At 40.5% G+C, this 286,557-nt stretch overlaps 3 protein-coding genes and 2 long non-coding RNA genes across 9 annotated transcripts; 3 read left to right on the forward strand and 2 right to left on the reverse strand.

The window, feature by feature from the left end:
* The first annotated feature begins 1,012 nt into the window (after nucleotides 1-1,012).
* hhatlb (hedgehog acyltransferase like, b) lies at nucleotides 1,013-148,211 on the forward strand. Of its 4 annotated transcripts, none has more exons than XM_062480289.1 (12): nucleotides 1,013-1,203; nucleotides 1,838-1,960; nucleotides 3,434-3,501; nucleotides 3,640-3,753; nucleotides 30,216-30,410; nucleotides 30,595-30,804; nucleotides 51,967-52,138; nucleotides 61,123-61,267; nucleotides 61,363-61,398; nucleotides 118,413-118,614; nucleotides 147,187-147,328; nucleotides 147,489-148,211. In XM_062480289.1, the coding sequence occupies exons 2-12, from the start codon at nucleotides 1,855-1,857 to the stop codon at nucleotides 147,707-147,709; spliced, it is 1,611 nt and encodes a 536-aa protein (XP_062336273.1). In that variant the 5' UTR covers nucleotides 1,013-1,203; nucleotides 1,838-1,854; the 3' UTR covers nucleotides 147,710-148,211. The 4 variants fall into 4 exon arrangements, with proteins under 4 accessions (XP_062336273.1, XP_062336272.1, XP_062336275.1 ...); XM_062480288.1 differs by having other exon boundaries at nucleotides 1,844-1,960; XM_062480291.1 differs by lacking the exon at nucleotides 1,838-1,960 and having other exon boundaries at nucleotides 3,434-3,509; nucleotides 3,647-3,753.
* On the reverse strand, nucleotides 92,881-137,226 carry LOC134035300 (uncharacterized). The gene is made up of 5 exons (XR_009932338.1): nucleotides 136,889-137,226; nucleotides 94,074-94,118; nucleotides 93,705-93,962; nucleotides 93,408-93,598; nucleotides 92,881-93,314 (listed from the first exon to the last, which is right to left on the reverse strand). It is a non-coding gene; the product is annotated as an uncharacterized LOC134035300 (long non-coding RNA).
* Nucleotides 148,212-164,832: 16,621 nt separating the features above from the next.
* Nucleotides 164,833-166,584, forward strand: LOC134034913 (uncharacterized). Its single transcript, XM_062479615.1, has 5 exons — nucleotides 164,833-165,225; nucleotides 165,354-165,448; nucleotides 165,552-165,749; nucleotides 165,831-165,917; nucleotides 166,175-166,584. The coding sequence occupies exons 1-5, from the start codon at nucleotides 165,164-165,166 to the stop codon at nucleotides 166,582-166,584; spliced, it is 852 nt and encodes a 283-aa protein (XP_062335599.1). The 5' UTR covers nucleotides 164,833-165,163.
* Nucleotides 166,585-168,509: 1,925 nt separating this feature from the next.
* LOC134035323 (uncharacterized) lies at nucleotides 168,510-170,546 on the reverse strand. Its single transcript, XM_062480324.1, has 4 exons — nucleotides 169,978-170,546; nucleotides 168,838-169,511; nucleotides 168,696-168,741; nucleotides 168,510-168,605 (listed from the first exon to the last, which is right to left on the reverse strand). The coding sequence occupies exons 1-4, from the start codon at nucleotides 170,113-170,115 to the stop codon at nucleotides 168,510-168,512; spliced, it is 954 nt and encodes a 317-aa protein (XP_062336308.1). The 5' UTR covers nucleotides 170,116-170,546.
* A 42,961-nt stretch (nucleotides 170,547-213,507) lies between these two features.
* LOC134035316 (uncharacterized) lies at nucleotides 213,508-215,292 on the forward strand. Of its 2 annotated transcripts, XR_009932348.1 has the most exons (4): nucleotides 213,508-214,014; nucleotides 214,167-214,429; nucleotides 214,700-214,894; nucleotides 215,197-215,292. It is a non-coding gene; the product is annotated as an uncharacterized LOC134035316 (long non-coding RNA). The 2 variants fall into 2 exon arrangements; XR_009932347.1 differs by lacking the exon at nucleotides 213,508-214,014 and having other exon boundaries at nucleotides 214,101-214,429.
* Nucleotides 215,293-286,557: the final 71,265 nt, after the last annotated feature.

Below are 286,557 nucleotides of genomic sequence, written 5' to 3' on the forward strand. Positions count from 1 at the left end.
AGAGATTAGGTAAATTTTTTACACCGGTCTACCAAATGTATTCGTTTTGATTCAGCTATGAGGCTGCCTCTTGCAGGGGAAATGAGAAGACATCTATTTCATTCTACACTTCACTCGCAAAAAAAAAATGCTTTTAAATCTATGTAATCTTTATAAATAATAAGTATGTATTTTTATATAAAATATACAGAAATATCAGTTGTAAAAATGTCTTTAAAAAACGGACCCCTGTGCAACCGACGCAAGCAAGCACACCCTACAATTTCCCCAGAAATTGTACCCTCTCTAGTTCACTTTTGGGGTGCGAGGAGGAGTGATGGGTAATTTCAAATTAGAAATGAGTCAAGTTATTGGTTGCATTTGAAGCGTGACGTTTTACATCCAATAACAGTAATGATATTAACAAATAAATTAAACAATGTACAGGCAATTTAGTGATATTCCTGCAGTTGTGGTCTTGACCAGTATTGAAATAAAATCCAGAGTCCTCTTTGTCCGAGACAAGGTTGAGTAAAAATGCGGTCGATTCCAAGACAAGACAGAGACCTTCAAAATGTGGTCTTGAGAGACCAAGACTGGTCTCGAGTACTACAACACTGCTTCCAGTTCAGAGCAGTGTTATTGTTTGCCGTGATAATGAAACAGTCCCGATGCATTGCCACGAGAAAATGAACGAATCACTCTGAGACTACTCGTTACTCCCGAATCATACTAAAGATTTGTTCAAAACGAACGACACATCACTAGTGTGAATCATTTGTTTGAACATCTTAAGACAACGAGAGGTGGTAGGACATGGGGCTGCACTCAACTCATACTACTGTAACTGTTGTCCTAAATAACTGTAGGCTCAGGCCTATACAGTAGTTACAGGCTATACAGGCTTATGGGTAACAAACATGTAGCCTGTCTTGTCTCTATCTAGTTGTTTGATTGACACGCTCTTGTTATATAACTCCGCCCCTCTCTGACAACTTCAAAATATAAATACTTCCCATGATCACCTCTAACAACTCCCACTACAGGAGTAGGGTCCCGCTGTACCTCCCACACGATCAACTTTGTAGATATAGAGCAAGCGCTTCAGCCTAGTTACTTGGCAATGTTTATTTTCTAATACAAAAAGAGGAACAGTTTTGGCTGTGTTTTTAATTTAACTTTTAAACTTGTTTTCCCGTTTACCACTGCATTGCTGCACTCAAGGTCAGTACCATAACAGGTGTGCCAAACTATTTGAAGTGTAGACAACATGACATTTAGACAGCTCATAGCTTGCAAAATTATTTTGAGAATATATTGTCTTTATTACAAAGCAGTACATTGTTGATTTAAATTCACATAAAGCAGAGGTGTACATAAAAGTTCACTGTAGATATGAAATGCAATAAAAGAAAGTTTAAAAAAATCACCATCTCTTATTCAACTTAAACAATTATAGAGAGGAACCGATTATCTGAATGTGTGTTTTACAATTCAAATTATATGTGAGCTGACAATTGAGGCACAAACCTAAATCCTAGCTGCATGTAGTACTAGTCTATTTTTAGCCACTGCTTAAATTGTATTGCATTTGACATTGAAACAGTAACATTAGACCCCTTACACTGTGAGTGGTTGCAAATAAACTGATGTCTTTACAGATAGTCAGAGAAAGTGTTCCGTTTCACTTAGAACAAATTATTAGATTTTAAACATTTTAGTGGTGTGCTGCAGTCTGAGCAAATGTGAAGTCGAAGTATTTCAACACAATCAGAAAAGAAAACTATTGATTATTTCAATAATCCATCAAAATGTATTTGAAAGTTCACAATTAAACCTTTCTGTTGTCCCTCCTGAGCTGTAGGTGTGTACATCATGGGAATCAAGGCAGCCCTCCCTAAGTATGAACTCTACTTCTACAACACGGTGCTGTATCTTGCCATGTTCTGGGCTGCCAGCTGGATCTTTGAGGTGTCCAACTGTGAGTCTACCTCCACCCCCACTCCCACCTACCCCAAGACACACACACACAGTGGTAGTTTTAATTTAGTGTCACATAGACCGTCTATAAATCCTGAAATGGATTTCTTTCTTTCTTTGTTTCTGAACATGAACACATTTACAATATGTGACTTTCTTACCTTACCACGGTCACACGTAGTAAATGTACCAATCGCATTCATATCTGTCTAAAATGCTCTGGCCTTGACACTAATCTGTAATTTTTCTAATTCCTGTCTTTGTTACCCTAAGGTGTGCGAGTAGCTAGTCACAGTGTGTTATGCACGTGTTTGCCCCCTGCCCTCATAATCGTACAGGAAGCATAAATCAGATGCAAAATATGCGCTTGGAGATGGAAAGAAGCATGGACAAGCCTTCCATCTCCCATAGATCTGTCCAGCCAATGGCTGTCCATCCAATGCACCCGAGGAACAATCATGAGATGTATTTTATAATTATAAATAATGAATCGTTGTACTTTGAATTGTCAACATGAAGAGAATTCTAGCAGCAGTCATTGTTGAAGATTTGATGCATAATTCCCAAGTGGAGTGGTAAAACCTTCTTTCCGAAATAGGTTATACTTAATATGGCCTTCAAATTGTAATTATACATCATAGTTTGTTATGATGTTAGCTTCTTCACTTTGTAGAGATATTTGTTATATTATTAGTGTTTACCAAAAAGGCTGTGATTAATCTTCATGGTAATTCACATCAAGTCAATGGCATTAAACCAAAGATATTTACATCTGACAATTCATCTTGTCAAATTCATGTTTAGTTTATTCCCCAATGCAAGTATTAGAACATTGATCAGACTGCTTCTCTCAATAGTTTCTTATCTGCCTACCCTAAATACCTAGGACCAGTAAGAAAGTAATGAGAGCTGAGCACTATGTCCGCATCTTCAATGGCGACTTTGTTACTCTTTCCTGCTCTGTTACTTGCTCTCTCTTGTACCCTGTTGCATCTGCGGTACTAAGATAGGGCCAATTACATTTTGTGCTGGTACGGTAGTTACATGTGCACAGCATACATCATAATCTTTGATACATTTACACATGTCCAGTAAAGGAGGCTCACTGGAGAGAGGAATACAGTATTGTCTCTGGGTAAGGGTGGAGTGCAAGGCATTCCACTGGGCACAGACCCAGAATGTGAACTTCCCAGACCATGCGTGGCAGAACAGGTGTCTGTATTTATACCACAGAAAGAGAGGAAGAAAATAGGTGTGAGACCTTATTTATCACCTTGGGTTCTGTCACCGGTAACAAAAGGCCAGCTAAGCTTGCGCTCAAGGACAACAGGAAGAAAAAAGGGGTTTGGTTGGAAATAATGGGAAATCTTGCAGTATATGTCTGTAGTTTAATTGTCTTAACTGTTTAATTGTAACATATTGTACAATTGTTGAACTTGTAACTGATTTAGCTGATTCTTCACTCTTAATTCAGCAAATGCAAATAGAAAGACCTTCAAAACCAGTGTGAAGCCAGGATGGTACTACTTTGGGAAAAAAATGGTGAGAATGTTGACCGTGTCCGTTGTTGATTAAAATTGGTTTGTCACTCCCACTGAATTTGAACCATTGCATACTATACTACCTCAGACTGATGATGTCTTCTGCAAATACATTTATTTTATTATGTTTGCTCTGCAGGAAACAGCTGATTTTGAGTGGGTCATGTGGTTTTCTACATTTCGAGAGCACATCCTCTTTGCCCTGTCTGGTCATGTGATCTTTGCCAAGATCTGCTCCATGCTGGCTCCACAGGTAAGTCTACTGTGGGATCAGGCCTCTTTCAAAGAGGTTTGTACATTACGTTAAGAATAACTGTGAAAATGTTTAAAAGTTGGTAAAATCATCTTTAAAAATCTTTACATTTAAGTTAGTGTATGTCTTGTGATTGGCTTTACTGGTCATAGTTTCTACAATAACAGCATGTTTCAAGTCAAATTCAGTCAAAAGGCTATTTAAAGAACTTGGCAGAAAGTATTTCCAAAACACATACAGTACATGAGGTACTGTACCAAATCTGAAATAGATTATTTATATTTAGATTATTACATACCTCTTAGCTGTCTTTACATGAGCAAATCAATGTTACGTCAAAGGCAAAAGATGCCATAATTATTTAAACTAGAGAGGGTACAATTTCTGGGGAAATTGTAGGGTGTGCTTGCTTGCGTCGGTTGCAGGTGAGTTTTTCCCTTGTAGTGATATTTTCAAGCATTTAGCCTACTCATATTGCATATTTCATTAAGAACACCCTTTGAAACAGCTGCGAACCCCCTTTGAATCAAGCTACTGTAACAACGTTGTCACTGGCAGTATGGAATCGCGATTCAAACAGTACCGTCTGCTAACTGAAAATATGCCCCCCAAAACGTAAATAAGTTTGACATTAATGTAGGGGGAAATCGCTAATTCAAAATAAGTTTGCTAGAGGCAAGCTAGCTGCTGTTGCTCCACATTTCACTGATTGTTTGAAAGCGCCGGAAATGAGAACGTATCTTTTGACGTAAAGTTTAGCTGTGGCATTGAAGACAGTACTACACACTGCCAGTGGGCGAGCCGAGTCTGACTGAGGCTAACGTCAAAACCAGCCGCGGTGTCACTCAAATTCCAAGTTTTACACAAATCACAAAAATATGCTGACCCGCTGGCTATCTTCACAATCGCCATATCTTTAAAACACTGCCCTCCTTCTGTTTTTTGATGTAGAATTGACCCTGGTACGAAATTAAGAAAATACTCATCAGAGATCGACAACAGCTGACGCAATCGTCAACGGAGGCTGACGGGGCTCTCACGTAGCAAACCAATCAGTTTTTACAGCAAACTACATTAAAATCTCACCATCTGGCTGTCTTCACAATAGTCATATCGTCATAACATTGCCCTCCTTCTGTTTTTTGGTGTAGAATTGACCGAACTATAAATCAGGGCTCTCAAGTTTTGAAGACAGGCAATAGTGACATTCTCCCCCCCCCCCCCCCCCCCCCCATCAGGGGTTCAAAATTAATTAATTAATTGCTTTTTACCTGACATATTTGAAAGGCAGCAATGATTAATGCATCCATGGCCAGGATATAATTATAAAATCTGACATTATTTTAAAAGTGACCTATAACATCGACTATGCAAAACACTTAAATGTATTTAGTGCTAATAAAATTATTACGCCTATTTGGAAAGAGATGTTTATAATGTGACAATATGTCAGTCATTGTGTGATGACGAAAATAATACTAGGCCAATTATATATAACAGACGAAGTATTGCAAGCTCCGTCAGAGGTATCGGGCCTATGTTCGTCCCGCACTGGGTTCGAATTTGCCACCTCTGACATCCCAAGCGCCACCACTACCAACTACGCCAACGAAAAGCTAGCAATCCGTTGATGCGGGTGGCCTGTTACATACCTGAGGAGTGAGTTTCACCGATACACACTGGCTACATCTATGAACGACTTGTTCTGAGCAGTTGTTGTCAGTGAACAGGCTGTAAAACTGTTGGTTAAGACACTCATGAAAAACTGATGCTAATTATCTGGTAAACATTTTCTAACAGCAGTCAAGTTGTCATTGTTTGTGTCAAACAACTTGTGAATATGTTGTAACAGTAAAACAGGAGATCATGACTGTGCTCAAAGTGATGCTCGAGCTCCAGTGGTTTGCTTTGTAGGTGAACAAAACTTTCAGAAGACGTTGTAGCAGAATCACAAACAATTACAGGATATGCTTTTTTCCATTGGTTGTGGCATTAAATCTTACCCAGATGCAATGGTGCTATTTTACGATTGGCTATTGTATAGACCCTTTCTTTTTTTTGATTAAATATATTATAAATATTTTTTCTGCGTGAGAAATACAATGTGTGGCGGGAGGGCGTGACAAAATACCGAAATGAGTGACTGTCACGCTCAATGCGTGACACTTGAGAGCCCTGTATAAAATTACGAAAATACTAAACTACTATGACGCTTGCATGGCTGCCGCCTAGGCAGTCTCACGGGCGACCCGCACTCGCTCAAATTCCAAAGACTTTCACAACCTAAATAAAAAATCTGAGATGGCAGTTCCACTCGAAGTTGCTTTCTCAACAAAACCCAATGGTTGGTCATTTTGGGGGTTGGTATTTTTCACTCATAATCCAAGCTCCAATTTGCGTGCTAGAACGTCTCTATCACGTTGTATCCATGTGTCGTTGTTAACGTGTGCTGACGTAGTGACGTAGGATAGCACTGGTACCCTTCGTTGACAGAAGACACTTTTTGCCACAAAAACGTTGTAACCTCCTAAACTGTGCAACGGAGTGTAAATAAAAATACAAGCAACTCAATCACTACCAAGACGAAACTTTTGACATCTAGGTTGTCTATGTAGTCCAAATATTGACTGAGGCTTAGGGGGGCAAAAATAAATAATAACTAGAAAAGGCTGTTCCTGCGAAACAGCAGTGAGAATGCTGAAAACCTGAATGGGGATAGCTGACCATGCTAAAAAAGCTGAAAATAGTGAAAATTTAGTAGAAAGTTATAAGCTGAAGCTTCAAAGCAACCGAAAGGTATTTTTGAAAGGGGCTGGAGCAGCATTCCAACAATGATTTGAAAGGATTTACCATTACTTTTAAAAGGAGAATAATTTGCACAAAAACCTTAATATTTTAAAAAGTATAAAAGTGAGAAATGAGAAAATACCCGCAAGCTGAAAGCTGAAATAAATTTCAAAAATGTGTGAGTCACACAAAAGAGGCAGTGTGGAAGCTGAACTGCATCATCTAACAAAGCTAAGTGCTTAAATACAATGCGGGAGAATAAGTTTGAACGTTGTGAAGCAATCGAAGAAATAGTAGAATTTCAAGAGGCAGTGTGAAAGCTGAACTGCATCATCTAACAAAGCTAAGAGCTTAAATAGCCTACAATGCGGGAGAAGCTGAAAGCTGAACTGTTAAACTGTAGAAGTAGTAGAAGTAGTATATTCGTTTTAGTAGCTGAAATTATAGTGCTCTTAGTCTTTTAATGAGACGAGTTGACTGAATAGCTCTGTCTTGTGACTCCACTAATCAGCTAATACAAATCACCTGCGTGAGAGACTGAGTGGTGCGTGTCTGTCGTTGCCACGGTGATGGTGCAGCTATGATTGCTAACGCGCTGAGGGCAGAGAATAACAGAAATGTAGCTAGAATCCACACCTCAAACAAGTTAACCTAGACGCAAAACTATACGTCCAATCCAAAAAATACGGATATTTTCCGAGACCCAAGACTCTGCCGAAACCAGAGATGTCCTTTATATTTCTGTGCGGTCAGAAATACGACTCTACCAGCAGTTTCAAAATCGTGTTCTTTTTGCTTTCTCTGACGATTTTGTCACCAGATTTGCATTGGTCTCTATGGGGCGAGAGTTGGACTTTGTCTCGCTTTCGTGGGGCTCTGAACAAATGTGTACGTCTGTTGGATTCAAAAGACAACTGTCTACGACCATCACAAAATTAGCTATCTATTGATCCAAAAATGAAGCATGAAGAGCGAAAATTGTGGCAATGCTGGCAAACTAGAAATATTTTTTCAACAACATCCGATGCTCAGGCCTCCACTCTAAGCGTTTCAGTCTGCACTCTAGGGTTTCACGTACACACCCATGTAAATCTCAGAAACGGCTTGAAAAAGTCATGAAACATAATCAGTGATATTGAAAAAAGTTGAATAGATATCAAAAAGCTGAATTATTTGAAAATAGTTTAGGGTTTTGTCAACATTTTAAAGTTTAAATGGTGGCTCTAGCTGAAAGATTGAGGAAGAAGAAGGATTTGGAAGTTGAAGAAGTTTAAAGAAGTTTGAGAGGATTTGAAAGAAAACTCCATTGGAAACCCATGTTACAAATATTATGAATATTGATTTATATTAATTCAAGCATAAGAGGTACAAAGCTGAAAAGTCACAGCACCCATGGCCTGAAACTGCTGAATTTTTTTGATAGCTGAACGGTTTTAATAGCTGAAGATTTGAAGGCGCTGAAAGGTGCCACGGAAGAAATAGAAGAAAAATAACTAGAAAGGTATTTCCTGCTGAAAATGGGTTGGAATGCTGAAAGATGAAATTATTTTTCTTAAATTGCAGAAAATACAGAAATGAGAAAATACCCGCAAGCTGAAATGAATGTCAAAAATGTGTGAGTCACACAAAAGAGGCAGTGTGGAAACTGAACTGCATCATCTAACAACGCTAAGAGCTGAAATACAATGCGGGAGAAGCTGAAAGCTGAACTGTTAAACAGAAGAAGACGTAGGCCTAGGCTAGCTAGTCATAAAAAGAATATTATAGTCTTAACAGCTGAAATTATAGTTGGGATAGTAATAGCTGTGACTCCCTCCCAAGCACAGTCAGACAGCAAATGGTTTCCTTTACGGGTTTTTAATGAAGTCTTCTTCTCCACATCAAACCGTGAAAACTATGTAATACACGGTGTCAAAACACATAAGACATAACGTTAGCTGGTTAGCAAACACAGCATCAAAAGTAACACAAAGTTAAAGTACATAACAAACAGACAAAATACCTTACAGGAAATCTTATCTTCTTTTACAGTCCCTTTCAGCTTTTAAAGGCATTAATATCTTAATGTAATTCTCTTGACTAATGTACTAACGTCACTGTGTCCAATCCCGAACCGCTGTAAACTACTATTGTCCAAACCCGAACAGGGTTTGGACACTCAGTTTCCGGTCTTTTGCCAGCATTTTCTTTTGCTATCGCCAGCAAAGTGTAAGTAGTATTATTTTAGGCATACCAAACAATCTACGTGTAAAATTTCATGAACATATATGGACGTTTACATGTCTAAATAATATAGGAAAGTTACTTTGGCCGAAAGACCACTTGGCGACACTCGGGCGACGCTTGGGCGACGATCTTTACTCTGACAAGTGTGTCTGTGTTGTCATCGTACTGCTACTATGGGTTAGCATATGAGTGTATTTAAAAGCTAGCTTAACCCTCGTGCTGCCTTCGGGTCACATGACCCAAAGGTTCATAACGAACCATCGTTGTGTTTACCCAATTTTACCCAATACAAAAACAAATTAAAATAATTTTCTTTTAACCTTTGCAATGTGGGGGGTCTGAGACAGCCTAGCTGTTAAAAGAAAATGCTTCACTTTGTCTTTGTATGCGGTAAATCTGTCGCAATACGACGGTGGGTCACAATGACTGATGGGTCAGAATGACCCGAAGATAACACAAGGGTTAACACTACTTTGTCAAAATATTAAAGTAATATGGTGGCAACAGTTACAATAGCAGTAGCAGATGTGTGCATTGAGTGCGTTTACTCGGCTTTCTTAGTAGGATTCAATGTGTTGATTGAATGAAACATACAGCAGTAGGGCCGATACAGGAAGACACGGCGACACTTTGTTGCTGAAGGATGATGGTGCAAGTTTTGTCCGTGGAGCATACAACGACTAATAAAAAGAATCATGTAGACGCGCTTATTGAGTAATCGCATAACTAACTAGAAAAGGCTGTTCCTGCAAAACAGCAGTGAGAATGCCGAAAACCTGAATGGGGATAGCTGACCATGCTAAAAAAGCTGAAAATAGTGAAAATTTGGAGAAAGTTATAAGCTGAAGCTTCAAAGTGCCCGAAAGGTATTTTTGAAAGGGGCAGGAGCTGGACGAAGGCATAAAACTACAGAAAAGAGAAGAACAATGCAAAAAGAGAAATAATTCAGAAGAATTTGAAAATTTAGTAGAAAGTCATTTGCTCAGGTTTCAAATTGCCTCTCTCTAGCTAAGCTAGAGAGAGGATGCAATGGGAGACTTTCTACAGTAAGCCATATCTACTGCTTCAAATTGAAAACGGAGACCATCTTTTGATTAAAGACAAGTTCCTTAACCTCTGTTGTCAATATCGCCAATAAAAAGTAAATACTCTTCAGTTACGAAGCATTTGTTTGTAGCTAGGTAACGAATATTATGTCTGGAAAAACGTAGCTAGCTATGTGACCTGGTTTCGCCGTATGATGACAGTCGTAGTGTCACTAGAATAGCCATAACAAAAGATCATATTTCAAATCTGTCTGCTGTTCTACATTGCCCACACAATTCAACTCTAACATGGCCTGTATCTTGTATCGAAAGTGCTCGAAAATTAGCTTGTCTAATGTATGGTGGACTGAGAACATATTTGTTAGTCAAAGCAGAGCGAGCGGATGTCGTGGGAGAATTCCTACTGTGTTAGATTTACTGCTTCAAATTGAAAACGGAGAAGATATTTAGAGTAAAGACAATTTACTTAACATCTGTGTTCAATATCGTCAATTAAAAGTAAAAACTTTCCAGTACGAAGCGTTTGTTTGTAGGATTAACGCAAACACATGCCCCAGCCCCGGTTTTTGGCTGTTCGTGACGGTCAGCTATGACAGTCTTGAGCCTCGATTTTTGCAGATTTCTGTTAAACTCGCTAAAATAAAAACGATCTAGCTAGATTATGTACACTTTAAGCTCAATGTACATACCTCGTTTGGCCAATTTGGTCGATTGTGGAAAAAAAGTCGAACAGTTTTTAGTTATGGAGAGCCATCGCGCTAGCTCGATTATACGAGAGAATAACAGAAATGTAGCTAGAATCCACACCTCACACAAGTTAACCGAGACGCAAAACTGTACGTCCAATCCAAAAAAATAAGGATATTTTCCGAGACCCAAGACTCTGCCTAAACCAGAGATATTCTTTATATGTCTGTGCAGTCAGAAATACGACTCTACCTGCAGTTTCGAAAACGTGTTCTTTTTGCTTTCCTGGTGCGTGTTTGTTTGGTTGCCACGGTGATGGCGCAGCTGTGACGGCTAACGAGCTAGGCAGAGAGAAAAACGAACATTTACCTCGCATCCACACCTCAAACAAGTTGACCTAGACGCAAAACTATACGTCCAATCCAAAAAATAAGGATATTTTCCGAGACCCAGGACTCTGCCGAAACCAGAGATGTCCTTTATATTTCTGTGCGGTCAGAAATACGACTCTACCGGCAGTTTCAAAATCTTGTTCTTTTTGCTTTCTCTGACGATTTTGTCACCAGATTTGCATTGGTCTCTATGGGGCGAGAGTTGGACTTTGTCTCGCTTTCGTGGGGCTCTGAACAAATGTGTACGTCTGTTGGATTCAACAGACAACTGTCTACGACCAGCACAAAATTAGCTATCTATTGATCCAAAAATGAAGCACGAAGAGCGAAAATTGTGGCAATGCTGGCAAACTAGAAATATTTTTTCAACGACATCCGAAGCTGCCCTCCACTCTAAGCGTTTCAGTCTGCACTCTAGGGTCTGCACTCTATTATTATTGTGAGAATGCTGTAATAATATATATGTGAGAGAACAATGGTTGTGCTCGCCGAAGGCGTGACACACCCAATTAACTAAAACAGTCAGAAATGCGTTAAAAAGGTATATATTATTTCAGTTCACAATCATCAATAATCACATTGAACCTTATGTATACCTAGCACACAGACAGACTGCTTGTCCTAGGCTAAAGAGTCTCTGATTTTTTTAAACCCTTGTGCTGCCTTCGGGTCACATGACCCAAAGGTTCATAACGAACCATCATTGTGTTTACCCAATTTTACCCAATACAAAAACTAATAAAAATAATTTTCTTTTAACCTTTGCAATGTGGGGGGTCTGAGACAGACCAACGGTTAAAAGAAAATGCTTCACTTTGTTTTTGTATGAGGTCAATTTGTCGCAATACGACGGTGGGTCACACGGCTGATGGGTCAGAATGACCCGAAGATAACACAAGGGTTAAAAGATAAGGCTTCACTTTGTTTTTGTATGCGGTAAAGTTGTCGCAATACGACGGTGGGTCACAATGACTGATGGGTCAGAATGACCCGAAGATAACACAAGGGTTAAGGCGGCTCAAAAAAATAAAAAGGCAAAAAGTTAAAATCTTCTGCAAAAAAGGGCCTCTTCGTTGCTAATCAACCAAAACTAGTCTTCAGCGACACTGCAATCAATGCACGCAACAAATCAGACAGCATTCATTAATGTTACACAGCTAACTGTTACCATGCAAACTGTTCCAACTAGCTTTTACAAAAACTCCTTTGTTGGACTCCAAACATGCAAGGTGGATATTTCTGGAGTTTTGGTCTTCTCGGACCATCCTGAGCGTCCATGCTAATGTCACTGATGCTGCTATAGCACCATGCACCCTCAGTCATGGTGGAGGGTTGACCTCCTTGACCACAACGTTCCTCTCCTTAAAAATCCACACCAGATACCCCTGCCATTTCTTCTTCTTCTACGTCACTCTCGTTTCTTAATCGTTCTTCCAAACGTTGACATTTAGGTAGCAAAAACCGATGCATTGTTGATGTTAACTTGAAACTATCATGCACTAGCTCGCTTTCTCCTTCAACCGTCCGGTAACGTCAACGTTTACGCGTGCAATGTGAAAATCGGGTCATAGGGTATGACAGAAATATTCCTCTGTGTCTAAAACAATCTGTTAATTTCAATAATTACAATTTCAATAGTTATAATTTTATTTTGTGAGTTAAATATTATTATCACACAATAAATAACGCAGAATGACGTTGATCTTAAAATGATACTACAACACACAGAAAAAGTAATTAGCGTGCTGAAAAAGGTCTGTTACTGTCTGAGCAGTATGGAGCTGGCATTGGTTTTCTGGACATTCTAAAGACAATCACCAACAACTGCCAACTTTAGAATGTTGGGATTTGTTGGAGTTTGAACAAAGAAGACAATCACTGCCACCGCTACATTGCTCTGCTATTATGTGGATAGCTAGCTCGATAAGGCACCTAGCTATAACTATCTAGCCTCACCATTATGCCATGCCGGTATTACCATTTACTGAGACGAGACCTGAAGTGAAGCCAGACCATTCAAGACATTACCCATACCTTTGGATTTACAGTACTGCTTCAAATTGAAGTCAAGTTTCTTAACGATTTGTTATTATTGGCAATTTGAAGTTGCAACTAACCAAGATGTGTCCAGACCAAGACCCATTCAACACGGTACACAATACCCAAACCCAGATATTATAATTTATGTAATTATTCAATATTAAATCAAACCACTACCACTAGACTCGTTTTGATGACCAGTCAGTGACAAAACGGGTTTGGCTGTTCAGGTCTGTGCCAATACAGCACAACACTAGCTCTACAGTAGCTAGCTCTAGCTGAAATGGCCACACTGACGTCGTCCTTTTATTATTTCGCCGGCTAGACAGCCACTTGGCCTACAGTTGCCGACTTCGAGACCGGTGATAGCCAACATACTAGTGATGTGCCGTTCATGAACGATTCGTTCATTTTGAACGAATCCTTACAAGGACTCGGGAGTAACGAGTCCTCTCAAAGAGTGATTTGTTAATTTTCTCTTGGCCGCGCATCGGGACTGTTGCATAGGCTCGTCCAAGTAAACATAAATGATTCGTTCATTTCCCGACTCGGTCTTCGGGTACGAGTATTTGGATCATTTTTCACGTGACCTGCATAGGCTCTGTAGTGGTAGCTAGAGGAAACGCTAGAGGGAACGATTCGTTCATTTCCTGACTCGGTCTTTCTACGAATCTTTGGATCATTTTTCACGTGACCTGCATAGGCTCTGTAGTGGTAGCTAGAGGAAACTAACGATTCATTCATTTCCCGACTCGGTCTTTCTACGAGTCTTTGGATCCTTTTTTCACGTGACCTGCATAGGCTTTGTAGTGGTAGCTAGAGGAAACGAACGATTCGTTCATTTTCTGACTTGGTCTTTCTACGAGTCTTTGGATCCTTTTTTCACGTGACCCGCATTGTATTTTTTAGTAGAGGAAACAGTTTCCTCATTCCCTTTCGCGTGGCCGCTGTTTTAATAAGACGTGAATGATATTCGCTCCAGTCATCATACTGACTGGTTTTGTTATTTTCACTTTACATTTACACTTACAGTTTAGTGCAGTGTAATTGTTTGCCGTGATAATTAAATGCTAGTGTGATAATAAATGACCAAATCATACAAACTGTCATGATACATTATTTTAATGCAGGAATTTCTTTTAAAATAGTATCTGCTGGTGCACATGTCATGCACTAACCTACATGAGAATATGATACGTGTTTGCAGTGGACGGATAGCCCCCCCCCCCCTTGAAATGAACGAATGACTCGAAAAAAGATTCGTTCATTTTACTGAACGAGATTCAAAGAACCGAATCAGTAAAATGATCCGAACTTCCCATCACTACAACATACCACCTAGGAAAACGTAGTGGTGGCAGTGATTGTTAGCTTTGCAGACGAGTTACACGTCACACAAGCTAAAGCAATGTTTACACAGGTAACTTCAGCGCTACGTCGCAGCTATCAAAGACCAAGTCGGCTACTAAGTCACCGCCATCACTCCCATTGGGAACCAATGATAAAAAGACAGAGACGACACAGACATTGTGGGCAAAGCTTGTCTACATTGTATGCTTTTCGGCAGTGCGATGCCACTGTCACCCCCCATACAGGTAGCTCTACAGCTATCCCCTTAGCACAGGTGCTGGACACCCGCGGTGTTCTCGCCCTGGTTTCCAGACTACCTGGTTTCCGTAAGCATGCGAGCTGTGCGTTCACCTAACAGCAGCAGCTGCCGTTGGCCTGTATCACCAGATTCGTCACAAATTCACACAACATTCAACATTATTGGTGAATTTCAAGTCACATCTCATATTTGCTGCTGTAGGCTAAGAAAATAAAACAGTTGCAAGCTGGCATGAAGTGGGATTCGATCGCACTAGAGCAAAAACACATGATTGTTGGTCCGTTAAAGATATTCAGGCTCATGGATGAAAGGAGCTTGTAGTCACAAATTTATTGGCAATTAAGCAACATTTTGTATGGGTTGGGTTAATCGAAAACAGCTGGTTATCGTGGCCACACCAGAAAATACCCGAATGTGTAGTCTAATCGCGTAGGCCTATTTGGGGTTGTCTTGAGGCAATAGCCAAATTTCCCAAGATACCACAGCCCCTTATGAAACTACATCTTACAAATTAGCTTACTTAAATCGTCACTGTGAACCCAGACAATAGGTTACGATCAAAATACTCTAAACCCTAAAGGAAGATTCTTGTTGTGGCTTTCTACACTTGCCGTCTTGCACACAAACACGGTGCTTGATAAGTCTGAAACACTTCAAGACTTAGCACTTATCCGCCCAAGTACCTCTACAAAATCTACAATGTGTGCCAAAATAATACATCCTGACTAGCCATGCTGATCAATTTGATCTATAAGGCCAGCATGCGATCTCTGACAAGACTAATGTCTTCCATCATCTACCGAATCTAGGTGTCCCTATCTGCCTTCTATCTTATGTGCAGCTGGGTTGGTCTGAAGATAACCACGCCCCTCTCGTTTGCATGTGAGATCTGAAATGAATACAGCACAGAAATAAATGTGGTGTGGAAATATGTGGAAATAAATGTGGTGTGTAAAAGTCTCAAAAAATATATAAATGTGGCATTAGGAAATAAAAGTTCCATGAAATAAATAAATGTTGTCTTTACAAAAACATCATTTTGAAATAAATAAATGTATTTATTTATTGATGTCGGTAAATGGATTCAGCTATATAATTATATAATGCTATATTTATATATTTATTGCCATCTTTTTTTAATTTCAGAATTTATTTCATAGCCATATTTATTTATGTATGTATTTATCTATTTATTTACCTATTTATTTATTTAATTTTGACTAACTCGGCGTTCCATTAGTTAACACCACAATGATGGCATTAACAAGAGCAGTAAGCTAGTAATAGTAAAGCAACAAGCATCATCATCATAGTAGTAACATATATATATATATATATATATATATAGTCCTATTTAACTTAGCTTTCTTTGCCAAGACTTAATGTACAATAGTCCTCACAGATAAGAAGTGAGAGGATAACATATCAAACAGCCAAATGGTGAGGATACACATTACAGCCCCCCACCCCCCTCCCCTCGCCCCCCCTTTCCAAAACAAATATACAACTAAAGCAATTTGATACACAAACAGAAAAGAAAATTATAAAAGCAAACAAAACACAACAACAACTGGCTGTTAAATGCTTGCAGTGGAAGATAATATCAACTTCAACTCTCTCACTCACATCCACTCACACACATCCACTCACACACACACAAGCACATCCCCCTTTCTCTGCTTTGCCCGCACAGAGAATTTGGCCCACCAATGAGAAAATGAGCTACGACGGTGCAAGCACGATATAGGTTTTTCCTCGAGAGACATCATGGCTTGCAAATGACCGAAGCATGGCAGTTAGCCCCGCCTCTCTCCTCCTCTAGCATTTAAAGCTACAGACACAGAAATGTGGTGAGTCTGAGTCCTATGTGGAACATATGTTCCATCTAGAATAGGCGTATATTACTAAAAACCAAGTGAACGGAATACTATATAGCATTGATTTTGATTGAGTTCGCATCATACTGATTCTTAATTAGACTTTTACCCCATTCCCAATGGGTTACCCCATTACCCCAAGTTTTCTGACTACTGCAATGCCTTAGCTGACACGCTCCTGGCCAGATGTCACAAAGTATTCTAGTACAGCTAGTTGCAAGCGTGCACGAGCTAGGAACAAGGCTAGCCACTGTTCTGTGCAAGACCGGACGAGCCAGAACTGGAAAGATGGTGCGGTCCGTTTTGCGCTCTTGCTTGCCTCACTGTGTCACTGAGCACTTCTCATAGAAATGAATGGGGACGCCATCTTTAAAGAAAGAGCAGGCTCCCTCTGTCTACTGTATATAAGTCTATGGAGGAAACAGATACCTCATTCCCTTTCGCGTGACTGCTATGTTTAGTATAGAAAGACTTGAATGATATTCGTTTACATTTACACTTACAGTTAAGTGCAGTGTAATTGTTTGCCATGATAATTAATTGCCAGTGTTATAATAAATGACAATTTAAAACCATACAAACTGTCATGTTGTACTTTATTTAATAGAGGAGGATACGTCTTTGGATCATTTTTCACGTGATCTGAATACATACGCTCCGAAAAGAAAACAGAAAGGATTTGTTTTCGTCATTCACTTTCGCGTGACTGCTAGGTTTAGCATTAAGACGTGAATGTTATTTGTTTTTTTGATTACAGGTTACATCAATCTTTGATTTCATTGATTACAGGTTTTGTTATTTTGATAATTTTTGCAACTTTTGTTTAAAGGTGACATGACATGAAAACTTCACTTTAGGAGGTTATTTAACATTAATATGAGTTCCCCTAGCCTGCCTTTGGTCCCCCAGTGGCTAGAATTTTCGATCGGTGTAAACCAAGCCCTGGGTGTTCTTCTCCGCCTTTCAGAAAATGAAAGCTCAATAGGGGTTATGTGGAGCGCCCAGCGTTCGAACCGGAAAACAGATGTAATCGTTTCCGCTTCTCACTTCCGTACACATCTGCAGCGCTAGGTGATGCAAAGAACTTATATTGACAGAGAAGTTCAAGCATTTTATAAATTATATTACTCTCTACATTAGGCTAAGTGTGACAGGTAAGAATAAAGTGATGAGTTTATATAACGTTATAATAGCCTAACGTTAGACCATTTCCCAGGAGGTAACCTAACGCTAGTTCTACACATTACAACGTTAGCCTACAGTACATACACAAATAAGTTATCAATGAAATATATGAATTCAGCAAATTAATTTAAGAAGCTCATTTTAATTTACTGTCATATCCATATAAATCATTATTCTGGTTTCTATGGCTAGGACCTGCAGTTCCTAGAAGGAATTAAGTTTACTAGCCTCTAGTAGACAAAAAAACGTTAAAGTTAGCAGGTGCATAAGATTACGCTACCGACAAAATTTACCTGTCAGGGTCTTTGGGAAAGCGATGAAAGGCATAAATACTGTCACATTGGTAGTTGTTGCAGTTGATTGCCGAACACTGCGTTCTTTGAGTCCACTTGGACTTTGTTGTCATATTGTGTCTCTTTCTGTGTAACTGTTATAACTAGCTAGTATGTAACTTTGTTACTATTAGTCCAGGCAAAGTAACATTTTACGACAGACTAAATGTAATTTTTTTTTTTGCAGCTTAGATCATTTCTATGAGGTGTCCAGAACAACATACTAAAAGTCCTAAGAAATCCTAGTTGAGGAAATATGTTAAATTCTCATCAATCCGAGATGTGTGCCAATAAGGCCAGGCAACATTACACCCCAATGGGGCTATTTTATCCTTTACTCCTATCAAAATGAAACTTTACACACTGAAACTACCCATGACAAGTAACATTTTTTGTATTACAAGTTCTTTAAAATGAATGTTAATATGCAAATGAGCTATACACTAATCGAATATGCCCAAAATACACCCAAATAGGCTTAATTTTTTCCTTTACTCCTACCACAATAAAACTTAACATACAGTTAGGTCCATAAATATTTGGACATTGACACAATTTTCATCATTTTGGCTCTGTATACCACCACAATGGATTTGAAATGAAACAATCAAGGTGTGCTTTAAGTGCAGACTTTCAGCTTTAATTTCAGGGTATTTACATCCAAATCAGGTGAACGGTGTAGGAATTACAACGCATTTTATATGTGGCCCCCCCCTTTTTAAGGGACCAAAAATAATTGGACAAACTAACATAATCATAAATCTAATTGTCACTTTTAATACTTGGTTGCAAATCCTTTGCAGTCAATGACAGCCTGAAGTCTGGAATCCATAGACATCACCAGACGCTGGGTTTCGTCCCTGGTGATGCTCTGCCAGGCCTCTACTGCAACTGTCTTCAGTTTCTGCTTGTTCTTGGGGCATTTTCCCTTCAGTTTTGTCTTTAGCAAGTGAAATGCATGCTCAATTGGATTTAGGTCAGGTGATTGACTTGGCCATTGCAGAACATTCCACTTCTTTGCCTTAAAAAACTCTTTGGTTGCTTTCGCAGTATGCTTCGGGTCATTGTCCATCTGCACTGTGAAGCGCCGTCCTATGAGTTCTGAAGCATTTGGCTGAATCTGAGCAGATAATATTGCCAGAAACACTTCAGAATTCATCCTACTGCTTTTGTCAGCAGTCACATCATCGATAAATACAAGGGAACCAGTTCCATTGGCAGCCATACATGCCCACGCCATAACACTACCTCCACCATGCTTCACTGATGAGGTGGTATGCTTTGGATCATGAGCAGTTCCTTCCCTTCTCCATACTCTTCTCTTCCCATCATTCTGGTACAAGTTGATCTTAGTCTCATCTGTCCATAGGATGTTGTTCCAGAACTGTACAGGGTCTTTTAGATGTTTTTTGGCAAACTCTAATCTGGTCTTCCTGTTTTTGAGACTCACCAATGGTTCACATCTTGTGGTGAACCCTCTGTATTTACTCTGGTGAAGTCTTCTCTTAATTTTTGACTTTGACACAGATAGGCCTACCTCCTGGAGAGTGTTCTTGATCTGGCCAACTGTTGTGAAGGGGTTTTTCTTCACCAGGGAAAGAATTCTTCTGTCATCCACCACAGTTGTTTTCCGTGGTCTTCCAGGTCTTCTGGTGTTGCTGAGCTCACCAGTGCGTTCTTTCTTTTTAAGAATGTACCAAACAGTTGATTTGGCCACACCTAATGTTTTTGCTATCTCTCTGATAGGTTTGTTTTGATTTTTCAGCCTAACGATGGCTTGCTTCACTGATGGTGACAGCTCTTTGGACTTCATATTGAGAGTTGACAGCAACAGATTCCAAACACAAATACCATACTTGAAATGAACTCTAGACCTTTTATCTGCTCCTTGTCAATGAAATAACGAACTCCCATGAGGGAATAACATACACCTGGCCATGGAACAGCTGAGCAGCCAATTGTCCAATTACTTTTGGTCCCTTAAAAAGGGGGGGGGGGGGCACATATAAAATGTATTGTAATTCCTACACCGTTCACCTGATTTGGATGTAAATACCCTGAAATTAAAGCTGAAAGTCTGCACTTAAAGCACATCTTGATTGTTTAATTTCAAATCCATTGTGGTGGTATACAGAGCCAAAATGATGAAAATTGTGTCAATGTCCAAATATTTATGGACCTAACTGTAGTAAAAGTATACATGAAAAGAAACTTTTTTTGTATTACAAGTTTCTTTTGAAATTAATTTGAATATGCACATGAGCTCCACACTTATTGAATATGCTCTAATTTGAATAGGCAGAAACACCATTTATATGATAAATACATCAGCCCAATCTTCATCCAATCATCCTTCTGCCAATGACCCGATGGTCATTATTGGCATAAATCTCCCATCCAAAACATGCCACCCCCAGTCTTTTGGTCCATATGTTCACTTCCCCCTTTCCGCTCCATCATTTGGTAAAAGACCCGAAGACTATGGAACTTTGCAGCTGTTGACGTTGGAGGGATAGTTACATTTATGCATTTAGCAGACGCTTTTATCCAAAGCGACTTCCAAGAGAGAGCTTTACAAAAGTGCATAGGTCACTGATCATAACAACGAGATAGCCACAAACATTGCGGATAGCCAAAACATGAAGCATACATTGTGAAAAACCAAATAAGTCCCAAAGGGAAGAACCATAAGAGCATGTTTAGACAAGTTACAATTAAACAACATGAACTTCAGAAGTGCAAGAGTGTACCCGTATAAAAAGCAAGCAACAATAATATAATTCACAGCGAGTACAATAACTTTAAGTCAGTTACAACTAACCAACAAGAGCAACAAGTCTCTCAATAAGAGTCATTGTGATCCTGGAGGAAACTAACATCAGGTCCAGCCAATCATTCCTAAGTACCGGAACAAGTGCGTCTTGAGCCTTTTCTTGAATGTGGGGAGACAGTCAGTGTCTCTGATGGAGGTGGGGAATTGATTCCACCATTGGGGGGCCAGACAGGAGAAGAGCTTGTGTTGGGACCGGGCACTCTTGAGCGGTGGGACCACCAGACGGTTGTCAGAAGAAGACCATAGTTGGCGGGTGGGGGTGTAAGGCTGGAGGAGAGACTTGATGTAGTCGGGTGCAGTCCCATTTACCGCTCGGAAAATAAACTGAGTCTCCACTATATTACGCTGCACCTCAAAATGCTTCTGACCTTAGATCACAATACTTTCTTTTAGCAATTTACAATTGTTATTGCTGCATACATAGCCTAACTCTTACATACATATACAGTACATTTGCCTCAACCCTTACTGTAGTTCTGGGCTTGTGCTATTGTTGTTCAGTTTCTGTGCAGGCATGAACAGGGGGGACAACCTGGATATTGAGCTCTGAGTAATGAGCTGTCTGAAAGAGCAGTGCAGCAGTGTCATTACACACTGCTGTGCCAGCTTTGCACGAACACTGACTGGAGGTCATGACGACAGGTTCTGAATCACGTAGCACTATCTGTGTAAAATACACAAAGAGACAATTAGACAAACATTGATACTGATGTATCCTTTGAAGTGTTTTTGAAGTGAATTTTGCTACTATTCAGATACCGCTGAATTAAGAATTGGCCTAGTAAAGTTGCTGGGGTAAGTTTGTTGACAAGGGGTTTCCTACAAGTCTATTACAATACGAGGTGAGGTATACCATACCAAATATGTTGCAATAGAAAGATTTACTGTCAATCAACTTTGCCCCAATTACCTTACTTCTCCACTAACAGGTAGACTATAGCCATTTATCAAGTGTCTCAGAAGAATGTTTACATAGTCGAGAACATGCTCATGGTCAAATGAAAGCAGTTGTAATGTACGCATGATGAACGCATGCTATGCTGCAGTCATTGAACTGGAACAGACTGCAAAATTGAACAGAATACCCAAACCCATCCCTAAACATTAGCCTACTCTCAAGCTGTGTGGTTTTTTATTCTTCTGCATGGACCTGTGACAAGCTGCTCTGACACTGATAGTACCGGTCAACCTGTCTTTGTTTGAAACTGGTGGTCAAGAAGATACAGCATTCATCCATTCAGTACTTTTATCATTATTCTAACAATATTTTAGAAATCTGAAACACCTGCCAGAACAGCAGTCTACATTAGACCTACAGTCGACACATTAGACCTACAGTCAGATGGATTACATAACGGTTGACCAGCATAAACACACAGGACATCGTAGTAATTATACTGTTGGTACTATAACCCCATCGCTAAAATGCAGTCTTCGTTTGACTGTTTTAATCGTCTGTGAGCAAAAATAAAAGACTTAACTACTGATAGCATACAAGTCTAAACTAACTACTGATAGTTAGCTAGGCTAACACTATCGCTATATCTGATGCCATTAGCAAAAGCTACATATATTACATACCTTTATAATTATGAATAAATGAGGAGGCGTAAAACTTAAATACCTTGTCTAACAGAGTACTCGGAGCTCTGGACGTCCGTTTGGCAATACGGTGTACATCGGAAATTGTAATTAAGGGTAGCTCCTGTAAACACCAAAGGTGGCCATTACTACGCTGTGTTTACCTCAGTAGCGGACGGCCGGAAGTAGTTACATCTGTTTTGTAGAACCCGGAAGAATGTTGCGCATAACCCATAGAGTTAATCAAATCAAAATCAAATCAAATTTATTTATATAGCCCTTTTTACACGCAAGCATGTCACAGAGGGCTTCACATATGCCCATAGAACTGCCCCTCAACCAACCTAAACCCTCAAGGAAGACAAGGAAAAACTCCCAAAAAACTCTCAACAGGAGAAAAAAAATTCCTCTAGTTAATATAACTAGAGGAAGCAACTTTTGTCTTCCAAGATGGCGTCCCCATTCATTTCTATGAAAAGTGCTCAGTGGCGCAGTGAGGCAAGCGAGAGTACGAAACTGGACCGCGCCATCTTTCCACTTCCTACTTTTCCGGTCTAGCTTTAAACAGTGGCTCTTTTTTTCCCAAGCTCCGAGACCTCGTGCACGCTTGCAACTAGCTGTACACGTCATACTTTGCGACAACCAGTCGCGAGCATAGATTTATATGGTTGCGAGCGTGTGAGCTAAGGCATTGCAGTGGCAGAATGTGGTACAAGTCCGATAAGAATCAGAGACATGATGCAAACTTTAAGGAAATGTATGCTGTCACTGTATAGTATTCCTTTCACTTGTTTTTTAGAAATAGGCTATAGGGCTAAATATAGGGCTATTCTAGATGGAACTCATCACATATGTCGTTTTTTTTCTTCGTGATTTGAGTATGATTTCCAACGCATTGTATAGGATTAAATAAACTGTTAACATGAACACTTAGCTCCGTTGTTGTTCTCGCCAGGCAAAGAAAGCTTAATAGTTGGGTGTGCTTTGCCTTCGGCAAGGGCACAACCTTTGTTCTCTCACATATATATTATTGGGTGTGCTCAAGCCTTCGGCGAGAGCACAACCTTTGTTCTCTCACATATATATTTATTATTATTATTAATTTTTTCCCCCCTAAATCTTTGTCAATATTTGGCCTACATAGACAACCTAGGTGTCAAAAGTTTCGTCTTGGTAGCAATTGAGTTGCTTGTATTTTTATTTACGTTCCGTTGCATGGTTTAGGCTGAAGTTAAGTTTTTGTGGCGAAAAGTGAAGCTAACGGTGGCTAATTTGCTAGCCACAGTCACTGACGTTACTAACGTCACTACGTCACGAAAACACGCGTGACTACCTGTAGCAGAACATTCGTTTTGCATCTGTTAACTTGGGGGATAGCTAGGCTAACTATAGCTTTACTGCAAGGCAGCTGCAGAAACGCCACAAGCAAAGAGGCCAGGGTGAACTATTTACTCATTTTACTTTGTGATGTGAAACACAATTGTGAAATGTAATGTACAATATTAGCTGATATTATTAAGGAAGTAGGCCCAAATCTACTTTCGGAAACGGTAGTCTACTATTTCACTGAAGCATTAGCATGACATTAGCCTCTGTTGCCCGGGCAACACATAGCTACTACAGTGGTCTATGCATCTGTTTTCAATCGTTAAAATAAACATTCCTCACAAATAAATTTTCGTTGTAGGATTTATTATGACATTACATTACAAGTAAACGATTTGTTGGTGAAATTATCATTACCTGTGGTTTCAAACCAGTGTTGCTCACTGCAACGCTGTAGCTTACGCGAGACACACTACAAAAACATCTACACAGCTGTTTAGGAAGTCAAACGGCGACAGAACATGTTCGGCACTCCCCTTACTTAAATCAAAAGTCTTTCAATAGGTGAAACTATCTGACTACTAACCTGAACTTCATTGCCACAGCCTTAACTTTGTCAATCTGTTCATGAAAATAATTAATTTCAGCCTAAACCGTACAACGGAACGTTCAATCGAATTCAACCAACGCAATCGCTACCAAGACGAACACAGCAGTAGTCTAGTGTACTGTAGTAGAATTTACCGGGGCAGCTTCTCCACACAGGGCTATATCGCATTTTGCGTTGTTACTGACAATGATCGCTACCAGTGAGCTTTTTATGAATGAGCGATTTTCCACTAAATAAATGTCAAGCTTATTTACGTTTTTGGGGGCATTTTTTCCAGTTAGCAGATGGTAATGTTTGAATCGCGATTCCATCTTCTACTGCCGGTAACGTCATAGAATAATCTTCAAAGGGGGTTCTTTATTAATGAATGAATGCAATGAGTAGGCTAAATGCCTGAAAATATCACGAGAAGGGAAAACTTAAAAGGACGTTTAAGTCATAGAGATTAGGTCAATTTTTACACCGGTCTGCCAAATTTATTAGTTTTGATTCAGCTATGAGGCTGCCTCTTGCAGGGGAAATGAGAAGACATCCTATTTCATTCTACACTTAACTCGTATTTTGAGTTGTAAATGAGCAGCAAAAAAAAGATGCTTTTAAATCTATGTAATCTTTATAAATAATAAGTATGCATTTTTATATAAAATACAGAAATATCAGTTGTAAAAATGTCATTCAAAAACGGACCCCTGTGCAACCGACGCAAGCAAGCACACCCTACAATTTCCCCAGAAATTGTACCTTCTCTAGTTTACCTATTATAAGTCCATCGGACACCTATTGCACTACACACAAGCTACCTTTATCTCAGTATCTCATTTGCACTATGTTGCCCACTCATGCTGCTCACTCTTTTATTCTATTCTTATTTTTATATATATTTTAAATTGTTTTATTTTTAGACTGTTTAGTTCTTAGAATTAGTTAAATTATTGTACTTTTACTTAATTTAAGATCTGAATATGTTTATTGTTTGCCTTCCTGCTACAGTACATTATGTGTTTGTGTAACATACATGGCAAATAAACCGAATTCTGATTCTGATTCTACTTCGGTGGCAAGAGGCCAGAAATCTAAGGATTTTATATAATGGACGACGAGTGATTCATCCTAGAAGTTGAGCAACACTGGGGAGTCAGATGGCTGAGCGGTTAGGGAATCGGGCTAGTAATCTGAAGGTTGCCAGTTCAATTCCCGGCTGTGCCAAATGACGTTGTGTCCTTGGGCAAGGCACTTCACCCTACTTGCCTCAGGGGGAATGTCCCTGTACTTACTGTAAGTCTAGTAAAAATGTAATTAAAAAACGGACCCCTGTGCAACCGACGCAAGCAAGCACACCCTACAATTTCCCCAGAAATTGTACCCTCTCTACTTGGGTGTGCTTTGCCTTCGGCAAGGGCACAACCTTTGTTCTCTCACATATATATTATTATTATTATTCTTTTTGCCCCCCTAAAACTCAGTCAATATTTGGCCTACATAGACAACCTAGGTGTCAAAAGTTTCGTCTTGGTAGCGATTGAGTTGCTTCTATTGGGATTTACGTTCCGTTGCATGGTTTAGGCTCAAGTTATGTTTTTGTGGCGAAAAGTGAAGCTAACGGTGGCTAATTTGCTAGCCACAGTCACTGACATTACTAACGCCACTACGTCACTAACGTCACGAAAACATGCGTGACTACCTTTGGCAGAACATTCGTTTCGCATCTGTTAACTTGGGGGATAGCTAGGCTAACTATAGCTTTACTGCAAGGCAGCTGCAGAAACGCCACAAGCAAAGAGGCCAGGGTGATAACTATTTACTCATTTTACTTTGTGATATGACACACAATTGTGATGTGTAATGTACAATATAAGCTGATATTATTAAGGAAGTACATCTACTTTCGGAAACAGTAGTCTACTATTTCACTGAAGTATTAGCATCATGACATTAGCCTGTGTTGCCCGGGCAACACATACTACAGTGGTCTATGATGTATCTGTTTTCAATCGTTAAAATAAACATTCCTCACATATACATTTTCGTTGTAGGATTTATTCTGACATTAGTAAACGATTTGTTGGTGAAATTACCATTACCTGTGGTTTCAAACCAGTGTAGCTCACTGCAACGCTGTAGCTTACGCGAGACACACTACAAAAACATCTACAGTACACAGCTGTTTAGGAAGTCAAACGGCGACAGAACATGTTCGGCACTCCCCTTACTTAAATCAAAAGTCTATCTAACTACTAACCTGAACTTCATTGCCACAGCCTAAACGTTGTCAATCTGTTCATGAAAATAATTAATTTCAGCCTAAACCGTACAACGGAACGTTAAATCCAATTCAACCAACGCAATCACTACCAAGACGAACACAGCAGTAGTCTACTGTACTGTACTGTAGCAGTACAATTTACCGGTGCAGCTTCTCCACACAGGGCTATATCGCATTTTGCGTTGTTACTGACAATGATCGCTACCAGTGAGCTTTTTATGAATGAGCGATTTTCCACTGAATAAATGTCAAGCTTATTTACGTTTTGGGGGGCATATTTTCAGTTAGCAGATGGTACTGTTTGAATCGCGATTCCATCTTCTACTGCCGGGTAACGTTGTAGAATAATCTTCAAAGGGGGTTCTTTATTAATGAATGAATGCAATGAGTAGGCTAAATGCCTGAAAATATCATGAGAAGGGAAAAACTTAAAATGACGTTTAAGTCATAGAGATTAGGTCAATTTTTACACCGGTCTACCAAATGTATTCGTTTTGATTCAACGATGAGGCCTCTTGCAGGGGAAATGAGAAGACATCTATTTCATTCTACACTTCACTCGTATTTTCAGTTGTAAATGAGCAGCAAAAAAAAAAAGCTTTTAGATCTATGTAATCTTTATAAATAATAAGTATGCATTTTTATATAAAATATACAGAAATATCAGTTGTAAAAATGTCAAAAACGGACCCCTGTGCAACCGACGCAAGCACACCCTACAATTTCCCCAGAAATGGTACCCTCTCTAGTTATTTTTGTAACAGAAATCTTTCATAATGCAGACTTACCATAGATTACAGTCAACTTTATATTCAAACGAAATGCCACAAAAATCACACTGCCTTCAATTTAACATCAGTGTAGAAATGTGGCGTGTGTCTTATATGTTCAACCTACAAAACCAATTGGTTTTGTAGGTTGAACCCTAACCCAAAACCAATTGGTTTTGTAGGGTTAACCCTAACCCAAACGCCTATTAATGGATATAACGTGATCTAACAAGACTTGGTAATAATGTAATAAATTGAGAAGTGTGTCTAAAATATAATCTATTTTATTGAACGTGCCTTAAGGGGCATATTAACAGAACTATATACAAGACGTTTCCATCAGATATAAGTGGGGGTGAAACATAGTCACTGAGGACCTTCATTTTCCCACAAAAGCAGTCTGGCTTTGACACGATCAAAAAAAGAATAATGAGTGTGTTTAACAAAAGCTTCTGAAGGCAAGACTAATATTATTTAAATATATATATCATTGCCTATTGTGGTTATCAGTTAAAGTACTATTAATCTTCGTCTTTGCTCCAGATAGACATGTCAACAATATGCTCACGCTTAACATAATATAATATTTACCATCATGTCATGAACGTTTTTATGAAAAATCAAATCTATTTTAAAATAACGGTAATAAACTATATTAACAACATTTCATGTATGTGTGACAACCATTTGCTAAACTTGCTACAACAAGGCAGGCAACTCAAGCCATTTCTTTCAGCTCCAGGTAAATCGTCTATCGGCCAATGTGAACTTTTGTGCTTGTGCCCTGTTAGTATCCGCGAGCACATTTGCAGGCAACTTTTATTGACGTAATCAAATAAATGGGGTGCTAGTTTACCCATTTCGGATTGGTTTCAAACTTAGCAAAAATCAGGAAAAATTCTTCTATGAAAAAGCTAGTAGTATGAGCCAGGTTCGAGAATCGAACAAAAGTTATTGGGGGAGATAGTTTTGTAAATGTTGACTGGAGTTAATAGAATAAAAACGACCGGAAGAGTCGGAAGTCAAACACGAAATGCAATACCACCTACATCCACCGGGGCCGTTGCTTCAAGCCGAGGGGCGAGGGGTGGGGGCTTGGCATAACCCCTATTGCTCTGCTCTTTTCTGTTTGAAAATCTCCTCTTTGTGACGTAACAAAGAGGAAGGTTACCTCCCCTCTCTCTGCTTTGCCCGCCCAGAGAATCTGGCCCGCCCAGAGAATCTGGCCCGCCCATAAGAAATTGAGCTACGACCGTGCAAGTGTTTTTATCCTCGAGAGACATGGCTTGCAAACGAACGAAGCATTACATTTGCTCAGTTTGGATGTACAAAGGAAAACAAAAATCTTTTTAATCTTATCTTAATTTTATTTTCTCTGGAAATGCAAACATACAAAACAAATGCGCCTACAACAGAAGTTGTGTAGGCGCATTTGTTTTGTATGTCTGCGCCAAACACTTCAGCCACGACTGTTTCCTCAACTTGAGCTGATACAAAACTGGCCTTACTGAAATTAAATTCTGGATCAGTACTAACTCTCCTTCGTCCAGCTACTAACCTCGGACAAGTAAGTTAACTAACGCTATATCATTTTGTAGCTTTACTGTATATGGTTACCTAGCTTGCTACCCTTAGAATGTGGCTGTAACATTAGCTCTGCAGCTAACAACTGAGTTACTGTCGCTAATGGAAAGGTAGATAGCATCAAGTATGTGTGTGAATACACATGCTGTAACGTGAGTGTTGTACACTTCTTTGTTATTTGGATAACCGTTCTACTGTAGGTGTTATGGCGCGCGCGATATCCGCCTTTACCCTCACTGAAATGACTGCGTGTGTACCTCTGCAAACCAGGGTTATCAGATGAGAATGGGAAAATTCGAGGCATCTTACAGCAACAGGGCTACAGCCATTGCGATACATCCATTGTAAACATTAGCGCATGGTGCCGCCCCTCCGTTCCTCATTAGCATTTAAAGCTACAGACACCAAAACAGCGCGTTCTGAGGAAAGCTCCTTGTGTGACTGCTAGTAGTGGCTGAAATTCAGCACCAAGGCTGAATTTCGGGGAAAAAGACTTCTGATACAGTACTAGGGGACCACTAAGGCCTATATAAAAGCATCCAAAAACAGCATGTCATGTCTCCTTTAACTTTACTTACAGTTCAGTGTGGTGTATTTGTGTGGCGTGATAATGAAATGCTAGTGTGATAACGAATGATTTCAAATCATACAAAGTGTCATGATGCTTAGTTTTAATGCGGTAATTTGTATTCATTTTATTTGTATCCCCCCCCATTTTTATAAATGTTTTGGTGACATATATTTAGTATAGTTTTATCTAAAATGTGTAACTTTTTAAAAGTAAAAAAATAAAATCATTGCAGAGGATGATCCTCCACTACATTAACATTTAGTCATTTAGCAGACGCTCTTAAACAGAGCGACTTACAGTAAGTACAGGTACATCCCCCGAGGGTGGGGTAGGGTGAAGTGCCTTACCCAAGGACACAATGTCATTTCGCATGACTGGGAATCGAACCCAGCCATGCAACCTTCTGATTGGTAGCCCGATTCCCTAATCACTCAGCCATCCGACCCCCCATCTGACCTCCGTCCACTGTTAATAAGATATACTTGCGGGTGACAAATTGAATAAAAAAACATAAATGAGTGGACAAACTCATCAAATCTAGATGCTACCATACAGATTTACTGCATAATACAGTTAAGCAATTGATATATCATACTCTATGGAAAAAGAAATTAAGCAGGCGTTGTTAACAAGTTTTGTGTCAAGATAAAGGAATATATACATATAGCTTTGAGGGGTTCGTTGGGGGTTTACAGGGTTTTTCCTGGCCCAAGCAATACCAACACTGCTTGTCTCTCCCACAGCACAGGTCCTTGGTTTACATGGTATATGGCGTGTTGGCTGTGTGGACCACTATGGGCTGGACCTATGTCACTCTCATCCTGTCCCACTGCATCCTGCTCTACAGCATTTCCTTAGTGAAAATCAGGTGGCTCTGCTTTGTGATGGGCCTCACCACCCTGGCAACTTTCAAGTGTGAGCCCTTTGTGTCGTGGCAGGTGTGTTATGCTTGGGAGAACATCTCAGAGAAGTTCTGCACAGCACAGCAAGCACATACAAAATATGACCTTACATATTTGCATGAATGTATACATGTATGTTGATCATTTCAAATGTTAACCTTTGTGTAATGTAATTTACTCATATTGACTATTAATAAGTCCCCTTTTCTTTCTTCTGCAGGCTGGCTTTGTGACTGGCTCGTTTGAGCTGAGGCCTGTATTGTTCTATGGTGGCTGTGGATTTACTATACTGCGCTGTATGAGCTTTGCCCTGGAGAACTGTGAGCGGAGAGAAGGGAACTATAGCATCTTGGAGTTGCTCAAGTTTAACTTCTATCTGCCGTTCTTCTACTTTGGACCCATCATAACCTTTGACAAGTATTACATTCAGGTAAATAGGATTTACAGTACCTTTCTGTGATATACAGAGTGTTCCTAAACAAAATTCACTCAGTTATAATACAGACATGCATAGTTGACTAGCTTATGGGAACCCATTATCAACTGGCTAGCTCTCAACACTCGTCAATATATTTTTTTAAATGTTTTATATAATACAAATAGAAAATGTTACGTCACAGCATTGTACTTTAATATGTAGATACACACCTAGGTCAAAACATTGCGTTTTGCTTCAGTCAATATTTAACAAGTACAGTTTGTTCTTGATCTCTATCCAGGTTGACATGGGTGTTGTGAATGATAGTCAGATTGGGCCAGGCTAAGCAGAGGGCGCAGTCTGGAACCTGACTCCCACACCTAATAGGTGTGTTCATCTTCATGCGGCTCTGGCGCCAATAGGCGGCTGATTTGAACCAGTGCATGCCGGTTCTAATTTTTGTCCGACTTGAGACGGCGCCAACGCCATGTCACTGTGACATATGTCATCAACATACCGCAGAGCGATTCGAGAGCAGCTGGCTGGGTCAGCCAGCGCATTTTCTCCAGAGCAACTGCAGGAGCTCTTATGACGACACAGCTATTTCATGATTGGCCAGACTCATACACGACAACGTTGACGTGTGTTTTGTGTTTATTCTGACACCTTCAGTTTCGCTAATGCTCAAATCTGGCCCAAACAGTACAATTGAATTAAAAACAACTTTATTGACAGACTGAAATACTATTGTTGAAGAAAATGTTGCAGTCCGCCTCTTCACTAACGGAAAGACTAAGTTTAGTTGAGTTCTGGTTGTATTATCAATCTGCAGATTGGAGAGAGAGTTATAGCCCAATACATAAAATGACCAATTTCAGTGCACTGGTCGTGCAAGTTCTAATGCGAAAACAATTACATTTGCGACCATGCAGTTCGTCAGCGAAACAGAAAGCAAACAGCGCTTGATCAGCCATGATGAATTCAACTGTAACCCTTGATAGAATGTTAAAAAGTCACCCTAAAAATCACTACATCTTATACAATACATAAAAACATTAAGTAGACTAATTAAAAAAGGTACAACGTGATTGATTGATATCAAGCACACTACATCATTTAAATACATTATATAAGTAGGACATTTTATCTAAACTCACATGACTGACGTAAACGCAGCAAACCACGGGAAGCAGAAAACGTCCGACTTGACGGTTCCTTTTTCAACTCCCCCTTGACTGCAAGCAGCAACTCTCACAGATTGGTGCAGCCAGCCGCAGCCGATGTCGAACACAGCTAATGACTCCTTCCGAGAAATCTACATCTGGGAATAGAAACTCATATTACACAGGATCTCCTGAAAAACACTCCTTGGCACTATATTAGAGACTTACACCACTTATCCTAATGAGTCTGGCAGGAAGGAGGTCGAGAAGGCAGCTTACCCCATATTCACACAGGACGTGTCTGCGGCGCGTAATGGCTGCAACACGAGTTTGACGCAACCTCAAATCACACCGGATGTGTTACGGCTGCAACGCGACCAGGCTAGTTGTCCTCACAACATTTCAGAATAGAACCTGCGAAGCAGCTGTATTGGCGAGTTCGTGAAATACAAATATGTGCAGGCTATTTATGGATTTGTGGTGTCATACAACTAGTGTGACATTTACATTAACATTAAGTCATTTAGCAGACGCTCTTATCCAGAGCGACTTACAGTAAGTACATTTAGCAGACGCTCTTATCCAGAGCGACTTACAGTAAGTACAGGGACATTCCCCCTGAGGCAAGTAGGGTGAAGTGCCTTGCCCAAGGACACAACGTCATTTGGCACAGCCGGGAATTGAACTGGCAACCTTCAGATTACTAGCCCGATTCCCTAACCGCTCAGCCATCTGACTCCCCAGTGTTGCTCAACTTCTAGGATGAATCACTCGTCGTCCATTATATAAAATCCTTAGATTTCTGGCCTCTTGCCACCGAAGTAGAATCAGAATCAGAATTCAGTTTATTTGCCATGTATGTTACACAAACACATAATGTACTGTAGCAGGAAGGCAAACAATAAACATATTCAGATCTTAAATTAAGTAAAAGTACAATAATTTAACTAATTCTAAGAACTAAACAGTCTAAAAATATAACAATTTAAAATATATATAAAAATAAGAATAGAATAAAAGAGTGAGCAGCATGAGTGGGCAACATAGTGCAAATGAGATACTGAGATAAAGGTAGCTTGTGTGTAGTGCAATAGGTGTCCGATGGACTTATAATAGGTAAACTAGAGAGGGTACAATTTCTGGAGAAATTGTAGGGTGTGCTTGCTTGCGTCGGTTGCACAGGGGTCCGTTTTTGAATGACATTTTTACAACTGATATTTCTGTATATTTTATATAAAAATGCATACTTATTATTTATAAAGATGACATAGATTTAAAAGCATTTTTTTTTTGCTGCTCATTTACAACTGAAAATACGAGTGAAGTGTAGAATGAAATAGATGTCTTCTCATTTCCCCTGCAAGAGGCAGCCTCATCGTTGAAACAAAACGAATAAATTGGGCAGACCGGTGTAAAAATTGACCTAATCTCTATGACTTAAACGTCATTTTAAGTTTTTCCCTTCTCATGATATTTTCAGGCATTTAGCCTACTCATTGCATTCATTCATTAATAAAGAACCCCCTTTGAAGATTATTCTACGACGTTGCCCGGCAGTAGAAGATGGAATCGCGATTCAAACAGTACCATCTGCTAACGGAAAATATGCCCCCCAAAACGTAAATAAGCTTGACATTTATTCAGTGGAAAATCGCTCATTCATAAAAAGCTCACTGGTAGCGATATAGCCCTGTGTGGAGAAGCTGCCCCGGTAAATTGTACTACTACGGCACAGTACTAGACTACTGCTGTGTTCGTCTTGGTAGCGATTGCGTTGGTTGAATTGGATTTAACGTTCCGTTGTACGGTTTAAACTGAAATTAATTATTTTCATGAACAGATTGACAACGTTTAGGCTGTGGCAATGAAGTTCAGGTTAGTAGTTAGATAGACTTTTGATTTAAGTAAGGGGAGTGCCGAACATGTTCTGTCGCCGTTTGACTTCCTACAGCTGTGTAGATGTTTTTGTAGCGTCTCGCGTAGGCTACAGCGTTGCAGTGAGCAACACTGGTTTGAAACCACAGGTAATGGTAATTTCACCAACAAATCGTTTACTAATGTCAGAATAAATCCTACAACGAAAATGTATATGTGAGGAATGTTTATTTTAACGATTGAAAACAGATAACGCTACATCATAGACCACTGTAGTATGTGTTGCCCGGGCAACACAGGCTAATGTCATGATGCTAATACTTCAGTGAAATAGTAGACTACTGTTTCCGAAAGTAGATGTACTTCCTTAATAATATCAGCTTATATTGTACATTACACATCACAATTGTGTGTCATATCACAAAGTAAAATTAGTAAATAGTTATCACCTGGCCTCTTTGCTTGTGGCGTTTCTGCAGCTGCCTTGCAGTAAAGCTATAGTTAGCCTAGCTATCTCCCAGAAGTTAACGAGCTGCTAAACTAATATTCTGCTAGAGGTAGTCACGCGAGTTTTCGTGACGTTAGTGACGTAAGTAGCGTCATTGACTGTGGTTAGCAAGTTAGCCACCGTTAGCTTCACTTTTCGACACAAAAACGTAATTTCTACTTAAACCGTGCAACGGAACGTAAATCCCAATACAAGCAACTCAATCGGTACCAGGACGAAACGTTTGACACCTAGGTTGTCTATGTAGGCCAAATATTGACTGAGTTTTAGGGGGGCAAAAAGAATAATAATAATATATATGTGAGAGAACAAAGGTTGTGCCCTTGCCGAAGGCAAAGCACACCCAATAAATGTCAGTGGGTGTCCTTGGCCTTGTTGAAGAGGCCAGTAGCAGATGGAAAGAAAGGTTTCCATGAGGTTGAGGTTTTGGTCCTGATGGACCGCAGCCTTCTGCTGGAGTGGAGTAGCTGGAACAGGGAGTGTCCAGGGTGGGAGGGGTCGGCCACAATCTTCCTCGCTCGCCTCAGGGTCCTCAAGGTGTGCAGGTCCTCGAGGGTAGGCAGATTGCAGCCGATCACCTTCTCAGCAGTGCGGATGATACGCTGCAGCCTGCTCTTGTCCTTGGCAGCGGCAGCAGCGTACCAGATGGTGATGGAAGAGGTGAGGATGGACTCAATGATGGCTGTGTAGAAGTGCACCATCATTGTCTTTGGCAGGTTGAATTTCTTCAGCTGCCGTAGGAAGTACATCCTCTGTTGTGCTTTTTTGGTGAGGGAGCTGATGTTCAGTTCCCACTTGAGGTCCTGGGAGAAGTCCTTCCTGGGAGGTGCCCAGGAAGGACTCAACAGTGTTGACTGGGGTGTCGCACAGGGTGATGGGGGTGAGTGGGGCTGTATTCTTCTTCAAGTCCACAACCATCTCCACTGTCTTAAGAGCATTGAGCTTTAAGTTGTTCTGGCTGCACCAGTTCACCAGGTTGTCAGCTTCCCACCTATAGTCAGACTCGTCCCCGTCAGAGATGAGCCCAATGAGGGTGGTGTTGTCCGCAAACGTAAGTTTGACAGACGGATGACTGGAGGTGCAGCTGTTGGTGTACAGGGAGAAGAGCAGAGGGGAAAGGACGCAGCCCTGAGGAGATCCGGTGCTGATGGACCGGGTCTCAGAGACGTGTGTTCCCAGCTTAACACACTGCTTCCTGTCAGACAGGAAGTCTGTAATCCACCTGCAGATGGAGTCGGGCACGTTCACCTGGGAGAGCTTGTCTGGAGCAGGGTGGAGATGATGGTATTGAAGGCAGAGTTAAAGTCCACAAACAGGATCCTGGCATAGGATGCTGGGGAGTCCAAGTGATGTACGGTGAAGTGGAGGGCCATGTTAACTGTGTCGTCCACAGACCTGTTGGCTCTGTATGCAAACTGCAGGGGGTCCAGGAGAGGGTCCGTGATGGCTTTGAGGAGTCTTTGAAGACTTCATTACCACAGAGGTCAGTGCGACGGGTCTATAGTCATTATGTCCTGTTGGCCTTGGCTTTTTGGGCACAGGGATGATGGTGGAGGACTTGAGATGGGCTGGCACATGGCATGTCTCCAGGGAGGTGGTGAAGATGGTGGTGAACACCGGAGACAACTGGTCAGCGCAGTGCTTGAGGGGGTGGCTGGAGACACAGAGTCCGGCCCAGCTGCTTTGCGAGGGATGTGTCTCTTTAAAAGTCTGTTAACTTCTCTCTCCTGAATGGAGAGAGTCGTCACTGTGGTGGCGGGGAGGCCTCTTAGGTGGGGAGGTGCAGTTCAGGACAGTCCAATTGTCTTTCAAATCTGCAGTGGAACTCTTTCAGGTCATTTCAGGTCGACCAAAAAGTTATTGAAGTTTCAAACTTTCAGAAATTCACTGACAATTCACTGACAATAGTTTGAGGTGAAAATGAAAAAACCAAAGGCTGTGCAACATGTATGCATAGTCAATAACATTTACATTTAGTCATTTAGCAGACGCTCTTATCCAGAGCGACTTACAGTAAGTACAGGGACATTCCCCCGAGGCAAGTAGGGTGAAGTGCCTTGCCCAAGGACACAACATCATTTGGCACGGCCGGGAATCGAACTGGAAACCTTCAGATTACTAGCCCGATTCCCTAACCACTCAGCCATCTGACTCCCGTCGCCAATAAACACTCTGAAACTAATTTGATGATGATAGCTCACATGACCAAAAAGCTATTGAAGTTTCGAACTTTCAGAAATTCACTGAAAATAGTTTGGGGGTAAAAATGAAAAAAGAAAAGGCGGTGCAACATGTATGCATAGTCAATGAACACTCTGAAATAGATTTGAGGGTGATAGGTCACATGACCAAAAAGCTATTGAAGTTTGAAGATTTATTTTGAATTAAAAAACATTTTGTTAAAACCTGATATGAAAATAAACAAAATAAAGGCTGTGCAATGTGTATGCATACATTTTGAACAGTTAAACATAATTTTTATGTTCCTAGTTCATGTTGTTGAAAAGCTATTGCTATCCCGGCAGTGCAAAAATTACGTTGTGTCCTTGGGCAAGGCACTTCACCCTACTTGCCTCGGGGGAATGTCCCTGTACTTACTGTAAGTCGCTCTGGATAAGAGCGTCTGCTAAATGACAAAATGTAAATGTAAAATGTAAATGTATTGACTTTTGAAATTTTAAATGTGTAATTTGTTGATGGTCCCTAAACATACGCGTTGTTTCGGCAGCCAAACACATACCCCCCTATTTTGACGATCTGAAACGCAAGTACCAAACCGCAAAGCGCAAGTAACTTTGTGGGCGGGACTCCGGCTCGGTTGCTATTTTTCCGGCGGGACAAATGACTTTGCGCCTGGCGCAAATCTAAAATGGGTAGGTCCGAAGTAGCTACATTACTAATGGGTGTGGTTTGGGCGTAACGTGCAATAAACCAATCAGAGCGTCATCTCACATTCCCTTTAAGAGCAGCGCTTGTTCCATGGCGGATTGCTATTAAAACGGCGGATTTGCCAGGCGCACGCCAGGAGCGGTTCACAGCCAAGGAGACCGACGTTCTAGTCAGGGCCGTAACAGATAGACAAGTGACATTGTATGGGAAAGGCAGAGCAGTTTTCTCATTGCACTAAATTGCCCGCTCATGCTGCTCATTTAAATTCTTATTCTTATTTTGATATAGCCTACCCTATATTTTATTTTATAAATTGTTTGGTTCTAGGAATTAGTTTAACTATTGTACTTTTTTACTTAATTTAAGACCCGTATATGTTTATTGTTTGCACCTTCCTGCCACAGTAAATTCCGTGTTTGTGTAACATAGGCAACATGGCGAATAAACCGAATTCTGATTCTGATAGAGATGGGAGAAGAAACCCACCCAAATTAGCTTCGGTTAAACAGGCATGGGAGGAAATTGGCACAATTGTTACAAATCATGTTCACATACATAGAGATTTCTCATGAAAATCTTTTTATAATCATTGAAGAAATGTAACACGCCATAAATCAAAACAATGTAATGTAGCTTCGCAGAAAGAAGACCCTGGCCTCGCCAGCAGTGTGCACGGACCAAGCTTGCGCCCTTAAAATAGCATCTGAATAATGCGCCATTGACTTTAGACCACGTTTTTACTGGTCAGTGGCGGAATTGTTTTTCGGAAACTGCAAAATAGCACCAGGGAACGTTTGCGCCGGAACACGCCTCCTTTTTCGCTGAACCGCCCACGGGAGAGCAAGGTCATTTCGACGTGCGTCTGTGGAGGGAAAAGTCAGTTTTGCGTCGAGTGCAAACTAGGAATGATACTTGCGTTGCTGACAAAGTCAATTGCGCTGGGTGCAAGATCGGGCCCATAGGCTTAGCGGCCGGTCTTAGCGGCGCTAAACCCCGGCTAAATTAGCACAATACTGGGCGTCCGAATATCTGTTGAATATCGAACTTCCAACCAACTTCACAACGGTTTTAATGCTCCGATAAAAGTTTAAGGTTGTTATAGCGGATGTTAGCGATCCTCTATTCCCTTGTGTACAGCATGCAGCCAACGAGGTATGTTGTGTTGTGTCTGTATTTTACTTAGGTGAACGTTGTTTACATGCTGCGCATGTCATTGTATGTTCATATTAAGCTAATGTGGTCTTTATTTTCTCGTTATACAGTGGTTTTAGTTTTCACGGTGGATTTGGAGAAGAAGCTTCAAATAAACCTGTAGCAAGAAAGCCACTGTCTGCCAGTGCTTCGAGGGAATTATAGTACACTTGTGATTTACTTGTGTAATAAATACTGTGTTTTAGTTTAACCAATTAAACAACCCGTTTCACTCCAGCCTGCTGCTAACTCTTTACAACCTCATTTAAGACTCATCACTTTGGCACACATCCTGAAATCTCATTACATGTTCTCAATTTCTGTTTCCTTTCAAATTAACATAAACTTTCTGTAGTACAAACAGGTTTCTCAAAAACAAAACATTAAGCTTTAATGCAACTCCCAAATAATACTTCACATGAATGAAACAGTATTGTTATCTCCTCTTCCGATAGTCTATAACTGTTCTCAAAACATTCAAACTTCTGCCCTGGAACATAAGAAATCAACACATCTTTACGTAACTGGTAGAACATGATAGGAGTGTTTGTACCTACATTTTATTCCACAGAAAACGTTGTCAATTTATACCAAGATTAAAACTTCACTTCTTAATCTGTTCAACATTTGCATTGTTACCAATGAAACAGTTAAATCATTACATTCAGAGTCATAGCACCATTTAGAATTGTAGGGCTGTCCCCGACTAAGATTTTCTTTGGTCGACCAAGACTCGACTAAACACTTCTGAAAATCGACTAATCGAAATTTGAAACGTTTTATTTTCTATAAATGTCACAATGTTTTTCATCAAACCCTTTTGTGTGATGTTTTCCCTCACTGTTTTAAGAGATAATATGAAAGAAATACATACGTAAGAAAGGAGATTGATAACTAGACAAACATAAATGTACAAACATTTTCCCAATCTGACTCAATGTAGCTGCTGGACATTCCAGATTCAGCCACTATAAAATAAGCTAATTACTAATAATAAGTCTCGTGTCACCAGTCCTGTTGTTACCGAATGCCGATATAATACAAAATGCCTGATTGGTTATTATGTAATATCTCTTACAATGTACTACAAATTACAAATATTGTTTGTTTAACATGCAAATCGTCATAGCGCGCTTATCACTGCCTGAAAACTTGCAGCATGCGAACTTACGTAGAAGCTGAGTGGGGAACGGTGCAACAGAAAAATATTTTGTTGTCTTGGTCGGAGAAGATAATGTAATTCGATTTGGATGTGATTCTTATAATAGGCATATTCATTTTTCAACCCAGCGCGTTAGCATGAGCGAAGTAGGGCTAGGCCAACTTGCGTTTTTCAGGTGGTAGGCTACATCATATTCGACGTCAAACTATGAAAAATAAACCGTTGTTGGCAGAGTTTGCATTCAACGTTTTTCGAGTCACCCGGTACTTTGTAAATGTAAATATTATATTAAGGAAATGCTGCTATACCACAGATATCTTTGCCATTTTGACTAATAACACAAACAAAGTAGGCTATGGCAGAGTTTGTAGTTCTGCAGCCAATTGTGCTTGTGCCGTGTGCAAAATACCAAACCAAAACAAAGCGCAGATTAACGAAAGGGAAAACAGTAAAGGCGGCAATATGCTTCTCCGACTCCGTTTACGGATGGGCGGGCTTACGGATACGAACGGATACGGACGGATAGACTGCGTTTATGGTTCTCCGTAGGCTGTGGTTGCTGAAAACAATACACCGCCATAAGAGTAGGTGGCGCAACGGTTTTCTGTAAGTCGTCGTCGAGTGTTTATTTACCTAGGTTATCGAGAAGTCGGAGCAAATTTACAAATTAGCCGTTTCATCAATAAAATACACACATTTTCAGCAACTACACTGCCCATTTCTCGTCACATTTTAATTCAGATGCTGATTTACAAGTACTGTTTAGCTGGAATATGAATTGTAAAAACTTACAGCAATGGCGGTCAAAGGATTCTGTTCTTCCTGTTTATCACGGCAACCCCGCCCCTGACCCAAGCGGTTCTTTATACTGACCAATCACAGCCAAGGGGGTATCCTTAACTATCCGAAATTACGACGGATAGTTAGAAAATTCAGGAGGTGCACGTCGAGCTCTCCGGGGCTCTCCGAGAGCCCTCGGAGAGCCCTCGGAGAGAGCTCGGAGAGGGCGTTCCCCGTAGAGGAGGGCGTTCCCATGTGTCCGTTCTTTGGAAAACGGAGAGGCATATAATCGGCCTTAACACCTTTTCTTTTAAATTATATATTTTTAGAGTTGCTTTATTTGTCTTAAATAGTATAATCTACAATTTCTGTAGAACATTTCGTTAATTCAGCAATGATGACACAAGCGGGAATCAGATCTCACACTGCCATACAGCAGCTCGACTAAAAAAATCTTAGTCGACCAAGAGCATATCGACCAGAAAATCGACTAGTCGACTGAGTGGGGACAGCCCTATAGAATTGTTCATGTTTTTCAACAAACAAAACGGAACCTCATTCCCAAGACAATTCTCAGTGGGCCTCATTCACCAATATCTTCCTAAGTTATTTCTTACATTTGTTCTTAAGAAAGTTCCTAAGAAAAGTCTATGTGTGATTCATGGCGTGTTCCTAAACGGCAGAATTGTTCTCAGCTGTGGTCTTAGAATGATGAATCAGAAAATGTCGTAAGTTGAAAGCTCGTGCCCCGTTGCTCCTATTTGGCATAGGTAAACGCCCTGTTAATTCCCATAAAAGGGCATGAGATGGCAGGGCCGTGTAGCCTGGCTTTGCCCTCCTACGTACTTCCGCTCAATTAAGATTTTGCTTCTGTTCTAGGTCTGGCCATGAGGTAAGTAGGTCAGATGTCTCCAGTTAATTTTCTACCGGCCAATCAGTGAACAGAGGGAGTGGCTGAGAACAATGACGTTGATGTCGTGTGCTAGTTTGTGTTGAAGTTCAGTAATGGCGGCGGAGAAAGATGCGAGCGAAGCCATTCGTTCCGTTGTGGCAACGCTGCCGAATATCCATAAGCTAAAGCCAGAGCAAGAACAAGTTTTGCTGAGTTTTATTGGTGGCCAATATGTTGGGGCCCTCCTCCCCACGGGGTTCGGGAACAGTTTGATTTTCCAGCTACGGCAGCTAGCTCTGTTACAGTAGTGGTGAAGGAATTGGCGAACGCTAGCGATTGGTTATGGCAGATCAGAGTGGCTCTGGGCAGATCCAATAGTTTTAAACTTCAACAGAGTACCCGCCTACAAGGAAGTCAACGCTTGTCAATGGAGCGAGGCCAGACTCTGTACAAATGAAATGTACGAGAGTCTGGTTAGGACCAGGCTAAGGGCCGTGTGCACACAGAGAAATGTAAAAAAGACGTGGTAAAGACGGTGGAGGCCTCGACAAAAGACAGAAAAACTTTAGTAATTCTGAAGTCGAGGAAGTTAGCGACAAACGACGCATCATATTTAATAGCGTCAGCGGTGGATACAAAGCAGTAAATAAAACCGATGCATGGAATGCAATTACTCATGCAGTGAAGGCTGTATCTGGAGAAGTGCGCAGAACTGATGAAGTGAAAAAGAAATGGTTTAACTTTGAATTCTGAAGCAAAATAATTCTAAACATAGCCTTGAAGACAGTTGACTGTTACAAATATCCATGAGGACTGCTCTTGTGTCCCAACAGGTACTCGTCACTCTCTGCAAATAAATCGGTATGGTCACGGAAGATGTGTTCCCTCCTCAGGGCACGATCTGCAAAATTTTGCAGCAGCAATAAATACGCCATTGTGTGGTGTTGTCCTAGTGTGCAGAATAAGCCTACATTGGGCCTATAAATACCATGACAAGTCACTTATGATTGGATGGCAAGGTTCCCCGTTAACATAATTTATGTGAATTGAAGGCAAGACAAGGCTAGTTTATTGATATAGGCCTAGCAGCGTAAATTGATTTTTTGAGTTTTTTTGGAGTTGTCCCCAAAAAGGACAATGTTGCCGCAATTCACACGGCAAGGGATACAACTTGTCAAACCATTACGACCATTAAAATGCTTAAATTGTAAGCCTACCAAATCTACTTAACATAACTATATGCAGTTAGGCCTACTGATAATTTGCGTAATTTGATGAGCTGTCTGAAACCGTTCTGACAGTAGCCTATGGCCAATATTCTCAACAGGAGATTGAGAGTAATAGCCCAAAAAAGAACGTGGCAGCAATTGAAAATTGTAGGATAGAATTCAAAACACTGAAGAAGGCCATGGTTAATTGCACTTGATGTGGGCTAATAATGTTTTTGTCTTCACATCATTAACAAAATTAATAAATTACTTCAAAATAACTTTGCCACACACATTTATTAATTGATAGGCTAAATGCTGAGCTTTAAGATAAAAGGCAAAGATAACCATGACTAAAATGGGGATTCACTGAAATAAGTATTATTGCACAGATCCAGCACAAACTTTCAGATCAGAAGGTGACCCAAACTGTAGCACACTTTGCTTGGCAGAACAGTCATTTAAAATTGCTCAGCATGCCTAAAAATATATAATTATTATATTACGCGTGCATATTTAATCCAAATCCAATTATTACTATTCTGGCTGACAGTATATGGACAGTTGCCCCATATTTCCAGATTTCCAATTAACATAGTCTGCCTCCACAGATCCAGAGGGGGCTTGGACAGTGGCAGACTGTGGCTGTTTGTAGGGCAGGGGTGGAAAGATTTAAAGGTCTGCTACTGCACGACATGGGCTCTCACCAGTGTAACAATGGGAAGTGCTCGTCACAGCCTCACTTTGGGAAACCATGCCCTAGTGGGCACATTCTAGGGGAGACTGTTGGACACAGCATCTAATCGTCTTCTTTGGAAAGGGCACCATTTGGGACACTGTCATGTAGGGGCAGCATAAAGGGCACTTCATAACAGCACCCTTTTCCACTGGAAGTAAGGGCAGGGAACGGGAACAGTCTAATTTAGACCATTGTAAGGGCACCTTATAGGGTACTGCATTACATTTTCTCTACTATAAAGGAACTCATGAAGACATGTTTTGAAATGTATAGAGGGCACACTATCATTTATTGCGTTAAGGGGCACTCAAGCAGATTTCACAATGAGAATGGCAGACAGTAGGGCACTTGGTCTCATTTTTGCCACTCTAAAGAGCATTTTAGAAACACTTTTTCAACCCTGGGGGCACCAGGCAGTCACCCCCTGAGTCTTCCAGTGGGCCTGTATCCAGGCCCACTGGAAGGGGCTTGGGGACAGTGTATTGCACCTATAATATTGGGGAAGCCAGAAGGAGAGGATGAAGTAATATAGAGGCTTGTCAACATATAGGGACATATAGGGAGTCAGGTGGCTGAGCGGTTAGAGAATCGGGCTAGTAATCAGAAGGTCGCTGGTTCGATTCCTGGCCGTGTCAAATTACGTTGTGTCCTTGGGCAAGGCACTTCACCCTACTTGCCTCGGGGGAATGTCCCTGTACTTACTGTAAGTCGCTCTGGATAAGAGCGTCTGCTAAATGACTAAATGTAAATATAGGCTACTTTTAACAATGAACATGCTTTATACAATTGAATAAAAAGTCTCCTTGATTCTTTGTGTTTCAAGATGACCTGGAAAACTGATGATAATATTCAGGTACTGCTTTGGAGCAAGGTATAACCTTCATATTTCCTGGCATAGTTGCCTTTGTTAAACCTTTTTAAGTCACCAATCATTTTCAAGAATGTCCCACATGTAAATACACACAGAGATGCAGACAGACTGAACAGTGGTCAAGGCTTGGCTACAGTGAGTTTGCTTCCTTGTCAGTGATTCCAGCAGACTACATATTCTAGGCCTACCTACTTACATACACTGCAGTCTACTAGGCTACCCTCATTTCTATTATAGTCTACTACTCTCCTTTCTACTACTTTCTACGAAGGATGGTAGGCTGCTCTTATGTGTTCACTGCCATCCTCAAGAGTTGCTTAAGTGTTTTTCTATGTATATATTTTTAAAGAATGATAATAACATTTATCTAGATAAACTATGCTGGGCCTGCTGAACTCTTCCACAGATACTGGTTAGGGAAGCATTACTTTTGTCTCTGAAGACCCTTGGGGCTGGTGGGATAAACACTCTTTGTATAATCTGAGCACCTTCATCCACCACAGGGTTGTCAAAGAACGGATACGCCATAATTGATTGTAACTTGTCTAGACGCTCTGCTTAGTTTCTAAGGCCTTATTTTATGTCAATTAACCAATGGCTTTTGAAAACAGCTAAAGTGACATTATTTCTTAACTTGTTTATTTAAATTAATATATGTTTGGGGATGAAGTAAACACGTAAATCATTCATGTTTGCACTTCAAAAAGTCTGAATTTAAGTTTCCGAACACGGACTAAAGTGCTTTGTGCGCAGGAATTTACTCGACGGAACTGTATTTTGAGATTCTGTTTCCGCCTGTTTGAAATTGTTTGAAATTTTAGTTTAGCTTGACTTTTAGCCTGACACGGATCAGGCTAGTTCCGAAGTATAAGTTACATTGGTTACGTAGCTAGAACTAAAATAAGCCACCTTAATGGAACAGAACTCTCGTTAAAGTAAGTGAGACTTGGCGAAATAAGTCTCGCTTTTCCTTAATCAACGTTGATGGAACACCCCCCAGAAGTGTAAGTGTAGTGTGTATTTATTAAAACAAACAAACATATAATTATGTGTAAAATAATGAAAATTATTAGTTGCAAAATTATAAAGGAGAGAAATATTCAATTTTTAATTAGAACGGACGAAAACGGTATAATTACTTATTTTGCCCAAACATGTCAGCTCTCAATTGTATGTAAGAATGCTCTTGGGTGTGCGTAAATTCTGTTCTTACCTAAGAACAAATCCCAAATAAGAAAACATTGGTGAATGCCAGAATCTTCGTGAAAACTGCGTAAGTCCAATTTTCTGAAACGGATGCCATGATTGTGTGTGCATGGTGATTGTGTAATCTTCTCGTGAATTTACATAATTGCATATGACACTTCCTGCATATCTCTCAAGACAGTCTCATCCACATAATACCTTTCCTTATGTTAAGACATCTAGCATGGCTGCCTCTTTTGCTGCCACATCTGCTTTAAATCAATGTTATCAGTATGAACTTCTAGTAGAGCAAACAAATTCTTTATAATTGATATCTTCCCTTGTAGAGGTGATCATCCCCTTATTTATTAATTGTTGAGCAAACGCATGTATAACAAGACAATACATCATCATTTGATATTCAACTCCTATTAGACATGCTTAGAAATCAGTTTCTTTGTTCCCTTATTTAAACAAAATCAACTGTTAGTCTAATTTCTTTCACTCCAAAAAAACAATTTTCTGTCTTTTAAAACTGTTAAGATTAAGACCTATATTGTTTCAGATTCCTCTATTTTACCAAGTCATACCTCTTTTTGTCAAAGATATGATAAAAACCATTGTCATTATCCCAAACCAGAATAGAATCGGTATGCTTCTTAAATGAAATATAGACCAAATAATTTTCTTAATGTAGCTATTAACCAAACATTTTTCCAACTATATTTTCTATATAGGTGAGATAGGTAGAACTTCATGAGTGTTTTGCTGCACTTCAAAACAGTCAGTTAGCTCCAACTTTATCATAACCACAATTTATCAGACTTGATGAGTCTTCCCAAATTATTTCAGAACAAATGTTATAATAACCCTCTTTATGCACTAATACCATCTATTAATACAACCGTATCACAGCCTAACTATTTATCCCAAACATTGTGCCAGGCTTTGATAAAACTCTCAAACAAAACCTAAAATCAAATTACCATCAAAATCCAAATTAAAGTACATTTTAGTTATTTTCTCTTTCTCATTCTTAACCAAATTGCATCTAATACCTTTATCAAAGTTCTTAACCCTTGTGTTATCTTCGGGTCATTCTGACCCATCAGTCATTGTGACCCACCGTCGTATTGCGACAACTTTACCGCATACAAAAACAAAGTGAAGCATTTTCTTTTAACCGTTGGGCTGTCTCAGACCCCCCACATTGCGAAGGTTAAAATAAAATTATTTTTATTTGTTTTTGTATTGGGTAAAATTGGGTAAACACAACGATGGTTCGTTATGAACCTTTGGGTCATGTGACCCAAAGGCAGCACGAGGGTTAAAAACCTTATATTTGACTATTTTAACTTCAAATGTTAGCCCATATACCTTCAAAGTAGCCTATATGCATAGTTCCCTTTTCAGAACATCAGTGTCAATCATCTCTGTTCTCTTGCATTATTTCATAAACGTTCATGATCCACTCTAAACCAATCTTTCATGTAACTTTCTAATCACTTCCTCATAACTTTTCACGTACATTTCCTCAAACCAAAATAAAACATTTGTGAAAAACACAGCGCTTTAAAATAACCCAAACTGGAAAAATTATTCCATGTCAATGGATATTTGATGTGCACGTGGTTATTAAAATCAGATGTAGATGGTTATAAAGTTACATTTTCAAATGAAATCAAACCCGTAAACAAAACACATTCCTTCGCCAAATTAAAAAAAAAACACCTTTCTGTCTGAACACAAAACTTCCCATAAGTTCCCATAACACACAAGGTTGCAATTATCGAATGAATCTCGCCGTTTGATTTCAAAATGAGCAGTCCAGCAGCCATTGAGTCTGATTGGGAAAATGTTTGTACATTTTTTTTGTGTGAAAAAAAAGTGTTTCAAATTTAGATTAGTCGATTTTCAGACGTTTTAGTCGAGTCTTGGTCGATCAAACAAAATCTTAGTCGGGGACAGCCCTACCAAACAGTACATGTAAATCAGCATCTGAATTAAAATGTGACAAGAAATGGGCAGTTTAGTTGCTGAAAATTGGCTTATTTTATTGATGAAACGGCTAATTTGTAAATTTGCTCAGACTTTTTGATAACCTAGCTAGCATCGCAGTGCGCCTACTCTTCTGACGGTGAATTGTTTTCAGCACCCACAGCCTTCGGAGTACTATAAATTCAAGAAATCCGTCCAATTCCGTCCGTCTGTCTGTCCGTAACGGAGTCGGAGTAGTATAATTCAGCCTTAAGTGGGGGCTTGTGCGGAGGCCTGTCTAGTTCTGCTCCAAAATTCCTATCTTGTCTAGATGTTACTGCATTTATATCCTCGGAATCATCTTCAGTGATTTCCACATACTCTCCTTTACAACATGGAAAACAATTACCCATGGTTAAATTCACAATAGGACCGCGGTTTATATATTTCAACGCTAGCTTAACACTACTTTGTCTAGCCAATGAAAATACACGATCATGTGTGACGTGATCTGTAGTCGAGGGGAGGAAGGGATGGGGGCTAGCAACAAAACATCCAGCAGGTGGTGGTATACAGTCAAATTGAGATTTTATCGCATAGTTTGGAGATGTTGAAGCGTGATATCTTATTGTGGAGGACATAACTACGTCCCCGGATATGTTGACAGCATTGATGGTCAGTTTGGTGACCCTGGATCAAGTTAATATTCCCGTAAAAACAGCAGCGGCGAGTGTTTACTACGAGGATAGAAGTGCGGTCGGGTTTGGACAAGGGTAGCGCACGGCTAATTTACCGGCGCCAGCGTCTTTTTACCGGCTCGAGTAAAAGATAAGCTAACTCTAAATTTTTCAACAATATTTAGCTCGAAAGGTAAGAAGTTAAAGCTTAACGTGAAATCAGTAAATCAGATGAAAACGTGATACGATCATTTTTAGCAATATTTGAAGTGCCATTTTATCAGAATGTTAGCTAAAAAACGGTCGGGATTGGACACAGTGACGTTAGGTCCGTAAAAACGTTTCTTATATACTAGTGTAATAATTGGACCAATACGCTGTTCCTATTGGTCCAGTAGACGTTCTCAAAAGTTAATAAATCAGTTTATATACCTCCTGAAAGTTCGCAGAGGTAAATTAACGTTTTTACGGACCTAGCAACAAGCGGTTGCCTTGGAGATGTAGCTATTGACCTTAACAACGTGGCATCTGCTCGGCAACAAAGTAGCCTAAATTGCTTAAAAAAAAACTAAAACAACCAAATATGGTTTTTGCACAGGTCCGCAAACGCCCCGCAATCGCTTCCCTTTTTAAAGAAGTATCTGAAGCAGACAGAAGACGAATTGATGTTGTTGATATGTTGCCTTGGAGATGTAGTGACGTCACCAGTGCAAGTGCAGCTGATTGCTCTGACAACATGGCGTCTGCTCCAGATTCGACCTGTTTGATTTGTGATCTTCCCACGTATTGTTGTAGTATATAAGAAACCAAATGTTTACTCCTCGACAGGTCAGCAAACGCTTTGTCGCCACGATTTTTTAAACCGATTTGTTTGTAAACCTCGACCCTACGGTCTCGGTTAACAAACGTTTTAACAAATCTCGGTTTACAAAGGCGTTTGCAGACCTGTCGAGGAGTAAATATTTGCTGTTTATTTACCTCTGCGAACTTTCAGGAGGTATATAAACGGATTTATTAACTTTTGAGAACATCTTCTGGACCAATAGGAACATTGTATTGGTCCAATTATTACATTAGTATATAAGAAACGCGCTTATGTAGAACTCCACTCTCTAATGGCATTCAACATGGCATTCAGCATTCGCTAGCATGTTGTGCTAGCTACCTATTTAAACAGACACACTCTTGACAGTCATTGGTTAAAACAATGCATGCAAGTGTTCCATGGCTCTTCTTTCATTGGCTCCCTTGCATAGACCTGGCGCGCGTGTGTATGCGTGTTTACGTGTGTGCGTCCCTTGCAATGGACATTTACAACATCAACCCTACCCCCACTAGGTGACAAGCAAATGGTCACCAGACCTCAGTCCTCCTTCTAGCTCTGTCAAAAAGTATCTCCTTTAAACAAACAATCCCCCCTCTTCTTAGTCCTTAGCCCCAAGATAATGGTCTTGTATGTTTACCCAGAGTTCAGATTTGGGGGTAGGCCTCCTCGCTCACAAGCTAAACACAGTATCATTTAATACAGAATAAAAGTGTTACACCTTCAATTTTTCCAACAGTTTACGTCAGTCATATGAGTTTAGATAAAATGTCCAATTTATATAATCTAATGATTTAGTGTGCTTGGAATAAATCAATGACGTAAATTTTTTTTTTTTACTAATGTGTTTTTGTATTAATATAAGATGTATTGTTTTTTATGGTGACTTTTTAACATTCTGTCAAGGGTCTACACATTAAGTATAGCCATATTGGATAATTCTGGCACAATTACATTTATGATATTCAATAATGTGCACTGCCCCTGTAAATAAATAAAATTATAATTCATCATGGCCGATCAAGCGCTGTTTGCTCACTTTATTGCTGACAAACTGGTCTTGAATTGTTTTTGCATTAGAACTGAAATTTGTCATATTATGTAGTCTGTCAATAAAGGCGAATAATAAATTGGTAATTTTATGTCTTGGGCTGTAACTCTCTCTCCAAAGTGCAGATTGATTGAAGAGGCGGACAAAAACACTTTCTTCAACAATAGTATTGCAGTCTGTCAATGAAGGCAATTATTTAATTAATTGGTACTGTTTGGTCCGATATTGAGTATTAGCGAAACTGAAGGTGTCAGAATAAACACAAAACATACGTCAAGGTTGTCGTGTGTGAGTCTGGCCAATCATGAAATAGCTGTGTTGTCCTCAGAGCTTGTGCATTTGCTTTGGAGAAGATTGGCTGGCTGATCCAGCCGGCTAATCTCAAATCTCTCTTGCGGTACTTTGATGACATACATCACAGTGACGTGACGTTGGCACCATCTCAAGTCGAACAACATTTCTAACTGGCATGCACTGCTTCAAGTCAGCCACCTATCTGTGCCGCCGGCACTGCATGAAGTCGAACACACCTATTGATGCATTCATGGTTTAAAAACCTCTAGCTCAAAAGATTAAGAAATCCTGTGCACAATGCAATACCCTAGATTACCCTTAGGCTACTCTATTTAGTTCCTACATACACAACAAAAAGGAGGCTATTCTAAATCATCTTTCAGGCTAGATATGCCGCCTACTTGATTTATCATGCGCTACTGCCCTTGCGTAACACGCCATCCACACTGGAAACTAGAGTCCCAATGTTACAATAATAGCCTACATAAAACCAAAATACACATTTAGTTTGATGTAAGCATCAACATGTAAGCTAACATCAAGTAAGCCTATAGCCTAGAATTTCCAAACAAATTACACATGGCTTTCATTTTTGCAATACTTTGAGCTTGTCCTGACAAAAAATGAAGAACATTACATGTTTTGCCAGTATAACTGGATCTAATTATATCATTGAATGTTTATGATGTCCCTGTTTCTTTATACTTTTGACTGGGGACAACAACGCAATCTTTTCATCCGACTATCAACCAACTGCAGTCTAACGCTGCGTGTCCACTACAGCGACGCAAATCGCCTGCCATCGCTTGCCTTCCCACAGTCTGACCCACTCGGGGGCGTGTCAGACAGATGAATGCAGAGTTGTAGTTCCCTAAGGTCACTCAGTTTGTATAACGTCATGGCCAAGTGTGCAGACTTGGGTGTACGTACTCACAATGTCAATCAAAATACACCTTTTACATACATGTAAAAGGTGTATTGCATCTAGCCAGCAAAAAATGTTTTTGCTGGCTAGATGTAGCATGATGTCACTCCTCATTTACATAAAGTTGAGAATATCTCAGATTGAATCACGTCACTACCCACAATGCACCACGCAAGCCATTCACCTGGCTCCACTAAAAATAAATGGAAAGCATTGCGTCGCTCGCATCGCGTTGCTGTAGTGGACACGCACTGTAACACGCAATGTGTTTGACATTCTTTAGCCAATAAATTACATTTTGCTGAATGATTGAAGGGCTAGACAACAAACACTCTAATTAAATAATCACAATCACATAAATACAACACAGAAATAAATGACAGATTGACGAAGGCATGTTTATTTTCCAACCGTGCCTTTGCTCCGTGCAAGAAGCGGCATCTAGTGACCATTACGTGTCAGTAACAACATCCCTGTCTGAAGACTCAGCCTAACCACGCTTCTAGTAGGTAAAACCGTCTCGGCGCTTCTAGTGTTAATGCAATGTCTCCATTATATAGTACATTTGACCCTGGAAATGTCAAAGTAACCTCAAAAGTGTTTACGTTTTTGCTATTATTAATATTAAAAACAAACATGACATTTGGGGGGTATTAAACTGTCTCAAATGCAGAAACGTACAGAGGAATGGATCAAATCCTGTGCAAACAGCCTTGTCGTAAAGTGGGTATTTTAGGTATTTTGGCTCAATATTTCTGCTTGGACACCTAATGATCCAATTAAAAACAAAGCTGCTTAGATCCCTAATCATTAATAAGACTGACAAATACGATAGGGATCCACTGCAAAGCTGCTTGAACCCTTAAACACACACACACCTGCAAACACACACCCGCACACACACAAAAAGAGAAGACTGCTGCTGCAACACTGGTCTATAGTTTTTGTATCCTGCCCTCTACAGGCCAACAGGTCTGACCTGACCAGGAAGGAGAGAGAGATGTGGAACATCAGTCTGCAGGGCCTGATTCACTTGGGTGCAATAATCCTGGTGGATGTCCTTTTCCACTTCATGTACATCTTGACCATACCCACTGACATGAAGCTGCTCAAGCACCTCTCAGACTGGGCATTAGGTGTGTGGAAGATTCTGCTCCCATGGGACAGATTCATTTGACTGTTTTGATAAATGTGTGTATGCACAGATCTTTCTAATTTAATCTGCAGACCATATGACATCACACAATGTAACATAAAGTAATGTATGTTTGTTAACGGGGGCATGTTTCTTTTTCTCATTTCACTGGAACATAGAAGGCACCAGGGCTGGAGTGGGTAATCGGGAGAATTCCCGGTGGGCCACTTCACTTTTGGGCCGGTCAAGGATTTTTTTTCTTCTATTTGTCACGTTAGTCTATCTTCTCCTAAAGTATGCTACACACGTTTCGCATTCTGACGCCACAGAATGGGTTGAACCATGTGAGGGAGTTCTCAACTCCCAAATAGAGTTGGTTGGGTCCATAGCCCGTCTTTTCCTAAAAGTTTTCTTAGGCTACCGATAGCTGGGCCGGGCGGCCCTACCGTAATGATATGCGTCAGGGAGGATGGATGGGAGGAAGAGGCCAAGAGGGGCTGAAAAAGCCATGTTGAAAAAAACTAAAACATTGGAGGAGGATTCTGCCAAATGTGCCAAGCTTACTGATTCATTTTCAAGAGGACAAACACAAGTGGCAAGTGGTATTGAGACATAGACCTAATGATTAGCATTAGCAACGTAATTGTGTGGCGACCTGGGGAAACCCTTCACATGGTGAAAATTGGACTCTCTGGGTGGTAAACATCTTTGGAATCCACAAACTTTCCTGAATACAAATCTGTTTAGATCAATCAGATATCTTTATCACAACTGAAGTTACATCATTTTAATGTTGACCTGTGTCAAAAAGTGATAAGGGAGAAAACTGCATTCAAAGATTCCACTCCATTTCATTCTAATTCTATTGTGATGCATGAGGGAAACACCAACACTCAACTCGACTGTTTCAAACAGATTGTCAATCTGTTTACATTAATAACTTCTCAGCAAGTTATTTTTAAGTTTAACCCTTGTGTTATCTTCGGGTCGTTCTGACCCATCAGTCATTGTGACCCACCGTCGTATTGCGACAACTTTACCGCATACAAAAACAAAGTGAAGCATTTTCTTTTAACCGTTGGGCTGTCTCAGACCCCCCACATTGCGAAGGTTAAAAGAAAATTATTTTTATTTGGTTTTGAATTAGGTAAAATTGGGTAAACACAACGATGGTTCGTTATGAACCTTTGGGTCATGTGACCCGAAGGCAGCACGAGGGTTAACAGCCTGACTTCATTGATTGTTGTTTGGGGCTGCTGCAGCACTCAAAAGAGCAGACAAACTGAGCATTTGATTTGACATGGCTTGAAACTCTTGCTAGCTAACATGTCCAAAAAACGTTGAAATTAACTTTAAGTAGTCATATACTTTTTGTACATTACAATTAAGTTTAGGGTGTTAACTATACAAAACATAAATCTCAATTTTGACAGAAAACAGATTTTTGATATTTTTTGGCTTATAGCCAACAATGAGCGGCCGCAACGTCCAATGGGTTCTTGCATACCGCCACACAATTATTCGGCTAATATCGTTGTAGCGTTGTCAACCTATTCGCCAGCAAAATATTACATTTGATTAAAATATTAGCCTTTTGGTATACAAAAAAAAGTGGGCCGGTCTTGGGCCTGAAAGATCAATATTAAATGTAATTAAAATATTAGCCTTTTTGCATCATCCAATATATGATAAAAAAAGTGGCCTGAAAAGTGGCCCCACTCCGGGCCTGGAAGGCACTATGCACTATACACTTGGTGCAGGTGTAAAACTTGATTCAATTCATGTGCTTTTTTTATCAGCTCCAAACGTTTAAATTCCAAAATAATGATAAGCCTTGAATGGTCCGCCAAGTATGAGGTTTTATTGTGCATTCGATTATCTTGATCAAGCAGGGCAAACATTTTATTCAAAGCCTTATATTACATACACGGACGCAGTATGTTCGAAGAGAGCATTAACAGAATTGGTAATAATAAAAACATTTTGTACTGCTGGTGTGTTGAATCTTGTATGTTGAAGTTAGTAGTAAGTAACAAAAGTAGGTATCAATATAACATTTACAAAAGCACATTCATCAATAATCAGTGTTGCCACAGTTACTTTGAAAAAGTAACTTAGTTACGTTACAGTTACTTGATTTTAAAAGTAACTTAGTTACTTGATTTTAAAAGTAACTAAGTTAGATTACAAGTTACTTTATTAGTTACATTCAGCAGCTGCCGACAACACCCCAGCCACCTCAACATAAAAATAGGTGCGTTATGAACTCGAACACACCTATTGACAACCGTCTCTATAAGTTTGACTGTGCAGTGCTGCGACTCCAAATGTTTCTTCAAATTTGACGTTGTGTTTTTGTAGCTTGATAGCACTTTGTCGCCACCAGCACAGAGTGTACAACGAACCTTGATATTTCCATCTTTAGCTGACAAATACTCAAAATAGTGATTGTATTTCCAACTCGAAAATGCGCATCTCTCTCTCTCCTGCTACATTGTTGTTTGTGTCGCTGAGTGGTAGGTCTATGTATATACACGTGACTTGACCCTCGTGCTGAAAACGTGACTTAATCGCGTTACTAAGTAACACGTTACTTAGTAACGCGTTACCGGCATCACTGTCAATAATGATGAACAGCATTCATATTAATTGTAATCAAAATATATGGTCACACGTTATACCAATAGTTGAATCTATTCTTAGTTATTTCTTTACTTAAGTATAGGTTTCTAGACTAAGAGAAGACAGAAAATTCAACAAAGATCTCCATTTAAATTTGGGGTGGGGTCTAGGACTTTGCTTAATTAATGTCTGGGAAACTGAGCTTTAAAGCAAAACTGAACAACTAAGCCTCATGAGGCGACATTTTATGTGGTAAATTAAGGTTTGCGAAGCCTTGAAAGAAAGGAAATTGAAATGACCACCATAATCCTAACTCAACCGATGCACGAACCAGGTATTTTGTGATGTATGCTGTTTGAAGTACAAACCAACCACAGCGATTGTGCTATAAGGAGTCCAAAAGCTGTGTACTGGAATAAACCTTGTTCTTGCATCCGTTGAGAACAGAGACTCGGAGGTGACATGTACAAAAAATAATAATTGTGCACGTTTTAGTAATTGTTCCCTTGTTTTAGTTAAATCTTGCCCATGTTTAAGTAATTCATTCCCTCATTTTAGTTCAATCGTGCGCACGTTTTACTAATTCTTTTCCCTTGTTTTATGTCTATGTTACTACGAACAGTAGTTCATAGCAGTTCAAGTCGGCTTGAGCAAATTACCGGAAATTATTGGAAAATCACCTTTCATGCACTTGTCTGTGAATTACAGTCCCTGTAAAGTGACAATAAAATAGAGTTTGTCACACCACAGAAAAATGTCTTCCTAACCACACAGCCAAATTTGAATGATAACAAAAATCACCAAGTAACAAAACTGTATTGAAAATCAAAGTCAAAATATTGAAAATAATTTGCAGTTTTCTTGGATCGCAAACCCTGAGGTCTCTGAAACCACACCCACTCGCGGGAAATGATGTGTGCCTGAACTGCTTGTAGATGGTTGCTCGTCATTTGTATCTTCCTCTTGGCCACGTGCTCCTCCTTGTACGTAGTTCTTAGAAATACAAAGAAAAGCTTGAATCTAAGTTATGACACATTTGAGTTTGCTAACATTAGCAATAATGTCAGCTAGTTCGAGGTGTATGCGTTGGCTAACTATTACATTAGCGCACATTTCCCGTATTTAAGAATGATTAAACATGGACTTTCCTGCAAGTGATGGACATCTCGCAGTTTCTTCTTCTTTCTTTTCTCTGCTCTTGACTCCTGCTGTCTTTTCGAGGCTATTTCTAAAAAAGTTGACTTAGCCTGAGCATCTGAGCATTCCACCCAGCTGCTAGTCCAAGCACTTGTCCTCTCAAAGTTACTGCAACTCGCTGCTCGCCGGTCTCCCAGCATGCGCAACCCGCCCTCTCCAGAGGATTCAGAACGCGGGGGCCCGTCTGGTCTACAATCTACCCAGACGCTCCCATGTTACCCCGCTCCTCATCTCCCTCCACTGTTTTCCCATCACGGCCCGTATCAGATTCAAGACTCTGGTACTGACCTTCCGAGCGGTGAACGGGACTGCACCCGACTACATCAAGTCTCTCCTCCAGCCTTGCACCCCCCCCTCCCCCCCACCCCCCCACCCCCCCGCCACCTACGGTCTTCTTCTGACAACCGTCTGGTGGTCCCACCGCTCAAGAGCGCCCGGTCCCAACACAAGCTCTTCTCCTGTCTGGCCCCCCAATGGTGGAATCAACTCCCCACCTCCGTCAGGGACACTGACTGTCTCCCCACCTTCAAGAAAAGGCTCAAGACGCACTTGTTCCGGGAGTACAACGGCACTTAGGAATGCTTGGCTGGACCTGATGTTAGTTTCCTCCAGGTTCACAATGACTCGTATTGAGAGACTTGTTGCTCTTGTTGGTTAGTTGTAATGGTTACAAATTCTTGTACTCGCTGTGAAATATTTTTACTGTTGATTGTTTTTTCTACAGGTACACTCTTGTGGGGAGTTTCATGTTGTTCAATTGTAACTTGTTTAACTGCATGCTCTTATGGTTCTTCCCTTTGGCACTTATTTGGTTTTCCACAATGTATGCTTCATGTTTTGGCTGCTCACAATGTTTGGGGCTATCTCGTTGTTATGATCAGTGACCTATGCTCTTTTGTAAAGCTCTCTCTTGGAAGTCACTTTGGATAAAAGTGTCTAAAAATACTAAAATAAATACTAAATGCATAAATGTAAATGTAAGCCTATTGTCAAACTTCGTCAGGCACAATCCAACAGACCATACGGAAGGGCACCCATGGGGAGCTTGGGAAGTTAAGTGTGTGTGTGTGGGGGGGGGGGGGGGGGGGGCGGTCTCCATCGTTACTTTCTTGAGCAATTAAATATCTTGTGTTCTGCCTGTATTGTGATATACATGCCTAAAAAGTTCCTAATATTTATATACAGAAATAATATCTGCATTATAATTATTAAGACTATGATGATTTTTCATTAGGCTATTTTTGGTGCCCCCTCAGCACTTGGTGCCCTATGCACAGCACGTAATGCGCGTTGTGGGAGCGGCGGCACTGGTCAAATACCGCTATAACAAAAAGGTTAGCCTACAACCAGAGCCCGTCTACGGAGAGCCTGTCCACTCACTATTAAACCCCATTGTACCGAATTTGGTTGCAGTTCCACCAGAGTTCCACTGGGGGTAATCGCCGGCATGGGGCAATGAGTGCAAAATGATTGGGAGTCTATGGAGCAAGACGGCTAAATTTGTCTCTTTCTCCTGATTGTCGTTGAGAAATCTCAGATTTGATTGTAGTTTTTGCAAGTTCAACATGGATTATAGGTCGAAAGTTGAATGAACGAGTACTTATGTCCAGTGGTGTAGGCTAGTGGTAAAATTAGAGGTGGGTAAACTCTGAATTTTATTATTTATTTATTATTACGTTTCATTAGGCCTATTTAGATGGAACCGGGAAGGTTGGCTTGTACCTGCATCATCGTATTTGAAAGCACGTTATTAATAGTAGGCTAGCGTTTGTCCGTCTTAATGCGATGTTGTGCGAACCAAAACAACGTTTAAAAACGTAAATTGATCGTACTCTGTACTTGAGGCCTTTTGCGGGAATCTGTGGGAGTGAGAGCACTCGATGGCACTCGCCTGATATCCATGGCTAATAAATCCATTCCGAACAGGTAGGCAGGCAGGCTAATCCACAACGCAAGGCTGTAGCCATGGAGTCAATATTTGGGGGGACGAATTACATTTTTAATGCTAATTTCGGACAGCGTGCGTGGTTGCCTGTCGTAGCGTAGCACATTTACATTTTTATATAAATATATTGGGGGTGACATTTTGACCAGATTTGAATATTAGAATTTGAATATTATGATTACGGCCTTGCCACAACGTGTATGTGTTTACATACTTTGTGGATCCTGAGGCCTGTTCCATAAAGGCCGCTCAAAAAAGTTAGACTTAAAGTCCCAAACCTGACTTGCATTAGACTAATTAGTTAAGCGGGGCTAAAGCGGTTCCATAAAGGCCAATTTCAGCTCACGCACTCTTACTAATTCAAGTCAGATTTAAGTAGTCAAGATAATTGCACGTGCACCCTATTCTTAAGCAACCCGAGAGGTAAAACATGGACCATACATCCACCACGGCAAAAGCAATGCACAAGGCCACGTGACTTCTTCCAGAAACAACGTTCCCTTTAAATCGTGTACAATAGAAGCTCCCTCATCCACCGCTTCATAAAAATAAAATGACACGCTATGATTGTGATTGAGTTATTATTCGGTAAACTCGCTTTATGGAACAGAACTCTGATTGGTGTCGCCGCCGCAGCCGCCACGCATTGATTGGAGGGTCACAGACCATATACAGCGCAGATGAAATGATTCAGACTACAGCGTTTATATGTTCATCAATATGAAAATTAGGCTTTGGTGTTTTAAAATGACACCAAATTTATTTAGGATTCTTCTAACGGCAGAATACAAGGCGCAGGGAACTTAGAGGTGCGTAAACGCGCATAAACGCTATATAGAGTTGGATAAACGCACTTTGGAGGTGGGTAAACGCCATTTCCGAATTTCGGGAGGTGCGTAAATGGCGTTTACGTGCGTTTAGCCTCCACTACATCCCTGCTTGTGTCCTTTCGATTTCTTACAGGGTGAGTCTTTGTTGCCCCTAACATGCTAGAATTCTGATAATGAATGCTGATTGTATGACGTCATTGACATTTTAAAAGGCTTTTTAGAACAAAAAAGCAACTTTTAACAAATCTAACACCCAGCAGTGTGTGTTTTCTTTGCATCCTCTTTCGAATGCAACATTAAAATTACTAGACAAAAAATTATATTCTGAGAAAAGTGGATTTTGAGGGTATAGCTCCATAGACCTCCATTCATTCTGCACTCACTGGTGAGCGCCCTCATATGGAACCAGAGTGGAACTGCAACCAGTTCAGAAGCCGGAAGTTTCCTGAGAGTGGCAGTTCTCCCCATATTAGACATTCTCTGACTACAACAAAAACTTCAACCAAAATGGATGCTCCTAGCAGGATTGGCTTTACACAGACATATAAATGTGAGCTTACAGAGCCAGAATCAAATTCAGAGGACATTGACCGGCTACCCGGGAATCAATCTCGTCCTCGGTCTGCAACCAAATGATATTTTCTTATCTCTGTTTTAGGCAAATTAGCAAGCTAGAGTAGCATGTTATCGATATGTAACTTGCCAAATAACGTTAGGCTATCAATAAATAAAAGTTCATTAGTTTTAATAAAAGCTTATGCGCAGTGCCTCCATTGCGTCATGGTTTCAGCCCCGCCCCAAAAATCCTGAACACAAAAATATTGAAAAACTGTTGAACACTCTAATTACACAATTCAGTACTACATAGTTCAGTCTTTGTAATGTGTTTAATCAATACTTTTATTTTATTATGTGTTTAGACAAAACTCAAAATTCACTAATTCATTTTTTTAAGAGTTTACTAGTAAACTATGGATTGAACATATGTTTGATAACACATTGAAACATGCTAGATTGTAAGAATAAAGTTTGTGTTCTTACATTTAGTCATTTAGCAGACGGTCTTATCCAGAGAGACTTAGTACAGGGACATTCCCCCCGAGGCAAGTAGGGTGAAGTGCCTTGCCCAAGGACACAATTGATATTTGTATTACAACTCCTTTACAATGGTTAGCCTCGGTCGGCCCATGGACCCTAAATTTAGCATTAGCCTAATAAAGACACATAGCCTAATATCGATCCCTTTCTAGTTTAACACACTCCAACTTCTGTTGTGAACACACATCAACATGTCCACTTTATAGTCATGCCACCAAGAGCTAATAATGACAGAGGAATTACAGTGAATAACTTCAAGTTTCAAGCTGTACCGAGTTAACAATACAAAGTTTGTATTTGTTGGCCTCTGTGTTGTCATCTATAGTCTCGCCATAGTGCAATTGAAGATGGTAAGATGCACACAACACGGGGAGGTATTGAAGAGGGATTCATCAAATGTATAGACATAAAACAAGGGTATTTAACTAAAACGAGGGAACAAATACCAAAACTATTACTAAAACGAATACTATTTTTTAATTCCATGTCACCTCTGGGACTCCATCGTTGAGTTCGGGTTTCGGTGATGTGGTGATCATTTGAATCTCCTTTCTTTACTGGCTGTTCACAAATTTAATGCGTAAAACTTGGTTTCAATATATTTATTTTGATATTTTCTTAGGCTTTTTTATATAATATTTTATTAAAGAATGAGTACCAGAAACAACAGGCATGTATTGACTCAAATAAGAATGCTCCCTCCAGGTGAAGAAATCATGTTTCACCTGGGATTAATGGGGTTGTACAAAATCTGGTATTTTATGCAGCTGGCACTCTTGTGAAAGTGGGAGGCAAGGTGCATCAAATCTACGGATGTCGCATGGTTATTTATCATTGCTTTAAAGAACATAAACAACATATCTAAATAACTAGTTAATCTAGCTAATTTAACTAGCTCTAAAAGTTGTAAATGCTAGCTGTCTGGATATGCCTCCGCCTACCCTTTAATTCAACAAAGGCCTAACAATGGAAGGAAGTATCTCTGGAAAAATTGGCAAAAAAGCATTCCTCAAATCACTTTTAGCATTTGAGGAAGCCCCAAAATGTATATTAATGAAAAGTCTCCCCCATCCACAACTTTTCACCATTTTGTTTAGAAAATAGGGGCAAGTTAAAGCTAAAATTGGGGTGTTTAGGTACTATAAATTGCTACCACAGACTGACTCAAATGATCTGCAGATTGACTGAGAAACACTTGTATCTAAGTATATATTTTTTAAGGTGGTAATATTTGGTGTAATTCATCCCTGTTTTATTGTTTCTCTTTTTGTTTGATTGGCTGTGTCCCATTAGTTGGCTTGGCGTATTATAACCTGGTGTACGATTGGGTCAAAGCTGCTGTCATGTTTGGGGTCATCAACACAGTGTCCAGACTGGACCACCTTGACCCACCTCAACCCCCAAAATGCATCACCATGCTATATGTGTTTGCTGAAACGTGTGTACACAGTAATACATCTCCTAACATTAATAAATAATCTTAATGTTCATTTATGTGATATTAAGTTCTCCCATATTTTGTCTCCCTTGTAGTCACTTTGACAGAGGAATCAATGACTGGCTCTGCAAGTAAGTGTCTTAATCAGAAAAACTAATGTTTCAGATGCTAAATACTACACTGTTCCTCTACTAAAGGTGTGCAGATATTTAAAATTAACTGTACACAAAAGTATTCAGATAAAAACTTGGGGCCTCATGTATAAAAGATTGCACAGCTTACATACCAGAAGATGGCGTATGGCCAAAACTTGAAAAGTACCTACACACAGAAATATTCACACGTATAAAACCGGTCATACGCCAGGTCCTGCACACGTTTCCTTTATAAATCACAATCAATGTGAGATTGATTGCATGTGAACAAGCCACTGACCCCGCCTTGCCTCCTCCCATAAATGAATATGCAGGTGGCCTATAAATGCACCCCTGAGGTAATTTCTTTGTCTGAATTAAAATGGCTCCGTCTCCGTAAAAACGCAGAAGTATAAATCGGCCTTACGGCATTGCAGAAAACTGTCAGAATGTGGTACGAGTCCGAAGAAGCAGATACATGTGAACTTTACAAAAATCAATACTATTAGTACTGTAGTATTATACGTGCAGGGCCTATACGTTGTTCTTTTTGCTTCATGTTTTTTGTTTGACTGCTTAAGTATTGTGTCGGATTAAAGAAACTGTAAACTTGAATATCTGTCTCCGTCGTTGTTCTAGCTCAGCAAAGCAAGCTAAACTAGAGAGGGTACAATTTCTGGGGAAATTGTAGGGTGTGCTTGCTTGCGTCGGTTGCGGGTGGGTCCGTCCCCTTAAGTTTTTCCTTCTAGTGATATTTTCAAGCATTTAGCCTAACGTTACTCATATCTTTAGCTAAAGGATTTGAGTGAGACCGCGTCTTGTTTTGACGTTAGCCTCCGAGTCAGACTCGGTCACCCACTGGCAGTGTGTACTGTCTTCAAAGGGGTCATTGATTGCAGAACCGAATTTACCTTGTCACAGTTGAATAACGACAGTTCAGTGGGTAAAATGGACATACAAGTGAACCTCAAAGTAGCAAATCCTGCTTTACATTGTCCCAGGTTTTCTAAACGTCCTTGGTATGGTGTTCATTTTAGGACATCCTCAGATCTCAGACTCAAGTGTCAGACTCAAACGAAAAGGCGTCAAGTCTCAGACCAAAAGTCTTCAGACTTTGGCGAAATGGCTTCAGTCTCAGAAAAATCTCTGTCATTCTCAGACAAAACGCTCTCAAACTAAACGGCGTCATTCTCAGACAAAACGCTCTCAAACTAAACTGCGTCATTCTCAGACAAAACGCTCTCAAACCAAACAACATCATTCTCAGACAAAACGCTCTCAAACTAAACTTTGTCAGAATTTTTTTTTGTCAAAGCTAGCTAGATGAGGGAGCTGTTGACTAGCTTTCTGAATTAGCTAAAGTAACAGCTTTTAAAGTGAATACCATGGTGTTGTTTCTGTTAACTGGTACAGCAAGAAAACTTACTTTTGATATAATACGAAATAGTTGTTTTCTGCAAGCTAGTTCACTCGTGTACACCCATGTGTAGTCCTCTGGTTGCCATGGATACTACAAACAAACTTTGCTAAAGAATCATAAACGTCATCAACACGCGACAAACAATTCTGACAAAGTTTAGTTTGAGGGCGTTTTGTCTGAGAATGATGTCGTTTGGTTTGAGAGTGTTTTGTCTGAGAATGACGCCGATTAGTTTGAGAGCATTTTGTTTGAGAATGACGCCATTTAGTTTGAGAGCGTTTTGTCTGAGAATGTCGTTTGGTTTGAGAGCGTTTTGTCTGAGAATGACGCCGTTTAGTTTGAGAGCGTTTTGTCTGGGAATTACGCTGTTTAGTTTAAGAGCGTTTTGTCTGAGAATGATGTTGTTTGGTTAGAGAGCGTTTTGTCTGAGAATGACGCCGTTTAGTTTGAGAGCGTTTTGTCCGAGAATGACGCCGTTTAGTTTGAGAGCGTTTTGTCCGAGAATGATGGCGTTTGGTTTGAGAGCGTTTTGTCTGAGAATGACTGATATGGAAAAATTCTAGCGGCACTGTGTAGATTTGAATAGTCAAGAGATGGCGGTTACAATAAATTTATTTTGCTTATACAGATCATGATTTAACAAAGTACTTTGTGATCAGTCATAACGAAGGAGGTGCTAGCCACAGGTCGTTCGCCAGAGTGATCCAGAACAACCCCAAAACCCTGCCTTATATAAACTTTAGATCAAATGGTTATTCTGAACTCTGTGATTGGTCAGCACTGCTCAGTGACAGTGACTTCATATCAAGTTCCCACGGTTCTTTATTGTGGCCTCTCTCCCCAAACCAGTAGATAGTAAAACCACAGGGGTTCACCAGTCAAATGGTCAACTGTCCTTTGTGTGGGCCACTTCAAACAAGTCTACAGGAAGGGTCAGAGCAGCAGATCACAATAACAATACAGTTGAATCCACATTTGTCTCCAGACCAACTGTCTCTTCCTCCCCAGGTGACAAGAACTCTCTCAGGTCACCCAGACTTCCCGTCTCCTAGTTATAAAACTGCAAATGGCATCTCTACCAAATGTAGTTGACTCTTAATCAACTTTAGACTTCCGTTAAAACACATTCCTCATATATGAAACACACACATTATAACTGTATTCCAAAATTTCCATGACAATTCCAAAATATTTTATTTATTTTTTACAATTCCATAAACCCAAACAGTTAATTAAGAAAAATAATTCAAACATTAACATAAGAAATGCTAGTCTCAAGACAAAACCCATTGTACCCCGTACACCACAAAGTCCAGGTTGTCGGAACTGATGCCATCTTTAGTTGGATGTAGGCAAACTTCTGTCAGGCGGTGTAGTCTAGTCGAATCGATTGCAAACGACGATCAAATTGCTCAGGGCAACTTTCAACAACACTGCACTTTGCGCACAGCTCGGAAATTCCTTGGTACTACGCAGAACGCGTATCCTCTGCTTCCGTCTCCAGACAAGGTGCACGCAATGGTTAGCGTCTATCCACGTTGCTCTCCCCTCGATCTTAACCGCCGAATTGGTCGTCAGGAGAATCTGGTATGGCCCCGTCCACCTTGGATTCCTCCAGGCGTTTCAGGTCCTTCACCACGATCCAGTCATCTGGTATCAAATCATGCAGCAGTCCAGTCATAGGAATAGTCTCCTTCACCTGCCTGTGAATCTCACACAAAATAGACTCCAAAAAGGTTGCACAGTGATAAACAAGCACATTCTCACAGAGTTAAAGGTAACTGACTTCTTGTCGTCTGACTTCGTCTTCAAAGTTCTGTTCTCTCATTCAACTGAAGTGATTAACACAATTTTGAATCCTATCAACACCAAAATAACTTCCTTAAACAAGTGTGACCCATTATCATTACATATCCTCAAAGAAAAATCCCATCGAAAATAATCTAAATTAACAAAAGCTTGATCACTGAGCCCCTGAGAAGTCTAAAACTTCTTCCCATCAACAATCATTAAACAGTATCACTTCTCCAAAAATTGAACTCTACAAAATCCATCTATCAATACCCAAATGGTTTCTCTAACCTTAACTGTGAAGCTTATCGTGTTTAAATTCCTTTTCTCATAATACTTGTCCCACATATGAAATATTAACAAAAAAATGACTATGCATCCATTACAAATCCTCTTGTATGCTAAAATGATGCATTCTTGATATCACACAAACTGTAGAGGCATGATCTTTCCATGTGTTAACTTAGCAAAATCTCAAGATAAATGTTTTATGCAGACCATACAACCTCCATTTTTTATTCTCATATCCTTCCTTTTTCCAAAACGCATTTTCTTGTGGATTAGTCCAAGTTCGAATCTCCATTCCTTTCTCCATCTGTCCGCTGTATTCTGTAATTCTTATCAAATATACTCAAACAAAACAAAATTCTCACTCTGGGTTAAATACAGTCCAATATTTTCAACTCAGCAATATCATATCAAACCCTCACAATCCTATCACAAATCCAAACTACTGAAGCTAAATTCATAAAACCATAAAACCCCCATAGTCACTCTCTGTTTAGATCAGTCAGTCATCAGTCAGTCATAAATTCCTAAACGTCATCTCTTCCTCTCTAAGAAGCCTGCGCTTCCCTTAAAGAATCCATAACAAATGTTGTATCAAGGTCACACAACAATTTTCCTCAAAAGAGTCCTGTAAGCCCAAATTTGTCAAGTTAGGCTCATCCGGACATAGCAACATCATCTCATCACTTCCTGTAAACATATCAACATCAAAAACATATTCTAGTTAGTTCATCAATGCATTCAGGCAATCTAGAAACTGCTTCAGCTAGTATCAGCACTAGCATTTTCCCTGTGGAATAATCATAATTGTTAGAGTGAATTCCACATTTGCATACAGCAAGTTGTTCTATAAGTGAAAATAAGAAACTTCCTGTTTCCATACCTTTCCCAAAATCATATGTAACACCAATGATGTATTTAACTATCAGTAAATATTTTAACTCTTTTCCCTTTTATGAATTAACAAGCTTACACTGAAGCAACCAACCTTTGAACCAATTTGTATAAAATAAAACTATTTTTAGAAAACAGCCAAATTACGAATAACCTCAACTTTTAGTCTCTTATTATCTTTTCTTCAAAAACCTTTAGGAACAGTTCAAATGAATACCTTCAAATTTCAGATTCCCTTTTAATTTTTCCCTGTATTTAAATTCACCAAATCAACTCTCTCTTTTTCCAAGACATGTAGAAAACTAGCATCACTACCCTAAACCAGAATTTAAAACAAAATAAAACATAGACCATAAAATGTTCTTAATGTAACCATTAACCAAACTTATACCCCATCTATATTTCTATATAGGTTAGATAGGTAGAACTTCATAACTTGCTTTGGCTGCAGTCCAGAACAAGCTACTTCGTTCCAACCATCACACCACAATTTATCAGACTTAATGAGTCTTCCCAAATTATTTCAAAACCAAATTATCATAACCCTCTTCATGAACCAATACCATAATAAAACAACCTCATCACAGCCTAACTGTTTATCCCAAAACATTGTACCATGCCCTTAAGACAAAAGAAAATATAAACTCCTTTTTTCTTTTAAACCTTTAAATTCACAATTTAACATAAACCCGTAAAACAAAACCTTATTCTTTAACTCCTCAAAAGTTTTATCAAAGCATGTAATGTATACACCTTTGAATATTCCTATATTTACCAGCTATCTCAATTACTCTTTGTTAGTGAATCAACTCAAATAAACAATCGCGCATTTCAAACTCGCATCAAACAGCGCGCTCTGGAACAAAGCAAAAACTCTCAACCTTTTTTCATTTCTTTTAAACAACACAGATGGTTGGCGTTTACCAGCTATTCACTTAATTTTGCTAAAGTATAACTTTTCCAATCCAATTAGAACTAATTTATGAACCAGGGTCTAATTTCTGCATTTTTATGGAGACCATCACACACCACAGATTTTCCGCTCGTAAATACAAGTTCTGGTCTGAAAGGCTCCTACCTCCCTGTTTGGCTAGGATTTAGAACAAATGTTAAATCATACATTCGTAAACCACCAAACTTCGAATTCATCTAAACGGACACATCTTTCACCATTAATACTCACATAATTATGCAGAATTACACCCTCTGGGATCACCTTTGTAAAACTCATCGTAACGGGACTTTTTTTTTGTAGCCCCCACCTTTCCTCGGAATTTCTGAAACTCATTTAAAATGTCCTCAAACAAACAAAAACCTTGTTAGCAAATGTCTCAAAATACTCATCACGTAACATATTTCAAAAGTAACCAAATTAATATGTAAAATTCGCTCCAAATGTATCTATTTCTCTAAATTTGCGTCTTTGTAAATTTCTCAACTTCCATCTGCGCATGCGTCATGCGGTTACTCATCCTGGATCTCAAATATCAAGCTGCAATTCCTTTACTAGCCTGTACCCGCCTGTCGGTGTGCTAGTTTGTTAGCCAATGTCGTTGCCATAGTTGCAAATTCAACTTCCTGGACTCTCCTTTGTCTCAGGACAGAGCAAAATGCACTTCCTCCACGTTTTCACCATTAGCCATTAACCAACAGTCACAGACTAGATTTTCTTTACAATTACAACCTTTACAATTCTATCAACCATTAGTACTATTTTATTTTCAACATAAAAATTTGGCTCCGAAATCTACAAATGCACCTAATATCACTCGCCAGAGAATGACAGTTTACCCATGTATTAGCATTCTGGTTGGACAAAGCTTCAACTTCAAGTCCATTTAAATAGGTAAATATGAATACCACCAAACCCAACACATTTCAACAAATCATCTCAGCAGCAATAAACACACATATGTAGTACCTTTGCCCTTGACAACAATCGCAATTCAGTCTCTCTAACTAGTTCCCCTTGTATACACTTAAGTCCCTCGGACTGGCTCAATCTTTCTAATCACTTCTTCATAACCCTTTACATATTTCTTTAAACAACAGTAACATCTGTGAACTCCCACAAAATTAAAAATAAAACCATCGAACATTTCCAGACATAAACAAAAATATTCCTTAAACAACATAACATTTCCGTTTGAACACATAACTTTCTATAAAAGTTTCAATAACCCCGGGATTGTAATTCTTAAAATGAATACCGCTTTTATTGCCAAAACTGGCCTTTTACCAATTATCCTACCCAAACACTAAATTTCCAGCGCATTATTCAACAACGAATCAAGCTCATAATATAGAAAATCGGTCTGTACATAATTTCCAAATCAAGAGTATGGCAACTCACAATATTTTCTTAAGTTCGACAAAGAAACAGAAACACACATCTGTTTTCCCAACCAATATACTTCACAATTCAACGTCAAATTCTCAATAAAATGAGTGATATTTTTTTTGTATTTTTTTTTGCACTCACGTGTGGGCACTGCACGCAGAATGAGCTTCACTGAAAGAATCAACTTCCGCTAGGCTCAAGCGCATGCGCCTCTTTTCAAGTGGAGAATTCAGTCAAAGAATTAACATTAGCATTTTCAAAACAGAATGTCTCCGTCTTCAAAAACAAATGCCTTCTGGCGGTAATCAGACCGATGTAAAGTCTAACATCAAACATATAACGGTTAACACAGAGTTGTAAAACAATCGTCTCTCCTCTACCAACAGTGTCATAACCGATAAACATTGTACGTCACCAGTTCGGAACTCAACTTCCTCACGAACCCCTCTGATTTGAGAGTTCGCTCACAATTTCCAAAAAAAAACTTTCAACAGTGATGACACATCTCCGGACATTCACGTACATTTTGCTCAAATTCCCACAATTAAAGCACGCATTTTGGATTGACCTTACCTAGCAATTCGTGTTGGCCTACATGTTTTTTCAACAGCATGTCAACACGCTCTGCATCAGCTTTGACCATAGCCCACAACACGCTTATTCCAAACACAACAGGGACTCAAACCCTTTGTTCCGGAGAGGACTTTAACCTTTCCTTCTTGGAAACACAATGGCAATTGCAAGTCAAGGCACAAGCTTCAATCCTTGCGGGAATCCAAAGCAAATCTATAAAAAACATTCCAGGATCCTACTTTCTTGACTTTTCCTAGATATAACCGGCTGTCAGAAGAAATGGCAAATGTCTGACCTCTTCGTATTCTGTTCTCGCATTCCCGCAAACCCTCATGCGCCCGCGCATCCTGCCGCAACACCCCTGGCTGCGGATGAGGCGAAATTTGTTTGCGGAACAGAATCTGTGGGGAAATAGATGAAAAATTCCCCACACTATTCTGTCCTAATATTTCTTTATCCCTCTACCTATCTCCATCCAATCAGAAAAAAAGCTCTCCAATCAGGCTAAAATCTATTCTTTTCTCCACTTCAAAAAAAATTGTGTATCTATTTCTCTCCACGAACCCATTTCGCAATACAATAAGGTCCTTAAAACAAAACGACTCCACACTCGAAAATCCACATTTATCAATCCATATTTGCATTTGCAATAAACTATCGTTACCATACTTTTGCTTCATGTAATCGATGTTTGGACAGGTCAATTCTGTCTCCAGACCATTCATTTTCAGAATTACAATCCATAAACGATAACCAACGACGGAAAATAAAGACACAATTACCCCTTTTCTTTTCTAAAAACAATTAAATTCCGACTTCACAACTTTCAATGAAAATAACTGCACAATCATAAATTACAAATATTCAAACCGAAAAATAATTAAAGTTATGAAAAATAATTAACATTTTGATTTTTGTAATTTGTATATAGGTTGAATAATAGACACCATTAGTTACTCATACTTCTTTTAACCTCAAAAAACATAACTTGCAATTAAAACAAAAATGAACACGCGCGCGTTACTAACTTTGAAATTTCATAATTCAGGCCTTTCTTCACTTTTTCCCTTTTCTTTACTTTTTTTTTTTTTTTAAACACTCAGCTGATTACCAATTTAATCTTTACCAATCCTCTAAAGTATACTTTTTACTCTTGGGACTCAGAAATCAATACATTTCCTGACCCAATTTCCCAGGGCCTTAAAGACACACAGCACGATATCACGTGTGAATTATTACCCTTTATGCGCTCGTCAGCACATTTCCTGCATGCGTTTTTTGTACGACTCTAACGTAACGGGACCAACGTTCCAACGTTCCCCCAATTTGTACGACTCTAACGTAACGGGACCAACGTTCCAACGTTCTCCCAATTTGTACGACTTGCACGCACAGGACAAAGCTCTTCTCCAGTCTCCGCCCTATTACTAACTAAACCGAATTATTGACCATAGTCTAAACAACACACATTTAGACAACTCAAATTACACAGTAACCAAAAGAATATCTCACCGGTTCTTTTTAAGACCCCGCGTCAGCCACAAAACGTCCAACGGGCGCCCCCCCTGGCCCTGCTGTCTCACGCATGGCGGAAGGAAAGGCGGCTTTTTGCCGGAAGATCAATTCGCCGAGGGGAGCCGCCTGCTGAACGCCGTAGACCAACGAGGATCCCCCTACTGGCCACCAAGTGATATGGAAAAATTCTAGCGGCACTGTGTAGATTTGAATAGTCAAGCGATGGCGGTTACAATAAATTTATTTTGCTTATACAGATCATGATTTAACAAAGTACTTTGTGATCAGTCATAACGAAGGAGGTGCTAGCCACAGGTCGTTCGCCAGAGTGATCCAGAACAACCCCAAAACCCTGCCTTATATAAACTTTAGATCAAATGGTTATTCTGAACTCTGTGATTGGTCAGCACTGCTCAGTGACAGTGACTTCATATCAAGTTCCCACGGTTCTTTATTGTGGCCTCTCTCCCCAAACCAGTAGATAGTAAAACCACAGGGGTTCACCAGTCAAATGGTCAACTGTCCTTTGTGTGGGCCACTTCAAACAAGTCTACAGGAAGGGTCAGAGCAGCAGATCACAATAACAATACAGTTGAATCCACATTTGTCTCCAGACCAACTGTCTCTTCCTCCCCAGGTGACAAGAACTCTCTCAGGTCACCCAGACTTCCCGTCTCCTAGTTATAAAACTGCAAATGGCATCTCTACCAAATGTAGTTGACTCTTAATCAACTTTAGACTTCCGTTAAAACACATTCCTCATATATGAAACACACACATTATAACTGTATTCCAAAATTTCCATGACAATGACGCCGTTTAGTTTGAGAGAGTTTTGTCTGGGAATGACGCAGTTTAGTTTGAGAGAGTTTTGTCTGAGAATGATGGCGTTTGGTTTGAGAGCGTTTTGTCTGAGAATGACGCCGTTTAGTTTGAGAGAGTTTTGTCTGAGAATGATGGCGTTTGGTTTGAGAGCGTTTTGTCTGAGAATGACGCCGTTTAGTTTGAGAGAGTTTTGTCTGAGAATGATGGCGTTTAGTTTGAGAGAGTTTTGTCTGAGAATGATGGCGTTTGGTTTGAGAGCGTTTTGTCTGAGAATGACGCCGTTTAGTTTGAGAGAGTTTTGTCTGAGAATGACGCCGTTTAGTTTGAGAGAGTTTTGTCTGAGAATGACAGGTTTTTCTGACACTGAAGCCGTTTCGCCTGAGTCTGACGACTTTTGGTATGAGACTTGACGCCTTTTCGTTTGAGTCTGAGATCTGAGGATGTCCTAAAATGAACACCTTGGTAAAATGGTTTGCGCAAATGTGTCGAGGGTTGAACTGCACATGGATCTTCTACGCTACGGTATAGACCAGTGGTTCTTGAAGGATTCAAAGTCTTTGTGTCTATTCCAATATGTAATGATGGTATCCAATGACACAAATCTGTGTTCTAGAAAGAGTGGTCTGGAGTCGCAGAGGTCCGATAATATCAGCTTTAATGCAGCAGTTGGAAATCAACAAGTACAGAGCTCTGGGGTTGTCTAAGTTTCCCTACCCGCAACTGAGTTTGGGCTGGTTCACGAAGTCCAACTGGCTATCTGTCCCTCCCCAGCATATATTTATACAGTGCAATTGAAACACACAAGTATTAAAAAAGGGTTGAGCTTGTTCTCTCGTGCATCAGGGAGTTGTTCTTGCCTACGCGTCCCACCTGCTCGGGTGCCGTCTCCACCCGGTTTCAAGGTTGTTTCTGAAAATGAAGAGATAGAGACACAAAGAACAGCCTGCTTCCCACACCCAGTGTGAGACCCAATGTTTAAGCCTGAGCACACTTTTAAGTTCATAACTTTAATAAGCACAATGCATAACTTTAATAAGCACAACATATTCTTTAATCCCTCTTTTGATCTCTGAAAACACCAGAGATCAATCAACATAGCCCGGACCAACCACCACCTCCTCATCCTGGTCAGCCAGCCCCAGAAACGGCATTTGGAACCCCTTTGTTGGGTTCTCCTCAGCCGAGACAATGATCCTGTTACACAGGGACCTGATACATGGGATACAGCAACAATCATGTTGATATAGCACACTCTTAAGTAAAATAGCGGAAACCTTCTTAGTCCAGTACAATTCTAGTGTGGTCAAGCAGTATCACTCTTGGCCTAGTCGTAACCCTCTTTTCTGGACTCTCACATTCGTAGCAATAGCAAAAGATTCACTGGCCCTTCTCCACCAACTCCTGCAACGTACGACTGGATTCTGGAGCAGCACAACACATGCTCCAGTGGTACCACGTACTTCCTTTCCCCAGCACCCTTAGGGCGTGCGAGGTTCTCTCGATGACCTTGAATGGTCCTGTCCATAAATGTACAACAGGCTTCCCAGAACATCTGATGATGTATTGGGGCAGGTGGGACAGGGTCTTCAAGGGGAAGGGGGGGGGCCAGACCACTCCTAGGTCTGATGGGGCATAGGGGCAGATGGGGCAGGGTCTCCAGGGGAATGGGGCCTTAGAACAGGGGTTAGGTAGTCAGACCCGCCGGTCTGACTCGTCCTGAAGCAGAAAAGAGTTACAGTCCCAGCATCACCTTATCTCCCATGATCAAGCAGTAACTGAGTCAAATGAGATGCGAACAGTCGAACACCAATGATTAAACACAGATATTGAAATCAAGAACCCATTTCAGGATTTAAAGTGGATATTTTTAAAGTTCAAATAAATCCCTCCTTTCACACCCTTATAGGGTGTGACAACAAACCCAAATTCAAAAAATATCCCATTACCGATTACACAATGTTGACATACAATAATGATGAGACTATGCAGCGTTATAGCCAAGTGGTGTGGACACACTGGACACAGTGGGAAAACCCTAATGATGTTATAGGGGAAAACCCACCGTCACTCCAGAGTGGACATTCGACATCCATGTATCCACGGCAGACCTGGACATGCTCACAGGCCCCCTTCACCACATACATACAACTTTAGCCAAGCTTTTAGAATTGTAATAAAATAAACTAAATTCGAAACAAATAGAAAAACCAGAAATTAGACAGGATATTTTAAGTTCTCATAAGATCCCTCCTTTCATTGATAACTTTAATCAATACCCAATCTCCTCGTTTGACTCCTCCACTCTTTGGTTTACTGCTTCACCTGGAACAGAATTTAGCAGAAGACATCTCTTTTCTAGTTAGCATTTTTTTATAAAATTGGTTAACCATTTGATTCGCCTCTTCATCATGCTATGTGAAAGGTTTAAGTTGTGGTATTACATATGATCTCCAATAAATCAATTCAAATGGTGTTATGCACCTGGTATAGGACTGGGAAAGACTTCAATTCACATAGTAAACATACTGTATCTATAATTACCAGGCAGTATTTTCCCTTCAGTTTTCTTATTGTTGAGCAAACACATGTAACAGCATCTAATAACGAGCCCCCATATTCAACTCCTATTAGTCATGCCTAGAAATGACAATCTGTTTCTTTGTTCCCTTCTTTAGAAAATCAACTGTTAGTCTAATTTCTTTCACTCCAAAAAACCTTTTCTGTCTTTTAAAACAGTTAAGTTTAAGACCAATATTGTTTTAGATTCTCTATTTTACCAAATCACACCTCTTTTTATCAAAGATATGATAAAAGCAATTTTCATTATGCCAAACCAGAATCTGTATGCTTCTTAAATGAAATATAGACCAAATAATGTTCTTAATGCAGCTATTAACCAAACATTTTTCCCAAATATATTTTCTATAAAGGTCAGATAGGTAGAACTTCATAACTCGTTTTGCTGCAGTTCAAAACGAGCCAATTAGCTCAAACCATCATAACCACAATTTATCAGACTTGATGAGTGTTCCCAAATTATTTCAGAACTGAATGTTATAATAATCCTCTTCATACACTAATACCATTTATTAATACAACATTATCACAGCCTAACTGTTTATCCCAAACAGTATGCCAGGCTCTGATAAAACTCAAATAAAACTTAAAACCAAATTACAATTAAACTCCAAATAAAAGTACATTTAGTTATGTTCTCTTTCTCATTTTTAACCAAATTATATCTAATACCTTTATCAAAACTCTTAAAAACCCTAGATTTTACTATTTTGACTTAAAATGTTATCCCATATACCATCAAAGTATATTCATAGTTTCCTCTTCAAAACATCAGTGTTTAAACCAATCATCTCTTCACATCCACAAAACGTTCTTGTTTTATTTCATAACCTTCCATGATCCTCTCTAAACCAATCCTTTATGTAACTTTCCAATTGCTTCCTCATAATTTTTCACATACATTTCCTCAAACCATTCTTTGACCAACACAGCTGGTTTGCTCTAGTATAACTCTTCCAATTGTATTAGAACCAATTTATAAACCAGGGGTTCAATTTCTGCATTTTTACTGAATACCATCACACATTCCAGATTTTCCGCCTATAAATCCAAGTTCTGGTCGGAAAGGCTTCAAAAAACCTCCCTGTTTGGCTAGGAATTATAACAAATGTTGATCACGCATTTGTTAACCACCAAACTTGGGATTCATCTAAACGAACACATCTATCAGCATTAATACTCACATAATTATGCAGAACTATACCCTCTGGGATCACCTTTGTAAGATCTCAAGTAACAGGACTCTTTTAGCCCCCACCTTTCTCCAACTCTCCTCGGGATTTCTGTAACTTCTTGGTCAAAGAAAAAAAAGCACGAGATTGATAAAAGTGAGTGATCTCACAATTTGACAACTTGTTAGATTTTGCACTGAAGGCAATTATGGTCCTTGGAGGACACCTAGTGGATATTTTTATTTTTTATTTTATTTTTTAAAGAACGACAGATCTGTTTAAAATACCGTTCAACTCAACCCGACTCCACACAAATATTACTTTTTCACATCAATTCAATTCTGTAACCCTCTTGTACCGGAGAGGACAAATAAAAGACACACCACACTCCTCTCTATTTTTATTAAACTCAATCTGACTCCACACAAATAGACAATGTTCAGGGATTCTAACCCTTGGAGAGGACTCTAACCTCCCCTTGGACAAAGACAACGAGTTTAGGGACTCTAACCCCTGGAGAGGACTCTAACCTCCCCTTGGACAAAGACAACGAGTTTAGGGACTCTAACTCCTGGAGAGGACTCTAACCTCCCCTTGGACAAGGACAACGAGTTTAGGGACTCTAACCCCTGGAGAGGACTCTAACCTCCTGGTTCTCAGTTCCGAATAGCAGTACTTTGAATTAACAGGTGTCTGCTTACCTTTTTTTTATGTTGAGGCGCCTCTGACGATTACGTCTGCCTCCTCGTACCGGTGTATGGGTCTCTCTCCCGATCTGTCGGTCGGCCTCTGGACTCCCTCTTTTCAGCGTCGGGGTCACCATTTGAAGGATTCAAAGTCTTTGTGTCTATTCCAATATGTAATGATGGTATCCAATGACACAAATCTGTGTTCTAGAAAGAGTGGTCTGGAGTCGCAGAGGTCCGATAATATCAGCTTTAATGCAGCAGTTGGAAATCAACAAGTACAGAGCTCTGGGGTTGTCTAAGTTTCCCTACCCGCAACAGAGTTTGGGCTGGTTCACGAAGTCCAACTGGCTATCTGTCCCTCCCCAGCATATATTTATACAGTGCAATTGAAACACACAAGTATTAAAAAAGGGTTGAGCTTGTTCTCTCGTGCATCAGGGAGTTGTTCTTGCCTACGCGTCCCACCTGCTCGGGTGCCGTCTCCACCCGGTTTCAAGGTTGTTTCTGAAAATGAAGAGATAGAGACACAAAGAACAGCCTGCTTCCCACACCCAGTGTGAGACCCAATGTTTAAGCCTGAGCACACTTTTAAGTTCATAACTTTAATAAGCACAATGCATAACTTTAATAAGCACAACATATTCTTTAATCCCTCTTTTGATCTCTGAAAACACCAGAGATCAATCAACATAGCCCGGACCAACCACCACCTCCTCATCCTGGTCAGCCAGCCCCAGAAACGGCATTTGGAACCCCTTTGTTGGGTTCTCCTCAGCCGAGACAATGATCCTGTTACACAGGGACCTGATACATGGGATACAGCAACAATCATGTTGATATAGCACACTCTTAAGTAAAATAGCGGAAACCTTCTTAGTCCAGTACAATTCTAGTGTGGTCAAGCAGTATCACTCTTGGCCTAGTCGTAACCCTCTTTTCTGGACTCTCACATTCGTAGCAATAGCAAAAGGTTCACTGGCCCTTCTCCACCAACTCCTGCAACGTACGACTGGATTCTGGAGCAGCACAACACATGCTCCAGTGGTACCACGTACTTCCTTTCCCCAGCACCCTTAGGGCGTGCGAGGTTCTCTCGATGACCTTGAATGGTCCTGTCCATAAATGTACAACAGGCTTCCCAGAACATCTGATGATGTATTGGGGCAGGTGGGACAGGGTCTTCAAGGGGAAGGGGGGGGGCCAGACCACTCCTAGGTCTGATGGGGCATAGGGGCAGATGGGGCAGGGTCTCCAGGGGAATGGGGCCTTAGAACAGGGGTTAGGTAGTCAGACCCGCCGGTCTGACTCGTCCTGAAGCAGAAAAGAGTTACAGTCCCAGCATCACCTTATCTCCCATGATCAAGCAGTAACTGAGTCAAATGAGATGCGAACAGTCGAACACCAATGATTAAACACAGATATTGAAATCAAGAACCCATTTCAGGATTTAAAGTGGATATTTTTAAAGTTCAAATAAATCCCTCCTTTCACACCCTTATAGGGTGTGACAACAAACCCAAATTCAAAAAATATCCCATTACCGATTACACAATGTTGACATACAATAATGATGAGACTATGCAGCGTTATAGCCAAGTGGTGTGGACACACTGGACACAGTGGGAAAACCCTAATGATGTTATAGGGGAAAACCCACCGTCACTCCAGAGTGGACATTCGACATCCATGTATCCACGGCAGACCTGGACATGCTCACAGGCCCCCTTCACCACATACATACAACTTTAGCCAAGCTTTTAGAATTGTAATAAAATAAACTAAATTCGAAACAAATAGAAAAACCAGAAATTAGACAGGATATTTTAAGTTCTCATAAGATCCCTCCTTTCATTGATAACTTTAATCAATACCCAATCTCCTCGTTTGACTCCTCCACTCTTTGGTTTACTGCTTCACCTGGAACAGAATTTAGCAGAAGACATCTCTTTTCTAGTTAGCATTTTTTTATAAAATTGGTTAACCATTTGATTCGCCTCTTCATCATGCTATGTGAAAGGTTTAAGTTGTGGTATTACATATGATCTCCAATAAATCAATTCAAATGGTGTTATGCACCTGGTATAGGACTGGGAAAGACTTCAATTCACATAGTAAACATACTGTATCTATAATTACCAGGCAGTATTTTCCCTTCAGTTTTCTTATTGTTGAGCAAACACATGTAACAGCATCTAATAACGAGCCCCCATATTCAACTCCTATTAGTCATGCCTAGAAATGACAATCTGTTTCTTTGTTCCCTTCTTTAGAAAATCAACTGTTAGTCTAATTTCTTTCACTCCAAAAAACCTTTTCTGTCTTTTAAAACAGTTAAGTTTAAGACCAATATTGTTTTAGATTCTCTATTTTACCAAATCACACCTCTTTTTATCAAAGATATGATAAAAGCAATTTTCATTATGCCAAACCAGAATCTGTATGCTTCTTAAATGAAATATAGACCAAATAATGTTCTTAATGCAGCTATTAACCAAACATTTTTCCCAAATATATTTTCTATAAAGGTCAGATAGGTAGAACTTCATAACTCGTTTTGCTGCAGTTCAAAACGAGCCAATTAGCTCAAACCATCATAACCACAATTTATCAGACTTGATGAGTGTTCCCAAATTATTTCAGAACTGAATGTTATAATAATCCTCTTCATACACTAATACCATTTATTAATACAACATTATCACAGCCTAACTGTTTATCCCAAACAGTATGCCAGGCTCTGATAAAACTCAAATAAAACTTAAAACCAAATTACAATTAAACTCCAAATAAAAGTACATTTAGTTATGTTCTCTTTCTCATTTTTAACCAAATTATATCTAATACCTTTATCAAAACTCTTAAAAACCCTAGATTTTACTATTTTGACTTAAAATGTTATCCCATATACCATCAAAGTATATTCATAGTTTCCTCTTCAAAACATCAGTGTTTAAACCAATCATCTCTTCACATCCACAAAACGTTCTTGTTTTATTTCATAACCTTCCATGATCCTCTCTAAACCAATCCTTTATGTAACTTTCCAATTGCTTCCTCATAATTTTTCACATACATTTCCTCAAACCATTCTTTGACCAACACAGCTGGTTTGCTCTAGTATAACTCTTCCAATTGTATTAGAACCAATTTATAAACCAGGGGTTCAATTTCTGCATTTTTACTGAATACCATCACACATTCCAGATTTTCCGCCTATAAATCCAAGTTCTGGTCGGAAAGGCTTCAAAAAACCTCCCTGTTTGGCTAGGAATTATAACAAATGTTGATCACGCATTTGTTAACCACCAAACTTGGGATTCATCTAAACGAACACATCTATCAGCATTAATACTCACATAATTATGCAGAACTATACCCTCTGGGATCACCTTTGTAAGATCTCAAGTAACAGGACTCTTTTAGCCCCCACCTTTCTCCAACTCTCCTCGGGATTTCTGTAACTTCTTGGTCAAAGAAAAAAAAGCACGAGATTGATAAAAGTGAGTGATCTCACAATTTGACAACTTGTTAGATTTTGCACTGAAGGCAATTATGGTCCTTGGAGGACACCTAGTGGATATTTTTATTTTTTATTTTATTTTTTAAAGAACGACAGATCTGTTTAAAATACCGTTCAACTCAACCCGACTCCACACAAATATTACTTTTTCACATCAATTCAATTCTGTAACCCTCTTGTACCGGAGAGGACAAATAAAAGACACACCACACTCCTCTCTATTTTTATTAAACTCAATCTGACTCCACACAAATAGACAATGTTCAGGGATTCTAACCCTTGGAGAGGACTCTAACCTCCCCTTGGACAAAGACAACGAGTTTAGGGACTCTAACCCCTGGAGAGGACTCTAACCTCCCCTTGGACAAAGACAACGAGTTTAGGGACTCTAACTCCTGGAGAGGACTCTAACCTCCCCTTGGACAAGGACAACGAGTTTAGGGACTCTAACCCCTGGAGAGGACTCTAACCTCCTGGTTCTCAGTTCCGAATAGCAGTACTTTGAATTAACAGGTGTCTGCTTACCTTTTTTTTATGTTGAGGCGCCTCTGACGATTACGTCTGCCTCCTCGTACCGGTGTATGGGTCTCTCTCCCGATCTGTCGGTCGGCCTCTGGACTCCCTCTTTTCAGCGTCGGGGTCACCATTTGAAGGATTCAAAGTCTTTGTGTCTATTCCAATATGTAATGATGGTATCCAATGACACAAATCTGTGTTCTAGAAAGAGTGGTCTGGAGTCGCAGAGGTCCGATAATATCAGCTTTAATGCAGCAGTTGGAAATCAACAAGTACAGAGCTCTGGGGTTGTCTAAGTTTCCCTACCCGCAACAGAGTTTGGGCTGGTTCACGAAGTCCAACTGGCTATCTGTCCCTCCCCAGCATATATTTATACAGTGCAATTGAAACACACAAGTATTAAAAAAGGGTTGAGCTTGTTCTCTCGTGCATCAGGGAGTTGTTCTTGCCTACGCGTCCCACCTGCTCGGGTGCCGTCTCCACCCGGTTTCAAGGTTGTTTCTGAAAATGAAGAGATAGAGACACAAAGAACAGCCTGCTTCCCACACCCAGTGTGAGACCCAATGTTTAAGCCTGAGCACACTTTTAAGTTCATAACTTTAATAAGCACAATGCATAACTTTAATAAGCACAACATATTCTTTAATCCCTCTTTTGATCTCTGAAAACACCAGAGATCAATCAACATAGCCCGGACCAACCACCACCTCCTCATCCTGGTCAGCCAGCCCCAGAAACGGCATTTGGAACCCCTTTGTTGGGTTCTCCTCAGCCGAGACAATGATCCTGTTACACAGGGACCTGATACATGGGATACAGCAACAATCATGTTGATATAGCACACTCTTAAGTAAAATAGCGGAAACCTTCTTAGTCCAGTACAATTCTAGTGTGGTCAAGCAGTATCACTCTTGGCCTAGTCGTAACCCTCTTTTCTGGACTCTCACATTCGTAGCAATAGCAAAAGGTTCACTGGCCCTTCTCCACCAACTCCTGCAACGTACGACTGGATTCTGGAGCAGCACAACACATGCTCCAGTGGTACCACGTACTTCCTTTCCCCAGCACCCTTAGGGCGTGCGAGGTTCTCTCGATGACCTTGAATGGTCCTGTCCATAAATGTACAACAGGCTTCCCAGAACATCTGATGATGTATTGGGGCAGGTGGGACAGGGTCTTCAAGGGGAAGGGGGGGGGCCAGACCACTCCTAGGTCTGATGGGGCATAGGGGCAGATGGGGCAGGGTCTCCAGGGGAATGGGGCCTTAGAACAGGGGTTAGGTAGTCAGACCCGCCGGTCTGACTCGTCCTGAAGCAGAAAAGAGTTACAGTCCCAGCATCACCTTATCTCCCATGATCAAGCAGTAACTGAGTCAAATGAGATGCGAACAGTCGAACACCAATGATTAAACACAGATATTGAAATCAAGAACCCATTTCAGGATTTAAAGTGGATATTTTTAAAGTTCAAATAAATCCCTCCTTTCACACCCTTATAGGGTGTGACAACAAACCCAAATTCAAAAAATATCCCATTACCGATTACACAATGTTGACATACAATAATGATGAGACTATGCAGCGTTATAGCCAAGTGGTGTGGACACACTGGACACAGTGGGAAAACCCTAATGATGTTATAGGGGAAAACCCACCGTCACTCCAGAGTGGACATTCGACATCCATGTATCCACGGCAGACCTGGACATGCTCACAGGCCCCCTTCACCACATACATACAACTTTAGCCAAGCTTTTAGAATTGTAATAAAATAAACTAAATTCGAAACAAATAGAAAAACCAGAAATTAGACAGGATATTTTAAGTTCTCATAAGATCCCTCCTTTCATTGATAACTTTAATCAATACCCAATCTCCTCGTTTGACTCCTCCACTCTTTGGTTTACTGCTTCACCTGGAACAGAATTTAGCAGAAGACATCTCTTTTCTAGTTAGCATTTTTTTATAAAATTGGTTAACCATTTGATTCGCCTCTTCATCATGCTATGTGAAAGGTTTAAGTTGTGGTATTACATATGATCTCCAATAAATCAATTCAAATGGTGTTATGCACCTGGTATAGGACTGGGAAAGACTTCAATTCACATAGTAAACATACTGTATCTATAATTACCAGGCAGTATTTTCCCTTCAGTTTTCTTATTGTTGAGCAAACACATGTAACAGCATCTAATAACGAGCCCCCATATTCAACTCCTATTAGTCATGCCTAGAAATGACAATCTGTTTCTTTGTTCCCTTCTTTAGAAAATCAACTGTTAGTCTAATTTCTTTCACTCCAAAAAACCTTTTCTGTCTTTTAAAACAGTTAAGTTTAAGACCAATATTGTTTTAGATTCTCTATTTTACCAAATCACACCTCTTTTTATCAAAGATATGATAAAAGCAATTTTCATTATGCCAAACCAGAATCTGTATGCTTCTTAAATGAAATATAGACCAAATAATGTTCTTAATGCAGCTATTAACCAAACATTTTTCCCAAATATATTTTCTATAAAGGTCAGATAGGTAGAACTTCATAACTCGTTTTGCTGCAGTTCAAAACGAGCCAATTAGCTCAAACCATCATAACCACAATTTATCAGACTTGATGAGTGTTCCCAAATTATTTCAGAACTGAATGTTATAATAATCCTCTTCATACACTAATACCATTTATTAATACAACATTATCACAGCCTAACTGTTTATCCCAAACAGTATGCCAGGCTCTGATAAAACTCAAATAAAACTTAAAACCAAATTACAATTAAACTCCAAATAAAAGTACATTTAGTTATGTTCTCTTTCTCATTTTTAACCAAATTATATCTAATACCTTTATCAAAACTCTTAAAAACCCTAGATTTTACTATTTTGACTTAAAATGTTATCCCATATACCATCAAAGTATATTCATAGTTTCCTCTTCAAAACATCAGTGTTTAAACCAATCATCTCTTCACATCCACAAAACGTTCTTGTTTTATTTCATAACCTTCCATGATCCTCTCTAAACCAATCCTTTATGTAACTTTCCAATTGCTTCCTCATAATTTTTCACATACATTTCCTCAAACCATTCTTTGACCAACACAGCTGGTTTGCTCTAGTATAACTCTTCCAATTGTATTAGAACCAATTTATAAACCAGGGGTTCAATTTCTGCATTTTTACTGAATACCATCACACATTCCAGATTTTCCGCCTATAAATCCAAGTTCTGGTCGGAAAGGCTTCAAAAAACCTCCCTGTTTGGCTAGGAATTATAACAAATGTTGATCACGCATTTGTTAACCACCAAACTTGGGATTCATCTAAACGAACACATCTATCAGCATTAATACTCACATAATTATGCAGAACTATACCCTCTGGGATCACCTTTGTAAGATCTCAAGTAACAGGACTCTTTTAGCCCCCACCTTTCTCCAACTCTCCTCGGGATTTCTGTAACTTCTTGGTCAAAGAAAAAAAAGCACGAGATTGATAAAAGTGAGTGATCTCACAATTTGACAACTTGTTAGATTTTGCACTGAAGGCAATTATGGTCCTTGGAGGACACCTAGTGGATATTTTTATTTTTTATTTTATTTTTTAAAGAACGACAGATCTGTTTAAAATACCGTTCAACTCAACCCGACTCCACACAAATATTACTTTTTCACATCAATTCAATTCTGTAACCCTCTTGTACCGGAGAGGACAAATAAAAGACACACCACACTCCTCTCTATTTTTATTAAACTCAATCTGACTCCACACAAATAGACAATGTTCAGGGATTCTAACCCTTGGAGAGGACTCTAACCTCCCTCTGGACAAAGACAAAGAGTTCAGGGACTCTAACCCTTGGAGAGGACTCTAACCTCCCCTTGGACAAAGACAACGAGTTTAGGGACTCTAACTCCTGGAGAGGACTCTAACCTCCCCTTGGACAAAGACAACGAGTTTAGGGACTCTAACCCCTGGAGAGGACTCTAACCTCCCCTTGGACAAAGACAACGAGTTTAGGGACTCTAACTCCTGGAGAGGACTCTAACCTCCCCTTGGACAAGGACAACGAGTTTAGGGACTCTAACCCCTGGAGAGGACTCTAACCTCCTGGTTCTCAGTTCCGAATAGCAGTACTTTGAATTAACAGGTGTCTGCTTACCTTTTTTTTATGTTGAGGCGCCTCTGACGATTACGTCTGCCTCCTCGTACCGGTGTATGGGTCTCTCTCCCGATCTGTCGGTCGGCCTCTGGACTCCCTCTTTTCAGCGTCGGGGTCACCATTTGAAGGATTCAAAGTCTTTGTGTCTATTCCAATATGTAATGATGGTATCCAATGACACAAATCTGTGTTCTAGAAAGAGTGGTCTGGAGTCGCAGAGGTCCGATAATATCAGCTTTAATGCAGCAGTTGGAAATCAACAAGTACAGAGCTCTGGGGTTGTCTAAGTTTCCCTACCCGCAACAGAGTTTGGGCTGGTTCACGAAGTCCAACTGGCTATCTGTCCCTCCCCAGCATATATTTATACAGTGCAATTGAAACACACAAGTATTAAAAAAGGGTTGAGCTTGTTCTCTCGTGCATCAGGGAGTTGTTCTTGCCTACGCGTCCCACCTGCTCGGGTGCCGTCTCCACCCGGTTTCAAGGTTGTTTCTGAAAATGAAGAGATAGAGACACAAAGAACAGCCTGCTTCCCACACCCAGTGTGAGACCCAATGTTTAAGCCTGAGCACACTTTTAAGTTCATAACTTTAATAAGCACAATGCATAACTTTAATAAGCACAACATATTCTTTAATCCCTCTTTTGATCTCTGAAAACACCAGAGATCAATCAACATAGCCCGGACCAACCACCACCTCCTCATCCTGGTCAGCCAGCCCCAGAAACGGCATTTGGAACCCCTTTGTTGGGTTCTCCTCAGCCGAGACAATGATCCTGTTACACAGGGACCTGATACATGGGATACAGCAACAATCATGTTGATATAGCACACTCTTAAGTAAAATAGCGGAAACCTTCTTAGTCCAGTACAATTCTAGTGTGGTCAAGCAGTATCACTCTTGGCCTAGTCGTAACCCTCTTTTCTGGACTCTCACATTCGTAGCAATAGCAAAAGGTTCACTGGCCCTTCTCCACCAACTCCTGCAACGTACGACTGGATTCTGGAGCAGCACAACACATGCTCCAGTGGTACCACGTACTTCCTTTCCCCAGCACCCTTAGGGCGTGCGAGGTTCTCTCGATGACCTTGAATGGTCCTGTCCATAAATGTACAACAGGCTTCCCAGAACATCTGATGATGTATTGGGGCAGGTGGGACAGGGTCTTCAAGGGGAAGGGGGGGGGCCAGACCACTCCTAGGTCTGATGGGGCATAGGGGCAGATGGGGCAGGGTCTCCAGGGGAATGGGGCCTTAGAACAGGGGTTAGGTAGTCAGACCCGCCGGTCTGACTCGTCCTGAAGCAGAAAAGAGTTACAGTCCCAGCATCACCTTATCTCCCATGATCAAGCAGTAACTGAGTCAAATGAGATGCGAACAGTCGAACACCAATGATTAAACACAGATATTGAAATCAAGAACCCATTTCAGGATTTAAAGTGGATATTTTTAAAGTTCAAATAAATCCCTCCTTTCACACCCTTATAGGGTGTGACAACAAACCCAAATTCAAAAAATATCCCATTACCGATTACACAATGTTGACATACAATAATGATGAGACTATGCAGCGTTATAGCCAAGTGGTGTGGACACACTGGACACAGTGGGAAAACCCTAATGATGTTATAGGGGAAAACCCACCGTCACTCCAGAGTGGACATTCGACATCCATGTATCCACGGCAGACCTGGACATGCTCACAGGCCCCCTTCACCACATACATACAACTTTAGCCAAGCTTTTAGAATTGTAATAAAATAAACTAAATTCGAAACAAATAGAAAAACCAGAAATTAGACAGGATATTTTAAGTTCTCATAAGATCCCTCCTTTCATTGATAACTTTAATCAATACCCAATCTCCTCGTTTGACTCCTCCACTCTTTGGTTTACTGCTTCACCTGGAACAGAATTTAGCAGAAGACATCTCTTTTCTAGTTAGCATTTTTTTATAAAATTGGTTAACCATTTGATTCGCCTCTTCATCATGCTATGTGAAAGGTTTAAGTTGTGGTATTACATATGATCTCCAATAAATCAATTCAAATGGTGTTATGCACCTGGTATAGGACTGGGAAAGACTTCAATTCACATAGTAAACATACTGTATCTATAATTACCAGGCAGTATTTTCCCTTCAGTTTTCTTATTGTTGAGCAAACACATGTAACAGCATCTAATAACGAGCCCCCATATTCAACTCCTATTAGTCATGCCTAGAAATGACAATCTGTTTCTTTGTTCCCTTCTTTAGAAAATCAACTGTTAGTCTAATTTCTTTCACTCCAAAAAACCTTTTCTGTCTTTTAAAACAGTTAAGTTTAAGACCAATATTGTTTTAGATTCTCTATTTTACCAAATCACACCTCTTTTTATCAAAGATATGATAAAAGCAATTTTCATTATGCCAAACCAGAATCTGTATGCTTCTTAAATGAAATATAGACCAAATAATGTTCTTAATGCAGCTATTAACCAAACATTTTTCCCAAATATATTTTCTATAAAGGTCAGATAGGTAGAACTTCATAACTCGTTTTGCTGCAGTTCAAAACGAGCCAATTAGCTCAAACCATCATAACCACAATTTATCAGACTTGATGAGTGTTCCCAAATTATTTCAGAACTGAATGTTATAATAATCCTCTTCATACACTAATACCATTTATTAATACAACATTATCACAGCCTAACTGTTTATCCCAAACAGTATGCCAGGCTCTGATAAAACTCAAATAAAACTTAAAACCAAATTACAATTAAACTCCAAATAAAAGTACATTTAGTTATGTTCTCTTTCTCATTTTTAACCAAATTATATCTAATACCTTTATCAAAACTCTTAAAAACCCTAGATTTTACTATTTTGACTTAAAATGTTATCCCATATACCATCAAAGTATATTCATAGTTTCCTCTTCAAAACATCAGTGTTTAAACCAATCATCTCTTCACATCCACAAAACGTTCTTGTTTTATTTCATAACCTTCCATGATCCTCTCTAAACCAATCCTTTATGTAACTTTCCAATTGCTTCCTCATAATTTTTCACATACATTTCCTCAAACCATTCTTTGACCAACACAGCTGGTTTGCTCTAGTATAACTCTTCCAATTGTATTAGAACCAATTTATAAACCAGGGGTTCAATTTCTGCATTTTTACTGAATACCATCACACATTCCAGATTTTCCGCCTATAAATCCAAGTTCTGGTCGGAAAGGCTTCAAAAAACCTCCCTGTTTGGCTAGGAATTATAACAAATGTTGATCACGCATTTGTTAACCACCAAACTTGGGATTCATCTAAACGAACACATCTATCAGCATTAATACTCACATAATTATGCAGAACTATACCCTCTGGGATCACCTTTGTAAGATCTCAAGTAACAGGACTCTTTTAGCCCCCACCTTTCTCCAACTCTCCTCGGGATTTCTGTAACTTCTTGGTCAAAGAAAAAAAAGCACGAGATTGATAAAAGTGAGTGATCTCACAATTTGACAACTTGTTAGATTTTGCACTGAAGGCAATTATGGTCCTTGGAGGACACCTAGTGGATATTTTTATTTTTTATTTTATTTTTTAAAGAACGACAGATCTGTTTAAAATACCGTTCAACTCAACCCGACTCCACACAAATATTACTTTTTCACATCAATTCAATTCTGTAACCCTCTTGTACCGGAGAGGACAAATAAAAGACACACCACACTCCTCTCTATTTTTATTAAACTCAATCTGACTCCACACAAATAGACAATGTTCAGGGATTCTAACCCTTGGAGAGGACTCTAACCTCCCTCTGGACAAAGACAAAGAGTTCAGGGACTCTAACCCTTGGAGAGGACTCTAACCTCCCCTTGGACAAAGACAACGAGTTTAGGGACTCTAACTCCTGGAGAGGACTCTAACCTCCCCTTGGACAAAGACAACGAGTTTAGGGACTCTAACCCCTGGAGAGGACTCTAACCTCCCCTTGGACAAAGACAACGAGTTTAGGGACTCTAACTCCTGGAGAGGACTCTAACCTCCCCTTGGACAAGGACAACGAGTTTAGGGACTCTAACCCCTGGAGAGGACTCTAACCTCCTGGTTCTCAGTTCCGAATAGCAGTACTTTGAATTAACAGGTGTCTGCTTACCTTTTTTTTATGTTGAGGCGCCTCTGACGATTACGTCTGCCTCCTCGTACCGGTGTATGGGTCTCTCTCCCGATCTGTCGGTCGGCCTCTGGACTCCCTCTTTTCAGCGTCGGGGTCACCATTTGAAGGATTCAAAGTCTTTGTGTCTATTCCAATATGTAATGATGGTATCCAATGACACAAATCTGTGTTCTAGAAAGAGTGGTCTGGAGTCGCAGAGGTCCGATAATATCAGCTTTAATGCAGCAGTTGGAAATCAACAAGTACAGAGCTCTTGGGTTGTCTAAGTTTCCCTACCCGCAACAGAGTTTGGGCTGGTTCACGAAGTCCAACTGGCTATCTGTCCCTCCCCAGCATATATTTATACAGTGCAATTGAAACACACAAGTATTAAAAAAGGGTTGAGCTTGTTCTCTCGTGCATCAGGGAGTTGTTCTTGCCTACGCGTCCCACCTGCTCGGGTGCCGTCTCCACCCGGTTTCAAGGTTGTTTCTGAAAATGAAGAGATAGAGACACAAAGAACAGCCTGCTTCCCACACCCAGTGTGAGACCCAATGTTTAAGCCTGAGCACACTTTTAAGTTCATAACTTTAATAAGCACAATGCATAACTTTAATAAGCACAACATATTCTTTATTCTCAACCTTTTTTGCTCCATGACCCACATTTTAAGATACCAGCGCAGTCGCGACCCAACAACAAATAATAATCAACATGAATCATCAGGCCAATAATTTAACAATTGTATTATTATAATTACTACCACTACTACTAGGCTTAATACTATACCACTGTTTTACTGTGAAACCACATGCAACTGTTTAACAGTCAGGATCAGTAATGCAATCATGGACTTAGGCCTATATGCTCAACTTCTTTGAGAAATCATGGACTTAAGCCATACATTTTCAACTTTCTTAATAGGAAATTATGAATTTACATGTTCAACTTCTTAAGGAGAATCCATGGACTTACACATTCACCTTTTTAGTCAGAGATGGACTTACATGTTCCACTTATCACAGGACTTATGTTAATTTTCTAAATGAGAAATCCTTACTTACATGCTCAACTTCTTAATGAGAAATGGACTTACATGTTCAACTTGTAAATGAGAAATCATAGACTTATATGTACAACTTTTTATTGAGAAAGCATTAACAACATGTTGGCTTGACTTTTTAAAATCTGTTTATTAGGTTTTACAGGTTTCTTCTCTTCTTCTTCATAAAGTTCATAACATTCATAGATAAATATAAATATTAGGCTTGACTTTTTAATGAGAAATCTGGGGCTGTTTCTTTTTTACAAGTCTGTCAACATTTGGGGTGATTGAAGACAGTGCAATCCGAAGATCATGTTCAACGTTCAGTTTGTTTCTGCTTTTGTCCTTAAGCAGTGTGAGAGCAGAAAATCCAACTTCGCATAAAAAAGTGGTGCTGAAAGGCAAAAGAACTCTGATTGCATGGTGAGCAAGGGTAGGATACTCGTGCGCAACACTGCACCAAAACTGAGGGAGAGTCAACTCTAAGAACTTATTTTGCAGGCCACAATCACACGATAGGTCCACCAGTTGAGATTCCTCTTCTGATGATAAAGTCACCGTCTCCACGTCAATTCCAAAAGGTTCCCTTATCCAATATTTGTCCGGCACCTTCTGCTCTGGAAAATAATCACAAAAGCGCACATGCAGCTTTTCCAAATGCGCTTGCATGACCCTTTTCAGCTCCGATCTGTCAGTAGGCCTATCCGTCAGGTTTTCTACCTCTTGACTCACGTTTGTGAACATGTCCAATCTGTCGCTGGAAACATGCTTGGTCCACAGACTCAACTTTTTCTTGAAGGAGTCGATTTTGTCCATCTGTTCAAATCTGTTATGCCCCCTGCCTTGTAATGACACATTCAAAGTGTTCAAATGATCAAAAATGTCAGCAAGATATGAGAGACGTGCAATCCACTGGTCATCGTTAAAAAAGTCCGCCAGTTGTGCGTTTTTCTCAGCTAGAAATGCTGCCAGTTCGTTTCTGAGTTCGTAAACTCTGGATAACACTTTGCCCCTGGATAACCAGCGGACCTCGGCATGATACAGCAATTGTTCGTGATCGCTCCCCATCTCTTTGCAGAAGGCTTGAAAACACCTTGCATTCTTTGCGCTATGCTTGATGTAATTCACAACTCTCACAACCTCTTTCAATGTTCCGTGAAGCTCCGGTACCATGTCTTTAGCAGCTAATGCTTCCCTATGTAAAAAGCAGTGATTCCACATAGTGTTTGGTGCAGCTACATCCAAAATTCTTTTGACAACCCCTGAATGTTTTCCTGTCATCGAGGCTGCCACATCCGTTGTCACACCAGCACACTTTGACCAGGAGAGCCCCACTGAGTTTAGGTATGTGTCCATTGCAGAAAAAATCTCTGCTGCAGTTGTTGGCAAATCTGCATTAAATAAGAACTGCTCTTCAAAGTCACCATTCTGCACATACCGCACATAAACACGTCTGTGGATTCATCCAGTTGTAAGGCGAAATAGTCACAAGCGCAGAGACGTTCAGTGAGCTGCTGCTCAACATCATTGGACATGTCACATATCCTCCTATGAACAGTGTCATTTGACAGGGGAATTGTCTTCAATTTTGCTGCTTCTTTTTCACCTATGAGTGCAGTGCACATAGGCACAGGGGAGGATAAGCTCTTCTGCAACCATATGGGCCTTTTTGCATTTAGCTAGCCGGTAGGAGACCAGATAGGATGCACGTAGTGCCTGCTCCTGAACAGTGATGGCACGTTCAAATGTTTTTTGGGATGCCTCAAGGTTTTGGCTCATACGATTGAAAAAATCCAAATCTTTGTCTTTATAACTGGCGTGCTTTGTTATCAAATGTCTCTGTAATTTAGAAGGCTTCAGGCTTTCGTTAGCTAGCAGCTCGTTGCATAGCACACACAACGGTTTTTGCTCACCATTCTTCAAGCAATAGGTGAAACCATATTTAACCCTCGTGCTGCCTTCGGGTCACATGACCCAAAGGTTCACAACGAACCATCGTTGTGTTTACCCAATTTCACCCAATACAAAAACAAATAAAAATAATTTTCTTTTAACCATTGCAATGTGAGGGGTCTGAGACAGCCCGACAGTTAAAAGAAAATGCTTCACTTTGTTTTTGTATGAGGTAAATTTGTCGCAATACGACAGTGGGTCACAATGACTGATGGGTCAGAATGACCCGAAGATAACACAAGGGTTAAGAAATGCCGGGTCGTACACCCGTATATATTTCTTCTTCGGTTCTCCAGAAGAAGACGTATCTGAGCTGGTACTCGGTTTACACTCTGATTTTGTTTTGCCTGTTAGAAATTTCTCCATTTTATTTTGTCTATTCTACTTCTACTTTTCTCCGGTCATGTCAGTGTCATCTGCAAAATCATCGCGCAGTCCAGTGACGTTTTGCATGTTGCTACATTTGAAATATCTGCATTCAAATTTGATTGGCTGAATGTTCGAACATGTTATTGTTAGATAGGCCTACATACAGAACCAGTGCCGGCTTATGTAATTTAATGTCAGAACTGGGAGCAGGGATTCCCTAATGGACAGAGGGAGCATGGCTAGTGGAAAAAAGGTTAACATTTACAATTTGTCTCGCGACCCTTTCAGAAACTCCCGCGACCCAAATTTGGGTCGCGACCCAAGGGTTGAGAGACGCTGGTATAGACAAACATCATGCCCGTCTAGTCAATGTTAGCTAGACTGTAGCTCATCTGCTTTTTATTAACGCTGATTTACAAGGACTGCAAGAACAGCTAGATAGCGAAAACACTGTAAACTAGTTTAGCTTGCTAACGCAAGAGCATAGGTAGAATGTGTGATGATTTAGCCTAGTTTATTGGCAATGGGGCTAACGTTATTTCATGTTCCTGACTGTTTCATTCAAATAAATACAACGTGTTGTCATATAATACTACAATTCTGCATGTTTGTCCAGATGTATTTTTCAGTAAGAGTTGAATCATACAGTAGTTTGTTTGCTAAGCTGTAGTACTAACGTTACCCACCTGGCGATCCTGTTGGCTTCGACAACAGAGGTGGAAACAAGTAACGTAATAATTTCAAATGATATCTAGTCAATCTGTTGAAAACAGTGTTGTGTAGACACAATAGATTTATTTGTACGTTTATATTTCAAGTTTCCACCTTGTTTCAGTGAGTGTTGGTAGTGTTGCGTCTTTGCTCCGCAGCTTCATTCGTTGTAAACCAACCAATCAGCGCGCAGCTCATGTATAGACCTTTTTTGGAACGTAAACAATAACAGATCAGTTTAGAACGTAACGGTGCGTTTACACTGCAGCGACGCGATGCGAGTGACGACATGTTTTCCATCCATTTTCAATGGAGCCAGGCGAATCGCTTGTGTGGTGCATTGTGGGTAGCGACACAACGCGATCGAGTTGAGATTTTCTCAACTTTATGCAAATGAGGAGCGATTTTCGCTAGCGATGGCCAATTGCAGTGTTTTCTTGTTTCTCGTAACGTAGCAATCATGGTAAACATTTCTAGCTTTCAGTTTTTAAGATGGAGGAGAAACTAATCGCCTGTGTGGCTGCATGTCCAGTCCTTTACGATACGTCTCTGTATTTGTACAAAGACATTAATAAAAAGAACGAGGCCAGGCGCAGGTTTGCCGACGTTGTCGGTGCTCCTGGTGGGATTTTTGTACTTTCAAATTCAGTCTCTCGTCACATTAGTTACGTAACTTTGCTCTGGTAACTAGCTAGTTACAGTAGTGGAAGTGAAAGACGCCATGAAGTAACGGCAACGTCACAAAATCACGTTGCCAGTCCGTAACCGCGACGTTGTGGCAACGTTATTTTCCAACGTTGCCAGTCTGTAACCGCGACCTCCTAGCAACGTTGTTTTGTGACGTTGCCAGTCCTTAACTGCAATGTTAATTAAGTAACCTATATTTCTCAATTCTACTGCTTATATTGGGGCGGTTCATATGCAGACCTCATTTGCCCAAAATGCTACTTGTTCTTGTATAATAGGCTACATGGTAGCCAACTTTAGGAGGACTATGTTTGTGTGATGTGTAGCCTAACTCAAGCTAATCATAAACAAGGCAGCATTTCCATGTAACATTGTCATTTTATTTCAAACAAAGTACCAAACAGTGAATTAAAATCTTCTGCCAGTCCCCGCTACAGGTCCTGTCTGTTGGCCCTGACAATGAAGCACAAAATAAGTTAGTGTTCTATCAACATAATTGCACGTGTGAAAGGGGCTATACAAGTCATAAAAAATCACATCTAAAATAATATACATCATCAAAAAAATATTATGGGATTCTATTTTTTTGTCACATAGCCATGTGAAAGGTTGGATATGGAAGCTGCAATCATGATTCATTCACCTGGCTTGTTTTGAATGGGCTGCCGGGGCGTGTTTGAGCCTTCTCTCCCAGTCCCGTCTTCCACTTCATCACAGCGTCTGCAATTAGAAGTCATGAACTTATTGTCAGCACCAATTTGAACGTTGAACTTTGCGTATAAGCCATAGTTCATGACATCTCCAACCACCTACCACTCTCTTTCGGAACTCCAGCACCTTAAGGCGCTCCTCAAGGTCTTGGAGTTCAGCCTGTGTTTGGACCACCTGTAGGTCCATCACTGGCACCTCTTCAGTGTGTCTGCCCTGTAGTCGCCTGAATAGGAGAGCCTCTCGCTGGTTCTCCTACAATGTCTCCATCTTCCGGAGCATAGCCTGTAATGTGTCTGTAATTAAGGACAAGTAAAACAAGTTTACAAGAGTTTGCATGATTGGCATACACTGTGGTTCTTCTAGATTAGCTGTAACATTGATGTACATGACAAATGTTACCTTGAATGGTCTTTGCCCAAGATGGTACAGCTGAATGGGGTATACAAAGCATTAGTATGACAACATTTGTTGTTTTGACAAATATGTTTCCCCCCACGATCAGAACAACTTAGGTATGCCTTACAATGAGTTGGCAATGGTTTGAGTATTTTTTTTTGAGTGTCTTATATTTGCACTTGCCTGGCTGCCAGCTGTTTTCCTGGGCCCCTTATGGGTTCTCCTCCACCAGACCACAGTTGACACCTAGGGGTATGGCATCTGGTGATGCAAAAGTTTTAAGTCATGCTTTTGCTTCATAACATAGCCTTTAGGGTTGCCATGGCTCATACAATTATTGTCACTGTTATAAACGGTCATTCATTACTTTACCATCATTTCCAAGGGACACAGTGCTAGTGATGGTGGTAGGATCATCTGTACAGAAATGAAAGTGTAATGTAGTTTATGTACATAGTATTAGCATATTGATATTAAAGGAGTTGCACCGCACATATGTGATCGTTCGAAAGCACGGCCCCACAGCGTAGCGTCGCACATGTGTGATTCTGAACATTCCAACCGACTATTTTCCAATAGACAAAAACTATATGACAAACGCTGTAGTATGGCTTCAAAATGTACAATTAGTAGGCTAACAAGTAACACTAGCAAGTAGTAGCATTGGTTCGAGTATTATGCTAGGTTGCTAGGTAACAGAAGCTAATTAAAGCTACCTAGCTTCCGTTTTGGAAAAATAACTTGTGGAAGCGTCGGAAATATTTAGAACTCATGCATCTAAAGGTTGAAACGAATAAACTTACCCAAAAACAGATCTCATGTACAAATTGGAAGAATTAGTGACATGATACTTTTATAGACGCCATTGCTGTGCATGCCATGACCGACTGCCACGCGCTAGCTCCACAGTCTTGGAAAATTCTGGGCTAAATAAACTATTTTGGGACAAGGTTTTCTAACAGTTTCTAACAGTTTAACCCTCGACCATACACTGGGTTCGTGTATGGTCGAGGGTTAAAAAAACAGGTGGATATGAGAGTTAGCCATAGCCTAGGACTACGCATGCAGTGTCAGATCCACAACCGAGTTATCTCTACTGAAGTATATGTATTGTTCAGGTGATTCCCAATTGCCTGTTGCGCAAATTCATTTCAGTAACGTAGGCCTGAGCCAGGACACATCGCCACTGATGCTAGGCATGATTGGAAATTCCCTTCCATGATAAGTTATGGCACCCCAAACCACATTTTTAAGGCACTGACCCAGATAGCAAACTTCATTGAAACTACGCTTTATCAACATTCCGCTTTCAACGCTAATTTCATTGAACCAACGTCAGACTCTGATGTTGACCCATCATCATTTTGCACCCTTATTTAATATTGAAACAACGTTGAAAAACCAACGCGACTCTAACGGTATTTCCACCAATATTACTATTGAAACAACGTTGAAAAACCAACCAAAATCAACGCTATTCTAACGGTATTTCCACCAATATTACTATTGAAACAACGTCGAAAGATCAACAAGCTATTCTTTACAGCAGCAACCCAGTCATCTCGTCAGTAGCGGTTAGAACCAAAACTGTACTGTACTGTAGCGAGTGGTACGTGACAGTGGAGCGAGTGGTACGTGACAGTAGCTAGTGGTACATGCCAGTGCCTCCACTGGCACGTGACAGTGGCTAGTGGTACGTGCCAGTACCACCACATTTGCATTTCGATACTCTGAGTAAATATAATTGTTAATAATAGTTCATTATTTTCATATGAAGCACCTTGTCAATAAATGACACCTTATGATTGCAAATGTACTTTCTAGGTATTATACATATTGGAAACTACAAACACTTTATCACATCTGAAGTTACATCATTTTAAAGTCGACCTGTGTCAAAAAGTGATATGGGAGAAAATCCTTTTGTTCGTCGACGTTGTAAATGTCAGTTTAAGTATAGGCTACATTAATAACTTCTCAGGAAGTTATTTCATTGATCAGTTGTTATGGGCTGCTGCAGCACTCAAAAGAGCAGGCAAACTAAGCATTTGATTTGACATGGCCTTGAAAATCTTGCTAGCTGACATGTCCAAAAACCGTTGAAATTAATAGTTTTTCATAAGTAATTATATACTTTTTGTACATTACAATGAAGTTTAGGGTGTTAACTATACAAAACATAAAAAATCTCAATTTTGACAGAAAACGATTTTCGATATTTTATGGCTTATAGCCAACAATGAGCGGCCGCGACATCCACGGGTTTCCGCAGGCCGCCACACATACTTAAACAATTCTATTCTAAAATGGCCGCGGGGCAGTTACACGCAGTTACCCAATGCAACTGCAACGACACACTTGCATACCACTATCAACAGAACAGTAACTGTCATGTACCAGTGGAGGCGCTGTCACGTACCACTAGCTACTGTCATGTACCAGCGGAGGCACTGGCATGTACCACTAGCTACTGTCACGTACCAGTGGAGGCACTGGCATGTACCACTAGCCACTGTCACGTGCCAGTGGAGGCACTGGCACGTACCACTAGCTACTGTCACGTACCACTCGCTCCACTGGCACGTACCACTAGCCACTGTCACGTACCACTAGCTACAGTACAGTACAGTTTCGGTTCTAACTGCCTCTCCATCTCGTTGTCCCGTTTTTATAGGAAATGTAAACTTGTTGACAACTTGTTCTTCCCCAATCTCGACGAACAGCCAAACACAGCAACAATTGACATTGTTTAAAAAAAACGTTTTTTGCCACAGTAACTTGCTCACTTATGCTTCTAAACTAGCTGACTTCCATCAAAACAATCATTCGCGCGTCTGAAACCGGAAGCTTTCAAGGGCCAAACTTGACCAATGAAAATTCTAGAATGTTAATCAAAAAAGGTCTATATATTCATGAGCATACCATAAAAGGAGAAAACCTAGCGTTTTTTCCTGGGAAAATTTCACTGGATGTATAAGGGGGCATAGAACAGCACCCGGGCCATTTTCAGCCCAACCAATGTTACATACCCTATTCGGAGACCTTAAGGAACAGTGTGAAATACCCCAAAAACCCAGTCAATCACCCCTTTCAATGCCACAGCTAAACTATGTCAAAAGAAACGTTCTCATTTCCGGCGCTAATGTCAAACTTATTTATCCACCACCTGGCTGTCTTCACAATAGTCATATCGTCATAACATTGCCCTCCTTCTGTTTTTTGGTTTAGAATTGACCGAACTATAAAATTACGAAAATACTACTATGACGCTTTCTAGCATGGCTGCCGCCTAAGACTAGGCGGTCTCACGGGCGACCCGCAATGCTCAAATTACAAAGACTTTCACGACCTAAATCAAAAATCCGAGATGGCAGTTCTACTCGAAATCGCTTTCTCAACAAAGTCAAATGGTTGGAATTTTTGGGGGTGGTACTTTTCACTCATAATCTAAGCTCCAACTTGCGTGCTAGAACGTCTATCACGTTGTATCCATGCGTCATTGCTAACGTGTTCTGACGTTGTGACGTAGGCTAGCACTGAGTACCCTTTGTTGACAGAAGGCATTTTTTGCTAGCCTGGCTCTGCCCTCCTTTGACTTCCGCTCAATTTGGATTTTGCTTCTGTACTAGGTCTGGGATTTCAGTGCATCAGAAACATTTTTTTTGTAGGTCCAATCAGCGAACAGAGGGAGTGGCTGAGAACGATGACGTTGATGTCGTACACTAGTTTGAGTTGTAGTTCAGTAATGGCGGCGGAGAAAGATACGAGCGAAGCTATTCTGCGGTTGTGGCAACGCTGCCGAATATCCATAAGTTAAAGCCGGACCAAGAACAATCCTTGCTGAGTTTTGTTGGTGGTCATGATGTTGTGGCCCTCCTCCCCACGGGGTTCGGGTAAAGTTTGATTTTCCAGCTACGGCAGCTAACTCCGTGGCTAAGGCGAACGCTAGAGATTGGTTATGGCAGATCAGAGTGGCTCTGGGCAGATCCAATAGTTTTAAACTACCCGTTTTAAAGTACCCGCCTTCAAGGAAGTTAACGCTTGTCAATGGAGCGATCCCAGACCCTCAGTAGTACTTTAGGAAGTATACTTCATAAACTAAAAGTGCACTACACAGGCTACTTTACAGTATTCAAAAGTAAACTTCAAATACACTATAAGTGTACTTTAAAGTGTACTAAATGACCTAAAAAGTGGGCCAATTCAGTTTACTTAGTACAAAAATAGTATATAAATAAGTACACTGCTAGTATAGTTTAGGTACCATGACAATAGTATACTTATTATACTTACAAATTAAACTTGAAGTATACTTATTTTTTGTAAGGGACATCTAGCCAGCGGATCATGTATGTCAAAGTGGTATTTGTACAGAACACCGTACTGTAGGCGTGAATAATGCATGCATGGTCATCATCGTCGTCCATCTTTAGCTGAAGCGAAGCTAGAGAGAGGACTGTGAAAGAACTTTTGGGCCTATGTACAATGAATGTGTTTTAGGATAAGTTTACAGTTGGTTAAGAAGCTTGATACAATGTATGTTGATTAAACTCCATTTGGTAGAGATGCCACCTGTAGTTGTATGACACCTAGCTAGGAGACGTGAAGTCTAAGAGACGGGAAGTCTGGGTGACCTGAGAGAGTTCTTGTCACCTGGGGGGAAGAGACAGTTGGTCTGAAGACAATGTGGATTCAACTGTATTGTTCTAAGGATTTAACCAATGACAGAAGAGATTTGGTATAGCTGCATGTCTGTAGGATGGACCAATGACTTTTGAGAACTGTCGTATCTATAAAATGGTCTGTTGAAGAATGTTCTGGGGGGTTCAGGGCCATCAGCTGGGTAGTGCTGGTGGGCTGTATTCTCCCGGTTCCATTTTAGAATGCTGGATGGAGCTGTATAGAATTGTCTTTGTGTTATTGTCTTATGTTTGTGTGTCGATGATATGTTGATAACGTTATTATGTTCAAATCTACGTCAAATAAACATTAACTCCGTACTTCACCCGACTTCAGCTTAACCCTTGTGTTCTCTTCGGGTCATTCTGACCCATCAGTCATTGTTACCCACCGTCGTATTGTGACAACTTTACCGCATACAAAAACAAAGTGAAGCATTTTCTTTTAACCGTCGGGCTGTCTCAGACCCTCCACATTGCGAAGGTTAAAAGAAAATGATTTTTATTTGTTTTTGTATTGGGTAAAATTGGGTAAACACAACGATGGTTCGTTATGAACCTTTGGGTCATGTGACCCGAAGGCAGCACAAGGGTTAAACAATTGATTCTCTCAAAAACTTCCACGACAGGACCCGTTGGGAAAACGATGATGATCCCGTCCTCCACGGATAGTCTCATTTTCTTATTCTCATCAGTTCAATATGTTCAACATTGATAGAAATTCAACTTAAAAGCCTACATAGGCTACAACATTTAGCCTAATGTATTAACCCTCGTGCTGCCTTCGGGTCACATGACCCAAAGGTTCATAACGAACCATCGTTGTGTTTACCCAATTTTACCCAATACAAAAACAAATTAAAATAATTTTCTTTTAACCTTTGCAATGTGGGGGGTCTGAGACAGCCTAGCTGTTAAAAGAAAATGCTTCACTTTGTCTTTGTATGCGGTAAATTTGTCGCAATACGACGGTGGGTCACAATGACTGATGGGTCAGAATGACCCGAAGATAACACAAGGGTTAAACGATGATGAACAATGATTTGATACACGCCACGTTAAACGTAGCCTATGGCTAGCCTAGTTTGTGATTTCAAATGTTTAGGCATCAGGGATAGGCCTATCTTAATCTAAACTAGAGAGGGTACAATTTCTGGGGAAATTGTAGGGTGTGCTTGCTTGCGTCGGTTGCACAGGGGTCCGTTTTTGAATGACATTTTTACAACTGATATATCTGTATATTTTATATTAAAATGCATACTTATTATTTATAAACATTACATAGATTTAAAAGCATTTTTTTGTGCTGCTCATTTACAACTGAAAATACGAGAATAGAATAGAATTAAATATGATGTCTTCTCATTTCCCCTGCAAGAGGTAGCCTCATAGCTGAATCAAAACGAATAAATTTGGCAGACCGGTGTAAAAATGGACCTAATCTCTATGACTTAAATGTCCTTTTAAGTTTTCCCTTCTCGTGATATTTTCAGGCATTTAGCCTACTCATATTGCATTCATTCATTAATAAAGAACCCCCTTTGAAGATTATTCTACGACGTTACCGGCAGTAGAAGATGGAATCGCGATTCAAACAGTACCATCTGCTAACTGAAAATATGCCCCCAAAAACGTAAATAAGCTTGACATTTATTTAGTGGAAAATCGCTCATTCATAAAAAGCTCACTGGTAGCGATCATTGTCAGTAACAACGCAAAATGCGATATAGCCCTGTGTGGAGAAGCTGCCCCGGTAAATTCTACTACTACAGTACAGTACTAGACTACTGCTGTGTTTGTCTTGGTAGCGATTGTGTTGGTTGAATTGGATTTAACGTTCCGTTGTACGGTTTAGGCTGAAATTAATTATTTTCATGAACAGATTGACAAAGTTTAGGCTGTGGCAATGAAGTTCAGGTTAGTAGTTAGACTTTTGATTTAAGTAAGGGGAGTGCCGAACATGTTGTGTAGATGTTTTTGTAGTGTCTCGCGTAGGCTACAGCGTTGCAGTGAGCTACACTGGTTTGAAACCACAGGTAATGATAATTTCACCCACAAATCGTTTACTTGTAATGTAATGTCATAATAAATCCTACAACGAAAATGTATTTGTGAGGAATGTTTATTTTAAAGATTGAAAACAGATGCATCATAGACCACTGTAGTATGTGTTGCCCGGGCAACAGAGGCTAATGTCATGATGCTAATGCTTCAGTGAAATAGACTACCGTTTCCAAAAGTAGATGTGGGCCCCTTCCTTAATAATATCAGCTAATATTGTACATTACATTTCATAATTGTGTTTCACATCACAAAGTAAAATGAGTAAATAGTTATCACCCTGGCCTCTTTGCTTGTGGCGTTCCTGCAGCTGCCTTGAAGTAAAGCTATAGTTAGCCTAGCTATCCCCCAAGTTAACAGATGTGAAACGAATGTTCTGCTACAGGTAGTCACGTGTGTTTTCGTGACGTTAGTGACGTAGTGACGTTAGTAACGTCAGTGACTGTGGCTAGCAAATTAGCCACCGTTAGCTTCACTTTTCACCACAAAAACGCAATTTCTACTTAAACCATGCAACGGAACGTAAATAAAAATACAACCAACGCAATCGCTACCAAGACGAACCTTTTGACACCGCCGTTGTGTATGTAGTCCAAATATTGACTGATCCTTAGGGGGGCGAAAATAAACAATAATAAATAAATAAATAAATATATATGTGAGAGAACAAAGGTTGTGCTCTCGCCGAAGGCTTGAGCACACCCAATTATCCGAGTATAATAAGTCACGTGGCCGTGTGCATTGCTTTTGCCGTGGTGGATTGTATGATCCATGTTTTACCTCTCGGGCTGCTTAAGAATAGGGTGCACATGCGCAATTAGCTTGACTACTTAAATCTGACTTGAATTAGTAGGACTGCGTTAGCTGAAATCGGCCTTTATGGAACCGCTTTAGCCCCGCTTGACTTGTTAAGCTAATTTAAGTCTGGTTTGGGACTTTAAGTCCAACTTAATTGAGCGGCCTTTATGGAACAGGCCCCTGGTTTCGCCGTTCTATGGCAGCTATGATGACAGTCGTAGCTAGCGTTGGAAGCACTCGTCACTAGAATGGCCATAACTTTAAAACAAAAGATCATATTTCAAATCTGTCTGCTGTTCTACATAGCCCACACAATTATGTGTATATATCAACTCTAACATGACTTGTATCTTGTATTGAAAGTGCTCGAAAATGAGCTTGTCTAATGTATGGTGGACTGAGAAAACATATTTGTCAAAGCGGAGCGAGCGGATGTCGTGGGAGAATTCCTACTGTTAGATTTACTGCTTCAAATTGAAAACGGAGAAGATATTTAGAGTAAAGACAAGTTTCTTAACATCTGTGTTCAATATCGTCAACTAAAAGTAAAAACGTTTCAGTTACGAAGCCTTTCTTCGTAGTAACGCCAGCTGCAGTAAACCTTTCGTTACCCCGGTTTGGCTGTTCGTGACGGTCGGCTATGACAGTGTTGAGCCTCGATTTTTGCAGATTTCTGTGAAACTTGCTTAAAGAAAAATGATCTAGCTAGATTATGTACGCTTTAAGCTCAATGAACATACCTTGTTTGGCCAATTTGGTCGATTGTGGAAAAAAGTAGAACCGTTTTTAGTTATGGAGAGCCATCGCGCTAGCTTGGAATTGCGTTATCCCACTCATTACTTCAGTGGTCATAACTTTTAAACAAAATAGTTTAAATCAAATATCATATATATATAACATATATAATCATATAAATATTTACATCATTAGAAAGCCCTACATCTTGTCTTCAAAATGGTATAAACAGTTCAGGTCTGTTATTTGAAAAAGTCTGCATATTCAGGCAGGAAAGTGTTAAACAGTGTAAAAATTGACGCGGTGAGGAACAGTTCTGTCAGTGCATGACGTCACAATGGAATTTGACTTGAATATTCTGAACCATTGAAACTCATTAATTTTTTTAAACACTTTAAACTTTAATATCTTAAAAACATTAAAAGCTATCTGTGAGAAAAGTAATAGCACACTAGAGCAGTTCAGACTTTATCAAATGACGTTTGAACGGTGTTTCTATCTTAAACGGTGTGAAAGGAGTAGGCGAGCAAAAAAACGTGTCCGGAAAATTAAAAAAACTCACTGCTGTTTCGCAGGAAGAGCAGTGAGAATGCTGAAAACCTGAATGGGGATAGCTGACCATGCTAAAAAAGCGGAAAATTTAGTAGAAAGTTATAAGCTGAAGCGCCTGAAAGGTATTTTTAAAAGGGGCTGGAGCTGGACGAAGGTATAAAACTACAGAAAAGAGAAGAAAAATGCAAAAAGAGAAATAATTCAGAAAAATTAAAAGATTTAGCAGAAAATTATTTGTTGGAGTTTCAAAAGGCCTGAAATTTATGTTAGAAAGGACCTGCAGCAAGATGAAGGCAGAAAAGTACAGAAAATAGAAGAAAAATGCAAAAGTACTGGCAGTTGGAAGGTACTGCTGTGAAAGGTCTTTTTGAAAGAAGAGAAGAAGAAAAATGCAAAACAATAAGGGCAAAAATTCAGAAAGATGAGCTGCAGGAAAATGTGAAAATTTAGCAGAAAACCAGTTGCTGAAGTCTGGGTTGAACGAATTTGAAGGTAAAAGGACAACACTGGAATTACTTGAACTTGCTGGAAAAACGTAGCAACCGTTGGTCATTGGCAACAGACTGGCAACATTTCTAACCTAGAATCTAGGTTTCAGGTTCAAGACGGAGGAGAAACTAATCATGTGTGCCTGCACACCCAGTCCTGTTCAGACACTTAATTTAATATGACATCAAAATAATAATTCATAGTGCAGGGTTGCCAATGTTGTCGTTGTCCCTGGTGAGTTTTTTATACTTAAATAATAAGATCATGCTACATCTAACCAGCGGATCATTTCTTGCAAGTGTGTCAAAGTGGTATTTTTACAGACTGTATTAACACCGTAGGCTTGAATAATAACCGAAGGCGTGAAGCTAGAGAGAGGATGCAATAGGAAATTTCCTACATAAGCTAGATCTACTGCTTCAAATTGAAAACGGAGACCATCTTTTGATTAAAGACAAGTTCCTTAACCTCTGTTGTCAATATCGCCAATAAAAAGTAAATATTCTTCAGTTACGAAGCATTTGTTTGTAGCTAGGTACTGATAGTTATTAGACCATATGTGACCTGGTTTCGCCGTTCTATTAGCAGCCATGACAGTAGTCACTAGAATGGCCATAACTAACAAAAGATCAAATATCGAATCTGTCCGCTGTTCTACATTGCCCACATAATTACGTATATTTCATTCCAAGACTTCCGAAACCATAGATATCCTTTATGTTATGGAGGACTAAAAGTGCCACAATGAATTAAATAAATACACCATTAAATAAATAAATACACCATTAAATAATTACTTACATGTGTCATGAATTAATTAAAATAGACATTAAATACATAAATGTGTTCTTAAATGTGTCATGAATTAATTCAAATACCAATTCATTTAATGTAAAATACATATATAATTATTTCACTATTTAAGTATTTCATGCTACATTTCATGCTACATTTCATGCTACATTTCACAACGAGTCGTGTTGCAGTGCTTCATTAATTGTGTTATCTGTCAAACTCGCCCATCAAAGTCAGTGGGTGGGGCTAGCGCGAATCTAGTCTGATCCATTGCGTTGGTCTGAAGTATAGTGCCTGGATAGAGACGATGGAGGATCTTCATGAACTTTCTAGTAGTGATGGGTCGTTCGCGAACGATCCGTCTCTAAGAGGTGAACGTCGGGAGCTAGCTCGCATATCTGAAGAGCCGACTCTATTTTTAATAGATTAATACAGCCTATAAAAACTAAATGATTATGAAATAATGAATTTTAATTGTATTTAAAATAATTGACTAATTCAAAGAACAACAAAAAAATACTTGTAGGCTTAAAGGCGCACACGATCATCCTCACATTCTGTTCCTGTCAATCCTGCATGAGGGAGGGCCAGTCAAAACTCGGAGGAGAGCCATGACAAATCAATGCATTTTTAAAGATATGTGGTTACGGTCGAGTATGATTTCATTTAATAATTTAATTCAAATTGTTTTCACACCCATCATAGTCAAATTCATAGTTAAAACATGTATTTTTTAAAGAGCCGTTCGGGAGCCAAAAGAGCCGGCTCTTTTTGGTGAGCTGAGCCATACGAGCCGGCTCACGAAAAAGAGCCGGAATGCCCATCACTACTTTCTAGGGAGTTGGTGAGAGACATTTTAGACTTAGCTGACAATGTGGTGGACCCAGAGCATGTAGCAAGTAAAGCAGAGGAACTTCTTGAAGTTATTGTGTGTGCTCACGCCTTCGGCGAGCACAACCATTGTTCTCTCACATATATATTATTGTTTATTTTCGCCCCCCTAAGGATCAGTCAATATTTGGACTACATAGACAACGCCTGTGTCAAAATGATGTCTTGGTCTCCATTGCGTTGCTTGTATTTTTATTTACGTTCCGTTGCACGGTTTAGGAGGTTACAACGTTTTTGTGGCAAAAAGTGCCTTTAGTCAACGAAGGGTAATCAGTGCTAGCTACGTCACCACGTCAGCACACGTTAGCAACGACACATGGATTGATGTGCTGTTGCACAGCGAGTATCGTATCGTGCCGTGGTGTACTACTACTAGCAGCATACATGTACATTTAAGCAAATCAAGACTTGCATGTACAGTAAGTAATGTCACATTAAAGAATGTATTTAAACTCAAGCTTGTGTGGTGCGTCGTTGGCTTCAGTGCCACAGGCTAAACTTTATGTCAAAAGAAACATTCTCATTTCCGGCGCTTAAAAACAATCCCCTCACTCAGTCAAGTTTGGCTAGCCTTCTTTTGAATTAGCCATTTCCACCTAAATAGACGTAAAGCTTATTTACGTTTTTGGGGGCATATTTTCAGTTAGCAGATGGTACTGTTTGAATCGCGATTCCATCGGAAATACTGCCGGTGACAACGTTGTTACAGTAGCTTGTTTCAAAGGGGGTTCTTGAGTAGCCTAAATGCTTGAAAATATCACTAGATGGGAAAAACTTAAGGGGACGGACCCACCTGCAACAGACGCAAGCGAGCACACCCTACAATTTACCCAGAAATTGTACCCCCTCTAGTTGGAGTTATTTCCGCACTCTGCAATGCTACGGCTAATATTAATCGAGGGGAAGACTCGGTCCTGCTAGCCCCCATGTTGAGACAGCGTGCGAGGTGCAGGACCAAATGTCTAAAACTTGCCCGGAGCTGCTGAGAGAAGCAGCGAATTTGATGGAGGAAGATGCTGATGCACCCTGGTACCAGAGTCTAAATTTGCAGTCACTGTGGTCACTATCTTGGTCGGAAAGTGCGGAAATAACTCCAAACTTCAAGAAGTTCCTCTGATTTACTCGCTACATGCTCTGGGTCAGCAGGTCCTGCTTCCACATCGTCAGCTAAGTCTAAAATGTCTCTCACCAACTCCCTAGAAAGTTCATGAAGATCCTCCATCGTCTCTATCCAGGCACTCTACTTCAGACCAACGCAATGGATCAGACTAGATTCGCGCTAGCCCCACCCACTGACTTTGATGGGCGAGTTTGACAGATAACACAATTAATGAAGCACTGCAACACAACTCGTTGTGAAATGTAGCATGAAATGTAGCATGAAATTTATTTTACATTAAATGAATTGGTATTTTAAGACACATTTAAGAACACATTTATTTATTTAATGTCTATTTTAATTAATTAATGACACATTTAAGTAATTATTTAATGGTGTATTTATTTAATTGTGGCACTTTTAGTCCTCCATATTATGTGTCTGTGCGGTCAGAAATACAACTCCTTTGGCAGTTTCAAAAACGTTCATGGTGCGTGTCTGTTTGGTTGCCACGGTGATGGCGCAGCTGTGATATCTAACGAGCTAGGCAGAGAGAAAAACGAACATTTACCTAGCATCCACACCTCAAACAAGTTGACCTAGACGCAAAACTACACGTCCAATATATAAAACTAGAGAGGGTACAATTTCTGGGGAAATTGTAGGGTGTGCTTGCTTGCGTCGGTTGTACAGGGATTTTAATGCCATTTTTACAACTGATATTCCTGTATATTTTATATAAAAATGCATAGGGCCTACTTATTATGTATAAATATTACATAGATTTAAAAGCATCTTTTTTTTGCTGCTCATTTACAACTCAAAATACGAGTGAAGTGTAGAATTAAATATGATGTCTTCTCACTTCCCCTGCAAGAGGCAGCCTCATAGCTGAATCAAAACGAATAAATTTGATAGACCGGTGTAAAAATTGACCTAATCTCTATGACTTAAACGTCCTTTCAAGTGTTCCCTTATCGTGATATTTTCAGGCATTTAGCCTACTCATATTGCATTCATTCATTAATACAGAACCCCCTTTGAAGATTATTCTACAACGTTACCGGCAGAAAAAGATGGAATCGCGATTCAAACAGTACAGTACCATTGCTAACTGAAAATATGCCCCCAAAAACGTATATAAGATTGACATTTATTTAGTGGAAAATCGCTCATTCATAAAAAGCTCACTGGTAGCGATCATTGTCAGTAACAACGCAAAATGCGATATAGCCCTGTGGGGAGAAGCTGCCCCGGTAAATTCTACTACTACAGACAGTACAATATTAGACTACTGCTGTGTTCGTCTTGGTAGCGATTGCGTTGGTTGAATTCGATTTAACGTTCCGTTGTACGGTTTAGGCTGAAATTCATTATTTTCATGAACAGATTGACAAAGTTTAGGCTGTGGCAATGAAGTTCAGGTTAGTAGTCAGATAGTTTCACCTATTCAAAGACTTTTGATTTAATTAAGGGGAGTGCCGAACATGTTCTGTCGCCGTTTGACTTCCTAAACAGCTGTGTAGATGTTTTTGTAGTGTGTCTCGCGTAGGCTACAGCGTTGCAGTGAGAAACACTGGTTTGAAACCACAGGTAATGATAATTTCACCAACAAATCGTTTACTTGTAATGTAATGTCATAATAAATCCTACAACGTAAATGTATTTGTGAGGAATGTTTATTTTAACGATTGAAAACAGATGCATCATAGACCACTGTAGTATGTGTTGCCCGGGCAACATAGGCTAATGTCATGCTAATGCTTCAGTGAAATAGTAGACTACCGTTTCCGAAAGTAGATGTGGGCCTACTTCCTTAATAATATCAGCTAATATTGTACATTACATTTCACAATTGTGTTTCACATCACAAAGTAAAATGAGTAAATAGTTATCACCCTGGCCTCTTTGCTTGTGGCGTTTCTGCAGCTGCCTTGCAGTAAAGCTATAGTTAGCCTAGCTATCCCCCAAGTTAACAGATGCGAAATGAATGTTCTGCTACAGGTAGTCACGCGTGTTTTCGTGACGTAGGACGTTAGTAACGTCAGTGACTGTGGCTAGCAAATTAGCCACCGTTAGCTTCACTTTTCGCCACAAAAACGTAACTTGAGCCTAAACCATGCAACGGAACGTAAATCCCAATAGAAGCAACTCAATCGCTACCAAGACGAAACTTTTGACACATAGATGTCTATGTAGGCCAAATATTGACTGAGTTTTAGGGGGGCAAAAAGAATAATAATAATAATATATATGTGAGAGAACAAAGGTTGTGCTCTTGCCGAAGGCTTGAGCACACCCAATGAGGATATTTTCTGAGACCCAAGACTGCCGAAACTAGAGATGTCCTTTATATGTCTGTGCGGTCAGAAATATGTCTCTACCGGCAGTTTCGAAATCGTCTTCCTTCTTGCTTTCTCTGACGGATTTTACCCACCTCTCCATTGAAGTTAGTGAGAGAATTTGAAAGGCTGCTCTCGCTTCAAGGCTCATAGCTGAAAATCTGTAAATGTGAGCTCTTTAGTAGTTACATTGGCTGAAAGAGGACATTTTTTCCTAAATTTTAAGGTATAACTTGTTTCTGTAAGTTAAACTATATGAAAGTTAGAGGAATTTGTTTGACAATTTAGTTGAATATCAGAAAAAGAATAGGCAGCAGTGTGCCACTCTGCTTGCTGCTCATTCATAAAAATCAAGAAGGAGCAAACATTTTAATGTATTTCAAACTGTCATAATTCAAAATTGGCTGAATCATTTGGGAATAGCTGAATGTCTTGTGAACATTTTAAAGGTTGAATGGTGTCTCTAGCTGAAAGTATGCTGAAGTAGTTACGTTTGAAAGAGGAGGTAGCTTTTTAATGATTTGAAAGGATTTACCATTTTAATGGGAAAATAATTTGCACAAAAACCTTAATGTCTTAAAAAGTATAAAAGTGAGAAATACCAAAAGTCATAGTCAACATCTACTGAAGGAGCTGAACGTTTTGATACAAAAATGTAGGAATCGGTGAAAGTATGCAGGACTAGTTAAAGGACAAAAAACAGCGGAAGAACTAAGAAGTTGGAAAAACAATAGTGAGAATGCTGAACAGCATTCTCACAATAATAATAACTAGAAAGTGCATTTCCTGCAGAAAATGCGTTGGAATACTGAAAGATGAATTTTTTTTTTTTTTATTGCAGAAAATACAGAAATGAGAAAATACTTGCAAGCTGAAATGAATTTCAAAAATGTGTGAGTCACACAAAAGAAGCAGTGTGGAAACTGAACTGCATCATCTAACAATGCTAAGAGCTGAAATACAATGTGGGAGAAGCTTAAAGCTGAACTGTTAAACAGAAGAAGTAGGCCTAGGCTAGCTAGTCATAAAAAGAATATTATAGTCTTAACAGCTGAAATTATAGTTGGGATAGTAATAGCAGTAGCAGATGTAGCCTATCATTCAGTGCGTTTACTCTGCTTTCTTAGTAGGATTCAATGTGTTGATTGAATGAAACATACAGCAGTAGGGCCGATACAGGAAGACAAGGCGACACTGTTGCTGAAGGATGATGGTGCAAGTTTTGTCCGTGGAGCATACAACGATTAATAAAAAGAATCATGTAGACGCGCTTATTGAGTAATCGCATAACTAATTACACATGTAAACGGAGTAATCGTATTGCATAAACCGACAATTGCTAGTAATCGGGTTTCTCATGGTCAAGTAAACGCACTCAGTGGCGTAGTAGAATAAAACAGTTCCATTAGCAATAGTAGTAAAATAGATATTAGCAGCAACTGCAGAGTCACCTCTTGTAAATTGTATTAGGTTGAAGTACTATCAAACTCTGTCTTGTGACTCCACTAATCAGCTAATACCAATCACCTGCGTGAGAGACTGAGTGGTGCGTGTCTGTTGTTGCCACGGTGATGGTGCAGCTATGATTGCTAACGCGCTGAGGGCAGAGAATAACAGAAATGTAGCTAGAATCCACACCTCAAACAAGTTAACATAGACGCAAAACTATACGTCCAATCCAAAAAATAAGGATATTGTAATATATACTAATCAGCTAATACCAATCACTTGTGTAAGAGACTGAGTGGCGTGTCTGTGTGGTTGCCACGGTTATGGTGCAGCTATGATTGCTAACGCGCTGAGGGCAAGAGAATTTACCTAGAATCCTCAAACAAGTTAACCTAGACGCAAAACAATACGTCCAATCCCAAAAATAATTATATTTTCCGAGACCCAAGACTCAGAAATATGACTCTACCGGCAGTTTCAAAAACGTGTAACTTCTTCTTTCTCTGAGAAATGTGTCACCAGATTTGCATTGGTCTCTATGGGGCGAGAGTTGGACTTTGTCTTGCTTTCGTGGGGCTCTGAACAAATGTGTAAGTCTGTTGGATTCCACAGACAACTGTCTACGACCAACACAAAATTAGCTATCTATTGATCCAAAAATGAAGCATTAAGAGTGAAAATTGTGGCAATGCTGGCAAACTAGAAATTTTGAAACTGATTTCGAAGCTCCCTCCACTCTAAGCGTTTCAGTCAGCATTCTAGGATCTCACATACACACCCATGTAAATCTCAGAAACGGTTTGAAAAACTCATGAAACATAATCAGTGATATTAAAAAAAGTTGAATAGATATCAAAAAGCTGAATAAAAAAAAATAGTTTAGGGGTTTTTCAACATTTTAAAGTTTAAATGGTGGCTGTAGCTGAAGGATTGAGGAAGAAGAAGGATTTGAAAGTTGAAGAAGTTTAAGAGGATTGAGAGGATTTGAAAAAAAACTCAATTGGAAAAACATGTTAAAAATATTATGAATATTGATTTATATTAATTCAAGCATATGAGGTACAAAGCTGAAAAGTCATAGCACCCATGGCCTGAAACTGCTGAATTTTTTGATAGCTGAACGGTTTTAATAGCTGAAGATTTGAAGGCGCTGAAAGGTGTCGCGGAAGAAATAGAATATTAATATGAAGAAGTTGAATAAAGATTCAAAGAACAATAAGTATGCAGAATAACAATAGTGTTTTTGCTTGCAGCAAACACACTAATAAGTATGCAGAATAACAATAGTGTTTTTGCTTGCAGCAAACACACTAATTATATTAGGCTATAATTACGTTCGTCATGCCATGAGCATAATAGCGTTCATTACAAAATTGTTAAATATGCTTTAAAATAACGGAAATAAACTCTACAAACAACCGTCATGTATTTGTGCAACCATTTGTAAAACCTGCTATAAAGGCAGGCAACTGTAGATTATCAAGCCCTTTCTCCTTGTTCTCATTCAGCTCAGGTAAATCAGCGATTTGCTGATGTTCCCTTTTGTGCTCGTCCCCTGTTCGTATCCGTGAGCACGTTTACAGGCAACTTTTCTTGACGTAAGCAAATAAACGGGGTGCTAGTTTACCCATTTTGGATTGGTTTCGAACTTAACAAAAATCAGGAAAAATTATTCTATTAAAAAGCTAGTAGAATGAGCCAGGTTCAAGAATCAAACAAAAATTATTGGGGGAGATAGTTTTAGATATGTTGACTGGAGATAATAGAATAAAAACGACCGGACGAGTCAGGTAGCAAATCGGAAATGCAATACCACCTACATCCACCGAGGCCGTTGCCTCAAGTCGAGGGGTGGGGGTCTGGTTTGACACCCTCAAGTTTAACAGAAGTTATTAAGTGGTGGCAGAGTAAAGAGTTAATAGCATTTCCCGTTTGGGTTTTGGCATTTTGATGTGAATCATCCACATCAATGATCAAACTTTTATTAGCGGAGGTAATTATGTTTTTTGAATAGTCAATGTCATTGACGTATGACAGTAACTGTAGTGAAAACTTTATTTTGTAATGTTTGGTGAGTTTCGGCACTTTTCAGGTAGAATTTGCCACGTTACAGAGCCAGACAAGACTTTGCGGACAGCCGGCACATTCTCACGTCTGCTCAAAAGTTTGTGTGACGGCCCGCACATTCTCACGTCAAGTTAGGCCCCAGAAGTTTACTGGCCTTATTCATGAAAATGTGACTGTGCTTTATAGTAAAAACTAAAACTGTGACAACTGACAAATTAGCCTCCAAAAATGTTGACAATAATATTATAGGGGGCCAACAGTGTTTCCCCTAGGTTTACAGCTTTGGGTGTGTGGGGGGGAAACACTGGGGCCAAGCAGCGAAGCCACCTATTGGATTTCTACCTTTTTTATTATAGGGTGTACTTCCCTCTGTTAAAGCACAACCTGTATTCTCTCATTTCTATTTTTTGTTGGGTGTGCTTGCCTTTGGCAAGAGCACAACCTATATTCTCTCATATATAATCTTTATTGGGTGAGACTGCCCCTGACAAGGCTCACCCAAGGCACCTCGCTAGTAAGGCAAGGCAAGCTCATTTCAATAACAAGGCAATTCAATGTGCTTCACATAAAACCATTAAAAGCATCAAAACATCATGCAAAAAAACAAGATTTAAAAACAATTCAAGAACATTCAATAAAACATTACAGTCAAAAAGCAAGAAATAGAATAAAAGTTGCAGTGCAGTTTAAGAAATAAAATGCAGGAGAGAGATGCAGAAATTGATTGATATCCTTGAATCTGGTTCAATTAAAGGCAACAGCAAACAGTAAAGTCTTCAATCTGGATTTAAAGGAGATGAGGGTCTCAGCAGACCTGCAGCTTTCAGGGACCTTGTTCCAGATATGTGGAGCAGAAAAAACTGAACGCTGCTTCTCCATGTTTAGTTCTGACTCTTGGAACACAAAGTGGACCAGTCCCAGATGACCTGAGGGGTCGGGATGGTTCATAAGGTAGCAGCACATCATAAATGTATTTAGGCCCTAAACCATTCAGTGCTTTATAAACAAACAGCAGGATTTTAAAGTCAATTCTCTGTTGGACAGGAAGCCAATGCAAAGACCTCAGAACTGGAGTGATATGATCCACTTTCTTGGTCTTAGTGAGGACTCGAGCTGCAGTGTTCTGAACCAGCTGCAGCGTTCTGATTGACTTTTTACAGAGACCTGTGAACACACCGTTACAGTAGTCGAGTCTACTGAAGACAAATGCATGGACAAGTTTCGCCAAATCCTGTTGAGACATAAGTCCTCTAACCCTTGATACATTCTTCAGGTGATAGTAGGCTGATTTTGTAATTGTCTTGATATGGCTGTTCAGGTTGAGATCTGAATCCATAACTAAACCTAGATTTCTGGCTTGGTTTGTGGTTTTTAACATCAGCGATTGAAGCTGAGCGCTGACTTTCAATCGTTCGTCCTTGGGACCAAAAACAGTTACTTCTGTTTTATCTTTATTTAATTGAAGAAAATTCAGGCACATCCAGTTGTTTGATTTTTCTTCAATACATTTACCTAGCCCTCTTATGAAAGTATAGTCCCCAGGTGATAAAGTTACGTAGATTTGTGTGTTGGCTGCATAATTATGATAACACACTTTGTTGTTTTTCATAATCTGAGCCAGTGGAAGCATGTAGATGTTGAACAGAAGAGGCCCCAGTATTGAACCTTGGGGAACACCACATGTCATCCTCGTCAGCTTTGATCTGTAATTGGCTACAGAACACAAAGTATTGTCAATCCTTCAAGTAAGATTCAAACCAGTTAAGTGCTGCGCCAGAGTCCTACCCAGACTATTAGTCTGTCTAGTAGAATGTCATGATCGACCGTGTCGAATAGCACTAAGATCCAGTAATACTAAAACTGAAGTTCTGCCACTGTCTGTGTTTAAGTGGATGTCGTTGAAGACCTTAACAAGAGCAGTTTCAGTACTGTGGTGCTGACGAAAACCGGACTGGAAGACATCAAAACAGTTATTTTCGGCCAAGAAGTTGTTCAGCTGTTGAAAAACCACATTTTCCATTATTTTACTTAAAAATGGGAGGTTTGATATTGGCCTATAATTTTTCATTATTTCGGGGTCTAAACTAGCCTTTTTAGGAGTGGTTTAATAACTGCAGTTTTTAGGGCTTGTGGGAAGACACCTGAGAGAAGGGATGTGTTTATAATTTGTAAAAGATCAGTGGTCATGGTGTGAATTATATATTTTTAAGTGTGTTGGTAGAATATCCAAGCTGCAGGAGGATGTTTTCAGATGTTGTATAATGTCTTCTAGGATATTTGGTTGCTTGAATGAAATTGTGTCATGATATTTGAATGGATGTTATTTAAAGATGGGGACAGCACATATCCTGTGGTTGGTGTGGAGGCACCGACTGCTTTTCTAATTTTATAAATTTTGTCAGAAAGAAAGGAGGCAAATTGATTGCATACCCAGGTGGATTGGAGCGTAGCAGTTACTGACACCAGAGGGTTTGTTAGTCTGTCAACGGTAGCAAATAAGGCACGTGTATTGTTATTGTTTTTGGTTATGATGTCAGAGAAGAAGGACTGCCTTGCATTTTTAAGTTCCAAATTATAATTGCAAAGTCTCTCTTTATAGATATCACAGTGAACCTGGAGATTAGTTCCAGTTCCGCTCAGCTTTCCAAAACTCTCTTTTCTCTATTCTGACCAGCGTGGCATTTCTCTAAGCCTATAGCAATTTATCTTTAAACCAGTGGAAATATGGCAATAGCCTGTTAAATCAAAACATAAATAGAGTACCAGGGATTTTCAAGTGTCCAGGAGCTGCTGCTCTAAGATTCTCACAGAAGAAAAACATGGATTTAAGAAGGTATTAGCAGATAAAATGCAAACATAGGCGAGAGCAAGCAGCAAAGCGTCTGCACTCAGCGTAGGAGATAGATGGAGAGTACCGGGTTGGACCCCCTTTTGCCTTCAGAACTGCCTTAATTCATCGTGGTATACTTTGAACAAGGTGTTGGAAACATTCCTCAGAGATTTTGGTCCATATTGACATGATAGCATCACGCAGTTGCTGCAGATTTGTTGGCTGCACATCCTTGATGCAAATCTCCCATTCCACCACATCCCAAAGTTGCTCTATTAGATTGAGATCTGGTGACTGTGGAGGCCATTGGAGTACAGTGAACTCATTACCATGTTCAAGAAACCAGTTTGAGATGATTTGAGCTTTGTGACATGGTGCATTATTCTGCTGGAAGTAGCCATCAGAAGATGGGTACACTGTGGTCATAAAGGAATGGTCAGCAACAACACTTAGCTAGGCTGTTGCGTTTAAACAATGTTAGTACTAAGGGGCCCAAAGTGTGCCAAGGATATATCCCCCACACCGTTACACCACCACCACCGCAGGATGGATCCATGCTTTCATGTTGTTTACGCCAAATTCTGACCCTACCATCTGAATGTCGCAGCTGAAATCGAGACTCATCAGACCAGGCAACTTTTTTCCAATCTTCTATTGTCCAATTTTGGTGAGCCTGTGCAAATTGTAGCCTTAGTTTCCTGTTCTTAGCTGTCAGGATTGGCACCCGGTGTGGTCTTCTGCTGCTGTAGCCCATCGGCTTCAAGGTTTGACGTGTTGTAAGTAAGTAAGTAAGTAAAGTTTATTTGTATAGCACCTCTCGCAGATAAAATCACAAAGTGCTTCACAACAAAATGCAATATAACACTACAAATAAAGAATACAGAACATTTCAATAGAAATAGAAACATGACAAACAACCATAAAAACCCCTCAACTAACTAAAAGTCTGCTTGAATAGCAAAGTCTTGAGTTGCTTTTTAAAAGCTTCGACAGAAGTTGCACACCGTAGAAAGGGAGGTAAGGCATTCCACAACCTAGGGGCCACTGCTGGGAATGATCGATCCCCTCTAGTTTTAAAATGGGTACAGGGAACCACTAAAAGCTTCTGACCCAATGACCTCAAATTACGGGTGGGGATATGAAGCTGTATTAAATCAGAAATGTAGTGAGGAACTTCTCCATTCAGGGCTCTGAAGGTGAGGACCAGGATTTTAAATTGAATTCTGTACTGGACTGGTAACCAGTGAAGTGATGCAAAAACAGGTGTAATGTGTGCTCTGTTGTTAATGTGCGTTAAAAGCCTTCCGGTCGAGCTCCTTCTTGTTCAAACAGGTAAAAAGACTTACAATAATCTAAACGAGAAGAAATAAAAGCATGAATAATCATTTCCAGTTCACCCTTGGACACTACTTTTCTTAATTTGGAAATATTCCTCAGTTGGAATAAACAGTTTCTAACTAATTGTTTGAGTGTTGACCCAAGGACATAGCTGAATCAAACACTACACCTGTCCACCCTCCTGAGGCTCGGCTGGACAGATGAGCCTAAGTCACCAATATGCTGCTTTATCTGCGGGATTTTACATTCAGGGGCAATAATTAGAGTTTCTGTTTTATCTGAGTTTAAAAGCAAAAAGTTGTCCCCCAAAAGTTGTGCTTTCAGAGATGGTATTCTGCATACCTTGGTTGTAACAAGTGGTTATTGGAGTTACTGTTGCCTTTCTATCATCTCGAACCAGTCAGCCCATTCTCCTCTGACCTCTGACATCAACAAGGCCTTTTCGTCCACACAACTGCCGCTCACTGGATATTTTCTCTTTTTCGGACCATTCTCTGCAAACCCTAGAGATGGTTGTGTGTGAAAATCCCAGTAGATCAGCAGTTTCTGAAATACTCAAACCAGCCCGTCTGGCACCAACAACCATGCCACATTCAAAGTCACTTAAATACCCTTTCTTCCCTATTCTGATGCTTGGTTTGAACTTCAGCAAGTTGTCTTGACCACGTCTACATGCCTAAATGCATTGAGTTGCTGCCATGTGATTGGCTGATTAGCTATGTGTTAACAAGCAATTGAACAGGCGTACCTAACAAAGTGACCGGTGAGTGTATATTCTCTCTCATATATATTTAGGGTTCCTCCGGTAGGAGAACCCTATTGTTATTGGTGGTATTATTATGGTTGTCCTCTGGGAGTCAATGACAGCCCCAAGACCAGAACTGTAAAAAGTTGGCATGTTGAAACTGCAGAGCATTAGTAACTACCATACCAAACATGGGCCACTTTAGACAGATGGTGGCGCTACAGGCCACACCCCAAATTTGCCAATTTTCAAAGTGATGCTATTTGCATCTAGCCTGGTCCTAAACAGACATTTACATTTACATACATTTAGTCATTTAGCAGACGCTCTTATCCAGAGCGACTTACAGTAAGTACAGGGACATTCTCCCCGAGGCAAGTAGGGTGAAGTGCCTTGCCCAAGGACACAACGTCATTTGGCACGGCTGGGAATCGAACTGGCAACCTTCAGATTACTAGCCCGCTTTCCTCACCGCGGTCTGGGATTGCTCCATTGACAAGCGTTAACTTCCTTGAAGGTGGGTACTCTGTTGAAGTTTAAAACTATTGGATCTGCCCAGAGCCACTCTGATCTGCCATAACCAATCGCTAGCGTTTGCCTTAGCCAACTCCTTCACCACTACTGTAACGGAGCTAGTTACCGTAGCTGGAAAATCTAACTTTTCCCGAACCCCGTGGGGAGGAGGGCCACAACATCATGGCCACCAACAAAACTCAGCAAGGATTGTTCTTGCTCCGGCTTTAACCCTTGTGCTGCCTTCGGGTCACGTGACCCAAAGGTTCATAACGAACCATCGTTGTGTTTACCCAATTTTACCCAATACAAAAACAAATAAAAATAATTTTCTTTTAACCTTTGCAATGTGGGGGGGTCTGAGACACCCCAACGGTTAAAAGAATATGCTTCACTTTGTTTTTGTATGCAGTAAATTCGTCGCAATACGACGGTGGGTCACAATGACTGATGGGTCAGAATGACCCGAAGATAACACAAGGGTTAACTTATGGATATTCGGCAGCGTTGCCACAACAGACCGAATAGCTTCACTCGCATCTTTCTCCGCCGCCATTACTGAACTACAACTCAAACTAATGCACGACACCAACGTCATCGTTCTCAGCCACTCCCTCTGTTCGCTGATTGGACATACAGAAAAATTGTTTCTGAAAACCGACTAATACACCGAAATCCCAGACCTAGTACAGAAGCAAAATCAAAATTGAGCGGAAGTACATAGGAGGGCAGAGCTAGGCTAATTTGCATCCTATTTGACCCAAAATTCTGAAATTCATTACATATGCCTTATTTTTGCACACATGATCTTCAGATCAAGCTTCTTACATGCACATAATTGGGCATGTCAAAATGTCACTTAAAGCATTTAATCTACCCCAAAAGTGATTATCTGTGAGAAAATCCTTATTCCACAACTTCTTGAAAATAGGAATGGGCAGGCTAAGGCTAAAATGGGCATGTACAGCTTCACTTTGAAAGTATATCAAATGATCATTGGAATAAGCTGGTCTTGACTGATTCTGTTCTAGCCCAGCAAAATGGGTAAGATTATTATTTTTTAATTGGCCTACCGACTTGGTTAACATCTGTTTCTAATGCGTTCCATGTGTTCAACCGAATAATGTATTGGGCTTCAAATACATCCTTATCATCTGCAATGTAATTGAAAATATGTTGTTTCTCTTCTCAAAAAATATTATTGTTTTACATTTTTTTATGATGAACTTAAATGCAGAATCCCCCTAACCCTACTTGTCTATGCATTGAATCAAATAAATCAGTCGCTGTAACGATCCTGGACCCCTTCTGTCTCTATCTCTCTTCAGATATGTGTACGACTACCTGGGAGGGAAGCATGAGAATGTTTTGGATGAGTTCATTGCAACAGTATGCACGTTTGGTGTCACCATCATGTGGCTAGGACCTTGCCAGGTAGTCTTCATCTGGGCTTTCTTCAACTGTTTTGGCCTCAACTTTGAACTTTGGACCACCAAATTCTTCTCCATGGAACCATTGGCCTCCCTAGAGGTAAGTCAAAGTTTTGAAAAGGTAAAAAAAAAATGGGGGAAAAGTTCTCAGGGTGTGGTTGAAGGGGATTGACCCAATAGCAGGGAGAGGCAAGACAGGCAAAAACAAAAGTATTTATTCTCAAAAACAGGAACACTGAGGGAATACTTACACAAACCACAACAAAGCGACAAGGACAGTCAAATGGAGCAGACGTATATAACCTTTACACAGGTCAGTGATCACACAATGGACAGTGTTGGGAAGGATACTTTCAAAACGTATTTTGTTACAGAATACATTCCCAAAAATGTAATTTGTGACGTAGTCCGTTACATTACTCAATCTGAGTAACGTATTCTGAATACTTGGATTACTTCCACATTGAATTTTATAAGTGTAGGAATGCGGCCATCAATTCCTGCTTACTAAACAGGCCTATTCTGGTGTCCCTTACAAAAAAGAAGTATATTAAAGTATACTAAAATATGGATAGTACACTTTTAGTTCACTTTTGATATACTTTTAAGAAGTATGCTTAGAAAATAGTTCACTTTTGATATACTTTTAAGAAGTATGCTTTTGTAACAAAAAATGGTATACATTTCTTCTGGAGTAGGATGTAGATTTTCTATTATTATACAGCAAAAACAGTCAAAATACTTTTAAAGTACTTTACAGGTAAAACATTTTAGATCCATCTTGTATATTCTAATTATTCATGTCTAGGAAAATCTATTATGCATTACACAGTGAATCTTTGGTAACCCTTCCTTTTACAGTCCCTTAAGTACTAGGTATTTACATAGAAAGTAAAGGGTATGTTATGTGTTTTATTGGGTATTACCGATTGGTACCAAGGTGGTAAATATCTAGATAATTTGAAGTATTTACCCATTAACTAAATACTAACGTGCTGGTCATTACTGGGTATGTTTTCTGTATTATTGGGTATTACCGATTGGTACCAAGGTGGTAAATACCTGATAATTCGAAGTATTTACCCATTAACCCTCGTGCTGCCTTCGGGTCACATGACCCAAAGGTTCATAACGAACCATCGTTGTGTTTACCCAATTTTACCCCATACAAAAACAAATACAAATAATTTTCTTTTAACCATTCCAATGTGGGGGGTCTGATACAGCCCGACAGTTAAAAGAAAATGCTTCACTTTGTTTTTGTATGAGGTAAATTTGTCACAATACGACGGTGGGTCACAATGACTGATGGGTCAGAATGACCCGAAGATAACACAAGGGTTAACTAAATAATAACGTGCTGGTTTTTACTGGGTAATTTTCACTGGCCCTAATTAGGTAAAATCAGAAGACAAAACTTAGTATTTACCTGAAACTTATAAATATTACTATTTAAATACCGCTGGTAGTAAGTTGGTAACTACGGGAGATATATATGGTAAATTATAACGTGTTATTGGGTAAATACCACTGCTACTAAGTAGGTAAAGACGGCCAAGCTCCAGCAGAATTGCGAACAAAATACTCTACTGTTACCCTGCAGTTACCTAAGGTTTATGTCGGTAACAGTCCACGTCTAATGAGAATATAAGATAGTACTTTACAATAAAATACCTTTTCAGATACATTTATCGATGATGGCCTCATTTACTTGGCTGGTATACCTACCTCCGCGGGAAGAGTTTTCCTCTACTGTCATGGTAAATCTTCTTGGATACTGGGTATGTTCTTGCGCATGTTTGGACTATTTACTCAAGGCTGATATATGCTTCTGCGTTTTTCGAAAAACGGACACATGGGAACGCCCTCGTCTCCGTGAAACGCCCTCTACGAGCTCTCCGTCAGCCCTCGGAGAGCCCCGGAGAGCTCGACGTGCACCTCCTAAACTATCCGTCGTAATTTCGGAGAGCGACGGAGAGCTACGGAGACCCCCTTGGCTGTGATTGGTCAGTATTAACAACCGCTTGCGTCAGGGGCGGTTGCCGTGATAAACAGGACGAACAGAATCCTTTGACCGCCATTGCTGTAAGTTTTTAGAATTCATATTTCAGCTAAACAGTAAATGTAAATCAGCATCTGAATTAAAATGTGACGAGAAACGGGCAGTGTAGTTGCTGAAAATGTGAGTATTTTATTGCTGAAACAGCTAATTTGTAAATTTGCTCCGACTTCTCGATAACCTAGGTAAATACACACTCGACGACGACTTACAAAAAACCGTTGCGCCACCTACTCTTCTGGCGGTGAATTGTTTTCAGCAGCCACAGCCTACGGAAAACCATTAACGAAGTCTATCCGTCCGTATCCGTGCGTATCCGTGCGCCCTCCCATCCGTAAACGGAGACGCAGAAGCATATTTCGGCCTTGATAGCTGGGCCTTGTAGTTTTCTATGAAAGAAGCATATACACGTCTCTCAAGCTCAGACCCTAATTATCAAGATTTTCACATTTTGGGCTTAATATCTTCTACATATTATTGGTGATACTGATCAGTCAACAGCTTTGCATCTGGTTTTCAGTAATATAGCATATGCTAAAAAAGGTGATTAAAAGGTTCATTTTCAATCATATAAATCCATAATCATTACCCATCCTTATAATTACAACAGTGTGATGTTTTTTCCACAACAATGCCTCTCCTCAGGTTGACTCTGGCAGTCCTGTACTGTGCCTCATCCCCAGACCTGAAGGCACCACTCCTCTCCTTCAACAGCACTTTGACTTTTTTTTGTCATCCAGGGATTCTGGTTAGGAAACACCCGGATGCACCTGTCCACTGTGACAGTGTCGACACAGTGTTTGATGTAGCACAGAACAGTTGAGGTGTACACTTCCAGGTCCTGGTGCTTGAAAATATCCCAGTTGGTGTTTTCAAAACAGTCCTGCAGCTGCTGAGAGGCATCATCAGGCCAAGTTTTAACAGTCTTTGTTAACCCTCGTGCTGCCTTCGGGTCATTCTGACCCATCAGTCATTGTGACCCACCGTCGTATTGCGACAAATTTACCTCATACAAAAACAAAGTGAAGCATTTTCTTTTAACTGTCGGGCTGTCTCAGACCCCCCACATTGGAATGGTTAAAAGAAAATTATTTTTATTTGTTTTTGTATTGGGTAAAATTGGGTAAACACAACAATGGTTCGTTATGAACCTTTGGGTCATGTGACCCGAAGGCAGCACGAGGGTTAACAACAATGGCCGCCGAAAAATTATGTATATACGTAACGGCGAGTTGCAATTGGAAGCGAAATGAAACAGGAGCTAGGAGTGAGGGTGGGGTCTTGGTCAGCCCACAATTTCCAGAAAGGATGTGTGTGTGTGTCTCGCCAAGCTCACGCGTGTGTCAAGGGGCAGGATGAGTCTGTTCGCGCTGTGGAGCAATTCAATTTAATTCAATCATATTTTGACATATCAAGGTGAAATTGCGTATGGTAAGGCATGTATACCAATTTTCAGGCATTTTGGAGTTATGGGGCGCTGGGGAAATCACGTAGACTTTAGGTGTGGCTTATAGCGCCACCTATGGCCCACTAGCCATCTGGGAGTAGTGAGTGTTGTATCATTGGACCAAATTAGAAAAAATCAGGTCAAGGACTTTTTGAGCTATTGAGCCATTTCACGGAGAAGAGGAAAAATAATAATAAGAATACTAACAAAAATAATAATAGGTTTCCTCCTACTGGAGGAACCCTAAATATAGCTGCAGGCAGCAATGGCGGGTTCCTCCTCAACATTGCAAACCATTACAAAATTGACATGACACAGACATGTATTTCATAAATGTACACAACATTTCAAGACAATTGGATCAATGTCATATTTTAAGGCATTTTTTTAAATTCTTCACAAATTGTCTCTGTAGAGACAAATCCATGCTGCTGACATTATGCATTCTTAAGACTTTTTTGTTCCCAATGAGCAATAAGGCATGCGTACCAACTTTCAGACATCTTGGCCTGACGGGGTCAAAATGCCACCCTTTTGAAAGTGACAAGTTTGAAGTGTGTTCTGTAAGGCCACCTTTGCTCTGTTCAGGCCCATCATGCAGAGATCCATTCTTTAAAAGCTTTGACTCAGGACTGGGAATGACATCACACCTGAGTTCAGGGTTGCCAGGTCTGGCAAAGATTTCCAGCCCAACGAGTGCTCAAAACCAACCCCAAATGCCTGAAAAGTAGCCCAATATTTGTTGGGTGTACAACAGAGGAGTTACCACATTTATCCAATAGATGCCTCCATAGTTAAAATATAAAAATGACTGGTGGATTAATATTTTCCTTGTTTTCTGCTATCCTCACGTTTCATTGGTTCATTACAACAAATTATTTGATTGTGCGGTTTCCTATCACCACCGAACAGAGACATGGAGCAACAATTACTTTATGAAAGTGAGGTGACAAGTGTGTGAAGGTTATGGACTCTTCTCGTTCTCCCACACACTTTCCCCATCCGTGCTATTTCCCTCTCACCCAGCACAGGTCACCCCAAGACAGAAATGCGGCGGCCGCACTAGGTTTAGAATTAGCCCAAAAATCTGGCACCCGTTATCTATACATTTTCACCCGCGGCTCTCTTTTCCAAAATCCCCGATTTGGTTTGAAAACCGTGAACATTGAATCTCTGCCTGAGTTGATCTTGTTCTAAAATCTCAGTCAATGCAGAATTGACAAGAGTCATGAGGACAACTAGGATAAGTCAGATACCACATTCAGCTGCTTACGAGTGTAACTGGTGGTGTAGCTACTTGGTTGGAACTAACTGTTGTTTACACATTCATATTCAAATTATACACAAACAACAAGAAAACAACAAGAAAATCTCAATTTAGCATAACTACATATGTGTCCTACACAACATACATACTGAATTTTAAGTCAATTGGAGTTCATTAGAAGATATTTGTACGTTTTTCAAAATGTTCACCCTACATGGCGGACTGTATGGGTCCCCACTGTATGGTTTCCCATGATAAATAAGCATGTATAGCAAGTTTTAGACATTTTAGACTGATGGGGTGGAAATGCCATCACTTTGAAAATTGACAATTGGGTTGTGGCCTGTAGCGGCACCTATGGGCAGTGGTGGGCCATTTGTGGTGTGCTAATTACTCATGGCTTATACTTTCAATGTTCCAGAACTTGGACAGACAATTTTTTATTATTGCATACAAAATCGGAAATGCAATTACACCAAGGTCACAAGGGCCTATGCTATAAAACCAAGGGGTCTGGGCAGGCGCGGATTAATGCACAGGCTTGCCTAGGCTGCAGCCTAGGGGCCCCGCGTGTGCAGGGGGCCCCGGATTGGCCGGATTGTGTTTTAATATTTTAAATGTACTTTAGCGCGAACAACATAAAGACGCTAATTGGCCCATAAGAAAATTTAAAAAATTAAAAGGCAGATGATTGGGTAGATGTGATTCGGGTCACATCTGTCCAATCAGCTGCTTCTGGTCAAATCATGTCAGACAATCATTTTCATCACTCACTGCTATATGGCATAGTGCAGAATGGCCGAAAGAAAATATTTAAGTGGAGCACTAAAACACAAAACACAGAAATTAAAAGAACAACAAGAACAAGATATACGAAAACACATCCCTAAATTGACAGGATTCTTCAAGCCTGCTGAATCTCAATCAACATCCAGTCGAAACCATGATCCACAGCAGGACTGCCAGCTAGCATCATCGGCTAACATCGTTCACGTTATCAGTGACAGCACTCCGGCTATTTTTGCCTGTAACCAACGCCAGCGGGGAGCGCTCTTTTTCGAAACTGGGACTAATTAAAAATAGACTCAGATCCACGATGGGCCAAAACCGACTCAATCACCTGTCTCTGATGTGCATTGAAAATGATGTTCTGCGCAAATTGGATTTTACCAGCCTCATTAAGGACTTCTCTGCCAGAAAATCAAGAAAGAACACATTGTAAAGGTAGGACTAGAGATACAATGTGTGTGTGGGGGGGGGGGCTCACACAAAGAGCAGCCTAAGGGGCCCCTGACCAACTTAATCCGCCCCTGGGTCTGGGTGGGGGCATGGTCAGCCCACCCTTTTCAGAAAAGCTTGGATGTGCGTGTGTCAAGGGAACAGAATGTGTGTGTGAGAATTTGGAGCACGTGCGCTGAGGAGCATAGGGACAAAGGGTTTGGGGAAAAAGCCCTAGCAATTAGCCAAGCATGCGTATTTCACAATAAATCTACTTTTCGTCTTACATTCAACTTGTTCTCAGATTTGTGTATTAAACATTCTCAAGTCTTCATATGAACTGGTGATTGAATCATATGAACTGGTGATTGAATCAGAGTATCAGTTTTTTACCAGCGGATGTCTAAATCATTATTTTAGCATTAGCAATAAATTACATTTCCTTTATTTCAATCCATTTTGAAGATATTAAGTTGCCTTTGCACATGGTAACATGTTGTAGTGTTTTCCTCGTGACATACCAAGTTTGGTGTTGATATCTCAAAGATTTGGTGAGATATGACTCAACTTCCTGTTTGGTTGCTTTGCTGCCAATTTTGATTGGCTCTACCGGACAAACAGTTTTGAAAATCAAGATTCCATTAATAACTTCAGTAAGGGTTGCCGATTCTGGGGAAGATTGGACAAACATTGTAGGAGGAGAAGCGAAAAAAATTGTTTCCTTGGGCAAAGAGGACTCTTTGCCCAAGGAGGATTTTATTTTGAGAATGGTCAAGAACAAGATTGTTTAACACTAGAACTACAACAGATTAGCAAAGGCACTCAAGACTGCTAGCAATTTTTTGGACAGACAATTAAAGTTGCTAAGCAACAATCAAACATGGGAAAGATTTACCACATTAAGTCCTGTGCAGTCAATATGACCGTGCATGGTAGTTATAGGTGTAGTATAAATAATTATATTTTCTTTGTCATTTGTGTAATTTATATTATAAGACATTATAAATGACAAGGCAATTTTAGTAAAAGTCAGGAACCAGCAGGATTGTATTATTTATTCTACAACATGTATTGAACATTTACATTTCAAAACTGTCAAAATGAGCCCTGGTCTTGGTCTTGACTTGGTCTCTGGACCTCTCAAAGTCTTGGTCTTGTCTCTGTCTCGATACACATTTTGGTCTTGGTCTCGGTGAAGGTGGTCTTGACTACAACACTAGTGGTAGCACCAATAATTGTGAAGGATAAGGCGTCTTCCCAGTCTTTTCTAGTTCTTTCCGCCCCAGCTATCAGTGCATTAAATTCAATCAATGAGTCCCACCGCTCATTTGCATCACAGTAAGTGAACACGAAATGTTGTAAGGCCAACAGAGCAAGAGTCTCATTTTTGATAGTGCAGTAGCCTAGGCCTATAGGCTATGGTTATTTAATAATCCCCCTCCAAAAATACAAAAGAAAGTTCCAAAACAAATAAAACAATATTAGGCTATATGGCCTTATTTTGCGGTAGTCAGTAGAAGACCTAATGTAAACCTTCCAACTGTTCGTCTGGTCCAATGCTTGTGTACAGGCCTTTAGTGACCAAGTCTCTCCACTCCAGCCACTCCAAACGTTGTCGCCCTTTTAAATTGGAGGTGGACGCGAGCAGGGTGGGCGCAGGTGCAGCGCTTTTTCAGAAGGATGGGGCTGGTCTTGATCATCCCGTTTCCTATTACTCCCCCAAGTTCAACAAGCACCAGTTGAACTAGGCCGAACACAAACGAGCCATTAATCGTTTCTTTGATTATTATTTTTAATTAATGCTGGTACCTGAACGGAGAAATTGGGTTGTAGGCCTCTTAGGCCTACTGTTTTGTCCATTTTAGGTGTAAGGACCAGAATAAGGTAAAATGCTCAGTTTTCATTGTTTTATGTCTTTTGGAATAATGAAATAGCCTAATGGTATTACAGATACACAGGCCTTTATCCTTTACATTTAGTGGTGCTACCACATCTTAAATGTGCTCAACATTTGTGTTAAATTTGTTTTACATTTATTAAGCAAATTAACAATTTAAAGACTCTGACTCAGTGGTGCGCTTCAGGCTAAAGCCCTATTTGCAAATCTTTATTGCATTATTTTACTGAATCCCGTTGAAAATTTCTTGCAACTATGTAGTTGAAAACTACATAAAACTTGAAGGCAAATCAAAATGTTATTCGCAATACTTCTGACCTCGTTTTGAGCCCATAAAACCTCTAGTGACAAAAAATGTCAGTGCAGGGTCTTTAAGAATAACCAGAGCCATAGAAAAAGAGAGTTGCGACACTTCCATAGACTCCCATTGTTATCGAGGAATGCGGAAGTAAAGCGTGTCACATGCGACCTATAGATCAAAACATTGTATTTTCCATCGTTCAACCCCATTCATTGTCAGTGTCTCCGAAGCAAGTTAGCTGCTAAATTGATGAAAATCCTGCATTTTTTCATATTTCAACCACCACATATCAATTGTTATTAGTAGTATTATATATAGCCAGCTTTAGTTAAAGTTTATCGTAAGATATAGCTTGTTAGATTATAAATTCAGTTAGAGGTAGACTGTAGGTCTAGTATCTAACGCAGTGGTTCTCAAACTTTTTACCATGAGTACCACCTTAGAAATTATGTGGCTCTCCAAGTACCACCAGAATTAAAATAAAGTAGCGTAGGCCTTTAACAAGTATAAATTGTACTGCATCAAAACATGAATATTCAAATACTGGAGTCAAACAAAATAAGCAATTGCCTTGCATTAATCATTCACAGAGATAAATTGAACATTGAAAATTATGAAAAGTAGACCCTACTGTGATATTCTCAAGTAATGCATTCAAATGGAATGTAGGCTACTTATAAGAAGAATAAAAATAGAATAAGGTAATGACGACTCTGGGCCTATCATGCTTAGTGAGAGGGGTGTGCGTGGCTCTATGAACAGAGTGCTACGGTGTCTGGGTCGATTGCGGTTAGCTTTAGCCTCAGACTTGGTTCCGCATCCAACCTGCTTCTATATTTAGTCTTAATGGAGGCGAGAGAAGAGAAGCCTTTCTCGCATAAATAAGTGGTGGTGAATGGATTTGGGAAAGCTAACGGCGTTAGCTTTTCGCTGCGTCAGATATTCACTGCGTCGCTGCTTCCAAAAGTCCAACAATGTCTGGCCTCTGAAGGTTGACTTCAATGTGTCGTCACAGGACAGTTCAATTAAAAGCTCCTGCTCAAGAGCCGATAGTTTCTCCTCCAGGACGTCAGAAGCCTTAAGAACAAACAGATCGCGCATCCATGTATTCCCCTGCGCAATTGCAGGGAAATATTCAGCAAACTGTTGTCGGAGACATTTCAGGTGCTCAGCAATGTTGTCCCTGACTTGATCAGCGAGCCTGAGGTCATTGTCAGAGAGAAAAGTCTCCAGATTAAGGAACGCTGACACATCACCAGTCCTTATTGGGTGTGCTTTGCCTTCGGCAAGGGCACAACCTTTGTTCTCTCACATATATATTATTGTGAGAGAACAAAGGTTTTCCTGTTTCTCTTTATTATTGTTATTCCAACTTCTTAGTTCTTCCGTAGGTTTTTTGGCCTTTAACTAGTCCTGCATACTTTCACCGATTCCTACAATTTTTGTATCAAAACATTCAGCTCCTTCAGGAGATGTTGGCTATGACTTTTGGTATTTCTCACTTTTATACTTTTTAAGACATTAAGGTTTTTGTGCAAATTATTCTCCCATTAAAAGTAATGGTAAATCCTTTCAAATCATTAAAAAGCTTCCTCCTCTTTCAAACGTAGCTACTTCAGCATACTTTCAGCTAGAGACACCATTCAACCTTTAAAGATCCTGTAAAGTGGACCTGGAAACGAGTTTTAAGTTCGCCACACCACAGAATAATGTGTTATTAACTACCCATCCAAATTCAAATGAAAAAATAACACCGACAACTATGTTAAATTAGGGTTTGAAATCGTGAAAAAATCAGCAGTCTTCTCTGCTTGAGACTGGGGGGGCGTGTCGCCTGAAGGAGCTGAAGCTCCGCCCCTCGCTGCCGAGTGCCTACCTCCGACCCAGATAATGGACGCTATGTCAAGCCGAACAAAACCGTATAGATTTTAGAATTTATTTGTTCAACGAGTGAAACATACAGATGCATATAAATGAAATGTTCCCCTGAGCTGTAACAGTAACAGTACTTCTAACACATTAGCTACCATTTCACCAAAATACCATCATTTTAAACCGAGTAGCCTAATATCAATTTAGCGGTTTGCACTAACTCATAGCAGAGATACCTCTGGAAAAGATATCTAGTATAATTATAACAAGCACACAGAACTGAGTGATGAACTGCTGGCGGCGGTGTATGGTCCAGGTGCGACCGGAGGATGAACGGCCGGAGGGGCGATGCTCGGTACGGCTCAGCGCTGCAAGAGAAGCTGTGTGTTGGTGAACCCCGTCTGTCTCTGGTCCATGTTAAAACTGTCCGCCGTGAAATGGTCAGTGCAGAGGCGGCTGTTGGAGTTTATCCGAAGCTTTCCATGAGCGTGGCTCTTCACAAAATCTATCCACCTATTTTTCCTTTCATTATCAATAGGGAACTTAAATGGCGTTGCAGCGCAGCTGGAGTTATTGCATCCAGGGAAGATGCAGTTGCGGGTGGTGGGAGACATCCGGAAGCTAGCTAGCTAGCTGATGTAGGCTACAATAACAGTACAGCAGGAGGAGCCATTCAGTGATCTGATGTAGATAGGGCGAAATGACGTAGATAGGGCATTTTTTGGCTCCGCCCATTAAAACCTGATCTGAAAACGGAAGAGAAACTGTTCTTCGGTTTAACTCCACATTTCAGTGTGACAAAGTTTTAGCGCTTTGCACATGCTTTCAGGAACTCATTTCACACGTATATAATGTACTTAGAAGCAAAACATGGAATTTACTTTACAGGATCTTTAAAATGTTCACAAGACATTCAGCTATTCCCAAATGATTCAGCTTTTTCAAATATTCAGCCAATTTTGAATTATGACAGTTTGAAATACATTAAAATGTTTGCTCCTTCTTGATTTTTATGAATGAGCAGCCAGAAGAGTGGCACACTTTTTTTCACACTCTTTTTCTGATATTCAACTAAATTGTCAAACAAATTCCTCTAACGTTAATATAGTTTAACTTACAGAAACAAGTTATACCTTAAAATGTAGGGAAAATTGTCCTCTTTCAGCCAATGTAACTACTAAAGAGCTCACATTTACAGATTTTCAGCTATGAGCCTTGAAGCGAGAGCAGCCTTTCAAATTCTCTCACTAACTTCAATGGAGAGGTGGGTAAAATCCGTCAGAGAAAGCAAGAAGGAAGACTATTTTGAAACTGCCGGTACAGGGCCGGTGTTGGACCGAATTCTCACTCCCCCGCAGAATCCCACTCCCCTACGCGTGAACACGCACTGCCTTCCTAGCGTATTGCTAGTTGTAGTTTGACGATCCGAGGCGATTTTTACAAGCCTAGGTTGGCGATTTTTACAAGCCTAGGTTCCCTCGTCTTAGGCTTTGAGGAAACGGTCATTAGGCTATTTAATTCATGTTTCATCAAAATATCTGTTATGTTGTGCTGCACTTTAGAGCCTATACGATTAGTATGTCGTGCTACTCGTAAAATCCGAATGATTGTCTCAAGAAAATAGACGTACTTTGGAGCTGCACTTGAAAAACGATGTTGATGTCGATGTTGTGCTACACTGTCCTATTATCGGAATGAGGGTAATATGTGAATTATGTTGTAGTTGCGACTGCTGTTGTCACTGTCTGGTAAAAGCGAGCATCGTTCTTTGTATTCATTTGTACGAATCACTTTTAGTAGAACCATTCACTTCTGATTCTTGATTACGTTGTACTTGCCGTTATAGGTATACTTACTAAATGCACTATATGCCAATTCATTGGCATATAATCGTCTGGTAAATGAGTATAGCTACATTATTTTACAAATGTAGGCTATATAAAAAGGCCCCTGCTCACAGGTCCCTCCTACCAGAATTCTACTTCTATTTCCCTCTCAGTAAACTACTTGCCACACAACTGTTTTGTGTTTACAATCATATCCATTTTATAGATCCTGCTTCCCACTGCCTAGTTTGTGTCTTCTAACTTGCAATGTACAGTGCTTGGTTTTAGTAGCCTTCCCTTTGTGAATGGCTAGTGAAAAACATCTAATAAATGATGACATTTTGATTGGTTCCATCACAATTATTTTAAACAAAAAACTATAATGATATATTTAACAAAAGGTAGAAAAAAAGAAAGAAAGTGATCATTTAAATAAGAGTTTTAACAAGTTTGAGGCTTGATCATGAAAACAGGTCAGGGATGTTTACGGCAGGCAGCATTTTGGGTAAACATTAAGATTAATTTGTGGAATGATAATAAATGATCAAACATTAGGAATGGCAAAAACTGTCACTGTCACTTATAATAACATTACCACTTATACAAAGAAATACCAATGCTTCATTATAAATGTGTCTAGTAGTGAAAACAGTATTGTATTCAATACCAGTTGACAAGCTATTACCCAGTTAGTGTCGCCATCCAGATTGTCCACATCCCCGCATAGTTGGGGTGTGTCAGATCCTATAGCCCCAAGATATGGGGAGGGGGGGGTGGATTTCGGCAGGTATGAAAAACTGTGTTGCCAAAATCCTACTCCACTTCTAACTTTTGCAACTAGTATCAAAAACCTTTTATGGCACACTACAGGGCATGAGGAGCCACCAAAATAATTGGGGGGGGTGTCAGATCTTGTAGTCCCAAGATATGAGGGGGGGAGGATTTCGGCAGGTATGGAAAAAAAGTGTTGCCAAAATATTACTCCCCTTCTAACTTTTACATTTATGCAACTAGTATCAAGAGCTTTTTATGGCACACTCTACAGGGCATGAGGAGCCACCAAAATAATTGGGGGGGGTGTCAGATCTTGTAGTCCCAAGATATGGGGGGGGGGGGGGGGAGGATGTCGGCAGGTATGATGAACAGTGTTGTCAAAACCTACTCCCCCAGTAAGTTAAAAAGAAATACTGAATTGCTGCCTCATTAAATAGTTGATTCAAATAGCAGTTGGTTTTTAGGATTGTTAAATTGGTGAGGTAGCGTGCGAGATAAAGAGAACTCATACACATTAGCCTACTGCAATGCATACAAGGTGAAAATAATGGGGCATTTAGTTGTATTAAACATGGATAAACACAGCTCTATTTGAACATTTCAGGGAATTCAGTTTTATTATACTGTTTCTAAAATGCATTGTGAAATGCATTGTAGTGCAAATGCGACGTTTCACAACTGATTACGTAGGATAATGTCTGCGGATTGAAAAACATCTGATTGCTGTTCTGCTACAAGGCAAACTGTTAACTCCTTAATGGAGAAAGTGTTTGTCATTTCACTAACAGAGTTACAAAATTAATCTGAGTTGTGGGTTTTATAAGAAGCCTATTATCAATCTGCAGATTAGAGAGAATGTTTAAATAACACAACAACTTAAAATGAAGTCTCTGAGGATAGGACGGTGTTGATAGTGAATAGAGAAAACAAATATTACATGATTTACAGCCAAATAGGGTTTGTCAGGAATCAGAGAGCAATCCTCTTTACAGAATCTCTCCAGATACGCCAGGGCCCTACTCTCTTGTGCACTCATCTTCAGCTCAGCCCACAGGTTTGCAATAGGGTTAAATAAATATTGCCTTTGTGTCACCGTATCTATATAGGCTACAATATTTTACTGCTCGTGAATTCCTAAATATTACTGTGTATTTGTATTTTTTTTTAACACATCGTTCACTTATATTTGCCAATGTGTTGCCAGTAATTCTGGAGTTGGCTGTATGAACAGGTGATAAGGAAATGGATATTGTGATCAGCATAAGCACATAGGAAATATATTTTCTTCCACCCCCTATATACCTGAAATGTTCAAATAGAGCTGTGTTCATGTATGTTTAATACAACTTAATGCCCCATTATTTTCACCTTGTATGCATTGCAGTAGGCTACTGTGTATGAGTTCTCTTTATCTCACACGCTACCTCACCAATTTAACAATCCTAAAAACCAACTGCTACTCTAATCAACTATTTAATGATGCAGCAATTCAGTATTTCTTTTCAACTTACTGGGGGAGTAGGATTTTGGCAACACTGTTTTTCATCAGAATCAGAAAGGGTTTTAATTGCCATGAAAGTTTGCACAGACAAGGAATTTACTTTGGCAGGAAGGTGCATACATTAAACATATAGGAACCTTAAAACTTAAATATGTGGTCTAACTATACAAAAGGTACAAAGTCTACCTAATACTAAGGGGATTTAGAATAAAATATAAAGTAGCCATAATTTACAATATGAAAATACAAATAGTACAAAAGATACAAATAGTGTAATATAGTGCAAATTGCAATGTGGCAAGGTGTCATTGTGCAGATTGTGATTGAAGTCATTTAAGTCAGTGTGAGCCCCTTGTTGAAGAGGCCAACAGCGGATGGGAAGAAACTGTTTTTGTGGCGTGTGGTATTGGTCCTGATGGACCGCAGCCTTCTGCCGGAGGGGAGTGGCTGAAACAGAGTGTTCACAATCTTCCTTGCTCGCCTCAGGGTCCTCTAGGTGTGCAGGTCTTTGAGGGTAGGCAGATTGCAGCCGATCACCTTCTCAGCAGTGCGAATGATACGCTGCAGTCTGCTCTTGTCCTCAATGATGGAAGTAGAAGTGCACCATCATTGTCTTTGGCAGGTTGAATTTCTTCAGCTGCCGTAGGAAGTACATCCTCTGTTGTGCTTTCTTGGTGAGGGAGCTGATGTTCAGTTCCCACTTGAGGTCCTGGGAGAGGATAGTGCCCAGGAAGCGGAAGGACTCCACAGTGTTGACTGGGGAGTCGCACAGGGTGATGGGGGTGAATGGGTCTGTATTCTTCCTGAAGTCCACAACCATCTCCACTGTCTTAAGAGCATTGAGCTCTAAGTTGTTCTGGCTGCACCAGGTCACCAGGTTGTCAGCTTCCCAGCTGTAATCAGACTCGTCCCCGTCAGAGATGAGCCCAATGAGGGTGGTGTCGTCCGCCAACTTCGAGTTTGACGGATGGATGACTGGAAGTGCAGCTGTTGGTGTACATTTACATTTAGCAGACGCTCTTATCCAGAGCGACTTACAGTAAGTACAGGGACATTCTCCCCGAAGCAAGTAGGGTGAAGTGCCTTTCCCAAGGACACAACGTCATTTGGCACGGCTGGGAATCGAACTGGCAACATTCAGATTACTAGCCCGACTCCCTCACCAGGAGAAGAGCAGAGGGGAAAGGACGCAGCCCTGAGGAGATCTGGTGCTGATGGACCGGGAGTCAGAGACGTGTTCCCAGCTTAACTCACATGACCCAAAGGTTCATAACGAACCATTGTTGTGTTTACCCAATTTTACCCAATACAAAAACAAATACAAATAATTTTCTTTTAACCATTCCAATGTGGGGGGTCTGAGACAGCCCGACAGTTAAAAGAAAATGCTTCACTTTGTTTTTGTATGAGGTAAATTTGTCGCAATACGACGGTGGGTCACAATGACTGATGGGTCAGAATGACCCGAAGATAACACAAGGGTTAACACACTGCTTCCTGTCAGACAGGAAGTCTGTGATCCACCTGCAGGTGGAATCAGGCACGTTCAGCTGGGAAAGCTTGTCCTGAAGCAGGGCGGGGATGATGGTGTTGAAGGCAGAGCTGAAGTCCACAAACAGGATCCTGGCGTAGGATGCTGGGGAGTCCAGGTGCTGTAGGGTGAAGTGGAGGGCCATGTTAACTGCGTCGTCCACAGACCTGTTGGCTCTGTAGGCAAACTGCAGGGGGTCCAGGAGGGGGTCTGTGATGGATTTGAGGTGTGCCAGCACCAGGCACTCAAAATACTTCATTACCACAGAGGTCAGGGCGACGGGTCTGTAGTCATTATGTCCTGTTGGTCTTGGCTTTTTGGGCACAGGGATGACGGTGGATAACATCCTACCTGCCGAAATCCTCCCCCCCCCCCATATCTTGGGACTATAAAATTTGACACACCCCAAAATTATTTTGGTGGCTCCTCATGCCTTGTAAAGTGTGCCATAAAAAGCTTTTGATACTAGTTGCATAAATGTAAAAGTTAGAAGGGGGAGTAGGATTTTGGCAACACTGTTTTTCATACCTGCCGAAATCCTCCCCCCCTCATATCTTGGGACTATAAGATCTGACACCCCCCCCAAATTATTTTGGTGGCTCCTCATGACCTGTAGAGTGTGCCATAAAAAGCTTTTGATACTAGTTGCATAAATGTAAAAGTTAGAAGGGGAGTAGGATTTTGGCAACACCGTTTTCCATACCTGCCGAAATCCTCCCCCCCCTCATATCTTGGGACTACAAGATCTGACACCCCCCCCAATTATTTTGGTGGCTCCTCATGCCCTGTAGAGTGTGCCATAAAAGGTTTTTGATACTAGTTGCAAAAGTTAGAAGTGGAGTAGGATTTTGGCAACACAGTTTTTTATACCTGCCGAAATCCACCCCCCCCTCCCCATATCTTGGGGCTATAGGATCTGACACACCCCAACTATGCGGGGATGTGGACAATCTGGATGGCGACACTAACTGGGTAATAGCTTGTCAACTGGTATTGAATACAATACTGTTTTCACTACTAGACACATTTATAATGAAGCATTGGTATTTCTTTGTATAAGTGGTAATGTTATTATAAGTGACAGTGACAGTTTTTGCCATTCCTAATGTTTGATCATTTATTATCATTCCACAAATTAATCTTAATGTTTACCCAAAATGCTGCCTGCCGTAAACATCCCTGACCTGTTTTCATGATCAAGCCTCAAACTTGTTAAAACTCTTATTTAAATGATCACTTTCTTTCTACCTTTTGTTAAATATATCATTATAGTTTTTTGTTTCAAATAATTGTGATGGAACCAATCAAAATGTCATCATTTATTAGATGTTTTTCACTAGCCATTCACAAAGGGAAGGCTACTAAAACCAAGCACTGTACATTGCAAGTTAGAAGACACAAACTAGGCAGTGGGAAGCAGGATCTATAAAATGGATATGATTGTAAACACAAAACAGTTGTGTGGCAAGTAGTTTACTGAGAGGGAAATAGAAGTAGAATTCTGGTAGGAGGGACCTGTGAGCAGGGGCCTTTTTATATAGCCTACATTTGTAAATAATGTAGCTATACTCATTTACCAGACGATTATATGCCAATGAATTGGAATATAGTGCATTTAGTAAGTATACCTATAACAGCAAGTACAACGTAATCAAGAATCAGAAGTGACTACTAAAAGTGATTCGTACAAATGAATACAAAGAACGATGCTCGCTTTTACCAGACAGTGACAACAGCAGTCGCAACTACAACATAATTCACATATTACCCTCATTCCGATAATAGGACAGTGTAGCACAACATCGACATCAACATCGTTTTTCAAGTGCAGCTCCAAAGTACGTCTATTTTCTTGAGACAATCATTCGGATTTTACGAGTAGCACGACATACTAATCGTATAGGCTCTAAAGTGCAGAACAACATAACTGATATTTTGATGAAACATGAATTAAATAGCCTAATGACAGTTTCCTCAAAGCCTAAGACGAGGGAACCTAGGGTGGTAAAAATCGCCAACCTAGGCTTGTAAAAATCGACTCGTTCGTCAAACTACAACTAGCAATACGCTAGGAAGGCAGTGCGTGTTCACGCGTAGGGGAGTGGGATTCTGCAGAGGAGTGAGAATTCGGTCCAACACCGGATTAACAATTTTCTGTGCCCTGGGCAACAAGCCCCCCCCCCCCCCCCCCCCCCCCGTGTTTGATGTGATGCTAGTTACGATTTCTAAAAGTAATGGGCAAATTTTGGGGGCCTTTCTTTGAGCGCAAAATAGTTTTTTGAGTAAAATAAACTTTTTACAAGCCGTTTTTCAATTGGTAAAGTCTTGTCTCGAGAAGGTGATGTCTTTTTGTCTAAATTTTTCAGCCCTACGTAGCTACCTTGCGTTTCTTAGCCTGGTTTGGCCAAGGAGCTCTCCACCTTACTCATTTTAAAACTATTTGATAAATCGAATATAAAAGCATCATAGAATGTAAAGTAACAGCTAGCTGGCGTCAGTTACTTGTAAAATACATAGATAATGTTTAACAGTAACATCTCAATTTAGCTTGCACCTAAGTTAAAACATTTGAGTGTGCTAACATTAGCAATAACGTCAGCTAGTTTGAGGTTTATGCATAGGCTAACCATTAAATTAGCAGCACATTTCCCGTATTTAACAATGATTAAACATGGGCTTACCTGAAAGTGATGCACGGGCACCATCTCGCAGTCTCTTTCTTTCTTCCCCTGACTCCTGTTATCTTTTTAAGCCAATTTTAGAAAAGTTGACCTAGCCTGCTGTCAAAGTTCGTCAGGCCACTGAGATAGGGAAGGGCACCCACAGCGAGCTTGGGAAGTTGAGTGTGTATTTGTTTTTGTTTTTTTTGGGGGGGGCACCATCGTAACTTTTTTTGAGCATTTAAATAGGCTATATCTCTTGTTCTGCCTTTTTTGTAATATACGTGCCTAATATTTCTATACTAAAATAATATCGGCATTATAAGTATTATAACTATGATGATTTTTCAGTTGGCTAATTTTTGGTGCCCCCTCAGGAGTTGGTAGACTACACAAACACTGTTTTTGACGTGATTTAACATAATATTTTGATCGAACAAGTTGCAATAAAGTACTCACATTAAGGAAGTTAGGACTGCGTTCATAAAGTGATATAACATTTTAGTTGACATTGTCCAGGGCCCCTTAGATGTCATGTGCCCCTGGGCAAGTGCCCAGTTGCCCTAATGGTTAATCCGGCCTTGTGCCGGTAGAGACATATTTCTGACCGCACAGACATACAAGGGATATCTCTGGTTTCGGCAGAGTCTTGGGTCTCGGAAAATATCCTTATTTTTTGGATTGGACGTATAGTTTTGCGTCTAGGTTAACTTGTTTGAGGTGTGGATTCAAGCTACATTTCTGTTATTCTCTTTTATAATCGAGCTAGCGCGATGGCTCTCCATAACTAAAAACGGTTCGACTTCTTTTCCACAATCGACCAAATTGGCCAAACAAGGTATGTACATTGAGCTTAAAGTGTATATAATCTAGATAGATCGTTTTTATTTAAGCAAGTTTCACAGAAATCTGCAAAAATCGAGGCTCAAGACTGTCATAGCTGACCGTCACGAACAGCCAAACCGGGGCTGGGGTAAGTGTTTGCTGCAGCTGGCGTTAATCCTACGAACAAACGCTTCGTAACTGGAAAGTTTTTACTTTTAATTGATGATATTGAACACAGATGTTAAGTAAATTGTCTTTACTCTAAATATCTTGGAATTCTCCCACGACATCCGCTCGCTCTGCTTTGACTAAAAATATGTTCTCAGTCCACCATACATTAGACGAGCTAATTTTCGAGCACTTTCGATACAAAATACAGGCCATGTTAGAGTTGAATTGTGTGGGCAATGTAGAACAGCAGACAGATTTGAAATATGATCTTTTGTTATGGCCATTCTAGTGACACTACGACTGTCATCATACGGGGAAACCAGGGGCCCGTTCTCCGTACGTCACTAACTCAGTTAGCTGGATTTGATTGTTGACGATTTGTCATTATCTTGGATTGTTCGGTTCTTCGAAGCTCATCCTGGACTTGCTGTCATAGCAACAGGTCCGTAAGCTTAAACATGCTTGGGAGTAGGTTTATTTTATGTAAACACAATTAGATTGAGGCTTTACAAGCAGAGGTGATACAGGAAGTCTGTCACAGACATGTCTTGTCCGTTTTTACTACAAGAACCTGTTGCAGAAGGTGCAAGAATAATTAGCAGAATTTAACATGAAACCGAATTAATTGCTCATTGCGTGAGGCTCCTTAACCCTCGTGCTGCCTTCGGGTCACATGACCCAAAGGTTCATAACGAACCATCATTGTGTTTACCCAATTTTACCCAATACAAAACCAAATAAAAATACTTTTCTTTTAACCTTCGCAATGTGGGGGGTCTGAGACAGCCCGACGGTTAAAAGAAAATGCTTCACTTTGTTTTTGTATGCGGTAAAGTTGTCGCAATACGACGGTGGGTCACAATGACTGATGGGTCAGAACGACCCGAGGAGAACACAAGGGTTAAGCACAGCGCGATATGCTAGCCTATACTTTTTGAGAGGATAGCCTATCGTTTTTTTGTGAGGGTGTCATTTACATAATACATTTGTTGAAACCACATCATATGACATTAAAGATGATAAATGAAAATATGAAAGTATGAAAATAAAAAAAACATAGGCCTAGAGCTTACTGTAATAAGCGATAAAACGCGTCACTCCTCTACATTTAATTTGGTCTGCTACTTTTTGCCAGCCCTCTTTCTTGGATTTTGCAGACTTTGAGGTGTTCCCTGGCGTTCTGATAAAATCTTCAAATTCGGAGTAACCTTCGAGCAAGCTGTTGCTCTGTTGGCTCTGTTGCGGAAAAAACAGGGCGCTCATTTTGGCCACGGTGAGCAGCCATAGACTTATGTGAGCAGCCAATAGCAGCGTTGCTGATCAAGGTTTCTACTATCGATACATACCCCCTTTTAGACCAACGTATAACTCAATCCAGCTATACTAATCATAAACAACAAGTGTGTTCGAAGAACCGAATTAGCCAGATCATGATAAGCAAGATGATGTCATCTTGGATGTGTCATTTGATCTCGGATGTAATAAGCGACGTACGGAGAACGGGCCCCAGGTCACATAGCTAGCTACGTTTTTCCAGACATAATACTCGTTATCTAGCTACAAACAAATGCTTCGTAACTGAAGAGTTATTTACTTTTTATTGGCGATATTGACAACAGAGGTTAAGGAACTTGTCTTTAATCAAAAGATGGTCTCCGTTTTCAATTTGAAGCAGTAGATATGGCTTACTGTAGAAAGTCTCCCATTGCATCTTCTCTCTAGCTTAGCTTCGGCTACAGATGGACGACAATCACGATGCATGCACTATTCACGCCTACGGTATTAATACAGTCTGTAAAAATACCACTTTGACACACTTGCAAGATGATCCGCTGGTTAGATGTAGCATGATCTTATTTACTACCCACAATAGTTCAACTTTTTTTGCAGCATTTTAATCAGTTAGCTCCAGGTCCTCTCTAAAATACATTTCAGACCTTTTGAAACCTGAGCAAATGACTTTCTACTACATTTTCAAATTCTTCTGAATTATTTCTCTTTTTGCATTGTTCTTCTCTTTTCTGTAGTTTTATGCCTTCGTCCAGCTCCTGCCCCTTTCAAAAATACCTTTAGGGTGCTTTGAAGCTTCAGCTTATAACTTTCTACTAATTTTCACTATTTTCATTTTTTTAGCATGGTCAGCTATCCCCATTCAGGTTTTCAGCATTCTCACTGCTGTTTCGCAGGAACAGCTTTTTCTAGTTTGTTGGAATGCTGAAGCAGCATTCCAAGTATTGTTCTTTGAATCTTTATTCAACTTATTATTTTTATTGGGTGTGCTCAAGCCTTCGGCGAGAGCACAACCTTTGTTCTCTCACATATATATTATTTATTGTTTATTTTCGCCCCCCTAAAACTCAGTCAATATTTGGCCTACATACACAACGGCGGTGTCAAAAGGTTCGTCTTGGTAGCGATTGCGTTGCTTCTATTGGAATTTACGTTCCGTTGCATGGTTTGGGCTTAAGTTAAGTTTTTGTGGCGAAAAGTGAAGCTAACGGTGGCTAATTTGCTAGCCACAGTCACTGACGTTACTAACGTCACTACGTCACTAACGTCACGAAAACACGTGTGACTAACTGTAGCAGAACATTCGTTTCGCATCTGTTAACCCTTGTGCTGCCTTCGGGTCACATGACCCAAAGGTTCACAACGAACCATTGTTGTGTTTACCCAATTGTACCCAATACAAAAACAAATAAATAGCATTTTCTTTTAACCTTCGCAATGTGGGGGGTCTGAGACAGCCCAACGGTTAAAAGAAAATTACTCACTTTGTTTTTGTATGCGGTAAAGTTGTCGTAATACGACGGTGGGTCACAATGACTGATGGGTCAGAATGACCCAAAGATAACACAAGGGTTAACTTGGGGGATAGCTAGGCTAACTATAGCTTTACTGCAAGGCAGCTGCAGGAACGCCACAAGCAAAGAGGCCAGGGTGATAACTATTTACTCATTTTACTTTGTGATATGACACACAATTGTGATGTGTAATGTACATTCGTTTCGCATCTGTTAACTTGGGGGATAGCTAGGCTAACTATAGCTTTACTGCAAGGCAGCTGCAGGAACGCCACAAGCAAAGAGGCCAGGGTGATAACTATTTACTCATTTTACTTTGTGATATGACACACAATTGTGATGTGTAATGTACAATATAAGATGATATTAATAAGGAAGTACATCTACTTTCGGAAACAGTAGTCTACTATTTCACTGAAATATTAGCATCATGACATTAGCCTGTGTTGCCCGGGCAACACATACTACAGTGGTCTATGATGTATCTGTTTTCAATCGTTAAAATAAACATTCCTCACATTTTCGTTGTAGGATTTATTATGACATTAGATTACAAGTAAACGATTTGTGGGTGAAATTATCATTACCTGTGGTTTCAATCCAGTGTATCACTGCAACGCTGTAGCCTACGCGAGACACTACAAAAACATTTACACAGCTGTAGGAAGTCAAACGGCGACAGAACATGTTCGGCACTCCCCTTACTTAAATCAAAAGTCTATCTAACTACTAACCTGAACTTCATTGCCACAGCCTAAACTTTGTCAATCTGTTCATGAAAATAATTAATTTCAGCCTAAACCGTACAACGGAACGTTAAATCCAATTCAACCAACGCAATCGCTACCAAGACGAACACAGCAGTAGTCTAGTCTGTACTACTACTGTACCGTAGTAGTACAATTTACCGGGGCAGCTTCTCCACACAGGGCTATATCGCATTTTGCGTTGTTACTGACAATGATCGCTACCAGTGAGCTTTTTATGAATGAGCGATTTTCCACTAAATAAATGTCAAGCTTATTTACGTTTTGGGGGGCATATTTTCAGTTAGCAGATGGCACTGTTTGAATCGCGATTCCATCTTCTACTGCCGGGTAACGTCGTAAAATAATCTTCAAAGGGGGTTCTTTATTAATGAATGAATGCAATGAGTAGGCTAAATGCATGAAAATATCACGAGAAGGGAAAAACTTAAAAGGACGTTTAAGTCATAGAGATTAGGTCAATTTGTACACCGGTCTGCCAAATGTATTCGTTTTGATTCAACGATGAGGCTGCCTCTTGGGGAAATGAGAAGACATCCATTTCATTCTACACTTCACTCGTATTTTCAGTTGTAAATGAGTAGCAAAAAAAAATGCTTTTAAATCTATGTCATCTTTATAAATAATAAGTATGCATTTTTATATAAAATACAGAAATATCTGTTGTAAAAATGTCATTAAAAAACGGACCCCTGTCCAACTGACGCAAGCAAGCACACCCTACAATTTCCCCAGAAATTGTACCCTCTCTAGTTATTCATCTTGTATTTCTTCCGTGGCACCTTTCAGCGCCTTCAAATCTTCAGCTATTAAAACCGTTCAGCTATCAAAAAATTCAGCAGTTTCAGGCCATGGGTGCTATGACTTCAGCTTTGTACCTCTTATGCTTGAATTAATATAAATCAATATTCATAATATTTTTAACATGGGTTTCCAATGGAGTTTTCTTTCAAATCCTCTCAAACTTCTTTAAACTTCTTCAACTTCCAAATCCTTCTTCTTCCTCAATCTTTCAGCTAGAGCCACAATTTAAACTTTAAAATGTTGACAAAACGCTAAACTATTTTTAAATAATTCAGCTTTTTGATATCTATTCAACTTTTTTCAATATCACTGATTATGTTTCATGACTTTTTCAAGCCGTTTCTGAGATTTACATGGGTGTGTACGTGAAACCTTAGAGTGCAGACTGAAACGCTTAGAGTGGAGGCCTGAGCTTCGGATGTCGTTGAAAAACTATTTCTAGTTTTCCAGCATTGCCACAATTTTCGCTCTTCATGCTTCGTTTTTGGATCAATAGATAGCTAATTTTGTGCTGGTCGTAGACAGTTGTCTGTTGAATCCAACAGACGTACACATTTGTTCAGAGCCCCACGAAAGTGAGACAAAGTCCAACTCTCGCCCCATAGAGACCAATGCAAATCTGGTGACAAAATCGTCAGAGAAAGCAAAAAGAACAAGATTTTGAAACTGCCGGAAAATATCGGAAAATAAACTACTCAGAAAATATCCTTATTTTTTGGATTGGATGTATAGTTTTGCGTCGAGGTTAACTTGTTTGAGGTGTGGATTCTAGCTACATTTCTGTTATTCTCTGCCCTCAGCGCGTTAGCAATCATAGCTGCACCATCACCGTGGCAACGACAGACACGCACCACTCAGTCTCTCACACAGGTGATTGGTATTAGCTGATTAGTGGAGTCACAAGACAGAGTTTGATAGTATTTCAACCTAATACAATTTACAAGAGGTGACTCTGCAAAGTGCTGCTAATATCTCTTTTACTACTATTGTTAATGGAACTGTTTTATTCTATTATTTACGTCACTGAGTGCGTTTACTTGACCATGAGAAACACGATTACTAGCAATTGTCGGTTTATGCCAATAATACGATTACTCCGTTTACATGTGTAATTGGGTGTGCTTTGCCTTCGGCAAGGGCACAACCTTTGTTCTCTCACATATATATTATTATTATTATTATTTTTGCCCCCCTAAAACTCAGTCAATATTTGGCCTACATAGACAACCTAGGTGTCAAAAGTTTCGTCTTGGTAGCGATTGAGTTGCTTCTATTGGGATTTACGTTCCGTTGCATGGTTTAGGCTCAAGTTAAGTTTTTGTGGTGAAAAGTGAAGCTAACGGTGGTTAATTTGCTAGCCACAGTCACTGACGTTACTAACGTCACTACGTCACTAACGTCACAAAAACACGCGTGACTACCTGTACCAGAACATTCGTTTCGCATCTGTTAACTTGGGGGATAGCTAGGCTAACTATAGCTTTACTGCAAGGCAGCTGCAGAAACGCCACAAGCAAAGAAGCCAGAGTGATAACTATCATATGCGAGTGTGTCACGACTCAACACGCAGCGTTCCCTCCAGGACAGCAGAGGGCACTAAGGAGTCGGAGCAAGGCCGGCTCAGCCAAGCTGTGAGGAAGTAACGACCATGCTTAAAAGGGACCCTGAATTGGTTGTCTGTGCTCATTCATGGTTTGCGTACTACGGGCGCTACTTCACTTGGAAACTCTTTTGATACGGAAACTCTTTGTCTGTGCTTGACCCTGCTTGCCTCGACTGTGGATTTTGGATTACGATTTGGACTGCTCACCTGGACTCTCTGTTTCACGGTATTGAACCCCGCTTGTCTCTGAACTCCCCTTTTGTCTTGCCCTACCTGGAAACCTCGACTGTGCTGGCTGCTCTGTGTACCTTGACCCTGGACCCTTGACCTCGATTGTGGATTACCCTCGAACCAACCGTCTCGATGAACTTTAAGTTTGCCTTTGCCTCAAGTATGATTTGATCCAGTGTGTGGTCGTGCCTTACAATCCTGCTTTATGTTATTCCTTTGTTGACCACGTTCAGTTATTGATGTAACTCAGAACTATTAAAAACTCTGAACTGCATCTGCGACTGTGCTCTTCATTCCAACCTGACAGAGTGAAATAGTTGCACTGTAGAGCCCTGGCTCTTATTTTTGAGGCTTATTATTGTCAACGATGGATACTTGCTACGAAGTTGGGGTGCGCTGACTGCGCTCACCATGCATACCTTGGGTGGAGGAGGAGGGTTGTCCTGCAACGGCAGCTGGAGTTGGCACCGTTGCTTCTCGAAGACAGTCAAATGTACTGCATTATATTTTATTTTAGCTGATGCACAACGTTGGTGCTTATTCATTGCAACAGTGTTCCTTACAATAAATTATCTTCGAACATATATTACACGTTGCTTCGTCCTTATTTTTGGCTTTATTAAAATGTAGCCAAGCCTTTGACCGCTTAGTAGCTATCGTAGCTAGTAACAAAATGAGAAATGTAACTAGCGAAGTAGGGCGTGAGCCAATTAAATTCTTCTTCTTTTTGTTTAAAGGCGGTTGGCAGGCCATCCAATTTAATTTAGTAATTTTATTAGACAATCGATGTATGTTTGTGCACCAGTGATTTGATTTAAATGACCTGACTTATCTCTCGAGACATAAGTTACATTATATTACCTAGTCTTGATAGCGGTATCGATAAGCTCGGACCTTATTGATCTTAGGGTTTTGAGAAATTTGGAACGGGGTCCTTACAGAACCGGGTATCGATCCCCATCCCTAGTTATAACTATATAGCTAGTGACTATTAACATCATAGCATAATAGCTAATGCTCCAAAGAAGAGGCTCGCATTAAACGTCTCTATTGGCTGCACACGAAAAACAACATACGTACAGAAAGATTAAAGCCTAGTTTAATTTTAATTCCATTTACAAACCTTGTGGTGTGTGTGTGTGTGTGTGTGTGTGTGTGTGTGTGTGTGTGTGTGTGTGTGTGTGTGTGTGTGTGTGTGTGTGTGTGTGTGGACATGAACGTTTATGTTTCAACGATTGCTTCAACTTTTTTTTGTTTGTTTTTATGCATACTCCACGTACCACTAGAAGGGTGCTGTGGTACGTGTACCACAGATTGAGAACCACTGATCTAACGTAAGCAACACTTTAACTGTAGCTAGCTAGAGAGTATGTGTACCATAGCCAGAAGATCACCAGATCACTACAAACAAAAGGAGTGGAAGAACACTGGACATATTGTACAATAAAATGTTTTATTGAATGCAATTGGTTGCCTTGTATATTCTGTTCTATTTACCAAACTCCTTTCTTGTCTTAAATTGAGCAGTTGCTGGTGATAATGTTAAGATTCAACTTGCATCAAGTACTACAAATATAAGTGTTGTTAATGTGGTAAATTGTAAGTCGGCTGAATAAAAAAACGTTTAACAAGTCCCATTTACTTCAACAGTCGAAGATTAAAGGTTAAGTGGAACAATATAGTCCTCATTCGTTTATAGGAAAGGTAACCTTTAAATGACTTATTTTGTGATCGGGCACAATATACAATAAGACCAATACACAGTGTTAAGTACGCCTCTTGGAGGAGGGAACGCAGAACCCCGATACCAGTAAGCTCTCCCCGTGGAGTCAGAAAAAAGGTATGGGGTCATAGAGGTGAGGAAGGGAGACAGAGGCAGTTGTATCGTTCACAATGGTTATTTATTTGACCCAAACACGGTAATATGGGGAAAGGGGCTGGACGGCATGAACGAGTTCAAAAGAACGCGTTCATTTTTATGAGAACGATGAACTTAATGCAATGTTTTTTTTACTTGACCCTCCAGGGGGGGCGGGGGGGTGGGGCGCCCCCCTAATATAATGGTAGGGGAAACACTGCATAGCCATTTCAAGCTCTGCTTCACAATATTGCGTTATGTATTATAAGTTAATGTAATATACATAAATGTTAATAAAGTATCAGACATATACTTGATACAACACACCAGTAACCAATTGATATTATGTGTTAACCCTTGTGTTATCTTCGGGTCGTTCTGACCCATCAGCCGTGTGACCCACCGTCGTATTGCGACAACTTTACCGCATACAAAAACAAAGTGAAGCATTTTCTTTTAACCGTTGGGCTGTCTCAGACCCCCCACATTGCGAAGGTTAAAAGAAAATTATTTTTATTTGTTTTTGTATTGGGTAAAATTGGGTAAACACAACGATGGTTCGTTATGAACCTTTGGGTCATGTGACCCGAAGGGTTAATATACCGAAAATGTCTGTGAATCGAGATGGTGCTGCTGTCTGTCCCGTCGAAATCCATTCAAACAGGTTGACAGCAGTGGGGTTTTTGGAACTACAGCAAGCTACCGGAACCACGTGAAAAAAAGCTCTAGCTTTTTTCCTCTGTGTTTCACTGGCAGTGAGTGTTCACAATGTTGTATTTCACTCCATTCTACACCAAAAAGTCAGGGAGGACTGCTTTTTGTAGATACGAGTCTGCTGAAGATGGCCAGAATCTCGGATTTCTTTAACCGAGCCTGTTTCATTTGTCATTTGCCTGAGAAAGCGACTTCCGTTAGCCAGCTGCATTGAAAACCATTCAAACAGGTTGACGGCAGTGGGGTTTTTGGAACTACAGTGAGCTACTTGAACCACGTGATCACGTGTCTGCGAGATCAAAGCGTGTCGCAACTCTGTTTTTCTATGGCTCTGAGAATAACCAGGGTACAGCCATGGCAGTGACAAAGTGCAGTTTAGGAAATTCTGAATGCTTTTCTGCATATCTAATTTGGTGATTAGGTTGTAGAATGACTGGTAGAGTAGAGTCAGGAGTGTAGCTTGTGGAGAAGGATTTGGACTTTGGTCTGAGGAGGGACCCGAACAGATGCTTGGTTTTCTTAATTTTTCAATTCCCTTTCAGATGGCCATGTCAGAGGCCATGTCTCGTCGAATCAGAGCTATCTTCAACACATTCAACTTCTGGACAATTGTGCTGTATAATGTCTTGGCCCTAAACAGCCTGGACTTTGCCAAGTTAGTGGCCAAGAGATTGCTGCTCAAAGGTGATCAGTTATTATACAAAATGGAAGACCATTAAGTGAATATTTAATTACTAAATATTAGTTACTAAAGCTCACCTGTACAGTGTGAATAAAGTATAACTAGAGGCTGTAGTATTTACAACAGTGTTGAGTCTGAAATGACATGCTCTGATCTCTCCAGGTTTCCCCATAACCACCATCTTGGTGATGTTTTTGACGTACTGCTTGGTGCAGCTAATAAAGGAGAGAGAGAGGAAACAGGCCCTGATTGATTATCCTGATCCCTCCCCTCCTCCTGCCCCAGCACCTCCTCCTACCCTTTCTACCACTACAACAACAACCACAGCCACAACCACAGCAGCCCAGCCAGTGATGGAGCCCGGAAAGGAGATAGCAGAGTAGGCAAGATTGTATTTGAGTCCTTGTTTCCAAATCTGATTACATCAATTGTGTATATCAAGGTGTTGATACAGTGCACTGTGAAGATCCCTTATTTGCATGGCTCACCAAACAAGTGTTATCATGGATACAGATTATACAATGTTTATTAGTGATGTTTGTGTTGTTTCTGCATTACATAAAGGTGCTTTTACACAAACCGAAGATGTCCTAAGATTCAAAACTTTTGGTAGGAATCAAATGTATTTAAACTGAGTGGAATAATAGAAAAACCTTTCAAGGAGTATTTGCTGTACACTTCTGTTCAATATAAAATATGACGGCACCTACAAATACAGTGTAAGATATACAATTTGCTGAAACTGATTCCCATATATTTTGTGAATCATTTAGCTAAATTCTAATGTGTGTCATTGTCCTTGTATTTAAACAACCCCTAAATGAAATTATAGAAAATATTTCTTTCTTTTTCTAAACATCAAATAAAATATTGTATAGACCCATCTTCCGAAGATTGTCTTCAAGCCAATGTGTCTTTGAGTCAATGTGAGTGTCTTTACGTCACTATGACAGCCTTGTTGTCATTAAGAGCTATTTGGTGTCACTTTGAAAATATATTATGTTACTGGAATGCATCCCAATACTTCCTATTCAATAATTTACCCACACAGACCAACTGTTCTTGGGAATGGTTGCCATTTGTGTGCCACGTTTTTCCAAGGGCCCGTTCTTCATACGACGCTAACTCAGTTAGCTGGATTTGATTGTTGAAGATTTGTCATTATCTTGGATTGTTCGGTTCTTCGAAGCTCATTCTGGACTTGCTGTCATAGCAACAAGTACTTTAGCTTAAACCTGCTTGGGAGCAGGCTTTTTTTATGTAAACATCTAACGTAGTCACTACTATAAATGTAATTTGTTTGCTACTTTTTGCCAGCCCTCCTGGATTTTGCAGACTAAGGTGTTCCCTGCCGTTCCGATTAAATCTTCAAATTCAGAGTAACCTTCAAGCGAGCTCTTGCTGTTGGCTCTGTTGCGGAAAAACGGGGTGCTCTTTTTGGCCATGGTGTATGGAGGACCAAACCTGCCATATTTACAAATGAATGAATGAATAAATGTCCACATCCATGCATTTAGACAGAAATAAACGAATATATGTATTAATTAATGCACAATTGTCAATCAATAGTTACATATATTTTACATTTATGTATGTATTTATTTTTGTATTCATTTATTTATTCATTTATTGATTGATTTATTGATTGATTTATTCATTCATTTATATATTCATTTATATATTCATTTATTCATTCATTTATTCATTCATTTATTTATTCATTCATTCATTGTTCCCAATATGATAATGAGAGGAGGCCAGTAGGCGTGGAAACTGACGTTCAGACATTGCAATCAATCCAGAGCCATAGATTCAATCTAGCTAACGCCTGGGACACACTGGCTGCGAAGCGCCCTGAAGCGCCACAATCTGCTACGAATGGCGCGATGCTGTTCACACTAGACGCGCATTTCTCCACGCCGGTCACCAAGCCTTTCACCTTCTCTGAGCTTTACTTTTATACATGTAAAGCTGACATGGTACATAAACATGGCATAGGCTACAGGCTAATTAGGCAACTTGTTGCTCCAACAACCGTCAACAGCATCCCATTCACAACATAACGTGGCAACGTTTGGCTTTTGTTGCCGTAGTCTTTGTAAAATACGTGCTGTGGGGCATACAACGTGTATCGGATATCGTTTTTATGGACAACATAGCCTACATAGGCTGGCCGACCTCGTTGAAAACAAAGATTTAATTCACCATATGATATTTGGATAAACAAACATGTTATAAAGATTGGACTACGTTAGTTGTGGGCTATCACTTAACACCCAACTTCACTACGCTGACCGGCCAACCATATGTTTACCCCGCTAAAAACGATATCCGATCAATTCTCAAAATGTAAACATTTAAAAATAAAAAATCCTGATTGTTGATTGTCAAACCAACATTTTTGTCCTGTGTGTAAGAGCGAGATAGACGATCTGTCATAGCCCCCAATCAAGCAGAAGAGAAATTTGTGAAGATTGACGACACAAAGTTAATCATCGAAGATGAAATGTAGCTTAGTCCTACATGGAGTTGTATGCCCCACAGCACGTATTTTACAAAGACTACGGCAACAAAAGCCAAACGTTGCCACGTTATGTTGGGATGCTGTTGCAATGGTTGTTGGAGCAACAAGTTGCCTAATTAGCCTGTTGCCTATGCCATGTTTATGTACCATGTCAGCTTTACATGTATAAAAGTAAAGCTCAGAGAAGGTGAAAGGCTTGGTGACCGGCGTGGAGAAATGCGCGTCTAGTGTGAACAGCATCACGCCATTCGTAGCAGATTGTGGCGCTTCAGGGCGCTTCGCAGCCAGTGTGTCCCAGGCGTTAGCTAGATTGAAATCTATGGCTCTAGATTGATTGCAATGTCTGAACGTCAGTTTCCACGCCAACTGGCCTCCTCTCATTATCATATTGGGAACAATGAATGAATAAATGAATAAATAAATGAATAAATATATAAATGAATGAATAAATCAATAAATCAACCAATAAATGAATAAATAAATGAATACAAAAATAAATACATACATAAATGTAAAATATATGTAACTATTGATTGACAATTGTGCATTAATTAATACATATATTCGTTTATTTCTGTCTAAATGCATGGATGTGGACATTTATTTATTCATTCATTCATTTGTAAATATGGCAGGTTTGGTCCTCCATAATGGTGAGCAGCCAATAGCAGCGTTGCTGATCAAGGTTTATACTATCAATATATACCCCCTTTTATACCAACGCATAACTCAATCCAGCTATACTAATCATAAATAACAAGGGTGTTAGCCAGATCATGATTAGCAAGATGATGTCATCTTGGATGTGTCATTTGATCTCGGATGTAATAAGCGACGTACGAAGAACGGACCCCTGGACTCAGTGACTACTCATGGTATAAATAGCCATATAAAAGCAATAAATGAATAAATCAATGAATGTATAATTGAGCAGTTGTCACTAGGGTTGCAAAGTTCCGGTAAATTTCCGTAAAGTTTCCACGGGAATTTTGGCTCGGGAATTTTGGTAAAAAAAAATAAAAAAAACGTGCCAAAGTTTTTTTGCCAAAGCATATAACAGGGAACTTCAATGTAGTTGAGAACAAGACTATGCACGCCTAGCTCAGCTGGACCCTGAGTGCAGCTGGTTTGGAACATTGTCTGCCAGAAACAAACCTAAACGTAAAACGTTCTGTTGTTTTCGAACGTCTTTGTCATCAGTGTTGAGTCTGAACGTTTCAGCCCTATGCCTGGCAAGTGTGATAGCGCCGAATTGCGTAGAGGCCAAGAGCAGTATTGCAGACAGAGAGATTTCAATTATAGCTGGCAACATATTGAAAGACATTTTTGGAGCTGTGAACTTAGTTAAACATCTTGAGTTATGAACTATGAACTGAACTAGTTCATTTTAAAATTTGTGAACTATGAACTGAACTAGTTCATGTTGAAAGTGAACTTTCCCAACACTGCTTGTCATTACCTAGCATATTGATTACTTGGTAAACTGAAGCCATGTTCATTTTATTACCAAGTTTATTTGTATACAGTAGACTAACTTTTTACAGCAGTGAGAGTAGGATGTATGTATGTCCACACAAAAGTTGTATTATAAATGTTTGCATGCATGTCTGCTTATGACAAGGTAAATACAGTTAAATTACCCCCAAATTTCCAGTTAATTCCTGTTAATTCCCGTATATTCCCGTGGAAAGTTTCCAACTTTGAATATTCCCGGAATTTTGAAACCCTAGTTGTCACTGTGTTTCAATGTTTAGTATTAGCCATATGAGCCAACAGTGTCCTTAGCATTCAGTTGTACACAATGACCTTAGTTCAGAGATCTGTCATCAGACTCTTTGCACTACTCGAGGTCTCTGTCCTTCTTGAGGTGGGAATAAGACCAATACACAGTGTTACGTACGCCTCTTGGAGGAGGGAACGCAGAACCCCGATACCAGTAAGCTCTCCCCGTGGAGTCAGAAAAAAGGTATGGGGTCATAGAGGTGAGGAAGGGAGACAGAGGCAGTTGTATGGTTCACAATGGTTATTTATTTGACCCAAACACGGTAATATGGGGAAAGGGGCTGGACGGAACCAAAGCAAAGAAAGTAAATTACACCCCTATATCCAGTGTTGTGCATGAACGAGTTCAAAAGAACGCGTTCATTTTTATGAGAACGATGAACTTAACGCAACTTAATGACAAATAATTAATTGGAACGGTGAACACGTTCATATTATTGGAGGTCTACCTAAAACGTTATGGAATGTTTTCCTTCTCCTGAGGAGAGCTGTCTAAATCGAATGTTTGCACCATGTCGTTGCTCAGTGCCCGTAAAATTTTCGCTATGTAGCCTAACCTAAACCAACTAACTCGACTTCGCACTACGTTTCCCATGATTCATCGCACACACGTAGACCAAACAAGCAACGTATTCCAAGACAACAGCTCTCCGTCTCATAAAAATGGCAAGTGAAAGCAGAGACGCAGACTCAGCTTTCTGATCTGATGCACCTTATACATTTTTGCGGGATTTTTACACACACCTTAAAACTATGAAATGAACTGAACTATGAAGTAGTTCAGAATTTAAATGGTGAACTATGAACGTGAACGATTCATATTTAGCTACTTGTATGAACTGAACTTTGAACTAGTTCATGAGAGGTATGAACGTGCACAACACTGCCTATATCCTACCTTATCTGCCTTCCACAAACTAAGCTAAACTGATACGCCAATCGGCGCACTAACCAAAAATACAGGCGGTGGTCCGCCCAGGTCTTTCCTAGTGTGCATAGACAAGGTTAAAGCTACGGGTAAAGTATGCCGACAGGTAAGGATGGGACGTCTGGCACTGACGCATCGATGCTTGTGTCGCAAAACCAATATGCAGTTTCGAAAAAGTGGTTTGGAGCTTGTGTCAAATTACGATGCCACGTGATTGATGACGTTCAATGCTTCAGACGTCACGAACTGGTTCAAAGTTGTGGCGCACTTCTAAACAACAACAAACAAGTAACAAATCCTGTTCCTGAATAAGAACTTATAAATGTTATCAAATAAGACTGTTGCACAAACACATTCCCCCGAACCCCGTTATGGTACACTGCCTTTTCATATTGCACAAGCACATCCCCACTGTCCCAAGTATTCCCCTGATTCACAATATATATCACAAATGTAAGGAAAGAGACAGCTATACAAGCAGTGGTTGTGTAGGCTACTACTCTGTATCAGCGGTCATTTAATACTTCCATACTTAAGCATTCTACCGCCCTTATACTGTTTTCTGAACATTACAAAGTGTGGTGTAGACTAGTTGAACATCACAGTAAAACATATTTATTGTATGAAAATTACACAGTTCTCAAATACACATGTATGGTTTTAATGAATGAACACGAATATTAGACCATCACGTAGCCTTACAAAAATGAACAACATTGAATAATTAACAGGCGAAGTACCGTCAGAAACTACTGGTACATCTCATTCAGTTAGTTTAAACGGCTGCTATAATTTTAGCTGACCACTAGATATCACTGTGCTCTCCAATTTCAATGCGCCAATAGTCCGGCTCTTTGGTTCGGCACAATCCGGAAGAAACCACCAAAGCTTCACAAGGCATCGTTTGCCCATCCCTACCGACAGGCGTCTTGCCAACTCTCAAGGCGCTTCCCCCTGGGAACAGATAAAGTACACGTTAATGGTGTCAAACAGACTAATCACAAATTGAAACAAGTTACAAGTCTAATAGCCTACCACAAAACAAAACACTTACAGCAACATGGAAACAGAGAGTGCAACACACTAGTACAAGATGAGCTCTACAGACCACAGCAAATAGCATGCCAACAGCCCCCCCCAGACAGAAAGACATGTGGAGGCTTTTGTAGGGTGGTGGTTGAACCCAGCTGGGTTCTACCCAGTGGGTTCTACCCAGTGGGTTGAACCCACTGATGAGGGGGGGGGGGGAGCTAGAGCTCCAATCAGAGGGGGATCCATGTCTTAAAGGAGTCATTGATTGCAAAACCGATTTTACCTTGTCATAGTTGAATAACGACAGTTCGGTGGGTAAAATGGACATACAGTGAACCTCAAAGTCCATTGACATCTCTTTCCTATGCAAATCTCAAAATGAAAAAATGTAGCTGTAAAACGGTAGGTTTTGAAAAAGCTACTTGTATACTACTTGTATGCCTTTTTTTGACTCTGGTCTGTATCTTTGTCACGCCCCAAAATTTACATCCAGACCAGCCCACTCACTGGTGTTCTTGCCCAGTACGAAGTAGCGTAGATCTCCGATAGGGGAGACCGGGGATGTAAGTAAGACTTTTTGTTTGAGCATCAGTAATTCAGTGGTTGTTTGTGCTAGGTCTCTCAAACTTTGATACATACTACCCATATCTGTCTTCTATAAATATAACTCACTTGGACATCTACTACGCAATCACAGATTATGTGAGTTAGTGCCAAATACAAAGAGTTCCATTGTTACAACCTACCCCACAACTGGGGTGAGTTGTAACACTAGCTGGGGATGGATGTAACAACAAGAGGTAATTTGCTAAATAAGGACCACACTATAATTTATACAAGACTTTCCGACTACTACGGTAGCCTACATGGGGTTTCTCACTTGAACCCTCCTCTCTTAGCTTCTGTGCGGCTTTAAAATATCTGTACAGTGTGATGTGACAGATGGAATGGGCCTTGGCGACTGATGTCACAGATTTTCCCTGCCTGACTTCAATTTCAGCCTTTCTTAGAATGTCTGCAGGGACACCCCTGTCTGTCATATGCTTCCACTGCCTAGGCATGCTAGAAAAAAGGTGAAAGGTAAAAAAAACATTTAGAGTCATCATAAGTGGATGGTTGTGGCCGAATGTGGATGAACTGTTACAACCATCCCCACAACAACCAGCCATTACATAGCTAACTGTTTAAAGTATGTTGGTTTGATGTTAGCATGAAAGCTAAACATCAAATTAAACTAGAGAAACGGCTACTTTAGGTGATATAAATTTGAACATTGCAACTACAATAGAATGAACACTAGGCAAAAAACAATCTTGATAAAAAAAAATTCTTTCTTACCTGAAAATATTTTTTTTTGGTTGTAAAATTCTCATGTCACTTCTCATGTGAGCTTGAAAAGGAAATGGGAGTCTACGATGTTGATGACATCACCGTAGTTCTTTTCTAATTGGTCAAACTGACAGTGTTACAACTAACCCCGTGTTATTTTCATCCCCGGTCTCCCCTACTAGTTTATCTCCGCGCTGCTCTGTGTAGGCTACTTCTAAGGAATTACAAAGAAGAAGGTTTTGAAGTTTAACAAGGATATTGAAAATGGACCACGGTCATAAATGCTGTGTTCCAGACTGTACAGGGAATGATAACACTTATCATACAGGGCTGTAGAGTGCGACCAATTTGGCCAAAATGTGTACGGGTGCAACAAAACATTTTCCTAGGTCGCACCGGTGCACCTAACCTCCTCGCATCCGCTGTCTCTCCACAAACGAAGCGTTTGTTATCCTAAAACGGAACTGACACTCATGGTTGGATCATATCGTGGTCTAAACCAATCAGAGACAGAGATGGGGCGGGTCTTTGCCTCTGATTGGCTGTGGTCCAGATATTCCTGTAGCTCCGTGCTGTGTGATTGAAATTACGACCTGAGCACCAGAGAGTCAGTTTAGCAGACCAGGGGTCTCATTTATAAAACTGTGCGTAGGATTCTTACTAAAAGTGTATGTACGCCCAAAAGCCTAAAATGGCGTAGGCACACAAAAATTCAGATTTATAAAACCGTGCGTACGCCCACCTGTACGCAATGTTCCCTTTATAAATCACAGATTACCCACAAGTGTGCGTACGTGAATCAGCATTGTACCCTGCCCTGAACACGCCCATTTTTAACGAATAAATAGTCAATGCAAAGCACCTCATGAATGCTAATCTAGTATCTCATCATGACCCTGGCATGCGATTGTTCTTTACGGTGAATCATAGCGCATGACAACTTCTCAGACACTAGCCTATTGGTGGAGCCCGAAAACTCAGAAAATGTGGTGGCCGGTAGATCACCAATTACAAAAACTGTGCGAGTGGCGTCAACTGTGCCAGTGATACCGCAAGTCGAGATACAATTTGAAAACAAAAGCATTTTGTTATCTCCCGATTGCACGGGAGCTTGTACGACTGTATTTCCAGTTTTTGACATATGATGATATATGCACAGTATTAAATACATATATTTAGTTATACACTGTATTCTGCAGTTATTTAAAGGTAGGACATGTGATGTTATCTGCATTCCATGCAGTCGGGCATTTCCCCCTCCTGCACTCCGGTAGTGGACAATATGATGGTGAGATAGCGCTGAATTTTGATTTAAAATTTGAGTTGATTGTACAAGGTGTTTATGGAACAAGTATCACTCAGTACAAGCTAAAATAATACTGCTGGATTAAATCTTCATGATAATGATGAAATCGAGTGAAAAAAAGTGTGTGAGGAAAACAAAATATATAAATATTACGAGTAATCGTTCTTCCCACATTTACTTTCTGCAGTCTGACTACAGTACGCTCATCTGCGTCGCCAATTCCAACTGTTTCCAAAATGTGCGTAGGCCTACGGGAGGGTCAGAGTTTGCGTGGAGGACCGCACATTCTCCCGTCAAGTTTGTTTTTTATAAATCACAACCTTTTCGTGGAAAGTGGCGTACGCACATTTTCAGCCCCGTTTGTGAAGCTGTGAAGAAAATAAACTAACGCGGACATAATAAGAACTTGACTGATTCAGTGGGCGCGGGCTGATGGTTTGCTAGTTGAACTGCAGACCCTGATCATTACCTGTCAGTTGTCCTTCGCATATCCATCTCAGACATTCAGACAGATTTCGATGCACTTGTTCAAGCCCACTGGATTTCTCTCACAGAACAAAATGAACTGAAAAAACGTATTGCTTTTTGTATAAAGTTGATCAATTCCACATCTTTAACATACTGCAAAACAACTTTTCAGTGTTTGTGAAGATTAACTGGTTACAAATAAAATGAAACACTGTTGTTGTTGTTTATACTGTTTATTACTTCTATAATCTTTCCTATTTGACCTACACCAAAATCTAAAATATGTATATAAATATTTACAGAATATCCTTATTCTTCTGATAACCAGTAGCAGCTAATCAAAATATATACTTTACTGCTTTTTACAATGGGAGAAAATGAATAGTGAGCAAATTGATGAGGCCCTCCAACACATTTCAGGTTTCTCATGTGGCCCCTTGTAAAAATGAATTGCGGACCCCTGAGTTACGAAGCTGAGCCATGGAGCTAACCCATGGAGCTAGGATTTTGAAAGTGAGTCTCTGCAGGTTGGGATGTCTGTAACGTTCTACCCAGGGCCGTACGCAGGGCCCAAAAATACTGAGGTCATGAGTCAGAACTTCTAGGCGAGTTCGGGGGCATACTCCCCCGGAATTCTTTTAAAATGACATTATTTAAATCTGGCCATTTTCAGAGTCTTAAGGAGCAAAAACATCATCATTATGACTTTTGAATAGGTTTATTTGTTATCAGAGAACATCACCATCATCCTAAATGATTAGCAAATTAATCCCATTTCAAAACTGGAGAATGAATTTTATTAATTAAGTCATGGATTAGGAATAAAAAGAAAATTAACTGTCCTGTGACAGAGGGATAATATATACAAAACGTACACAAAAGTTATTGTAGTCCATTTTAAGATGGTGCAGGTCTCCCTCTGCAGTCTTTAGGCTACATGTTAAGGCTATTTGTAGGTCTGCTTCATGTGTGCTCATACAAATGTTTTTAGACACTTTGACACAGGTTGGTTCCGTGAAGTGACGATCCACCACAGTGAGGGGGCTGTCCCTGGTCCTGACTCACTGAAATGAAAGACAACAGTTAACTGTGTGTGATACCTATTTAGGTCAGTTCTTTAGAACACTACACAAATCCCCAAAACATTAAAATATTTGGTTTCTAATTTAAAACTGCTTTTGCATTACATACATGTAAAAACCATTAACCCTCGTGCTGCCTTCGGGTCACATGACCCAAAGGTTCATAACGAACCATTGTTGTGTTTACCCAATTTTACCCAATACAAAAACAAATAAAAATAATTTTCTTTTAACCATTCCAATGTGGGGGGTCTGAGACAGCCCGACAGTTAAAAGAAAATGCTTCACTTTGTTTTTGTATGAGGTAAATTTGTCGCAATACGACGGTGGGTCACAATGACTGATGGGTCAGAATGACCCGAAGATAACACAAGGGTTAAGCAGTCTGTAACAGTATGAAAATCAGGCCTACTTCTTGGTCAAAAGCCAGGGCACAGAGGAAAGAGTCCTTCTGGATCCACCTTTATATGTCTGTGGACATGCATCATGGCAAGGCCAGTCAGCCACTCAGCAGACATGCTCGAGCGAAGCCATGTTTTGAGCCTCCGTAAAGCAGAGAAAGATCTCTCACAAGAACAGGTGGTCACAGGTAATGTGAGAAACAAAGTTAAAATGCAAGGAGATAGGATAATACTTCATCTCTATTTTCTGTAAAGTGTCCTGTGCTGTTGCAGGCAATGCATCCTCGTTTTGGCTTTGAAACCTATGTTTCCATCTGTGAAGTTCTTGCTCGATGGTTGAGGCAGGTCGTCTTTGTACCAAGATATCAGTTGCTCTTCCCTCTCCTTTGTCAGCCTTGACAGTCGGTTGGGCACCAAGTAAGATGCGAGCAGAGCTTGATGGTTATGTGATCAATGAAGGGATAGAACAAGATCAACCTGTAGTGCTCTTGAGTTGACTGGGAGGGTGTGTTTCCTCTATGCTGTTGTCTCACTGTCACCCTCTTCTTCACGGGACAATTTCAATGGAGTTAACGAGTTCTTTTGATTCGAATCTCTCCTCATTTCGTAGGCTGGCGATGCTCTGAGTAACCTCTTTTGCCTCTTGGTGGGCATTCATTAAGTCAATTTTGGGACTGGAGTTGCTTTGTCAATGGCTGTAAGTATCCAAGGACTTTGTTTGTCATGACACAATTGTCAATGAGGTGACAATTGTGTCCAATGACTCGATGCTGCCGCAACCTGCTGGCTTTTTCAGAACTCTGTGATGTTCCTGACTCTATTTCTTTCAATGCAGTGGACAGCACCAAGATTCTCAACAAATGCACCAACTGTCTTGCCTCTTGACCCCCATCTAGTGTCTGACATTTGTGGGATGCTTCTTGTTTTTTTCCCCACGTTGTCTCCGTCAGACACCTTACTTCCTTCTGCAGACACAGCTTGGATTTGCAGCATGTTTTTCCTGATCGCCGATGTTGAAAAGAAAACGGCAACCTTCTCAATAGTGCCCATTGTATTCCTCACCAAAGGCAAGGCTCAACATTAACATTTTTTGCCACTTACTGGCCCCAAGACAATTTTTACTGGCCCCCCCTCCAAAAGTTGTAATTTATCATTGTTACAACAAAGACAAAGACTTATAAGTTATGTTATTCTGTTAACATGTTTAACCATTTATTAAACACATCCTGGATATAAAAAGAACAAAAATGAAATCACATTTCTAGTGATAAAAAATAAAAAGGTAATAGTCAGCAAAACAATTGACTTTTAACCTCAAACATGACGTGCTCTCTTCCCTGCTGACAGCCATCTCTGCACAACTCTGTCTGGCTGAAACTGAAACCTCTGGTCCCTCAATGCTAATATACAAAAGCTTCCATAGCATTTCATCAGTATGATACTAAGTAGGTCGACACCGTTCTTTTGCTGCAGTTCAATAGCCCGGGGGAACGAGGCGAACGGCTGGCCCATCTTAATTACGTGATATGCCGTTGTTATAAGTCGTGCAATAACACGATGGGCATCTGCATTTAAATTCCTGACCAGCATGGTCAACGGCCTGGAAGATGGATTGTCAATCATCCGCTTAGCTGTCACGCAAACCAGGTGCTGTCTGCTAGCATGGCTGGTCAGGGATTGTTTTTGAAAATTGTCGGTGCCTGTGTAAAACGATCCACATTTGTCTGCTTTAGACGGGAACATACGACAGACGACACAGTGCATCTTAGTTCCATAAAAAAAGTTGCTTCCGTTTGAGCTCGTAGCTCTACTTTGCTGCCATCTTCACTTTATTGTCTCGCGCCAGTTGTTGTTTTATCGAGATTAGAGAATTACAATTTGACAACCACTCGTTACTCACTACTCAACTCCTGTTGCCAACTGTGCGCCCCACGAGCTGCAAAGTTATTTATGCATTTAGCAGATAGCAAAACATGAAGGATGTTAACTTTTACAATGCAAATTTTATTTTCAATCAATAATTTGCAGTGGCCCGATCGGGCCAGTGAGTTGCTAGTTGAACTGTCCCAACGTTACTTTTTACTGGCCCCGGGCCATCGTTGTTGTCGAGCCCTGCCAAAGGGATATCTGAGCACCCATGGACAACTACAAGATTCAGGGCGTGGCTCCTGCAATGTGTGAACAGTGCCTTTGGATAAAGCTCTGTTATTCTCTGTTGGACTCCACTTACATGCCCGCTCATTGTGGCTGCTCCATCAAAGCCTTGGCCACGAAGAAATGTAGCTTGGAGACCCCACTTCTCCAACTGAAAGAGGATGGCTTCTGTAATGGATGCTGCATCCAGGTGCTTGAGAGGACAGAACCCTAAAAAGTCTTAACAAATTTCAGTTATTTTGGTCAGTGGTAATATAACGTATACAGATAGAGTTGCTCTATCCCACTCACATCAATTGTTTCGTCGGCAAGCACTGTGAAGAATTTAGCCTCCTGTATTTTCTTGACTATCTGTTCTCTAAGCTCATCTTCATAGCAAGCTATTAATTCATTTTGAATTCTTGGTGACGCGTACTTTTGATGCCGTCTCAAAGTGATTTTTTAGGTTAGAGTCAAATTCTGATTTCCAAGAAAGGAAATGTGTGAAATTTCCATCTTCATATTCACCATTCCAATTGCCACATAATGCAATGTTTCTTTGGCCCAAATTGATTATTATATTGAGAATGGAGAGCAGAGTTTTTTTGTATAAGGCAACCTTCTCTGAGAATGCCTGACTTATAATTGAACTGATATCTTTCTTCTGCCCTCTCACCACAGCAAGAAAGTTTTCGGCCAGCTCTAAAGCTTTATGGTGCCCTGGACTGCTGTCGTGGTTTGGTATAATCCCTCTTTTCTCACCAACATCATTTTTCCAGTCCATGAAACCATGACTAATGAACGTAGTGTTGGATCCCTTCAGCTTATTGAATGTCATGCAAATAGCACAGTATGCTGCATCTTCTGATGGGGTGTACCTCAGCCACGCATATTTCTTTTCCCATTGGACATTGTAGCGCAACCGCCTCTCTCCAAAATTTCTTTGGGGGTAAGTATACTGTGCTTGTGACCATCTATTTTGGAGAAGACAGCATTTTTCTTCATCACTCAGCTGATTGGTCTTTCCTTTAAACCTTCCTGGGTCATAATCATGCAGGTTTCCTCGGTTTCCTCGAATCTCTCCTTCTGTCTCTCCCTGTCCCCTCTCCTCTTGTCTTTCTTCTGTTGTAGAACAGATGCTCCCCAGATAGCACACATACGCCTTGCCGACGTCGGCTTAAGATCGAAACGTCGTGTTCTATTCATAACGTTGTATAAGCATCGGCAAATGGTCGGATTTCTTCTCATATCTGTGCTCCATCTCAAACGTTGCAGATACGTCGGCTCATCGTCGGCTCCAGGAAGAACGTTCCATGCTCATTCCGTGTTGTATTGCAAGCATATCTAGAGCCAGAGTCAGAGACTCGCAAGTCAGAGGCGTTCACTTTTTCAACCGTCATTTATCTTCACAAAGAAGGAGCAGTCGTTGTTAGGTAAGTAAATGAAAGTAGAACAATATCAAAAAGTTTTGCGATAAGTAGCCTATGTATGGAAGCAAATCAGTGCCATAATGTTTTGAATTTTAAAAGGCATTGAATACTTAATATTGAAATTTAAACAACACTGAATTCTCATCTGAATATATTTCAATGTAAAATAAAATTCAGGTTGCTCAAATTCGAGCCTAAAAATTTAGATCTTAAATAATTCAACCATAAAAAATTCGACCCTATCAAATTCGATCCGAAAATTTTCGAGCTGAAAAAATTTGAGCCTATAAAATTCAAGCCTAAAAAATTGGAGCCTATCAAATTCAACCCGAAAAATTCAGAGTTTAAAAAATTCCGATTTTTAACATCCGGGATATCAAGGACAGGTAGAGCAATCGAGCCTCAATGCAATCGAACCAACTTCTGACCTATCAGAGCACAGACCTTCAGTCAAGCACTCTGAGGAAGCGGGAAACCTTCAAGCTCAAGAAAGAAGAGAAGAGGAAAAGAACGATGGCTACCCGTGACAGCAACCAGGCTTCGGTGAGTCAAATTTCGATGTAATCAAATGTTATTTTATTTATATAGAGCATTTCATACCAAAAGAAAACGCAAAGCGCTTGAAGCACGGTGGCCCAGTACTGTATGGAACCCCACATTCTAGCCAGTTGATCACTTTTGGGCCAGTACAGTAGTATGGCCCAGGCAATGCTACAGTAGCGACCGTTTGAAAATTAGCTGGTGAAAACATAGCTCTAACCGTTAGCTTATTTGTTCTCAAGCTAGGCTACGTAGATACATCTAAAGGCCGAATTATACTACTCCGACTCTGGTATGGACAGACAGACGGACGGAGTCGGACGGATTCGTTGAATTTATAGTACTCCGAAGGCTGTGGGTGAAACAATTCACTGCCAGAAGAGCAGGAGGTGCTGCACTGCGATGCTAGCTAGGTTATGAAAAGTCAGAGCAAATTTACAAATGAGCCGTTTCATCAATAAAATAAGCACATTTTCAGCAACTACACTGCCCATTTATCGTCACATTTTAATTCAGATGGTGATTTACATGTACTGTTTAGCTGCAATATGAATTGTAAAAACTTGCAGCAATGGCGGTCAAAGAATTCTGTTCTCTTGTTGGTCACGGCAACCCCGCCCCTGACGCAAGCGGTTCCAATCATTGATATATATAAAGATTTATATATATCTATGGTTCCAATACGGACCGATCACAGCCAAGGGGTATCCGTAAATTGACGGACTAGCGCACGGACAGTTGAGAAAATCAGGAGGTGTACGTAGAGGTGTACGTAGAGCTCTCCGAGCCCTCTCCGAGCCCTCTCCGAGCTCCTCGGAGAGGACGTTCCTTGACGTTCCTGTGTCCATGAAAACGCAGTAGTATTATTCTGCCTTATATTCACATGTGGGCCACTCGTGAAAAGTCTGTTTTTAAAAGGTTATTTATTTACATTTTATATTATATGACGACGATTATATATCATGAATGAATGACATTTCCGAAAATGTTACTCTTTTTCTATGTATTGAGAATGTATTGTAGCAATTAACTATAAACGGTCTAGCTATCTAAATAGAATGGAACTTTGGTGTGTTTTCTAAATTACACTTCTATTATTGTGTTGAAAGGGTAATCACGCTGAGGTTGTAAAATCGGTCAGGACCTTATTGTCTTTACTGACATCACGAGGTGCAAGCAGTGGTGATGTCCCTTCTACAAGTCAGGATATAAGGTTCAGTACACTTTTAATACTGTACACATGAAAATTATGTTTTCTATCTAATTAATAATTTCAGACTCACTAATAACTATTTTTAGTTACAACCCTGCAGGGAACCGAGGCAGGGAGGACAGAATGGGCAGGGAGGACAGAATGGGCAGTCAGGCCATCAGTCACAAAGACCTTCAGTTCAAATTGAAATGACAAGGTTCAGCATTAGATTCTGTACATTAACTTGAACAGATTAAAACAACTTGATGGTCTGATAGTATTTAGGTTTAAATAGACTGTATTTTTTCTCAAAGGTCCTTTCCAGGTATGTTTACGAAGGCAAAAGGAAAGAGGCGTTTTCCTGCAGTAAATGTTGTTCCTGCTAAAAGAGCTAAACCACTTCAAGTGGCTTTCCATCTGTTACCTAAACAATATCAAAAATCTCCCACTGAGCTAGAGCAACTAGTTCACATGCAGGCAGGGTTGCGTCGCAGGACTGCCCATTTAGATGAGAGCACAACACATGATGAGGTAAGCATTAGTCTTAGTCTGCATGACTAAGTTGAAAAATGTGAATCTTATACAGTAAAGCTTTCTCAAAGGCGGAGAAGAACACCCAGGGCTTAGTTTACACCTATCGAAAATTCTAGCCACTGGGGGACCAAAGGCAGGCTAGGGGAACTCATATTAATGTTAAATAACATCCTAAAGTGAAGTTTTCATGTCATGTCACCTTTAAGCAAGACTGGCATGGTTTTTCAAAAAGTTTAACCTCAACCCTTTTCAGCATTCTTAATAATAAATAAATGTATAATAATAATTAATGTTAATTGTTTTTGGTTTACAGTTATGTGATACACTCAAGGTTGTATTTCCACAATTGGAGACAGTGTCTGGTGGTTGGCTGCTTTACAAATCAGCAGGTAGGCACTTATACGTTTGTATGTATTAGTATTGAGATATGGAACAACAATGACTGTTAGTGCTCATCCAAACAGTGTATAGGTCATCTGTAATGGGTACAGTGGCAGAGGAAAAAAAGTTTTCAATGGAGATCTTCATTACATTTTTTCTCTTACTTAAAGACTAGGCTTAATGTAATCCATGTCTATACAAGGGTGCTTATGTCATATATAGTTTTATTTCCCATTATGCTCGGAAATGTTTTTTTTTATAGGAGGATGGGGTAGCCGCAAACTCTCTTGTGACACCTGATGATACTGGCTACACAGGCCAAATAATTAAGCTTGCAAGCCAGGGGGGTAAAACGACTCTTTTCATGGCACCAATTCAAGAAGAACTAAGCACAACTCCTTTGCAACTAACAGACAATGCATTCAGTGGCATGCCAAACGCAGTGTGTCAGAAATGTGGAGCAGCTATTCCACTGCCGTTTCTGACCGAACACTTAAATCTTGCAACATCATTGATGTTGACAGTGATAATTGCCCGGCTAATGTGGAGGAAAACTGTGCGCAGGAAGACGTAACATGTAAGAATGAATTATTGGAGCATTTTCAATATATAATTAATAACATTGAACATGAATACGCTGCAATCAAAATGCCTGATGAGAGCAGATGCTTTATTAGAAATTACATTAAGTCATTTCTTAGTGGTTCCTACTTAAGTTTGTTTTGTTGTCTTTGCTAACTTCATATTCTCGGCAGCAGATCAGCAACCCTGTCCTATGTGCATGGACATATTTCCCTGTCACATTATTGAGGCACATGCTGCTTCATGCGGGGAAAGGTAACACCAATTTTCTATTGTTCGTACCGTACTCGTTTCACTCACCAGCAGATGCCTTGGTCTTTGAGCTATTAAAACATAAAAGCAGTTTTACAGATAACCATTATGAATATGTTGTGACTGTACAGTGCAGGAAATGAGGCAATTGAGTGTAGTACTGTGATGGAAGAAGAGCAAGCAGTAATGCCTGGACCGTCCAGAAGCAGTGCAGCAGTTACAGACGGTACGAATACGGCTTCAATCTACATTTAAAACATATCTAGAGGTTGCTGTCAAGCGTTAGATTCAAGCCTAATTGGTCACATTTGTATGTTTTCCTCTACTAGACTGGCTCACCATCCAAGACCCTACCAAGGCCATGTCTCAGTTTCGGGATTCCCTATTGCACATTTATGAAAAGGAGAGTGCTTTGGTTCTCAGCATGGATACTAGAGAAACCCCTGCCGAACAGGACATGGCACTCCTCTCCTTCTACAAGCGACCTAATGTGGAATGGGCACGACCCTTGCATTGCAGACTTGAAGGTAGCTTCAGCCACATGTCCTAATGGTCAAGGACTGCAAAAAGTATGACATTACTATATCAAACCTTGCATTGTGTTACAGGTGACGTTGCCATTGGAAAGGGTGTAACTCGCTTTTTCCTCTCAACTTGCATTGAGAAGTTGAAGTCTGGGTTTTGCATCAACTTTGGTAAGTAGAGTGCAGTTATGTGTAAGATGACTTATTAAATAGGTATGGTCGAATATATTTTTCATATTATGTCAATCTGTTTTTCATCTTAGTAGTTTTGCTTGAGAACAATATATGTAATATATATGTTATACTAAATAATATCATGCCTACACTGGCGAAAACATTTGATCTAATGTATAATAGTTAGTTCCTACTAAATGATTGTGTATAATATATTTTAAATGGCTTTTCTCTAAACAAATTTTCTTTCACAGCAAACACTGATGTGACACGGCTGTTTGATGGAGAGACAGGCCATTTGGTGCCGTCAGCCTCTCACTTCCTAGTTGAAAGTGATATGTTTGTCATGGCAGGGAGAATGATGGGCCACTCCTTCCTTCATGGTGGACCGTGCCTGTCTGGGCTCAGCCCTGCCTTAGCTCATGTCCTGCTTGGAGGGGGTCCCGAAACTGCAACTGTAGCCCTAGAAGACTGTCCAGACCTGGACATCCGGGAAACAATCAGGCTTGTATGTTTTCCATCCTCAATCATTTTCAAAGTCTTGCTATTTCTTCCCTTTTTATATTTTTTAGTGGATATAAAAAGCTTTCCAAAGTACCCACCAGTGGCGTTTTTGAAGTGTGTGGTTCAAAAGCCTGAAAGAATCACACCAAATATAATGTAAGAAGCCATAATAAAAAGTGTATCCCATGTTGTTGTTTTTTTGCTTTCAATGTAGGTACTTCTGAAGCGCATTACCTGGCCTCATCATGATGAAGAAGATGATGACAATGATTTTTCCGTTGACACCATGTGCCACGTATCAGGTTATCTTCGACAGTTCATTGAAAATGGTATGTTGACAGAGTAAACATATGCGATAAACCGTGAAACAGTTGGTCATCTAGTTATCATTACCTCTCCACAGCAACTTTTCATGTAACTTGTAAAATAATTGAATATGTTTACTACACAGCATCACCGAATGAATTGAGAGATCTGGTGAAATTCTGGACTGGATGGGAGATTCTGCCAAGGACGAATCTGTCCCTTGAGGTGGTCAAAGGCAGCTTCCCCACCGCCTCCACCTGTTACGAGACCCTGCGAATCCCAGGGCATTACAAAGACTATGCATCTTTTAAGATTGACATCCTAGCCTGTATTGGCAGTTGCCAAACAGGATTTGGTCTCATCTAATATGTTGATACAAACAGATATACACACTCGTACAGTTAGAGACGTACACACAAAAGAAGTTTACACCACACAGTTTGTGTTATGCATGTCTGCATGTTTCTTTGATGCATGAGCCAGTGAGTTAAGATGCCTGGGTCACATTGCAAAGTGCTTGTGCAGTTATCTCTGAAATAAAAAATAATATTTGACTCAGGAGAGATGTGAAGAATCTTTTAATCTATTGATGTATATGATGTATTATTATATAGTTGATCCAGTTCTTCTGAAAATGCTCAAAACATTCAGTTATTTAAATGTTCTCACAAAACTGAACTGCTGCAGTGTAGATTTCACAGCCATAAGCCTGGGATAAAGCTCTTGGGTCAACAGCCTCTCTTAAAGCTGCCATTTGTTCATCAGTCAGTGGGCTTTCGATGTCTGGGACAACGATGCTGGAGTGGCAGTCTGGAGTAAGTCCACTGTTCTCCCACTCAATGAGAGGCATATCTATACCCTACAAATTTGAAAAAAGAAAATGTCACTTGTATGCGGTGTTGATTATCTATACAGACAGCATAGTTATATATATATATATATTTATAGAGTATATATGTAAAATTAGCATAAAACTAAGGATTGGTCATTGAGCAAATGCTTCAACATATTACATAGTAAACGCACAGCCGCAAAATATGGTCTATTATGGTCTATTAGACTGTTTCTAATGTTAATAATTGTGTGTGGGGGGGGTTGTTTTGTTTTTTACAATTGTTAACACAAAATAGTTGAATATTTAGACATACTGCCATGTGATCTGGAACTGGAATTGGCTGATGTATTTGACCCAGTGCCCACAGCTGATTAGGGGTCATATTGCCCTCCGTTCTTAATGGATGATGGTTGCGAAAATTGTCCAGGTCATCTTGTAGACGTGGTAGGAACACATAATGGCAACAGAAGAGGTGTGTTGTATTGGCGATATTGAGGAAGCCCTCTTCTTCGAGGTAGTGAAGGACATCATAGTAGATGTTTGTTACAGCTGTCCATAGGTCTCTCCATAGCCTCTCAATTCTGGGGAAAAAAGTTTAGATGCATGGCAGCGAGTCGAGTGCCCTATTTCAACTAGCTTTATCTGCACTTCTTTACTAACCGTTGATTGTGAACACTCTTCCCAGCAATGAAGCTGCCTCTTCCAGTGCCACGGACTGTAAACATGAGGCGTGCAACATCCACATTCTCCACCCCTTGATCATCCCGTACCCTAAAACAAACATTTACAACAAAGACCATATTAAGTGTTGGTTGGTTATACAACCTATGAAATCAGCACAGGAATGTTTGAAGCATCTTACATCAAATTTACAAAAACTGCAAAAGATGAGGCATGTGTTTAAGCTGTTATATGGAGGGACCGACAACATTTTAAAATCATATTTACCTAAGAGGGAAACCAAACTTCTCCACAGATTCTTGGAAGAAGGCCAGGGTGGTTGATGCAAGGTTATTGGAGGCTGCACCAAGATACATTATCTGTAATACCATACACACCATTTTTGTATTAGGCAAACACATATAAGCAGGATAAACATGTACACATTTATTCCTGAAAACTGTACTTACCTTCCGTGAAAAGCCATCTATGCCACCAAAGATGACAATGTTGTAGCTGCAGGAAAATGTGTCAAGATGTTATTCTGAATAAGCCCATCATTATATTTGGGTAAAATAATGAATGAATATGCTCTTTGGGAAAGTAATTTACCGGATGATTTTATGATTTGTGTCGATGTGCATCAAGGACTGGGGGCCTGGAACTGAGTAGGTTCTTCGGACAATGCAACCCAAGTTGGTCATACGTGATATGACTCCAACGGTGTCGATGCGGTGCATGGAAGCTCTGACGCGGTCATACTGCACCCGCAGTCCTTGAGCTTGCAAAAGGGCTTTCACCATCCGATAACCTGAGTGAGGCTGCCTGGATTTGATGTCTCTCACACACCGATCCAATTCCTCATCTGTGAGAGTGCTGTACAGTGTCCTGACTGACATATCAGCCTCAGCCATACGTCGATGCACTGTTCGTTTTGACACCCCCAGAAGTGCAGCTATGCATGGGATGGACAAGTTAAGGTCCAAAAGACTGCTAAGGTACTCCGGAGAGAGGACCATTCGTGGTCGTCCAACTAGTCCTTGCTCAAATTGCACCGTTGAAGTTCGCTGTTCAACTTGTTCCTTTTCCAGGTTTATAAGCCTATGTAGTGATGTCAGGGCATCTACAATTGCTGGAGAAGCAGTCACCCGACTGGATACAGCATTTAAAAACACATACTCTTGTGTGACAGCGAACTCTAAGTAGTCCAAATCCAAAGGCATTTGGCTAATAATATGCTCTAAACGAGAGCGGAGACTTCCCAAAATATGGTCAAGCAGCACTTCCTAAGAGAGAAAAAATGTGTCAAAAAGATTTAATAAATAAGCAACGACTTCCATTATTTTCCCTCCAGGGGTTATAATGCACTTAGGGCTCGACATTTAGACGTTTATTATTGACTCCAGGTCATCACTTATAAATTCAACTGGCCTTGAATTAGTAGTATGTCTTGCCCAAAGTTTACTTAGTTTGACTATACTTTTCTAAATTCTCTTCATAGAAAAATAGTAAAATCTTAGGAAAGTTTTTATAAAATATAATATAAACTGAATAATGAACAGGTATTTTCAAACGGTCGCTAGCATTGCCTGGGCCAGTCGGATCATACTGGCCCAAAAGTGATCAACTGGCTAGCATGTGGGGTTCCATACAGTACTGGGCCACCGTGCTTCAAGCGCTTTGCGTTTTCTTTTGGTATTAAATGCTCTATATAAATAAAATAACATTTGATTACATCGAAATTTGACTCACCGAAGCCTGGTTGCTGTCACGGGTAGCCATCGTTCTTTTCCTCTTCTCTTCTTTCTTGAGCTTGAAGGTTTCCCGCTTCCTCGGAGTGCTTGACTGAAGGTCTGTGCTCTGATAGGTCAGAAGTTGGTTCGATTGCATTGAGGCTCGATTGCTCTACCTGTCCTTGATATCCCGGATGTTAAAAATCTGAATTTTTTAAACTCTGAATTTTTCGGGTCGAATTTGATAGGCTCGAATTTTTTAGGCTCGAATTTTATAGGCTCAAATTTTTTCAGCTCAAATGTTTTCAGCTCGAAAATTTTCAGATCGAATTTGATAGGGTCAAATTTTTTATGGTTGAATTATTTAAGATCGAAATTTTTAGGCTCGAATTTGAGCAACCTGAATTTTATTTTACATTGAAATATATTCAGATGAGAATTCAGTGTTGTTTAAATTTCAATATTAAGTATTCAATGCCTTTTAAAATTCAAAACATTATGGCACTGATTTGCTTCCATACCTATGCCTACAACAATGTGTAAAGTTACTGTAATGAGTTAGGTTTGAGTGAACTTTATGCTACAGAGCTAGCGCAAAGGGACCCCAACCGGCTAGGCTAGTTCGACACACTCAGACATTTTACCAAAATGTAGCTAATAGAGCAAAATAAATATAGACTACATGTTATGTCAAAGTGTTGTATTGAAATAAGTAACCTAGGCCTACATACACATAGGCTAATACATTCTATAACAGTGATATGTCGGAATTGTTTTTCTTCTCATTTCGGCAGTTAGCTACTGTAACCATGGCAGTCAAGACATTCAGACTGGGCGGCGGAGACCAATGGAAGACGCAGAACTGTAGGCAAAGCTGTATATTTATGTTTCTCTGTTCCGTTGATCTCTCTTTTCTGTGTTGGAGTTCTTTTAAGAGGTTGATGGCATCAACATCCAGTCTGATAATAAAAGATCATTAACTTGAATTGTGTCTCTTCATTATAATACCCACACACAGAAAATCCAGGTTGAATCAAGTAGCTAGCTACTGCTAATAGCCATTGTATGTTCATTTGCTAAGTGACATTTCAGATAGATAGTGAAATATTTGCTGTCTGTACCGGTTGGTACAGTTTTGATTCATCGTCCAGACATCGTCTGGAGGTCGGTTGGGATCAATTGCCGACGTCTCAGCGACGTCTTGCCAATGTGCAAACGATGTCTATACGACATCGGCCCGATTTATATTGTATACGTCGGGCCGACGTCGGCAAGACGTATGTGTGCTATCTGGGTCTCTGTCTCCTCTCTTTCATTAGCAGCACCTGCTCCTTCTCTCTCTTCACCTGTTTCTCTGCTTTTTGTGCCTCCTCTCTGTACCTCCTCTACTATAGTCTTTCTTCCCCTTCCAGCGCCTTCTCTTTCTTCCTTTTTTCTTCCTGCCTCTTCATCTTCAATAACACCTGTCTGTGCATTTCTCTGTTCCTCTTCTCCTGTCTCCCCTGCCAGACATTTCAGACATTATAAACTTGTAAACTTGATTTTATGTCATCTTTCTTTTGAAGCATCTATCTACAAGTGGTTAGAAATGTGTCACAAAAGACATTTCCATGTAATTGAAATGAGTTGCTTCATATTTCCTTCAGTATTTAAAGTCCGCCCAAGCCCTATTACACTATTATGTTGATAGTGCCTAATCTGTTCACTCTTGTTAAGGAAAGCCAGCTTTTGAACACATTTCTATTATAATCTTACACAATACTTCAATTATCATGCATTAAACATCTGACTTTTAAAACGTATAGAGTTCTGGTATAGTCTCTTCCTTTTATAGCATACCTGCTCTCCCTCTATCTCTTTCTTCACTGCTCCTCTTCTTGCTGCTTGGCCCAAAGATGAGCTTGGTTTGACTCAATCTTTTCCTCCCTATCCTGTTTTCCCTTTAGTGAAGAATATAAACACAGTCAAATCCTAAACTGATAGAAATGAAAACAATATGCCATTTCAACATCATGAATTCAGGTGTGTCAGAAATCTTAAAAAACCTTGAGGCGGTGCGGAGCTTTTGAAATTTTGAGGTAAAAATGGGGCATTCTGAGGCTTTTTGAAGGCCCATCATGGTGACTCATGAAGTAAGGGCAAGTTACCACAAAAAATATATATTATTATTATTTTGAAAATTAACAGGATGTTTTATTTTGTATCTGCGCACGACTTCCTGTCCCGCACGACCTGCTCTGTGCCGTGTTGCTGCGTTGTGCTCCGGAATCCGGAAGAAATATATAACAGGTTTAACATCCGACATTGAGAAATCAACACTGAATAAACGTTTCATTTTCTCTTCGCAAAATGAATGTTGATTCAACCGGTGGAAATTGATTGACGACCGGTACTGACGGAGTTAACCAAACTTTGATTCGATGTTTCCTTGCTATCTGAGTCGTACGCTGGGCTGCAATAAAAAATATTTCCACATGAAAATGAATTTTCTTCTCACAGTCATCTGCCACTAATACTTCTCTCAACCTACATGTTTAGTTTGATGCGTTCCTCTTCCAGTGACTGTGACTGACTGACTCACTAACGGTAGCGGTAACATCAGCGTCCGACTTGTGTGTGGTGGTTACCATAGCGACAGTGCGTGTTGTTGATGACGCGCAGCACGTATGTCCAAACTCTCGAGCTACTCTTGGCTCTTCAAGTATAAAATCACGTTACGGTTTGTGGGAGACCAAGATCATCGTCCTGCAGTCAGTTTCACGTGTACTTTATTTTGAGTTTATATACCACAATTTAAGCAAAAAAGAAAAAGAAATACAGAGGACACAACCTCTGTGTCCTCAATGGTAGTTACGGCCATGGTTCTACACACCTAAGTCAATCCAGTTTGCTTCGACAACAGAAGTGGAAACAACTAACGTTATCATTTCAAATTATATCTTGTCAATCTGTTGAAAACAGTGTTGTGTAGACACAATAGATTTATTTGCACGTTTTTATTTCAAGTCTCCAACTTCGGTGTTTCATTGAGTGCTGTTGGCCTTGTTGCGTTTTTGCTCCGCAGCTTCACTCGTTGAAAACCAACCAATCAGCGCGCAGGTGATATAAATATTAATAGTAATAGCTAGTGTTTTTTCCCGAGAAAATTTCAGAGTATCTATAAGGGGGCATAGAACAGCACCCGGGCCATTTTCAGCCCAACCAATGTCACATACCCTATTCGGAGACCTTAAGGAACAGTGTGAAATACCCCCAAAAAAACAGGCAATCACCCCTTTAAAAGGGAAACACACACAGACAAAGCAACAACGCAACACCTGGGAACATAACAGTATAGTATTTCGACATGTTCCATCCGGATATTCTCTGGGTTCAGATGATGTGGTTGCACGTACCAGAAATGGAGAAACAACAAATATTTGGTGGTTGAATGAGCAGAGGTGAGTGCAGTGGAGAGAAATCAGCTGCTGCATCCAACCTGTGGAGCAGCAAGGCCTCTCATCTCTCTTACACATGTTAAGACAATATAGGAGAGTTTGTGTTTCCACTCCTCTCGGTGTCTCCTCCTCTCTACAGGGGCCTGTACTACAAATCAAGATCAACATGCTCTGGATTACTTTCAGTTACCCGGCTACACAAAGCCTAACAATCGCAATCACGATAAGCTGTACTACGACGGCGGTTACCAACTCTCTAACTCAACCCAGATTTCCAATATACAGACGTGCACGTTCACATAAAGGGGCGGTGTTTCCACCATTTGTCCAATCGCAAACATGGACAAAACAAGAGCCGCATATTTCACGCAGGAGGAGCAGACAATAATCCTACAAACTTTGTCTGGGCTGGTGGAAGTGGCCGGGGAGAGGGAAGTCTAGGCCTCCCTGCTTAGGTTGCTGCCCCCGCGACCCGACCCCCGGACAAGCGGCAGATAACGAACAAACGAACTTTGTCTACTCCTCCTGCGTGAAATATTGCAATACAAACATATTAGGAATACAGACATATAATACAGACAAATCAACAAAGTCGCTGCTGCCAAGCTGGCAGAAAATAGCAGACGCTGTAAATGCGTAAGCTACATGACTTATTGATATCTTATGACCAGAATTACACGTGTGCATTCCATAACGTTAAACTTTTGTTGCTGTATTATTTTAGTTGCAACCCTGGCAGTGGCAAACGATCGTGGGAGCAAATACAAATTTAATATAAAACCATAATTCAAAACTCTAAGTAGCAGTAGGCAATACTTGCACATATTTTAAGGCCAACAAGTACAAGGCTGAATTGCCTGGGTCAGTCCCTTTTGTAGGATATTGGTATAGCTACAAAGGGGCCTATAGAACAATGAAATTGCTTGCAGCCAACAGGAATAACAATTAGGCAAAGAAAACTAGGGGGGCCCTCCTCCACAGGACTTCACTCCTGCTGAGGAGGAGCTGGCCCTCTCCAGCTATCAGGGTCGCCCCATGATGGAAGGAGTGGAAGGGGGCATTTCTTCAGACCCTGGTGGCAGCAGCTCGGAAACCCAGGCATATGTATGTTTCAAGTAATCTATGTGACCATGTTCATTCAACAATTATTTATGAATATTGTACTAGTGAAATGTATTTCTGTTCTCTGCAGTGACAGGAAATACAATGGTGTTGCTGCCACCACCCACTGTCGTCCCACTGTGCCATACAGAGGTAACAGTGAAACTAATAGTCATACGCCAGTATGTATTGCCATATGTGGTTGCTGAATATTGATCAAATATGCCATTTACTTTCTCAAGTGGAGGTCCTAGATGATCAGGCAACTGTGTCTGCCTGCTCAGAGAGCATTTTGGGGGTACACTTTTGAGTTTTATGTTTCACTTGCAACACAGATGGTGAGAGTGTGTGAACGTGTGGCTGTGATTGAAGTGTCTGTAATGACTTGCTAATGGTGGTGGTCTGAACATGAGACACAAGTCCTTAAAGTGCTCATTTCAAATATGACTCAATTGATTAAATTGCTATGGTGTTAAACTCAGCAGGAAGAGGAACTTCTTCCTCCTCCTGAGCCTAGGGCCTCCACTTCAAGGCCAAGACAAAGACACAAGGTATAAGCAATGAACCTTGAAACACAGTAGTCAAATGGACACCTTCAACTTTCTCCAAGTGTGCCTTGCAAAGGGACAATGTTCTTTATTTGTTTCAGGTTGGAGCAGACAATGTGAGGGCCTTGCAGTGACGTGGCAAGATGGCCCCTGTGTTAGGCACGGCCGCTGCCACATCGCATCTGTGTCAACTCTTTACGTTTGTACTCACCTTAATTGTTGTCATATCAACCCTATCGTCTAACGTCTGTGTCTCTGCTGCTTGGATTTATGATCGACGCTCGTTGCTGGTCATCAGAGGGTCCAAGACTTTTTGAAAGCTGGGAATGTTTTAGACAAACCTTTCCGCTCCCGTTCGTGTGTCCTCTCTCTTCACCTGAGTACCGGCTCCTGTTTACGACCAGGGGATCTGGTAATCCCAAGAGGAGACTGAGGATAAGGGGCTGCAGAGCTGGCGATCGAGTCAAGATTAGGCGACTTTCCTGGATGGGGTTGCTCTGGCCTTGTCGCGAAGAAAGATCCCGGTGGTTGCGACCAGTTTCCCCCCGGGATGCGGGTGGAGGTGATCCTCGGCTGCAGCACTCTTGGTCGTTTCTGCCCGTTGGACGAGGGCCTCTTCTGTCCTGGAGTCGTGCTGGTGAGAACGTGGACCTGTGTCATGGAAATTTTGGAATACAGTTATAATGTGTGTGTTTCATATATGAGGAATGTGTTTTAACGGAAGTCTAAAGTTGATTAAGATTCAACCCATTTGGTAGAGATGCCATTTGCAGTTTTATAACTAGGAGACGTGAAGTCTAAGAGACGGGAAGTCTGGGTGATCTGAGAGGGTTCTTGTCACCTGGGGAGGAAGAGACAGCTGGTCTAGAGACAATGTGGATTCAACTGTATTGTTATTGTGATCTGCTGCTCTGACCCTTCCTGTTGCATTGAGTGGGGTTAATCAAAAACTTGTTTGAAGTGGCCCGCACAAAGGATTGTGGGACAAATGGTACAGAGATGTATTGTTTCAAACTGTCACTGAATTGAGTAAGCCAATCATAGACTTGATTACATTGATGGATTGACCTTATAGAATGCCATTTGATCTAACGTGTATATAAGGTAGCGTTTGTGATTGTTCTTCATCACTCTGGCGAACGACCTGTGGCTAGCACCTCCTTCGTTAGACTGATCACAAAGTACTTTGTTAAATCTTGATTTGTACAAGCAAAATGAATTTATTGTAACCGCCATCTCTTGACTATTCAAATCTACACAGTGCCACTGGAATTTTTCCTTATCACTTGGTGGCCCGTATGGGGATCCTCGTCTGCTCGGCGTATCACGGACAAGGACTCCCTTAGAAAAGGTGATCTGATCAATCCGGCATAGCCGCCTTTACCTCTATCCAAAATTTTCAGAGAAAGCGGGGCCGATTCGAGGGGGTGCTTGACTGGTTGCGCTTTGACTGACGCGGGATCCTGAAAGAACCGGTAAATATTCTTTTGTGGCTTCTGTGTAATTTGAGTTGTCTAAATGTGTGTTGTTTAGACTATGGTCAATAATTCGGTTTAGTTAGTAATAGGGCGGAGACTGGAGAAGTGCTTTGTCCTGTGCGTGCAAGTCGTACAAATTGGGAGAACGTTGGAACGTTGGTCCCGTTACGTTAGAGTCGTACAAATTGGGGGAACGTTGGAACGTTGGTCCCGTTACGTTAGAGTCGTACAAAAAAGCATGCAGGAAATGTGCTGACGAGCGCATAAAGGGTAATAATTCACACGTGATATCGTGCTGTGTGTCTTTAAGGCCCTGGGAAATTGGGTCAGGAAATGTATTGATTTCTGAGTCCCAAGAGTAAAATGGTAAAAAGTATACTTTAGAGGATTGGTAAAGATTAAATTGGTAAAGATTAAAATTGGTAATTGGTAATCAGCTGAGTGTTTAAGAAAAAAAAAAGCTTAGGAGGTATTGGGCAATTGCAAGTTATGTTTTTTGAGGTTAAAAGAAGTATGAGTAACTAATGGTGTCTATTATTCAACCTATATACAAATTACAAAAATCAAAATTTTAATTATTTTTCAAAACTTAAATTATTTTTCGGTTTGAATATTTGTAATTTATGATTGTGCAGTTATTTTCATTGAAAGTTGTGAAGTCGGAATTTAATTGTTTTTAGAAACGAAAAGGAGTAATTGTGTTTTTATTTTCCGTCGTTGGTTATCGTTTATGGATTGTAATTCTGAAAATGAATGGTCTGGAGGCAGAATTGACCTGTCCAAACATCGATTACATGAAGCAAAAGTATGGTAACGATAGTTTATTGCAAATGCAAATATGGATTGATAAATGTGGATTTTCGAGTGTGGAGTCGTTTTGTTTTAAGGACCTTATTGTATTGCGAAATGGGTTCGTGGAGAGAAATAGATACACAATTTTTTTTTGAAGTGGAGAAAAGAATAGATTTTAGCCTGATTGGAGAGCTTTTTTTTCTGATTGGATGGAGATAGGTAGAGGGATAAAGAAATATTAGGACAGAATAGTGTGGGGAATTTTTCATCTATTTCCCCACAGATTCACGATTGAGATTTTCTGGCTGTTCCGCAAACAAATTTCGCCTCATCCGCAGCCAGGGGTGTTGCGGCAGGATGCGCGGGCGCATGAGGGTTTGCGGGAATGCGAGAACAGAATACGAAGAGGTCAGACATTTGCCATTTCTTCTGACAGCCGGTTATATCTAGGAAAAGTCAAGAAAGTAGGATCCTGGAATGTTTTTTATAGATTTGCTTTGGATTCCCGCAAAGATTGAAGCTTGTGCCTTGACTTGCAATTGCCATTGTGTTTCCAAGAAGGAAAGGTTAAAGTCCTCTCCGGAACAAAGGGTTTGAGTCCCTGTTGTGTTTGGAATAAGCGCGTTGTGGGCTATGGTCAAAGCTGATGCAGAGCGTGTTGACATGCTGTTGAAAAACATGTAGGCCAACACGAATTGCTAGGTATGGTCAATCCAAAATGCGTGCTTTAATTGTGGGAATTTGAGCAAAATGTACGTGAATGTCCGGAGATGTGTCATCACTGTTGAAAGTTTTTTTTTGGAAATTGTGAGCGAACTCTCAAATCAGAGGGGTTCGTGACCGGAAGTTGAGTTCCGAACTGGTGACGTACAATGTTTATCGGTTATGACACTGTTGGTAGAGGAGAGACGATTGACTTGTTATATTGTTTTACAACTCTGTGTTAACCGTTATATATTTGATGTTAGACTTTACATCGGTCTGATTACCGCCAGAAGGCATTTGTTTTTGAAGACGGAGACATTGTGTTTTGAAAATGCTAATGTTAATTCTTTGACTGAATTCTCCACTTGAAAAGAGGCGCATGCGCTTGAGCCTAGCGGAAGTTGATTCTTTCAGTGAAGCTCATTCTGCGTGCAGTGCCCACACATGAGTGCAAAAAAAAAAAAAAAAAAAAAAATTCACTCATTTTATAGAGAATTTGACGTTGAATTGTGAAGTATATTGGTTGGGAAAACAGATGTGTGTTTCTGTTTCTTTGTCGAACTTAAGAAAATATTGTGAGTTGCCATACTCTTGATTTGGAAATTATGTACAGACCGATTTTCTATATTATGAGCTTGATTCGTTATTGAATAACGCACTGGAAATTTAGTGTTTGGGTAGGATAATTGTTAAAAGGCCAGTTTTGGCAATAAAAGCGGTATTCATTTTAAGAATTACAATCCCGGGGTTATTGAAACTTTTATAGAAAGTTATGTGTTCAAACGGAAATGTTATGTTGTTAAAGGAATATTTTTGTTTATGTCTGGAAATGTTCGATGGTTTTATTTTTAATTTTGTGGGAGTTCACAGATGTTACTGTTGTTTAAAGAAATATGTAAAGGGTTATGAAGAAGTGATTAGAAAGATTGAGCCAGTCCGAGGGACTGAAGTGTATACAAGGGGAATTAGTTCGAGTGACCGAATTGCGTTTGTTGTTAAGGGCAAAGGTGCTACATATGTGTGTTTATTGCTGCTGAGATGATTTGTTGAAATGTGTTGGGTTTGGTGGTATTCATATTTACCTATTTAAATGGACTTGAAGTTGAAGCTTTGTCCAACCAGAATGCTAATACATGGGTAAACTGTCATTCTCTGGCGAGTGATATTAGGTGCATATGTAGATTTCGGAGCCAAATTTTTACGTTGAAAATAAAATAGTTTTATTTTATATTTGAGTTGATACACTAACAAAGAGTAATTGAGATAGCTGGTAAATATAGGAATATTCAAAGGTGTATACATTACATGCTTTGATAAAACTTTTGAGGATTTAAAGAATAAGGTTTTGTTTTACGGGTTTATGTTAAATTGTGAATTTAAAGGTTTAAAAGAAAAAGGGAGAGTTTATATTTTCTTTTGTCTTAAGGGCATGGTACAATGTTTTGGGATAAACAGTTAGGCTGTGATGAGGTTGTTTTATTATGGTATTGGTTCATGAAGAGGGTTATGATAATTTGGTTTTGAAATAATTTGGGAAGACTCATTAAGTCTGATAAATTGTGGTTATGATGGTTTGTGCTAAGTAGCTTGTTCTGGACTGCAGCCAAAGCAAGTTATGAAGTTCTACCTATCTAACCTATATAGAAATATAGATGGGGTATAAGTTTGGTTAATGGTTACATTAAGAATATTTTATGGTCTATGTTTTATTTTGGAATCATACAGATTAAATTCTGGTTTAGGGTAGTGATGCTAGTTTTCTACAATGTCTTGGAAAAAGAGAGATTTGATTTGGTGAATTTAAATACAAAAAATTAAAAGGGAATCTGAAATATAAAGGTATTCATTTGAACTGTTCCTAAAGGTTTTTTGAAGAAAAGATAATAAGAGACTAAAAGTTGAGGTTATTCGTAATTTGGTTGTTTTCTAAAATAGTTTTATTTTATACAAATTGGTTCAAAAGTTGGTTGCTTCAGTGTAAGCTTGTTAATTCATAAAAGGGAAAAGAGTTAAAATATTTACTGATAGTTAAATACATCATTGGTGTTACATATGATTTTGGGAAAGGTATGGAAACAGGAAGTTTCTTATTTTCACTTATAGAACAACTTGCTGTATGCAAATGTGGAATTCTCTAACAATTATGATTATTCCACAGGGAAAATGCTAGTGCTGATACTAGCTGGAGCAGTTTCTAGATTGCCTGAATGCATTGATGAACTAACTAGAATATGTTTTTGATGTTGATATGTTTACAGGAAGTGATGAGATGATGTTGCTATGTCCGGATGAGCCTAACTTGACAAATTTGGGCTTGCAGGACTCTTTTGAGGAAAATTGTTGTGTGACCTTGATACAACATTTGTTATGGATTCTTTAAGGGAAGCGCAGGCTTCTTAGAGAAGAAGAGATGACGTTTAGGAATTTATGACTGACTGATGACTGACTGATCCAAACAGAGAGTGACTATGGGGGTTTTATGGTTTTATGAATTTAGCTTCAGTAGTTTGGATTTGTGATAGGATTGTGTGGGTTTGATATGATATTGCTGAGTTGAAAATATTGGACTTTATTTAACCCAGAGTGAGAATTTTGTTTTGTTTGAGTATATTTGATAAGAATTACAGAATACAGCGGACAGATGGAGAAAGGAATGGTGGAATGGAGATTCGAACTTGGACAAATCCACAAGAAAATGCGTTTTGGAAAAAGGAAGGATATGAGAATAAAAATGGAGGTTGTATGGTCTGCATAAAACATTTATCTTGAGATTTTGCTACGTTAACACATGGAAAGATCATGCCTCTACAGTTTGTGTGATATCAAGAGGAATGCATTATTTTAGCATACAAGAGGATTTGTAATGGATGCATAGACATTTTGTCAGTACTTCATATGTGGGACAAGTATTATGAGAAAAGGAATTTAAACACGATAAGCTTCACAGTTAAGGTTAGAGAAACCATTTGGGTATTGATAGATGGATTTTGTAGAGTTCAATTTTTGGAGAAGTGATACTGTTTTGATGGTTGTTGGATGGGAAGAAGTTTTAGACTTCTCAGGGGCTCAGTGATCAAACTTTTGTTAATTTAGATTATTTTCAATGGGATTTTTCTTTGAGGTTATGTAATGATAATGGGTCACACTTGTTTATGGAAGTTATTTTGGTGTTGATAGGATTCAACATTGTGTTAATCACTTCAGTTGAATGAGAGAACAGAACTTTGAAGACTAAGTCAGACGACAAGAAGTCAGTTACCTTTAACTGACCTCTGTGAGAATGTGCTTGTTTATCACTGTGCAACCTTTTTTGGAGTCTATTTTGTGTGAGATTCACAGGCAGGTGAAGGAGGCTATTCCTATGACTGGACCGCTGCATGATTTGATACCAGATGACTGGATCGTGGTGAAGGACCTGAAACGCCTGGTAAAACCCAAGGTGGACGGGGCCATACCAGATTCTCCTGACGACTAATCCGGCGGTTAAGATCGGAGAGGAGAGCAACGTGGATACACGCTAACCATTGCAAGCGTGCACCTTGTCCGGAGACGGAAGCAGAGGATACGCGTTCTGCGTAGTACCAAGGAAATTTCGGAGCTGTGCGCAAAGTGCAGTGTCGTTGAAAGTTGCCCTGAGCAATTTGATCGTCGTTTGCAATCGATTCGACTAGACTACACCGCCTGACAGAAGTTTGCCTACATCCAACTGAAGATGGCATCAGTTCCGACAACCTGGACTTTGTGGTGTATGGGGTACAATGGGTTTTGTCTTGAGACTAGCATTTCTTATGTTAATGTTTGAATTATTTTTCTTAATTAACTGTTTGGGTTTATGGAATTGTAAAAAAAAAAAATATATATATTTTGGAATTGTCATGGAAATTTTGGAATACAGTTATAATGTGTGTGTTTCATATATGAGGAATGTGTTTTAACGGAAGTCTAAAGTTGATTAAGATTCAACCCATTTGGTAGAGATGCCATTTGCAGTTTTATAACTAGGAGACGTGAAGTCTAAGAGACGGGAAGTCTGGGTGATCTGAGAGGGTTCTTGTCATCTGGGGAGGAAGAGACAGCTGGTCTAGAGACAATGTGGATTCAACTGTATTGTTATTGTGATCTGCTGCTCTGACCCTTCCTGTTGCATTGAGTGGGGTTAATCAAAAACTTGTTTGAAGTGGCCCGCACAAAGGATTGTGGGACAAATGGTACAGAGATGTATTGTTTCAAACTGTCACTGAATTGAGTAAGCCAATCATAGACTTGATTACATTGATGGATTGACCTTATAGAATGCCATTTGATCTAACGTGTATATAAGGTAGCGTTTGTGATTGTTCTTCATCACTCTGGCGAACGACCTGTGGCTAGCACCTCCTTCGTTAGACTGATCACAAAGTACTTTGTTAAATCTTGATTTGTACAAGCAAAATACATTTATTGTAACCGCCATCTCTTGACTATTAAAATCTACACAGTGCCACTGGAATTTTTCCTTATCACCTGCCACTGCCGATGGTTGCTGTACGGCCTGGTCAGCGACTGACCGCTCGCCGCAGCTGAAGACCATGCGATCGTGTCAACTGCTTACGGCCAGTTCCGTCACAATCAGCTGTCGAGGATGCCGGTCTGCAATCATCATCACTCCAGTTTGCCTTGCTCAATGCTCGTTCCATCGCTAACAAATCTTTTATATTAAACAAGCTTTTCATCAGTGAAAAGATGGATTTTATGTTCCTCACGGAAACGTGGCAAAGGGAAAATGAGTTTGTTCACTTAAACGAGCTCTGTCCTGCTGACTGTTCTGTTACTGGGATGCCTCATTTGGCACGTCGTGGTGGTGGGCTGGCTGTTGTGCATCGTGACAGATTCTCCTGCAGAGCGATAAACTCTGAAAGTTTTTCCTCTTTTGAATCACAGTTGCTTAAAGTAGGTTCTACTAACGCTTTATACAGTGTGCTAATTTACAGCCCTCCTGGCCCGGCGGGCGTTTTTCTTGTTGATTTCACAGACTTTTTATCGTCTATCATCAAATTAGAGAAGGTCTTAATTATTGGTGACTTTAACCTGCATATTGATGATTCTACTTGTAACTCAGCTTTTGACCTCCTCTCTTTTAATTTTACTCAGCATGTTACTGGACCTACTCACATTAAGGGTCACACCCTGGACCTTGTCTTCTCTCTTGGTCTAGATGTAATAAATGCACGTGTGGAAGATATTCATGTGAGTTATCATAGTTGTGTGTTCTTTGACATTAACTTCCGTCTAGATCCGCCACCCCTGAGAGTTAGGGCTCAAAGGCAGATTATTAATCTCAATGCTGTTGAGAGGTTCTCTGCCCTGTTCGACCCACGTTCCCTGATGGGTTGCAGTGATGCTGATGTGTTTATCCAGTCTTTTAATAGTCAATGTTTAGCAATTTTAGATAAAGTAGCACCAGCTAAATCAAGTATAGTCTTCCATAAAAAACCCTGTCCTTGGATTGATGAAGCAATCCAGAGTTTTAGGAGAAACTGTAGGAAAGTTGAACGTCTTTGGAGATCTTCTAAACTCGAGGTTCATAGGCTTTACCTAAAAGAACTTAGGGTCACCTTAAACGAGATGCTGAGAAATGCGAGAACTTGCTTCTTTTCTCAGCGTATATCCTCAAATAAGCATAATCCCAGAATCTTATTTGACACCATTAATACTATAGTCTCTCCTTTTGGCCCTCAATAAACTGTGTCATTAAAAGTGGACTCTAACGATTTCCTCCACTTCTTTGTAGATAAGATCAGAGATATTAGGGCGAACATCTCACCATCACTTTTTCTGATCTCTGCCTGTGACCTGTGTCCCGCTCATTCTTGGTCCACTTTTAAACCTGTGACATTGCATGATATCACCTCTCTGTTACACACATTGAAACCCTCATCTTGTCGTATGGATGTTGTTCCTACTGTGCTTTTTGTACAAGCTTTTGACTCCATCGGCCCCTGTATTGTTGAGTTGTTTAATACTTCTCTCTTAACTGGTGTCATTCCTAGATTTTTTAAACATGCTGTTGTTAAGCCTGTACTTAAAAAGCCCAGTTTGGATCCATTACAACCTAAGAACTACAGGCCAATTTCCAAACTTCCATTCATGTCTAAAATCCTTGAAAAAGTTGTAGTAGAGCAACTCACTCTTTTCCTAGAGAATCACGTGCTGCTCATAATATTATGATCAATAGACTTCGTGATCTGGTAGGGATGTCTGGATCAGTTTTAAAATGGTTTTCATCCTACCTTTCTGGTAGAAGTTTCAGTGTCTATGTGAATCAGATAATGTCTGAAACTGCAGAATTGTCGTGTGGGGTACCTCAGGGTTCTGTTTTAGGACCTATTCTGTTCCTCTTGTATATATTTCCTCTAGGACAGATTATTAGTCAATTTGGCGACATATCTTACCATCTGTATGCGGATGATATTCAATTGTACTGCTCGTTTAAGGAAACTGAGTTCTATAAACTGTCGTCTTCAATCAATTGCTTGACTAGTATCAAACAGTGGTTGGGGGACAACTTTTTGCTTTTAAACTCAGATAAAACAGAAACTCTAATTATTGCCCCTGAATGTAAAATCTCGCAGATAAAGCAGCATATTGGTGACTTAGGCTCATCTGTCCAGCCGAGCCTCGGGAGCTTAGGTGTAGTGTTTGATTGAGCTATGTCCTTGGGGCATCACTCTAAACAATTAGTTAGAAAGTTTTTTTCAACTGAGGAATATTTCCAAATTAAGAAAAGTAGTGTCCAAGGGTGAACTGGAGATGATTATTCATGCTTTTATTTCTTCTCGTTTAGATTATTGTAATAGTCTTTTTACCTGTTTGAACAAGGAGGAGCTCGACCGTCTCCAGGCCTTTCAGAACTCTGCTGCAAGGCTTTTAACGCACATTGACAAAAGAGCACACATTACACCTGTTTTAGCATCACTTCATTGGTTACCAGTCCAGTACAGAATTCAATTTAAAATCCTGGTCCTCACCTTCAGAGCCCTGAATGGAGAAGTTCCTCCCTACATTTCTGATTTAATACAGCTTCATACCCCCACCTGTAATTTGAGGGCATTGGGTCAGAAGCTTTTAGTGGTTCCCTGTACCCATTTTAAAACTAGAGGGGATCGATCATTCCGAGCAGTGGCCCCTAGGTTGTGGAATGCTTTGCCTTCCTTTCTAAGGTGTGCAATTTCTGTCGAAGCTTTTAAAAAGCAACTCAAGACTTTGCTATTCACGCAGGCTTTTAGTTAGTTGAGGGGTTTTTATGGTTGTCTGTCATGTTTCTATTTCTATTTAAATGTTCTGTATTCTTTATTTGTAGTGTTATATTGCATTTTGTTGCACTTTGTGATTTTATCTGTGAGAGGTGCTATACAAATAAACTTTACTTACTTACTTACTGTATAAAAGAACCCCGGAGCTCGATATAGAGTATAAGAGGCTCGATATAGAGTATAAGAGGCTTTTAATTAAAAAAAAAACAAGGTTGGCTTTTCTGTGTTCCTAGGAAAGGGGGAACAGATGAGGATGTATTTGTTAAATTTTTCTTTCAACGTTTTGGTCTTTTTATACCTTTTTGTGGCTTTTTTGTTGTGCATTTTTGAGTCTTTTGTGGGGTTTTTCACCATTTCTTTCTTTCAATGTCCTATTTATTCTTTTTGAAAAATGCTATAAAAGTGAATGAAACATCCAAATTCAATGAAAGTAGTGAAATGATCATTTATTTAACTTGTGAAGAGCATTGTATGGTACCATACACATTGTCCTTTTTGGTTTGAAATGTTTTGGTTGAAAGAAACACACATTTCTGATATGGAAATGATTAGAAATTGGCTCAAAGCAACCCAAGGACAACAGAATGGGTTATGGGGAGACACCCCAGTGAATAGGGATAACATATCAACATGAAACCTCCCCAGTTGATAACTAATATTAGGTCAAATATTGTTTTCATTACTAGTTTCCTGTAAATGGCCGGGTTTCCCAGATTCGATCGTTCTTAAGGACTTAAGAAGGCTCTTAAGAAGGGTTCGGCTAAGAAGGAGCGCTAAGATAGGGGTGTTTCCCAGACGCGTTCTTAACTGCCTTCTTAAGATCCCGCCAAAGAAGCTTCTTAAGAAGCTCTTAGAGGGAGCTGCCCACCGCCGTGGTGCTGAAACTAAGTCAATCGATGCCAGGCAAATCGATCACCCACCACTTTATCAGCGCATAAATCACACCCAACACCCTGTTTCTCTTCTTTTTTTAAAATAAACTTCTTTTCCTTTTCAACCATGTGTTCTGTGGATCATTTTTGCGTCATTTCCTAGCTTTCAAGCCCTATAGCCTACATGATAGTTGGTATGGGTTGTGTGATGGTAGTGGGTTTAATGTTGGGAGTAGGGGGGTGGCACCCTATGTTGAAGGCAGCGTAATGTTTCCTCCCAATCCAGCACGGATCCACCAGGGAGGGATTGTGGATTGGGATCAGTGTGCCATCCACGACAACAATCACCCGGGGGATCCCAGCCATGGCATGAAATCCACGGTGGACCTGGCGGACCTCGTCCCGTATGGTGGGCATTCTGATGTGTGTCCGGGCATGGCGCAGGAGGATCGGTGTCACGGCTGCCACACTTCGTGAAACTGATGCCTTGCTGAGGCCGGTGCCGTCCCCAACCACCTCCAGGAAGCTCCCCACTGCGTAAAAACGCAGCATGGCCAGGAGCTGCACCTCCGGGCTGAGGGCGAAATTGCATCGGGTTGCCCTCTGACGAGGCGTTGGATCTCCACACGGGGAAGCCGGTACTTGGACTGGACAGCCCGGTCCGACAGCACATTCAGTGGGGAGAAGTGCTGACGCACATAGGCATTTATATAAACTGTCTGGCTTCGCGCACGGCGACGCTGTTGATTAGCAGCGAGAATATGCTGTATTGCAGCCATGGTGTCTCACACGCGTGGACTTCAGCAACGCCTTTGTATAGACTAGCAGGTGGAGCCTCTCTTGATGAGGTTCCAGCCGAGTTCAATTACACCTGTCAGTTTCCCTGATATCTGTGAAATACCACAGGGTTGTTGATGTTTTTATAGCTAATGTAAACTCATATGCATATGCAGAATGTGTGTGAAAACGTAATGAGTGATAGTAATGATGATTCATTTTATTTATGTGCTACAGGAACACATGGGCAATTATTTATTTTTATATCTTTATTTTTCTTCTTATGCTATTATTTTTCTTGTTCTGCAGCTGTGGGCGCACATTTATCATCACGCATGGTTTTAGTATTCCTTTGAGTGTCAGATATAACTTTCCCTGATGCAGCTGCAGTGAGCGTTTGGTCGCTAAGAAGGCTGTTAAGAGTGGGTCAGGCTGATCTTACATTTCCTTCTTAGTGAAAGATCTTCTTAAGCTAAGAACGACTCTGGGAAACACGTCCTTCTTTCACAGCGCTCTTAGAACGCTCCTAAGAAGCTCTTAGCGCTTAAGAGCTTCTTAACGAATCTGGGAAACCCGGCCAATGTATGTTTAAATGAGCAAATGATGCATTAAGTTGTAAAATATGATATAATTTGTATACTTTTCCAGAACGGAAATCAGAACATTGCATGAAGACAGTGTAGCGGGGTTTGCTTGTTTAAGATTAGCAATACTTAATTTATAATTAAGTATGTAGTTCTTAGGGGCACCACCTCTTATTTGTTAAAGGGACAGAGGAAACCTTATTGAATAATAGCCTTCGTAATAATCAGTCTAATCTTAAGTAGTGAATTCTATGAAAGTAGAGCAGATCAGATAACGTGAGGGATAACGCGAGTATTATAAACAATGATTTATTTAAGGAAATGTAATTATAATGAACAAATACCAGAGAAGTTATAGGTTAGTTGAGAGTTGAGTTGAACTGTATACAGTAGGTCCTAAACTATGATGAGGGTTGGTGCAAGATGGTAGGTTGAGAGCGCATGGGGAGGGGGAAGGGAGAGATAGGCTTCTGGAGAACAATGGGAGAGTATGTTAACTAATCCTACCGAAAGTTAGGTTAAATCATTTGCAAACTAAAATCAAACGTAACAAATTAAATCACAATATGCCAATGTTCACAAGTAAGAAATGTAGCAATATCGCAGTTGACTCTTCTTCTTCAAACTGTTGTCAGTTTGAAGAAGAAGAGTCAAAGTTCCGTTCGTTGTTGTCAAACGGTTAGAGCAAAGGAATCTTTCGTTCAAGTTCCTAGCGGTCCAGTGAGTTGCTGATTGAGAAGGATAGGTCAGATGTGTCGCGAACACTTCCGGTGAATCCTTGCGAAAAAGCAAGGATTGCTTGTGCGTTGAGGTTTTATAATCCTTGCGAAAGGGGGTATCCTTTTGGAGGTGAACTCTTTGATTGGTCAGTTAAGGCCGATTTATACTTCTGCGTTTTTACGGAGACGGAGACAGGGAACGCCTTCTCCGTCAAGGAACGCCCTCTCCGTGCCCTCTCCGAGCCCCTCGGAGAGCTCTACGTGCACCTCCTGATTTTCCTGACTATCCGTCCGTCGGATACCCCTTGGCTGTGATTGGTCCGTATTAAGAACCGCTTGCGTCAGGGGCGGGGGTAAATCAGCATCTGAATTAAAATGTGACGAGAAATGGGCAGGAAGAAAGGAAGTTACATTAAAACATCAAATTATATCAACACAGCATTAAAGGGAAAGCATACATTATAACACATCAACTGTCATTGAAATAGTGTCCATGAGCCATGTAGTCCTTGAGAATATGTTTGTAAATCCAGAAAAGTTAGTTCTTCCTTAAAATCCTTTGTCTCCATACTGTAAGGCCATTTTGGTCTACCTTCTGACCCCATGCTGGGCCAGAAGCTTTGAAGCTCCTGCTCTGGAGATAAGGACAAGGGGGAAAACCCCCTTTCTCCTTGTCGGGGGTAGGGGAAAGGTGTGATGGTACGTGGTTTGTCTGTTGGCTCTGCTACAACAGAATGAAAATCCTTGTTTCATTTTGTCAACATATTAGAGCAGGGTTTTTCCTGGGTCAAAAGGGGTCTTCGGTGCTCCAAAAAAAAAAAAAAAAAGTATATATTCTTTTTTCTTCCTTTTTCTAATCAATGTATTCAGGGCCGGCCCAAGCCTTTATGGGGCCTTAAGCAGAATTTAATTGGGGGCCCATCGGCGTCGCCAATTGTTATAATTTTTTCTTAATTACTGTATTTCTTCGATTAAACTTAAATGTATTACACATTGTTAATTTTTGGTGCGCCGTTTATTCGAGGGCGGCGTTTATTTGAGGGCGACGTTTAATCCAAGAAATACGGTATTCTAGGCTAGCTGCGCGACCATGGTAACGTGTTAGTTCGCTACATTAAGTGCTCTTAGAAATGTTCTTCTAAATCACTGATTAAGCAACAAGCAAATGTCAATGTTAGTTAGACTAGCTAGCTCTATCTCATCTGCTTTTTATTAATGCTGATTTGCAAGGAATGCAAGAACAGCTAGATAGCAAAAACACCTAGACTACCTACTGTAGCCTGTAAACTAGTTTATCTTGTTAACGCAAGAGCACCTGCTTCTCCAGTTCTTTCAATAGATAATATAGACAGGCGTTAGCAATAGGCTAGACTGCTATTTGTTTTCTGGCTATTTTTTCGTAAGCTTCCCTTCTAATGCCGACTAACAGCTAGTCTCTAGCTAGCTAGAGTAATTTGCTAAGTAAGGTATGTTGATGTGATATTTGAAACGTATTTAGCTAACAGTGGACCCCTAGTGCAACACAAGAGAATGTTCATTAAAATGACATGCTGCTACTAGGTATTTCAGGACATGCTACTCCTACCGTATTTCTGGGGCGGCGTTTATTACACAATGTCCCTTTTTTGTGCGCCGTTTAAACGAGAGCAGCGTTGAATTGAAGAAACACGGTACATTTAACTGTAATTTCATGTGCTATTGGGGGCCCTAAGCAACCGCTTAGTTCGCTTATGCCTTGGGCCGGCCCTGAATGTATTTATTCCCAGGTGTTTTGCCCCCCCCCACCCCCCCCGCCGAAACTAAACCTATATTTCGGAACAGGTTAATGTAATATTGCACATATTTTCGTCCTATTTCCCCTAAAGCGATAAAGTTTGGCTACTTAAAGACACCTTACACTCATAAAGTATGTTCTAAATGGCATAAATGCTGACAATTAATAATTGACGTAACAACTCATTGTAAATGGTCAGTAGCCTAGCCTTTCGATTAAGGTAGGCCACTCTGAAGCATGTACACTGCCTGCTTCATTTGATCTTGATAGGCTAAGTATTCTGCAGCAAATATTAACAATAAACCCACTTTTTATTAATTAAAACTACTTCAGCATAATAATGCACCTAAAATACAAACCTGAGCAAGGGCAGCAATCGCTATCGAATCAACAGACAATTTAGCTAGCAGGGGAAGAATACAAACAACGAAAATCACCAGTTAACTTGTGTAGGGCTGTTTTGACAGCCCCTTTGTCACTGGTCACCCAGACACTCGTCTAGGACAGTCGTTGATTTGCATGAATGGCTAAAATGACAATCACACCTTAATGACACACCTCTGGAAAGGTGGTCTCAACAGTTGAAGAGGAAGGTGGACCGAGGAAGACTCTGAAATTATCATTAAAAGTTGTGCTATTGTAAATATTGTTCTAAACAGCTTTTAATGTCATGTTTGATATTTACATTTACATTTAGCAGACGCTCTTATCCAGAGCGACTTACAGTAAGTACAGGGACATTCCCCAGAGGCAAGTAGGGTGAAGTGCCTTGCCCAAGGACACAACGTAATTTGGCACGGCCAGGAATCGAACTGGCAACCTTCAGATCACTAGCCCGATTCCCTAACCGCTCAGCCACCTGACTCCCTATGACATGATTTTGTTTCTAATTTTATGTATTACATTCTAGTAATAATTCTAATACTGTAACATATACATTTACAGGGTTTACAGTTTGTGCTTGCAGCAGACCAACGTGTTTACATATTCCCTTGTCTTGCAAGGGCACCACTTGGTCTACTGCAGCCTTGAGTAATGATCCAATTTGAATTTGTATGCGTTAGACAACTTTTCAGTCATATGACCGGCGTCCCCATTTTAGTCAGGTTTGGGTGTATATAGGAAGAAGTTTTTACCACTCAGTTTGAGTTCTGTTTACGATACAGCTCCGGTGCGTTAGGCGCCTAGTCTTCATTGTGAATACCTTTGTTAACCATTGCTCTAAAGGTATGTTTTGTATTTGATCTACATTATCGTTAATACATTATCATTGTATTAATTATCTTACTATTTAGATAATAAACTATTATTGTGCATTTTAAGTTACTTGTTGTCCTTGAAACGTATCTATCACGCTACAGCGGTGAAAACTTTGATCTAGTCTGGTTGATGCGGCTAATACTGATTATAAACATCTGAGTCTAGCCTCTGAGTCACTTACGGTGGATCTCCACGCTCCGAAGGAATTTACCGGAGCCTCTGAGTGATTGGTTTACATACTAGGTCTACTATGGTTAAATCCATATTATAGTAATGATAAACGACTGATTAGTGAACACGCATACTTTAGGGTCGATGCTCTGATCAAGCAGACGATTTTTACCTACGCCAGAGTTTCATGTCATTAACTGTTTAGCGCTCAAGGTTACAGGTAACGCACTTGTGCACATTTCTAAAATTGGAGTCAGATATTAACGAGTCAATTATCTCCCTGAACATCTAACCAGAATTGAATTGGGTTTCCCAAGCCGGGGACAAACACCGAGCGTCTCCGGCCTTACGATCCTCCTTTACCTACAATTGATTTAAATTTGCAAGAACTATAGACTTATACAATAACAGGCTTAAATGAACTGACAACATAAGTTATACGATTTACTGTTCTCAAGGACGCACACACGCAATCTCAAATGCGGTGTGAAGCGCAGTTGAGATTCTGTGCAATTCTCCGACATGCACTCTAACAATCACTGCTGATAGACGGCCTAAAATGTTGTACAGCCCGATTTCTGATACCGTGGCGGCAGAAATGTAACCATAGAGGAAACATGCACTATATATTATCATTACAGGTTAACAATGGAGGCTGCGTTGGAAATCGTAAATCAAACTTTTGTCAGCATTTTGAGTGGAAATTGTATTTGCATTTGTACAGGTGTATTCGTGCACATCGGGCTGGCCCTCGCAGCGGAACGACAGTTTACTGGCCGCCCTGTCCATTCGCGCACCTCACAGTTGCGTATTGATCAGACAAGAAGACACGCTTATCAACTCGATTACTATTTATTAAAACAGAACGAGGGTTCGGCTGTAGCCTACTTGAAACATACTATTGAGAACATATTCGCTGACATGCATTGCACGCGTGATGAACACAGATTTTTTTTTTCATCGCAGACTTTTTTTTGCCTTTGGCGCTTGGGATTTGTCATTGGCGCTCGGGAAAACAGCTTTGGCGCTCGCCAACATTTTCTCTATGCAGGAAAAACCCTGTAGAGTCCAATGTTTTTACAAAGGGCACTTTGGATATCTCTTTTTCATCACTCCATTAATCAGAATATGGTGGCAACAGCCATTAAAGAAAATCCTTTGCAAATTGCGCGGCAGACCGTGTTCTTGCTCAGGTTCCCCGCATCACCCACACTATAAAAGTACCTGTAGCGAATTAACAAAACGTTATGCATATAGTCTGTGGGACTGTGAGCGCACGGCTTCGATGTGTCGCATTGGCAACATACGGCTCAAGAAGCTGGCAAAGATACGCCAGCTCTGCTGAGAATCTATATCTTTCATAAAGATACTCATGAGGGAATGCGAAAGGGTTTGGCCGGTCTCTAAATGTTCTGGCTCTTCTGAGCGCACCTCTCACTATCCAACTCCACAGGATCTTCTATGAACGGTGACGGCATTATCCTCAAGAATGAGTTAGCGGGCGGGGCTTTTATACCGGTTGATCTCTGATCTCCAACTTAACCTGCTCCCGACCAGGTTAGGCGTTCAGCATGTGTTACCATGGCGATCTACCCCGGTAACAAGTGATCCGCCGTCGTAGTACAGAAAACCCTGGGTTGAACCTGAAGTTACCTCGCTAACGCCAAATCTTGATTCGTAGTACAGGCCGCAGGTCTGCTATCTGCTAGTGAGATAACAGGTTAGCCTCACTTTTCCCCCCTGGGTTGGTTACAGACCCACATTACTTAAGATGTGAACACTTTACCTTGCACAACATGTTGGATTATTACATTTAACATTATAATTGTCACATTTTTTCTCTCTAAAAGCAACGTACAAAACATTCATATAGTTAGTAAAGCATATAGTCAAGGACTAGAAGTGTACAATTATAGGAGGGTCTTCAAGTAGAGAGTTGCATCTGTCAAGCACTGGATGAAAAGTTGTGTGCAGTATTCTGTATGGAACAGTCAGATCCTTCTGATGTAGTGCAGGAGACACCAACAGGACCATGATGTGCTTACAATGTGCTCCTGGAAGTCCAGCTTGTTATCAAGAATAAAAAGATTAAAATATGGTGAAATTCTCTTTTTGACCTGGGGGCAGAGGATGGTGTAAGGATGGCTGTCACCTTGCCCCCACCTCTCATATGCTAAATCTGGAGTTGCTTGATGGAGTCTCTGCTTGATGAGTCTCACACCTCATTGTGTAACTTACTGTCGCATTGCTATTCATATGTTGATAAGGGTCAAAATGTGGTCTGATTGGTTGTTCTTGTCTACAAAGAAAATTGTGAAGCATTGTTCTGTGGATTCTTCATCTCCTGAGGAATTCTCCTCAGCTCTGGCTTGTCCTACTCCTTCTCCTTACTCACCTCTCGCTTGCTCTCTGATTTACAATAATCATGGTCGGTTAGGTAAGATTTAAAGCCTTCATTTTGTAAAATGTTTTCCTTGTAATTGATTTCATTCATTTGCAATGTTATTAAATGTATATTTAATTTAACCTTACACTTGACTACTTTTGCTCTGATTTAACCCATTGAGTCAAATAACTGCAATTTCCATTGGTATTGGCACAATTTGATGAATGTTAATACACTGTTCAGTTTCCCCTCTTCCTTTAAACCATAGGGGAAAATATTAAACCCCCTACAGTGGGAAAGAGAGAAACAGTTTAGTATCATCAACCGTATCAAGTTCATCCTGTACTCCTGGTAAGGTATTGTAGCACAGTCCACAGACAAAGCACGGTACCATCACACCTTCTCCTACCCCCGACAAGGAAAGGGTCTTCCCCCTTTGTCCTTCTCCCAGAGGAGAAGCTTCAAAGCTTCTGACCCAGCATGGGGTCAGATACAGAGGCCACACGGCCCACAGTATCAGACAAAGGATTTACAAGGAAGAACTTTCTTATGTGGATTTACAAACATATTCTCAAGGACTACATGGCTCATGGACACTATTTCAATGACAGTAGTTGATGTGTTATAATGTGTGTTTTTCCCATTTACTTAGAACGTTGTTTAATTGAGGTTTGATTATAACTTCCCTTCAAGTATAGTTAAGTCAGCCAATCTTGATATCAAAATGATTGTACCATACTAACAAAACCATTTACGAATGTTGTATTGTTATATTCTGAAGTTTGAGCATTCCATGGACAGTTGAAATAACGGAACTCAAAGGGTACAGCTACTTCACACCTAGGCAGATCTCAGGACGACGCCCAGGTGGGGGGAAACTGACCAATGAAAGAGGTCACCTTCACGGGGACCCCCCCTTTTCCTTTGGAGTATAAAACCCCCAAACGTACAATCACCCCCGCTTGTTCGTAGGATTAAACTGAAGTGCTAGCTACATTTCTAAACTATTCCTCTCAACCTGCAAATTCACTGAGCGCCCGGAACTTTGGCCAAAGATTCCGTTGTTCTATTTTCGTTGGACGATAACGAAACCATTGACTCTACCTTTCTTCAAACCGACAAAAGTAACTACGATTTGCAATATTTCTTACCTGTGACATATTGGCATGTTGTGATTAAATTGTTGATGTTTGATTGTATTTTACAAATGAGTTAGCTTAACCCTTGCTAAGTCAGTTGCCCTTGCTCGTCCATTGTTCCCACAAAGGCCTACCTGTCCCTCTCTACCCCTCTCTCTCTCTCCCTCCCCCCTTTACACGCGCTCTACACAGCCATTGTGTTGCTCGCCCTCATTTGCATCCAGCCACTGTACTACTCTGACTAACCCATAACTTATCTGGTATTTGTTCATTATAATTACATTCTCCTAAATAAATCATTGTGTATAATATTCGCGTATCACTCACGTTATCTGATCTGCTCTACTTTCATAGAATTCACGACTCAAGATTAGACTGATTATTACGAAGGCTATTATTTAAATATTATTCAATAAGGTTTCCTCTATCCCTTTAACAATAAGAGGTGGTGCCCACAAGAACTACATACTTTATTATAAATTAAGTATTGCTAATCTTAAACGAGCAAACCCCGCTACAGTATGGTCTTCCCTGCATGAAAGAGAAGGAGGGGGGGGAAGGATTTGAGTAAGACTACATGTTATTGTGAAACACTTTGTGACGTGTCATTCTAATACAGTTGTCATTGTTTTATTTCATGCTAATTGTGAAAGCAGGAGTCTGATATAATATAATTAACTAAAATGTATTGTTGAATTCTCTCACCTGACAGTTGGCGATGGACAATGAAGCCATTGAGGACTGCATTGTCAAGGAGATGAAAAAATATCTTCTTGTACCACTTTGTGGTCTTTTGTGCACAGGGTACATAGCTATTGAGCATATCACCCTTATCCTTGGCTCCCATCTTCCTATTGTAATCCAGGACACAGCATGGCTTTACAATTCCCTCTCCGGAGACACGGTCCACTTTTCCAGTGGCAGCCATTCCAGATGCATGCACAGTGGAAATGACATGCACATCCCTCTTGTCATGCCACTTCACTGCCAGCTGTTGTCCGTTCTCCTTGAACTCAACATCTCCCTTTTTCATTTTGCAGGTGAAAGGTGGCATCCCCTTCCTGTTGGACCGCACAGTCCCACAGGCACCTGTTCCAAGAGACAGGAGATGCTGAAAGAGGGTTGGACTGCTGTACCAGTTGTCCACGTACAGTACATGGCCTTTCCTCAGGTGTGGAGCAAGCAAGGTCATGACAACAGACCCTGAGATCCCAAGCACATCATGATGCTGGATGTCTGTTGTGGATCCTGTGTATATGATCATGTCCTGAACATAGCCAGTACGTACATCACACAACACAAAGAACTTAACTCCAAACCTGTGCCTTTTTGCCGGTATGAATTGACGGAAGCGCAGCCTACCCTTCATCAAGGACTCGTCTATACAGAGATCCTTGAAAGGAACAAAGACCTGACCAAAGGCAGAGGTAAGGCCATGGAAAATGTTCCTGATCTTGTTCAGAGGGTCACTTGCATCTGCCCTTTCGTTGTCTTGGAAATGAAGACAGCGGAGAAGGAGGACGAAGCGGTCCTGTGAGAACAGGGAAGCAAAAAAAGGAGTGGCAAGCATGGGGTCTGTGCTCCAGTACTCTTTCAGAGAGGACTTCTTCACAACACCCATGAGTAGCATTGCCATGAGAAATGAGTACATCTCATCTATGTTTGTGGGTAGCCACCAGGGCATGACATTAGCACCCGCCCACCCGCCAAATGCGGGTAGAATTCGGCTGTGGCGGGTAAAGCAGTCAGTCTTACTAGCCACTTTGGCGAGTGGAATTCTATATATCTCTCTATATTTTTTTTTTATTGTAGCAGGGCTGCCAACTCTCACGCATTTCAACCAATACACACGCTCTCACGCCACACATTGTATTTCTCACGCTGAGAAGGAAACGACCAAGTAGTTCTGCTAACTTTGTAACCAGTAATGGCCGAGGCGCAGATACACTGAGAGAAGCAACCATATGTTTATGGAAGCAACTCAAGCTCACGAAGCGCGAACACTGAACACCCAGGAAATCTCGTCTCTGGGCTGTGTTGGGTTGCGCAGCAAAATTTTGGTTGGGGTGGAACGGAGAGTGGAACGGTGATTGGTCAAAGTTGCGGGAAAATTGCGGTGATTGGTTAAAATTGCAACGTCGCGCTGAATTCGCGGGGAATCGTTGAATTCGCGTGAATTGGTGCGATCGCAACATCGCGAATTCCTGGAGGGTCTGACTTTCACACACACAAACATACAATATAAGATAAACATTTGTTTGTCGGACATTTGGGAATGTCCGACAAACATGTTGTCGGACAATGATGTTGTTTATAAATATTTAAGTTGACAAAGTTTTGCTTGTGGGTTTTTTTCAGTTTAGTTCATATATTTTGTACATATACATTTTATGTAATCTTGATTTGGGTGTTGACAATGGTCATTTACATGTGAAAGGAAACTAGTTAGTCAAGTAAATTGTAGCAAACCGTAGTCAACTTTAATCAAATTAAACGTAATTTCCCAACAACAAAATTGTGGCTAATGAAATTACAGAGTGGCTAGTAACTTTGGAAAACCACTAGCCACAGTGGCTGGTGAGCAAAAATTTTAATGTCAAGCGCTGGTAGCCATTTAGCCAGCTTACCCACTCCTGGCGCGCTCTTCTCCTGCAGCTGTGAGGCATACCGATTGGTTTCCTCGACGATATGCCTAACCAGGTCCTCTGTTAAAAAAGTTTGAAGCAACTTGCCTCAGAAAGAGATGCAGGGGGGGTTCGAACACCAGACTGACCAGGTGCTATCAAAGAAAAAAGCAGGTCCAGGGGGACTGAAGTTGCTAGCAGCTCTCCAGCCGGTAGAGCGAACCGCCTCCAGTTCATCCCTGCCTCCATCGCCCTCAGGCTCAGGGTTAGCAATAGCCACAAGATTGACAGGAAGATCTCCATCCTCACTGTCGCTACTACTGCCATTGACTTCCTCGGCAAAATCCCCTTCATCATTCGATTTAAGAAACACGTCTCTGATGTCTTGTTCGGTTAATTGCTTTCTCGCCATTGCTTCTCAATTGAGTGTCTGAATTTGTGTATGACTGTGCTGGATGTGTGCGCAAATCATATGAGCTTTGAATCATAGAGCGCGAATCATAGGGCGCAAAATCAAATGAGCTGATGTGTCATCTGACGTGACGTGATCAATACTAGTAAAAAAAAGTTACTGTGGTAAAAATGAAACGCGTTTTCATTTATTTGAACAGGTTGTTGCAAATTTGGGATATATTGCTATTCCGATTTTCAAATATTCACCAATAAAGTGGTTTTAACATGTGGTTATGATGTATACGTTGGTTGCATGAATGGGGATATAGGCTACTGAAAGTTAATGGCTAATAGAGATCAGGTAGGCGGCCATGTTTTAGCAAGTGACAGGTGGGAGGGGTCAAATGTACAGTAGCATTTTTCCCACCTATGCCCCTTTCAAAAAATGGGACACAAGCTTCCTTATTTGCATATCCAACCCTTTATTGGCCGTCAAATCGGTCATTGGCGTACATTCACCAAGCATCATGAACAGAGAAGAGCCAACGGTCTGGATTGTCGGGAGTTCCCTTGTCTACTAGCTGCAGCGCCATCTGCACGCCACACGGCAACAGCAGTTCGCGAGCAACCTGGGGTTGCAGTCCGGTGGATGGGCCAGAGAGGGATGCGGTCGGAGCAGCTCGTGCCGCTGCTGTGCACAACGCCGGATCAAGATCCAGCGGTGATCGTAATACATCTCGGTGGAAACGACCTGGGTCTTCTGTCGGGATGCTCACTCTTGGCGATGATGAGGCGGGATCTTCACAGGATCCACCTGATTTTCCCAGGACGACCATAGTTTATTCCGACATCATCCAGCGTTGAGAATACCGTACTCGTGTCCCGGGAATCAATGCATACGGCATTGAAAGGGCGTGGCGACTTGTGAACGCCGGCGTTGCGGGGTTCATGGGCACGGTTGGCATCTCAAACGCTAACCTCAGGCATACGATGGACTGCTATCGTAGGGATGGAGTTCACCTCAACCACTTGGGGAACGAGCTGTTCTTAGATAACGTTCAAGTCGGCCTGAGACGCGTTGTTTAGTTAGGTCTTCAAGCAAACCAAAGGTTCTTTTCAGAGCCACCCAAATACCCATAAAATGTGCAAATTTCCTCATGATGTCAATCCCCCAATACAAACCTGCACTGATGCGCAGGGTAAAACAGTCCCCTAACGCTCATTCACTCGTGCTCACATGAGCGGAAAGTTGTGGGATATGTAACTGGGTGTACCAGTAAAATGAGTATTGCACGTGAGGGTCACCCAGATAGTCGAGCGGAACGGTGAGTTGCCTGTCTGTGCAACATGCGCTACTGGTTAGTGTGTATTCACAACTGCGAGTCTGGAGCGGGACTGTACCGACCGGCAGGACTCACACACGCAGAGGAATCCAGTCGGCAAGACGGGATTCAAGCTTGCCTTGAGTTGAACCAATACTTTAAACTTTATGAAATAAAAGTTTTTAATGCCAAATTGTTTAGTCTGTTCTCATCTGGGTGAGCGCGAAATCATCTGAGCCAGTGAGTCTGACGTGACGTAATCAATACTACTAAAAAAAGTTACTGTGGTAAAAATGAAACGTGTTTTCATTTATTTGAACAGGTTGTTGCAAATTTGGAATATATTGCTATTCCGATTTTCAAATATTCACCCATAAAGTGGTTTTAACATGTGGTTATGATGTATACGTTGGTTGCATGAGTGGGCAATATAGACTACTGAAAGCTAATGGCTAATAGAGATCAGGTAGGCGGCCATGTTTTAAGTGTGACAAGTGACAGGTGGGAGGGGTCAAATGTACAGTAGCATTTTTCCCGCCTATGCCCCTTTAAAAAAATGGGACGCAAGCTTCCTAATTTGCATATCCAACCCTTTATTTGCCGTCAAATCTATGATTGGCGTTCATTCAATAAGCATCTTGGGCGAAGAGCAACCAACGGGCGTATGAGATGCCAACCGTGCCCATGAATCCCGCAACGCCGGCGTTCACAAGTCGCCGCGCCCTTTCAATGCCGTATGCATTGATTGCCAGGAAAGGAGCACGGTATTCTAGACGCTGGATGATGTCGGAATAAACTTGTGGGAAATCAGGTGGATCCTGTGAAGATTCCGCCTCATCGTCGCCGAAGTGAGCATCCCGACAGAAGCCCAAGGTCGTTTCCGCCGAGATAATGTTCTAGTCGGCCTGAGACGCGTTGTGTAGCAGGTCTCCCAAGCAAAACAAAGGTTCTTTTCAGAGCCACCCAAATACCCATAAAATGTGCACATTTCCTCATGTGGTCAATCCCCCAATATAAACCTGCACTGATGCGCAGAGTAAAACAGTCCCCTAATGCTCATTCACTCACGCTCATGTGGTACCCATACACAGAATCAATGTTTAAATTTGTATGTGATAATTTTATATATTGTTTGCTATGTGTGAATGTTTGTGCTAAAGATATTCTATGATATGTAACGTGTGTCGTGATTGTAACCTTTCCTGGACATGTAGGACCTGATACGAGTAAAAGAATATTGTGGTAAAAATTAAGAAACGTGTTTTTTAATAGGTTGTTGCAAATTAGGGGTATAACTTATTACTGTCATTGCTGTTCTGAATTTCAAATATTCAAGTGAATCTACAGTGAATGGATATGAAATATTATCGTAGTGTAGCTGTCGACAAGCTAACTTGGCTATTACCGATAACGTAGTCGACAAGCTAACTTGGCTATTACCGATAACGGAAGCTGCCATGTTGTTTGTTTTGATCAGTACTCAATGCATTGTGGGTGTCAAAGGGTCAACGAGATAACCAAGTCTTCTCACGAGAAAATACTGAGGTGTACGGGGGACATCAAGTGGGACATCATCAAAGTTCATCTTTGTTGCCGGAACACAAACAAATCCAAGATGGCCGCATGTAAACGAGACGAAAGACAAGACGATTGTCGGATGTTTTAGATGCATATTTGTGAATGTATATCTATTATTTCGATCTCTGGTTGGTTATACAATAGGTAAAATGTGTTGAAAGTGATAGCCAAGTCAAGGAAAACGTATAATATTATAGTTTACTCGGTGACGTGAGTAAAGCGTGAGTTATTTTTGGTTAGCTGTTAGCTAACATTAGCTAACTAAATTGTCTGAACGTTTACATATGGATAATAAAAGGTTTACTTTTGCAAAATATACAGTACATTGAGACTTATGTTTATAATATACACGTAGGCTACTGCTGAAGGCTTTATTGTTACGTAATAAGCCAAACTGGACATTCTAAGGACGCGTTCTAATCACACCAGTGTGATCGTACTCCCCAGGGCCCAGCCAGAACTGATCACACAGGTGTGATCGTACTCCTCAAAGGGTTAAGATATTAAAGTTTAAAGTGCAAAAGGAATGGGTTTCAATGGTTCAGAATGTTCAAGTCAAATTCCATTGTGACGTCATGCACTGACAGAACTGTTTCTCACTTTTGACACTGTTTAACACTTTCCTGCCTGAATATGCAGTTTTTCAAATAATAGACCTGAACTGTTTAAGCTATATCATTTTGAAGACAAGAAGTAGGGCTTTCTAATGAGGATGGCCGAGGATGGTCGACGAGGCCGAATCACCTCTTCTGATAAGTATCACCCTATTTGTATTCTATTCTACCTAGAACAGATTCATAGCTAGCATGTGTTTCTTCAGCATTCACGTTCATTACACCACTCACAGGCGTAGACATGTCACAAAGTATATACGGTCCACTACTAATCTTAGCTACCTATCCAGATCTTCTCCACCTGCCCTCTCTCTTTCTATTGGGCTCTGGAACTGCCAGTCTGCTGTGAACAAAGCAGACTTCATCCCGGCGTTTGCATCCCATGCTTCTCTTCACGCCCTTGCGCTGACAGAGACATGGATCCGCCCAGAGAACACTGCAACTCCAGCTGCTCTCTCCGTCAACCACTCGTTCTCTCACTCACCCCGCTCAACCGGACGAGGTGGTGGGACAGGTTTGCTTCTTTTCCCACATATTAAATACACATCCACCTCACTCTCTGTTACTGCCAAATCATTTGAACACCATTATGTGATGCTTACTGATCCTATCAAAGCATTTTTAGTTGTCCTCTACCGCCCACCAGGGCCGCTAGCCGACTTTGTGGAGGAGCTGGACATGCTTCTCAGCGTCCTCCCGGATGATGGAACACCGCTGATACTCCTTGGGGACTTCAACATCCACCTCGAAGGAACGCAGGCCGTCGACTTAAAGTCTCTTCTGATTTCCTTCGACCTGAAGCTTCTGAACACACCGGCGACCCACAAGGCAGGAAAACAGCTCGACCTCATCCTGACACGTAACTGTATCACTGACTTAACCTCTGTAACCCCACTACACATTTCTCCTTCATCCAATTCTCTGTCTCTCTCCCTCCAACTCCTCCTACCTCCCCTCCCCTCGTAACTTTCCGCCGCAACCTCCGCTCCCTATCCCCCTCCCATTTCTCCTCCATTGTACCATCCTCCCTCCCATTGACGAGTTTATGTGCCACCCCACTGACACTGCCACCAACAACCTGTTATCCACACTAACTGCATCACTCGACACTCTCTGTCCCCTGTCAACCAGGCCTGCGCGATCTTCTCCCTCCTGCCCGTGGCTCACGGATGTGATTCGTGAAGAATGGTCCATCCTTCGGGCAGCTGAGAGGAGATGGTGCAAGTCCAAAATCGGTCTGGACCCCGATAAGTATCACTCCCTCCTCAAATCCTTCTCTGCCCGCATAACTGATTAACTCTGCCTCAAACCCTCACAAACTTTTCTCTACCTTCTCCACCCTTCTTAACCCACCTCCCCCTCCACCCTGACAGCAGACCACTTTTCCTCCTTTGAGAAAAAAGTTGCTGACATTAGCAGTCGGTTCCCTGAACCCACCTTTCCTACTGATGAAGAAAGTGTTTTGTCCGTCTCTTCATAAACGGAGTGACTAAGTTCAGTTGAGTTCTGGATTTTAATAAGTATTTATCAATCTGCAGATTGGGAGAGAAAACCAGTCTTCTGACCATAAATGACAACACAACACCAAGCTTAGGTCTCAACCAGGTCTCTCTCTGCTCTGAAAGCCGGAGGACCATCTTTTATAGGGCACAGGAATGTAAACATAGATAGTGACAGTCAGGCAGTAATGACGTTACAACAGTCTCAGAGGAAGAGATTCACAGCTCCCAACACATGACCACTCAGACTAGAGAGATCATAGTTGGCGCTCTCCTTGTAGTCATGACAAAGGACGTTTACCCAGTACTTTCTCCTGATCCCGAACATCTATTAACCCTGACACATAGACACAATCTACTCTTATTAATAGCAAGCTTACATGAGAACATACTAACTAGTATCCAATGACTAGTTCTATTGATTAGTGAATAATGTAAGCACACCAGAAATCGCAATTTCTTCCACACTACCCACTCACCCTCTATGACTGACCCAACTAAATGTCTAAACGCTTTCTCTCCCCTGTCCGAGGAAGAGATTTCTGACCTCATTCTCTCTCATCGCCCCACCTCCTGTCCCCTTGATCCAGTCCCCTCCCCTCTCTTTCAAACCAACTCTCCCTCCATCATAGCTTTTCTTCTCCATGTCCTTAACTCTTCTCTTACTTCTGGCACTTTCCCCTCTGCCTTCAAACAGGCCAGATTAGCCCTCTACTCCAAAAACCCTCCCTTAACCCAGCTGTCCTCCAGAACTACAGACCGGTATCACTACTACCCTTCTTTTCTAAAACAATTGAATGTGCTGTATCTAACCAACTGTCAAACTTCCTCTCTCAGAACAACCTGCTTGACCCCAACCAATCGGGCTTCAAGACTGGCCACTCAGAATCAGAATGGGATTTATTTGCCATTAAAGTTTGCACAGACAAGGAATTTGCTTTGGCAGGAAGGTGCATACAATAAACATATAGGGACCTAAAATTTAAATATGTGGACTATCTATACTAAGGGTACATAAATTAGCAGTACTAAGTGGGATTAGAATTAAATTAAATATACAATAAAATAAAATATAAGTTGCCGTAAATTACAATATAAAAATACAAAAATTACAAAAAATACAAATGTACAAGATACAATTTTGTAATGCAGTGCAAAAAGCAGTGTGTTTTAAGCAGGAGTCAGTGTGGTCCCTTGGCCTTGTTGAAGAGGCCAACAGCGGAAGGGAAGAAACTTGTTTTTGTGGCGTGAGGTATTGGTCCTGATGGACCGCAGCCTTCTGCCAGAGGGGAGTGACTGAAACAGGGAGTGTCCAGGGTGGGAGGAGTCGGCCACAATCTTCCTCGCTCGCCTCAGGGTCCTCGAGGTGTGCAGGTCCTCGAGGGTAGGCAGATTGCAGCCAATCACCTTCTCAGCAGTGCGGATGATACGCTGCAGCCTGCTCTTGTCCTTGGCAGTGGCAGCAGCGTACCAGACGGTGATGGAGGAGGTGAGGATGGACTCAATGATGGCTGAGTAGAAGTGCACCATCATTGTCTTTGGCAGGTTGAACTTCTTCAGCTGCCGAAGGAAGTACATCCTCTGTTGTGCTTTCTTGATGAGGGAGCTGATGTTCAGTTCCCACTTGAGGTCCTGGGAGAGGATAGTGCCCAGGAAGCGGAAGGACTCCACAGTGTTGACTGGGGAGTCACACAGGGTGATGGGGGTGAGTGGGGCTGTGTTCTTCCTGAAGTCCACAACCATGTCCACTGTCTTAAGAGCATTGAGCTCTAAGTTGTTCTGGCTGCACCAGGTCACCAGGTTGGCCGCTTCCCACCTATAATCAGACTCGTCTCCACCAGAGATGAGCCCAATAAGGGTGGTGTCGTCCGCAAACTTCAGGAGTTTGACGGATGGATGACTGGAGGTGCAGCTGTTGGTGTACAGGGAGAAGAGCAGAGGAGAAAGGACGCAGCCCTGAGGTGATCCGGTGCTGATGGACCGGGAGTCAGAGACTTGTGTTCCCAGCTTAACACACTGCTTCCTGTCAGACAGGAAGTCTGTGATCCACCTGCAGGTGGAATCAGGCACGTTCAGCTGGGAGAGCTTGTCCTGAAGCAGGGCGGGGATGATGGTATTGAAGGCAGAGCTGAAGTCCACACTCCACAGAAACTGCCCTCCTGTCAGTCACCACTGCCCTCCAGTCTGCCAGAGCGGCTTCGAGGTCATCCGTCATCATTCTGCTGGACATTTCTGCAGCGTTTGATACAGTTAACCATCAAATCCTGCTGGCCAGACTTTCTGAGATGGGCATCACTGGCACTGCATTTCAGTGGATCTCATTCTACCTGTCGGGAAGATCCTACCAGGTCTCCTGGGGAGGCAAAGTTTCAGGCCCCTGCCAGCTCTCCACTGGTGTCCCACAGGGTCACGTCCTTGGACCCCTCCTCTTCTCCCTCTACACCACCTCGCTTGGACCAATCATCACCTCCCATGGCTTCTCCTACCACTGCTATGCTGACGACACGCAGCTGTACCTGTCGTTCCCCCCACTGATCCGGGGATCTCAGCTAGGACCGAGGCCTGCCTCACAGACATCTCCGCCTGGATGACTGAGCACCACCTCCAGCTGAACCTCGCCAAAACAGAACTCCTCATCATCCTGGCCAAACCCTCCATCTCCCACGATCTCTCAATCACCCTGGGATCGGCGACGGTGACCCCTTCATCCTCTGCCAGGAACCTTGGGGTGACCATGGATGACGAGCTCTCCCTTACAGCCCACATTGCTGCGGTCTCCCGGTCGTGTAGATTCATCCTCTACAACATCCGGAAGATCAGGAGATACTTATCTGAGCATTCCACCCAGCTGCTAGTCCAAGCACTTGTCCTCTCAAAGTTGGACTACTGCAACTCGCTTCTCGCCGGTCTCCCAGCATGCGCAACCCGCCCTCTCCAGAGGATTCAGAACGCGGCGGCCCGTCTGGTCTTCAATCTACCCAGACGCTCCCATGTTACCCCGCTCCTCATCTCCCTCCACTGGCTTCCCATCACGGCCCGTATCAGATTCAAGACTCTGGTACTGACCTTCCGAGCGGTGAACGGGACTGCACCCGACTACATCAAGTCTCTCCTCCAGCCTTACACCACCCCCCGCCACCTACGGTCTTCTTCTGAAAACCGTCTGGTGGTCCCACCGCTCAAGAGCGCCCGGTCCCAACACAAGCTTTTCTCCTTTGCTTAAAGTGTACATAACCTAGCTAGATCATTTTTCTTTAAGCAAGTTTCACAAAAATCTGCAAAAATCGAGGCTCAACACTGTCATAGCCGACCGTCACGAACAGCCAAACCGGGGTCACGAAAGGTTTACTGCAGCTGGCGTTACTACGAACAAAGGCTTCGTAACTGAAACGTTTTTACATTTAGTTGACGACATTGAACTCAGATGTTAAGAAACTTGTCTTTACTCTTAATATCTTCTCCGTTTTCAATTGGAAGCAGTAAATCTAACAGTAGGAATTCTCCCACGACATCCGCTCGCTCCGCTCTGACAAATATGTTTTCTCAGTCCACCATACATTAGACAATATAATTTTCGAGCACTTTCAATACAAGATACAGGCCATGTTAGAGTTGATATATATACATAATTGTGTGGGCAATGTAGAAGAGCAGACAGATTTGAAATATGATATTTTGTTATGGCCATTCTAGTGACGAGTGCTTACAACGCTAGCTACGACTTTCATCATAGCTGCCATAGAACGGTGAAACCAGGTCAAATAGCTAGCTACGTCTATCGTTCGTTACCTACAAACAAATGCTTTGTAACAGTATTTACTTTTTATCGGCGGTATTGACAACAGAGGTTAAGGAACTTGTCTGTAATCAAAATATCGTCTCCGTTTTCAATTTGAAGCAGTAGATCTAGCTTACTGTAGGAAATCTCCCATTGAATCCTCTCTCTAGCTTCGCTTCGGCTAAAGATGGACGACGATGATGACCATGGGTCAGGGTATATTGTGCCAATCATTTTCCCATAACATTTTGCAATCGGCAAAGCAAATATTTGAGCCATGCGCTACCAGTGGACGCTTGGCAATTCGCGAGACACACCTACAAGTGTTTTCGTTCCCCAATTCCCATCACAAAATCAGCAAAAGGGAGACATGTGATAAGTAAGGGGGGGTGAAAGGAGGGGCCACCATTCCTGTTTACGCTCCTGTTTCGCCCGCGAGACAAAAATGCTGCCTCCCCCTTCCTCAGTTACGACGCACTAAATTCTAAAAAATATATTTTTTAGACGCTACACATGTTATACATCGTTGGAAAGCTACGATTCTTGTGCTTCCATTGAAATAAACCAATTCAAGATCAAGTCGCAATAGCAAGCAAAGTCAACGTCTTTTTCCGGTGAACATTCCTTCAACAATGCCAAAGAAAAAAGTTGTACTCACCCTAAGTTGTTCAAATAGGTCCAGGTGTGCAAATCATGCCATCAAAACTTGATCTGCGTAAGTCCCAAGGGTTCAAAGTATCTAACCATGTAAAGTAATTCGTCCAAATACAATGTTTTACGTTCATGAATAGCCATTATCCTTTGTTTCATTATGCAAGTTAGCCGACGGAAGAAACAACTTGTTCACATAAAAGTGTTATTTTCTCCGATTTATCAACGGAGTATTTACAAAATGAAGGTCTCAAAATGTCCGTTGAACCCTCCCCTTTTGATTGACACCTTGTTCGACCCAATAGGAGCTTCCATGCCCCGTTGACAGCCCTCTAAAGCCAACTAGGTCTGTGCGTCCTGCCCCCCCCCCGCCCCCCCCCCCCCACACTCGTTCTAAACAAATTTCTCGAACTGGCTTCGACTGGCTCTGAAATTAGCTCGTTAGCCTTGTAGCTGACAGCTAGCTGAAAATGCCAATACCTCATTTGTATGCGTCTGTGGAGCCTTCAAAATAACAGTCGATTGCGCAATATGGTTGACAGAATCAGTGTTCTTTGTGCGCCAATCCTTGGAATCAGATAAAGCACTCCAATGTGTTCATGCTTCAGTTTTTGTGTTTCAGTATTACTAATTAGGGATTTAGCTATTATATATGATATTTCTAAGTACCAGAGATGGGCCAGAGATAACAATTATGAAAAATAATACCTTTTTATTTGACCTTGACCTTGGTTACAAAGGGTCATTTTGGAGTCTCCAAAAGACCCTTTTAGAAAATTCCTGGATGTACTCTTATAAAAACATGTGTCAAATATGAATATATTGTGGTATTATGTTTGACTTTTGATTTGAATTGGGTAAGGCTTCAACCTGTGGTCCAATTTAGTCTTCCAGATAATACCTACCACCTCTAGGCCTATTCAGGCCTCTGTTTTCAAAACAAAATCTAGGCGGAAATAGAAATTTTCACTTTCCTTGTGTTCAAGCTTCTATTACTCAACACTAGAAGGACTGACAGGGGTCCTGACAACAGCGGACATAACTTCAGAGTGTCAGCTTTCAAAAGAGATCATTTACATGCATGTACTCCAAATGGTTCAAGAACAGCTTCCAATTTACTTTGGGTATGCTGTTTAGGCGTTTTCAGGCAAATTTAACAGGAACATGAAAAGGTTAAACATATTTCAAAGTAAGAGCTGTAGCCTAGGTGTCAGATATATTTTTTAATTTTCAGTAACCAGATCGCCAATTTATGGCCAAATGTTGACCAAATAGTGATCTGACAGTTGTATTAAAATCAACGAAAAATATTTTTACAAAAATACATAAGCTTACAGGTTTGGACTGAGACTGAAAAACGGCCCGGTTCTTTAAAACGCAGACTGGCCTGCGACCGTGTATTATTATGTATATATATATTTTTATTTTTTATTTTTTGCATTATGCCGCGGCCGTTTTCGGCTGTTCAGGAAATCTCCCGACTCTCCCCATGGGCTACATATATATATAGACTAATAGGCCGCAAGGTGAACCACAAAGTATTTTAGAGAATGATTCCCGCTCCACAGTCTGGCATCTACACAATCGTTAGCTCATAAAAAAGAACGAGTAGTGCTAAGCTACCAAAAAAAAGTTTGTCGCTGAAATTCCAGTCGATTTTCATTGCGTCTATGTTTTATGCAGAACTAGTTTCTTCAGAGCGTAATAGGATTTCGGTGGCACGGTTCGACACGTGATCGTTCTACACCAATAAGGTAGCTGCTTTTTGTCAACATGGATTGATATGTTTGGCAAATAGAGGATGGGACCTTGCACGTAACAGAAATTCGGTCCCTGACAGTGTTTTGCATGTGATACACTGCGGCTGCAAAAGTGCGTGTGAGACAGGCAGATATTCATGTTTTTCTGCAGGACTGTGTTGCACAGACTTATATCGTTGTTGTAATTGTGCCAACACAAAATAAACTGAGGAACTGGAAGATAACTGTCCTGACACTGACAGTGAGGACTGAGTGTCCTTAATCTGTTATTCCTTATTCTGTTTTGTACAGTTTTATATATCATATTTCATATTTTTCATAACGATTGTTTTTATGGTTGATCAGTGTTTTCATTTGTGGAAGAATGAATGAATGTTATAACAACGACATAAGTCTGTCCGTCCCGTCCCCCCCAGGTTAATGTAATAGCCTAGTTTAATAACTAATGTAATATTGCACATATTTTCGTACTATTTCCCCTAAAGCAATAAGGTTAGGCTACTTAGAGACCTTCCACTCATAAAGTATGTTCTAAATGGCATAAATGCTGCCAATTATTAATTGACGTATTAATAATTGACGTTGGTCAGTAGCCTATCGATTAAGGTACTCGAAAGCATGTACACTGTCTGCTTCATTTGAGCTTGATAGGCTAAGCATTCTGTAGCAAATAATAACAATAAACCCACTATTTATTAATTAAAACTACTTTTGCATAGTAATGCACCGAAAATACAAACGTAAGCAAAGGCAGCAATCGCTATCGAATCAACAGACGTGCAATTTAGCAGGGGAATAATACAAACAACGAAGATCACCAGCAAGAACTATAGACTAATACGATAACAGGCTTAAATTAACTGACAAATTATACGACTTCTCAAAGACGCACAATATCTCAACTGCGGTGTGAAGTGCGTATCCGTGCTATTCTCCGACATGCACTCTAACAATCACATAGACGTCCTAAAATTTTGTACAGCCCTATTTCTGATAGCATGGCGACAGAAATTTAGAAATGTATTTAGCTAAATAAACATAGAGGAAACACTGTAACGTGCAAGGTCCCATCCTCTATTTGACAACCATATCCATCCATGTTGGATGGTCCAATGCTATTACATTAACCTGGGAGGGGGGGGGGACAGACTTATGTCGTTGTTGTAACATTCATTAATTATTCCACAAATGAAAACACTGATCAACCATAAAAACAATCGTTATGAAAAATATGAAATATGATATATAAAACTGTACAAAACAGAATAAGGAATAACAGATTAAGGACACTCAGTCCTCACTGGCAGTGTCGACAGTTATCTTACAGTTCCTCAGTTTATTTTGTGTTGGCACAATTACAACAACGATATAAGTCTGTGCAACACAGTCCTGCAGAAAAACATGAATATCTGCCTGTCTCACACGCACTTTTGCAGCCGCAGTGTATCACATGAAAAACACTGTCAGGGGCCGAATTTCTGTTACGTGCAAGGTCCCATCCTCTATTTGCCAAACATATCCATCCATGTTGACAAAAAGCAGCTACCTTATTGGTGTAGAACGATCACGTGTCGAACCGTGCCACCAAAATCCTATTACGCTCTGAAGAAACTAGTTCTGCATAAAACATAGACGCAACGATAATCGACTGGAATTTCAGCGACAAACTTTTTTTTGTTAGCTTAGCACGACTCGTTCTTTTTTATGAGCTAAAGATTGTGTAGATGCCAGACTGTGGAGCGGGTTGAAACGATAACAGGGTTCACTTTACGGCCTATAAACAATTATAACACTATGATATCATATATTTATATCCTTTTGCCTATTAGAAGAAGATGGATTTGTGGAATCTTTTATTTGCCATTTTTGTGTACACTACACACACATGTATGGTGACAAGGTTTTTTAATCATGATAACCAACATACTCCCTTGTAGATATGCTTACTGTAACAGAACGCATTTGTTTAACTCTATGTAGGCTATTGCAAAATATTAGGCTTCAATCGTTTTTTTCTCCATACCGAATAAACTTAGTTAACTCAAAACTCCTAATGTGCATAGTCAAGGCAATGGCATCGTCTGTAGACCTGTTGGACCGATATGCAAACTGTATAGGGTCCAGGGTGGGAGGCAGCAAGGAGCAGATGAATGATTTGACTAGCCGCTCGAAGCTCTTCATGATGACAGAGGTCAGTGCTATCGGGCAATAGTCATTCATGCAGGTCATCTTGGTGTTCTTGGGCACACGATGGTGTCTTAAAGAAGGTGGGGAGTACCGACAGGCTGAGGGAGAGGTTGAAGATGTCACTGAAGACCCCTGCTAGCTGGTCAGCACAGCTCCTGAGGGCCCTACCTGATATACCATCTGGGCCAGGTGCCTTGCGAGGGTTGTTCTTTTGGAAGCAAAGCCTCACCTCAGCTACAGTTAATGTAGGCACACCACTGGCTTGGCTTTCAGGTAACTCCACTGCGGAGGGGTCACTGTCCCTTTAAAAGCGAGCGTAGAAGGCATTCAGCTTGTCTGGTAGCAGGACAGAGGACTGGGTCTCACTGTAGCCTCTCCCTTTGTCGTCTGTGATGGCTCTAAGTCCACTGCACATGCGCCTGGGGTCAGAACCAACTGTAGCTGGACTCCACCTTGGTTCTGTAACCCCTTTACGCTGCTTTGATGGACTTCAAAGGTTGTATCTGGCCGTCCTCTACTGATCAGGGTCCCCAGACTTAAAGGTGGCAGACCGGGCTCATCTTGGGCTAGTAAGTGTTGCAAAGAGTGAAAGTTGACAGTCCTTATATGAGACAAGCCATAGTTGGAATACGACATTCTCTACCAGGGGTCTATTGGATCGTATACAACGTGCAGCCGATGTGTGAAATGGCTAAATTCACTCCTCAAGTATGTTCATTGGGTTAAAATCAAGCCAAATGTTATTTTCATGGTTTTGGGCTGGAACCTTAGTTCTACTGATGAATTAATTTATGCTTGAGTATAAAATGTTACTATATAGTAGTAGGAGTACAACGGTACTTAGGAATGTTTGGCTGGATCTGATGTTGGTTTCCTCCAGGATCACAATGACTGAGAGACTTGTTGCTCTTGTTGGTTAGTTGTAACTGACTTAAAATGATTGTACTCGCTGTGAAATATATTATTGTTGCTTGCTTTTTCCACAGGTACACTCTTGCACTTTTGAGGTTCAATGCTGTTTTATTGTAACTTGTCTAACTACATGCTCTTATGGTTCTTCCCTTTGGGACTTATTTGGTTTTCACAATGTATGCTTCATGTTTGGTTACCCACAATGTTTGTGTTATGTCCCCGGCCTGATCCGGATTCCCCATTTGCCAGCTCCAGGTTTCATGCCATACTCCATTTCTCCTGAGTAATTGCCACACCTGCAACCCATCCCCTCATCAGCACCACAGTATTTCAACCCCGGTTTACCAGTCACTCATCGCCAGTTCAACGCTTCATCCAGAAGTTAGTATCGGCTCCTAAGTCTATGGTAATATATCTAGCCCGTCCTAATATCCTGTTTTCTCTCTGCCTGCTACAGACCACATCCTCCGGTTCATCAGCCTGTTTGCCACACCTGCCTGCCCCACCGGATCTCCTTCGTTCTCCTTCACCTCAGTTTCAATAAACCAGTCAACCATACCTTCAGTGGAGTCGTGCATTTGGGTCCACACCCCAGTAGCCAGTTGGTTCAACATAACAGTTTGGGGCTATCTCGTTGTTATATTCAGTGACCTATGCACTTTTGTGAAGCTCTCTCTTGGAAGTTGCTTTGGATAAAAGCGTCTGCTAAATGCATAAATGTGAATATAGATAATTCTGTGCTTTGAACTTTGTGGCAACATTTTGGGGAAGGCCCTTTCCTGTTTTGGCTTGATTGTGCTCCTATGCACAAAGTGAGGTCCATAGAGAAATGTTTTGTTGAGTTTGGTGTGAAAAACCTTGACTGGCCTGCATAGAGCCCTGACCTCCACCCTATTGAGCATCTTTGGGATGAACTAGAATGCATATTGCGAGCCAGGCCCTCTCGTCCAACATCAGTGTCTGACCTCAACTCCCCTTCTCTCTCACAGACACACACCCACCCCGATGTAGTATGTGACAAATACAATGTTCTGAATATAATAAACAATGATTGATTGATCTATACCTTGCAATATTAATCTCATGAGCACATAACCCTTGGTTATGTCCAGGAGAGAAATATGCCTGTGATACTCAACTGGAGTGTAACAGTGCACCTGCAACTCACATTTGTGTAATAAATACATTGATTTTGTCTTGAACTTATCTTAACTATTCCTTTCATTGACTTGGTACTTTCAGAGCAATTGGGTATTATCTAATACGTCTTCACTAGTCATTTTTCAGAATGGGTAAAATATTTATGGGGATGAAGATGTTGCCCAACTCATTATAGGCCCACCTAGCCAAAGTTTTGTGGTAGTCGTCCAAATACTAATCCCAATTGCTGGGGAGATGCCATGGAACCTAATGAAGATTGTCCCCTATGAATATTTTTTTATTACATATTAATTATAATAAAACAATTTAAAAAAAACTTTTACGAACTTGTACCGTGTCTCTAAAGCAAAGTGTGACGTATGTAGGCTACGCCTGGTTTGCGCACAAATCACATGTGATTTATTGTACACCTTTGCATTGCTGCAAGTTATTGCCTCTAAGTTTCTGTAAATATGTCAACGCACACGATGACTCGAGGTACAATATCTGCCATCAAGCGGAGTGAAAACATCACAGTGGACAATTTGGCAGAGATTTTCAAGGTTTGTTACTTTCATGAATGTTACATTTTACAACCTAAAGCTAGCTAGATAGCCGAGCTTGATCCTCCACGTGGTAGCTAGCTATGAGAATAGCTAACAAACGGTTCTTCTGACGTTCCTGGCTAACATTATTTCTCAATAACTTTTTTCAGATCACGCAATCAAGTCTTTACTTGACACATCGGAATGGAGTGTCTGTATTCCCACTAGAAGCTGGATTTTTCAGCTCTCTTGACCTGGATGACGGGGTCACCTTCCAGGTGATGGGTGATGATGTACCGGGGCCATTACCAAGCACCAACTCAACCCCCGTCTATTCAATCCCTGGACCAAATATACCTTGTTTCTCATTTTCTCAAACTGCATTAGCTACACATTCATCGTCTCCTGCTACAAACCCCAGAATCTACCAGAGGTAAGGCTTTTAGAACACACTGTTACAGTAATGTAAACCTAGCTAAATGGGCAACAACATATTAGACTTGTAGCATTGGTCTAAAAAGCTATTGAACTGGGATTTAAGTACAGTCTACAAAAGTGATCCTATGGATCTCAATATGATTTCAGGTGCAGATTAGATTGTGTTTAACAGTATTCTGCACTCCTCTCCATTGACTATTGTAATTACATACAAGGACTTAACTTAACTTTTCCTGTTCGACCAAACATGTCTGTGTTCCCATAGGACAATCTTTATTGGGCAACTGGAGGGGGAGAGGATTGTTACGGAAAAATCTCATTCTTCAAATTCAATTTGAAGAATCAGAGGCCTGTGTGAAAATAATAACCAACAAAGTCAAAGAGGCTGTGGACACACAAGAAGATGTCTTCCTAACTGACAGTCAGGGGAATCTGCTTCTTGACACCTCTGGCACTAAAGGTTGGAACATTTGAACATTTCTCTTACTCCAACTCTTAGTATGAAAACAAGCATGCCATCATGTGAATACAAATATTGGTATTGGGGGGTGATAGGAAATTGAACATTTTAGGTTTTAGAAACCCATGGGAGGCTATGGAATACAGCTGTAACTTGTCAAATATCTAATGGTTGTGTTTCGTTAAAGTAAATTAACCAAACTATACTTTTTTATATATATAATAAAGTTATTGCATTATAATGTGTGGTATTCACTTAAATAAATAACTTAATTATTTATTTAATAACTTGTCCCTCCTTAGGATCAATTTATTGGAAACAGAGTTCAAGTAAGGTTTTTGCTGTTAAAGAAGATATCCTTGCTGAAATAGGGAGGAGGAAGAGAAGAAAAGTCAGGTAAGTGCACTAACTCCAAACTTTTTACTAACTGTTGCAAAGGTTAAAAGTCTGGATTTACAATAAAATATGCAAGCATATTAATATTCATCAATAGACAGGATGGCTACACAGTACATTTAATTCAAGCCTATCTGAATTGTCAGTAATGATGATGATGGTGACTGGTAAACAACAAAAATGACAATTATTGAACCAAAAATGCCACTCACACTCCTCTGAGCCGAATAAAGCATTACAGTCCAATTGCATGTGCTTATTATTACTAACACCACCCATATCTGGTCTCCTCACAATTCCGTATGTCAATTTCAAGGCAGGATGGACTAGGAGAAGCGAGAAGATTGAGGAGGTCTTGCTTGCCGCAGAGGGTTTACCAGCTGTTGCAGCAAAACTTAGGGAGCTGAATAGGTACAGTGAGGTGCTCTCACAGCAACAAGCAGAAATCCTGAGGACATCATTCAAGTGCTCTATGTGTAGAGGCATGTGACCATCATGACACCACAAGGAGCGTTGAAGTTGCATATTCAAGTCCAATTAAACTGATATTTTAAATATGTGATTGCCAGCGGAGCTAAGCAATATTATAGGCTCATGACAGTATGCCTTTTTCCTGTTAGACCAATTGCTTTCTTGGTATTAATTTACTCACGTAAAGGGATCCTTGTCATCTGTTCATCAACAGTGATATATACTTTTTGGGGATAAGTTGGAAAAAAACAAGGCATAAAATTGCAATTTAAGTGCTGATGAGAACTAACTGTAGCCGTGTTTTATCTGTTTGTCCCAGGAGTGATGGACAGTCCCATGTTGGCAAGATGCTGCCACAGCCTTATTGGCTGCCATCAGTGTGTGGACCTCTTACTCCAAGGAACACAAGCATGTGTGAAGTGCCGCACCAACATTTCCAGGGAACATGTGGTGGCTGTAGCTGGTCTCTCAGAGGTCATCACAGTTATCAAGGCCTTAGAAGAGCAATATAGCTCTGCCCTTTAAGGATGGTAGAAATGCTAGTAAGAAACCTTGTTAATCTATGCACTTTTTAAGTACGCTTGTCAGTTTTGATACACAAAAGGTTGGTGCTTTGGTTTTATCTTTCAATGTTATTTTTTGTATTTGTTAGAATGTGCATAACAGGTATAACCAGGCCCCAATAACCCCATGTTATTGGGGCCTGGTTGTCAAATGTTTGTCATACACAGTGAACAGGTGTATTAAAGAATAATCTGATTTGAAATATATGTCAGATTTCTTTGACACTATCTCCACGAATTTACATATTAATTACAGTATTATGCCATGTAAAATCTATAATGCAGTTGAACAATTAATGCTGTGGGGAGAGAACTGCTCTTTTATGCACATCTTCTGGTGATGTTAATCACGTCCATTACCCAGTCTTGGAATGGCCCATAGTGCTCATGTAAAGTATAGTTGAACAGAGCTGACAGATCAGAGCAAAGATGGTGGATCTCTGTCTCAGCCCTATTCTTGTCTTCATCAGACTGGAAAGGGTCAGTGCACTGAAACGGTTGTCAACCTATGTCCCATTTCCTGTCTGTAAAGTTCAGCTGCATCTGTGGCTTCTGGCAGTCCCTCTGCGATTTTCTTTTTGCAACCATCTTGGGCCAGATGTCTGGGAATAACTTTGCCTGAGGAAAAAAAAAGAATTATTTCAGACAATAAATGGTGTGTTCAACACACTGCAGATACACTGAATTAGGCTAGAAAGTCTTTGGTGAATCAGTGTTCTCCCACTGGGTCAGTGTTACAGGAACTTCTGGTTAAGCAACAACACAGACTAAAGCTTGCAGCTAACCTGCACAGTTCAGCAGCATAAGTTGCCATAGGAACTGAGCTTGAATTAAATTCAACTGGCTTTATGGAAATCAACTGGAAATGAGAATAATAGACATAAGCATGGCTTATTTAGTACACTTGCTTTATGGAACATGCCTCTGTATAACAAGGCACTTGTGTTCATCCACACAATCTACTGATTAGTGGCAATGTGGTAAAATGCATTTTTGTGGGGAAAGTCAAGACATGAGGTTGTAATGACTTGCATACCTAGAATACTGTGGTTATTCCATGCATCCACAAATCTGCACTCCAATTTGGCTGATTTGACACGTAAGATTGGATACACAGTATTTTGTCAACCCATCTTCCATGTCCAAAGACTCCTGGTCAACCATCTGGATGAGTGCAGTCTTGATGGGATAATTCACACGGTTATTTACTTCTGGCCATATTCTCTCGACTGTGTGGTTCTGTTGAGAGAATAAGTATTACCAGGACACAGAACACAACGAATAGATCATTTACATTTAGTCATTTAGCAGACGCTCTTATCCAGAGCGACTTACAGTAAGTACAGGGACATTCCCCCGAGGCAAGTAGGGGTGAAGTGTCTTGCCCAAGGACACAGCGTCAGTTGGCATGACCGGGAATCAAACTGGCAACCTTCGGATTACTAGCCCGATTCCCTCACCGCTCAGCCACCTGACTCCCCAGATCAGAGGGTATCCAGTGTAGGTTCAGGCAGAAAGACTTAGTTTAGTGTGTAGCACACAACATCCAAAGCAGACAGCAACGATACACATTCTCCCTAGGTAGACGAGAAAAGAACCAAAAAATAGCACGCCCTGACAGAGTAGGAGTGTCAGACTGATATGACTGTGATTCAGAGTGATAGTGCTAGTCTCAGCATTTCTTGCATTAACCAGCTTCGCAAATTACATTTGCTTATATTGGTCACAACAAATGTCAGCAACACAACTGTTGTTGTGTTGCTGACATCGTTGCTGATATCTAAAACATTGTCTAAAACTACAATAAACCAGACGCCTGTACATGACAGTGGGGTGTCAGAGAAATGATTAGCCTAGGCTATTTTACGGAATAACAACAAATAATAATAAAACTTAATATCTGGCTTACTTGTAAACCTCTTCATAAATTGTCAAATTATTCTTTATGGGCATGTTGGAATGTCCAGCTACTTTTATACTAAACCCATCAACCGCCAAAACATGGGTCACACCAAACATGCAGAGCTTTTCATTTTGGTCCATATGCAATTTGTGTCCCACATATTCTGCATGGTAAGGGACCGGATTCAAGTTTCGTGCATCCTAAATGGAACAAAGAGAATTTTTTTTAAATGTATGTAGGTCTAAAAAGGAAATCACTGCTAGACATCTAACAGTGGCTAAAGATCTATCCCCCTATCCTGGTCTTCACACGTATGCATCTCCCTTCATCAATTTATTTCTATAGTAAAGTATTTTATGCCTGCTGTATTAATATACATTTCAACTGGCCAAGTGTTAAGCTAATTGCCATGTTTAAATATGATTTTACACATAGATAGGACATCAGCCTACCTGGAATCGAGCCTGGTGATAAGGTTTATGAATCTGTGCCAAGATTCTTCCCACTCGAACCTCCGATGCATGCACACCTTGTGATGCCAGATAGCCGGTCATCATTTTTCTGCCGTAGGTTGGTCCAGTCTGTAAGGAAGAAAAATGTTGCCTGGTCAAATAATTGTCCAACTAATCTCAACTGAGTGAGAACACTGTTATGAGTAGGCTACCCTTGCCTTTGAGTGTTCGGATGTAAAAGTATGTGAAATTGCCTGCATTATCAAACAGTGGAGATCTCTCATTAATTTAAGAAGCAACAAGCACTGCACAGCCAGCATGAGGCTTGAAAACATTTGTAGGCCTACCGTTCTCATTAATCATTAAAGAACTGACAGGTGTAAAAAAAAAAATCGTACACTTACCTCAATTATAGCCTTTGAAATCGCCACCTCTGCTTCCTCATCTGAGATGTGTCTTGTTGTAAATCTGCGTAGACTTCGCTCTGAAAATCCCCTTTGCATGCCTAGTTCTGCTAAGTGATTTGACACTTCTCTGTCAGTGTGCATCCATCTTGATACATGTCTAATATAATATTTTTGTACTGTACTAAATTGTTAGCCATGTTGACAGATCAGTACTCATAGGTACAGTAACTCATTTATTTCCTGTGCGAACTGCGCGGGAAATCTGGAATAGAGGGTCCGTGTACCTGGTGGGTCCGTGTACGTCCCTGGTTTTCGTATTTTGCAACCCATGTTGACAAACGCAAAATAAGGCTGTAATATCGTTTAAGAATAGCCTACAGTTTATGAATTCAAACCCAAAATTAAGTCTAACAACTTTTATTTCGTTTTTTCAACAAAAGAATAATAACCCATATAACAAAATGTCATAACGAGCCACTAATCGTTTCATTAGGGTTCCTCCGGTAGGAGGAAACCTATTGTTTTTGTTAGTATTCCTATTATTATTATTATTTTTCCTCTTCTCCGCTAAATGGCTCAATAGCTCAAAAAGTCCTTGACCCGATTTTTTCTAATTTGGCCCAATGATACACCAGGTCACTCACTACTCCCAGACCGCTAATGGCCCATGTACACCCATAAGTGGCGCTATAAGCCACGCCCAAAGTCTACGTGATTTCCCCAGCGCCCCATTATTCCAAAATGTCTGAAAATTGGTATACATGCCTTATTTCTCATGGGGAACAAAAAAGCCTCAAGAACCCATAAGGTCCGCCATGACAAATTTTGCTGTACTGTCCAAATTTGGTACAACCTCTTCATGAACCATAGATCGAATCGACTTGAAAATTGTTACAGATTTGTAGAATACATGTCTTTCTATAGGGTGAAATTGAATAAGGAATGCAATACAAAATGGCTGAAAGAAGTGTATTTATGTAAATGTACACATTGCCACAATATCTTTGTGTTAATAAATCAAATATAATTTTGACTGATGGTTTTTCAAACCTTTGTGCCTTCAAGATGACATCATTCTGAAGTACCATACGCAATTTCACCTTGATATGTCAATATATGATTGAATTAAATTGAATTGCTCCACAGCGTGCATGCTCCAAATTCTCAGACTCATCCTGCCCCAAAAATTATTGGAGCACAAATTTGCATTGTGTGTCATACAGCTTTGGTATGCTATACAAAGAATGTTTGCTTAATCATGTTACACATCACACATTGATTGCTTTTGTACATGTTTATAGTAAAGAATGAAAGACTAAATTATATTCCAAATTCAGTCTTTTATTTATTAAAGCTATGTTTCTGCATATGAGAAAATTGATGACCAATGACATGCTGGGGCTGAGCTGCACATGAATTACATGCATTGTCTACATTTATACGTGCTGGGTGCAACATTTAATATTGTGTGTGATTGAAATTCATGTAGACTATACATTGCAAAGGTGTCAGAACTGAGAGCAGTCCAGTGTGATCTCTCCATCTCTGGATAAACCACTATATTGCACTCGAGATCTGTTGTCCTGCGACCAAAGAGCGACTTAACCGCAACTTAACCCATGGTACCAAAATTAATGTATCCAGCCGACCAAGGTACAACGTCGCGGCAACGTTGTCCACGGGACCAAAAAATAACGTAACCAGCCGACCAAGGTACGACGTCGCGGCAACGTTGTCCACGGGTCTAAAAATAAGGTAACCAGCCGACCAAGGTACGACGTTGCGGCAACGTTGTCCATGGGACCAAAAAATAACGTAACCAGCCGACCAAGGTACGACGTCGCGGCAACGTTGCCCACGGGTCTAAAAATAACGTAACCAGCCGACCAAGGTACAACGTCGCGGCAACGTTGTCCATGGGACCAAAAAATAACGTAACCAGCCGACCAAGGTACGACGTCGCGGCAACGTTGTCCACGGGTCTAAAAATAACGTAACCAGCCGACCAAGGTACGACGTCGTGGCAACGTTGTCCATGGGACCAACTGGCAACATTCCCTTTATAACGTTGCTACGACGTTGCCACAACGTTGCCAGAAGGTAATGTCGCGGGTTACCAACTGAGCACTTACTGGCAACGTTGCCGCAACGTCATGTGTTAGCTGGGTTTAATCCTCTGTGTTTTTAATTAGTGAGTCATTTTGCATCTCGGCGAATTGTTCATCAAAAAGGTCGTGGAGGGCAGCCTTTAGGAGAAAAAGCAATTCCCCACAGACCTGTCGGCTCAGAATTTTGATTTGGGGCGTGAAAGTCTTTGTAATAAGCCTATGCGCCAGGGAGACCGCATATAGGCTTAGGCTGCAGCCATGTTTTGGTCGCGTCATGTTCATAAGTTCACCATTTTACAGTTAGGTCTACACGAAAAAGGTCGAGGAGGGCAGCCTTTAGGAGATGTGGGAATTGTGCTTTTAGCCAGATGCTCCGATTATTTTTGTGATTTGTGGACTTGCAATTGGAGTGATACTGCGTCCCGGGGGTAGATTGTTTTGACGTTAGCCTCAGAGTCAGACTCGGCTCGCCCACTTGCAGTGTGTAAACAATTTTGTATTTCACTCAATTCTACTCCAAAAGCATCAGGGAGGACTGCTTTTTGTAGACAAGGGCCTGCTAAAGATAGCCAGTATATCTGATTTTTCAAGGCGAGCCTGTTTCATTCGTCATATGCCCTGAGAAAGCGACCTACGTTAGCCAGGCTAGTTTTGCCAATTTCAGTAAGTCAGGCTATTTAAAGGTCTCTGACAGTCAGAATCACTGTTTACAGGCAAAGGTCGAGCCGGTCTTTGGTCAGATGTGTATATTGACCAGTTTATAGCTAAATACTCTTGCTAGAGCCTGGAATCGAACCAGTGTTTTGAGTGACTTTGCATGGGTCTCCAACACATTTGGATTCAAGCTGGCCTGCCCTGCCTGCCTGCCCCTGCCTTGATATCTCAAAAGATCACTGAATTACAGCTGTTTAAACTTCAGCCAAATCTTATAATGCTTGCCACAGGACAAATAGCTTACTTTTCTATACAGTAACCGACCACAATGGTTCTCAACACTGAGAATAGCTCAGTAGGTTAAGACAGTGCACTACAAGGAGCAAGGTCACAGGTTCAAATCCAGCCACAGTCTTTTGGCCTGTCATAATTTTGATTATCTGTTTAGTTAAACAGGATGACATCATTCTGAAATACCATGTGCAATTTAACCTTGAAATGTCAACCGTTTCTTAACCTTTGTCCCAAAGCTGACCAAACCTAATACTCAAATCACACAGTCGTAGCACAGCTAGATAATCAGCGTCAGCGCCCCTTGGGTACCCAGCATGCAGTGCGGTATGTCAAATAGGCAAAGACTTGTGGAAAATAGTGCGGTTACAACAGCCATGCGAGGGATTTCAGTTGTTGTGTTTGTTCAGTTAGATGTTTGTAATGTTATTGTTCCTCAGTTAATATAATCTTGTTGGTCACCCTGATTGTGCATGTTGTGTATTTTAATCGGACCAGAAGTCGGCTGCTGTACTGCTATAGGCTATTCTCGCAAGGAGCTGAACATGAGCTCTGGCTTAGCCCAGTTGCCCACATGACTATTGTTAATTGTGCATTGACTGAAAGAGATCAACTCAAGAAGAGTAACAATATCTGTGGTTATTCAGCCATCTTGGGGAAAGTTTGAAAAGAGTACTGTGGTTAAAATTTGTCAATTGTGGGAGGCATGTTTTTGGACAATCTCTAGACCTCATGCGGCCGCCGCAGCATTTCTGCCTTGGCATGACCTGCGCTGGGAGAGAGGGAAACAGCATGGATGGAAGTTGTGTGTGGGCAGATGTGTCTTTATATAGGGTGAAATGGAATAAGAAATGCAATACAAAATGGCTGAAAGGGGTGTATTTATGTAAATGTCCACATTGCCTCAATATGTTTGTGTCAATTAATCAAATATCATTTTGACTGATGGTTTTTCAAACATTATTGGCTTCGAGATGACATCATTCGGAAGTAGTACAATATGCAATTTCATGCAATTTGACATTGAAATGTCAACCGTTTCTTAACCTTTGTCCCAAAGCTGACCAAAGGTAATACTCTGCCTTTTTTTTTGCCAGCAGTTGGTGTGTAGCAGAGAGGATAGACAGACTGACTTGTAACCTTATGCTCATGAGTTCAAATCCACATTCAGCCTATTGTTGTTGGCCAAACATGAAGTAGTTTTGCTCTCTTGTTGTCCAAGTCTCGATCTTCTACAGTGTACATGTTTATAATATTTTGCCATTTTGTGGAGGAACCCGCGTCGCTGCTTGCAGCTATATTTATGCTTGGTTTTCGTTATTTTGTATTGTTTTGGAATACTGGAAAGATACAAAAACGAATAGCCACTTACGCGGACCGTAGAGCTTAATGGGGCAAACTATAATAGACTGTTAAAAGGAAGTGTAGAGCCTTAAGCCAACCTTCAGGCTACACAGCTCTTACTTTGAAATATGTTTAATGGTGGCCCCTCCTTTCACCCCCCTTACGTATCATCTGTCTCCCCTTTGCTGATTTTGTGATGGGAATTGGGGAACGAAAAAACTTGTAGGAGTGTCTCGCGAATTGCCAAGTGTCCATTGGTAGCGCATGGCTCAAATATTTGCTTTGCCGATTGCAAAATGTGATGGAAAAACGATTGGCCACAATATACACTGACCGAAATCTCCCATTGAATCCTCTCTCTAGCTTCGCTTCGGCTAAAGATGGACGATGATGATGACCATGCATGCATTATTCACGCCTACAGTACGGTGTTCTGTACAAATACCACTTTGACATACATGATCCGCTGGCTAGATGTAACATGATCTTATCTACTACCCACAATAGTTCAGCCTTTTTGCAGCAGCATTTTAATCAGAGTTAGAGTAGCTTTTGCAGTTGCACAACAAAGTCATGTAATGTGACGAGATTTAATTTAAAAGTATTAAAAAAACAACGACAACATCGGCAAACTGTATTGCAGTGCAGTGCACTGTATTGCAGTGCACTGTATTGCAGTGCACTGTATTGCAGTGCACTGTATTGCAGTGCACTGTATTGCAGTGCACTTAGTAAAGTGCGCGGTAGTAGACACAGCCCTAGATTCTAGGTTAGAAATGTTGCCAATGACCAGACCCAAACGGAATCTGCGGGGTTTTTCACTTTTTCTGCGGTAATTCAGACCGCAGAAAAATTGCAACATTCCTCATGGGGAAATGTATATTTTTTTATAAATACATAAATATAGATTTAACAATGAAGTGCAAGGACATAAATATAAATATAACATTTATAAATAAAACAAGGAATATATCTACGGTATCTAACAAACATCAAACGACAAACCAATTCACATTTCCTAAATGTTTTTACATTTGAGATTTTTAAAATTATTTAAACAAAATGTGTGGTGTATGTTGAAGTGTGTGTGTGTGTGTGTGCGCGTGTTTAGGGCTGAATGCTGTTGAACTTTGCAATTAGCAACATTTTTACATTTTTCTCAGTGAGGCTCCTTCTATGCTGATTAAGAAGCATCTGATAATGAGAAAAAAACTCTCTCTACGTCTACTGAGGTAGTGGGGAGGCAAAGATGGATGGCTGCTATGTTTGCTAAGACGGGCATTCTGTCCTCTCTAGCTGCCCACCAGTCCACTGCACTGACTCCTCTGGCATCTGCCTTGTCAATGCCCATGTATCTGTGCCACTCTTCTGCAGACACCTGGTTCAGAGAGGGGATAGCCTCAACGTGGTCCTCAATGTCCTGTCTTGCCCCTACTGAGGTAGTGGGGAGGCAAAAGATGGATGGCTGCTATGTTTGCTAAGACGGGCATTCTGTCCTCTCTAGCTGCCCACCAGTCCACTGCACTGACTCCTCTGGCATCTGCCTTGTCAATGCCCATGTATCTGTGCCACTCTTCTGCAGACACCTGGTTCAGAGAGGGGATAGCCTCAACGTGGTCCTCAATGTCCTGTCTTGCCCCTATCACCTGGGCTGGATCAAGGACTGTTAATGACCTGAACAGGTCAAGGCAGGGGTGCTTCTCCAGCACGGTGAGCAGCCTGGTGGAGCATGCTGCCATGGCAGTCTGGAACAGCTCACTGCAGGTCAGCCTGTCTTCCTCTGGCAGCTCCTGCAGCAGCTCTTTGGTATGAGGGCGCCAGTCATCTGCTCCTGCTGTTCTGCCATACTCGAACTGCATTTGCAGGTCCTCCAGCTTGCTGGCGATGGTTTGTGCCATGGGGACAGAGGTCTTCTGCAGCTTGGTCAGCAGATAAACTATTTCACTGCTGTGTTCCACAATGAACACTGCCTGGGCCTTCAGCTGGGCCTTTTGTTCCTCCAGCAGACACACTTCGCTGTTTTTGGTAGAGTAGCAGTGAAGTTGCTGAGCACATCAATGTACTCAGCCAAGTACTCTACAGCATGTACCCAGGAGCCCCACCTGGTCTGGACAGCATAAACAGGCATTACAGAAGAGTGTCCCTTCTCTAGCATGAATGCTCTAAGCTGCAGACGACGCTGAGGTGCCTGACAGAACACCTTCTTCACCAGAGCACAGAGCCTGTTTACCTCACCAAACACATCCGGGAAAACCTCCAGCAGCAGGTTAATGAGGTGGGCAAAGCAGGTTATATGTCAGGAGTTTGGAAAGAGACCTTCTAGGATGCAAGTGAAGGCCTTCTTCATGTAGCTAGCTGAGTCACTCACAAAAGCCCAAACTCTATTAAAGTCGACTGCAAAGTTGTTGAGACAGGAAATGACAGCCTGGGACACAGTGGTGAAATTAACTTTTTCTAAAAAAAGCCAGGTCTGCTACAACAGCTCGCTCACCCACTGGTTGGAGCAGGATGGCCAGTGCACATCTACCACAAGCATCTGTGGTCTCATCAAGGACAATGTAGATGTCCTTTCCTGCTACGGCATCTTTGATGTCCTGCTCATATTGTGGATAAAACTCTGGCAGGTACTCTGTACGCAGGTGGGAGGGTGCTGGAATAGACCCACCCTGCTTGCAGTGTTTTTGCAGAAACGTTGACAATTTGGGGGCCTTTTCAAGTGTCTGCCTCTATTAAGGTTCTGGTAAGGTCCAATATGAATTATTTTCTCTCTGCTGTAGAGGGGGTCTTTGCCAGACAGGAAGCCAGAGTTTGTGTTCTTGTTTGAACTAAAAAATAAAAGAGAAAATTAAAGTTATAAGAATGTCCATGTTTTGAGCTCATCAACATGCTTATGAAGTCTCTGAGCAGTGAGCACCCAGAAACACACACACACATATAGGCTACTAGTCTACTAGGCTACAGACTTTTATATATGGGGTGGCCAAGGGGTGGCCAGGGCTACTTCAGGGGGTCCACAGACCAAGACCTGAAAATGTGTGTGTAACCTTAGCCTGGCATCTAAGCAGTTATTATTAGCAATTATTAATATGATCACATCGGAGAGGGCATTCCACATCGGAGAGGGCGTTCCCTGTGTCCATCTCCGTGAAAACGGAGTAATATAATTCGGCCTAAATTCGGCCTTTATACTACTCCGTTTTCACTGAGACGGAGTGTGGTTAATAAACGTCAATTCGGGAACTTCATCTTATTCCTGGACGATTGTTCCTCTCTGACCTAGTCAGGTCATTACAATAGATTTCAAATGGCTAAATGATAATGTTTTTGTTTTAAAAGTGTGCTATATAAATGAAAATGAAAAAAACGAAATTGAATCAATTACACCACAGTACGACAACTGCGCTGTAAGCTAGCCTACTAAGCTCTAAACAAAAACAGAGACATTTCTCTTATCTGAATCTGTTATGTAACCAAATTGCCAATATGCATCTTTTTATATGGCTCTGCGGGCCAGCAACTCAACTTTCATAACATTTTGTTCAGGAAGCCTCAACCCCAATGCTAAACCTTAAAACGATAACTGTAATATGATGCGCTAGGATATTGATTGTCAGGTATTGGATGTCTAAACCATCCAAGGTAGACTGACCACGAGCTACGAGGTTGTGAAACGAAAGTTTCTGCCTCTATAAAAGCCACAAGTCCGTATGAAGTCAACCTTGTTATTTGGGTCAATTTTTGAGCATATTTGATAATATAGCAAAGCCATGTTAAATAGTCTACGCAGTGACGTCAGATTGGAACGTGTGTACCTGCGTGCACTAGGATGCTGTTGAGAGCGTGCACAAAATAAACGGTCAGTGTGAGTTCCTAGACCAAAGAGAGATGGTAGTCTGTACTCTTTTCTCCTGTGAATATTAACTACTAGTAGGTACTAGCTAACCACATTGGTGACTGTAAAAACGATAGACTGCTGCAGAAATGTCTAACGCTACAGGTTATGGGCCCAGTCATTCAGGCCAAAGGTGGTTCAGACTTTTATTCGATGGTGATGAGAAAAGTTACGAGCTCTGGGAAATGAGGTTCCTCGCGCACATGGAGTTACGTCGCCTCAGAGAAGTTATCTTGGAAGACCCGGAGATAGATGAGGATGACGAAGGAGCTCTCGAGGAAGACAAGGCAAAGAACGGTGAGGCATATGCAGAGCTAGTGCAATGTCTAGACAACAAGAGCTTGTCATTGGTAATGAGGGACGCGAAACGTGATGGAAGAAAAGCACTGAATATTCTTCGCGAGCACTATGCGGGAAAAGACAAACCCCGCGTTGTGAGTTTGTATTGTGAACTTTCCTCGCTCCATAAGGCCAGCAATGAAACGGTCACTGACTATATTATTCGAGCAGAGACTATATTCACGTCATTGAGAAGAGCAGACGAGCATATTAGTGATAGCTTCAGATAGCTATGGTAGTAAAAGGACTACCTGATTCATACAAGCCATTCGTCGTGTACATCACTCAGACAAGTGACACTGTAACGTTCGGCGAGTTTAAAACAAAACTGCGAAGTTACGAGAGTACTGAAAAATATGGAAAGATTGACGTGAATGTTGAAGAAGACAACGTGATGAAGACTAGCGGGGCAACGAGGTCACGAGGAAGAGGAAAGAAAATGGACCTGGCTGATATCGAGTGTTACACGTGCGGTAAAAAGGGACATATGGCCAGGACATGTCCTGACGGATACCAGGTGAGAAGAGAGGAACGAAAATGGGACACACCACAGCGGGGAAGGGGACCTAGCCGAGGACGAGGCCGTGACCATGTGAAGAAAGCTGATGGAGAGACGGAGGCAGAGCCTACATCTTTCTGTTTCAGGATGAGTGACTGTCCTACACAAAGAGGAAACAAGAAGGGTCTCATGGTCGACTGCGGCGCTACAACACACATGATCAACGACGCCACAAAGTTCAAAACGGTTGACAAGAGCTTCAGACCCGAGGACCACATGATCGAGCTTGCTGACGGATCCAAGGTGAGCGGGATGGCGAAGATGAGGGGAGACGCCGAAGTCTACTTGCTGGACAGCGAGGGACAACAGGTGAAAACGAGGCTCAAGCAAGCACTCTACATCCCATCGTTTCCACAAAACATCTTTTCAGTCAAAGCAGCGACAGCCAACGTCCGCTTCAAGGACGGTAATGACTGGCTGGTCCACAAGGATGGTACCATGTTCAAAATGGACGTGTATGGTAGGCTGTATTACCTTAGCACTGTAGAGGATGAAAATGTTAATGAAGTGTATGGTTGTCATGACATTCAAACGTGGCATAGGATACTTGGTCATTGCAATTTTGATGATGTTGCAAAATTAGAAAAGGTGGTTGAAGGGATGTCTATAAAAGGGAAACATGACAAGTCCAATCAAAACTGTGAAATATGCACACAGGGAAAGTTTACACAAAGCAGAAACAGACAGGCAGACGCTAAAGCTACAACTGTATTAGAGCTAGTTCACACAGACCTATGCGGTCCTATAGAACCGGCAGATAAAGATGGATACAGATATGCAATAGCATTTACTGATGATTACAGTGGGATGATTTTTCCATACTTTATTAAAGCAAAGAGTGACACGACAAAGGCTACAGAAAAATTCATAGCAGATATGGAAAGCATCTCCATATGGAAAGATTAAGTGCATAAGGTCTGATAACGGCACAGAGTTTACCGGGCAGGAGTTCCAGTCTTTACTTAGGAGTAACTTGATAAGGCATGAGAAGAGTGCACCCTACTCACCTCATCAGAATGGAACTGCCGAAAGAGGTTGGAGAACCTTATTTGGGAAATTGTAGGGTGTGCTTGCTTGCGTCGGTTGCACAGGGGTCCGTTTTTGAATGACATTTTTTTTTTTGCTGCTCATTTACAACTGAAAATACGAGTGAAGTGTAGAATGAAATAGATGTCTTCTCATTTCCCCTGCAAGAGGCAGCCTCATCGTTGAATCAAAACGAATAAATTTGGCAGACCGGTGTAAAAATGTACCTAATCTCTATGACTTAAACGTCATTTTAAGTTTTTCCCTTCTCATGATATTTTCAGGCATTTAGCCTACTCATTGCATTCATTCATTAATAAAGAACCCCCTTTGAAGATTATTCTACGACGTTACCCGGCAGTAGAAGATGGAATCGCGATTCAAACAGTACCATCTGCTAACTGAAAATATGCCCCCCAAAACGTAAATAAGCTTGACATTTATTTAGTGGAAAATCGCTCATTCATAAAAAGCTCACTGGTAGCGATCATTGTGAGTAACAACGCAAAATGCGATATAGCCCTGTGTGGAGAAGCTGCCCCGGTAAATTGTACTACTACGGTACAGTACTAGACCACTGCTGTGTTCGTCTTGGTAGCGATTGCGTTGGTTGAATTGGATTTAACGTTCCATTGTACGGTTTATGCTGAAATTAATTATTTTCATGAACAGATTGACAACGTTTAGGCTGTGGCAATGAAGTTCAGGTTAATAGTTAGACTTTTGATTTAAGTAAGGGGAGTGCCGAACATGTTCTGTCGCTGTTTGACTTCCTAAACAGCTGTGTACTGTAGTGTAGATGTTTTTGTAGTGTGTCTCGCATAAGCTACAGCGTTGCAGTGAGCAACACTGGTTTGAAACCACAGGTAATGGTCATTTCACCAACAAATCGTTTACTAATGTCAGAATAAATCCTACAACGAAAATGTATATGTGAGGAATGTTTATTTTAACGATTGAAAACAGATAACGCTACATCATAGACCACTGTAGTATGTGTTGCCCGGGCAACACATACTACAGTGGTCTATGATGGCTAATGTCATGATGCTAATACTTCAGTGAAATAGTAGACTACTGTTTCCGAAAGTAGATGTACTTCCTTAATAATATCAGCTTATACTGTACATTACACATCACAATTGTGTGTCATATCACAAAGTAAAATGAGTAAATAGTTATCACCCTGGCGTCTGTGCTTGTGGCGTTTCTGCAGCTGCCTTTTAGTGAAGCTATAGTTAGCCTAGCTATCCCCCAAGTTAACAGATGCGAAACGAATGTTCTGCCAAAGGTAGTCACGCGTGTTTTCGTGACGTAGTGACGTTAGTAACGTCAGTGACTGTGGCTAGCAAATTAGCCACCGTTAGCTTCACTTTTCGCCACAAAAACTTAACTTGAGCCTAAACCATGCAACGGAACGTAAATTCCAATAGAAGCAACTCAATCGCTACCAAGACGAAACTTTTGACACATACGTTGTCTATGTAGGCCAAATATTGACTGAGTTTTAGGGGGGCAAAAAAAATTAAAAAAAATAATATATATGTGAGAGAACAAAGGTTGTGCTCTCGCCGAAGGCTTGAGCACACCCAATAATATATATGTGAGAGAACAAAGGTTGTGCCCTTGCCGAAGGCAAAGCACACCAAATAAGGTTTCTAAAAAAGCATTTTTATAAAGTGTTTTCAAAATGGATTTCATGCATATTTTTACATCTGGAGCAGTGTGTTTAAGCAACTTTTGTTATTTAACCCTCGTGCTGCCTTCGGGTCACATGACCCAAAGGTTCATAACGAACCATCGTTGTGTTTACCCAATTTTACCCAATACAAAAACAAATTAAAATAATTTTCTTTTAACCTTTGCAATGTGGGGGGTCTGAGACAGCCCAACGGTTAAAAGAAAATGCTTCACTTTGTCTTTGTATGCGGTAAATCTGTTGCAATACGACGGTGGGTCACAATGACTGATGGGTCAGAATGACCCGAAGATAACACAAGGGTTAAGTAACATTTCAAAGTGCTTAAATTCCTTTTTTTCTTGTATTTTTAACTTCACTACCCAAAATATGTCAGGTGGCGCAACCAAATATTTGTTAATATATATTTATTTTCTGACTATTTATTGGGTGTGCTCAAGCCTTCGGCGAGAGCACAACCTTTGTTCTCTCACATATATATTATTATTATTATTTTTATTTCTTTTTGCCCCCCTAAAACTCAGTCAATATTTGGCCTACATAGACAACGTAGGTGTCAAAAGTTTCGTCTTGGTAGCGATTGAGTTGCTTCTATTGGAATTTACGTTCCGTTGCATGGTTTAGGCTGAAGTTAAGTTTTTGTGGCGAAAAGTGAAGCTAACGGTGGCTAATTTGCTAGCCACAGTCACTGACGTTACTAACATCACTACGTCACTAACGTCACGAAAACACGCGTGACTACCTTTGGCAGAACATTCGTTTCGCATCTGTTCATCTGTTAACTTGGGGGATAGCTAGGCTAACTATAGCTTTACTGCAAGGCAGCTGCAGAAACGCCACAAGCAAAGAGGCCAGGGTGATAACTATTTACTCATTTTACTTTGTGATATGACACACAATTGTGATGTGTAATGTACAATATAAGCTGATATTATTAAGGAAGTACATCTACTTTCGGAAACAGTAGTCTACTATTTCACTGAAGTATTAGCATCATGACATTAGCCTGTGTTGCCCGGGCAACACATACTACAGTGGTCTATGATGTAGCGTTATCTGTTTTCAATCGTTAAAATAAACATTCCTCACATATACATTTTCGTTGTAGGATTTATTCTGACATTAGTAAACGATTTGTTGGTGAAATTACCATTACCTGTGGTTTCAAACCAGTGTAGCTCACTGCAACGCTGTAGCTTACGCGAGACACACGACAAAAACATCTAACTTACACAGCTGTTTAGGAAGTCAAACGTATTTCAATAGGTGAAACTATCTGACTACTAACCTGAACTTCATTGCCACAGCCTAAACGTTGTCAATCTGTTCATGAAAATAATTAATTTCAGCCTAAACCGTACAACGGAACGTTACATCCAATTCAACCAACGCAATCGCTACAGTACCAAGACAAACACAGCAGTAGTCTAGTACTGTACGGTAGTAGAATTTACCGGGGCAGCTTCTCCACACAGGGCTATATCGCATTTTGCGTTGTTACTGACAATGATCGCTACCAGTGAGATTTTTATCAATGAGCGATTTTCCACTAAATAAATGTCAAGCTTATTTACGTTTTTGGGGGCATATTTTCAGTTAGCAGATGGTACTGTTTGAATCGCGATTCCATCTTCTACTGCCGGTAACGTCGTAGAATAATCTTCAAAGTGGATTCTTTATTAATGAATGAATGCAATGAGTAGGCTAAATGCCTGAAAATATCACGAGAAGGGAAAACTTAAAAGGACGTTTAAATCATAGAGATTAGGTCAATTTTTACACCGCTCTGCCAAATTTATTCGTTTTGATTCAGCTATGAGGCTGCCTCTTGCAGGGGAAATGAGAAGACATCTATTTCATTCTACACTTCACTTGTATTTTGAGTTGTAAATGAGCAGCAACAAATATATGCTTTTAAATCTATGTAATCTTTATAAATAATAAGTATGCATTTTTATATAAAATATACAGAAATACGGACCCCTGTGCAACCGATGCAAGCAAGCACACCCTACAATTTCCCCAGAAATTGTACCCTCTCTAGTTTTAAGTGAATTCTTTTCACAAGTATCCATTAGAATGTCTATAGTCCCTAACACATTATAATTTTGAGTTGGTGTTTTGTATTTATAACAATTTAAGATCATTGCATTCTAGTGGCCCGGTATTTAGTATCTTTAGCATCCGATTTTCACATTTAAAGCCAAAAAAATTATTCTACAAATCTACAAATGAATGCATTCAGTACAATAGCTATTCATATCATATATATCAACCATTTGTTCACTTTGACCTATTATTAATTGGTTGAATTTAATATTTTACATGGTCGCACCACCTGACGATTATCAGTTGTGCCACCTGACATTAGTAATGACAGAAAATATGCTGAATAATATATATTTTTTATTTCAAATACACAATAAGTGTTTAAGTCAACAGTTTCTATTAAAGTAAAAGTAGTAAATTGATCAAAAACAGGATACATCACTATACAATAGATGCAATAGATAAAATTGATACATTGTAATGGATTGAACAACAAATTCATGTTTTAGTTTGATTCACTGGAAAATAAACATCAGCTTCAGTTTAATCATAAAATGGGAGAGTTCTTGTCACCTGGGGAGGAAGAGACAGCTGGGAACTGATCAAGCTGCTCTGTCCCTTCCTGTTGCGTGGGTGGTGTTAATTAAATACTTGTTTGAAGATGTCCACACAAAGGACAGTTGACCATTTGACTGGTGAACTCCTGTGGCTTTAGTATCTACTGGTTTGGGGAGAGATGCCACATCAAAGAACTGTGGGACACTTGGTATGGAGTCAAACTGTCACTGAGCAGTGCTGACCAATCACAGAGTTTGCTACATTGATGGATTGACCATCAGAAGAACCATTTGATCTAAAGTTTATATAAGGCAGGGTTTTAGGGTTGTTCTTCATCACTCTTGCGAACGATCTGTGGCTAGCACCCCCTTCGTTATGACTGATCACAAAGTACTTTGTTAATTCTTAATTTGTACAAGTTAAATACATTTATTGAAACCGCCATCTCTTGACTATTGAAATCTACACAGTGCCACTAGAATTTTTCCACAACATCTTGGTGGCCAAGTACGGGGATCCTCGATTAGTCTACGGCGTTCAGCAGGCGGCTCCCCTCGGCGAATTGATCTTCCGGCAAAAAGCCGCCTTTCCTTCCGCCATGCGTGAGACAGCAGGGCCAGGGGGGGCGCCCGTTGGACGTTTTGGGGCTGACGCGGGATCCTGAAAGAACCGGTGAGATGTTCTTTTGGTCGCTGTATGATTTGAGTTGTCTAAATGTGTGTTGTTTAGACTATTGTCAATAATTCGGTTAAATTAGTAATCGGGCAGAGACCGGAGGAGAGCTGTGTCCTGTACGTGCAAGTCGTACGAAATTAATAGGGCAGAGACCGGAGGAGAGCTGTGTCCTGTACGTGCAAGTCGTACAAATTGGGAGAACGTTGGAACGTTGGTCCCGTTACGTTAGAGTCGTACAAAAAGCATGCAGGAAATGTGCTGACGAGTGCATAAAGGGTAATAATTCACACGTGATATCGTGCTGTGTGTCTTTAAGGCCCTGGGAAATTGGGTCAGGAAATGTATTGATTTCTGAGTCCCAAGAGTAAAATGGTAAAAAGTATACTTTAGAGGATTGGTATGATTGGATGGAGGCGGGTAGAGTTAGAGATGAAGAAATATTAGGACAGAATAGTGTGGGGAATTTTTCATATATTTCCCCACAGATTCACGATTGAGATTTTCTGGCTGTTCCGCAAACAAATTTTGCTGTGGTTCATCCGCAGCCAGGGGTTTTGCGGCAGGATGCGCAGGCGCATGAGGTTTTGCGGGAATTAGTGATGGGTCGTTCGCGAACGATCTGGCTCTAAGAGCCGGCTCTTGAAGGTGAACGTCGGGAGCTGGCTCGCATATCTGAAGAGCCGACTCATTTTTAATAGATTAATACAGCCTATAAAAACTAAATGATTATGAAATAATTAATTTTAATTGTATTTAAAATAATTGACTGATTCAAAGAACAACAAAAAAATACTTGTAGGCTTAAAGGCGCACACGATCATCCTCACATTCTGTTCCTGTCAATCCTGCATGAGGGAGGGCCATGACAAATCAATGCATTTTTAAAGATATGTGGTTACGGTCGAGTATGATTTCATTTAATAATTTAATTCAAATTGTTTTCACACCTATCATAGTCAAATTCATAGTTAAAACATGTATTTTTTAAAGAGCCGTTGGAGAGCCAAAAGAGCCAGCTCTTTTTAGTGAGCTGAGCCATACGAGCCGGCTCACGAAAAAGAGCCGGAATGCCCATCACTAGCGGGAATGCGAGAACAGAATACGAACAGGTCAGACATTTGCCATTTCTCTATGACTCAGATGTCTTCTGACAGCCGGTTATATCTAGGAAAAGTCAAGAAAGTAGGATCCTGGAATTTGTTTATAGATTTGCTTTGGATTCCCGCAAAGATTGCGGCTTGTGCTTTGACTTGCAATTGCCTATACTTATTATTTTGCGTTTCAAAGAAGGAGAGGTTAAAGTCCTCTCCGGTACAAAGGGTTTGAGTATCTGTTGTGTTTGGAATAAAAAATGTTGTGGGCTATGTTGGTCAAAGCTAATGCAGAGCGTGTTGACATGCTGTTGGAAAACATGTAGGCCAACACGAATTGCTAGGTATGGTCAATCCAAAATGCGTGCTTTAATTGTGGGAATTTGAGCAGAATGTACGTGAATGTCCGGAGATGTGTCATCACTGTTGAAAGTTTTCTGGAAATTGGGGGCGAACTCTCGCAAATCAGAGGGGTTCGTGACCGGAAGTTGAGTTCCGAACTGGTGACGTACAATGTTTATCGGTTATGACACTGTTGGTAGAGGAGAGACGATTGACTTGTTATATTGTTTTACAACTTTGTGTTAACCGTTATATATTTGATGTTAGACTTTACATCGGTCTGATTACCGCCAGAAGGCATTTGTTTTTGAAGACGGAGACATTCTGTTTTGAAAATGCTAATGTTAATTCTTTGACTGAATTCTCCACTTGAAAAGAGGCGCATGCGCTTGAGCCTAGCGGAAGTTGATTCTTTCATTGAAGCTCATTCTGCGTGCAGTGACACCCGTCATGAGTGCAAAAAAAAAACAACAAAAAAAAAACACTCATTTTAGAGAGAATTTGACGTTGAATTGAGAAATGTATTGGTTGTTTCTGTTTCTTTGTCAAACTTAAGAAAATATTGTGAGTTGCCATACTCTTGATTTGGAAATGATGTACAGACCGATTTTCTATATTATGAGCTTGATTCGATATTGAATAATGCGCTGGAAATTTAGTTTTTTGGGTAGGATAATTGGTAAAAGGCCAGTTTTGGCAACAAAAGCGGTATTCATTTTAAGAATTACAATCCCGGGGTTATTGAAACTTTTATAGAAAGTTATGATTTCAAACGGAAATGTTATGTTGTTTAAGGAATATTTTTGTTTATGTCTGGAAATGTTCGATGGTTTTATTTTTAATTTTGTGGGAGTTCACAGATGTTACTGTTGTTTAAAGAAATATGTAAAGGGTTATGAAGAAGTGATTAGAAAGATTGAGCCAGTCCGAGGGACTGAAGTGTATACAAGGGGAACTAGTTCGAGAGACTGAATTGTGATTGTTGTTAAGGGCAAAGGTGCTACATATGTGTGTTTATTGCTGCTGAGATGATTTGTTGAAATGTGTTGGGTTTGGTGGTATTCATATTTACCTATTTAAATGGACTTGAAGTTGAAGCCTTGTCCAACCAGAATGCTAATACATGTGTAAACTGTCGAGTGATATTAGGTGCATATGTAGATGTCGGAGCCTAATTTTTATGTTGAAATTAAAATAGTACTAATGGTTGATAGAATTGTAAAGGTTCTGCTGTAAATATAACTATGGGTAATTGGTTATGTTGTAAGAGGGTAGAATTGTCCCTAGAAAGAAATCCGAAGGCTGACATGATTCTAGCGAATTTGCCAGTCCGCTGTCTGTTGAACCAAGTCTTTTACAAATTGCTAGGATTGCTGGGATCTGAGGAAAAAATCCAGGCTGTGACTTTGTTGGCTAATGGCTAATGGTGAAAACGTGGAGGAAGTGCATTCTGCTCTGTCCTGAGACAAAGGAGAGTCCAGGAAGTTGAATTTGCAACTATGGCAACGATATTTGTAGCTAACAAACTTACAGACAGACTCAACAGCGATGGCGGCGGGTAACAGGCTAGTAAAGGAATTGCAGCTTGACATTTGAGATCCAGGATGAGTAACCGCATGACGCATGCGCAGACGGAAATTTAGAAATTGACTAAGACACAAATTTAGAGAAATAGATAAATTTGGAGCGAATTTTACATATTAATTTGGTTACTTTTGAAATATGTTAGGTGATGAGTAGTTTGATACATTCGCTAACAAGGTTTTTGTTTGTTTGAGGACAGTTTAAATGAGTTTCAGAAATTCAGAGGAAAGGTGGGGGCTAAAAAAGAGTCCCATTACGTTGAGTTTTACAAAGGTGATCCCAGAGGGTGTAATTCTGCATAATTATGTGAGTATTATTGCTGAAAGATGAGTCCGTTTAGATGAATTCGAAGTTTGGTGGTTGACAAATGCATAATTAACATTTGTTCTAATTCCTAGCCAAACAGGGAGGTAAAGCCTTTCAGACCAGAACTTGTATTTACGAGCGGAAAATCTGTGATGTGTGATGGTATCCATAAAAATGCAGAAATTAGACCCCTGGTTCTTAAATTAGTTCTAATTGGATTGGAAAAGTTATACTTTAGCAAAATTAAGTGAATAGACGGTAAACGCCAACCATCTGTGTTGTTCAGAGGAAAAAAAAAAAAGAGAAAAAAAGGTTGAGAGTTTTTGCTTTGTTCCAGAGCGCGCTGTTTGTTTGATTCGAGTTTGAAATGCGCGCTGATAGACATTGTTTGTTTGAGTTGATTCATTGAGTACTAACAAAGAGTAATTGAGATGGCTGGTAAATATGGGAATATTCAAAGGTGTGTACATTACATGCTTTGATAAGACTTTTGAGAAGTTAAATAATAAGGTTTAGTTTTACGGGTTTATGTTAAATTGTGAATTTAAAGGTTTAAAAAGAAAAAGGGAGAGTTTATATTTTCTTTTGTCTTAAGGGCATTGTTTGATTGATGTGATTGCGATGTGATTGATGTGAAGAAATGTTTGGTTTAAACACTTTGATGTTCTGAAAAGGGAACTATGCATATGCTTTGAAGAGGTATACGGGCAAACATTTTAAATCCGAATATTAAAATCTAGAGGTTTTTAAGAGTTTTGATGAAGGTATTAGATGCAATGTGGTTGTGAAATAAGAGAAAATGATTACAATGTACTTTTGTTTGGAGTTTGACTGTAATTTGATTTTAAGTTTTCTTTGAGAGTTTTATCAGGGCATGGTACAATGTTTTGGGATAAACAGTTAGGCTGTGATGAGGTTGTTTTATTATGGTATTGGTTCATGAAGAGGGTTATTATAACTTGGTTTTGAGATAATTTGGGAAGACTCATTAAGTCTGATAAATTGTGGTTGTGATGGTTGGAACTAAGTAGCTTGTTCTGGACTGCAGCCAAAGCAAGTTATGAAGTTCTACCTATCTAACCTATATAGAAATATAGATGGGGTATAAGTTTGGCTAATGGTTACATTAAGAATATTTTATGGTCTATGTTTCATTTTGGAATCATACAGATTAAATTCTGGTTTAGGGTAGTGATGCTAGTTTTCTACATGTCTTGGAAAAAGAGAGATTTGATTTGGTGAATTTAAATACAGGAAAAATAAAAATAAAAAGGGAATCTGAAATATAAAGGTATTCATTTGAACTGTTCCTAAAGGTTATTCGTAATTTGGTTGTTTTCTAAAATAGTTTTATTTTATACAAATTGGTTCAAAAGTTGGTTGCTTCAGTGTAAGCTTGTTAATTCATAAAAGGGAAAAGAGTTAAAATATTTACTGATAATAAAATACATCATTGGTGTTACATATGATTTTGGGAAAGGTATGGAAACAGGAAGTTTCTTATTTTCACTTATAGAACAACTTGCTGTATGCAAATGTAGAATTCACTCTAACAATGATGATTATTCCACAGGGAAAATGCTAGTGCTGATACTAGCTGGAGCAGTTTCTAGATTGCCTGCATGCATTGATGAACTAACTAGAATATGTTTTTGATGTTGATATGTTTACAGGAAGTGATGAGATGATGTTGCTATGTCCGGATGAGCCTAACTTGACAAATTTGGGCTTACAGGACTTTTTTGAGGAAAATTGTTGTGTGACCTTGATACAACATTTGTTACAGATTCTTTAAGGGAAGCGCAGGCTTCTTAGAGAGGAAGAGATGTTTAGGAATTTATGACTGACTGATGACTGACTGATCCAAACAGAGAGTGACTATGGGGGTTTTATGGTTTTATGAATTTAGCTTCAGTAGTTTGGATTTGTGATAGGACTGTGAGGGTTTGATATGATACTACTGAGTTGAAAATATTGGACTGTATTTAACCCAGAGTGAGAATTTTGTTTTTGTTTGAGTATATTTGAGTATATTTGATAAGAATTACAGAATACAGCGGACAGATGGAGAAAAGAATGGTGGAATGGAGATTCGAACTTGGACTAATCCACAAGAAAATGCGTTTTGTAAAAAGGAAGGATATGAGAATAAAAATGGAGGTTGTATGGTCTGCATAAAACATTTATCTTGAGATTTTGCTCAGTTAACACATGGAAAGATCATGCCTCTACAGTTTGTGTGATATCAAGAATGCATTATTTTAGCATACAAGAGGATTTGTAATGGATGCATAGTCATTTTGTCAGTACTTCATATGTGGGACAAGTATTATGAGGAAAGGAATTTAAACACGATAAGCTTCACAGTTAAGGTTAGAGAAACTATTTGAGTATTGATAGATGGATTTTGTAGAGTTACATTTTTGGAGAAGTGATACTGTTTTAATTATTGTTGATGGTTGTTGGATGGGAAGAAGTTTTAGACTTCTCAGGGGCTCAGTGGTCAAGTTTTGTTAATTTAGATTATTCTTCGATGGTATTTTTTCTTTGAGGATATGTAATGATAATGGGTCACACTTGTTTATGGAAGTTATTTTGGTGTTGGTAGGATTCAACATTGTGTTAATCACTTCAGTTGAATGAGAGAACAGAACTTTGAAGACTAAGTCAGACGACAAGAAGTCAGTTACCTTTAACTGACCTCTGTGAGAATGTGCTTGTTTATCACTGTGCAACCTTTTGGAGTCTACTTTGTGTGAGATTCACAGGCAGGTGAAGGAGGCTAATCCTATGACTGGACCGCTGCATGATTTGATACCAGGATGTCTGGATCGTGGTGAAGGACCTGAAATGCCTAGTAAAACCCAAGGTGGACGGGGCCATACCAGATTCTCCTGACGACTAATCCGGCGGTTAAGATCGGAGGGAAGAGCAACGTGGATACACGCTAACCATTGTAAGCGTGCATGCTGAAGATGGTCACTACGGATGCACAATCATGGCATCCGTTCCGACAACCTGGACTTTGTGGTGTACGGGGTACAATGGGTTTTGTCTTGGGAATGGCATTTCTTATGTTAATGTTTGAATTTTATTTTTCTTGATTAACTGTTTGGGTTTATGGTATTGTAAAAAAAAAAAAAAAGAAAGAGTGGAATTGTGGTGGAAATTTGGAATACAGTTATAATGTGTGTGTTTTATGTACAATGAATGTGTTTTAATGGAAGTCTAAAGTTGGTTAAGAAGCTTGATACAGTGAAAGTTGATTCAACTCATTTGGTAGAGATGCCACCTGTAGTTTTATAACACCTAACTAGGAGACATGAAGTCAAGGGACGGGAAGTCTGGGTGACCTGGGAGAGTTCTTGTCACCTGGGGAGGAAGAGACAGCTGGGAACTGATCAAGCTGCTCTGGCCCTTCCTGTTGCGTGGGTGGTGTTAATTAAATACTTGTTTGAAGATGTCCACACAAAGGACAGTTGACCATTTGACTGGTGAACTCCTGTGGCTTTAGTATCTACTGGTTTGGGGAGAGATGCCACATCAAAGAACTGTGGGACACTTGGTATGGAGTCAAACTGTCACTGAGCAGTGCTGACCAATCACAGAGTTTGCTACATTGATGGATTGACCATCAGAAGAACCATTTGATCTAAAGTTTATATAAGGCAGGGTTTTAGGGTTGTTCTTCATCACTCTTGCGAACGATCTGTGGCTAGCACCCCCTTCGTTATGACTGATCACAAAGTACTTTGTTAATTCTTCATTTGTACAAGCTAAATACATTTATTGAAACCACCATCTCTTGACTATTCAAATTTACACAGTGCCACTAGAATTTTTCCACAACAGACCTGACTTGGCCATGGAACTCACTGACTCATAAAGGCTTATGCATTTAAGGAGTTGTGCTTTTAACTCAAGCTGAGCATACACAATGCTCTATCATTCCCTTGTCAATCAGGAAAATGCAAAATGGTAACATTTTATTGAAAACTGGAGTCCATTTACCCCATTCTTGAAACGGTACAAAACGACCATTTAAAAAATGTGTTTGCATGAGTGCACAACTTGTATATTATGTAAAAGAGTGCAATTGTCTATACATTTCGATCAGACTGGTTCCATGCAACAAAATATAGACCTAAGTGAAAATTTTAACAACAGTTATATTTGTGGTCTATCTATGGTAAGGGTGACCTTTGCATGGAATTGCCCATATGGCATGTGTACCAATATACAGTAAACAAAGCAGCAGTTTTGCCACCTGACGCTGGTTGCGCCACCTGACTTTTGCAACTAATTTGAAATTAAACAGGCTTCTACCTGGACGCCTGTTTTAGCTTTCACCATTGCTAGCAAATTAATACACATCACTTTTAAATAGAATAAAGAGTTTTATGGTAACAATTTTTTTTCCTTGTTATACATTGGTTGTACCACCTGACATGGAAAGTGTACCAGCCTACCCATGAGGTGAAAGTAGCTATTTTTATCAATATTTGAGAGAGCTCTACAAACCTTTTCACTCAATAACTCGGGTCATTTGAGGTCCTCTAGATGATGCAATATCCTGTTTACTGTTTAACCTGTTTACTTCACAATAAAGGTCCCATGTTTACGGTTGTGCCACTCTGACATTTGAGAACATACAAATGACCGGACAAAAATTCTTCAGTTATCTCAATGGCTTAAAAACTATTGGTATTTTAAAAATTTGGTTAATTAAAAAGGTTTCAAACATAAAATCATGCCAAAGTATTTTATTTTGAATTTGTTATCATTAAAATATATATTTTTAATAGTTTTCTTAGTCCCCTTATTTGCATGGACAGTTGCGCCACCTGACATTTTGGAGGTTTGAGATGCAAAAGCATAAAATTATATTTATTATTTGAATGTACTGAAATGTATTACAACTAATTAGGTTTTAAAGAGTACATTTATACATGTCATGAATTGATTACATAATTATTTTTGGAAATAATGCACTCGGACACCAAAATATGCATGTCATGTCATTGACCCATTTGAGATCTTCTGTTGAAATACTACACTACCCACAATCCTAAGCTAAACAACACTGACCAACACTGATCTCTGATTAGTCGAACTCGCGGTTACCATGGCGACGTTTACCGCCCCCGCGTCCGGCTTAAGCGATCTGAAGGTTAAAATGTTAGTTTGAGGAAAATAAATGAAATGTACATATGCCAGTGGTGCTGAAAAACTAAAGATATCGGACAACAAAATAAAAACTTCTTCAGTCTACCAAAAGTGACCTCTTTCTTTGGTTCAGCATCTGTAGAGCTAGCTAACCCTACCGGCGACAGATGTGCGCGCACCGCTCCACTGTCCACGGTGCTGAAATAACGCGGAGCCCATCGTTGTATTTATGATAAGTTGAATATGTTGTGCTTATTAAAGTTATGCATTGTGCTTATTAAAGTTATGAACTTAAAAGTGTGCTCAGGCTTAAACATTGGGTCTCACACTGGGTGTGGGAAGCAGGCGGTTCTTTGTGTTTCTATCTCTTCATTTTCAGAAACAACCTTGAAACCGGGTGGAGACGGCACCCGAGCAGGTGGGACGCGTAGGCAAGAACAACTCCCTGATGCACGAGAGAACAAGCTCAACCCTTTTTTAATACTTGTGTGTTTCAATTGCACTGTATAAATATATGCTGGGGAGGGACAGATAGCCAGTTGGACTTCGTGAACCAGCCCAAACTCTGTTGCGGGTAGGGAAACTTAGACAACCCAAGAGCTCTGTACTTGTTGATTTCCAACTGCGGCATTAAATCTGATATTATCGGACCTCTGCGACTCCAGACCACTCTTTCTAGAACACAGATTTGTGTCATTGGATACCATCATTACATATTGGAATAGACACAAAGACTTTGAATCCTTCAAATGGTGACCCCGACGCTGAAAAGAGGGAGTCCAGAGGCCGACCGACAGATCGGGAGAGAGACCCATACACCGGTACGAGGAGGCAGACGTAATCGTCAGAGGCGCCTCAACATAAAAAAAAGGTAAGCAGACACCTGTTAATTCAAAGTACTGCTATTCGGAACTGAGAACCAAATTTAGACGATTACTATGTTTCATCGTACCTAGTCAAACCAACAGTGGTGGGAAATCAACCGTTTTTGTGTATTGTCCTTGTCCAAGGGGAGGTTAGAGTCCTCTCCAGGGGTTAGAGTCCCTAAACTCGTTGTCCTTGTCCAAGGGGAGGTTAGAGTCCTCTCCAGGGGTTAGAGTCCCTAAACTCGTTGTCCTTGTCCAAGGGGAGGTTAGAGTCCTCTCCAGGGGTTAGAGTCCCTAAACTCGTTGTCTTTGTCCAAGGGGAGGTTAGAGTCCTCTCCAGGGGTTAGAGTCCCTAAACTCGTTGTCTTTGTCCAAGGGGAGGTTAGAGTCCTCTCCAGGGGTTAGAGTCCCTAAACTCGTTGTCTTTGTCCAAGGGGAGGTTAGAGTCCTCTCCAGGGGTTAGAGTCCCTGAACTCGTTGTCTTTGTCAAAGGGGAGGTTAGAGTCCTCTCCAAGGGTTAGAGTCCCTGAACACTGTCTATTTGTGTTGAGTCAGATTGAGTTGAATAAAAATAGAGAGGAGTGTGGTGTGTTTTTTCCTTTGACCAATAAGTTAAAGAAATCCCGAGGAGAGATGGAGAAAGGTGGGGGCTAAAAGAGTCCGTTACGTTGAGATCTTACAAAGGTTATTCCAGAGGATATACCCCTGGTTTATAAATTGGTTCTAATACAATTGGAAGAGTTATACTAGAGCAAACCAGCTGTGTTGGTCAAAGAATGGTTTGAGGAAATGTATGTGAAAAATTATGAGGAAGCAATTGGAAAGTTACATAAAGGATTGGTTTAGAGAGGATCATGGAAGGTTATGAAATAAAACAAGAACGTTTTGTGGATGTGAAGAGATGATTGGTTTAAACACTGATGTTTTGAAGAGGAAACTATGAATATACTTTGATGGTATATGGGATAACATTTTAAGTCAAAATAGTAAAATCTAGGGTTTTTAAGAGTTTTGATAAAGGTATTAGATATAATTTGGTTAAAAATGAGAAAGAGAACATAACTAAATGTACTTTTATTTGGAGTTGGTTAAAAATGAGAAAGAGAACATAACTAAATGTACTTTTATTTGGAGTTTAATTGTAATTTGGTTTTAAGTTTTATTTGAGTTTTATCAGAGCCTGGCACACTGTTTGGGATAAACAGTTAGGCTGTGATAATGTTGTATTAATAAATGGTATTAGTGCATGAAGAGGATTATTATAACATTCAGTTCTGAAATAATTTGGGAACACTCATCAAGTCTGTTAAATTGTGGTTATGATGGTTTGAGCTAATTGGCTCGTTTTGAACTGCAGCAAAACGAGTTATGAAGTTCTACCTATCTGACCTTTATAGAAAATATATTTGGGAAAAATGTTTGGTTAATAGCTGCATTAAGAACATTATTTGGTCTATATTTCATTTAAGAAGCATACAGATTCTGGTTTGGCATAATGAAAATTGCTTTTATCATATCTTTGATAAAAAGAGGTGTGATTTGGTAAAATAGAGAATCTAAAACAATATTGGTCTTAAACTTAACTGTTTTAAAAGACAGAAAAGGTTTTTTGGAGTGAAAGAAATTAGACTAACAGTTGATTTTCTAAAGAAGGGAACAAAGAAACAGATTGTAATTTCTAGGCATGACTAATAGGAGTTGAATATGGGGGCTCGTTATTAGATGCTGTTACATGTGTTTGCTCAACAATAAGAAAACTGAAGGCAAAATACTGCCTGGTAATTATAGATACAGTATGTTTACTATGTGAATTGAAGTCTTTCCCAGTCCTATACCAGGTGCATAACACCATTTGAATTGATTTATTGGAGATCATATGTAACACCACAACTTAAACCTTTCACATAGCATGATGAAGAGGCGAATCAAATGGTTAACCAATTTTATAAAAAAATGCTAACTAGAAAATAGATGTCTTCTGCTAAATTCTGTTCCAGGTGAAGCAGTAAACCAAAGAGTGGAGGAGTCAAACGAGGAGATTGGGTATTGATTAAAGTTATCAATGAAAGGAGGGATCTTATGAGAACTTTAAAATATCCTGTCTAATTTCTGGTTTTTCTATTTGTTTCGAATTTAGTTTATTTTATTACAATTTTAAAAGCTTGGCTAAAGTTGTATGTATGTGGTGAAGGGGGCCTGTGAGCATGTCCAGGTCTGCCGTGGATACATGGATGTCGAATGTCCACTCTGGAGTGACGGTGGGTTTTCCCCTATAACATCATTAGGGTTTTCCCACTGTGTCCAGTGTGTCCACACCACTTGGCTATAACGCTGCATAGTCTCATCATTATTGTATGTCAACATTGTGTAATCGGTAATGGGATATTTTTTGAATTTGGGTTTGTTGTCACACCCTATAAGGGTGTGAAAGGAGGGATTTATTTGAACTTTAAAAATATCCACTTTAAATCCTGAAATTGGTTCTTGATTTCAATATCTGTGTTTAATCATTGGTGTTCGACTGTTCGCATCTCATTTGACTCAGTTACTGCTTGATCATGGGAGATAAGGTGATGCTGGGACTGTAACTCTTTTCTGCTTCAGGACGAGTCAGACCGGCTGGTCTGACTACCTAACCCCTGTTCTAAGGCCCCATTCCCCTGGAGACCCTGCCCCATCTGCCCCTATGCCCCATCAGACCTAGGAGTGGTCTGGCCCCCCCCTTCCCCTTGAAGACCCTGTCCCACCTGCCCCAATACATCATCAGTTGTTCGGGGAAGCCTGTTCTACATTTATGGACAGGACCATTCAAGGTCATCGAGAGAACCTCGCACGCCCTAAGGGTGCTGGGGAAAGGAAGTACGTGGTACCACTGGAGCATGTGTTGTGCTGCTCCAGAATCCAGTCGTACGTTGCAGGAGTTAGTGGAGAAGGGCCAGTGAACCTTTTGCTATTGCTACGAATGTGAGAGTCCAGAAAAGAGGGTTACGACTAGGCCAAGAGTGATACTGCTTGACCACACTAGAATTGTACTGGACTAAGAAGGTTTCCGCTATTTTACTTAAGAGTGTGCTATATCAACATGATTGTTGCTGTATCCCATGTATCAGGTCCCTGTGTAACAGGATCATTGTCTCGGCTGAGGAGAACCCAACAAAGGGGTTCCAAATGCCGTTTCTGGGGCTGGCTGACCAGGACGAGGAGGCGGTGGTTGGTCCAGGCTATGTTGATTGATCTCTGGTGTTTTCAGAGATCAAAAGAGGGATTAAAGAATATGTTGTGCTTATTAAAGTTATGCATTGTGCTTATTAAAGTTATGAACTTAAAAGTGTGCTCAGGCTTAAACATTGGGTCTCACACTGGGTGTGGGAAGCAGGCTGTTCTTTGTGTTTCTATCTCTTCATTTTCAGAAACAACCTTGAAACCGGGTGGAGACGGCACCCGAGCAGGTGGGACGCGTAGGCAAGAACAACTCCCTGATGCACGAGAGAACAAGCTCAACCCTTTTTTAATACTTGTGTGTTTCAATTGCACTGTATAAATATATGCTGGGGAGGGACAGATAGCCAGTTGGACTTCGTGAACCAGCCCAAACTCAGTTGCGGGTAGGGAAACTTAGACAACCCCAGAGCTCTGTACTTGTTGATTTCCAACTGCTGCATTAAAGCTGATATTATCGGTGTGATGGCATTTTTTGATATAGTTACTAAGAATGTATTTTTAATAGACTGAGGTTGTGTTTAAACAAATGGATGTTGCAGTTGGTCTTAAGGTATTTATGGTGTTGGGTTATGATGCCTGATTGAGAAGCTAGGGGCACGGAGGTTGGGGGATGTTTGAGTTCTGTGGCCTAAAGGGAGATGGGTAGATGGATCAGTTGATCTAGCAGCCCTGACCTTTTGGCCGAGGAGATTGTGTCCTGTGTCCTGTTTGTGTTTCATTAAGGGTATCTTTACTGTCCTCATTTAGAGAAAGAGTCGTGACATCAAAAGACTTTGGTCACTTGACCTGGGGGGTTATATTGTCTTAACTGTCACTGAGCAGTGCTGACCAATCAACAGAGTTCAGAGGAATCATTTGATCTAAAGTTTATATAAGGCAGGGGTTTATGATTGTTCTTCATCACTCTGGCGAACGACCTGTGGCTAGCACCTCCTTCGTTATGACTGATCACAAAGTACTTTGTTAAATCATGATCTGTATAAGCAAAATAAATTGTAATAAACCCACATCTCTTGACTACTCAGATCTACACAGTGCCGCTTGAATTTCCGCCTTTACAATCGGACCTCTGCGACTCCAGACCACTCTTTCTAGAACACAGATTTGTGTCATTGGATACCATCATTACATATTGGAATAGACACAAAGACTTTGAATCCTTCAGTTCAGTGTCAGTCAGACTCTTTTTCTTCTTTGCTTTTGTTAAATAATTCAAGCTGAGGAAATGTTTGAGCTGTTTATTTTTAAGTCAGCCTTAAAGGAGTGTCCAAGGGCCCCCAGATGCTTGAGGCCGCTGCTATTAGGTTTATACTCATTCAAGGATTTTACTGACTGTATAGCCTATATAGATCAATAGCGAATACATTAAATCTGTAAGACACCACACTGAATTGTAAAAATAAAATAACATTAGTATAGCTACATCCCTTATTTAGTTGTAGCCTACACACTCTTGACATTCTCTTAAATAGGCCTAACTTTTCGGGACTTGTAGGCTGCTCTTAATGAACTGCGCTAGATTAAATTAAAAATAGCTGATTTAATAAATATACAGTAGCCTAGCCTACTACTCCAATAAATAGTTATGCTTACCTGGTCCGCTAGCCTTCTTGTTCTTGTGTCGGAGCGACCGAAGATGTTCCACAACTGTCTGACGGCGAATATATTCAATTGAGTGCTGACAGACTTTACAAAAAAGTTTTGATCCATCTTCATAAAAGTCGCCTGAAAACTCCCTGGCCCTGTCTCTTGCAGTTATTTTCGTTGATAAGTGTTTCCTTCTCAATTCTTCTAGGCTGAATCTCTGCATTTTGGCTGACGTTTGAAAAATAGAGCCGTAATATGAGGTGAGAAGTTCATTTACATTTTGCCTCAGACCAATGCGTTCTATTTTAAATTCCGCGGGTTTTCGTCGGAATTCTGCGCCCGCGTATTCCGTTTGGGCCTGCCAATGACCAACGGTTGCTACGTTACAAGAAACAAGGAACCAATTGGCCAACGCTCTTCACTGTTCCACTGTTCAAACTTCTTTCTGTTTCTACATCTTTCAATTATTAATACTTTTCAGAATGTGTTTTATTCGCCAAGAAACATCACACAGACAAGGAATTTACTGTGGCAGGAAGGTGCACACATTAAACATATAAGAAGTGTACAAGTCTAACTAATATTAAGGGGCTAAAAATGTAAAAGGGTTAGAATGAAATAAAATATAAAATGGCTCTAACATAACGATTTAACATTTATGAAATTAATAAGATACCCTTTTCATCACTCTGTTTTCTCCTTTTTCAACTTTGAGAAAATATTGCAATGCATAACAATGACCGATATACTTTTAACACTGTCTCACCATTTTGGTTTCAAAGCAACACTTTTTTTCACCTTCATACTGCTGACATACTTTTTTGTCTGCTATGATATTGATAACTGTTATGCAATATACTCTTCATCACTATATTTGCTAATTTTTCTAACTTCAAACTGTTGTCTGTTTCTCAGTCTTTCATTCTTTAATACTTTTAATGCTTAAAAATGTATGAAAGTCAATAAGATACTCTTTTCATCACTGTTTTTTCTCAATTTTCAACAGTAAGAAAATATCGCAATGCATAACAATGACAGATATACTTTTAACACTTTTTCTCACCATTTTGTTTTTAAAGCCATACCTCTTAAAATTTTTGTAAAACCTTCTTCACTATTCAAGCCATCAAAACAATCGTTTCAACTGCTTTCAGCAAACACACATTTTCTTCAGGAAATGTACCTTTCTAGTTATTATTGTTTATTTTCGCGCCCCTAAGGATCCCTCAATATTTGGACTACATACACAATGGCGGTGTCAAAAGGTTTGTCTTGGTAGCGATTGCATTGGTTGTATTTTTATTTACGTTCTGTTGTATGGTTTAAGTTCAAATTACGTTTTTGTGGCGAAAAGTGAAGCGAACGGTGGCTAACTTGCTAGCCACAGTCACTGACGTTACTAACGTCACGAAAACACGCGTGACTACCTGTAGCAGAACATTTGTTTCGCATCTGTTAACTTGGGGGATAGCTAGGCTAACTATTAGTGATGTGTCGTTCGTGAACGATTCGTTCATTTTGAACGAATCCTTACAAGGACTCGGGAGTAACGAGTCCTCTCAAAGAGTGATTCGTTCATTTTCTCGTGGCCGCGCTTCGGGACTGTTGCATAGGCTCGTCCAAGTAAACAGAAATGATTAGTTCATCTCCCGACTCGGTCTTCGGGTACGAGTCTTTGGATCATTTTTCACGTGACCTGCATAGGCTCTGTACTGGTAGCTCAAGGAAACAAACGATTCGTTCATTTCCCGACTCGGTCTTTCTACGAGTCTTTGGATCCTTTTTTCACGTGACTCTCATTGTATTTTTTAGTAGAGGAAACCTAATTCCCTCATTCCCTCATTTCCTTTCGCGTGGCCGCTGTTTTAGTAAGATGTGAATGATATTCGCTCAAGTCATCATACTGACTGGTTTTGTTATTTTCACTTTACATTTACACTTACAGTTTAGTACAGTGTAATTGTTTGCAGTGATAATTAAATGCTAGTGTGATAATAAATGACCAAATCATACAAACTGTCATGATACATTATTTTAATGCAGGAATTTCTTTTAAAATAGATTCAAAAAAAGATTTGTTCATTTTACTGAACGAGATTCAAAGAACCGAATCAGTAAAATGATCCAAACTTCCCATCACTACTAACTATAGACCTTTTTTGGAACATAAACAATAACAGATCAGTTTAGAACGCAAGGCCCTGAACTACATCCGGCTAGCGCGTTTCCTACATTATCGCTAGCTACTTTACCATCGAGTTAACATGACTAGCGCATATTACCATCAATTAACTGGCTGTAGATAGCAGCGATACATCGAATAGTGTCCCCTAACCGACCCACTGGATCAGAACGTTATTTATTTTAGGCTATAATTTATTTTAGGCTGATCTGAAATTGATAGCCTAAGGTACAGCTAGACCTAATCTATCCAGATGTCTACCACTATTTCAAATAGTAGCTACATTAGCCTACCAAATAGTATTTGGTAGAGTGCGTTTACAGTCAGTAAAGAGGTTATTGGAGCCTATAAAAGTCTGATGCCTACAACTATTTTTTTAATGGGAGTCAACAAACAATGTACAGATTAAGACATGACGGCTTAAAAAGACCTACTAGTAGACCAGCTGTGATGCCTGCATACTAAAAGCAACAGTCGGGGAGGTGTGCAGCATAGGCTATATCTGCTGGTTACTTGTTGAATAACTGCTGTGAAATTGTAGTAATTAATAAACGCACCAAATGTTCAATATGATCTGCTGTTTTTACATCAACCACCTGTCATTTCTGAACCCAGTGTATGGTCGAGGGTTAAAAAAAATAGGTGGATATGAGAGTTACCCATAGCCTAGGACTACGCATGCAGTGTCAGATCCACAACCGAGTTATCTCTACTGAAGTATATTTATTGTTCAGGTGGATCCCTTGCCTGTTGCGCAAATTCATTTCAGTAACCTAAGAAAAGACACATCGCCACTGATGCTAGGCATGATTGGAAATTCCCTTCCATGACAAGTTATACACCCCAAACCACCTTTTTAAAGCACTAACCCAGATAGCAAACTTCATTGAAACTACGCTGAATCCGCTTTCAACGCTAATTTCATTGAAACAAGTAGCTAGCCTAGTAAGCCTACAAGTCTCGGCACCACAATGGTAGCTCGGTGAGCTTTAATTAAATAGTTGCTTTCCGTGTCACTGTCTGTCTTTAATTTACCTTATTTTCACACATTATTGAGCATTATTGAGACGTTTTTATACAACGAATACCATAATATGTAGCATGTTGAAAGTGTTTATGTAGTCTTGGCTCTTCCTCTTGTGTTTAGTAGAGACTTAAAATCAACACTGGCTGACCCTGAATGGGGTAGCCCTTGCAAGTGATCCCCAAAAACCCTGTAAAAAGTCATACACAACATCCGAGTTGGACTGTTTTTAAACAGCTGATGCTATAATGTGTTCCAGGTAGAGGGTGTAAGTTGTCTTGTGTCTACCTCTTGTTGAGTGTACTGTAGACTGAGCTGGCTGGTGATGGGACCCTGAACTGACTGGAGATGGTAGACTGAGCTGGCTGGTGATGGGACCCTGAGCTGACAGGAGATGGTTGCAAAACCATACTCCTGTTGTCTCTGAACAACAAAATCCCCAGATTGTACCTGTACACTGTAAAATGTTACCAGAATTTAACAATATTTAACTGCAATATTTCACAATAAATCATCGTATTATAACTTTACAGGCTTTAACTGCAATAATCCCAATATCATGTTGTAATGTAGAATTTACTGTGAAATCAATGTAGACACAGTAAGTTACTGTGAAAGAAACGATACCGGGATTTCACAGCATTTTGTTGGGTTATTTCACAGTAAAATACTCTTTTCAAATCATCCTTTGAGATAATCCAGTACATTACTGTAAAACTTGAATTGCACTTGAACTTCGCTGCATTGTGGGATCAAGAAGAAACAGGTGGATACAGCACACGATAGAAGAGCTCGAAGGTACACTCACAGAAATGGCATAGTTTATTACATCTATTTGATTTTATTTAAAGTAATTTTCTCAAAATGTATTCATAAAAAATCCTTAGAATGAACATAAGTCTATTAATTCTTAAATATATTAAACAATCAATTAAAATATACTATAATGTTTTAAATATGACTAGTTGTGAAACAAGCAAGATTCAAAACTCGTATGAGATTGGTTTACATGCAATTTTCAGGAAGTGAAATAATTTTGAAGTGGAAATGACGTCAGTTTTCGCGCTTTCTCAACCTTTTCTCTTTTCTATGGTGTGAAATTAGTGCCAGGAGAGCGAGCTCTGTAAAAACGATTTGTAACTTGTAAAAAAGATTTGTGTCTCTGTAGAAAATGATTTGTGTACTTGCAAAAAAAAGTTTTGTGTCTCCGTAGAAGAAGGCAAGATTTGTGTACTTGCATAAAAGATTTGTAACTTGCAAAAAAGATTTGTGTACTTGCAAAAAAAAGTTTTGTGTCTCCGTAGAAGAAGGCAAGATTTGTGTACTTGCAAAAAAGATTTGTAACTTGCAAAAAAGATTTGTGTACTTGTAAAAAAAAGTTTTGTGTCTCCGTAGAAGAAAAATATTTGTGTACTTGTAAAAAAAAGTTTTGTGTCTCCGTAGAAGAAAAATATTTGTGTACTTGTAAAAAAAAGTTTTGTGTCTCCGTAGAAGAAAAAGATTTGTGTACTTGTAAAAAAAAAAGTTTTGTGTCTACGTAGAAGAAGGCGGGAACAATGCTCCCAAAACCATCTAAGCCAATTAAATATAGCCATTTCTGTGTCTAGTATCATTGGACATTTTCGTCTGTCTATCACTCAAAGAACGTCAGCGAATAAGAACAAAACTAGAATGCTGATGATTTCAATGACGAGTCATTTGGTAAGTAGTTCAAAATATCCATGGGCATGTACCTTTAATGCAACATTTAAAGATTATTCGGTTAGCACACTCTTAACAGTATAAATTAATGGATAAGAGTCGTAGTAAGTTGAATAGTTTTTTTATGTAAATATGTATACGGATATTTAATTAGACGACCAGTCATCAAACCTAGCATTAGTTGGACAATGTGCAGCTAAATTGCAGCCGGTAAGCATCATACTAAGTGTTCACAACTTTACATTTTTTAATGTTGGTGTATTCGCCATGCTAAACTAAACATGAGCTGGACACACTGGATAGATCTCAAATGTTGGCTGGGAAAGTTAAGCGCATAAATAAAAAAGATATGGATCTTTCACTCTAGAGTGTATTATTTACTGCCAGCTTTCATTTTGAATGAAAACCACTAACTATATTGAGTGATTTCGCGGCAGTTCCCTGCCATTTAGCTGCACATTGTCCAACTAATGCTAGGTTTAATGACTGGTCGTCTAATTAAATATCCGAATACATATTTACATTAAAAAACTATTCAACTTACTACGACTCTTATCCATTAATTTATACTGTTAAGAGTGTGCTAACCGAATAATCTTTAAATGTTGCATTAAAGATACATGCCCATGGATATTTTGAACTACTTACCAAATGACTCGCCATTGAAATCATCAGCATTCTAGTTTTGTTCTTATTCGCTGACGTTCTTTGTGTGATAGACAGACGAAAATGTCCAATGATACTAGACACAGAAATGGCTATATTTGATCGGCTTAGATGGTTTTGGGAGCATTGTTCCCGCCTTCTTCTACGGAGACACAAAACTTTTTTTTACAAGTACACAAATCTTTTTCTTCCACGGAGACACAAAACTTTTTTTTACAAGTACACAAATCTTTTTCTTCTACGGAGACACAAAACTTTTTTTTACAAGTACACAAATCTTTTTCTTCTACGGAGACACAAAACTTTTTTTTACAAGTACACAAATCTTTTTTGCAAGTTACAAATCTTTTTTGCAAGTACACAAATCTTGCCTTCTTCTACGGAGACACAAAACTTTTTTTTGCAAGTACACAAATCTTTTTTGCAAGTTACAAATCTTTTATGCAAGTACACAAATCTTTCCTTCTTCTACGGAGACACAACTTTTTTTTGCGAGTACACGAATCATTTTCTACAGAGACACAAATCTTTTTTGCAAGTTACAAATCGTTTTTACAGAGCTCGCTCTCCTGGCACTAATTTCACGCCATACTTTTCCACCATTTCACCTCGGTGCTGCCTGCCAGGATCGTGACTTTTGATCTGTAACGGAAAACTATCTGCAGTCATACAATTTAGCTGCTAGTAATCTCTGTGCGTACTTATGTTTTACTTGTGCAGTTAATACCGTACTTCACTGATTTGAATAATCAAATCCAGTAAATCCGTCATTGCAAACATTTTCGTCTAGTTTGATGGCTAGCTAAGTCTCACATGGTCGATGCTTCAGCTAGGGTGGCTAATTTGCGGCTGGCGTCAGTGAAATAGGAACATCGAGTATGTTGCCTCAGCTAAAGATTCGTAGCAAGTACTGTTCAAATTATACATACAAATTTGTAGGTTTTTGTCAGCTCCAAATTTAGGATGAACTATTAGCTAACTGCTGTGGGTCAGCGCGAATGCTATTTTTATAGGTAAGTATTAACATTGGAGTGAAGTAGTGTTGCACAGTAAACCTGTACTAAAAATAGACACTCTTACATAGCTTCAGTGTCCCTGTGCATACATAGGAGACAATCACTGCAAAAGAGCTGCAGTTTCGGTGCAGACAGGAGAACCTAGCAGAACGCCATCTCTGTAGCACTCCATCCAGTCCAGAACCCGGGGTCCTGAAGTCTCGACTCTTACGATACTCAAACGATGCGATGTTAATATACCTCTCTGATCTAACAAGTCTGGCTAACTGTCGTGACCTCTCAGGTGGGCAATGGCTGCGAAGGAGAGCTAGAGAGATGGTTGTTCTGCTAGGTTCTCCTGTCTCTGCACAGGAACTGCAGATCTTTTGCAGTGATCGTTAATGAGCCTAATGACGAATCACGGTCAGAATTATGATGGCCCATGCTACACCCCCTACAATGGAAGCCAATTCCAGGTTGATGGTAAACAATATAAAACAGTACATGGGAAGACCGAAAGTTAAATTGTTGAATTTAATAGTGAATTTAATACTTGTTATCATTATTAAAAAGTTAAAATGAGTTTTGTCTTTGTTGTCTTTGTTCTTGCTTTGACTTTTAATTTAGCAAATCCAAAGCATGTTTGTGTGGTAAAATCACAGTTAACAAGTCAAATTTGCATTACTTTTACAGTAAAAAACATAGAAATACAGACAATCAATGTAATTTATATACAGCAAGACGATGTAATTCCACAACTACATACTGCTATATCACAGTAATCCAATGGCATGACAACTGTGAAGTTACAATATACCGCTGTAGTTGTATTGCATTTTACTGTGAAATGTTTACAGTTCATTATTGTGAAACGTGCAATACATTACTGTGAAATATTTATAATAAATTACTGTCAAATTACTGTGAAAGTAATGCAACTAGTAGCCAGTAATTTACTGTAAAGTTACAGTGAAACATTTTACAGTGTAGGTATATGCAAAATGTGTATCCTCCATACTGTTCATCTCCAGCCAGTAAGAAGAAAGGCATCTTGCATAGTTTACCTTATTGTATGAAAAAAAAACATGGGAGCAGACACTCGGACGACTAGAGGGGCATGGTATTCCACATCAGATTATAGGTCTTCTTTGTCCTGCCCATCCTCTCGTCTGCCCTGCCCGTCCTGTCTGTGCTTTTAATAAACATGCAATGTCTGTCAAGTAATTTTCAAATAAAATGTGGTGCACTTAGATTGTAACAGCTAAATTGATTTTGCAGTAGGTTATTTGTATACACTGACCCCACTGTACATCTTGCCATACAGAAAACCTTCTCCAGAGCTGCATTTTCACTCTTACGTGCTTTAGCTATATTTGTTGTGTTGGTGAAGTTACTGTAACACCCCTGTGAAAACCAGGATTACCTAGCACAGTGGTTCCCAACCCTGGTCCTCAGGGCACCCCTGTCCTGCATGTTTTAGATGTTTCCCTGCTCCAACACACCTGATTCAAATGACTGGTCGTAAGCAGGCTTCTGCAGAGCTGTCAATATGTATTGATAAGTGTTACTGATGTGGTATACCTACTCTTGGCTAATTATAATTACGTATGTCATTGATTCATGTCATTATTATATGTTTAGGCAACACACACATAAAACAATACTGTACATTTATTTGAACAATGTTATGCACATGTCATTATCACTAAACTGTTAACTTGCTCTGATGACTAATAGCAGCGCAATAATATAACAAATATGCTGGTTTAAGTGGAATATTGCAATGTTTCTTTAGAGAATACCTGAATTAGCCATTTGTTTTACTTTTCTCCATACATTTGAAGCAGTGGCTATTTCTTGAAGACTGCAAGGGAAGCTCAGTGTCCCCTAAAATTTCAAAAAGTTAATGGTCAAATATTTACTAATGTGTTAACATTTTAAATGCGTTAGAACACGTTCATATCGAAGACGAGTTCTTTCAGAATCAGCTACATATATTAGCAGGTCGACTGACTGATTTCCTTCTCATACATTCCCGTAGCGTCTGTGGAAGAAATTGCGATTTCCGGTGTGCTTACATTATTCACTAATCAATATAACTAGTCATTGGATACTAGTTAGTATGTTCTCATGTAAGATTGCTATTAATAAGAGTAGATTGTGTCTATGTGTCAGGGTTAATAGATGTTCGTGATTAGGAGAAAGTACTGGGTAAACGTCCTTTGTCATGACTACAAGGAGAGCGCCAACTATGATCTCTCTAGTCTGAGTGGTCATGTGTTGGGAGCTGTGAATCTCTTCCTCTGAGACTGTTGTAACGTCATTACTGCCTGACTGTCATTATCTATGTTTACATTCCTGTGCCCTATAAAAGATGGTCCTCCGGCTTTCAGAGCTGAAAGAGACATGATTGAGACCTAAGCCTGGTGTTGTGTTGTCATTTATTGTCAGAGGTCTGGTTTTCTCTCCCAATCTGCAGATTGATAAATACTTATTAAAATCCAGAACTCAACTGAACTTAGTCACTCTGTTTATGAAGAGACGGACAAAACACTTTCTCCATCAATTGGCGTTGTCGAGCAGCAGGATTGCAGAACCAGATCCAGGAGAGACCCACGGCAGCACCAGTATAAAGCAGAACCCGTGGTGCACAAAACTAAATAGTAAGGGGATCCTTTTCCAAAACCCCATTCACGGACTGCTTTATGCTTGGTGCGCCTGCTGTCCCTCTGCGATGCTGGTAACGTAAACAATTTAAGAACCTTTAATTGTGACGTTCAGTTGGGAGCCTGGTCTTAGCAGACCAGAGTCTGCTAGGCCTCAACAGGAGGTAGATAATATTAGAGTTTTGGTTTAGTAAATTTGGGTCATTAATTGACTTGCTATTTTTACTTTGTCTAGGTCAGAGTTGGCAAACTCTGACAGCGTACAAGAACTCTGGTCGTGTGAAGTACTGAAAAGTATGTAAAACAATCTGTGTTCTTGATCTGAGGCAAAGGATCTGTTAAGAGAATACGTCCCATACTCTTGATCTGGGGAAAAGGATCTGATAACAGAGAGTATGGTTTTACAGATGCAGACCAGGGGTGAACCAAACAAGGAAAGGTATGTGTTTCTTTTAAAATGCATGTTTACAGCTGAAAACTTTAGTTGAACAGAGATCTTATGTTGGTTTGAATTGTATTAAGTTGAATTGTAACTGTATTAAGTTTTGTTTTGGGATTTTCTCTTTTGAATAGAGATCTTAGTGGGACTTTAATTTTGGTTTGAATTGTAACTGTTTAAGTTTTGTGTTGGGCTTTTTCTCTTTTGAACAGAGATCTTATTGGGACTTTTATTTTGGTTTGAATTGTAACTGTATTAAGTTTTGTTTTGGGCTTTTCTTAAGACCAAGCACAGTAGGTGGGCGGTCATAATGTATCAGGGTCAAAGGCTTTATGCGAGAGACCAACTTATAAGGGTAAAGTGGTTTTAAACAAGTTAGGGATACTTTGACAATGTAAAGGGGCAGTTAGGCTTTTAACTGACAAGCTTGGCATTTAATGATCAGCGAGGGACACAATCAAATACTAAGGGAAAGATATAGACTGTCAGTTTATGAATGAACTTGTCTCTTTTAAGCACGAAGTGTGGTTATTTTGTTACTTATGAGGTAACGGAGTTGAGGAAATTATTGTATGCGCGTTCCCAAAGAGTTGGGTCTATGTAGGCGCGTCCCATGATCGAGCGCCGGAGGGCGAGGATAGTTTGGCTTGAAAAAGGCCATATTTGTAGTTCACTACCACATGATAGTGTAGGTATTTTATTCTTCAATATTATGACCGTTTTACAGTGCTATGAGATTGTGCGACTGTTTTATAGTGCTATGTGATTTTGTGACTATATTCTAAAGTGCAGTGTGATTCTTGCTGCAGTAAATCATAAGAGTTGGCTACATAGCCTATCGTTATGAGATTTTTTACAGATACTTTGTATTCAGATACATTGTAATTCATTATGGGTAATCTAGCTTCCAGTACAGGAGCGATAGAGACGTTGTTAGTCCAGCCCGATATATGATTTGATTTACATGGAATTCAAGCAGTGTCAAGCATTGAGAGAAGGCATGCGTGGATTAATCATGACCCGAGACATTGTTTTCCGCTGGAGGGAACGTTTGATGTAAAAAAATATAGGAGAGTTTAAAAGCGGTTTTGAAAGACAAGGAAACAAGTCGGACGTGTAAACAATTTGTCAGCTGGCCAATGTGTATGATATGGTTAACTGAAGCTACGAGACGACGTGGCATTGTCTATCTTGAGAAAATACAGTCAGATCAAGCTAAAACTGATTCTGATAGAGAAGCAAGAAATGACCCGGAGCGTCTTGAGACAGAGAAAAGATGATCAGACTGAACAAAGTCATAAAGTGAGGGAACTCAAGACATTGCTCGAACATGTTAACATGAAGTTGCTTGAACAGACTAACAGTGCCAAAACTAATTGTGAGAAGTCAGTATTGTGAAACAGGCTGATGGTAGTGCTAATTCTCAAGGGAAACAAGAGAGTCTACCAAAGATTTGTAGCCTATTTACCTACGATGAAGATGATGTTGTTGCTATAGCTGTGGCCATGCAGAGGAGAGCCAGAGCCAGGGAAAATTCATTATTAGGGGAAGCAGCGGGTCAGGTGCAGCCAGAACAGAACCTACAAGAGAAGGTTCATATCACAGCAAAAAATGATGGGTGAGGTTAATCAGGAAGGCTTGTCAGTTGAACCCCCAGGTATCAATGAACCCTATGTGTGCATATCCAGGTCCTGATGTATGACAGCCTATGTCCCTTTATCGCCCATGGTCAGTGACTGAGCTGAGCAAGCTAGGAAAGGGATTTCCTGACATGAGAGAACTCAGCAACATTTCTAAGAGATTTGCAAATAGCTATCAATGCCAACATACCTACCTTTATTGATTTGAATCGAGGCTTATTTGAATTAAGGCTTAGAGGGTGAACTCCAGACCGGTATGTTGAGAAAACTTAAAGCATAGATTTCTGATGGTGTTTAATGGCAGTAATACTGGAGGGGTGTTGCTTGACTGGAGCAAAGTGTATGATCGCAAACAGAAAAGATGAGGATCCTACAGATGATCTGGAAAGACTTACTAGGATTTTTTGTTGTTGAAAAAACCCAAAAAAACATTCTGGTTTTACAGCAGCTGCATCCCCATGCCACTTTGTCATGTGTTCATATGTGGATTGCTTCCTGAACTCCAGGTAGAAGTTAACCTCTTAAGCCTCCTGTTAAATGTGCCTAAAAACGCCTAAACAGCATACCCAAAGTAAATTGGAAGCTGTTCTTGAACCATTTGGAGTACATGCATGTAAATGATCTCTTTTGAAAGCTGACACTCTGAAGTTATGTCCCCTGTTGTCAGGACCCCTGTCAGTCCTTCTAGTGTTGAGTAATAGAAGCTTGAACACAAGGAAAGTGAAAATTTCTATTTCCGCCTAGATTTTGTTTTGAAAACAGAGGCCTGAATAGGCCTAGAGGTGGTAGGTATTATCTGGAAGACTAAATTGGACCACAGGTTGAAGCCTTACCCAATTCAAATCAAAAGTCAAACATAATACCACAATATATTCATATTTGACACATGTTTTTATAAGAGTACATCCAGGAATTTTCTAAAAGGGTCTTTTGGAGACTCCAAAATGACCCTTTGTAACCAAGGTCAAGGTCAAATAAAAAGGTATTATTTTTCATAATTGTTATCTCTGGCCCATCTCTGGTACTTAGAAATATCATATATAATAGCTAAATCCCTAATTAGTAATACTGAAACAAAAAAACTGAAGCATGAACACATTGGAGTGCTTTATCTGATTCCAAGGATTGGCGCACAAAGAACACTGATTCTGTCAACCATATTGCGCAATCGACTGTTATTTTGAAGGCTCCACAGACGCATACAAATGAGGTATTGGCATTTTCAGCTAGCTGTCAGCTACAAGGCTAACGAGCTAATTTCAGAGCCAGTCGAAGCCAGTTCGAGAAATTTGTTTAGAACGAGTGTGGGGGGGGGGTGTGGGGGGGGGGGGGTGTGTGGGGGGGGGGGCGGGGGGGGGGGGGCAGGACGCACAGACCTAGTTGGCTTTAGAGGGCTGTCAACGGGGCATGGAAGCTCCTATTGGGTCGAACAAGGTGTCAATCAAAAGGGGAGGGTTCAACGGACATTTTGAGACCTTCATTTTGTAAATACTCCGTTGATAAATCGGAGAAAATAACACTTTTATGTGAACAAGTTGTTTCTTCCGTCGGCTAACTTGCATAATGAAACAAAGGATAATGGCTATTCATGAACGTAAAACATTGTATTTGGACGAATTACTTTAAATGGTTAGATACTTTGAACCCTTGGGACTTACGCAGATCAAGTTTTGATGGCATGATTTGCACACCTGGACCTATTTGAACAACTTAGGGTGAGTACAACTTTTTTCTTTGGCATTGTTGAAGGAATGTTCACCGGAAAAAGACGTTGACTTTGCTTGCTATTGCGACTTGATCTTGAATTGGTTTATTTCAATGGAAGCACAAGAATCGTAGCTTTCCAACGATGTATAACATGTGTAGCGTCTAAAAAATATATTTTTTAGAATTTAGTGCGTCGTAACTGAGGAAGGGGGAGGCAGCATTTTTGTCTCTCGGGCGAAACAGGAGCGTTAAGAAACAGGTTCTAAATTGTTAGAACAAAACTGTTGATATGATTATGGATTATGTCAAACATAATTGTACATTGATGCAGGAGAATGCAGGAAAGAAAGTTGAGAAATTAATGACATTGCAAATGAATGTCTTACGGAGAATAATAATATGTAAATCTTTTAACAAAAACAAAAGGTTCAAATCCTTGAAGTTAGAGTCCTCTAAAAAAAATAGGGTTAGAGTCCTGAGGTTAGAGTCCTCTAAAGTAAAGAAAAAAATTGGTTCAAATCCTTGAGGTTAGAGTCCTCTAAAAAAAAATAAAAAAATAATAATAATCAAGAATAGGGGAGGCAGAGAGATTCTCTTTTTCAAGTAAGACCCAGAGCTACTAGGTTAGCCAGTTCAACAGTATACAGTACCCAAATCAATGAGATGATAGTGGTAGTTTCTGGGGTTCCTGTGGACACAACTGTCAGTTAGCTCTTATGGGTGGATAGATGAAAGACATACATGTTCATCTTTGAAAGATGAACATGTATGTCTTTCAACTATGTAAAAGTAAGTAACAAGTAAATCTGTTGGAAAGGAATTTGTTGTGCAAACTGAACCAAAATGAAATCCACTACTGACTTTTTTCTTATCTATTCCTTAGGATAAAGAATACTTGGCCTAGCAATCCCATACACATCCCCCAGCAGTGGAATGCAGAGATTTTAGCGACCGCAGATGTGGCCTTGCTAGAAGCTGGGCCTGAGCTACTGTGGTCCACACACGCTAATCATATTGGGCGCATTAAGAATGCTACCCCAGTTGTTATCATTGTTTGTAGTACGACTCTTGAGAACCGTAGGGAAAGGTATTGTCCCAGTTATTGATGCTTTGTTGAAACAAGGAGTTATAGGTAGACTTAAGGTCAATTTGATCCTTTAAAGATCCTGTAAAGTAAATTCCATGTTTTGCTTCTAAGTACATTATATACGTGTGAAATGAGTTCCTGAAAGCATGTGCAAAACGCTAAAACTTTGTCACACTGAAATGTGGAGTTTCTCTTCCGTTTTCAGATCAGGTTTTAATGGGCGGAGCCAAAAGATGACCTATCTACATCATTTCGCCCTATCTACGTCAGATCACTGAATGGCTCCTCCTGCTGTACTGTTATTGTAGCCTACATCTGCTAGCTAGCTAGCTTCAGGATGTCTCCCACCACCCGCAACTGCATCTTCCCTGGATGCAAGAACTCCAGCTGCGCTGCAACGCCATTTAAGTTCCCTATTGATAATGAAAGGAAAAATAGGTGGATAGATTTTGTGAAGAGCCACGCTCATGGAAAGCTTCGGATAAACTCCAACAGCCGCCTCTGCAGTGACCATTTCACGGCGGACAGTTTTAACATGGACCAGAGACAGATGGGGTTCACCAACACACGGCTTCTCTTGCAGCGCAGAGCCGTACCGAGCATCGCCCCTCCGGCCGTTCATCCTCCGGTCGCACCTGGACCATACACCGCCGCCAGCAGTTCATCACTCAGTTCTGTGTGCTTGTTATAATAATACTAGATATCTTTTCCAGAGGTATCTCTGCTATGAGTTAGTGCAAACCGCTAAATTGATATTAGGCTACTCGGTGTAGAATGATAGTATTTTGGTGAAATGGTAGCTAATGTGTCAGAAGTAGCCTAGTTGGAGAGCTCACTGTCTGCTGTCTCTGGTGTCCATTTTTACTGTTACAGCTCAGGGGAACATTTCATTTATATGCATCTGTATGTTTCACTCATTGAACAAATAAATTCTAATTCTATACGGTTTTGTTCGGCTTGACATTGCGTCCATTATCTGGATCGAAGGTAGGCACTAGGCAGCGAGGGGCGGAGCTTCAGCTCCTTCAGGCGACACGCCCCCCCAGTCTCAAGCAGAGAAGACTGATGATTTTTTCACGATTTCAAAGCCTAATTTAACATACTTGTCAGTGTTATTTTTTCATTCGAATTTGGATGGGTAGTTAATAACACAATATTCTGTGGTGTGGCGAACTTAAAACTCGTTTCCAGGTCCACTTTACAGGATCTTTAAGGCTAATAAAATACTTGGAAGTTTATTATGGGTTTATAAGCAGGTAATGCCTGTGTTATACATCCTGTTGTGCCTAACCCTGTTACGATACTTAGCAAGTAACTCTGTTACTTTCTAGCTCTGTGAATTACTATTGTTTTCTTTCTTTCTGTTCCCATTGCAGAAGAGAGCCAGTATCTGTTTGCATTCACGTTTCGCCAGGTCCACTATACATTTCAGTTCTACCACAGGGGTACACCGAATCACCTACGTTGTTTAGTCAAGCATTACGAGAGGACCTCCAGGATGTCACCTTAGCAGCCAGCTCTACTCTGGTGCAGTATATTAATGACCTTTTTGATATGTTCTAAGAATCTTGCCTCCTGCCAACAGGACACTATTGCTGTGCTACAGGCACTGGCTGAGAAGGGCCACAAGGCCTCAAAGGCAAAACTGCAGTTATGGTCTTAGGAGGTCAAGTATCTGGGCCATACACTCAAAGGTACAGAGCATCTATTGACGCCTGATAGAGGCCATCCGATGGATAGCCTCCACAAGCCTAGAACACCAAAACAACTCAAGTCTTTTTCTAGGTTCAGCCGGGTATTGTCGTTAGTAGATCTTTGATTATGCTGTGTTGGCTAGACCTCTCCTTGATTTAAGGAAGGAGACTGATACTCATTTATTGTGGAAAACTGAAGCTGATAAATCATTTATATCTCTCAAGCAGGCCTGGGCCCAGGCGCCAGCTCTCGGTCTGCCAGACTACACCAGGGTGTACTGACCCAGCAGTATGGTAATCTTAAGAGGCCTATTGCCTATGTGAGTTCTTCTTTAGATACTGTGGCAGCAGGTTTCCCCCCGTGCAACATGTGTGGAAGCAACTTCAGATATAGTGCTGGGGTCGCCCTTGGCAGTGATGGTTCCTCATGCAGTAAGTGCTTTTCTGTTACGCACCAAAACTCAACACCTGTCAGCCACTAGAGCTACAACGTATGAACTGTAATTGTTGACTCAAAGTAACATTACAATTCATAGATGCTCCCCATTGAATCCAGCTTCATTGTTGCCCACTCCTGATGATGGTGAACCACATGACTGTGAGATGGTTGTCGATAAAGTGCTAACACCCAGACCTGATATGTTTGACAAACCTATGGATAATTCTGAACTTGTGTTGTACGTAGATGGATCTTTGTCCCGAGCATGGGATGGCTCTCTAAACTCGGGATATGCGGTCTGCACGGACAGTGAGACATTCAAATCTGGTAAACTGTCTCCACAATGCACTGCACAGCAGGCAGAGTTTTGCTTTGACAAGGGCATGTTGTTTGGCAGAAGGCAAGGTCGTAAATATTCACACTGAATCAACGTATGGATTTGGAGTTACTTACGATTTTGGTGCCATATGGCGAGAAAGACGTTTCATTAACTCCTCAGGTGGAGCAATCAAGAATGGAAAGATGATAATTTGTTGTCTGCAATACTACTACAGAGAAAGCTAGCTATTGTTACTAAGTGTGAGGCTCATACTAACAATACAGATGATGTTTCAAGAGGAAATGCTAGAGCTGATTTAGCAGCAGGCTGCGGCCAAATCCTCTGATGTGTCCCAGGTCTCTGTGTCTCAGCAACCGGAAACACGCACTCCCTCTCTTCATGTTGTGGCGGACCTTCGAGCCGCTGCTGATAACACTGAGAGGGATGATTGGTTAACATGTTTGCTATGTGAAAGATTCCATGTGCATTGTTCCCTTGGTTGGCTCGCATGGCGCACGGATGTGCCCATACGAGCAAGGGGGGTATGGTCTCAATAGTAAATACAGATTGGTTTGCACCTGGTTTTTCCACAAAGGCTGAGCAACATTGTGCTCAGTGTCATATTTACCAGCAGCATAATCCCGAAAAGGGACCAAAGAGAAGAGACGCAGCCCACCCACCACCAAGTGGTCCTTTGATTAATTTACAAATTGATTTTATGCAGATGAACAAGTGTTGTAATTTTGAGTATGTACTTGTAATTGTTGACATGTTCTCGAAATGGGTTGAAGCCTACCCATGTCGGAAAGTTCATGCTACCATGATAGCCAAGATTCTTATTATTAGAGATGTGATCTGTAGATATGGGATCCTCACAAGACTGTCCAATGATAGAGGTTCACATTTCACGGGTCAAATTGTTCAGGAACTTTGTAAAGCGCTCCAGATCAACCAGCATTTTCACTGTCCCTACCACCCACAGTCTGCGGGGGAAGTGGAGAGGCAAAATGGAACTTTGAAAAACAAACTAGAAATGAAATGAAATGAAATGAAACAATAAAGATGTGCTTTAAGTGCAGACTTTCAGCTTTAATTTCAGGGTATTTACATCCAAATCAGGTGAACGGTGTAGGAATTACAACACATTTTATATGTGGCCCCCCCCCTTTTTAAGGGACCAAAAATAATTGGACAAACTAACATAATCATAAATCTAATTGTCACTTTTAATACTTGGTTGCAAATCCTTTGCAGTCAATGACAGCCTGAAGTCTGGAACCCATAGACATCACCAGACGCTGGGTTTCGTCCCTGGTGATGCTCTGCCAGGCCTCTACTGCAACTGTCTCCAGTTCCTGCTTGTTCTTGGGGCATTTTCCCTTTAGTTTTGTCTTTAGCAAGTGAAATGCATGCTCAATTGGATTTAGGTCAGGTGATTGACTTGGCAATTGCAGAACATTCCACTTCTTTGCCTTAAAAAACTCTTTGGTTGCTTTCGCAGTATGCTTCGGGTAATTGTCCATCTGCACTGTGAAGTGCCGTCCTATGAGTTCTGAAGCATTTGGCTGAATCACGAAACACTTCAGAATTCATCCTACTGCTTTTGTCAGCAGTCACATCATCGATAAATACAAGGGAACCAGTTCCATTGGCAGCCATACATGCCCACGCCATAACACTACCTCCACCATGCTTCACTGATGAAGTGGTATGCTTTGGATCATGAGCAGTTCCTTACCTTCTCCACACTCTTCTCTTCCCATCATTCTGGTACAAGTTGATCTTGGTCTCATCTGTCCATAGGATGTTGTTCCAGAACTGTACAGGCTCTTTTAGATGTTTTTTGGCAAACTCTAATCTGGTCTTCCTGTTTTTGAGACTCACCAATGGTTTACATCTTGTGGTGAACCCTCTGTATTTACTCTGGTGAAGTCTTTTCTTAATTGTTGACTTTGACACAGATACGCCTACCTCCTGGAGAGTGTTCTTGATCTGGCCAACTGTTGTGAAGGGGTTTTTCTTCACCAGGGAAAGAATTATTCTGTCATCCACCACAGTTGTTTTCCGTGGTCTTCCGGGTCTTTTGGTGTTGCTGAGCTCACCAGTGCGTTCTTCCTTTAAAGAATGTACCAAACAGTTGATTTGGCCACACCTAATGTTTTTGCTATCTCTCTGATAGGTTTGTTTTGATTTTTCAGCCTAACGATGGCTTGCTTCACTGATGGTGACAGCTCTTTGGACTTCATATTGAGAGTTGACAGCAACAGATTCCAAACACAAATACCATACTTGAAATGAACTCTAGACCTTTTATCTGCTCCTTGTCAATGAAATAACGAACTCCCATGAGGGAATAACATACACCTGGCCATGGAACAGCTGAGCAGCCAATTGTCCAATTACTTTTGGTCCCTTAAAAAGGGGGGGGCCACATATAAAATGTGTTGTAATTCCTACACCGTTCACCTGATTTGGATGTAAATACCCTGAAATTAAAGCTGAAAGTCTGCACTTAAAGCACATCTTTATTGTTTCATTTCAAATCCATTGTGGTGGTATACAGAGCCAAAATGATGAAAATTGTGTCAATGTCCAAATATTTATGGACCTAACTGTACATGCAAGGATACAGTTTCTATGTATGCTCACACTCTACTGGATGATTTGTAAGTTCAATTGTGAGTGAGTTCAATGTTACTTGTCCTGTATACCATTTGGGAGGGTGACATAAATTCCTGATGTTGCTGACTATGTTATTCCTACACCTTTAGCATACTACAGAAGATGTAGTATATGGTTCATTAAATGTTTAAATAATTATGGGAAGGTATTTGGGAAAATACATGTAACCACACTGTGGTATGTATGCTAACAGCCTGTTGCATGATTTGCCTGTTACAGATGGACCTGTAAGTATAAGGGCATCACCATTTTGGGTTCCTCGTGCAGCTAACAATTGCACCATGTGGGTATGTGGTAAGAGTGCTTATTATTTCCTGCCGGCCGACTGGTCAGGAACGTGTTACCTTGGGTTTATTGTAGGAGCCCTCAGACCTGTAGATTGGTTGCCCCTGCACCCCTTTCCCAAACATTGGTGGCACCGCCACAAGAGAAGTATTATTAATGCAGATGCTAAGAAGCTGGGATCACATCACATGGATTCAATAGTACACAGTCACTTTTCATGTTTTCAGCTGCCATTCTCCCTGTGTATGGTGTTATCACTGCCTTTACAGATATTAGGAGCTTAGCACTGGGGTTCTAATCCATTGGTAATGAGACAGCCAACGCCTTAACTGTGGTTGCTTCTGAGATGAAAGCCATGAGGCAGGTAGTGCTACAGAACCGTATGGCACTGGATTATCTGTTGTCAGCTCAGGGAGGTACCTGTGCTGTGATAGGTCATGACTGTTGTACTTTTATCCAAGATTAATATGCTAATATCACAAGTATGGCTGCTCACATTAAAGAGTTAATTTCAGCTTTGGGGGAACCTGAAGCTTGGAATTGTGCTGACTGACCTCCTCTGTTGGGGGTTTCCTTTTCGACTATTATTCAAATGGAAATCACTGGATTGGGCATGTTAATCGTTGTTGTGCTGATTTGTGTGGTTTGTGCTTGGAAGATGTGTACTGCCTGCTGTGTACAGTGCTGTGCAGTGGGCTCTCGTAAGGCTGCCAGTAAGATTATGGTAGCCCAAATCAAACCACAGACAAAAGCAAGCAAGACTGATTATTACTTTATTGCCCTGAGAATGATTGACATGTCTGATATGTAATCTCATGTACCAAGTGACTATTTTGCCAATGTAATAAAGATGGCCATTTGCCTCCTTCTATTTTCCAACTGATATACAATGCTGTATGCAATGTGAATAGATCTGTCCTTGACCACAGATCAGTTAACAATAATTAAAGATGGTTACTTTATTACTTTTTATACTGTTTGAAATACTCTGAATTTAATGAACAGTGTTTGACCTATACCCTGATGTGTTGAGCTCACGAGAGCTCAACACATCAGAAATATGCCTGTTTCTAGAACTATTGATAAACTGTCATTATGCTGTTTGCTTAAGAAGTGAATAGCTAGAAGCTGGTTCTTTTGTGGGGTCTTAGGAAATGCCTGTGTTACTAGGATGAATCAGAGGTCACAATATCGCCAAAGTGTATAATGCCATGCAACTTTGAACAAGGAAAATAGAAGGAGCGTTAAGGTCATTTCTGGGAGCCCTATCTTGAGAACTAAGCAAAAAGCTATTCACTTCATTGACTTTGTACCTTTTCACCTGTAATTGGGTACTACCTAATATTTCTTCAAATCCTATAATCATGTATGCTGTGCTGAGTAGTAACAGATACTGTATTGTTTGATTGTTAAGGTTTTTAAATGGTATGAAACTTGTGAAACGTAAGGCACTACAGCAGGACTACAGCAGGCCCCAGATAAACAGTTGATGAATGGTTGTTGTGTTGACGTTAAACGTCAAAAGGGGGGATTGTGGAAGAAATTGCGATTTCCAGTGTGCTTACATTATTCACTAGTTAATATAACTAGTCATTGGATACTAGTTAGTATGTTCTCATGTAAGCTTGCTATTAATAAGAGTAGATTGTGTCTATGTGTCAGGGTTAATAGATGTTCGTGATTAGGAGAAAGTACTGGGTAAACGTCCTTTGTCATGACTACAAGGAGAGCGCCAACTATGATCTCTCTAGTCTGAGTGGTCATGTGTTGGGAGCTGTGAATCTCTTCCTCTGAGACTGTTGTAACGTCATTACTGCCTGACTGTCACTATCTATGTTTACATTCCTGTGCCCTATAAAAGATGGTCCTCCGGCTTTCAGAGCTGAAAGAGACATGATTGAGACCTAAGCCTGGTGTTGTGTTGTCATTTATTGTCAGAGGTCTGGTTTTCTCTCCCAATCTGCAGATTGATAGATACTTATTAAAATCCAGAACTCAACTGAACTTAGTCACTCCGTTTATGAAGAGACGGACAAAACACTTTCTTCATCGCGTCACAGTGCATTTTGCCGTTGAAGCTCAGCTTCCATGGAATCCAATGGGGCTGCTTTTAACAGTTTTTTTCAGTGCATCGAAACTATACGGTCATTGGATGAATGCTGAGATTATGTCCCGCCTCGGATGCTCAGCGTCTCTGGGGGTGAATGGAGGAGTGGGCTGGCCTGGACGCTGAGCTTCCGTGTGATGATTGAAGGGTCTGTCGGAAAGACTGCGTCTCCTTTTGATTGACAGTAATTTTGTACTACAAAAAGTCACCGAAGCTGCAGCAACCTATTTCTTGGTATTTGCTTGGCGAAATTGCTAACCAATTTTCATCATACATTTTATAAAATTATACACCACGTTCCTTGTTTCAGTTTAACCTAATTTCCACATTTCCTCCTTGATTAGTATTGTTTTGTTAGATCGTTCGTTCATTCATTCAGTAGGCTAGGCTAGTGTCGTAGGGGTGAACTAGCCAGTGAATAGCCAAATAAATAAAACATTTTTAGGATGTAGGCCGAAATTGAGCTTCCCCTCTTTGAAAGACCAGCAGCCGCCACTGATTTGAAGCCCAGTCGACCACTGACAATACCGGCTCACCAAAATGCACATGTGAATGTTTACTTTCTACTTTACTCGCCTTGACTATCGGCATACGATTGGTGGATTTTATGAAGGTGTCATGTATATGAGCGGACCATAGTGGATATATTGGATGCGGACCATAGTTGTCCGGAAAACATGCCTGTGTCGATAAAGAAACAAAATGTTTGTTCCTTGAAAAATGTGCAAGAACTGGACATGCCAACACATTTTTTAAGGGTTGTAGAAAAGTTTTAAAGCGATACAGAAAAATCCAGCTCCTCCATCGCCAGGGATCGTTCAAATGCATGATTTTGAGCTTCGGCCCACCACGTAGTAAGTGCCTCAAAAAGTTAATGTCAAGCCCTGCATCTGACATTAAAGAACATTGTCAAGATTAATGACAGCTAGCCGTGAGCTAAGTGGCACTAAGATGAGTGCTAGCTAGCTGTTAGCCACTTAGCTAACAACTCGGAGTAAGAGTAAACTACCAACCAAAAACATACATTTGATTTCTTTCAAATAATACTTTCCCATGATTAAATATAAGTGGCCATGTGCCGCACTTTCACGTCATTCACCCATCCAGCCACAGCATATTGATAAACATCCGTACTCTTGAAAGCCTTCAAGCTATATACTGTATGGGGAGGGTTATGTAAGTAAGTAAGACTTTATTTATATAGCACATTTCATACAAGAATTGTAGCTCAAGGTGCTTTACATAAAATCAATAAAAACAATAATACAAGTGATAAACAATTCAAACAAAAATAAAAATCCCAATAAGATCTCTGTTCAAGAGAGAAAACAACTTTAAACATGCATCTTAAAAGTAACATATACATTTGGTTCACCCCTGGTCTGTATATATAAAACCATACACTCTGTTAACAGATCCTTTCCCCAGGTCAAGAGTATGGGCCGTATTCTCTGTTAACGGATCCTTTGCCTCAGATCAAGAATACAGATTGTTTTACATATTTGTTTAAATACTTCACGCGACCAGAGTTCTTGTACGCTATCAGAGTTTGCCAACTCTGACCTAGACAAAGTAAAAATAGCAAGTCAAATAATGACCCAAATTTACTAAACCAAGATTCTACAATAATATAACTAATAAAAGTAGGAAAACTCTTTTGAGATCAAATTACTTAAATGCTTCGGTAAAAAGGTAGGTTTTAAGCTGTCTTTTAACCCTCGTGCTGCCTTCGGGTCACATGACCCAAAGGTTCATAACGAACCATCGTTGTGTTTACCCAATTTTACCCAATACAAAAACAAATAAAAATAATTTTCCATTAACCTTTGCAATGTGGGGGGTCTGAGACAGCCCAACGGTTAAAAGAAAATGCTTCACTTTGTCTTTGTATGCGGTAAATCTGTCGCAATACGACGGTGGGTCACAATGACTGATGGGTCAGAATGACCCGAAGATAACACAAGGGTTAAAAATGTCTAGAGTGTTTGCTTCCTTAATATTTATGGGTAATTTGTTCCATAGTTTTGGGGCGTAATTGACAAAGGCCGAATCACCAATCTTCTTATGACTGCTACTGGTGACCTCTAATAGGCCTGCATTTGATGATCACAGTGTTCTAGCTGGTGTGTAGTTTATAAAGGAGTTAGCAATGTAGCTAGGTCCTTGTCCGTGTAGAGCTTTGTATGTGAGGAAAAGGACCTGAAAGTCAATTCTGAAGGTAACAGGGAGCCAGTGTAAAGTAGCTAGGACAGGACTAATGTGTTCTCTCCTTTTAGTTTTGGTTAATAATCTAGCTGCAGAATTTTGAATGAGCTGTAGTCTTTCAGTGGTTTTCTTGGGAAGACCAGTGAAAAGTGCGTTACAGTAGTCCAGCCGGCTGGATATAACGTGGACGTGATCAATTGTATCAAATGCTGCACTGAGATCTAACAGGATAAGGATAGAGACTTTATTTGCATCAGAGTTTAGTCTGAGGTCGCTAATTATTTTGGTGAGAGCAGTTTCAGTACTGTGATATTTCCTGAAACCTGACTGCGAGACTTCCAGGATGTTATTTTCTTCAAGAAAATAATTTAATTGGACTAAAACTATCTTTTCCAGTACTTTACTAATAAATGGAAGGTTTGATATTGGTCTGTAATTTGCAAGTAGACTGTTATCCAATTTGAGTTTCTTTAATAGGGGCTTTACAACAGCTGTTTTGAAGGCATCTGGGAAGACGCCAGTTCTAAGGGATGTGTTTATAATCTCTAGCACCGGACCTGAGACACTATCTAACACTCGCTTAAAGAATGTTGTGGGTATAGGATCAATATCTGAGGTTGTGGAGTTAGATTCGCTGACAATTTTGGAAAGTTCACTAAGTGTGATACAGGTAAATGTGCTCATGGTTATATTGCAGAATCTACTGATGTCAGTTTCGACCCCACTATTAATAATACTAGCTCTGATCAAAGTTATTTTGTTCTTGAAGAACAAAGCAAGCTCTTCACATTTAACTGCTGAGGATGGAGGTGGAGCAAGGACAGTGTTTAGCAGCTGGTCAATGGTGGAGAAAAGAACTCTGGAATTTCTGGCATTTTCTGTAATAATGTTGGAGAAATATTCTCTCCTTGCTAGACGGATGGTTTTGTTATAGGTGGTTAGTGTATCTTTGTAGATATTGTAGTGGATAGTGATCTTTGTTTTCCTCCATTTTCTCTCTGCTGCACAGCATTTTCTTTTCGTTTCACTAACATTTTTATTTCTTAGCCATGGGGGAGGTTCTGCTTGTGCACTTCTTTTTGGTTTTCAGTGGTGCAACAGAGTCTAACACAGATAATAGTGCATCATTGAGGTTTTCTACCATTTCATTCAGAGAGCAATCATGGTTAGTCGGCTCATATAGAGCAAATTGTTCAGAAAATGTCATCATAGCTGTATCGTCTAAATATCTTCTATGGACTAAGAATTGGAATTCTTTTATGGGTTTTGTTAGGATAATTTCCACATTAAAAAGTATATAATGATGGTCTGAGAGGGGTAGATCAGTTATTGAAATATTATTGATATTTAGTCCAGTTGTTATCACTAGATCTAGTGTGTTTCCGTGCCGGTGTGTTGGGTCTGTTATGTGTTGAGTTAGATTAAAACTGTCAAGGAGATTTAAGAGCTCAATAGTTCTTGGGTCTGCTTTTTTATTTACTTGGATATTTAAGTCTCCGTTTAAAACTACTTTGTCATATCTAGGGACACATAGTGATAATAGTTCACAGAATTCTTGTATGAATATTGGCGAGTGCTTGGGTGGCCGATATATAATAACAAAAAGTATTGATTCGGTTTTGAGCTCTATAGCAAGATATTCATATGATGTGAATTCACCTAGCTCAGTGATTTTGAACAACAGTTTAGAGGAGAAAATAGCTGCGACTCCTCCACCTTTTTTTTATGTCCTAGAAACTTGGTGAAAGCTGTAATCGGGCGGACACGCTTCTATCAAAGTTGCTGTTGCCGTGTCATTGTTTAGCCAGGTTTCTGTTAGACAGATGCAGTCTAAGTTGTTTTCTTTGACCAGATCATTAACTAGAAATGTTTTGTTATTTAGTGATCTAACATTTAGAAGGGACAGTTTAGATAAATCTGTTGGAAGAATATGGATAGTTCTGTGACTTCTAACACTAGTTTCAGGTTTGTAACCATGCATTTTACCATGCCATTTTCTGTTTGTGATGATGACCGGTATGTCCAATGAAATAGCATGGTGGCTGTCCTAGCGTAGCTTTTCTTTGGGAAAGTCTCTGTCACTGAGCTGTTCCATCACAAGGGAATTCATCCGGGGGGTGCAGATCTGTGCAGGGCCCATGTCCTTGCAGGAGGCTGTTTGAATGTTCTGTTCTGTTCCATGGGAGTTTGTTTGGGATGCGTCAGTCAGTTTAGACACAACAGGGATAGGGAGAGAAGCTTGATTTGTGTTCAGGAGCACGTGATTGATGTTTGCTGTTCGTAGTCGAGATCCTCTACGGTTTGGGTGGAGTCCGTCAGCTTGAAAACGGTCTGCACAGTTCCAGAACACATTGAAGTTATCGATAAATCTCAGTTTGTGTGTCAGACAGATGCCAACCATGTGTTGAAAGATAGTAGTCGACTGAAGGCTTCTTTTCCTCTGCGAAAGCATGCAATCGGTCCACTGATGAATACATCTTGATATCTGTTGAATGTGTTCAGTAGCTGGGTGAAATGTTTTTTAAGTATCTCAGTGCCAGTTTTCTTGTGTAGGATATCAAACGAGCCAGTGTGGATGAATCTTAGGGTTGTTTGGTTTATTGTTGAGGATTGTTTGTACCTCTGAGGACAGTTCCTCGACAGATGTGTTGCTAAGACAAATATTTTCTGTCTTTGCCAGTTTAACATGTGCTGTCATGGCATCTCCAATCAAGATAGTGGCCATATGTGGTGTTGTGTTTGCATTTCTAACGTTTGCCTTATCAGTAGCTGCGGGGCCAGTTCTTATCTTATTTGGGTTAGCAATGATAGGACCTTGTGCTAGACCAAGGTTAGACACTGCGTTAGTGCTAGCAGTAGATTCTATAGTGCTAGCAGTGTTAGCTCCTCTAAGTGTTGATGGGCTGTGGGTAGTCTTAGCATACCTTGGATCTTGATAATCCTGTGATATTGTTGTCTGATTAGGCTTGATAGGGGGTCGAACAGCGCCCTGAGTGGTCCGAGAGGGGCTTGGAGTGAAATGGGGGACTCCCGGTCGCAGCAGACGATGATGTGTTGGATTTGCATGTGTGTAGTAGCTACCATCATGGTGTGTCGGCGATCTGGGCCCTTCATGTTTGTTAGCTGCGTGGCTAGCACTCCTGTGCCTCTTCGCCTTGGATTCCACACACAAGGGAGAGAAAGTTCCCAGTGGTTCGAAACTGTTTCTGAGTGTGACAGGAGGAGAGGTGATGCGGGAAGAGTTTTTAAGCCTCGCTTTTTTTGCTGTTTATCCTTGGTGACAGTCCCATCTCTGATGAAGGTAGAAGCGGCGCTAGGCCTCTTTGGTTTAGCGCAGAGAGCAGGCCATGACTCATCCGGTCCAACGGCCGGTGGAGAGAAAGCTGGTTCCAAGGGTGGCTCATTGGCAGGTAGCTTAGCCTCCGGGCTAGGTAGCATGGAATCTATGAAGTCTTCGGTCTCTCTGATATCTAAGAGGGTTCTGACTCTTAGCTCCAGTTCGACTATCCTCTGAGTAAGTTGTTTGCAGTCATTACAAGCCATAGTTCTACAGGGAACAAGCTTTAGTTTGCTTGCCTGTGGTCAGTCTTGGAGGGCAGTCCAAAATACTTCTGTTCTCCTTGGGCTTCAGTCCTCTCAGGTTGTTCCTTTTTGTAGTATTTGATTTTGAGTAATATCTTGAGTAATATCTTCAAAAACTATCCAAATGATTGAAACTTCAGAGCATTTCTCCGTGAATAACTAGACAATACGATAGAAGCCAAGCAGGGAAGGTCAGGGGGAGGAGAGGGAAAGATGTACAAGATAAATGTTTATAGCTAGCTCTGTCATGGAAATCCAATTGGGACAAGCCTGGGGCAGATAATAAGGAACCAAAGAAAACTGGGGTAGGCTAAGGATCGGAGCTTAAAATCGTTTTTTTTCCGACATATGTCTCACTTTCTCATTGAAATCGGCAGTGCGGGCGGCATTACTGGGCGAGATCGGTAGTGCATATGGCGGCGGTCTGTTTGGAAGTGACGTAGGTGGCATCTATGAATAGGGTGGAGGTGAGCAAGTCATCCTATTTGGGGGGAGTTTACTCGTATTTGGGGGGAGTGTTTTCATTTGGGGGATGCACTCATGTTAGTGGGTGTGATTTGCACTTCAGGGCCACCGTACTAAACCGTACAACGGAACGTTACATCGAATTCAACCAACGCAATCGCTACCAAGACGAACACAGCAGTAGTCTAGTACTGTACCGTAGTAGTACAATTTACCGGGGCAGCTTCTCCACACAGGGTTCTATCGCATTTTGCGTTGTTACTGACAATGATCGCTACCAGTGAGCTTTTTATGAATGAGCGATTTTACACCAAATAAATGTCAATCTTATTTAAGTTTTTGGGGGCATATTTTCAGTTAGAAGATGGTAGGCCTACTATTTGAATCGTGATTCCATCTGAGATAGCTACTGCCGGTAACGTCGTTGTTAGAATAAGCTTCAAAGGGGGTTCTTTATTAATGAATGAGTGCAATATGAGTAGGCTAAATGCCTGAAAATATCACGAGAAGGGAAAAATTTCAAAGGACGTTTAAGTCATAGATATTAGGTACATTTTTACACCGGTCTGCCAAATTTATTCGTTTTGATTCAGCTATGAGGCTGCCTCTTGCAGGTAGGGTTGCCAACTTTTCAACCCCAAATGAGGGACACTTTCTTCCAGGTGCACACACGCACATGCGCGCGCACCAACAGCTGACCAACAATAACGGAAATCGCAAGCTTTCATTAGCCATACCATAAACCTACTCATTTCAGTGTAATTTTGGCAAACCGCTAATAGCTACTCGCTTGGATGTATTGTTTATAGTAATAGTCAAGACAATTATTACAAGTTTCTCCTTTTGACACACAAAAACGCTCACCTCACCAGTGGCCAGTTCACACACACTGTCACCAACAAGCAACAACTGTGTCCCATAGCAACGTTTGCGTGAGTTTTGGCGTGTTTACAGTAGCCTATTATTGTTCGGTGAGGCTGTGATTGGAATATGGGACTGAAGCTGTCCCTGAAGGGACAAATCAAAATCACCCATAATTCAGGATGTCCCGGACAATTTGGGACGGTTGGCAACCCTACTTGCAGGGGAAATGAGAAGACATCTATTTCATTCTACACTTCACTCGTATTTTGAGTTGTAAATGAGGAGCAAAAAAAAGATGCTTTTAAATCTATGTAATCTTTATAAATAATAAGTATGCATTTTTATATAAAACATACATAAATATCAGTTGTAAAAATGTCATTAAAAAACTGACCCCTGTGCAACCGACGCAAGCAAGCACACCCTACAATTTCCCCAGAAATTGTACCCTCTCTAGTTAAAACTACTTCAGCATAATAATGCACCTAAAATACAAACCTGAGCAAGGGCAGCAATCGCTATCGAATCAACAGACGTGAAATTTATCTATAGGGGAAGAATACAAACAACGAAAATCACCAGTTAACTTGATTTAAATTTGCAAGTATAAGTAACTATAGACTTACAATAACAGGCTTAAATGAACTGACAACATAAGTTATACGACTTACAGTTCTCAAGGACGCACACAATCTCAACTGCGGTGTGAAGCGCCGATCAAAGAATGATCAAAACAGAACAAGGGTTCGGCTGTAATGTACTTGAAACATACTATTGAGAACATATTCGCTGACATGCATTGCACGCGTGATGAACACAGCTTTTTTTCTTGTCTTCATCGCTGACTTTTTTTTGCCTTTGGCGCTCGGAATTTGGCATTGGCGCTCGGGAAAACGGCTTTGGCGCGCGCCAAACTTTTCTCTATGCAGGAAAAACCCTGACAAAGCTAGCAACCGTCGCTACGCCTAACAAAGAAGACAATCACTGCCACCGCTACGTCTGCAAAGCAGACAATCACTGCCACCACTACATCACTACTTCTCCAAAGCAGAAAATCACTGCCATCACTACGTCTGTCATTATGTGGATGGCTAGGTAGAAGGAAGCTAGTGATGAAGAAAGTGTTTTGTCCGTCTCTTCATAAACGTAGTGACTAAGTTCATTTGTATTGTATTCATTTGTATCACAAGTATTATCAATCTGCAAATTGGGAGAGAAAACCAGACCCCTGACAATAAAATTACAACACGACACCAGGCTTAGGTCTCAATCATGTCTCTCTCAGCTCTGAAAGCCGGAGGACCATCTTTTATAGGGCACAAGAATGTAAACATAGATTGTGACAGTCAGGCAGTAATGATGTTACAACAGTCTCAGAGAAAGAGATTCACTGCTCCCAATGACAACTCTCAGACTAGAGAGTTCATAGTTGGAGCTCTCCTTGTAGTCATGACAAGGAACGTTTAGCCAGTACTTTCTCCTGACCCCGAACATCTATCAACCCTGACACATAGATACAATATACTTTTATTAATAGCAAGCTTACATGAGAACGTACTAACTAGTATCCAATGACTAGTTCTATTGATTAGTGAATAATGTAAGCACACAGGAAATCCCAATTTCTTCCACAGTCCCCCCTTTTGACGTTTAACATCAACACAACATTTATCAACTGTTTATCTGGGGCCTGCTGTAGTGCCTTACATTTCACAAGTTTCATAACATTTCAAAACCTTAACAATCAAACAATACAGTATCTGTTACTAATCAGCACAGCATACATGTGTAGCGGGGTTTGCACGGTTAAGATTAGCAATACTTAATTTATAATAAAGTATCTAGTTCTTGGGGGCACCACCTCTTATTTGTTAAAGGGACAGAGGAAACCTTATTTAACATTATTGAATAATAGCCTTTGTAATAATCAGTCTAATCTTAAATAGTGAATTATATGAAAGTAGGGCAGATCAGATAACATGAGAGATACGCAAGTATTATACACAATGATTTATTTAGGAAAATGTAATTATAATGAACAAATACCAGATAAGGTATTGGGTTCAGATTATGGGTTAGTTTGTCTAGAGTAGTACAGTAGGCCTAGATTCTAATGAGAGCGAGCTACACAATGGCTGTGTCGAGCGCGTGTGAAGGGGGAAGGGAGAGAGAGTGAGAGAGAGGTAGAGAGGAAGAGGTAGGCCTCTATAGTAACAATGGATGATCAATGGCAACTGACCTAACGATGGCTAGGTTAAATCATTTGTAAAATACAATCAAACATCAACAATTAAATCACAACATGCCAATATGTCACAAGTAAGAAATATTGCAAATCGCAGTTACTTTTTAGTTGACTTTTGTCGGTTTGAAGAAAGGAGTCAATGGTTTGTTATGTCCAACGAATAGAAATCGGAATCTCTCGTCAAAGTTCCGGGCGCTCAGTGAAGTTGCAAGTTAAGAGGTTACAAGTTAAGAGGAAAGTCAGAAATGACGCGTTTCACTTCAGTTATTCCTACGAACAAGCGGGGGTGATACGGGGGGGGGGGGGGTACGTTGGGGGGTTTTATACTCCCCAAGGAAAGAGGGGTATCCTCAGGGCCGGATTAACAATTTTCTGTGCCCTGGGCAACAAGGATCAATAATATAAATAGAATATAAAAGCATCATAGAATGTAAAGTAACAGCTAGCTGTTACTTGTAAAATGCATAGATAATGTTTAACAGTAACATCTCAATTTAGCTTGCACCTAAGTTAAAACATATTTGAGTGTGCTAACTTTAGCAATAACGTCAGCTAGTTTGAAGTTTATGCATAGGCTAAGCATTAAATTAGCAGCACATTTCCCGTATTTAACAATGATTAAACATGGGCTTACCTGAAAGTGATGCACGGGCACCATCTCGCAGTCTCTTTCTTTCTTTTTTTCTTCCCCTGACTCCTGTTATCTTTCTAAGCCAATTTTAGAGAAGTTGACCTAGCCTGCTGTCAAAGTTCGTCAGGCCACTGAGATAGGGAAGGGCACCTTCAGCGAGCTTGGGAAGTTGAGTGTATTTGTTTTTTTTTGGGGGGGGGGGCACCATCGTAACTTTTTTTTTTGAGCAATTAAATAGGCTATATCTCTTGTTCTGCCTGTTTTGTAATATACGTGCCTAATATTTCTATACTAAAATAATATCGTCATTATAAGTATTATAACTATGATGATTTTTCAGTTGGCTCATTTTTGGTGCCCCCTCAGGAGTTGGTGCCCTACGCACAGCGCGTAGTGCGCGTTATGGGAGCGGCGGCACTGGCTACTAGACTACACAAACACTGTTTTTGACGTGATTTAACATAATATTTTGATCGAACGAGTTGCAATAAAGTACTCACATTAAGGAAAGTTAGGACTGCGTTCATAAAGTGATATAACATTTTAGTTGACATTGTCCAGGGCCCCTTAGATGTCATGTGCCCCTGGGCAAGTGCCCAGTTGCCCTAATGGTTAATCCGGCCTTGGGTATCCTTGTAAAGGTGAATTCCTGATTGGTCAGTTACTCCCCACCTGGGCGTCATCCTGAGATCTGCCTAGAGGTGTGAAGTGGCTGCTAGCTTTGAGTTCCGTTATTTCAAATGTCCATGGAATGCTTAAACTTCAGAATATAACAATACAACATTCATAAATGGTTTTGTTAGTATGACACAATTATTTTGATATCAAGATTAACTGATTTAACTATACCTGAAGGGAAGTTATAATCAAACATCAATTAACAAAGTTCTAAGTAAATGAGAAAAGCACACATTATAACACACCGACTATGTCATTGAAATAGTGTCCATGAGCCATGTAGTCCTTGAGAATATGTTTGTAAATCCACAAAAGAAAGTTCTTCCTTATAAATCCTTTGTGAGATACTGAAGCCATGTGGCCTCTGTTCTTGACCCCATGCTGGGCCAGAAACTTTGAAGCTCCTGCTCTGGGAGATAAGGACAAAAGGGGGAAGACCCTTTCCTTGTCGGGGGTAGGAGAAAGTTGTGATGGTACCGTGCTTTGTCTGTTGACTCTGCTACACATGATTATAGGATTTGGAGAAGTATTATGTAGTACCCAATCAGGTGAAGAAGTACATAGTCAATGAAGTGAATAGCTTTTGTTTAGTTCTCTAGATAGGGCTCCCAGAAATGACCTTAACGCTCCTTCTATTTTCCTCGTTCATAGTTGCATGGCATTATACACTTTGGTGATATTGTGACCTCTGATTCATCCTAGTAACACAGGCACCCCCTAGGACCTTACAAAAGAACTAGCTTATAGCTATTCACTTCATAAGCAAACAGCATAATGACAGTTTATCAATGATACTAGAAACATAGGCATATTTATCTCCTGGACATAACCAAGGGTCATGCTCTCATGAGCTCAACACAGCATGGTATAGATCAAACACGGTTCATAAATTCAGATTATTTCAAACAGTATTAAGTAATAAAGTAACCACTATCTTTAATTATTGTTCACTGATCTGTGGTTAAGGACAGATATATTCAGATTGCATACAGCATTGTATATCAGTTAGAAAATAGAAGTAAATGACCATCTTTATTACATTGGCAAAATAGTCACTTGGTACTTGAGATTACATATCAGACATTTCAATCAGGGCTTGACGTTAACATTTTTGCTCGCCAGCCACTGTGGCTAGTGGTTTTCCAAAGTTACTAGCCACTCAGCAATTTCATTAGCCACAATTTTCGTTGAACAGTCTTTTCTTTTTCTCCTCTTCATTTTCGGTTTCATCACCAGTTTTTCTCTTTTGTGTTGGTGTCTGCCCTCCGGGTTTTCCTACACCTGTCATCTGCTGCCACATCCTTGCCTTGCAATGAGTTTATTATTTTAGACAGGGTCCTCAAGTTTGATCAAATGCTTGGAGTAAGATTTAATGTAGGCCTATGTTTTGACAGGATATGAAACATTACAGAAATAATATCCAGAGCACTCTGGATATCACTAACTAGAAAGACTATTAATACTAGTGCTGTCAGTTTAACACGTTATTAACGGCGTTAACGCAAACCCATTTTAACGGCGTCAATTTCTTTATTGCGAGATTAACGTTCTTTTTGGCCTAACAAACTTTGTAGTTTTTTGGGTGTGCTTTGCCTTCGGCAAGGGCACAACCTTTGTTCTCTCACATATATATTATTATTTTTTTTTATTTCTTTCTTTTTGCCCCCCTAAAACTCAGTCAATATTTGGCCTACATAGACAACCTAGGTGTCAAAAGTTTCATCTTGGTAGCGAATGAGTTGATTCTATTGGGATTTACGTTCCGTTGCATGGTTTAGGCTCAAGTTAAGTTTTTGTGGCGAAAAGTGAAGCTAACGGTGGCTAATTTGCTAGCCACAGTCGCTGACGTTACTAACGTCACTACGTCACTAACGTCACGAAAACACACGTGACTACCTGTAGCAGAACATTCGTTTCGCATCTGTTAACTTGGGGGATAGCTAGGCTAACTATAGCTTTACTGCAAGGCAGCTGCAGAAACGCCACAAGCAAAGAGGCCAGGGTGACTATTTACTCATTTTACTTTGTGATGTGAAACACAATTGTGAAATGTAATGTACAATATTAGCTGATATTATTAAGGAAGTAGGCCCACATCTACTTTCGGAAACGGTAGTCTACTATTTCACTGAAGCATTAGCATGACATTAGCCTCTGTTACCCGGGCAACACATACTACAGTGGTCTATGATGCCTCTGTTTTCAATCCTTAAAATAAACATTCCTCACAAATACATTTCGTTGTAGGATTTATTATGACATTACATTACAAGTAAACGATTTGTTGGTGAAATTATCATTACCTGTGGTTTCAATCCAGTGTATCACTGCAACGCTGTAGCCTACGCGAGACACTACAAAAACATTTACACAGCTGTAGGAAGTCAAACGGCGACAGAACATGTTCGGCACTCCCCTTACTTAAATCAAAAGTCTATCTAACTACTAACCTGAACTTCATTGCCACAGCCTAAACTTTGTCAATCTGTTCATGAAAATAATTAATTTCAGCCTAAACCGTACAACGGAACGTTAAATCCAATTCAACCAACGCAATCGCTACCAAGACGAACACAGCAGTAGTCTAGTCTGTACTACTACTGTACCGTAGTAGTACAATTTACCGGGGCAGCTTCTCCACACAGGGCTATATCGCATTTTGCGTTGTTACTGACAATGATCGCTACCAGTGAGCTTTTTATGAATGAGCGATTTTCCACTAAATAAATGTCAAGCTTATTTACGTTTTTGGGGGCATATTTTCAGTTAGCAGATGGTACTGTTTGAATCACGATTCCATCTTCTACTGCCGGTAACGTCGTAGAATAATCTTCAAAGGGGGTTCTTTATTAATGAATGAATGCAATATGAGTAGGATAAATGCCTGAAAATATCACAAGAAGGGAAAACTTAAAAGGAGTCATAGAGATTAGGTCCATTTTTACACCAGTCTGCCAAATTTATTCGTTTTGATTCAGCTTTGAGGCTGCCTCTTGCAGGGGAAATGAGAAGACATCATATTTAATTCTACACTTCACTCGTATTTTCAGTTGTAAATGAGCAGCACAAAAAAAAGCTTTTAAATCTATGTAATCTTTATAAATAATAAGTATGCATTTTTATATAAAATATACAGAAATATCAGTTGTAAAAATGTCATTCAAAAACGGACCCCTGTGCAACCGACGCAAGCAAGCACACCCTACAATTTCCCCAGAAATTTTACCCTCTCTAGTTTCACATGCTGTTGTAACGGTTGCAACAACTACTGACGTTAGAAAAACTACAACACCACACCGGAGCTAGCTAGACCGGAAACAAAACAACAGGCACGCCGCACACACTTGTTTGGACTTGCGAGCCGGCTAAAGAGTAGTAGCAGAGCCTGTTTAGACATATTAGACATTCTCTGGTAGTAGGCTAACGTTACGTTTTGAGTGGATGGTGAGCGCGAGACGCCGAAATGGATGCCAATAAGATTCTGAATGGAAAGTTTACTTTTAAAAAGTTGCCAAATGGTTCCATTGACAAGACCCAAGTTATCTGTGTGTTTTGTCGTTGTGAACTGAGCTATCATCGCAGCACGTCCAGTCTGAAATACCACTTGATGGCCAAGCACACAGCTGATGCGAATTCTCCGCCCCCTCGTCAAAGCCAGGCAATTGCAATGTTGTTTTCAATTAAAAAAAACACATTTGCACCAAGCAATCCGATCCACTTTTCAATCTTGATAAGAGCATTAAAATTAGAAAAAATAATTGGACAAAAAGAAATTAAGGGACATTTAGAATAGTTAAAAATGTTCGATTAATTGCGATTAAATATTTTAATCGTTTGACAGCACTAATTAATATAGTATATAATTTGAAATAAAATGAAGAAATACATCTTCAGTCCTTCCCATACCCTCTAACATTTCCCTTAGTTTCAGATAACGTAGGCCTAAGCCAGCCAAACTGAGCCAAAGCTTCTGGTTGCAAAGTAGTTGTAGAGTTTTTATCGATAATCATTAAGCCAAAAATGGGCTATATTACTAAATGTTCTAGCCTCTCTGGAGTAGATATAAAATATGTTAGACAAGCTTTCTTCCAACTTACCTTCTCCATCACGTGTGTTTGCGCTTCTATAGGTGCGTTTGACTTCATGCAGTGCCTGCGTTGCCTGCAGCCCAGCTGACTTGAAGCAGCCAATGGCACTCTCAGCTTCAAAGCAGCTGGCTGCAGCCGGCTGTCAGCGCCACCGGCGCTGCATGAAGTCAAATGCACCTTAAGTTGCTTACCTAGTAACGAACGTACGGTGACCAAGACTGTTCCGTGTGTTTGCGCATCGATGTCGCCTAGTAACGAACGCACGGTGGCCGAGACTGTTACACAGGCAAAGAACTCTATACTCTTTGACACAGGGGAAAACGATAGGCTTCGTGCTGGTGGCAGGAAACTTCATTTTGTGTGCCTGCGCCTAGTCCATTAATGTATACAACATTAGCAGGACAATTTGGTTGGAGTTGCCTTCTCAGCGTGAGAAATACAAGGTGTGGCGTGTGAGCGTGTGAACTGGTTGAAATGCGTGTCTCATGGTCAATGCGTGTGAGGCTTGAGAACCCTGTTCTAGATGTGTTTTGAGAAGACTACAATAAAAAAAATATAGAGAGAGATATATAGAATCCCACCCGCCAAAGTGGCTAGTAAGAGTGACTGCTTTACCCGCCACAGCCGAATTCTACCCGCATTTGGCGGGTGCTAATGTCATGCCCTGATTTCAATCATTCTCAAGGCAATAAAGTAATCATCAGTCTTGCTTGCTTTTGTCTGTGGCTTGATTTGGGCCATCACTACGTCTGCCATTATGTGGATGGCTAGGTAGAAGGCAGCTAGTGATGAAGAAAGTGTTTTGTCCGTCTCTTCATAAACATAGTGACTAAGTTCAGTTGAGTTCTGGATTTTAATAAGTATTATCAATCTGCAGATTGGGAGAGAAAACCAGACCCCTGACAATAAAATGACAACACGACACCAGGCTTAGGTCTCAATCATGTCTCTCTCAGCTCTGAAAGCCGGAGGACCATCTTTTATAGGGCACAAGAATGTAAACATAGATTGTGATAGTCAGGCAGTTATGATGTTACAACAGTCTCAGAGAAAGAGATTCACTGCTCCCAACACATGACAACTCTCAGACTAGTAGTGATGTGTCATTCGTGAACGATTCGTTCATTTTGAACGAATCCTTACAAGGACTCGGGAGTAACGAGTCCTCTCAAAGAGTGATTCGTTCATTTTTCACGTGACCTGCATAGGCTCTGTAGTGGTAGCTAGAGGAAACGCTAGAGGGAACGATTCGTTCATTTCCCGACTCGGTCTTTCTACGAGTCTTTGGATCATTTTTCACGTGACCTGCATAGGCTCTGTAGTAGTTTCCTATCGTTCGTTTCCCGACTCGGTCTTTCTACGAGTCTTTGGATCATTTTTCACGTGACCTGCGTAGTGGTAGCTAGAGGAAACGAACGATTCGTTCATTTCCCGACTCGGTCTTTCTACGAGTCTTTGGATAATTTTTCACGTGACCTGCATAGGCTCTGTACTGGAGGAAACGAACGATTCGTTCATTTTCTGACTTGGTCTTTCTACGAGTCTTTGGATCCTTTTTTCACGTGACCCGCATTGTATTTTTTAGTAGAGGAAACAGTTTCCTCATTCCCTTTCGCGTGGCCGCTGTTTTAGTAAGACGTGAATGATATTCGCTCAAGTCATCGTACTGACTGGTTTTGTTATTTTCACTTTACATTTACACTTACAGTTTAGTGCAGTGTA

Source organism: Osmerus eperlanus, chromosome 15 (assembly GCF_963692335.1).
Source record: "Osmerus eperlanus chromosome 15, fOsmEpe2.1, whole genome shotgun sequence".
Classification (NCBI taxonomy): Eukaryota; Metazoa; Chordata; class Actinopteri; order Osmeriformes; family Osmeridae; genus Osmerus; species Osmerus eperlanus.

Coding starts and splice junctions, on each gene's coding strand:
- LOC134035323 (XM_062480324.1), bottom strand. CDS start 170,115: ATGCAATCGAACCAACTTCTGACCTATCAGAGCACAGACCTTCAGTCA. Junction 169,512..169,977: donor GTGACAGCAACCAGGCTTCG/GTGAGTCAAATT, acceptor TTTCTCTCTTAG/GAAGTGCTGCTTGACCATAT. Junction 168,606..168,695: donor TAGATGGCTTTTCACGGAAG/GTAAGTACAGTT, acceptor ATGGTATTACAG/ATAATGTATCTTGGTGCAGC.
- LOC134034913 (XM_062479615.1), top strand. CDS start 165,164: ATGTGCATGGACATATTTCCCTGTCACATTATTGAGGCACATGCTGCT. Junction 165,449..165,551: donor CAGTGCAGCAGTTACAGACG/GTACGAATACGG, acceptor TTCCTCTACTAG/ACTGGCTCACCATCCAAGAC. Junction 165,750..165,830: donor CTTGCATTGCAGACTTGAAG/GTAGCTTCAGCC, acceptor ATTGTGTTACAG/GTGACGTTGCCATTGGAAAG.
- hhatlb (XM_062480289.1), top strand. CDS start 1,855: ATGGGAATCAAGGCAGCCCTCCCTAAGTATGAACTCTACTTCTACAAC. Junction 30,411..30,594: donor AGCCCTTTGTGTCGTGGCAG/GTGTGTTATGCT, acceptor TTTCTTCTGCAG/GCTGGCTTTGTGACTGGCTC. Junction 147,329..147,488: donor CAAGAGATTGCTGCTCAAAG/GTGATCAGTTAT, acceptor TGATCTCTCCAG/GTTTCCCCATAACCACCATC.